The following is a 288,358-nucleotide window of genomic DNA, read 5'->3' on the forward strand; positions in this document are numbered from 1 at the left end:
GAAACTCAATATCAAGGAATTGATGCAGAATTAGTGGAGTGACAACTTGTGTGGGTAGAGGATCCTAATCATATTCCATATTGGGATGGAGCTTCTAATCAACATCATTAGTTACTGACATGATCACTAGAGAAGCAATCTCTTCCACTAGAAGCAACATTTTCTCACCACATGAATCCACATCCAAAGGAGATGACACCACCCAAGGGTTAATGGGTTGATGGGATACACTGGTAATGGAAGAGATCATGTGCATGGGAGTGACAAAATAAAAAGTATAGGGTGAGGGAATTGGATATATGCCAATGAGTGATGATTTTTTAAATAGTCCTGTGTCAACATTTGAATAGTTCAGAGATATGTTTCCAAGAAATGACACAATAGTAATAGTAGTGGTTGTTTTAGTCATTGTGCAAAAATAAATTTGATAAATCATATTAATCTCGCTTTCATGGGGAAAGTGAAGAATGTGAAAAATCAACAACAAAACAACCATAATTTCATAGAACCAATTTCACCTAATAAGTAGGTTATAATTAAGCCACACACCATCACTTTGACATCAAGAGTGATGGTTTGTCCCCCAAGTTCAATGGATAATGCTAGGAGAACTCCCTTTCATAGAAAAGTGTGGCCATCAAAGGCATGGACTGTAATAGTTGAATAAAAAAGTTCCAAAGAACTAATAACTCAGTAGCATGATAAGGTCATGATACAAGTGGAGGATCAACCATCCACAAGTATGTAATGAATATCCTTACCAACAACATGAACATGGATCTGGAATGCTATATGATGGGATAATTGATACTAACTTGCATCAACGTCAAACATGATCTTATTGGACTTTGAGGTATCAAACCCTTCCATCATAGTCAACAAGGCTTTGTGTTGCATGGGTAGCTTTGGAAAATCTCCAAAGAAAACATGGCACATGGTGCCTGGGCTAAATCCTAGACTATATTGTAGTTTTGGGCTACCCATACATTAAGAGTGTGTGTTTACTAGTGGATATCACCCTTATGTGGGTGTATCACAATATGCAAAGGCTTATCTATCAATATAGGTCCATTGGATTAAGTGGGGATCACCACATCATTATAAGAAGAACAAATCTTAGGAGTCTCATAAGTTTTCTCTCTCACATTCATGTTCACTACCTAATTACACATAAGGACATGTGATGGGCCTCCTTGTTGTGTTTTCCCTATCATGACCCCAAGCAGAGGAGAAGGGTAAGTTGTAACCAATTATTGTTGTTGTTCGGAAGTCAATAGATTTGTTAATACATTAGGATGCTAAATAGGTGGCTATTGTGCAAAAAAATGATGAATCTTATCCATATGTGGGAAAAAATAGGTAAGATGGTCTCCTAACAAATCTTATAAGGAAACATAACCTTGCATTCTTATTTATGGTGCCCCCACCCATGGTTTTTTGGGTTTGTGAAGTCCATTGATCAATTTCAGAAGTATTTTTCTATTTTTTTTCTTCTTCCTGCCGCTAGGTTGTCAAAATTCCTTTGATTGTGTGGACTACACTAAATGCATCTTAGTGGTATCTCCAGGTCCTATATCTTCCTGAGATCTTGGCATAGTATCTATGCCTTGTGATGACAATCATTTGGCCAGTTGAGTAGCCAACTGGCTCACGAAATACATGGCTACAAAACTTACCACGCCATCAACATGTCATCCAAATTTAGAACAAGGTGGGTTATACAATGGATAGGGAGTATTGGGAATAATATCATATAATGTACCTTGTTGTGAGTAGATCAGGTCAAGATGTTAGGCATATAGAATTACTATCTCTTTGATAGAAATCATCACCATTACCATTTCCATGACAATTTGGTGTATCAAGGATAATGTGAGCCAAAATTTCAATAATTTCTTAAGAATCTTGGTCCTAACCAACTGCTTATATTACCTCCACTCATGAATGTGATTAAAAATGTGAGTGGAGGTATCCTACTTAAACGTAAACATGAGATTGGTTCTGATCTCTTTCCACGAAGATAACTAGAAATGGTTTAGAAACATTCACACTAAGGTGGCATTATCATGATAGGATGTGCGATTGAGTTCAATATACCTTTTAGTAGCATCACCTAGTAGGGTATGATGTAAGAGGCACAATAAAATAATGTCACCCACCAAAGAGTTTGATGAACAACACAAATGATAGGTAGTTATGTGCATCATTAGGTTCTCTCCTGACTTGCAATCGAACTTTGGAATATTTAATGGTAACTTAACAAACATATGGAACCAATGTGGATTGTGGCATATGGGATCCTTTGTAAGGATTTCTATATTATTTAAATTAAGGGACATGAAAAATAGAAGTTAATTTTGATTAAACATGACTAGAGGTAAAAGTGGTACCCTAGGTAGACCTTGTGGTCCTCCCATAACATACTTTCCAGAGGTAGGCATGTTACTAATTGGATTAGTAATCCCAATGTTCCAAGGCCCTAGAACAAACAAAGTGGTAGAAGATTAATTCCCCGAGAAAAAAAGGAACTTGCAAGGGCATGTCTATTGATAAGAATATATCTGATTTTATAAATATATCCTGTCGAAGTGAAAAATACCCCCATATGTAGGAACATTCATAGGAAAAGTGGTTCTAGCGGCCACATATGCCCTAGAAAATCCCCCCCCCCTTCCCAAAGGCACTCAGGTCTCTAAGGAATGGAATTCCTCCCAATGAAATACTACCCCAAGGATTATATGACCCTCCAAAAACATTACTACCCTCAGTGTGGTTAGGAATAAACATTGAACCCCCTTGGCAGACTCCCCACAGTTTATTGTCCATGGCTCATAAAGGGTAGGTTAACTATAGGTATAGTAGAGCTAGGTGGGAACCACCAAATCTAAGTTTTGGTCTTTTACTTTCCCTCACATTGAATGCAAATATAGTGGGAGGTAGGGACACAAAGAGACATCAAAGACTAACCAAGGCTTATCGACCTAACTAATGGTATGCGTCAAAGAGAGAATAGTGATGTGAAAGAAGTGGTAGGAGTAGAACCCATCACACTAATCAAGGGTAATGAGGACATCATAGTAGATATCTCAGATATACTTGGTGAAGGTGACCCAATCTTCCCCATTATCAAGGCTCCATTGTCACTAGCCATCAGGTGAGAGAAAAGTGAAAGGACATATAAATTTGTCACTCACTTGACTAAGCATAGGGTCAAAGTGGATTAGTCAAAGGAGGATTCAAGTTGACTAGCGATTCCATGTATGAGTAGAGGATCCTAATAATATTCCATATTGGTGTAAGGACCACTCCCGTATTGTAACAACCCTGGTGAAAAGTTCATGTAATAAAATTTAATAAAGGAAAAATAAGACCACGGTTAAGGGACACTTATTCCAAGTTGAATGTTGGGAAAAAATATCCTAGTGGGCATCACTGGATGAGTGTTTTGGCTAAGGAAAATTGGCAAAGGCTAGGGAAAAAAGGAATTTTAAGCACATTTATTTATGAAAATAAAGGAAATTAGGAGAAAAGTAAGGTGAAAGGTCACAGGTTTCATGTGAGGAGGAAAATGAAGAAAATAAAGGCATCATTAATAAAAAGGCTTATGAGGATCGGTTGGCAACCTTTTGTTAGTTCAAGTTTGGAGCTCTCTAATTATTCTCTCTCTTTCACTCTTGGTTGCTTAGAGTTTTCTTGGAGCACTCTAGCTTTGGAGCAAGAAAGGAAAAACATGCAAAGGGAAAGGAAGGAAAGCAAGGATCAAGGAAGGAAGAGTAAGATCAAGAAGGTTCAACATGAATACTTGTAGGTAACCTTTTTCATGTGTGATTTCCTAGTTGGTTTGGACATGCATCGCTTTGGATGTTGGTGTATAGTTCTCTTATTGTTGGTGGCATGGTTTTGTCGGGTTATGACAATGGTTTTAAGCCTAGCCTTTCCTTTTTTGGATGCCATGGTATGTTGGGATGTTTATCTAGATTTTGAGCTTTATTTTTCTAGATGGTTACGGAATCTATGGCAGAGGTGGTCTCAAGTTTCATTCCTAAAGGCCTAGGAATCCCTTGATCGATTTTGGCGGGATACATGGTAAAGCCTAAGGGAGAATTCTTGGTTTAGGGCCTAGTGATTTGGGTTTGGATTGCGGTAAATCCTAAGAGATTGGTCTCGGTTTAGGGCCTATTTACCCGAGATTAGATTGTGGTAAAGCCTAAGAGACAAGGAGACAAAAAATTCCTCAAGGATAGTGATGGATTCTGGATGGAATTCCAAGTTTATGTTGGTTATGATCAAAGCACTGGTTTTGGTGTGATCACGTTTTGATAAGGTTGGAGGTGGTTTAACCTCTAGATTACCTTGATTGTTATTGGATTGGTTTTTCTATGAGATCCCACATTCATGCTTGGAATATGGAATGGGGGTGATTGGATGAAAGAGGGATTTGGTTCAACCATGTTTACGGTCAGGTGGTACGTGGAAGTCCCGAACCTATTGAGATTGCCTATGATTAATAAAAGCTAAGTTCTCTTGCTTTTGTAATGGTTTATATGTGGATTTAATGGTTGTCATATCTCAGATATTTATATGGTTTAATGCTGGTTATAAGCATGGTTATATGATTGGTTCATGTCATGGTTATTTCATGTATTTACTTGTAATTGTTAAATGGATGGATGCAAGACCTAATTGATGATATAATACTTCAATGGAGAAGGTGTGATCCTTCTGGTTATGTTTCATAAGTGCTTTCATTAATTTATGCTCTATCTTGTATTCGAGACCTGTACGTTGCATTGGTGCCAAGCATTTAACAGAATGCCAGTCCCGGTTGGGGATGCTTAGGCTAAGTCTCGAGGTTAATTTTTTGTTTTTTCATCTTTTCATCATGTATTTGATGGATTCTGGAGGTTGTAACAAGTTCCAGGAAGAGGCGGGGATTATGGGCAAGAAAAGTGGCTCAAATATAGGGGACGCTGGCACAGGTCTGCTGAAAAGAGTTTTGGGACACTGGCACATAGGCCTGTGAGAGTGACTTTGGATTCTAGACGCTATCATTCCTATGGCATGAGAGACACCAGGGGTTAAAAGGCTTAAAACATCAGTGGGACTTAGGGACAGATTGTCTGAGTGGTTGTCATGTCTCCTGAGGGTGTTTTTGTTGATGTGGATGGGTTTGTTTGATATGTTTCTTCGATTCAATTTCCTTAAGGTCACCAAGGAATTTGAATCCCTTATAGTGACCTCTCTCATCACATGTTTACCCCAGTTGGTCGGTTGCTTGGGTGGACCCAAGGGGAGAGGGTGTTACATGTATCTACCTAGTTTCACAAGGCTTCTAGGGTAAACATGAGAGGGCGAGCTACTATGTCATGACCCAAACTCCAAGGTACCATTAAGGAAGTGGGGCCAACTGCGAAAGACAAACTGACAACACAACACATCCTATAGGGGCTACAAGCCCCCAAGAGCTAAACCACCCCTCCAGGTTCCCAAACCCTGAGTCATATTTATTTTTCATTAACCCAGACTCCCAGACGTAGGCATAAAACTCCATCCATGTAATTGTAGGCCTCCAGTCGCATGCATAAGCCTGCAAGGTAGCAACTGCAATCCCAATTTCTTAATTATGAACTTGTGATCCCCAGAATCAGAGCCACCTTTTCAGGTCTGCCTCCAGAACTCTAAATAGAACTCAGGGAGACTTTCTAAAATGATTTCTAAACATGATGACAAATCCATTCAATAAAATTTGAATAAAAAACTTGAACTAAGTAGGTCTAACCGTGACATTCATTTCGACAAACATATAGAAGAAATTTAATATACTTGCCATGAATGCCTAGTTAAACATAGGGGTATGATAATTATCTGAGAATCATCAAGAAGGTCTAATTACCTCTCATAATAGTTGCAAAAATACTTGTTAGCTCATGCATTCATTAACAATTCATCAAAAAATCAAACATATCAAGAGCCATAACTAGAACCTGTTATGAAACCATGCTTATAATCAACATATAACTATAATAATAACCATGATATAAAAACAATCAAAGCCACCTAATAATAAGTAAAAACACTGACGAAATACAAGAGGAAAGGAGATCTTATTAACATATGGGAATCCAACTCAGGGACTTCCATCTACCATCGACTATAGATTGGGTTGAACTAAATATCTCTTTCAGCCAATCATCCTTGTGCCATATTCCAAGAATGAATATGGGATCTCATGGAATAAACCAAACAAAAACAAACCGGGGCTTCCAGAGGTCAACCACCTTAACCCTCAACCAGTGATTCCACCTCACGGTCGGACATCACTAACATCAATCAGATCAGTCTCTACGCAAATTGTCTTGGGCTCCAGAGCATTTGTCCCAACCTCGGCTCGAGGAACTGATAGCTCAATCCACAACCTTCCAGGGCTCCAGAGTGTTTTTACAACCAAGGCTCAAGGACTAGTAACTCAACCCACCAAGGGTTCTAGAGCGTTTGTCCAACCAAGGCTCTAGGACTAGTAACTCAACCCACTAAGGGCTCCAAAGAAATTGTACAACCAAAACTCCAGGACTAGTAACTCAACCCAAGTTGTTCTAGGGCTCTATAGAGTTTGTTCTAACCAACAACTCCAGGAACTAGTAACTCATTCCACAACAATAAGGAACCAGAACACCAATAAAAAAGAACAAGTGGAAAAACCAACAACACCATGGCTATCCAGGAAATGGAAAGGCTAGGAAAAACCACTGTCAATCCAGGAAATTGTCCATGCAAATTACAACACAAAACCAAGAAACCACATGCACGTACCATGAATTCCAAAAATAGCAAAGAAATCGTACATGCAACTCGATAGCTGCAAAGAAATCCTGATGTCACTGTTGATCCTGCTATTCCTTTGCACTTTCTTGTTTTCCCTTTGCCTTCTTTCTCCAAATCCAAAGTATGCCAGAATGATCCAAGAATGCTCCAAGAAAACTCTAAGTGTCTAAGAGTATGAGAGAGTGAATAAAGAGAGAGCACCAAAACTGAATTGACAAACACTCAACAAGAAAAAGCCATGAACTGATCCTCATAAGGGTTTTTATCATTGAGGCCTCTATTTTCTTCCATTTCCTCTATTTTTCTTTTAATTTTATCCTCATGCAATTTTGTGACCTTTCACCTTCCTTTTCTCTCATTTTCCTTTTGTTGTGTGTATGTTATATTCTTTGGACCCTATATTAGGTGGGCAGACCTACCTATGGTTTTGTGCATGGATTTTGCACATGGTTTTGGGCATGATGGTTTTATGCCCATAGTATTTTGTAGATATGGTCAAGGGAGCTATGGTTATGTTGTAATCTAAGGTTAATGGATTGGAGTTTGTGAATGCTTCTTCATGTATTGTAACATTGAAAGGAAATTAATGAAAAATCAATCTGGTAGTCCTAATTTTCGGATTTGGAGAAAATCTTTGTTTATTTGTTTTATAATATCGTCATTGCTTATTTTCCTTTTTTAGATTCGTTTGCAGGTTTTTGTACAGGTTTAAAACCTACATTTGTTGTCAGATCTATTTTGGATTCAAGGGGACACCTTTACTACTGAGGGGTTTTTCTTGGTTCTGTGATAGAACATGTTTAGTGGGAGATCTACGAGATCGATTCTCGCGGTGAAAGAAGATGACAAGTAGTGGAAAGATAGAGATCGAGAAATTTAATGGTCAGAGTTTTGAGTTATGGAAACTCAAGAAATAAGATCTGCTAGTGGATAAAGATGAATGGATCATAGTAGATCGAAGTAAAAAACCAACAAAAATGTCAAATGAAGACTGGGTGAAGTTGGATCAAAAAGCAAAGAGCATAATACAGTTATGTATCTCAGATTCAATATTGTTGAATGTATCAGGGTAAGCTACGATGAAGGCCTTGTGGGAAAATTTAGGGACTTTGTACCAATATAAGTCTCTAGTGAACAAACTGTTCCTACCAAAAAAGATATATAATTTGAGGATGAAGGATGGAGACTCAGTGACAAAGCATTTGAACACCTTTAATAATGTGGTAAGATAGTTGTTATCTATTGATATTAAAATTTTAGATGAAGATAAGTGCATAATTTTTTTGTGTTCTCTACCAGATTTGTGGGATAGTTTGGTTGTTGTAATAGGTAGAAATACAACTACCTTGAATTTTGATGAAATAGTCTCATCCTTGTTGTCAGAGGAGATGAGATGGAAAAATATGGAGGGCCAGAATGGAGATGCCTTATTTGTACGAGGACGGTCCCAAAACAAAAACAAAAATAAGTCCTCGAGAGGGACATCTAAACCTAGAGGGAGATCTAAATCTCGAGGAAAACCTATAAAGGTGTGTTGGAAACGCGGAAAGGAAGGGCACTTAAAAAAGGAATGTAGATCTAAATATCCTGAGAAAGGAAAGGGATCTGATGATGCTCATTTTTCAGAGGTGAAAACCACCTCAGATGAAGGTGGGGATGTTTACTTGGCTTCTTCTTCAAGTACACATGTAGATCGTGAGGCATGGTTGATTGAATCAGGTGTATCCTTTCACTTCACTCCCCATAGGGAGTGGTTCTGCGAGTATGAGAAATATTAGGGTGGTGATGTCTTCTTAGGGGATGACAAGAAGGCTATATAAGGTATTTGATTTAATTAATCAAATCCCTAAAAAAATAAAAATAAATAAATTAATTAATTAATTAATTAATTAAATAATAATAATAATAATAATAATAATAATAAATTCTAAATATTAACAAACTAATTAGATAATGGCCGACTAAGTTTCTTATATTATTCCTTTCATAACCCATATATATACTTTGAAATACAACTCATGGATACATCATTAATATCTTCAGAATATCTATTGATGCATCCCCTGATGATGGACTCGCTTGGTAGTCCGAAACGTTGGGTTCATAACACTATATAATAGGTCATTCCTCCTCTATCTAAAGGCTATAATAATCGGATGTGGAAAATTCAAGTTGAAGTTGCAAGGTGGAGGGATTAGAAAACTTTCGGGTGTTCTGCATATTCCTGCATGGGCTAGAAATCTGATTTCTATAAGCAAGATGGATGATGTAGGTGTAAAAAGAGTGTTCAAGAAAGATACCTACAAGATGGTTCAGGGAGCACTAGTATTGATGTTTGGAGTTTGGATTGGAACTATATACAAGCTTTTAGGTAGCATTGTTTTTGATGGGTGCAACAATTATGTGGTTCCTGAAAGTGGAGTAGAAAATGTAGTGGTCTCTGGAGAAAAGACCATGCTATGGAATCAAAGGCTTGGAAATATTGGAGAGAAGGGCCTTTTAATACTTCATTGTAATAGTATGGTAGAAGGTATCTCTAATTTCTCTCCGGATTTCAATTTTTCTGAACATTGTGTATATGGGAAGCGTAACCGGGTGAGTTTCTCCTCTAGTGCTAAGTGGGCGAAAGGGATATTAGAGCTTGTGCATAGTGAAGTGTTTGGACTTGTGTCGGTTCCATCACTGCGTAAGTCTATGTACTATGTACCATTTATAGATGACTTATCAATGAATACATGGATATATTTCCTCAGGAAGAAATATGAAGTCTTTAATAGGTTTAAATAATTTAAGGCTCTAGTGGAAAACCAAACAGAGAAGAAGATAAAGGTGCTGAGGACAGATAATGGCAGAGAGTTCTTCAAGAATGAATTTGAAGAGTTCTATAGGAAGTGTGGTATAGCACGGTAGAAGACTACTCCATACACACCTTAGAAAAACAAAGTTGTAGAAAGAATGAACAAGCTGTTGATGGAAAAGTCAAGAAGCATGCTGAGTGGTGCCGGGTTAGGACAAAAATTTTTGGCAGAGGCGATGGAAACGGCATGTTACTTGGTTAATAGATCACCTTCATCAACGTTGGAGGATAAAAATTTACATGATGTATGGATTGGTAAGAAACTCTCTCTTTCACATCTAAGGGTATTTGGTTGTGATGCATATGTACATGTTCCAAAGGAGAAAATAACAAGGTTGGATAGTAAACCTGAAAGGTGCATCTTTATTGGGTATAAGGATGGTTTAAAAGGTTATAAGCTTTGGAATACAGAAATAAGGAAGGTTGTGTAAAACCAAGATGTGGTGTTTAGAGAGGTGAAATATGTTATTAAACATGAATTTGTACCAAAGGAACCCGAGAAGATAGAGTTTGAGCTAAAGGAAAAAGAGTCAGACTCTACAACATAACAAGAATTAGAAGATGAAGAGTGATCCAAACTTAAACATGAATGCAACAACTTATAGATATAATCATAAACACAGAGATGCAGTAGAAAAACACTTTATTTCATTAATAGAAAAATATTGAACTATGATGACAAACATAATGGAAATAAGATAGTTCGGGGGATGGTAGCTTATCTATGAGAAGAGATGTGGCGGCTACTTGCCTTTGAACTATGTTACAATGAGGATCAAGGGCCTATTTATTATTGGAAAACATGAGAAAACCATAAAAAACCACAACCCTAACCCCAAGAGATGGAACACAAAGCATTGTGGGCCCCGTTGGGGTTAGTTGGGCAGCAAACTTCCCGGGGTCGCAACTTGGTCATATTATCTCTGTTTGGTGTGTACAATACCTTGTTGGAAAGGTCTCTCCAAGTACTACAGGATTTTCCATAGGCCCATGCCTATGTTTATGGGCCTGCCGCGGACCCAAAGAAAAATGTTGTTTAGGGGGTCACAATTGCTCCGGAAGTTTAGGATCTGAAAAACTGCTAAAAATAGTAAATGCTGAAATGGATAAGGAAACAGATGAAACTGACTGGGGGGTCTAGGTGGAATAGGCGGGTGGCCACCAATATCCACCTGGATCATTCCTCTCCCCTTAGGAAGAAATGGTCCCCATTGCGTGCAGAGCCTCCATGAGGTGAGGAAATTTCTGTTGAATTTGGTACCTAGTGAACCACTTGCCCTGGTGAAGGAGATGGCCTACTTTGATAACTAAATATAGTTTTATCCTTTGTTGGTGAGTGTTATTGATATGTGTGTTCATGATCTGATCAATTGTGGCATGTTCCATGCAGTCCGGGTTGAGCTCTGTTCGTGTGAGTTGTTCTGCAATGTCAGATGTGTCCAACAATGGTGGAAAGTATGGTCGAAGACGATCTACATTGAACACTAGGTGTAGACCAAGGAATGATGGGATGCTGAGCTCAAAGGCATTGTCACTGACAACCTTGGTGATGGTGTATGGCCCATATTAGAGTGGGTGAAGCTTGTAGTGGGGTCCAGCAAGGTGATCCTTCTGCAAATGTAGGCAAACTTTGGTGCCCACCTGGAACTTGTGTGACACTCGATGTTCATCATGGCGCTGCTTGTACTTAGCATTGGCTCTATCCAATATATCATGGACTTGCTGGTGGATGTGTTGAATGAGCTCAATGAAGTTGTTATCCCTTTCAACTTCGGGTTGAACGTGAGGTGAATCTCCCTGAGTGGCTGCAAATGGTATGGCAACATCAATGGGGCATAATGGATGAAATCCCAACCCTACCTGAAAGGGGCTATGGCCTATTGAGATGTGGAGATCTCTGTTGTAGTTGTTTTGGACATAGGGGAGACTTTCATCCCACGTGCATGGATGCTTCGAGTTGTACATGCAAAGAATGTGTATGATCATCCTATTGACAACCTTTGTTTGACCATCAGTTTGGGGATGAAAATTCATGGAATTAGTAAGTTTTGTATCCAGCATCGACCATAGACTTGACCAAAATTCACTCAGGAATCTACTATCCTGATCTGAGACAATGGCCTGTGGGATCCAAAAGAGTACCCACACTCGCTCAAAGAAGAGCTTAGCAGTGGCCTCTAATATGATACTCTTCTTGCAGGCTGCCATGATGGTCATCTCACAGAATCTATCGACAACCACAAAAACACAATCATTGTCGTGCTTAGTAGAAGGAAGGCCCAACATGTAATCCATGGAGACAGATTCCCAAGGCTGGCTAGGAGTAGGTAGAGAGCATATATGCCTTGCTTCTTGATGGTTGGTTTGGCAATGGTGTAGGTAGTGTAGGATCTAATGTACTTCCCAACATCTTGATGAAGTTTCGACCAATAAAAATAATTTTTCAATACTGCCACTATTTTCTCTACTCTGAAATGTCCAGTGACCCAACTATAGTGCGCCTCCAAAATCATATTGGCACACTCACTTGAAGGAACATAGATGTGTCCTAGGTGGCATAATCGTGCATCTTGAAGGTGAAATTTTGGAACTTGCTTCCCTTCCAAGATTGTCTAGTATATGCTGCCGAATTCTAGATCGTTCTTGTAAAGATGCGGCCACTCTGATGTCTTGCACCCATAGGAGTCGAGAACAATGATTTTCGCCATGACTGGTGGTCGGCTGAGGCAATCAATGACATTATTGGTGCCGCCCTTCTTTTACTTAATGTTTAAATGGAACTATTGCAAATAGGTGGACCATTTCTGATGGTGATCATTCTGCAACTTCCCTTGTGTTTGTATGAATTGTAGAGGTTGGTGGTCTGTGTGGATGACTGTTTCCTTCCCTAGAATGTAATGCTTCCATTGATGGCAGACCTGCACAATGGAATACATTTATTTGTCGTAAGTGGGGTACTTTCAGACTGTGTCTAAAAGTGTCTCATTGTGGTAAGCCACTGGATGCCCATGCTGAGTAAGAACCGCACCAATAACATAGTCGGAGGCATCTGTCTCAATCTCAAATGGTTGTTGCAGGTCTGGTAATGTGAGAACTGGTGCAGAACAGAGGCGATTCTTCAACTCAGAGAATGCTTGTTGTTGGGTTTCTGACCAAAAAAACTTTTCTTTCGCTCCGCCCTTGGTGACTTGACTTAAAGGCCAAGTGATATGAGAGAACCCCAACATGAACCTACGGTAGAAATTGGCAAGACCCAAAAAGTTGCGAAGCTCTGTTAGAGTGGTTGGGGTTGGCAAATCCTGAATGAATTGTATCTTGGATGGGTCCACATGTACACCCCGATCATCAATGATGTACCCCAGCTATTGAACTTGGGTCAGGCAAAAGGTGGATTTCTCCAAGTTAGCACACATCTTGTGTTGTTGTAGGGTTTGAAGGACCTGTCGAATATGGTGGAGGTGCTCTTCCCAGCTCTGGTTGAAGATTAAGATGTCATATAAATACACCACCACAAATGCATTGGTGAAGGGTTGAAAGATGTCGTCCATTAGTATCATGAAGGTTGCAGGGGCATTCATCAATTCGAACGACATGACCAACCATTCGAAAAGGCCCTCCTTGGATTTGAAGGAAGTCTTCCACACATTTGAGGGTTCGATAAGCACCTGGTGATAATTTTACTTCAAGTCAATCTTGCTTAAATATTTTACCCCCTTGAGCTGGTCTAGAAGGTCATCAATTCGAGGGATCAGGTACCTATTCAGAAAAGTGATCTTGTTGAGTTCCTGATAGTCAATATAGAGCCTCCAGGTCCCACCCTTCTTCTATGCCAATATAATTGGGCTCCCACAAAGTGATGAACTTGGCCTGATGTGCCCTTTCTGCAATAGCTCCTGAATCTTCCTCTTGATCTCATCATTCTCTTGAATAGAGCATCGAAATATCAGTCCATTGGGAAGTGGCGTGCCCGGGTCCAGATCGATGGAGTGCTTGACCTGACAGTGCAGAGGTACCCCTGTGGGTGAGGTGAAAATATCCCTGTACTCCTCCACGACCTTGTCCATCTGCTGCTGCTTTGCAGAGGAACCCTACCTGGAAGTCATGGCCATAACCTTCTTCTTGCTTTGGGGGTGAATCATAAGGAAAACAAATTTTGTGGTCTGGGAAATGATCTTACTGCATTGCTTTGCAATGATCAAAGAGATGACGGTAGGCGAGGCTACCTCTGGTATCCTCTACGACTTATTATCCAAATTAATAATCAGAGAGAGGTCTAGGCTCATATGCAACATGTCACTTCCATAAGTATGGTTTTCCTAAAAATACATCAAAAACTTCAAGAGGAGCAATGTCACACAGTACCTCATCCATGAAGGGTTTGATGCTGTAGGGAAGGTGACACTGCTGGCTGACGTGAAGATTTGTTCCTTGTTGAAGCAACCTGATGGTGTACGACTGTGGATGTGTTGTATTATTTAGGCCTGACCACTTCACGAGCTCTTCTGAAATGAGGTTCTTTTGGCTCCTGTTGTTGAAAATGAACTGCAGCGGAGAACACTTCACCCACATGTGAGAGTGGAAGAGGCGTTCCCTTCCTCTAGATCTTCAGGCTCAATCTTCTGGATTTGGTGGTGACCACAGTGGCACTGGGCTCTGCATCAATGATTTGCTTCCCTTTTTCAGTTCCCTTTTCAGAAACTGATTCAGATTTGGAACCTACGTCTAATTTGGAAGCCTTCAGCTCAGCCACCAGTGACTGCTTGGCTCGACACTCGCTTGTATTATGAGTGGATCTCTTATGGAACTCACACCATTTTCCCGTGTCCTTCTTTGTCTTTGTTGTGTTTTTATTTTCTTGTGGCTTCGGCGGGCTGTCTTGGGTAGCCCCACCTTGGTTTGGTCTTTTGTTCTATGGTTTGGGGGTGCCTTTTTGTTGTTTTGGATTCGCAGATCCGAAGTCTCGCTTCTTCTATTTAAACTTTTCTCAATCTTGACAACGTATTGATATGTCGTGCCGAGTGAGGGAATGTCTAGGAACTCCATCTCTTCCTGGTTGTACTTATGTAGACAACCACAATACTTGAGCACCAAATGTCACTCAGTATCCTTGATACCCAGCTTCGTGTGAAGGGTATGGAAAATATTTGTGAAATCTGGAACATCTTGATCCCTTCCCTGTCGTAGCGTGGTCTACTTTATTTATTTGTCTTCATAGCTCCTGACAGGGTAATATTGTTCCTTGATGGCTTCTTGGAAATAATTTCAAGTGGGTGTGGCTGAAAACAACAAGGGTTCACTCTTGTCCGTTTGTTCACAGTAGGTTTCCCACTAGTCCTTAATGGGTGGGGTGGCTTTGAGAAGTACAAAATTAATATTTTCCCGATTGGAAAAGTCATGAACTGAAAAATGTCCTTCCAATAGATTTAACCATTTATCTACAACCTATGCATCTATCAGGCCTTCGAATATGGGAATATCGAAGTTAACTTGTACCTTAAAAGGAGTGGTGCCTCCAGAGTAGCTGCTGGATGAAGATGCATCACCTGTGGGAAGTCGTCAAAGGATCTGGGCAAAGTTATCCATGATCACGTCCCTCTATCACTTGAGGGATTCCTTAAGCAACATTTTTAAAGGATCTCCTACTCTCTTGTCTTTCTTTTCTTCTGCCATGGGAGGTTGTTGGCTTGCGAAGCTGATATTGCAATGGTTCAATCAGATCAATCCCTATCTCCTTATACCCTAACCTCGTTGGGGATATGCAAAGAAAAACAGAGAAAGAGTAGATCGCTTTGATATCACTGATCCAAACTTAAACATGAACGCAAAAAATTACATATATAATAATAAACACAAAGATGCAACATAAAAACACTTCATTTCATTAATATAAAAATACTGAACTATGCTTACAAACAGAATGGAAATAAGATAGCTCGGGTGATGGTAGCTTATCTATGAGAAGCGATGTGGTGGCTACATGCCTCTGAACTGTGTTACAATGAGGCTCAAGGGCCTATTTATTATTGGAAAACATGATAAAACCCTAAACAACCAAAACCCTATCCCCAAGAGCTGTAACACAAAGATTTTATGGGCCCCATTGGGGTTAGTCGGGTAGCCAACTTCCCGGGGCCTTAATTTGGTCATATTATATCTGTTTGGAACTTATGATACCTTGTTGGAAAGGTCTCTCTGAGTAATACATGTTTCACCACAGGCACGTATTCCTATGGCTATGGGCCTGCCATGGACCCCAACAAAATTCCATTTAGGGGGTCAAAACTTCTCCGGAAGTTTACGACCCGAAAAAAATGATAAAAACAATAAATTATGAAATGAACAAGGAAACTGATGAAACTGATTCAGGGGTCTAGGTGGATTAGGCGGGTGGCCACTAATATCCACCTAGATCAAAGAGTCAGAAAATCCAGCTGTGAGAATATCAGTTCGAGAAAAAATACAACCAAAAGGGTATAATCCTTCTTCTTTATGTTCAAATTTTGCTTTATCTATTACTGATGATGATCCTAGATCTGTCAAGGAGGCAGTAGATTCAGAGGATGAAAAACTTTGGAAAAAGGCCATGGTTGATGAAATGACATCTTTGGACAAAAATGAGGCTTGGGATATGGTGGAGTTGTTGGCTGGAAGGAAATCCTTTGGAAGAAAATGGGTTTTTAAGAAGAAGATGAATGCAAAAGGCAAGGTGATGAAATACAAAGCTTGATTGGTAATGAAAGGTTATTCCGAAGTGTTGGGAATTGATTTTGGTGAAATTTTTTCTCCTATTGCCAAGGTAGTTCTATTATATTACTTTTATCTGTTGTTGTTGCTCTTGATTTTGAGGTAGAATAGATGGATGTGAAGATACCATTTCTTCATGAGGATATGGAAGAAGAGATCTACATGAAGCAACCTGAAGGCTTTGCAGTGAAGTGTAAGAAAGAACTGGAATGCAGGTTAAAAAAGCCTCTGTATGGGTTAAAACAGTCATTATTACATAGTATTTTGTCACTGACCCTAAATTCCCTGATCTCGGACACTACCGGTCCGTGTTATTGACATCTGCTTTGTGTCATGTTGCAAAATATGTGTCAGTGTCTTCCTTGTCATCTCAGGAAGAATACCTCAGTTCATTACTCCTGGAGTAGACCCTTTTTAACCTTTGTTTTTGGGTCGTTGCGGGTCATCAATTATTCCACCTGCAAATATGGCCAAGATTGAACTAAGCCTAGCGACGTCGTTGCTTTGTCCCTGTGTTTCACTCACGACAAGCTACTTTTGGCAAGTTTGTTTTAACAAATTGTTGATGAGCGGTCCTAGGGTTGGTTGTTGGATCAGATGAGCTCGGCTCCCTCCTTTGGGATGGTTGTTCCACCCTTTGTGAAACCTCCCAAAGGGATAATCTCTTTCTCCCATCTCTTATGGAGGCTCCTCCTCTTATAAATATCTCCTTCATGGATGAGATCTGCTAGTTCAAGTCAGAGGTGGCAGTCCGGTGAAAAGTTGAAGTTAGAGAGCGTTTGGAAGTAGCTTCTAATGTAACTTAGCCTAGGATAGTTTTGTGTGGATTTGGATTGATTGTATGAGTGTTCTAGCATCATAATTTTTCCTTTTGGGTAGGAGAGAGAGTTATTCATCCTCTTGGGAGACAATTCATGAGTGAATGCTTGCGAAGACATGCTGAAAAGACCCTTCAAGGAGACCTAAAATGTCAAGGCATGGTTGTAAGTTTTACTTTAGTTCATATTAATACAAATCAATGATTTATTTCCTATATCTTTTGTCAAATTGCATACTGATAGCTTGAAGTTCCTTGATCCTTTAAGTAGATCATTTTTGTTGTATTCTATTATGTTTGTTGTTGTTCTCTGTATGTTGTTTTAGGAACAAAAGTGATTCATCAAACGAGGATTTGAAGGTAGGCCTTCTTGACATTAACTATCTAAGGGAATTTTCTTTGATATTGTTCTTGCTGTGACTAGACCCATTCTAGGGCTAGATGGGTTGCCTCTGTCTGCAGAGGGAACTTTCCTGCATCACAAGTTTGCGACCATACTACGTAATTGTGTCTTTTGTCTCTTAATTTGATTTTTCTTTTCTTGTTTATTGTCTCCTTTATTTTCTGGGTAGAATTCTCCATATTTTGGGTTGTTTGACTATTCCTGGTAGTCTTCCCTCTACCATAAGTGATAGGTCTGGCCTTTCCTCAACTGAATTTTTAAAATTTTCCTTTGATATGGGGTCATCTCATTTTATTTTATGACAATCGCGATGATGGTTGCGTCTGCTCTATTTAATTAGTTGCGCTTTCTACTATTTGGTGTGATTAAATCGCCTCATAGTCGCGAGGAGCTCTGAGATAGGCTCGATGCTCTTATTTGGTGTACTTCTACGACAATGCCGCAAAGTTGCTAGTTAAGGGGGTGTGACTTTTCATTATCGGTGCAGGTTGTCTGTTTTACGCTTGCGAAGATTCCTGTAGGTTTCAATTTCAAAGTTCTATTTTCTGATTGACTAGTGTGTCCTATCCTTATGAGCTTGTCTTCTGCCTATTTGTTGTGTGCCAAATTGTTGTTTGCTATACTTGACTCTTGGATTCATTCCCTTGAGACTTCTCCTTTTAAACTGCGTGACCTGTTCACCTTAGGGTTTCTTGAAGCATTAGCTTTTTCTTGGGTTACTTGTTTGTTTGGACCTTTGAGCTATGTTTGAAACGATCCCTTGCTTTGTTTGAGGCTTTTCCTTATTGACTGTTCTTTCATCTTCCTGATTGGTATGTGACATTTGGTTATCAAAACTTTCAAGTCTTATTTGTTTGGTTTCCTTCCATCACTTTGGCATAGATCACATTGCTTCCCGGTTAGTTAGAAAGCTTTCAAGTTTTGCAAAAGAAACATATTCTTTGTTTTAAGTCTTTGATTAGTTTCTGAGTGGAATGTTTCTCTTTACTTATTGAATGATTTCATTCGAAAAGGACTTAAAACTAGCATTGTTTTGAGTTTTGCATTCGGTTTCTTGTCATCTATTAAAAAAAACCAAATATCGCATTCATTTTGCATTAGGAAATGAGAAAAATATTTTGCATTAGTAAATTCTTGACATTTAGAAGTTGAAAATCAAAGGATGTATTTTTCATTTTCTTAATTAGATTGCTTGCAAGTTAGTGAAAGATAGAAGCATTTCTCTTTCCTCTTGATTGGTTTGCTTGCAAAATAACGGAAAGTACCATTCTTGCATTTGCTTGCTTTCAAATGAACTTCTCACTTTTCTTTAGTTATTTGTTCATTGAAAAGAAATGGTTTCTTTACTCATTTAGTTGCATTCTAGGAGTTTTTGAAGATACATTCGGTAGGGCCTTGAAACTGAGATCTAATTCAAGATAAATTGCTAAAATTTATTGAACTAACCTAAGGAAGCATTGAAACTTAACTCTCATATATCTAGAGGTCTAGGCTAGAGACGTGTTCCGATGTCTTTAAACCTAGTGGCTGTTGTTTTCACTAAGCTTGGGTGATTCCTCCTTTTGTGATTCGATAAGTGCTAGTATGGAATTGTGCTCCCTGTATCATTGCATATATGATGGGAGACCCCACTAGGTTTCAATCCTATTATCCATAGGAAGCTGAGTCTGCCGCCTTACGAATCGTAACACACCAAAAACAACATTCGGGAATATTAGCTACCATACCGGAAGTCCTTGGTCATTTCTCTTTCATTTTAATACCAAGGTGTATATGCAGTTTTATGATTTGTCTGGTAAACCTTTTGCCTAGAGTTCCAGAGCAATCATTTGATATTTTTGACTCATTAAACTTAAAAGATCATTTGAGCACTTGTCCTTTCGAGCTCGTTTCCAATCGAAAGTGATAGAGTCACCTTTCATCCTTTTCTCGACTCTTAAAACATGAAAAAGCAAAGTTTTGTTTCAGTGTCATAAAATTAACTTCCCACAAAATATTCTTGGTAAAAGTTATCTTCCTTGGTAATTCTTTAGAGTCAATTCCAATGGCAACATTTCCGGAGTCCACCAATCAAGGGTTCCCCTCAGAAGGGAATCCTAGTCCTTTTCCTTCTTTTGGAAACGCTGGTGCTCCTTATATGGCAACGTTGTCCCTCTAGGGGTTAACCATTGGTTTACCTGACTGGTTGTTTTTGACCTCAGTGATCCTAAGTGTCCCAACTCCTGCCCTGCCATCTCCTTCATTCGAACCGCGTCACGATGATTCCAAGGTTGACCCCTCACCTTCTTCCCCTATTTCTTCACCTTCCTCTTTTACTTCGCTTGGTGAAAGTTTCAATTTTAGTAACCAGGAGGCTATGAAGGAGAAGAAGAAGACGAAGAAGAAGAAGTTAGCTAAGAAAGAGGCCAACCATGAAACTGTTACTCCAGATGCACCTCCTCTAGGCAAACCTTCTGCTCCTCCATAGAAGGTCAGATTCCCTTGCAAGATGTGTAAGGGTGACCATCTCCTCTGAGATTGTCCTGACATTACCAAAGTCTTATAGGTATGGTATCAAAATGTGGATCGACCATCCCCATCGACCTCTGGGGATCATGTCGATGCTACACCCTCGGCTAATGATGGTAAGAAGAAAGGAAAGATTAGGTTTCCATATAGGCTATTTGAAGGAGAGAATCTTCTTCACCTTTGTCCTCTTATGGATAAAGCTTCCAAAGTTTTGGAAAACCTTACAGCTCCTCAACCCCAACTCCTTGTTGGTTATCAAAGGTTTTCTTCTAACCCTCTCCCGGTTGGTAAAGAGATTGACTAGTTCCTCCATTGAAAGCCAACAAATTTTGAGTGACAGGCACAAGCTTACCCAGTTGAGTCTTTCCAAGATCTCGAAAGTGAACCTTCATTCTATCCACCTAGTTGATTGAATGAAGCTTGGGGGGCATGTACCTCGATTTGAGTCATTATGTCGGGAGCATGCGAACTTATAGCAAGTATAGTTTTTCGTTTCAAGCTTGTGTAAACATGAAACCAAATCCAAGAAGAGTTCTCCATGGTTCAAGCTTGTGTAAAAATGAACCCATGTCCAATTTACATCTTGTGATTGCCATTTTTATCAGCTGATTTATGCTAGATGAGCCTTGGTTGTTTCAATCCATCGCCACCATCTCTTTGGCTGATCATATGATTTCACTTGGTGTGTAAGCATTTTTTTCTTATTGTGTCTATTTGCTTCTTATGCAGATGTCTGTCGCACCTTATGTCGGTTTCGCTGATGGCGCCTGTCACAATACTTAGAAGCTTTCCTCCACGGCATGGGTTATCTATGATCCTCACGCTGAGTTGGTAGATTTTCAAGGTGTTTGTCTAGGATGTACTACGAGTAATGTCGCTGAATATAGTGCAGTTATTGAGCTATTGATTGAGGCTGTTGCCCTCAATATTCGTGCCTTGATCGTAAATCTAGATTCACAGCTTGTTGTTCTTCAGCTCAATGGGCGTTATTCCATCAGAAACCCTCAGATTTTAAGGTTGTATTTACGTGTTCATTTACTGGAAAGGAATTTTGATTACATTACATATCAACATATTCCTAGAAGACTGAATACATTAACAGACGCATTGGAAAATCATGTGTTAGATAGACATTTGCGAAATTTGTAAAAGTAAACATTGAGACATAATAAGTTGATAAAACAGAACATAGGTATGTATATATATCATGTGTTGCACATCATAGTGCCCAAAAAATATGAGTTTAGTATACATCATGTTATGAAACTAGCTCACAAAAAGATAGAAAAGATAGATGAACGCCTTGCAATTCAGCCTCTTCGAGGGGGCAACCTCCTTTACATTACAAATGAACAATTCTTGGATGATACAAATGACAAAAAATCCTTTCTACATATAGGAGTCTAAGGGGTCACAATATAACCAAGCTGACCTAACAATAATAATATAAAGGCACAAAAATAACAATAGAGGGATTCTATGGGGCACAGTAATAACAACATGGGGACAATAGGGCACAACAATATTAATAAGGGATACAACTACAATAGTAATGGGGTAATCACTAGTATTATAGGGACCTAACATGCCCCTCTCCTTCAAAAAAAGTGTTGTCCTCAATGCTTGAGTAGTTCTAGATGCTTCTGTATAAAATTTTCATCCTCCAATGTGGAATCTTCAGCGGATAAGGTCTTCCACTTGATGAGATACTCTGAAATTGATCGATTTCGTAACTGTCGAGTTCTTTTTTCTGTGACTGCTTCCGGTTCCAATATAATTTTTCCTTCCTCATCAAGTTCTGGCAATATTCTTTGAATTGGGAGCTTTTCGCCTATAACCTTCTTTAAACATGAAACATGGAAAACTGGGTGCACTCGAGAAGCTGTAGGAAGCTCCAATTTGTATGCCATAGTACCAATATTTTGCAACACCTTGTATGGACCATAATACTTTGGTGATAATTTATTATCCTTCTTAGCTTGCTTGAGGGACATTTGTTTATATGGTTGTAGCCGTAGGAATACCCAGTCATGAGGTTATCCTTTAAGAGTTGGAGAACTTGTTGTTGATGCTCGATGTGATGTTCCACTGCTTGAACCTTAGAATTTTCTCTTAAATATGATGTGATGGATGGTGGTTGATATCCATAAAGTGCCATAAATGGTGTCATTTTTGTTGCAGTATGGAAGGAAGTGTTATACCACCATTTAGACAGAGGCAACCATTTGACCCATTGTGTCTTTTTATCAGATACAAAGCAACAAAGGTATCCTTCCAAACATCTGTTTACTATCTCAGTTTGCCCATCAAATTGAGGATGATAAGATGAGCTATGAGCTAACTGAGTACCAAGACAAGAAAATAATTCTGTCCAAAAATTTCTAGTGAAAATGGGATCTCTATCACTTACAATCATCTTTGGGTTTCCATGTAGCTTTTCAATTGTTTCCATAAATGCAGTAGAAACTGTATTGGCTTTAAATGGATGTGGTAATTGACAAAAGTGTGCATAATTGGTAAGACTGTCAACTACCACCATGATGACACTCTTTCCCTCAGAATTGGGTAAACCTGTGATAAAATCCATTGAAACCTCCTCCTAACATTGGCTTGGAATGGATAAAGGTTGTAATAGACCTCGAGTCTTAATTGTTTCAACTTTATTTTGTTGGAAAACCAAACATTCCGCCACAAACTTTTGAATATCCGATTTAAGGCCATCCCAAAAGAATTCCTTCATAACCTTGTGGTAAGTTTTTAAAAATCCTGAGTGCCCTCCTAAGGGAGAAGTGTGCAATTCCATAAGAATCTTTTGTTTGAGTTGGGAATTCTTACAGAGGTATAAGCGATCTTTGTACCATAACGAATCATTTTTCTAGCTAAATGTATTAGATGTATTGGAATCTTGTTGTAACTTTTGAATAAGTGTCCACACTTCTTCATCATTCTTCCATTCCTCCCTTGCTTCGTTTATCCAATCTGGTTGGATAATAGAAATGGCACACAACAATGCTTCCACATCCTCATCCTTTCTTGAAAGTGCTTCTGCCATAACATTTTTCTTCCCTATTTTGTAGATGATTTCAAAGTCATAACCCAACATCTTTGTGACCCATTTTTGTTGCTCTTCAGAGGATAATCTTTGTTCTAAAAAGTATTTAAGGCTATCATGATCCGTTTTTACCTTGAAGTGTCTTCCCATTAGGTAGGGTCGCCGTTTCTTAAGTGCATGTAGTATTGCCAACATTTCCTTCTCATAAATAGCTTTGTGTAAAAACTTTCCCTTGATTGGATGACTTTCGAAAGTAATGGGTTTTTCATCTTGCATTAAAACAACACCAATTCCATTTCCTGAAGCATCACATTCCACAATAAAGGTTTTTGTGAAGTCCAATGTAGCTAAGACCGGTGCTTGGATCATTGCCTCTTTAAGATGTTCGAAGGCCTTTGTTGCTTCTGGAGACCATGAAAATGTATCTTTCTTCAATAATGTTGTTAGAGGTGTTGCTATTCTCCCATATTTCTTAACAAACTTGTGATAATACCCTGTCAACCCGAGAAATCCTCACAGATGCTTTATGGATGTGGGGATTTTCCATTCCTTAATGGCTTTAATTTTGCTAGGGTCTACCTTAACTCCTTCATGAGATACAATATGACCCAGATATTCCACTTCTTGTACTCCAAAGAAACATTTGGATCTTTTTGCATATAATTGTTTCTCCTCCAATAGTTGTAGAACCCCGTCAACATGTTCAACATGATCCTTCCAAGACTTGTTGTAGATTAGTATATCATCAAAAAATATTAACACAAATTTTATAAGGGTTTGAAAATGGAATTCATCAAACCTTGAAATGTAGAAGGTGCATTGGTAAGGCCAAAAGGCATGACCAAAAATTCATAATGACCCTCATGAGTTCTAAATGCTGTTTTCGGAATGTCTTCAGTCTTCATTATGATTTGATGATATCCTGAACGAAGATCCAACTTGGTGAAATAAATTGATCCATGCAATTCATCCAATAATTCATCAATGACAGGAATGGGAAACTTATCTTTAATAGTGAGCTTGTTGAGATCCCTATAATCTGGACACATGCGCCATGATCCATCCTTCTTGTGCACCAATACTACTAGAGCAGAGAAAGAACTTTGAATAGGTTTAATTATGCCAGCCTCTAGCATTTCTGCAACCATACGTTCAATTTCACTCTTTTGGGCATAGGGATATCTGTACGGTCTGATGTTTGGAGGAACACTTCCTGGAATCAAATGAATGGCATGATCATGATCAAAAATAGGTGGGAGACCTTTGGGAGTCTCAAATACCTTGGAATGATTGTCCAAGACCTTTTGGAGATCTGGAGAAATAGATGATTTCAATGTGGAAACATCTAGCGAACATAATTGTGCAATTACACCTCATTGTTCCTTTTTTAGAAGCTTTGTCATACCGTTAGAGCTGATTATCTTTCTCGGTTTCCCTGCAATACCCCTTAATTCAACTTCCTTTCCTTCCGCAGAAAATTTCATGAAAAGTTCTTGAAAATTAAAAGCTATTGTACCCAAGGATTGTAGCCATTGGACTCCTAGTACAACATCAACACCTCCCATTGGAATGGAAAGCATTGGGCTATTCAATACATATTCTCCAATGGATAAATTTATATTATGGCACTTTCCAGAGAAATTTATGGTTCCTCCACTTGCAACCATCACTTGACACTCTGGTGCTGGATATAGGAAGCAATTCAATTCTTTTGCTATCTTACAATGAATAAAATTGTGGGTACTTCCTGAATCAATCAACACTATTACCTTTTTCTTCTTGATATGTCCTTCTATCTTGATAGTTTGAGGAGTGGTAATTCCAGCCAATGCATTACAAGATATGGTCGGATTCATTACTTCTTTATCTAGGGTTTATTCCTGGAGTATATCCCCTTCTTTTGAAATTGCTTGTTCCTTTTCTTCCTCCTCTTCACAATCTATATAGAATAATTTCTTCTCAGCACACTTATGACCTTTAGTGTATTTGCTATCACAACTGTAACAAATCCCTTTTGCTCTTTTTTCTTCCAATTGTTGTGGTGTCAACCTTATGGGTTGTGAAAGGCTAGGGGCAACAACACTTCCATCTTTATAGTTATGGGTGGTAGACTTCCCGGTTGCCATAATTTTGCTTTCCATTTTTCTTGCTAACCTGAATGCCTTCTCCAATGAATCAGGTTCCCAAAGGCGAACCTCATGTTGGATATTATCCTTTAAAGTCCCTATGAACACATCAATCCTATGCTCCTATGGAATAGCTTTTACCCTTATCTTCAGTTTTTGGAAGTCCTCAATATGATCCATCATTGAAACCTTTTGTTTGAGACTTATCAATTGGCTAGAAAAAGTGTTGCTTTTTGCATCCTCATAATGTGCTATCATTTCTTCCGTAAAAATTGTCCAAGTGACAATTTTTTTACGAGAGCAAAGCCATTTGTTAAAGAGGCAAATCCCCTCTACGGATAGAGGCGATCCCTACTAGCCCAGAATGGGACTAGCAACAATCAATCAATGCTACTGTGCAAGTTCCTAATTGCAATTAAACAAGAGGCAAAGAACACCTACTTGGATTCCAACGCTATTGTTCGATGAAGAGATGCCGCTCTCGCTCCTTCGCTCCAGCCGGTCACGATCTACCACGATCTCCGTGAATAGATACCTGCACACACGAAGAGACAGACAAACACAAGCGTGAAATCTAATAAAAGCAACCATACATCAGTCAGAAAGGAGGTAATTCACATTTAACCATTGCATAGACAAATGAGAATAGAACAATAATAGTAGTCATCTATTATTAATCAATAATCAGAGAAAGATACAACCATTGTTCTGACGCTGAGTCCTTCTCAAGAGGGTCCAGCGAGCAAATCTCATAAGCATTCACCCAAGAGGTAGATCTCCCAAGTCAAGCAACTCTCTCTCACACAAAACTCTAAGACTTCACAACCTTTCTCTAGCTCTCTAGCAATCCACACTTTATCACACCAACTACCTACTAGCAGCAGCACACAAAAACACTATGAATTCCTTGATGTCAAAAACTATTCCCAAAAACTAGCTGCTCATGGGAATGGTAGAGGTTTATATAAGAGAAGGAGTCTCCATGAAGGGTGGAAGGATAAGCTTATCCCCAAGAAAGGTGGCCCATATGACGAACAGACATGCCATAGAAGGGAGGGCGATACTCACAAGGCCAACAACCAGGTCTGGAGTCATCTGGAAGGTTGGCTGTTAGAACAAATTTGCCCAAACAGGATCAGCGCGGATTATAACAGGACTGGCGCGCTGACGTCGCACCTCAATAACTGAGAAGGCCATGTCAGCGCGACTCAATACAAAGGCAAGACGTGTTGGCTCATGAAATTCGATCAGCGCGGAAAACAGGTGTACTTCCGCACTGGCAGCGCATTTTGGTCTGTTATGGAGCGCCCATCAGCGCGGTTATTTGGACAAAAGTCGCGCTGATAGCAAAAACTTTGGCAAAGTGGGTTATTTGGCCAGTTTAGAGAGCATGAGCATGATGAATTTGATTTCATGACACAGTAGGGATACTGACAGGATGACAGTGACAAATTGCTGTGTAACAGATGCCCCCTAAAGCATGAAGCCCGAGAGAGTGGGAGGGGTGAAATGCTTTACAAAACTGCCGAACTGGAACACCACCAGGAAGGACCTGCACGTATGTACAACTGATAGCTTGATTACATGTAGTCTAGGCATGGGCGCAGCCATCCAAAATACATATGAAGAAAGGTCTGTGGTATGGACGTAGCCACCCAGCTAAAGAGACCATGATGATAACAAGGTATGGTCGCAGCCATCCTAAAGGACTCAGGTATGGTCGCAGCCATCCATCAATGAGTCATGTAATATCAATCCACAAAAATCGCAGCCTGGCTCACAACAGACTAGAACCAGGGTCTTGCGCTCCATCCCAATCCGAACAAAGTACAAGTTCAAGCACGTGAATACATGAGTTGAAGTCGAACATGCATGAACATCATCTGATTACCAGTCAATGATGAAAACTATTAACAGACGTGAGAGGGGCCACCAATAATGACAATGGTCCTAAAGGTACTATAGGTACAATCCACGGCATGCGAATCAATGAGCTGGCGTCGAACACCCGCGTAATTATTCGATCGGAGGCCAATGATGAAAACCTCGCGTCGAACACGAAGAACCTGCCATTGAGGCATGCAAGCTCTAAGGCACCTGGAAGGGGTCTCTAAGTCACCGTCCTGGATAATGAGCTGAAGTCGACAGGAGGTAACCTTGATCGAAGGTGGGCCATAATGTTTCCCACATCATCGACACGAGACAAAGGAAGATTAGTGTGATGAATCAGAAGTATGTGAGGCGTCAAGGGTAGGTTGTAACTCTGCAGAGGTCAACTTCTCTTGAACATATCCGCGGCACGATAGCGGACTTGGCAGTATTTGACATCAAATGAGCAGGGGTCATGGTGACAAGGCAATGAGCAGATGAGAGGTCAAATAGGATAACCCAAACCCACGGAGGCCAGTGAAAAACAAGATGAGATGGTCCCACCCAGACACGAAGCAGAGGAGTGCCATGTTCAAGAGCGACATACTGCCGACACAACTATGATTACAGTTCCATTTTCCCCACCATTTCTGGCAGGTACCCTGATTATTTCTGGATGACAAGCTTGACGGGGGTAGCATATGCTTGAAAAAGTGTCATTTCGACGATACCCGATGTCATTTAAGTTTTAATGAGTCAGACAAAGGAAGAACTCGGCGTCTTTTCCTGTTTAGAGAGTCTGAAAAGACAGCAGAAAAGAAAACTCCTGGGGGGTCCTTTTTCGTAAAGTTGTGTCTCTCGAGCCCGAAAAAGTATAAAACAATACTTGAAAGAACTGCCCGACCAAAATGATCGAGGAGTACTTTTCGTAAATAGTGACTTCGACCCGAAAAAGTAAAAAAGCGGTCAGAAGCACGTCGTTTTGGAGCCAATAACGAGTTTGAAACGACAAAAACCCGTTAATCTTTTTAGTTTAAATGGTCGAAAAAAGAGCTTTAAAAGCGACCGCCTCTCATTCCTTTTAACGAGTCAAGGGGAAACTCGGCAATCTTTTCATCTTTAAACGGTCGGAAAAGAGCTGAAAGCAGACCTCCATTTTTATTCTCTTTAACGAGTCAAAAAGGGAAAAATACTCGGCAATCTTTTCACATTTTACGAGTCAGAAAAGAGCTTAAAGGTGACTCGTCCTAGAGGAACGAGTGGTATAAAAGGTAGCAACTGGTTCCGGAAATGGTGGAACTGCTCAAAACATGTAATGGTCAAGAGGCTGGCTAATAAAACCACTCATCGCTGCGGTTCCTAGGAAAGGAAAAACAACCAAGTGAGAGCATATGATCAGCCAAAGAGATGGTAGCAATGGAATGAAACAACCAAGGCTCATCGAACAGAATTCAGCAGATAAAAATGGCAATCACGAGATGTAATTCGGGTATGGGTTCATTTTTACACAAGCTTGAACCATGGAGAACTCTGCTTGGATTTGGTTTCATGTTTACACAAGCTTGAAACGAGAAACTATGCTTGTTATAAGTTCGCATGCCCCTAGCAGAATAACGCAAATCGAGGTACATACCCCCCAAGCTTCATTGCATTCAACAAAGTGGATGGAATGAAGGTTCACTCTCGAGATCTAGGAAAGACTCGACTTGTATCTTACGAGATCTTAATCAAAAGACTCGATTTGGAAAGGGGGTTGTTTCATTTTTTAATGAGGTTGACACAGTAAAAGAACTATCCTCATAACCCTTGTTTCATTTTATAATGAGCTTGACACAAGATCAGGAACTATGCTCGACTCCTTGTTTCGTTTTTTAACGAGGTCGACACAAGATCAGAACTATCCTCAGGACTGATCCAGTTTCATTTTTTAAGGAGCTTGATATAGGAAAGTGAACTATGCTCCACGAGACCTGGTTTCATTTTTTAAGGAGCTTGACACCGGAAAAGAACTATGCTCCAACTAGACCTAATTTCATTTTTTAGGGAGCTTGACATAGGAAAGTGAACTATGCTCCACCCAAACTTCATCATAATGAACAGGAAGTCGGGGCTTCCAAGAGTGGCCCTCCCGGTGGGAGGTCAATATCTCGGAAGTCAAGACCCAATGCCCCCAGGACACTATGCACGACGGCGACATTGCTGGATATAGGCAGGGGGGAGGTGGCCACGTAGTTGATCTGGGGTGAGACAGATGCAACAGGTGGATGAAAACCAGGAGGGAAGGACAATTGTGCCGGAGGGGCTTGTGGATGAACGAACGATAATTGATCGATCGTCACTATTCTTCCATCGTGTGGAAAGCAAACCACACGGAAAAGTGAAGAAACAAGGGCTCCCATGGCATACACATAGTCACGACCAAGGAGAAGACTGAAGTCTAAAGAACCTTGGGTAACCGAGACGTCTATATAAACGGTCTTGCCTCCCAAAGTAATAGGAAACTGTGGAAGGATCCCTAATGGTTGACTCGTTCCTCCGTCAAAGGCGGTGAGATTCGGTGCGACAGGTACAAGCGATGGGGAACCCAAAGCCTGCCAAGTAGTAACGGGCATAAGACTAACCGATGCGCCTTCATCCAACACAGTGCCAGGCAGCGCCATTGGGAGGCATAGGCGGTGACCCAGAAAGGCACATGGGATGGAAGGGGAGGGGTAGTCAAACAACTCCAATCAAAGGAAATGACCGAACTACTTGGTGGGGGAACCATATGGGTGCCCCCCTGCTCGGAAGGAACCGAATCGGGATTCTCCGGAGAGGTTGGGACGGGCAAACCATTATCAAGCTCAGGAGAATTCGATGAGACGAGAAGAACATGGGAATTTTGATCTTCCGAAACAGGGTGGTCGACAGGAGGTGGACTCCAGTCAACACTCTTTCTGACCAATGGTTGGTCTGGAACAGGCTGGACACAGCCAGGTTCGGGAAGAGGGGCCTGGACAAGAGAAAAATGTGAACCAATCTCATTGTCGGGAGGCGAATGATCTGCAGCTGCAGAAAGACGTTGATATCCAACGGGGAGTTGGGGTGAAGGAGCTGGGAGACTTTCCAAAACAGTGGAGGCTTTATCCATGAGTGGACAAAGGTGAAGGGGATGATTGCCTTCACAAAGTCTACAGGGAATTCGAATCTTCCCTTTTCCCTTGCCATTCCCAACTGATGAGGTAGCGTCGCCGTGAGACTCAGTGGACGATGAGGGGTGGGCCGGATCACGAGACCATACTTCTAAGATCCTGGGAATTCCAAGACAATCACGAAGAAGATGGTCCTCCTTGCATAATCGACAAGGAAACTTAACCTTCCGCGGAGGAGTGAAAGGGGGCCCGACTTCAGGTGTACTCGAGGGAGTAACAGTCGTACTTGCAGCCTCTCCCTTAGGGGACTTCTTCTTCTTGGTCTTCTTCTTCTTCTTCTTAGCCACCTGGTTACTCGAAACGAGGTCTTCACCAGGCGAAGTAGAAGATGAGGACGTAGAAGTAGGCGTCGAAGGGGAGAGGTCCACCTTAGGATCAACATGATGTTGTTCAGGTGGAGGGACTGATGGACTAACAGCCGACACGGCAGGGACCAAAGAGGTCGAAAACAACCAGACAGGCAACCCAACAGTTAACCCTGGTAGGGACAACGTTGCCATATACGGAGCACCAACATTCCCAAGAGGAGGGAAATGCCCAAGATTCCCGTCAGGAGGGGAGCTTGGGTTGGTGAACCCTGGAAAAGTTGCCATTGAGAAATAAAACGAAACCTACTCAAGCTAACGCACACAAAATCTAACCAGGTAATGTTATCGTGGCCGAATAAATTTTTAAGACACTGGAACTAAACTTGACCTTTTCATGTTTCAAGAGTCGAGAAAAGGACGAAAAGATGACTCCAGTCTCCTTCGAATGTTTAATGAGCACGAAGTGACAAGACGCTCACAGGCACCTTTTCTTTTAAGGAGTCCGAAAAGGATCAAAAGTGACTTCTCTGGAGATTCTAGGCAAAAGGGTTTACCAGGCAATCCGTAAAACTGCTTATACACCTTAGCAATCGTATGAGAGCCAAGGACTTTCCGTACTGCAGTCAATCTTCCCGAATGCTGTGTTCGGTGCGTTACGGCTCACAAGGCGGCAGACTCGGCTTCCTATGGATCAAGGATGATAACCTAGTGGAGTCTCCCCTATATACGCGACGGTACGTGGGAGCACAAGTCCGTGCTAGGCCACTATCGAGTCACAAAAGGAGGAATCACCCAACCATAGTGTGAAACAACAGTGACTAGGTTTAACGACGCCGGAACACGTCTCTAGCCTAGACCTCTAGATATTTGCGTTAAGTTCCAATGCGTTTTTAGATTTATTCAGTTTATTTTATGGTTGATCTTGAATTAAGTTTCGATTTCAGGTCCTACCGTGTGTTCTCTCACAATTACTTAGATGCAAACTACATGCCAAAGAATACCATTTCGTTCGATGAATTCTAGCTATGAGAAGGTTAAGAGTTTTCGATCAAACAAAATGAACGCAAGCAATCAAACAATCTAATGCAGCTAAAGGCAAGGAAACGAAACTTTTCTTTTGAGAATGCAAATCAACGAAATGTTCTTTTCCTTTTCAATTATTGAATACAAAGATACTAGTTTGATTTTTTTTTCAATGGCACAAAGCACCTAAATGAATTTTGAGGAACAGGAACACCAAGCAAAAAAGGATAAAATCACTTAATGAAAGCACACAAAGTTCCCAAGACACCAAAACAGTTTCTCCAAATCAAAGGAAAAACAAAGGCTTGTACGAGCTATGTGATCTAAGCCCAACAAGGCAAAAAGGAATTCAAGCAAGAAGGAAGCAAGTGTGAACTGATCGATCCAAACAATCGTAATCTATGCTTGGTAGTGAAGAAATCGAATCAACATAAAAAAGTGGTTCAATAATCGACACTAAAAATCAACCAGCAACAAGTAGTGAAAAATCCTCAAGCAAATCAATAAGAGGGTTGTGGATGAACCTTGAATAGACAAGTAACCCAAGCAAATGGTTTCTCGATGAAACTTCTAAAGGGCTAGGTCACATGGTCAAAAAACACAAGACTCACTCGAATGAAATCAAAGAGAGAGTGCCCCTAACCAAAAGTAATCAAAACAAGCTAATGAGGGACAAGAAACAACAGGGGATAAGAAAGATTGGTGAATTCAGGAGATAAAGTTAAAAAAACAACTTTTCAGGAGTCATCGCAAGTTTTACACTGAGAACCCGAGATGATCAAGGGTCAGCGCAACTTTTACACAGACCACCTGCGCTGTCAGCGCGACTTTTGTCCAAAAAACCGAGTTGATCTCAGAAAAACACAGTCGTCGCGGGAATTAAGCTAGAAACCCAAGGTCAGCGCGGGTAGAAAGCTAGCAAGTCGTGCTGACATCGCGACTATACACGTCTTTTCCGCGTTGATCCGATTTTCCAGGATCGTCACGACTGTTAGGCGTATTTACGCGATGAACAGGATGTTGCAAAAGGGTGAGCGCGATGTCAACGCGACTGTTAAAATTAAATCCGCGATGGAGCACAAAAGTAGTGACAGGCAAATCAAAACTCCCAAATCAAAACAGCCAATCTTTCAATCAAACAGGGGCATTTCCTAGATCAACCCAGGAAACGCAAAAGACTGATAATTAATCCCCAAAATTTCAAAAGAGACCAACAATAAAACTCAAGACAAAGATGAACAAAAAGGACAAGGGCTGGCTCCCCAGCGGAGTCGCCAAATTGTTGGAGAGGCAAATCCCCTCTACGGATAGAGGCGATCCCTACTAGCCCAGAATGGGACTAGCAACAATCAATCAATGCTACTGTGCAAGTTCCTAATTGCAATTAAACAAGAGGCAAAGAACACCTACTTGGATTCCAACGCTATTGTTTGATGAAGAGATGTCGCTCTCGCTCCTTCGCTCCAGCCGGTCACGATCTACCACGATCTCCGTGAATAGATACCTGCACACACGAAGAGACAGACAAACACAAGCGTGAAATCTAATAAAAGCAACCATACATCAGTCAGAAAGGAGGTAATTCACATTTAACCATTGCATAGACAAATGAGAATAGAACAATAATAGTAGTCATCTATTATTAATCAATAATCAGAGAAAGATACAACCATTGTTCTGACGCTGAGTCCTTCTCAAGAGGGTCCAGCCAGCAAATCTCATAAGCATTCACCCAAGAGGTAGATCTCCCAAGTCAAGCAACTCTCTCTCACACAAAACTCTAAGACTTCACAACCTTTCTCTAGCTCTCTAGCAATCCACACTTTATCACACCAACTACCTACTAGCAGCAGCACACAAAAACACTATGAATTCCTTGATGTCAAAAACTATTCCCAAAAACTAGCTGCTCATGGCAATGGTAGAGGTTTATATAAGCGAAGGAGTCTCCATGAAGGGTGGAAGGATAAGCTTATCCCCAAGAAAGGTGGCCCATATGACAAACAGACATGCCATAGAAGGGAGGGCGATACTCACAAGGCCAACAACCAGGTCTGGAGTCATCTAGAAGGTTGGCTGTTAGAACAAATTCGCCCAAACAGGATCAGCGCGGATTATAACAGGACTGGCGCGCTGACGTCGCACCTCAATAACTGAGAAGGCCATGTCAGCGCGACTCAATACAAAGGCAAGACGTGCTGGCTCATGAAATTCGATCAGCGCGGAAAACAGGTGTACTTCCGCGCTGGCAGCGCATTTGGTCTGTTATGGAGCGCCCATCAGCGCGGTTATTTGGACAAAAGTCGCGCTGATAGCAAAAACTTTGGCAAAGTGGGTTATTTGGCCAGTTTAGAGAGCATGAGCATGATGAATTTGATTTCATGACACAGTAGGGATACTGACAGGATGACAGTGACAAATTGCTGTGTAACACCATCGATACCATACAAATTGATTTGGTTCCAATTATAAAGTTGCAATACGTACCTTTTGTGTGTTTTGCACATTATGGAGATCGAAAAATTGCTCCATCTGTAGTATCCATGTTGTGGGATTCTTGCTATCAAACTTCCTGATATTGATTTTTGGAATATGGTGGTTCTTCGATCCAACATTAGAGTCTATGAAACCATGATTAACATTTATTTTGTTCTCATCATGAGTTTTCTTTACTGCCCTTTCACCATTAGTAAGAATTTCTTGTAGAAACTTTGTCAAATCTGTCTTCAAATCTTCCATGCCTGTCTTCAAATCTATCTTCAAATCATCCATCTTAGCTTCCACGTCATTCATCTTAGCTTCCATGCCATACATCTTAGCTTTTACATCTTTATTTAAACCATCCATCTTAGAATCTGTTACTTTTTGTGTGAGTGACATTTGTAGCACTTGGTCTTGTAATTTTGATCTATCATGTTGCATTTCTTCCTCTTCTTCATGAGTCATGATAGAGCTTTCAGGTTGCTTACTAAGTGTTTGCATTTTCTTTCCTTATGGCATCAGTTACTAATAATATTTCTTTACTATGCCCTTTGAATTCCTTCAAACTAATTTTTCAAACCAAGCTTATGCAAAACTTAAAAAAAAAACTACACACTTTTTTTCACTTTGTAGGAGCTCGATATTGAATCTGATGTATCTCTGTAATTTTGGATCATCCAGTTCTAAAATTGTGACCTGCAGTATCCCTCTGTGTCCTCTTTCCAATTCCACTAGTCTGATCAAATTTAGATTCTCCAAGAAAGAGTTATGCACAATCTCCCAAGATGACCTGATTATATACATTTTCAGAAGAGCGAACTTGTATGAAGTACCACGTGTCACTTTTTTGACCTTAGGATCTAAAAAATATACACAGGAAACTAAAGTTCGTCCTCTTTCTGTAACTTCTTATGAAATTTCAATTTGATGCTCAAAACAAAAGTTATGACTATTTTCTTGAGGTCACCTATTTGGAATGTACTTCGGGAGTTTGCAAAAAGGCCAACTTCCTCAGATCATATCTCTGCAAATATAACACGAAAAGCTCTAAATTTCAGACCTGAGGTTAAGAACGATTTCAAATCAAATGGGAATTTTTTTAGAATCTAAAACGTCGTAGAAAAAAAGTTATAGTGCAAATGCCACGATGACCTATTTGGAGCAGTGAAACCCTAGAATCCAAAGCTCTGATACCAAATGTTATGAAACCAGCGCACAAAAAGATAGAAAAGATAGATGAACGCCTTACAATTCAACCTCTTCTAGGGGGAAACCTCCTTTACATTAAAAATGAACAATTCTTGGATGATACAAATAACAAAACCTTCTTTCTATATATAGGAGTTTAAGGGGTCACAACATAACCAAGTTGACCTAACAATAATAATATAAAGGCACAAAAATAACAATAGAGGGATTCTATGGGGCACAGTAATGGGGAAAATAAGGGCACAACAATATTAATAAGGGATACATCTACAATAGTAATAGGGTAATCACTAGTATTATAGAGACCTAACACATCATGAGACAACATGTCTCTCAAAATTGCAGAAAATAAACCTAGTGGTCTAATCTCCGTGATGCTCTCTGTAGCACACCACTGTTCGAACAACACGTATCAGTAGTTGGTGGATCCTGTTTGACACCCTGTTGTGTGTCGCTGGTACTGCCGAGGGACATCCTCGAATCCAGCATAATCCGGAATCCCCTTTGTCAAGCCCTCTAGGTCATGGGTGATCTCATCCTCCGCGTCTCCACCAGGATGGGGCATCTCGAACTCCCTCTCGACTCTCCGAGCAATGGGAGACAAGCCTGCAGGTCTTTCAGGTCCAACATCTGCAAGATTGAAAAGTAATGATTAGGACATATATAAAAAACAAAAAATTTACAAAAACTCTTTAAAAGTCACAAATGAGTTTGTTACCTCTCTCATCCCAGTGTTCCCCAGGAGGGAGTAATAGGTCTGGATCACCTCTGAAATTGTTCCCAAGATATGGCCAATCCTCCACCACAATGAATTGGTGATCTAACCACTCGAAGAACTCTGGTCTCCATGACATGTGTTGACTGCCGCCTCCTCGAGGCATCAGCATAGCCTAGTGGGTAATCCATGGCTCCCGTGGTGGTGGCCTAGCCATGACCACTTCCTATCTCTGAAAAATAGGGAGCCGTTCTAGGATGAACAGTATGAGGATTGAACCATATCCAAATTGTTTGGTATCACCTTGTCTGCATTTTTTCAGTTGCCTTTTGAGGTTGTCCGATACCGCCTCTGCCCAGTTGAATATGGTGGGGTTTAAGCAATCTGCTGCTAGCCGAAGTTGCATCTTGGTGGCCTCATGCGGCGCCTGAGAACCCACCGCCATAGTAATGGTGGATAGGAGGACTCGTAATGACAGGTCAGCTACTGTTGCAATCTTTAGCTTGCCTCCTTTGTCTGATTTTTGAGCCTCATGACACATTCTTCCAATGAGCATGTCCATGGTCTCTCCTGTGATGTGAGTCCCTGTCATTCGGGGTCTTTCTCCTCTCTGTGATAGTCCTGTCAGAAAGTAGATATCGGTGGCATCGATCTCTAGTTCCTGTCCACAGATGTTGAATCTCCCTTCATTTGGATCCCACGCTCCAATGAGGTATTGGAGTAGATCAGGCTGTGCTCTTAGGCATGACACCATAAAGAACTTTAGGAGCTCGCAATTCCTTAGCACATCTAGGTAATTTGGATCTCCCAAGGATAAATCATCGTCATTGATGTGTTCTCGCTCTTTCCATTCAATTACCATGATTTCTCCTTGCAAAAAAACAAACAGTTAATTGTAAATGCCATGATTGTGTTTAAAACCCCTTGAATATGCTTAAACTTTGAAGAATTTTTGTTCTTGGCGCTCGTCGTGCCTGTTTCTAAAACAGGTGCGACGAACTAGAGTTCGTGGTTCGAAACATTTGAGCTCTTCGCGACTAGGGAAAATTTTAGGGGCTAATATTCGTAGATGGGATAATTTTCCATGATTTTTCCAAAAAAAATATTTGCCAAATCCCATTTTTTCCTAAAAATGATTTGCCCAAATTTTATAAGAAAAAAATATTTTATCTTAAAAATCCCCAAAATTTTATAGAGACAATATAAAATCACTAGAAGTTTGAATATTTTACTAAAATATCACCAAGCATGTTATAGTTTGCATATTATGGATTAGTAGTATTCACTGAGATTTCTAATCTTGAAGATAAATATCCATCCTTAAAATTTTCCCTGTTCATGACCATTTGGTGTACAGTCGCGACGAGCTTATTTTCCACTGTTGGAAATTCCGGCTCTTCACAGTCCGGATTTGGGAAACCGCGACGACCGCCGTAGACATTTCCATCCAAAAATTTCCTCTAAATCACGACTAAAATCATAAAAAACAAGATACATTTTATCTAAAAATGCAGGACAAAGATGTGCTACCTAGCTGAAATAGACGGATTTGCAAATGAGCTCCTGGATCTCCTCCAATCGATCTCCAAAAATTGCAAGTGTACAAGGGTAAAATTTCTTCACTCCAAGGTAAAAGTGAAAAGTAAATTGTTTTTTACTAATTGGCCCTTTTATAGACCTTTTTGGGAAAATTAGGGTTTTAGGTCTATTTTTGAATATTTTCAACATATTTATGCCAAAACAGATCTTACTCTTGCTTTTTGTGTGGCGACAGGTTCCAAACACTCTGGTGATGATGATTTACGAGTTCTATTTTATAATTTTTTGGACTCGGTAAAAACACTAAAAAGTCACTGTTGGAGTCATCTTTAAGCTCTTTTATGACCCTTGAAACATGAAAAGATTGTCGAGCTCTTGTCACTTTGAACCCGTTAAAGCCTTCGAAGCGTCACGTACCCAATATAAGTTTACCCCTTTTACAGACTGGGATAGATTAACGAAAAAGGTATATGTTGATCTATCATGGTTAATAGGTTCGCTTGGGAATTGTTTTCTACCTTTTCGGATTCAAGGGACAAATTTACAAAAAGGGACCTTTGGAGTTTTCTTTTATGTGTCTTTTTCAAACTCTTTAAATATGAAAAATACTCTGAGTTTTACCTATGTCAGACTCATTAAACCCTGATGACATTGGACTTGTCATCATGACGAGACCAAGCTTCTCCTTCCTAGGGCTTGTTAAAATTTACTAGGTTGGATTTGTCCGAAGGACAAACTTATATTACAAGCATATGCTATCCCCTTCAAGCTTGTGTTTCAAAAATAATTGGGGTACTCGCCAGAAATGGTGGGGGAAAAGTTGGAAGTATTCTGTTGGTTGTATTAATTATTACAACAGCTTGTCGCTCTTGAACATTGACACTCTTTCTGCTTCGTGTCAGGTTGGGATATCCTCACTCTATCGTTGGCCTTCAGGGTTTTGGGTTATCCATTTTGCCTCATTCCATCTAATCCTTGCTGCATCATCATGACCTTTGATCCCTTGGTACCAAAATGCTGCCAAACTCCAGAGTCGTGTCACCGATATGTTCAAGAGCTTAATCCTTCTGCAGTTTGTATCCTTACACACCTTCCTCAGATTCTCTGTCTCATCCACATTCATCTTGTTCCTTTGTCTCGCGTCAATGATGTGGGAAACATTATGGCCCTCCTTTGACTGATTGCTTCCTGTCGACTTCAGCTCATTATCCAGGAAGTTGATCTAGAGACTCCTTTCTGGTACCTTGGAGCTTGCATGCCTTAATGGAAAGTTCTTCGCATTTGACGACAGGCTTTCATTATTGGCCTTTGATCGAGTGATTTCATGGGTGTTCGACTTCAGATCATTCTTCACACTTCGTGGATTGTACTAGCAGTACCTTGAGAACCAGTGACATTATTGGTGGTCTCTCTCGCGCTTGTTAATGGTTTACATCATTGACTGGTAATCAAGCGATTTTCTAGTATGCTCGACTTTAGCACATCTATTCGCATATTAGAATTTGTACCTTGATCGAGTTGGGATTCAAGACCCTGGGCTCAGATTACAGAAGTCTAGGTTGCATGGATTGGTTCATGATTGTATACATGACTCTTTTGATTGGATGGCTGCGACCGTACCTGAGTCTTTTATCTAGTCCTTCTAATTGGATGGCTACGTCCATACCGCAAATCGTTTATGTTTATCTTCTGGATGGCTGCGCCCATGCCTTATGCACATGTATTTCCTTTCACTATGTACTTATGTATCAAAGATATCAATTGTACTTGCATTTGCAGGTTCTCCGCGATGGTGTTTTGTTTCAGTTATGGATTCGTAAAGCATTTCACCCCTCCCACTCTCTCGGCCTTCATGCTTTAGGGGGCATCTATTACACAGTATTTTGTCACCGACCCCACATTCCCTGATCCCAGACACTGTCGGTCCGTGTTATTGACATCTTTTTTGTGTCATGTTGCAAAATATGTGTCAGTGTCTTCCTTATCATCTTAGGAAGAATACCTCAACTCATTACTCCTGGAGAGGACCCTTTTTAACCTTTGTTTTTGGGTCGTCATGGGTCATCAGTTATTCCACTCGTGAAGATGGCCAAGATTGAACTAAGCCTAGCGACATCGTCACTCTGTCCCTGTGTTTCACTCATGATGAGCTACTTTTGGTGAGTTTGTTTTAACAAATTGTTGATGAGCGGTCCTAGGGTTGGTTTTTGGATCAGATGAGCTCAGCTCCATCCTTTAGGATAGTTGTTCCGCCCTTTGTGCAACCTCCCAAAGGGATAAGCTCTTTCTCCCATCTCTTATGGAGGATCCTCCTCTTATAAATATCTCCTTCATGGCTGAGATCTGCTAGTTCAAGTCAGAGGTGGCAGTTCGGTGAAAAGTTGAAGTTAGAGAGAGTTTGGAAGTAGCTTCTAATGTAACTTAGTCTGGGATAGTTTTGTGTGGATTTGGCTTGATTGTATGAGTGTTCTAGCATCATAATTTTGCCTTTTGGGTAGGAGAGGGAGTTATTCATCCTCTTGGGAGATAATTCATGAGTGAATTCTTGCAGAGACATGCTGACATGACCCTTCAAGGAGACCTACAACATCAAGGCATGGTTGTAAGTTTTACTTCAGTTCATATTAATACAAATCAATGGTTTATTTCCTATATCTTATGTCAAATTGCATATTGATAGCTTGAAGTTCCTTGACCCTTTAAGTAGATCGTTTTTGTTGTATTCTATTATGTTTGTTTTTGTTCTCTGTATGTTGTTTTAGGTACAAAAGTGATTAGAACGAGAGCTAGAGCAACACAACGAGAAATTCATCAAACGAGGATTTGAAGGTAGGCCTTCATGACATTAACTATCTAAGGGAATTTGCTTTGATATTGTTCTTACTGTGACTAGACACACTCTAGGTCTAGAGGGGTTGCCTTTGTCCGCAGAGGGAACTTTCCTACATCACAAAGTGTCGGGAACTCATTTTGGTGATATTTTTTCTCCTATTGCCAAGGTAGCTTCCATTATATTACTTTTATCTATTGTTGTTGCTCTTGATTTTGAGGTAGAATAGATGGATGTGAAGATACCATTTCTTCACGGGGATATGGAAGAAGAGATCTACATGAAACAACCTAAAGGCTTTGCGGTGAAGCATAAGAAAGAACTGGCATGCAGGTTAAAAAAGTCTCTGTATGGGTTAAAATAGTCACCAAGGATGTGGTATCAGAAATTTGATACATATGTATGGGGACTTGGCTTCACAAGAAGAAAATCATATCACTGTGTGTATTTTAAATTAATTGGTGACCTTGTTATTTATTTGGTCTTGTATGTGGATGATATGTTTCTTTTTGGAAATAACAAAGAAATTATCCAGGATTTGAAGACTCAATTGTCCTCCAAAATCGACATCAAATATCTTGGTGTTGTAAACTATATTTTGGGCATGGAAATCAATTCCCAAGTGTCGGGAATTGATTTTGGTGATATTTTTTCTCCTATTGCCAAGGTAGCTTCCATTATATTACTTTTATTTGTTGTTGTTGCTCTTGATTTTGAGGTAGAATAGATGGATGTGAGGATACCATTTCTTCACGTGGATATGGGAGAAGAGATCTACATGAAGCAACCTGAAGGCTTTGCAGTGAAGCGTAAGAAAGAACTAGCATGCAAGTTAAAAAAGTCTCCGTATGGGTTAAAACAATCACCAAGGATGTGGTATCAGAAATTTGATACATATGTACGGGGACCTAGCTTCACCAGAAGAAAAGCATATCACTGTGTGTATTTTAAATTAATTGGTGACCATGTTATTTATTTGGTCTTATATGTGGATGATATGTTTCTTTTTGGAAATAAGAAAGAAATTATCTAGGATTTGAAGACTCAATTGTCCTCCAAAATTGACATCAAAGATCTTGGTGTTGTAAACTATATTTTGGGCATGGAAATTAGACGAGATCGGGAAAATAGGAAGCTATGGTTAAACCAGAGGAAGTATGTCGAGACAATATTGCAGAGGTTTAATATGCAGGATAGTAAACCAATGAAGGTTCCTATTCTTGTAGGCGTAAATTTATCTACTGAACAGTCTCCCAAGACACAAGAACAGGGAGAGGACATGTTTCGTGTTCCATATAAAAGTGCAATCAATAGCCTGATGTATACAATGGTCTATGCTAGATTAGACATTGCACATGTAGTGGGAGTATTGAGCAGATTTATGTTAAAACCAAGGAAGGAGCATTGGAAATCAGTGAAGCACGTTTTTAGGTATTTGCGTGGCACTAGTGATTATGGTTTGTGATACCAAGGAAGACCAGGATTGGATAAAGTTTTGGACATCCATGACTTTGTTGATGCAGATCGAGCTAGAGAAATGGATAAGAGAAGATCTACAAGTGGGTATGTGTTTAACCTATTTGGAGGTGCAGTCATTTGGATGAGCAAGAGATAGTCTGTAGTGGCACTTTCAGCTACAGAGGTAGAATACATGGTAGCCACTCAAGCAAGAAAGGAAGCAATTTGGTTGTAGAGATTGTGTTCAAGTATGGGGTTAGTACAACGAGCTATAAGGATAGACTATGACATCCAAAGTGCAATTATCTTGGCAAAGAAACCTACTTATCATTCAAAGAAAAAGAACGTTGATGTTCAATATCACTTTATGAGGGATATGGTTGAGGAAAAAAACATGTTCCTAGTAAAGATGGACATTTTGAAGAACGTTGTAGATACATTAACGAGGTATGTGAGGACAGAGAAGTTTTCTTTGTGTAGATAAACAATGGGCATTACAGGGCTGGACCAATGACTAAGCTCTCCTATGACCCCCTGTGTAGAAAAGAAAACAAGAAGTTGGAGATTGTTTGAGTGTATTCTATATTCTTTCCACGACCAGTCACATGCGTGGGGGGGGGGGGGGGGGTAACAGGGGAGGCGCTAGCCCTTTCTATTTGTTGCGCTGCTCACAACCCCCCACCAAGGGGTTCCAGGGCAGCACCCTGGGAAATTGTTTTTGGACCCCATATTAGGTGGGTAGAGTTACCTATGGTTTTGTGCATGGATTTTGCACATGGTTTTGGGCATGATGGTTTTCTACCCATGCTATTTTGTAGATACAGGCAAGGGAACTACGATTATATTTTAATTCAAGGATAATGGATTGGAGTTTATTAATGCTTCAACATATATATATATATATATATATATATATATATATATATATATATATATATATATATATATATATATATATTGTAACATTGAGAGGAAAATAATAAAAAATCAATCTGGTATTCCCGATTTTGGGATCTAGGATAAATCTCAGTGTATTTGTTTGATATTCTCATCGTTGATTATTTTATATTTTTAGAATTTGTCTACATGTAATTTCTATACAGGGTTAAAACCTACACCTTTATTTTCATAAATAAATGCCTCTTTTCCTTTTCCAATGCCATTGTCAATTTCCTTAGCAATAAATAAACCGAAGTGACACCCACTAGGATTTTTTTCCCACCATTCAACTTGGAATACATGTCCCATGACCTTAGTATTATATTTTTTTTACATAGAAAATCAACTAGGGGCTGTTACAAACCCCTCCCCCTTAGAACAATGTCAACTTTGAAACATGAACTGTAAACTCAAAACGAGAACTCTAGCCAAAATTCCCCAAAAAATCATGAAAAACAGTCCAAAAATTGAAAAGTATGTATTTTGGAACGATGTTTTATTTTTTTTAGGGTTAATTTTCAACATATTTAAAAACTGGCAGTAAATCCAATTTTTTGGTGCAAAATAAATGAAAAAAAACACACTAATGTTTTAGGTAGAATAACATTTTTATTTCCCAGGTATAATTTCAACATTTTTTAGTAATGGCATTAAATATAAAATGATGGGATCCGAAACACATTAAAATTCCAACAATTTTCATCCATGTTGTTAAACATATAATAACATGACACTAAAGATCACTAAAATTATAATTGTTTTCAACCATAACATTAAAGATAAAAATAAATTGAAATTTTTTCAACCATAGAATTAAAAAACTCTAAGTTTTCAACACATTATAACCATGACACTGTGAACAAATTATATGCCTAAATTAATCAAAATATCAATACTTGTAGATTGAATGAAACATCAATTACATCTCTAAGTTATTGTTGCATTGTGGATATTCTAAACAAATAAATTCATTATAATTAAAATATATAATCCAACAAACATAAAAATGACTCATAACTTCATTTAACATCATATGGAAATCAACATTTTTATTTCAAGATACCATGAAAATGTTAGATGATCCAAAATAAAATATTATCATAGGTTATAAAGTTAGAATAAAATAATTATTAATGTAAGATATTAAATTAATAATTATTAATCTAGAATATTTAATTATTAAATGTAGACATTTAGAATTAGAATATTGTTGTAAAAAGATATGACTCTACAAATGTGTTGTATCTTAGGCTTTAATTTAGGAGAACTGTTAGTAAGTTGTTTGAATACCTTTTATTGTAAATGGACACTTGTTATTTTATAACTGATCCATAATTAGAGGTAGTTAGGACATCAAGCATATAAATAGCTCATTGCAAGAGTGTTTTGTTGTTCGGATGTAAACTTTTGCAAAATTCCAGATGTAATTGCTTTTCTTATTAATAAAATTACGTGTCTAAGGACACTTCTGCCATTGTTGTGGTATCGGAGCTACGAGAATGTAGGTGATCTGAAGTGGAGATTCCAGCTCTATAAGTTCTTGGAAACCTCCATTGAATTAATCAACAAATGATTGGTATGGAAATTGTCCAGTTTTTTGTTTAAAAGGAAAAGAAATTTTATCATTGATTTTAGATTTTTAAATCTGAAAATCATTTTTATTATTATAAATAATTTGCCTCTGTATCTTGAATTTCTGTTATTGTGCCACTTCATCCACCCCAAAATGTGATCAAAGGATCAATTCTCCATCACATGGTCTTTATGCGTCCCTCTACACCTCTGCAAGGCACTTGAAAGAGTATGAGACGCTGATCCAGCAATTCCACACTAAATTACAGCGTTGACAAACAACATAAAAGATTTAATCTCGTCCCTATGATCTCTCCTGTCTCTATCTTCTGAGAACTCATTGTCATCAAAATTTTATCCTAATCCCCATGATCACACTGGTCTCTGTCGTTCGAGAACTCTTTCTCTTCATTTCCTTCACTATGACAACAACATTCAAACTTCAGTTATGATCTCTGAAGAAACTCTCATTCAAACTCGACTTTTACTAGTGAATGGATGAAAGCGTGAAAGCGATTTGCAGGAAATGTCATCCAAATATTTCTCTTGTTCTTCATCAAAACACAACAAAAGCTTCAAAATCGCCATCCAACGACCAATTTAGCTTCGGATCGGCTTCAATTTTCTTAGAAATCGGCTTCAAACCCTCAACATTTTCTCGCGGATTCAGATGCGGATTTCAATTTTGTGTCTTTAATCCCTTCAATCCCCAATTCGAACCTTGGATTATCAGTTTTTAATATTTTTTATTGATTAAATCCTCAAAGAGGAATCCATACTCAATGCGGATTGATCTGTGGACCTACTACGTGGCAACACGATGAACACCAATTGAAGGGGAGAAATATACGCATGCCACATCTACCAGTAAAAGCGGCGTGAATGCTCAGAGGTCCACCATGTCTGCAACGTCATCCTCAATTGCACGGTGGGCTTCTGGAGCACAGCATATGGAGGAAAATCAGAACCAGTCTACATCGTCATCACCCCAGTGGACGATGTTGCAAATCCACCTGCTCGTAGTTTGAGATATGGAGTGTTTTGTGTGAAATATATGTCCTATGTCTACTCTATTTTTTTTGAATTAATTCGAGATTAAGATTCCTCTCATCTCTTTGTTATCTTTGTTGGCTCAAGGTTGTATGTTGCGCACCAGAAGGGATACAACAAATCCATTCATAGGAACATCTGGATTCAATGTTGAATTGAGGGATTGCAAATTGCATATGTGATGGGTGTTACGTAATGGTCCACTCTGGATTACTGTTGCTCGAGATATGAACATCAAGCTTCAGATGTCCCTGCCTATGACAAGCCAGAACACTATCAATGCAAGATTTAAAAATGTCCAGATTGGTTATGGCGCAATAAAGTTTTTTTTTAATGGAGAAACAAGAAGTTTTTTATTTTTTAATTTTGTCATTTTGGGTTCATCACATTGTAACTCAAAGTAATTTTACTTTGAGGGGGGGTAACTTTTTTTTTTACCAAGATTTGCAAGAGCATTGTAAAAGTCAAATTTCGAAAGTTATCTTGTAAATTTTTGAGAAATTGACTAGAGCCAAGTGCAAAGCTCAATCATTTTTCTCCTGTTTCAATGACTATACGAGGGTCAAGGCCAAGCCCTGATAGATCATTTTTTGCGTAGTGTGTTGCATGTTGTGTTGCCCATCTTGATATTTTTCTAAGCCTGATTCTTGGTGTGAAGCTTCAACACTATAATGTCAAAGTCAATTATTATTATTATTATTATTATTATTATTTTATATTTTAAAATTATTTATTTATTTATTTATTTTTATTTTATTTTATTTATTTATTTATTTATTTTTATTTTTTTCCGATAAATTTGAAGGCACAAAATCTTACAAAACATGGCAACGCCTCATCGAAAGCACTCTCATTTATAATGAACTTTGGCATGATATATGTGATGGTGATATTAAGCCAAATAAACCCATAGATGCAGTTGCACTAGCAAAATTGGAAGTTAAGAATGCCAAAGCATAGCTCTCATTAAATCTTCTGTTAATGATGAAATGTATATCCATATAGCAAATGCTACAGATGCATGGTCTTCTTTGCGAATTTTTAAAGACTTCTTTGATACACAGCCTGAATCAAAGAAAATTGATCTACAATTAAAATTTTTGCAACAAAAATTGACTGAAGGAGGTGATGTTCTTGAATACATCTCCAGACTTAAGAATATTAAGCAGGAAATCATTAATGTTGGTTTTCAAGCAGTAGATGATAGTTTTATGGTCACAATTTTAATTGCTGGCCCTCCTTCTTCCTACACACATTTTTTGGAAACTCTATAATTAACTGGAAAGTTAGAGAAGCTAAAGTTTTAAGAGCTCTATGTGTTGAAAATAGCAACAAGAAATGCTAAATATAGAAGTGCTAAAAATATCACTACCATAAATAGCATTTCGGGATACCTTCCTATTTTAGTTAGTCCCTGAACTAAAATAGAGAAGTAAAATTCGAATTTGATCTTAGCAGCTATTTGTAAAATAATTAATTAATTCATCTTGAGTTAATTAGTTGTAGAAAATCAAACATGAAGTCTATGTGGGGACATGCAAAAGTTATCCCATTAATTGAGGAATTTATCCCTCAGTTAAAGAGATAAGGACGAGTTGTAATATCGAGTTGTAATTAGTTAGCTTAGTTAACTGAGTTAAGTCCAGTTAGATTAGTACAAATAGTTTGTTGAACTAATTGCGAGTTCAGTTAGTTAATGCATGCATGCATGTAATTGCTGCACTTCAGATAACTGAATATTATCTCATAAATAACTCATGCATGTCAGTTCAGACAGAGACCCAGTTGAGATCAGATGATGGGACAATGTACTATCAGTTGCAAGAATATTCCATGGAGGATATATCTTGCATGCAAAAGGAATTCATTCCTTGAGGATTGCGTAGTTACTTCTTCAGTTTAGTGAGTGTGTGATGAGGCCAATCACATAGGTGGCATCATTGGACCCCAAGAAAAACTACGAAAGGAAATAGGAGGCTTGGAGGGCTGAGGGAAGGCATATCTTGTGTCTATTCAGTCTGTGAGCCATATTGTTTGATTGCAGAGAGAGCATGATAGCTTGTGAGCTGTTTCTTTTTGTAATTTGAACATATCTCCACTTGAATGATAATACAGAGATTGGGGTTTTAGGCTGAAGCTTTCCCTAGGTTATTTTTCTGTGTTCATGTGTGATTTATTTCTCTTCATATATTATATTTGTTCTATTTGATCTTTCTCATATTCGATTAAGCTTCCGCAAAGTTTGTTGTAGAAGTAGATCTTGTATTTTGCTTTAGTATATTGCATAATCTGTTGATCTACAATGGGAAATTTCTACATGGTATTAGAGCAAAGGTGATCAAAGGAGAGAACAATACACAAGAAGGGAGAAGTTCAAAGTTTGAGGATCCTGAATATAGAAATCGAGTTCTTATCACATCTCAATTTCACCAATGGCGTTCAGCGGTTTAAGACTCGAGTATGCCCTTGATGGCAGCTCAAATTATATAGCCTGGAAGGATCGCATGGAAGCAGTATTATAGGATAACGGTCTAAAGGAGTTCATTGATCAAGAAGTCACCAAGCCCGCAACAGCTAATGCTACAAAATTGGCGGAATGGATGAAATTTGTGGCTGGAGCAAGGAGAATCCTCCTGGAGGGAGTTCGAGACCACATTGTCTTGAGCCTCCATGGGAAGGAGACACTGTTTTCGATGTGGAAAACATTGAAAGATCTATATCAGAACAACAATGATCATAGGAAGCTAGCGCTGAAAGACAAGCTTTGGAAAATCAAGTGTGAAAAGGGCAACACGATCTCTACATATCTAAACAAGCTCACCACATACAGGGATGAGCTTGGAAGTGTAGGGATCACGACAGCCGATGATGACATGGTGAGTCTTGCACTCCTCAGTCTTCCTAAGAGCTGGCATAGCTACCAAGACTCAGTTAATGGAAGATAAAAACTGCCAGATTGGGAATGAATTTGGTTGGATCTGATGTAGGAGGAGATAAGAAGAAGCACCAGAGATGGATCCTCATCAAAGCAAAATGATGAGGAAAATCTAGCCTTAGCGAGTAAGGCAAGGAAAGGGAAAGGGAAGGCATCCCATCCCAAATCCAACTTTTCCCATGGTGGGAATAAGTTTGACAAATCGAAAGTGCGATGCTTTCATTGTCATGAAGTGGGCCATTATGCTACGAATTATCCGTAGAAGAAATCCAAGAAGGGATCCTCGAAGGGATCTGATGGTGAGGCACTGCCCTCATAGTTTGAGTTGGATTTCTCTCTTATCGCATGCATGGTTTCATCCATGGTGGGATGTGTGTGGTACCTGGATAGTGGAGCTTCATTCCACATGTTAGGTGACAAGAATCTTTTCAGTACCTTGGAGGAGAAGGATCTCCAGATGTGGATCGAGATGGGCGATGATGGAAAGTACCGTGTTTCAGGTGAAGGTACGGTTGTGTTTCAGAGAGAGCATGGAGCTCCTCTCACCCTGACTGATGTAAAGTATGTACCAGGTCTAAAGAAGAATCTTGTGTCCATTACTATGCTAGAATATAGAGGCTATGATGTAGTCTTTAGTAAAGGAAAGGTATTCCTGAGGCATATCAGCACTGGACAGACCAAGCGAATCTGAATTCAAGTAAAGAATCTCTACAAGCTAGAGGTAGATGACTGTGCTGCATTGAATTCCAAAGCTGAGATGGTGCAGAGCCAAGATGTTGGCAAGCTGTGGCATAGAAGATTGGGCCACTTGCACTATGGAGCCTTGAAGATCATGCATCATATTTCTACAAGACTTCCCAAGGGAAAACTAGAGCAAACGAATACATGCAAAGGTTGTACCTTGGGTAAGTATGCGAAATATTCCTTTCTGGATCGAGACAGTAGAGCTGGAGCAATCCTGGAGCAAGTTTAATCAGATGTTTGTGGACCTTTCTCTATAGCCTCCACCGCTAAACAAAGGTACTATGTTATTTTTATTGATGATTTTTCTCGTAGATGCTAGATCTACTTTGTGCAAAATAAGGATCATACCTTCTTGAGGTTTTGTGAGTTTAAAGCCTTGGCAAAGAAAGAATCTGGAAAGAAAATAAAAGCCTTGCGTAGCGACAATGGTGGAGAGTATGTCTCCCAACAGTTTAAGGACTTCTGCGCTACAGAAGGAATTAAACGGGAGTTGACGGCACCCCATAACCCACAGCAAAATGGGGTGGATGAAAGGAAGAATAGATCGATTGTGGGAGCATCTCGAGCAATGTTGCATGACCAAAGCCTACCACTGCATTTGTGTGTTGAGGCATGCAATACAACAATATACTTGCAGAACAGAAGCCTGCACCGTATACTAGGGATGAAGACACCTATGGAAGCCTTTTCCGGGAAGCAACTAGATGTGAGTCACTTCTGAATCTTTGGATTTTAGTTTACTGTCATGTGACCAAAGATGCCTGGAAGAAGCTAGATCCAACAACTGAGTTGGGAATACTTGTGGGGTACATTGATACACCCCACAACTTTTGGGTGTACCTGCCTACCAGTCAGAGGACAGTGGTATGCAGGGATCTGAAGTTAGACGAGCAGAAAACCATGCGAGTATCACTTGAGAGGGAGATCAAGTTGCATGCAGATGAGGAACTTTCAGTTCCTTAAGAGGAGGAGCCTCAAATTGATGCGGAGTAGCCGCATGCAGAGGATCCAGGAGTGGAGACATCCACTCATGCTGAGACTTCCAGAGTTGGGCGGAAATTCTCAAGGGAAGCTGACAGGTTGATGCTGGATGCGCGGGAGAATGTGGGACAGCCATCTTCTCAGTGCAGACAGAGGAGGTCACCCAAGCGGTACATTGGGTACATGGCCTTGGTTGGGGAGTGTGTAGAGTTCGAACCTTTTTCATTCGAGGAGGCAGTGCAGCAACTGGTCTGGATTGATGTAATGGTAGAGGAGTACGACTCTATCATTCGTAATAGTGTGTGGGATGTTGTCCCAAGACCTCAGGAAAAGTCAGTGGTGAGTTCCATATGGATTTACATGATAAAGTAGGCAGCTGATGGTAGTGTTGAGAAACATAAGGCAAGGTTTTTTGCCCGTGGTTTCTCACAGATCGAGGGGATCGACTATGATGAGACCTTTGCTCCTGTAGCAAGGTACTCATATATCAGATCGATGTTGGCACTATTAGCTCATATGGGTTGGAAGATCCATCAAATGGACATTAAGACAACATTCCTGAATGGGAAGATTGAGGAGGAGGTGTACATTGAGCAGCCAGAGGGTTTCGAAACCTTCGATCATGAGTCACATGTGTGCTGACTCAAGAGGGCTTTGTATGGGCTGAAGCAAGCACCTCGTGCTTGGTACACTAGGATCGACAATTATTTCATCGGGTTGGGCTTCACCAAGAGTGAAGCAGATGCGAACCTTTACCACATCATAGTAGAAGGTAAGCCATTGATCATTGTTCTTTATTTTGATGATCTGATTTTGACAGGTGATGATTAGCTAATCTAGTCTTGCAAGGAGGACCTTGCAAGAGAGTTCGAAATGAAAGACATGGGTCTTATGCACTACTTTCTAGGCATGGAGGTGTGGTAGAAAGATGGGGAAGTATTTGTGTCTCAAGGCAAGTATGCCAATGAGATACTCAAGTGCTTTCACATGGAGAAGTGCAAGCCCATGCAGACTCCTCTAGCTGGGAACTGGAGGAAGGAGGATGCTACTTTAGGTGAGGTAGTAGCTGCTACTATTTATCGGCAGCTTGTGGGTTCACTTATGTATCTAGTGAACACACGACCAGACTTATGCTTTGCGATGAACCAGTTGAGTCAAGCTATGGTTCAACCTACCAAGCTGTTTTGGAAGGCAGCGAAGCATGTGTTGAGATACCTTAGAGGCACATCTCAGTTTGGATTGTGGTACAGACGGACAGAGGGAGTGAAGCTTCAGGGCTTCACAGATGTGGATTGGGTAGGGAGTCCATCAGACCGAAAGATCACTTATGGAGGAATCTTCAACCTTGGTCCAGCTGCAGTTTCCTGCTACAACAAGAAACAGAGGTCAGTTGCACTTAGCTCAGCAGAGGTTGAATACATGGCTGCTAGTCAGCCTACATGTGAGGCCATTTGGATGCAGAAGATTCTAGTGGGATTGTTTGGTTAGAGGATGGATCTAACTGTGATCTACTGTGATAATCAGAGTTGTATCAAACTCTTTGAGAATCTAGTTTTTCATGACAGGTCCAAGCACATTGATATCTAGTATCACCATCTTCAAGACTGTGTGGTCAAGAGGATCATGATGTTGTTGTATATTTCGACTGAGGAATAGGATGCAGATATTTTGACTAAGGCATTGTTAAAGTGCAAGTTTGTGTTCCACATAGACAGGATTGGGGTTACTGATAATCCCTTTCTTGTTGAGAGGGAGTGTTGAAAATAGCAACAAGAAATGCTAAATATAGAAGTGCTAAAAATAGAACTGCCATAAATAGCATTTCAGGATACCTTCCTATTTTAGTTAGTCCCTAAACTAAAATAGAGAAGTAAAATTCGATTTGATCTTAGCAGTTGTTTGTAAAATAATTAATTAATTCATGTTGAGTTAATTAGTTGTAGAAAATCAAACAGGAAGTCTATGTGGGGACATGTAACAGTTATCCCATTAATTGAGGAATTTATCATTCAGTTAAAGAGATAAAGATGATTTGTAATTAGTTAGCTCAGTTAACTGAGTTAAGTATTGTTAGATTAGTTCAAATAGTTTGTTGAACTAATTGTGAGTTTAGTTAGTTAATGCATGCATGCATGTAACTGCTACACTTCAGACAACTGAATATTCTCTCATAAATAAATCATGCATGTCAGTTCATATAGAGACCCAGTTGAGATCAGATGATGGGATAATGTACTATCAGTTGCAGGAATATTCCATGGAGGATATCTCTTGCATGCAGAAGGAATTCATTCATTGAGGATTGCGTAGTTACTTCTTCAGTTTAGTGAGTGTGTGATGAGGCCAATCACACAGGTGGCATCATTGGACACAAAGAAAAACTGCACAAGGAAATAGGAGGCCTGGAGGGCTGAGGGAAGGCATATCTTGTGTCTATTCAGTCTGTGAGTTGTATTGTTTGATTGTAGAGAGAGCAAGATAACTTGTGAGCTGATTCTTTTTGTAATCTAAACATATTTCCACTTGTATGATAATACAGAGATTGGGGTTTTAGGCTGAGGCTTTCCATGGGTTATTCTTCTGTGTTCATGTGTGATTGATTTCTCTTCATCTATTATATGTGTTCTATTTGATCTTGCTCATATTCGATTAAGATTTCGCAAAGTTTGTTGTAGAAGTAGATCTTGTATTTTGCTTTAGTATATTGCATAATCTGTTGATCTACAGTGAGAAATTTCTACACTGCGAAATGTTGACCCAACATGATAAAACCTTTGGGAAGAAAATAAAGTTGGTGAAGATGTCTTTTTCACAGAGGCCAGCACTAGTAAATCATCAACTGACAGTTCTAGAAGCAGAGACAGAGGGAATTTCGATCAGAATCAAGCAACACATAATGTAAAAAGTCATGGTTGAAGCCAAAGCAAAGGAAACAACTTTAACAGTGGAAACAATTCAAGCAGGAGTAATTTTCGACGCAGAGGAAACAGTCAAGGAAGAGGCTATTTTCAAGAAATAATAATCAAGGTAGAGGACAACCTCAAAACATAAGTCAAAGCAGAGGCAGAGGACAGTCTCTAGGAAGAGCAAGAGACTTAACTCAAATTGTGTGTCGAAGATGTAACAAAGTTGGACATTATGCTGAAGATTGTCGAACTTCTATTGATAAAATCCCCAAGTTTCATTAGCACTCAGCACAATTTGCAAATGATCAAGATAATGATAGTTCAGACTATGTCTTTACCTCTTCGTCGGCATTACAACTTTCCTCCTATCTTAAAAGTGATTATGAAGATGCTTGGATCTTGGATTCAGGAGCAACTCAACACATGACTTGTCAATGTGACTTCTTTTGGAATTTTCAAGATTGCCAACTTAATTCCATCTTTCTTGCAGATGATACAAAACATACTCCTTATGGAAAAGGTGCAGTTAAAGTTTCTCTCCCTGGCATTGGAGAAAAAATGATTTCAAATGTATGGTATGTACCAACCTTTGAAAAATTTGTTATCTTTAGTCACGATTCGACAGGCAGGACATCATGTAATTATGGAAGATGGCTTAGTTAAGATCAATTCAGTCAAACAGAGCTAGGAAACTGTGATGATAGGTTATGAAGATGGAAAATTGTTAAGGATGAAAGGGACAATTATTCCAAGGCATTATGACTTTGTAGGGGCAGTGACTATAGGAATTTCACCTATAAGATTGTGGCATGTAAGATATGGACATTTAAATTTTGATAGTCTTTCTCAATTGCAAAAACAAGGGATGGTTAAGGGACTTCCAACTTTCAAAAAGGAAAATGCAAAATGTGAAGCTTGCATTTATGGAAAACAAAGGTGAGAAAGTTTTCCAACAAGTTCATGGCGTGCAAACAGGCTGCTACAACTAGTTCATAGTGATGTTTGTGTTCCACTACAAACATCATTCGGTGGTTGCAAATATTTCTTACTATTCATTGATGATTTTAGTAGAATGACTTGGGTTTATTTCTTGAAGCAAAAGTTAGAAGCATTTGAAAAGTTTAAAAATTTTCGCCAACTTGTTGAAAATGAAGTCAAAGAAAAGATAGGCACTCTCAGGACAGATAACGGGGGAGAATTCACTTCAAATGAATTCAAAACTTATTGCAGCGATAATGGCATAAGAATACATCTTACGAATGTTTACACTCCATAGCAAAATGGAGTAGTAGAAAGAATGAATCACGCCTTGTTAGGAATGGCGAGATCTATGTTAACTTTCAAAAAGTTAAGTCCAACATATTGGGTAGAAGCAATTCATACAATTGTCTACTTAAGAAACAGATATCCAACTGCTTCTTTAGATGGAATCACACCTTATGAAGCTTGGTTCGGTTTCAAACCTCGAGTTAAACATCTTAGAGTTTTTGGATCAGTATGTTATGCCTTAGTTCCGAAAGAAAAATGAACTAAGCTTGACTCAATAAGTTTTTAATGCACAATGATTGGATACTCTAATGAGAAGAAAGGGTACCATCATTTGACCAATGGAAAATTTATTGTGAGCAAGGATGTAATTTTTGATGAAACAGAGAGTAAGAGTGTTGAAGAAATAGAAAGTCTTCTTCAAAATTTAGAAACTAAAGGCAGTCAAAGAAAAGGAAATATGCAAAGTCAACCAAATTCACCAAATTGGTATGAACTTGATTTTCCTTCATCTGAAGATGACTCATCCAGTCCATCTACTTCAACAACACCATCTGGATCTTCTAGAAACTCATCTGCATCTCCAAGCAACAACAGTTATTCTGACAGTGATTCTCCATCTCCAGAATCTTCAACTGATCGATGAGCATCAGGTTACATTAATCCTCATTACAATGATGGTGACTTTTCAGAATCTCAAACAAGTGAGCATCAACTACCAAAATGGGCAATTCAACTTTTGAAAGATGTAAGGCCCAATGAGCAGAATAAAATAGGAACAAGGAAGTCACAAAGAAGTGAAGGAAATTTTGCCTTGATAGCAAATTATTTTACTGAAACTTCCACATACAACGAAGTAGTAAAACATAAAGAATGGCAACAGGCTATGATTGAAGAATATCAAGCAGTAATTGGTAACAACACTTGGAAACTTCTTGATTGTCCTCAAAATGTTAAACCCATAGGATGCAAATGGGTTTACAAAATTAAGTACAACCAAAAGGGAGAACTTGAAAAGTATAAAGCAAGACTTGTGGCTAAAGGTTTTGCTCAGCAGGAAGGCATTGATTATGAGGAAAATTTTGCTCCTATAGCTAAATGGAACACCATCCGATTGACACTTGCATTGGCCACTCAGAAGGGATGGAAAGTTCATCAAATGGATGTAAAAAGTGTTTTTCTCAACGGGGATTTACAAGAAGAAGTGTATATGACACAATGATGAGCCCCAAAAATGGACAATTATTTGGGCTCATTCAACCTCCTAATTTGACTTAATCCACCATTCTCATTAGTTTATTGCATGTTTTTTATTATATTTATGTTAATAGAATGAATTTGGTTAGTCATTATGCCAACAAGTCTAATGGGTGCTTTGTGTAGCCTTTTTGGTCAATTTGGAGACAAAATTGAAGGTCTTAATGAGCACTTGGCAGCCAAATTCGTGGGAGAACAAGCTAGAGGATTTGTAGGAAGGTGTCCCCTTCATTTATGGGCCCTTACCTCGAATTCTCCACCATCAGCTCGGAGTTCAAGGGCCACCGAATCAATCAGCACAAGGGCAGCCAAGCAAGTCAAGTAGGACTGCTGTTAACTCCAAGTTTTGGGCAGCCGAGTCCCTAAAGTTTAGGAGGACTGTTGGGTCCTCAATTTGTATAAATAAGAAGGCTTAGGGCCTCATTTTGGTTAGCCATGGTAGCCAGTGGATGTTAGCTAGTTAGCCAGTAGATAGTAGCTGGTAGTTAGTCATTTCATAGTCTTGTTGTAGTCATTTTGTAGTTCGATTTTTAGGCAATAGATTAGTTTTGCCGTTAGCTCATTTTCAAGTTTTCCTTGTGGACAGTTTTGATGTAACTCTTCATTTCTTGATCAATAAAGATGAATCCAGCTATGCACCAGCTCTAAATCTCTCTTAGGAGGCTGTAGCTCTTGGGGTTGGGCCCATCTCAAGCGCCCAGTACCTCCTTTGTTTACCTTTATGTGTCTTTGCTGCATTCTTAGAGTAAAATCTGCTATTTAGATTTAAAACTTGTTGTGTTATTTAGGTTGCTTTTGATGATTAAAGTAGATTTTCATGTTCAGATTGATTTGGATAGATTAATAACATAAAGGATCCTTGGAAAAAGGGGCTCAAGCACCTCTGATCTTACCTCTCCCTCAATGGGATCGTGAGTTGGGACAAAGGTGACCTTGCTGCCCACAAAAACATTGACTTTGCTTTGCCATGCAATCATTAGTGTTTGGTTTTCATTTGCAGAAGTTGGTTACATGTTCAGATCTTTGAATGCTTCATTGCATAGTTAATATACATGGTTTCCTTGCAAATAAAGCTGCTGTCCATTCTTGTTACTGTTAGCTAGATCATATTAGGGTAGCATAACTAGATCTTTGTTTTCTTGCTTGTCTTTGTTGGTTCAGTTGGAAACACAAATTGCAGAGCACCTGTACCACTTCCCTATCTACCCAGACTCCCTCAAACCCATCTTCTCCCTCTCCTAACTTGGTTTCTTGCCTCACGTTGCCATACTGCCCTCATAACCCTACCTTTTGTGCAACATTACTTCAGTCTTCTTGGAACAAGTCCAGCCATCCACACCTTCTCCTCAACTCCATCCTCCAAGTCCTAGACCTCTTCACACCCCTATTTCACCTCCATACTCATTCCTCCATCTTTTTCCCTCCATCCATGCTCCAAAATCCCATTTCGAAACATCCTGTAGAAGAATTACAGAACATCCTGTAGAAATCCTGAACATCCTGTAGAACCCCTGCAGACTTCCTGTAGAAGCTCATAAACACGGTTTCTTGGCAGCCAAACTTTGTGAGACTCTCTGGAAGGGTGTTAGGGACCCCTTAGACCCTCTCTGAACCTTCCCAACCTTTCTCAAGCATTTCTCCTCCTTGATCCACCTCTGCACAGTCAAAAATAGTTAGAAGCACATGCATGATAATTCCAACAACTTAAACAAAAATACAAAAAGATGTTTTCTTCAGATAGAGGTAGTCTAGACACATGTATTTTACCTTCATAGAAGTAATGGCATCTCTTTTAGTAGTTTGCATGCTCTCCTTTGCGTCAGTAGGACTAGCTGGTAGAATTAGGGTTTGCTAGGGTTTGCGTTTCTTTTTGGCTTTCAGTTTCTTTTTGCAATTAGATTAGCTTCCTTCGAGTTAGCTTTCATCCATCAATTAAAAAGCTTCTTCTAAGAGCTCATAGAAGTTGGCTTAAGCTCCTAAACAATGTAAACTTTGAAACGGGAACTGATACTGTTACCCGTTTTGTAGAGATAGCAAAAAAGTGACCCGATTTTGAAAAGGGGTGATGCAGAACACACATGTTTTGTTTAGAGCATAGTTTTTGGCACTTTAATTTTTTTTATGTACATTACGTTTTAGAATGGTAGTGATTTTCATGCTGATTTTAAAAAGTGGTTATTCTGCATCACACTCTTTTTTTAAAAGACCTATTTTTTTACTTTAAATTTTCTAATGTATAAAATGTAAATAATTATTTTGTAAATTTAATAATTTTGGAAGTGATCTTCTTCTTCATATTTTCTTGTTTTTTTTTTTTTTTTTTTTTTTTTTTTTTTTTGTAGTGAGGTTTTTATTGATTTGCATATTTAAAGAAGAAGGTCGATATTTTTTATTTTCGATATTCTACATATTTATACATCGTTAATTAAATTTTCAATCCACATGAAATAATTGTCTCTAAAAAACAAAAATAAAAATATATATAAAAAAGACAAAAATAAAAGATAAAAAATGTTAAAAAAAAATTATCTCATAAACCATAAAAGAATTTGGAAAAAAAAAAAAATTTGAAAAAATATATATAAAAAATTAAGTAAGTAAAAATTGAGAAATTAAAAAAAAACATTAGCAAAAACTAAGAAAAAAAAGAAAAAAAAAAATTAAAAACAAGCTAGTTAAAAAAAAGAAGAAAATTAATGAAAAAAATTAAAAAAACTAGTAAAATTAATATTAAAAAAAAAAACAAAAAATGTTAAAAAAAATTATCTCACAAACCATAAAAGAAATTGGAAAAAAAAACAAAATTAAAAAATATATATTTATATATAAAATTAAGTAAAGTAGAGAAATTAAAAAAAAACATTAGAAAAAACTGGGAAAAAAAATAAAAACAAACTAATTTAAAAAAAAAAAATAGAGAATTAACGAAAAAAATTAAAAAACAGGTAAAATTAATATTAAAAAAAACAAAAATAAATTTAAATTATAAAAAAAAAAAACCAAAAAAATGTGTATTTTATATTTAAAAAAAAAAGGTGTAATTATTTTTTTATTAAACATACATATTTTATTTACAAATAAAAAATAAAAAATTAAAATCTAATTTTTTTTTTCAACAAGTTTTTTTTTTTTATTAAAAAAAATTATGATTTTTTTTAAACAATTATTATTATTATTATTATTTTTATTTAAGAATACAAATGATTAAACTTACATTTTATACTTTTAAAAAAAATAAAAAAAAATCAAACCTACATTTTATACTTTTAAAAAAAATAAAAAATTTAAATTTAAATTTACATTTTTTTAACAAATTTTTTTTATTAAAAAAAAATTATTATAAAAAAAATTTATTATAAAATCACAAACCAATTTAAAACAAACTTTTTTTTTTTTAATTTAAAATTAAAAAAATTATTATAAAAAAAAATTTAAAAGTTAATATATTTTTGTTTGTTTGTTTTTTTTTTTTTTAATTTAAAAATAAAAAATAAAAAAATTGGTGGCCATCTGGCCCCCCGACCGCCCGTGGTGGCGGGGCGGTGGGCGGAGTGGCCTGCATGTAGGCCACTCCGCCCACCGCCGCGCCACCACGGGCGGCCGAGGGCGGATGGTCGATTCCGGAATATATGTTATTAATTATAAAAACTTAACTAAAATATGAGTTTAGCATATATAATAAAAAACTTGTGACATAATGTTAGACCATTTAGCTTAGCTCCACTTTAACATGTTTTTATAGTACAATGAGCCAATACCATATGCCCCAAAAATCATAATTCATATTTATGTGATCTTTTTTTAATTAAAAAATTAAATAAGTCATAGTTGCTTTTGAGATAACTCTCTTTCTTTTATTTGTTACTAATATTTAAAATATTCCATGAGAATTAAATTCCTACCATCTATCTAATAATTATTGATAATTAAATTTATATTTCATAGACTTCTGTAATAATTATTGGTAATTAAATTAAAATTTTATAAACTTATTAAAATTAGTATGAGATCCACTTGTTACCCATATTTTTTAAACATTAAGTACATAACTAAAACTAATATTATTTTATAAGAGTTTTCTTTAATCAATTACTACTATTCAAAATATTTTATAAAAATTAAATCTCTACTATTTATCTAATAATTATTGTTAATTAAAATAAATTTTATGAATTTATATTATTATTAATAACTAAATTAAAATTCTAAAAATTATTAAAATTAATATGAAATCCACTAAACACTAAATACATAATTTTAAACACTAAGTACATCACCATAACTAATAAAGTATACTTTATGAGAGTTTTCTTTATAACGTGCTATATACTAAAACACATAACACAATGATATATGTCTTTACCAGAGATGCTATCTGCCAGTGGGTGGTATAAGAGAGTGGTGCATATGCATATATGATATTGTTTGGTAGGAGCATGACCAAATCTGATATCAATTTGTGAGTGTTTTATTTATAATTTTTTATATACTGAAATAGGTAACACCATGGTATGTTTTTTTTCTTAATTTATGGATGCTATGTAGAACAATTATATAGTTTAGTGTGAAAGTGATGTGTAAATATGTGTGTTTTTAATTTGGATTTGAAACTTTACAGTTTAGTGTGAAAGTGATGTGTAGATATGAGTGTGTTCAATTTGGATTTCACACTTGTCTTTCTTAAAATAAAATAAAATATTCTCTAAATAAAAAAGAAATGTAAACTATAATAACAAAGAATATACTATACATGGTTAATTAATTGTAACAAAAATATAATTTAAGCAATAAAAAATTACATTTTTTTTTTAACTCTAAAATAAATTTGCACCAAATTTGATATTTTTAGCTCATATTAAATTAGTACGTGAAATATATAATTATATTTATTTATAAAATGAGTATAATTATATTTATTTATAAAATGAGTAGTATAAGAGAGCAGTATGTATTTATACGATATCATGAAATATATAATTATATTTATTTATAAAATGAGTATAATTATATTTATTTATAAAATGAGTAGTATAGGAGAGCAGTATGTATTTATACGATATCGTGAAATATATAATTATATTTATTTATAAAATGAGTAGTATAAGAGAGCAGTATGTATTTATACGATATCGTTGCACCATACTGAAAACTCTATTTGTTATTCTTTCATGTATCATTTGTTTAATTATCTCTACCTATCCGAAATCAAAGCAGAGAGATAAGCCTGGTAAAGGTATTCAAAAACGAATTCAAAAATTTAGTATGTGGAATACTTTGAAATTCCCGATCATTAAAAACATGGAGAAGGTAAAATTCAAGTGGAATAGTGAAACTGCGATGACAACATCGAAGTTGAAAACACTGTCAATTTCAAGTATTTATATACATTATGGGATCATGGGTAGTTGTCATTAAAATCTTCACGACCTTAAATTTAAATTTAATACCATATCCCGTTAGCACACTATGACCTTATATTAGTTGCCGCCGGATTTCCTCATATTATATAAAGTTGTAAACTAAATAGTCCTTCATGCATTGACCTTATAATGTTTCGATGCCATTCTTGCCCTTATCAGCCTGCATATAACAAACCGTGTTATATGCAAGATTTGGTTCTAAGGTATTCAGTCCTGCAGGAAACAAAACAATCCAAGGAAAGAATATAAAGTGCAGTATTTATAAATCCATATACTTACATATTGCAAACAGTGCGAATAGTTTGTTATCAAGTGGGAAACTTGAGGGCCACACAAAGTCTGAACTTCCCGTAGATTTTCGTTGACAAAAACTTGTTTATCATTGTCAGAGACCTTGAAGCATTCACAAACGAAATATCTGGTAAGCTCGTGTTCTCGAGTCCCTTTTTCCAGATTGTCGATGCTCTTGCAGCACAGGCTCTCAGCTTTCAAAAAAAGTGTTCCAGACTGTAAAGAAATATAACACGATTCGAAGAACCTCGGAACTGTTGTGCAATCGTTTGAAGAGGAATGAAGATTATATGCAAACTGCGCCCATATGCTGAAGAAAACCGCGGCAATGGCAACGACTGCTACAGTCTTCTGAGACACCATATTTATGTACATTAAATGCTAAATTCAATTTTCCAAATACCGATATCATGAAAAAATTTCTCCTAGAATTATATCAATTGCAAATTTGGGGTTCAACGCTGCGGAGATTGGGCAATTGAGTATATATGTTTATATTAATAAGCATTGCTAGTGGGTTGAATCTCAAAAAAATCTTAAATATGGGGAAAAGGCTGCAAATTATATATGCATAGAAAGGAAAAAACAGATAAATAGAGCAACTCTGAAGCAGAAGCCGTAACCCGTTAATGGTGTCTCTCGGCCTGACTTGCTGACAGAGCAGCAGCTGAGTTATTGGCTTTCAATGACTATTATTGAAGGCCTAAAGTTTCAGGCTTAACACCCATTAATTCCTGTTGCAGCAATAATTCACAGGCTACAATTACCAACTTTAAAATCTCTTCTTCCCATCAAGATCATATGGCTTAAAAGAGAAAGATTTGGTTTTTAAGAGAAACATATGGTTTAACTTCAAGGAAACATATGGTTTAACTTCAAGGAAAACCTACCTAGCACTACGGTTCTTCTCCAGGCCACTCCGCCGGGCGGGGGGCGGATGGTCGATTCCTGGAATTGACCATCCGCCCCCGGCCGCCCGTGGTGGGGCGGCGGTGGGCGGAGGGCCTGCGCCGCGCCACCACTCTGGCCACCAATTTTTTTTTTTTAATTAAAAAAAAAAACAAACAAAAATATATGGACTTTTAAATTTTTTTTTATAATAATTTTTTTAATTTTAAATTAAAAAAAAGTTTGTTTTAAATTGGTTTGTGATTTTATAATAATTTTTTTTTATAATAATTATTTTTTAATAAAAAAGTTTGTTAAAAAAAATGTAAATTTAAATTTTTAATTTTCTTTTTAATTTTTTTTTTAAGTATAAAATGTAGGTTTTATTTTTTTAAAAATATAAAATGTAAGTTTAATCATTTGTATTTTTAAATAAAAATAAAAATAATAATTGTTTTAAAAAAAATCATAATTTTTTTTAATAAAAAAAAAAGCTTGTTGAAAAAAAAAATTAGATTTTAATTTTTAAATTTTTTATTTGTAAATAAAATAGGTATGTTTAATAAAAAATAATTACATTTTTTTTTTAAAATATAAAATACACATTTTTTTGGTTTTTTTTTATAATTTAAATTTATTTTTGTTTTTTTTTTAACATTAATTTTACCTATTTTTTAATTTTTTTTCGTTAATTTTCTATTTTTTTTTTTAAACTAGTTTGTTTTTATTTTTTTCCTAGTTTTTTCTAATGTTTTTTTTTTATTTCTCTATTTTTACTTAATTTTATATATAAATATATATTTTTTAATTTTGTTTTTTTTTTCCAATTTCTTTTATGGTTTGTGAGATAATTTTTTTTTAACATTTTTTGTTTTTTTATTTTTGTCTTTTCTATATATTTTTATATTTGTTTTTTAAATAATCAACATTTTAATCTTAATTTTAGTAGTTTTTAATTTATTTTTTTGTTCATTTTTTTTTTTTTTTTTTTTTATTTTTCTTAATTTTTCTATTTTTGATTACTTAATTTTTTTTTTTTTTTAATGTTTGTTTTTTTTATTTTCCATTTTTTATTTTTTTTCTTTTGCCAATTCTTTTTTATGGTTTAGAAGATAACCTTTTTTTTCCCATTTTTTTTAAATATTTTTTTTTACTATTTATTTGTTTAATGTTTTTTTTTTTTTTTTTTTGTAGTTTTTTAATTCTTATCATTAATTTTGTTTTCTTTTTTTACATTTTTATGATTGATTTTCTTTTTTTTATATATTTGATTTTTTTTTCATTTTTCATTTTTATTTTATGTTTTGTTTTTAGTATATATTTTAATTTATGTTTTGTATTTTTTTTAAACTTTTTTTTTAAGTGTTTTTTCATTGTTTTAATTTTTATTTTTATTTTTATGTTTATTTTATGTTTTCATTATTTTTTTAAATTTAATGTTTTTCGGGGTCATGATAAAAAAAGTGTTCTCCCAACATTAACACTTTTCGTTTTGAGGGTGTTTTTTAGATAATTTTTGCGCAAAAAATTGGTTTTGACCGCCATTTTTAAAACATGTTGAAAATTTACTCCAAAAAAAAATGTGTTATTCCAGCATCAACACTTTTCGTTTTTAGCACTGTTTTTGATGTTTTTTCGGGGTTTTTTGGCCAGAGTTCCTGTTTTGAGTTTATAGTTCCCGTTTCAAAGTTTACATTGTTCCTAGTGGACTTGTGTTAGCTGACCAAGTGACAGCTGCAGCAAGAGCTAGTACTTGTGCATACAGCACCGTCGCTTCCAAGTTTGTTACGAACTACCGGGTTGATAAAATTAAAGAAGGGAGTTCCAGGAGTTGTAGCATTATTGCTACAATACTGGAGCTCACCATCTTTTTGGCGCCGTTGCCGGGGAAGCGTCAGAGTATTGGTGATTGTCGCTTTTCTTCTATTTTCTTACTCTTGCCTTCTACTAAGTAGTTTATTTCATTTCCATTCTGCAAAAGTAGCATAGACATTTCCTGCTTTCATAGATTAGCATTTCCTGCTTTCATAGATTAGCATTTCCATTCTGCCATTTCATTTCTGCAAGTGTAGATTAGTGTTTCAATTCTGCAAGCGTAGCCTAGCATTTCATTCCTGCAAGTGTAGATTAGTGTTTCAATTCTGCAAGCGTAGCCTAGCATTTCATTCCTGCAATTTCATTTGAGCAACATAGATTAGTCCTTTCCTGCTTTCGTTTCAATTCCGCATTTTCATTTTAGCAAGATAGTTAGTTGCAGTTCAATCTATTTCAGTTTTGCAAGTAGAAGTAGAAAAAAGCAAAAATCAACCAAAAAGATTTCATTTCATGCCTGGTAGGAGTAGAGATAAGTTAGAAAAATATTTTCACAACACCCCCCTTTGCTTCACACAGCCAATCTTCTCTCTTCTTCGATGGTTGTGACTAAGAAGAACCCCTAGGTGGACATCAAGACATATTTGAAGAACCTCTAGGGGAGAAGAAGAAGAAACCATTCCTCTGGAGCAAATGGCTACAAGCAGACATGTTGGGAGCAATCCCTTATCCAAAGATGAATTTGAAAATCAGATCGAAGGTTTCAAGAGTGATATGAGGCAGTTTCTTGCCATGCAACTGGATACCTTGCGGATCCAAAAGAAGCAAGACGAAGCCAAGAGGGCTTTGGCCATTTTTTGTCCTAGGTGCACTAGAAAGCATCCTAGGAACGAATGTCCAATGCACTCCCTAGAAGTGTGTTTCATCTGTGAAGAATACCATCCTACAAATCAGTGCCCTTCCTTGCCTGGACTTAAAGTTTCATATCAAAGAGTTAAAGGAGCCACTGAACCACTCTATCATATGAACCAAAGGAGGCCGCATGGACCTATATCTTACCAGCAGGAACTGCAAGGGACACCCGAGACCTATTATGACCCTTATCAAGCCACCTTCATGCCTTCTTGGGGTCCCCCTACTCATCCTTCTTGGTTCACATCTCCTCCTTGTTCCTTCCCAGATCCATATTATGCCCAACCAGTTGCTCATTCATTTCACTCTTATGCTCAGCCACAGCCTCAGTGGAATGCACCTCATCAGGGGTGGAGGCCCCAATACAACACTCCTCCTGCTTCGTTTCCTCCACCACCTGCTCATCCACAACCATCGCCTCCTCCTCCACCAAGGCAACCCCAAATGCCTACCCAACCACAACCCCATCCGCATCCATCTCAAATACACACCTCCACTCAGCTACCCGTACCACCATTTCCAAAACCATACCATGGAGCAGCTCAACCCAATTGCAAAGCTGAGGCACAACATGTGCAAATGACTCCTTTTGAGCTCAATGATCTTCACCATGGCTCAGGAAAAGCATTGCAAAAAAGAGATCATCTTGAAAGCATTGAAGGATCACATCCAGCAAAAGAAGATTCAAAAGAGGAGATCAAAGAACCATGGGCTGCACTTGATGAAGAGAAGAGATCAGAATCAGAGATCGAGAAAGCCTCCTCATGGTTACCATCAAATCTTCCATGTATTCAAGAGAAAGATCAGCAAAAAGAGGAAGATGAGAAAATCATGATAGAAGGTGACATGAAGAATGATCCAGATCAGCAAAAGGACCAAGGATATCAAAGCTATATTGAGACATGGTTCCAGATAGTCACTAAGTTGCAGCAGTACTCTCTTCCTCAGCTATGTTTGATCCCTTCAAGATCAGATCATTTGGTCTCTGAGATCTGGATACCTATCAAAGCATGCATTTCGAGCCTTCACATCATTTTTTCTCTAATCTCGATGTGCACATGGCTCCATTGGAAGTATTCTTATACTTGAGAACGATTTTGTTTTTCAAGTAGGGTAGGGTAGAAAAAAGAAAAAAAGAAAAAAAGAGAAAAAAGAAAAAGGAAAAAAAATGAAAAAAGAGGAAAATAGAAATCTAAGGTGAAAACCTCCTCGGAGGCGCCTTAGATTGGCTCATTGATTGAAAACCTCCATGAGGCGGTCAATGGGTTGGGAAAAAAGAGAAAAGAGAATAAGATCCTTGGGTGAAAACCTCCCTTGGAGGCGCCCAAGGCAGGCAATTAGGGTGAAAACCTCCATGAGGCGCCCTAGTTGTTTTTCAAAAAAAAAAAAAAAAAAACAAAAGAGAAAAATGAAAAGAAAAATAAAACTAATTCCATTAGCTAATTGCAGGTTGCAAGAAGGGCGTTTCATGACAGGAGGAGCACTCAAATCAAGGTTAAAGAGATTTTTCTTGTGCCTTCTACAGGAAGCTCTGTATTTCTACAGGAAACATCCTGTAGAACCTTTGGACAAACCAAATTCAAGTCTAAAATGGAATCTGATGGTGGGAATCTGTTGATTAGGCCTACAAGCACTTGTGTGTCCATCTCTTGCCTTTCTCCATCATTTTTTCCACCTCATTGTGCTTCTCATTGTGCTTCTACAGGAACTTCCTGTAGAAATTGTGGGAAACTAGACATGGATTTCAAAAAGTGGTTTGGCGAACATGGTAGCTTCCTCGAGGGTTCAGAAGTCCTCATGCAATCTTCCAACTCCTCCTCCATCATCTCCATACCTGCATCACAGCCCAAGCTCAGTTTTTCCTTCCATGCAACCACTTGCAAAAAGCCTTGAAGCAAAAAGACATAGAACAAAATTTGTTTTTGCCATAACTTGAGAACCATGCATCCATTTGACAAACCGTTTTATGGGGAATTGTACAAGGTTGATGGAAACATGCCTGAGCAGTTCCATGCAATTCCGGTGCACGGTTTCCAAGAAATCAGCCTCCATCACCATCAGCCATTTTTGCATTTTCTCCATATCCGTGCATCCATTTCAAAACCTGTTTTATGGGGATATGCATGTGAGTGATGGTAACCTACCCAAGCAGTTTCAGTCGATTCCGATGCACGGTTTCCGAGAAATCGAGCTCTGAAATCTTCAGCCATTTTCCATTTTTCTCGAAATCTGTGCATCCATTGATCACGATTTTGCTATGGGAGATGCATAATGATGATAGAAACATGCTCAGCAAGTTTCAGATCAATCCGCTTTACCGTTTGGGAGAAATGGCGAAAACAAGTTCTGGTTTTGTGACCATGCAACAACAGCAGCTTGAAGGTGCAGATTTGAACGTGGAAATAATTGCATGCAGCTCAGATCCGGCCAGAGGACACCTGCACAGGGAAAAAAACAATCAAATATTAGCAGCCAAGCCACATGCAATCATAAAAACCAATGCATGCAGCAATGACAGGCCACAGCAGCTCACGGCAGCCATTCAACTTCGAGGTATGTGACTGAAACTCATTCTTCTATTGCATAAATTTAATTTGAAAACTGCATGAATTGATGGAATGGTGGAATTAAGCCACGAATATAGCAAGGTTAAGTCAATTTCCTTCTCTAGCACTCAGCTGGAAGTCACGCAGTACACATGGACAGCTGACTTACGTGAAAATTAAAGCAACCAGGAGTGTTGGCCATTTAAACTTCAGTTCAATTCACGGCAGTGATTACAGGGGTAAAACATGCAGTTCGGGAACAACACTTCCAGTTGCATGTGGCCACGTACACTTGGCCACTTCACTCTCTCACGTGAATCACGCAGCAATTAACGAACGCTCAGCTGAAACTCACAGACTGCTGTTAACTTGCACTTGCAACATTTTCAACTGAAGTATGCATCCTCTGCTTCCACAAAATGATTAACCCATCATCCTCCATTGAGATTTGTGGCCTGGTTCACAATTCTCCAGCGTATCGGGCTCACTCAGAGGCGCAGGGGCACTCTACAGGCGTTTCTACAGGAAGACGTCCTACAGGAAAGTATAGCAAAGTCGTCCAGAGCAGAAAAGCCCGAGTTTTTCTTCATCCAGTTTGGAGATTGAAGAAAGGTAGGCTGGAAAACACCATTCCCATGCATGATATTTCGGAAGGTGGTGAATTAAACTGTTTTGAATAAGAATGTATGAAACAAGTCTGCTTGTGAATCCAGAATAGTAGTTTTCCTGTGTGTTACATGGAATGTTTTAGTTGGTTCTGCGTCAAATTCTCTTCCACAGTTCATGTTAAGAAATTCCTCTGCTAGAAACGATAAACCACTATGAGGGTTAACCTATGCATGAAGAATATGAATTTTATGTGATTGTATGCATGCTGAGGATGAAGCTCTACACTTTGTCTGTGGGAGCCTGATTCCCTTTTGACAGTCGGGTTTGGGCAGCAAAAGCATTATAACCAGGGAATTGGTGCAAAGTTGAAATACAAACACCCGAGAAATCTTGTCCTGAGGATCAAAAGAGGAAAGCATAAAAAAGCAGTCCCTTTCTGCTCAGAGCATTGAAACAGGGCACTCTCACCAAACCAGACCAACCAGCTTACATCCTTTTTGTAGCAAGGTCAGCCTTCAAATTATGAAGTATATTACCTGTGATGGGCGATTTAGCATTGTGTATGGTTATCACTTCCGCTTGTTAACAGAGCTCAGGCACACGATGTATTTGCCCTCAAAACAAAAAAAAAATTGAGCATTCCATACTTCCTCCTATAGTCATTAGTTGAGTGTAGCACGAAATTGAAGGAGGGAGCACCAGACCAGCTGGCCCATCATGGGCTTATCAAGATCCTTGTAGAAGATGCCCTCCATACTTATACTGTCCCTATTTCTTGGGAGGTTTTCCACAATATGTCCAAGGGTGATGACATCCAGTCTCTGGCCAAAGAATTCACCTCATCCAGCAGCGAGGACAAGGAGCACATCGAGGCAGAGAGGAAAATAGAGGGGAAGAAAGATAAGGGTAAGGAAACCCAGGGCAGACCATCACATGAAAAATCACAGGAGAAGCCACAGAAAAAGCAAGAAAAAGGACCAGCTGTTGAGACCAAAGCTGCGGGTGAAATAAAGACACAAACACCCCGGAAGAAACAATTGCAAAGCAGGGCAGAGAGGACTGAAAAAGTCCAAACAAGTGAAGACAAAACCAAGGCAACCACACCAAAATTAAAAGGGAAGACACCCCCAGCCACGCAGACCAAAACAGTGAAGACACTTTCTACAGGAAGCCAGAAATCAGCTACAGGACTTTCTACAGGAAGTCCTGAAAACACTATTTTGGCTTGGTTCTGATTGATTGTCTTGTGTCTCCTTGTTTCACTGATGTTTGTGAAATTTATAAAAGAGGAAGGTGTTTTCAACTTGGGACTTGGGTGTGTTCGTATATTGCTACTTATTCCATTTACTAATATGCTTAAGCACAATAACCTGCTTACCAAAGCCTTTGAAAAGTGGGGTGATTTGGTGATGGCTTCATTCTGCTAACTGGTCCAACTTAGCATTTGAGGAATTGTTGGCAAGATGTTCATCTTTGATGATTTCTGTGAAGATCTTACTTTGGAGCTGAGAGGTGATAGTTTGATGGTATATTTGCTTTCACACAAAATGCTGGTGAATTGTCTTTGACAGAGAAGAGGGCACCATTTCTTCCATATGATTGCATATACTTGTGCACTCATAACAAGGCTGAGGATTCACTAAGAAAAGCAGCAGACAGTGAGGAAGAAGAGCAGAAGGGCGAGAAGACAAAGGTTGCCACAACCAAGCTGAAAGGAAAAGCACCCTCAGCCAAGCAGGCTAAGACAGTGCCGATTATTTCTACAGGAAGACAGAGAACTGTTAGCGGACTGTTTCTACAGGAAGACAGAGAACTGTTAGCAAACTGTTTCTACAGGAAGACATAGAACTGTTAGCAGACTGTTTCTACAGGAAGTTTGAAAAGAGGGAAGCCAAAGGAGAAATCAGCCGAGATGTTAGCCAAAGAAGCCACCAGGGCCATCAAAGATGAGGAGAGAGATTGGTTGCTCAGAGGATGAGCAACACTTTCAGTAGGGGGGTGATGATGAGCCCCAAAAATGGACAATTATTTGGGCTCATTCAACCTCCTAATTTGACTTAATCCACCATTCTCATTAGTTTATTGCATGTTTTTGATTATATTTATGTTAATAGAATGAATTTGGTTAGTCATTATGCCAACAAGTCTAATGGGTGCTTTGTGTAGCCTTTTTGGTCAATTTGGAGACAAAATTGAAGGTCTTAATGAGCACTTTGCAGCCAAATTCGTGGGAGAACAAGCTAGAGGACTTGTAGGAAGGTGTCCCCTTCATTTATGGGCCCTTACCTCGAATTCTCCACCATCAGCTCGGAGTTCAAGGGCCACCGAATCAATCAGCACAAGGGCAGCCAAGAAAGTCAAGTAGGACTGCTGTTAACTCCAAGTTTTGGGCAGCCGAGTCCCTAAAGTTTAGGAGGACTGTTGGGTCCTCAATTTGTATAAATAAGAAGGCTTAGGGCCTCATTTTGGTTAGCCAGGGTAGCCAATGGATGTTAGCTAGTTATCCAGTAGATAGTAGCTGGTAGTTAGTCATTTCATAGTCTTGTTGTAGTCATTTTGTAGTTCGATTTTTAGGCAATAGATTAGTTTTGCTGTTAGCTCATTTTCAAGTTCTCCTTGTGGACAGTTTTGATGTAACTCTTCATTTCTTGATCAATAAAGATGAATCCAGCTTTGCACCAGCTCTAAATCTCTCTTAGGAGGCTGTAGCTCTTGGGGTTGGGCCCATCTCAAGCGCCCAGTACCTCCTTTGTTTACCTTTATGTGTCTTTGCTGCATTCTTAGAGTAAAATCTGCTATTTAGATTTAAAACTTGTTGTGTTATTTAGGTTGCTTTTGATGATTAAAGTAGATTTTCATGTTCAGATTGATTTGGATAGATTAATAACATAAAGGATCCTTGGAAAAAGGGGCTCAAGCACCTCTGATCTTACCTCTCCCTCAGTGGGATCGTGAGTTGGGACAAAGGTGACCTTGCTGCCCACAAAAACACTGACTTTGCTTTGCCATGCAATCATTAGTGTTTGGTTTTCATTTGCAGAAGTTGGTTACATGTTCAGATCTTTGAATGCTTCATTGCATAGTTAATATACATAGTTTCCTTGCAAAAAAAGCTGCTGTCCATTCTTGTTTCTGTTAGCTAGATCATATTAGGGTAGCATAACTAGATCTTTGTTTTCTTGCTTGTCTTTGTTGGTTCAGTTGGAAACACAAATTGCAGAGCACCTGTACCACTTCCCTATCTACCCAGACTCCCTCAAACCCATCTTATCCCTCTCCTAACTTGGTTTCTTGCCTCACGTTGCCATACTGCCCTCATAACCCTACCTTTTGTGCAACATTACTTCAGTCTTCTTGGAACAAGTCCAGCCATCCACACCTTCTCCTCAACTCCATCCTCCAAGTCCTAGACCTCTTCACACCCCTATTTCACCTCCATACTCATTCCTCCATCTTTTTCCCTCCATCCATGCTCCAAAATCCCATTTCGAACATCCTGTAGAAGAATTACAGAACATCCTGTAGAAATCCTGAACATCCTGTAGAACCCCTGCAGACTTCCTGTAGAAGCTCATAAACACGGTTTCTTGGCAGCCAAACTTTGTGAGACTCTCTGGAAGGGTGTTAGGGACCCCTTAGACCCTCTCTGAACCTTCCCAACCTTTCCCAAGCATTTCTCCTCCTTGATCCACCTCTGCACAGTCAAAAATAGTTAGAAGCACATGCATGATAATTCCAACAACTTAAACAAAAATACAAAAAGATGTTTTCTTCAGATAGAGGTAGTCTAGACACATGTATTTTACCTTCATAGAAGTAATGGCATCTCTTTTAGTAGTTTGCATGCTCTCCTTTGCGTCAGTAGGACTAGCTGGTAGAATTAGGGTTTGCTAGGGTTTGCGTTTCTTTTTGGCTTTCAGTTTCTTTTTGCAATTAGATTAGCTTCCTTCGAGTTAGCTTTCATCCATCAATTAAAAAGCTTCTTCTAAGAGCTCATAGAAGTTGGCTTAAGCTCCTAGTGGACTTGTGCCAGCTGACCAAGTGACAGCTGCGGCAAGAGCTAGTACTTGTGCATACAGCACCATCGCTTCCAAGTTTGTTACGAACTACCGGGTTGATAAAATTAAAGAAGGGAGTTCCAGGAGTTGTAGCATTATTGCTACAATACTGGGGCTCACCACACAACCACCAGGTTTTGAAATTGAAGGGCAGGAACATAAAGTCTGCAAATTGATCAAGGTTTTATATGGGTTAAAACAAGCTTCCCAAGCTTGGTATGCAAAAATGGATGAATACTTTAGGAAAGTTGGTTTTCAACGAACTAAATCTGATGATACTTTGTATTTACGACAACAGGGTGAATATTTGGTGATTCTTGTTATGTATGTAGATGATTTGATCATTATTGGAAACAATGATAATCATATTGCACAGGTGAAAAAGGAGTTACATGCAGGTTTTAAGATGACAGATTTGGGATTACTTCACTACTATCTTGGAGTTGAAGTCTTCCAACATCCACATCATATTTTCATTTCTCAGAGTAAGTATACAACAGAGGTTCTTCAGCGATTTGGAATGCAGTATTGTAAGCCCGTTCTTACCCCCATGGAGAAAAACTTGAAACTTTCAAAATTTGAAGGGGGGAAATGGTGGATAACACTACTTATAGACAGTTGATTTGCAGCTTGATTTATTTGACAAACAAGTAGAAATTTTGAATAATTTAACACATATTCAATGGAGATTATCCTAATCATGTACTATTGCGGAAAACATACACATTACATAAGCTCCTCTACGTTGATCATCAATATAGCAGCATCAATAACAATAAAACATCAAGAGCATTCACACATTAACACAGTATGTATCCCGGGGAAAGCATCTCGCTAAAAACCCCAACTATCTGTATATTAATGATTGAGTCATGTAACATTACACAACATAATACTTCTCACAAGTATCTCCACCTCTGTTACACACAATACAGCTCATATCTGATCTCCAAATCTCTTCCACTGCTTGCCTGCCTCCACTGCTCAATACCTGCTCAAGAACTGATGAGAAATGGCTCACCAAACTCGTTTTTCACCTGCAAAATAGTCACTCACTCTTTTTTGGACGTGAGCACAAGCTATAATGTGGGCAAATACGTGAGCAAACTCATTGGCATACTCAATCCCTTGATTGTGTAGGATCTGGTGCACAACTATAGTCACAACTGATAGCAATCTGATTCTCTACCACCTGTCCCTGTTGAACTGAACATGCACTGACATGCAACTGAGTTAACTGATGTATTCATTAATTGTATTATGAGTTAATAACTTGTGAATTAATTAATAACTAATTCACCCAACTCATCTCTAGTCTATTTGCCAGTTAGACTAAATACAACCAGTTTAACAAAGCTAAACTGAACACAACTCCATCAACTCCACAATCAACTCCACCAAACTCAACTGATTGAGTTCTAACTGAAGTCATGCATGCAACAACTCAACTAACTCATAAGAAAAGCGTATTTCCTTCTGACAGCTGCATGTGCCACCTCTGTAGCTCAAACTGAAGTGCTCCAAGAGAATAAGATTAAGTTTATAGTCCAAATATTATTATGAGACAATAATATTTGACTTTTCTATTTTTGACAGCTAGTCTAAAAATAGACTTTGATCACTCACACTGTGATCACTCACACTTTCATCAAAAATAGAAGTCCATCTTTTTTTTCCCAACTTGATCAATCATCCATAAACATCAACCTGCAATCCATAGACATGATCCATATGTCTAAAAATAGACATAGTCTAAAAATAGACTTGCGCCAAAAATAGCCTGTGGGCCCACTTAGTGAAGGCGACTCTTTTCACTAAGCTCCATCATCTTGTTGCAATCTCAACACTCCCTCTCGACAAGATATGGATTATCAGCAACCCCTATCCTGCCTCGGTGGTACTCGAATTTGCTCCTGGTGAGAGCTTTCGTCAGAATATCAGCATCCTGATCTTCCGTTGGAATGTACGAAAGTAACATGATCCTCCGCTGCACACAATCTCTGATATGATGGTACCTGATGTCAATATGTTTAGATCTATCATGAAATACAGGATTAGCCGAGAGTTTAATGCAACTCTAGTTATCACAGTAAATCACAGTAGGATCCAAATGAGAACCAAACAAACCAACCAGGATCTTCCTCATCCATATAGCCTTGCATGCAACCAAAATTGCTGCCATATACTCGGCCTCCGCTGAACTGAGTGCCACGGATCTCTGTTTCCTACTGTACCAAGAAACTGCTGTCGATCCAATACTGAAGACCCCTCCTGATGTGCTCTTTCTGTCTGTTGGGCTCCCTGCCCAATCTGCATCCGTGAAGCCACATAGCTTCACCTCATCCTCCTGTCTGTACCACAAACCATATCCCGATGTGCCTCTCAAGTAGCGCAATACATACTTGCCCGCCTTCCAGAAGAGTTTGGTAGGCTTAACCATAGCTTGTGAAAGCTAGTTAACTGCATAGCATATATCAGGTCATGTATTGACCAAATACATCAGCGACCCCACCAACTGTCGATAAACAGTGGCATCCACTTCTTCTCCCGAAGTGGCATCCTCCTTCCTCCAACCTCCAGGAAGAGGAATATCAACAGGCTTGCAGCCATGCATGTTGAACTTCTCCAGTATCTCCCGAGCATACTTGCCCTGAGAAACAAACAGTTCACCACTGCGCTGCCATATTTCCAATCCCAGGAAATAGTGAAGGAGGCCCAAATCCTTCATCTCAAACTCTGTAGCAAGATCCTTCTTGCATGACAGTATCAACAGCTCATCACCCGTTAGAATCAAATCATCAACATACAATACAATGATAAGCAACTTACCCTCCACCACAATCTGGTATAGGTTCGGATCCGCCTCGCTCTTGGAGAATCCAAGTCCTGTGAAATAGCTGTCTATCCGTGTGTACCAAGCACGTGGTGCTTGCTTCAACCCATACAGCGCTCTCTTGAGCCTGCACACATGTGACTCGCTGCTGAAGACTTCAAAGCCTTCGGGTTGCTCAATGTACACCTCCTCCTCAATGACTCCGTTGAGGAACGCAGTCTTCACATCCATCTGATGAATGTGCCATCCCATCTGCGCTGAGAGAGAAAGAATCATCCGTATGGAAGAATACCTTGCGACAGGTGCAAAAGTCTCCTCATAATCGATCCCCTCAATCTGTGAAAAGCCTCGGGCAACAAATCTTGCCTTGTACTTCTCCACACTCCCGTCAGCTGCCTGCTTAACTTTGTAGATCCATCTCGAACCCACCACTGATTTCCCTTCCGGTCTAGGAACAATCTCCCATGCACTGTTTCTGACAATAGAATCATACTCTTCCACCATGGCGTCTACCCATGCGGGATCCTCCACAGCTTCCTCGAAAGAGGATGGCTCAGTCACAACACACTTGCTCATAAGAGCCATGTATCCAGTGTATCGATCAGGTGAATGTCTCTGCCTGTGTTGGGCTGTAGGTGGTCCTACAACTTTCTCTGCATCTTGAGCCAGTCGCTCAGCTTCTATCAAGCGCTTTCGCCCTTTGATGGGTGGCGCTGCATGAGTGGTCTCTTCCACTCCATGAACCTCGTCCTGTGGCTGATCCATGTCCTGAAGCTCATCCTTAGGAACTAATAGCTCCTCATCTGCATGCAAGTGTAGCTCCCTCTCAAGCAAACACTTCATGGCTTTCTCCTCCTGAAATTTTATATCCCGTCGCACAACAGTTTTACCACTGTCTGGCAAATACACACGATAGTTGTGGGGCGTATCAGTGTACCCCACAAATATCCCAACCTCTGCGGTCGGCTCCAACTTCTTCCTGGCATCCTTCGTCACATGCATGTAAACGTTAACACCAAAAATCCTCAAATGAGAAAGATCAGGCTTCTTACCAGAATAAGTCTCCTCAGGTGTACTCATGCCAAGTATCCTATGAGGACAACGGTTCTGCACATAAACTGCTGTATTGCATGCTTCCGCCCACAAGTGAAGGGGTAGGCCCTGATCATGCAACATTGCCCTGCAGCACCCACAATCGTTCTGTTCTTCCGCTCAGCTACCCCGTTCTGCTGTGGGTTATGGGGAGCTATGATCTCTCTACGAATCCCTTCTGTCTTGCAGAAATCCTTGAACTCGTCCGAGATGTATTCACCACCATTATCGCTCCTAAGAGCCTTCACCTTCTTCCCCGACTCCTTCTCGACCAGTGCTTTGAATTCACAGAACTTTGAATATGTCTCGCTCTTCTTCTGCATGAAGAAGATCCAACACTTACGAGAGAAATCATCAACAAAAATCACATAATACCTGTGTTTTGCTATCGAAGCAACTGAGAAAGGTCCACACACGTCTGTGTGAATTCTCTCAAGGATCGTCGTGGCGCGACTATCCTTCTCGTGAAAGGTGGCTTTCACAAACTTCCCCAAAGTACACCCCTTGCACTGATCTGACTGCGCAAGTGTGCCTTTAGGAAGCCCTGTAGTGATCTGCTGCAGTATCTTCAAGGCTCCATGGTGAAGGTGACCCAATCTCTTGTGCCACAACTCGCCATCATCCCGGCTCACCAATCCTTCTGCCTTGCTTGCCATTGCTGCGCATCCATCTACATGCAACTGATAAAGGTTCCTCACTCGAACCCCTATCTTCCGGGTCTCACCAGTTGTCTTGCTGCGCAGGAAAGCCTTTCCCTCGCTGAAAACAACATCATACCCCTTGTCTTCTAACATCGCCACTGAGATGAGATTCTTCTTCAATCCTGGAACATGCATGACTTCCTTCAATACAAAGGGTTTACCAAACTCCCTCTCAAAGGAAATGGTACCGATACCGGTCGCACTGTATCTACCATCATCGCCCATCTCGATGTGCACTCCAAGATCTTTGTCCTCCAGATCAGAGAACAAATCTCTATCTCCCGTCATGTGAAAAGACGCACCACTGTCCAAGAACCACACTGATCCCATCACACTTGAAACCAAGCATGTGATCAATGAAAAATCAAGCTCAAACTGAGAAGCTAAGGCCTCTCCCCCTGCAGATCTAGCAGCTTGCTTGTTCTTCTTCTTCTGCGGACAATTAGTGGCATAGTGTCCGTGCTGGTGCAGTGAAAACACTTCACCTTGGACATATCCTGCTTCTTGCCTTTCACACCAGACTGAGAAGCTTTCTTACTCTTCCCTTTCTTTGCTTTGGCAGCCAAAGCGCAATTCTCTTCATCAGATACCTTTGATGAAGATCCATTCTCATCCTTATTGTTTCTGAGTTTATATTTGAGCGCCAGGTCGCTCTTGCTTTGGAATAACATTCGCAATCCGTTGAAAGACATTTCAACAACACTGCTGCAAAATCGAATTCCACCAGCAACCAACTCAACTGCTTCCAATCTAGAATTCGTGAGAACACAATATTTCTCGTACAGAGATCGACTGTATGGGCATTCACTGGATATCTCACCTTCCAAAGGAAGGATGAATCCAGAGGTTACCTGGCCCGATTACAGACTCTGCCTGAAGAAATAGAATGTAAACACTTCTTGAATAGTAGATCTGATGATCAATCCTCGCTTTGATATCCTGTAGAACTTTTCCTACAAATCAAAGGGCTCTGATACCATGTAGAAATTTTGAATAATTTAACACATATTCAATGGAGATTATCCTGATCATGTACTATTGCGGAAAACATACACAATACATAAGCTCCTCTACGTTGATCATCAATATAGCAGCATCAATAACAATAAAACATCAAGAGCATTCACACATTAACACAGTATGTATCCCGGGGAAAGCATCTCGCTAAAAACTCCAACTATCTGTATATTAATGATTGAGTCATGTAACATTACACAACATAATAATTCTCACAAGTATCTCCACCTCTGTTACACACAATACAGCTCAGATCTGATCTCCAAATCTCTTCCACTGCTTGCCTGCCTCCACTACTCAATACCTGCTCAAGAACTGATGAGAAATGGCTCACCAAACTCGTTTTTCACCTGCAAAATAGTCACTCACTCTTTGTTGGACGTGAGCACAAGATATAATGTGGGAAAATACGTGAGAAAACTCATTGGCATACTCAATCCCTTGATTGTGCAAGATCTGGTGCACAACTATAGTCACAACTGATAGCAATCTGATTCTCTACCACCTGTCCCTATTGAACTGAACATGCACTGACATGCAACTGAGTTAACTGATGTATTCATTAGTTGTATTATGAGTTAATAACTTGTGAATTAATTAATAACTAATTCACCCAACTCATCTCTAGTCTATTTTCCAGTTAGACTAAATACAACCAGTTTAACAAAGCTAAACTGAACACAACTCCATCAACTCCACAATCAACTCCACCAAACTCAACTAATTGAGTTCTAACTAAAGTCATGCATGCAACAACTCAACTAACTCATAATAAAAGCGTATTTCCTTCTAACAGCTGCATGTGCCACCTCTGTAGCTCAAACTGAAGTGCTCCAAGAGAATAAGATTAAGTTTATAGTCCAAATATTATTATGAGACAATAATATTTGACTTTTCTATTTTTGACAGCTAGTCTAAAAATAGACTTTGATCACTCACACTGTGATCACTCACACTTTCATTAAAAATAGAAGTCCATCTATTTTTTCCCAACTTGATCAATCATCCATAAAAAGCAACCTGCAATCCATAGACATGATCCATATGTCAAAAAATAGACTTGCGCCAAAAATAGCCTGCGGGCCCACTTAGTGAAGGCGACTCTTTTCACTAAGCTCCATCATCTTGTTGCAATCTCAACAAAACACTCGCCCTGATCTATCTTATGCAGTCAGTTTTCTTTCATGTTTTATGCAGGAACCACGAGATAGCCACTGGAATTCAACCAAAAGAGTTCTTCGATATATCCAAGGAACAAAGAAATTTGGTCTTCTTTACACAAAGACTAAAAACTTTGTACTTGGTGGATTTTTATATGTCGACTTTGCTGGAAGTATTGATGATCGAGAATCAACATCAGGTTATTTAATGAGCATGGGGTCAGCATCAGTGTCTTGAAGTTGTAAGAAACAAGCTACAGTGGCCACTTCTTCAACAGAAGCAGAGTACATTTCAGCATGGGAAGCAGCATGTGAAATTGTTTGGTTGCGCAAAATTTTGCAGGACTTGGGCATTTCTCAGGCAAAAGCTATGTCATTATTCATTGATAGCCAGTCAGCCATTAAGCTTGCTAAGAACCCAGTTTTTCATTCAAATACAAAGTATGTGGACACCAAGTATCATGAAATCAAATCTCTCATTGCCAAGGATGTCCTCAAGCCAATTTATTGTCCTTCAGAAGATCAGATCTTTGACATTTTCATGAAATCTCTTGGCAGAATAAAATTTACTAAGTTCAGGGATGAACTTGGTATCTGTTGTAATGTATCTTTGGATCATAGGGGGGAATGTTAGATGATCCAAAATAAAATATTATCATAGGTTATAAAGTTAGAATAAAATAATTATTAATTTAAGATATTAAATTAATAATTATTAATCTAGAATATTTAATTATTAAATGTAGACATTTAGAATTAGAATATTGTTGTAAAAAGATATGACTCTACAAATGTGTCATATCTTAGGCTCTAATTTAGGAGAATTGTTAGTAAGTTGTTTGAATATCTTTTATTGTAATGGACACTTGTTATTTTATAAGTGATCCATAATTAGAGGTAGTTAGGACATTGAGCTTATAAATAGCTCATTGCAAGAGTGTTTTGTTGTTCGGGTGTAAACTCTTGCAAAATTCCATATGTAATTACTTTTCTTATTAATAAAATTACGTGTCTGAGGACACGTCTGCCATTAGAAAACATTAGTTATATAAATTGTCTTAGACAATTATTCAAAATCACTCATATCTTCTTGCACACCATCAGAATTCACATCTTCAGATGAATGATTGGATGCAGATGAAGATGTTCCATATTCTTCTCTTTCATCAACTAGTGCCCCATATGAGTCCACATGCATGCCCACCATTTTAGGTTTCAAAATTCTTTTAGATATACGACTAGGTTCAACGGACTCCCATTTCAACATTGTTTCTTCTAGTAGCAACCTCTTTAGAATCTCTATCATCCTAAAGCGAAGAGTTCCTATCTTTGTTAAATTGAAGTCATAAACAAGTATGTCAACATCCTAAAATTTTAAGAGGTTTATGCAACAACGATTTATATTTATACCCTTTCTTTTTCTCTTTCTGCCAATTTTTTATCAACTACCATCTCTGGCTTGTACACACCATTGAATGCGTATGTATTTGTGGCATACCAATGTACTTCAACACCTGCAACATCTTCATTTTCTATAATGACCTTTATATATAACCTTGGCAACCTAGAATGGATAGCCATCAGCATCTCTATCTGCTAGCATTGTGATCATGCAACCCTCCTTAATACCCTGTATTGAACCCCTGTAAAGGTCTTCCACGGCTTCACATTGTGTACGAGATCTTCTGGAACCAATATACATTTCTCTTTCCTATACCTGTGAATAAATAATAATACCTTGAGATTGTTGTTGTTCAACAATGTTTCTTTCCTCATGTTCTTTTGACACATTTTGTGGCCAAATAAATGGATTTTTCAAACGTATATCTTCATTTGTTGTTCCTGAAACGATATCACTTTGATTATTGAAAAAAGACTCCCACCAAACTGAATTAGCAATATCAAAGTACTCATAAGTATATCTAATACATTTTTTTATTTCGTCCAGGAAATCAGAATAATTTATATCTCTCTTCTTCCTGCGTGCATTATGAACTTCAACAACTAATTGTAATAACAATATATTTAATGCAAATATTGGACGATCAGTGCATGAACTTCAAAAATGCCAAACCTGATGACAACGCCCATTATGCAGTAGTTGAATACTTCTTGCCCCATATTATTGTTTTCCCATGAATGTTTTTGATACAAAATTGATGTTGGAAGCTAATGTCATTAAGTTGTTCAATGCATTTCTCCTTACCAGGTGATCCCTTAATAAACCTTCGCATTTCAACAGTTTCTTCCAACACATGAAAAATAGGCTCTAACATGTATGATTTCTTAATACATTCAAGTAATGACGGAAAACTCCCAACATCCTTCCTCCTCAATGTGACTGAAAAATGACTGATCATCTGATCAATATTGTCATGAGTGTGCCCAACAAGAAGGAAACCAACCTTTACCTTCTGAAAAATTCTCAATTCAACAAGCATGTTTAGATATCCAAAAAAAATATGATTTTTGTTCTCATCACAAGTGTTCTTCGATTGTAGATACAAAACTTCGGGAAGATTACCAGACCAATGAGAAAGCACATCATGAATTATGGTTATTGTCATATTTGTATCGATATGAATATTTGGAGCTGTGAAGTATAACCTTGGAAACATTTTCCCATTGACAACCATAAAACAAACCAAGTGAAACTGAATAAAATTTTCCTCTTGTAAATTTGTGGGCGTGCGAACAAAATGTGGTAGAAGTTCTTCTGGTCCATACCTTAATTTATCAAACCCATATATTTATTTGGATTATCGTAATACTTCTTTCAATGCTTGTACAAATTTTTCCTTTCACTTGTTTGTTGTTCGTGATGCTCTTGAAGCGCTTTGACAATGGAATCTACACATAACATAAAAGAAATCCATTAATAAATACGTTTTCATAGTTGATGACTATACAATTTTAAAAAATAATGTTATGAATGCTTACCTCTTTCTGCCCCTGGATATTTATCTCTTTTTTATTTAAGAGAAGCACATGTACTGTGAACCCCCATCCTTGTCTTCTTAGGAATAAAGACATTGTTGAATTCTTTCTTCCATATTTTCACAAAATATTGATATGTAATAAATCGACCATTTCCTTCAACACCCTTTGAATATTCTTTGTATAAGTTGTCGATTTCTCGTCTTGAGAAATTATTTGGAATATGTATTGTGTCTCTATTTAGCATACACTCTCCATGCTTTGAAAATAAGTCTTTCGTCCATGACATTGCAATATTTGATAATGGCCAAACTATCGTTTATGACGTAGTTATGAATAAAATGTGGGATTATTTTCTAAATTTTCTTGGATTCTTGATATACGAAAATTACCAATTGAATGAAACATTTTGAAATCCTTTCGACAGATAAATAAAGACCCAATATGATAATCATAACCTGACAATGTAGATTGCATGCCCCCCACTAAATATGAATTTTACATGCTTTTATTCATTGACACATATCTCTTCCTTTTCTCCAATGCAAACTTGAAATCCATATGTTTCAAGCAATACTTTTGACAACATTCACTTGAAATGAGAGTAATGATAGAACTTCTTCTCATGAGATATTCCGCTCTACCCCTTGTATAACTAGAACATATTGGATTGATATGAAAATGTTTGCTCCTACTCCTCAATACTATATTTGTTGGCAACGTCTCCATCATTGAATCATCATTTGTATAAGCAGTTTTATCATCATTAGGAGGAATATTATCCTTACTATGATCATATGTGCTTTTGAATACCAACTTCGAGGATATTCTTCATCTTTCCCTTCGTCAGTGCTACCCTCATAGTCCTTAGAATTAGGACTAAATGGAAAATTTGATTCTCTGTTTATTGGATATTCTTCATCATGTGCATTGTCAGTGTTGCTCTCATGGTCCTTAGGATTAGGACTACCTGGAAAATGTGACTCTTTATTTGTTGGAAATTATTTGTCCTGCCCTTCGTCACTGCTGTTATCACTCAGGTTTTCCTAGAAGTTGTAAGAAGGGGAAAGGAGGCCGATGTAACCACAGACCAATCTTTTAGATACAGAATCTAGCCAATTTGTATCCAGAGAGGGCTCTCTCTTTATGATTTAGCTTTGTTTTGAAAGCTATTAGGCTAGTTATGAAGTTCAAGGGTTTTGTTTGGGTTTGGCTGGTGAGATTCAATAAAACAAAGAGGTAAGATAGAGTAGTTCAGTCCATTGGGCTAATGGAGTCAAAGAAGATGGCTTTCTGGATTTGGTTTCTTAACAGAGGATGGTTTCACAGAGCAAGGTGGTCAAACAGGGAACAAATAAAGACTTGAAACAGATGGAATGGGCTCAAATGGGGTGAAGGGAAGTTGAGAATCCTTCAACCTATTTAAAGAGGGAAATTGGATGATTACTGATAAGGAGCAGTTAAGTATTCTTTAGCAAATAATCAACATGAAAGAATTAGGAAACATGAGCAATTAAGATTTCACTGCTTACCCTAATTCTGAAGAAAACACAGAGAACAATAATGACTTGAAAACAGAGTGCAATCAAGCATATTCTGAAATTAAATCTTTTCTTTATCATTCAGATTATGAAACACAGATAATATAATAAACTAGAAAACTTTAAAACACAACATATAGAGGACTTATTGATCCGGTGGTTGATTCAAGAAGTCTGTGACAAGTCCTCTATTTCAATTCTTCATCTAGTAAGCCATGCAACATTTGTTTCCAACAGCTCTTTATTCCAAAAAACCAATATTACAACAAAGACTAGGAATCCACCCTCAATACTCCATTTGAGGGGGTATTTATGCAGAAAATTATACAACAAATATCTCAGTGAGATAATATATAGGATGACTAAAAATAGTTTACAAAAAATAGAAACAGCTAGACTTGAAAATAGGGAACATATGAACTGATGTTGTGTTGGTCCTATTTTTGTTGAATGTGCTGGAGGCAGGCCCTAGGATTTGGCTGGTAGCTATCTTCTTCAGTCACTCTGTGCTGGCTATCTGTCTTACTGATACTCTTTAATCCTGATCTGATACCCTTTGACCTTTTCAACTCTGTTTATCTCTGTCTGGTATTTAGCCCAAAATTTCCCTTTTTCCAAGGGTAACAGTGCAGCTATGGATCTCTCTGTGGCTGGTATGTTGAGTGCTGTGGAGATTGCTGGAGGAGCCACGGTAATTGATGCGCTAATAGCCATTTATTGAGATAGCTGAAAAGGTAGAGAATTTGTATAATGGCGGGTTTGAATGGCCGACTGCGAGCTCGTTCCTTAGTTCTTCTGGTCGGGGGTCGGCCTGAAACTAGAACATTTGATTTCGGTCTTTATTTTGTAGGAGAGCGCGGGGTGCAATGCATTACAATGAAAAAATGGCATTTTTATCGTTTATTTGACAAAACTGAGGTTTGGCGGGAGTTTTTGTATTCAACCAGGCGAATGATGTAAGCAGTACCAGAGTGACGTCAGCAGAATCAGGATGATGTGGCGGAGGGTTGGATGATGTCGGCGAATGATGTCAGCGGAAGGTGGTAAGCCATTTTTCCTGCACCGCTTTTGGGGTCAAGTTGTATTGAGTGGAGGGCAAGCGAGCACCCCGGATGGGCGACGTGTGGCAGAGGTACGGTGGAAAACGGCCGACCGATTGCGGGTTAAAGCGCGACAATGAAGAGGGTCGCGATATTGATGTGGACCGTCGGATGAGCGAGCAGGGATCGGATGGCGGATGGGCAGGGGACTTGGCAGGGAGTTAATTGTGTGGGCCCGGTCATAATAAACTGTGTTTTTAAATGTTTCGGGTGCAATTTTATTGGTTCGCGGGATTGGTTATTAATTAACCGGGGGTTAATTAATCCCTTTAGCGTGGCGGGGGAAAGGTTATGGTTCTTAATAAGTTTCAAATAAACTCATTAACCCATATTTAAATAACGTTTAACGGTTATAATTAACCGGGGGTGGGGATAAATAAAATATCAGGGTTTTGTATTATATTTATACGAGAAAGGGAATAAGTGTATGGGAATTATATAATAAGTGTTAAAGTAAATATGACTTATGAAATGATAAGCGCCAAGTTAAATTTACATTTAAACTTAGGCTAAAGGGTGAAAAAGGGTTTTTTTGAGAAATGTGGCCATTTTCCTATGTACAACAAGGTTTTACTTAGGAAAATGTTATGAAATGGAATGAGTGGTTTATGAGGGATATTAAGAACAGATCTTAATACTTTGAGGAAATTAGTGAATGATTAGGGAAAAGTATGAAGGGGAGTTAGTTATTTAACCTTGCCTCACTTGAGCTGCATCAATTATAAAGTATGCCTTGCACTTGTGATAGAAATAAAGATTAACACATTTAGAGACATGATCTATCACAAGTATCATTCTGCAACACCGTCTACCTACCCTACTTACCTTAGCCTAGCATTTTTTCCTTCTTTATTTGGGTGCACTTAGACTGGCAAACCCGTATCAACTTTCCTTTTCTTTTCATGGTAAACCTACATAAGTATGCACTTATCACATCCAAGGGTTCAGATTAAACTGTTGAGCTCCTTTTTATTTACTCTACCTATCTACTTATCTGCCAAGATTAAATAGTTTGGTCATATTTTATTCTCTATCTCTAAAACAGGAAATTCAAATATGAACTAGCCAAGATTAAGCTGTTTGGCCATTCATCAATTGTGGCATAACCAACAAGCTGCACACAATCAGATTATTACAGAAAATGAAAAAGTAGTGGCATTTTGGACTTACACACTTTACTGGTCCTTCTTTGTTTGGGGTTCATTTATTTCACTTTTTTGACCATTTTATTCTTTTTACCCTTTGATTTTTCTTTTAGGGCATACCCTCTTTACATTTTTTACATTTTTTTATTTTTGATAATATGGAAAACCTTTGCAACAAGGAAAGGAATGAACATATTACAGAGCTCAACAAGTCAATCATGAAATATGACACCTATTGGTATAGGAGTATAACAACTACTACTCTCATATTCCTTAGGATTAGGACTAAGTTGAAAATGTGACTCTCTATTTACTAGAAATTCTTCATCCTGCCCTTCGTCACTACTGCTCTCATAGTCCTTAGGATCAGGACTAAGTGGAAAATGTGACTCTTTATTTACTAGAAATTCATCATCCTTCCTTTCGTCCCTACTACTCTCATAGTCCTTAGGATTAGGACTAAGTGGAAAATGCGACTCTCAATTGGTTGGAAATTATTCATCCTGGCCTTCATCACTGTTGTTCTCATAGTCCCTAGGACTAGGACTACGTGGAAAATGTAACTCGATTTATTGGAAATTCTTCATCCTGGCCTTCATCATTGCTGCTCTCATAGTCCATAGGATTAGGACTAAGTGGAAACTGTGACTCTTGATTTATTGGAAATTATTCATCCTAGCTTTCATGACTGTTGCTCTCATAGTCCATAGGATTAAGACTAAGTGGAAATAGTGACTCTCTATTTATTTGAAATTCTTCATCCTTCCCTTCATCACTGCTGCTCTCATAGTCCATAGGATTAGGACTAAGTGGAAACCGTGACTCTCTATTTATTTGAAATTTTTCATCCTGTCCTTCATCAATGCTGCTCTCACAGTCCTTAGAATTAGGACTAAGTGGAAGATTTGACTCTCTATTCATAGTGAAAGAATTTTCGTTATATTCATAAATATGAATATAGTTGTTACACAACGAAGATGTTGATGCTTCACAAAGTGAAACTTCACTATCAGAAGAATCCATGACTTTATAACATAAGAGGTTGAATAATACAAATGCACTATCTCCTAATGATAATATATAGCTTAAAGAATGTAAATTTCCCTCCAAAGTTTCCCTCCAAAAATTTTCCCTCCAAAATTTTCTTCTACAATTTATTGAAAGATTTCTACTAAAATTTTCTCTTGAAATTAATCTTTTACTTGAACTATATAGCATTTACTAAACAATTGAATATATTTTTAATTTTTATTATATCTTCTATCCCACATTTAAAATAAATTACTATATCATCATAAAATTATTTATATATTAAGTTTTTATATATAAAAAAATTAATACCACATTCAAGAAGTAATAAAACAATTCCGTAATTTTTGCTATATAATAAATTTCATTATCACTATTCTTCACATCACATCAAGACTTCTCAAGGTGTTGTTAAGAGACTTGGAGGGATTTTGTGGAGCAGCTACATTGTCATTGACAACACATTCACTCGGAGATTATCGCATTTGAAAGGTTAGTTTCCCTTTTATTGAGTGCAGGTCTTAAACTACCATAGGTTTACTAGTAGTTATGTGTCAGTTGGGTTGTTATGTTCATGCAGGATACCAGACAACTACCATAGGTTTACTAGTAGTTATGTGTTAGTTGGGTTGTTATGTTCATGTAGGATACTAGAGAAAAAAAAAAAAAAGAGGACAGTAAGAATAAATCAAATTAAAATATCACTATTAATGGAATCCCCAATTTAATTAAATCAAATAATCATAAAAATACAAAATTTTCAAAAAAAAAAATAATCCAATATTTTTTTAATAATTATAATTATATAGCCTCGTAGAATAAAATTAAAAGTTTGCAATTATAGAATCATAAATTAAATTAGTCAAATAGTAACATTAATAAAAATCATAAAATCCCTAATAATTAATTAAACCCTAATTTGTCATTAAAATCAATTCATTACATTAGACAGTAATGATAAATCCAATTAAAATATCGCTAATAAGGGAATCTCCAATTTAATTAAATCAACTAATGACCTAAACCACATATTGTAATTTTACCCAAATTGTCAAATAACCCTAGCTGACTAAATCATTTCTTATTGATCATTTCCATAAACTACATATATACATAAGATCAGCTTTATGATACATCATTAATATCCTCTTAAACAATTAGCGTATCCCCTGAGGATGGACTCACTTGGAATTCTAAAGCGTTGGGTTAAATAAAATCTATAAATAGGTTATTCCTCTCTTATTAAAAAACACATTCCAATAAAAATAAAAAAACATTTAATTAATGAAATTTAGATTCCTTTTAAAAATTAAAAATTCACATGAGCTAGGCTTACTCGATAGCCCCCTGGCAAGCAGGGGGCCACTGTGTTATCGGTGAGGGTGGTGGGCCCAGGCGTGGGCATGCCCACTCGAGGCAGAGCAACCCCTCGCAATCTAGGGGGCCGATTCCGAGAATTGTCCTTGGACAGGCATGGCCACGGCTGGGCATGCCCACCCACAAAACTTCTTGTGCTTGTGGGCGGGTGTGCTCGACCACAAGCACAAAACGTCTTGTGGGTTGGCATGCTTGACGGTGGCCATGCCCGCCCATGGGCAGGTGCACTTGACTGTGAGCATACCTGCTCGCTGCATAGCGGGTGTGTAGCTGCATGTTTGCTATGCTGTGGGAGGGCGCGCCCATCCATAGGGACAATTTCCTATGCCTGTGGAAGGGTGCGCTCGACCATGGGAATGCCCACCTAGAGGCACAGTTTCTTGTGCCTATTAGAGGGCCCGTCTGGCTATGGGCAAACTTTTCTGGGGAAAAACGCCCCCCCCCCCCCCCCCCCCCCCCCCCCTTGGCAAGCCAGGGGGGTGATTATGGGAATAAGCCCCTTGGCCTGCCGGTGGCCGATTCTGTGGGGCCATTTTGCCCCAGGCGGGCGTGCCTGCCTAAGGCATAAGGACCCCCTAGCAGGCACAGGTCCAATTCTGAGAATTGACCCCTTGCCTGCTAAGGGGTTGATTTTGAGAATCAACCACTTCACAGGCAAGGAGCCGATTCTCAGAATCAACCCCTAGCCTGTCAAGTGACTGAGGAAAAATAAAAAAGTTCTAAGGAATGTATTTCTTTTGTACCCTGTATGAACCTAACATCCAACTTGTCATGGGGGTCGATGTGCATGTTTTTGGTCTTTTTTCGTTTTTAAATTTTGTTTCATTTTGTTTGTTTACTTAAGCTATCGATATTTTTGTAATTTACTGATATATATATATATATATATATATATATATATATATATATATATATTGCAGGAAAATGGCATCAAGGAAGATTTCTGTGAATCTTTTTGGACCAAAGACAACTAAAGTTGGAGGTTTATCCTCAAAAAATATTGTTGAACGAACCTGACCTGAGCTAATAGCTACAAATCTAGCAAGTGCCTCTAAGGAAAAGGAGTTGGTTTCTTACAAGAAGAAATCATAATAAGTGAAGCATACATAACTTGTATGGTTTGTGAAAGATAGAAAAGACGAACAACATCTGGAGATATATCTATATGTTGATATCCCTAACGATAGTGGAAGTTATGAGATGCTTGGAGAAGTACTAGATATTTGTTTGATACCGGATACTGTAGTTGTTTATGTACTTACAAAACTGTCCAAGTCACATGACAAGATTAGATATCAGTTTGCATTGTCAATGTATGACACGACGAATGATTCTACAAAGATGTGTAAACAAATCATAAACGAGATTGCACAAGATATCGTAAGTTTTGTTATTTATATTTATGTGTTTTGCATTATTGTAACTATAGTGTTATATCTTTTATAGCTTAGTTTTTATTGACATATGATATTTTGTTTGACATAATTTTATTGAAAATATTTCAGTTATTTTGGAAGGAATTTATTTTATAGAGCAATATATTATGAATGTTGTTAACAGTTTCTACTAAGTTTTAGAAGAATATATGGAAAACAAACAAAAAAAGTACTTCAGGCTGCTACAAGACTACATCCAAGGGATCAACAAAGAATGCCTATAGTGGATAAATCTAGCAAAGCTAGACATGTTACCTTTGAAGATGGGGAAGTTGAAATTTAAGTTGATGAATATGTTGCCTACTGAGGATGGGATTAGAAGTGATGTTAGAAAGGAGAAGATCCATAAAAGACCAAAGGAAAAAAATCCCAAGAATATATCTGTTCTATTTGATGATGAGGATGTTACTTATGTAGAAGAAAATTTGATAACTGAGAGGAGGAAGAGATTAAAATTTGATCATTCTCAAAAAGTCACGGCAAATGGTAAAGAACCTAGTGAAAAATCAAAAGGAAGCAGGGAAATCATTACACCATGAGCTGATTTAGAGGATGACATTATTAAAACAAAGCAAAATGCCATTCGACATCTCTTGACAAAGACAAACTTAATTGAGGGTGGCCATACATTTCAGCTTAATGTCAGCCAAATCTATAAGCCAAGTGAAGGACAATTTAAATACCAAATTAAAAAGCCACACCACCTGCATGTTCACAACTTGAAGACATTGATGAGGTACAATCCATATGCTGATGTGGTTGATTATGTGCTTTTTGTTGATCCAATTAAAATTCCCAACAAAAAAGAATTTGATAAGTCAAAATTTTTTGAATACAAATATTATGTACTTGGGGGGAACCATTCCGTAGAAGCTCAAAGACAATTGATGGAGGAATATCCCAATAACCTACGTTTTGAAATAATTAAATGTATCATTTATGATGATTTAATCGATACAAAAGCAAAGTTATTGGCATGGGATCCTAATACAGATAATGAGTATAGGATGTCTATGAATTTCATCCAAAGGGTTAGATTTATTCATAATGAATTTGAAGAAAAATGTGGTGGGGATAAGACAAATGTTAGTCTAGTATTTAGGAAGCAATGTTGTATGAAAATAGGTTATCAAATTCAGGAAAAAATCAATTCAAAAGGCAACAAAGTAAATTCAAATATATTCAAGGGTATGGATAACATTTTTTAGTTGGCATTTAGAACTGGAGAGTTATGGGAATTGATTAATGATATTTTTAGCATGTGGGAGAACATTGGCATTAAAATCTAGAAGGTCAAAAAGTCTAAACCATTGATATGTAGCAGCGGTAAATCAGGTCCTGAAATGAAGGTCCTTCCAGAAGATATGAATATTACACCTTGGAGAGAATTGCAAAGAGTGAAGGATAGAAAACTTGTCAAAACAATATTATCTCGTATGAAGTCAGGGGAATTATCATTGGATGAAATGTGTGAGGAATTTCAAAAGTAAGTTTGTTGAATGATTTTTACTTATTTCTAGATTATAATTTTCTTTTAAATATAACATATTGTTGTTGGTAGTATTTATTATACATATCATTATACTAACTTTTTTTACTTTATCTATTCAGTCACAAGGTTTACATGAGAATACAACAACAAATGGTTAAATTTTTGAGTGAAGATAGTTGTGATGATGTTGTACACAACTACCTAGATTCAAGTTCTACATAAACACTAAAATATTTTTATCTTGCATTTAAAAAGGTATGTTGATTTATATATTCATTTTTATTCATCTGTATACTATTTTTATTTTATAACTTACACATATTTTTTTATTTTATTAAAGATGAAGAAGGATGCAAATGGAGCCTCAGATAGTTTCAGAAGCTTTATTGAAAAAATTAAGATGGAAAGACTTAGAAAGAAACGTCTTAATAATGTTGAACTTGATCCTAGTCTTACTCATTTCATTTGGAATGGGCTCAAGACTATCCAATATAAAATAATACAAGGTGATTGTGAAGACATTTCTAGACTCATACCTAAAAGGGATTATTCCTTAGTTATTGCAGATATTCCTCATGGGTTCAATATCCCAAAATTTGACATGATAGTGAACCTTATACTTATCAAGATCTTAGTAAAGTGGTTGCGGATTTGTAGAAGTCACAACATCACCATTATGGAGATTTGTGATATTTCATTTAGACTCATAATTTGAAATGTTATTAACAAGCTCCAAGGGAAAAACAAACTCAAAGATGCATCTGACATGGTATGACGTTGAAATTGTATGTTTGATTAATGTTAAAAAATTAATTTATTGTAAGTTAATTGAACTTTTACTATTTCATGTTACAGGAAAAAGTCAAATTTTATTAAACGTGGAGATCAACTAATTATAATTGATTGTGAGTTCATCCATGTTGAAAGTTAGACAAAATATGATAGCTATAAGCGTATGCTTCTTAATCGGGTAGATGGAAAGAGTCATAGCCAAGAACTGGTTTATGATGTTGTTGTAAAAAAGCTAACATATAAAGATAAAGAAACAAAAGGAGAGATAGTTAACATTTATAAAAAACCACAATCATTAATTAACTATCTTATAGACTTATGTTCAAATGAAGGAGTTCGGGTTCTGGATTTATTCTCAGGCTTGGGTAAGTTTTATTATATAAAATTGAATTTCAATATCTTATTTCTTAATTTATATGTGATTATACCAATTTACTTCATTATTTATTTTGTGCTTAATAATTAGGCACACCACTAGCTTGTTGCTTACAAAAAGGAAGAAGATGCATTGTTATTGAAAAAGACCCAGCACAGTGCAAATTTATTCAGCAAAGAATTAATGCTCTTCAATTTCTTCCAGATGCAATGCAAGAAGTTAGGTTGAGGAAAGGGGATTTTAATGAATCACGTATGGCAAAAAAGGAAATGGAACCTCAACCACCATTAGATGGAATGATTGGAAAGTTATACATTGGGAGATTCACAGACATCAAAGATCCATCAAAAGAGGAAAATGAGCAAACTGAAGCATAAAATATTGTGGAAGAAGACAATGATGAAACTCTAGAAGATGAAGAGTATGGATTACATGATATTATTGATTAAATTTAAGTTATGCTTGGAAATAAAGCTCATTTTTTGTAACTATTAATTAGTTATACTTGTAATGTTTTGATTTTGACATTTTATGAGAAGAATAAGTATTCAGTTAATATTGTTATATGTTCAATATTTGTATTATGTGATTCCGCTTTAATTTTTATGTGAATCATTATTTTTTGAAAAAAATGTGATTATTATTATTTTTTGACATGAAATTCATAAAAAAAAACTACTATTTAACCATTTTTTGTTAAAGTTTTCCTATCAAAATTGTGATTTTGACATGTCATTTTAACAAAAAAGTCTTAAAACGTGTAATTTTTTTGTTATATTTATCTTCAAAATGTGTTATTTTATGTGAATTGTTAAAAATTATTGGTTTTTTAGAGACAATTATTTGATGTGCATTGAAAAATTAATTAATGATATATAAATATATAGAATATCGAAACTTTAGAATATCGACCTTTTTTTAAACTATGCAAAAAAATGAAGATATCACTACAAAAAAAAAAAAAAATATGAAGAAAAAGACTACTTAAAAAATTGTTAAATTTATAAAATAATTATTCACATTTAACACATTAGAAAATTTAAAGTAAAAAAATAAGTCTTCTAAAAAAAGGGTTTGACATTGCATCAACACTTTTTAAAATCAGCCTGAAAATCACTAACATTTTAAAAATAATGTACATAAAAAAATTTAAAGTGTCAAAAACTATGCTATATATATATATATATATATATATATATATATATATATATATATATATATACGCTGAATTAACACTTTTCAAAATCGGTTGGTTTTTTTGCTACCTCAAAAAATCGGGTAATCGTATCAGTTCTCATTTCAAAGTTTACATTGTTTTTGGAGAACATCATCCTCGGTGTTCTATGACACCTATGATTAGCGAATCGTTAAAAACAAAACATACTTCCCATGGAGATTTATAACACAGCTCGTTACAATATTTACAATAACCACTGTTGAAAACATGACAATCATACAGTTTACTGGAGCTTTATAACACAACTCATTATGATATTTACAATAGCAACCACATATCCTTATGCACATTGGCTTTAACCATCAAATAATCATAATGTCTATGGATCTTTATAACCACAACTTGATACAATATTTACAATAACATACACATATACATATCACATTTGCTCTAACCAGCAAATAAAGGGATATGATGCCCACATCAGTGACAAGGGAATCCAAAGGATCACACCTCCACCCTCAAAAGTAGTACTATGATTCACCTCCTTCTCAAGAAGTCTAGAATCCATTTCCAAAGTCAAACTTGGATCCAATGTCCAACGCTAATATCCTTGCTCTACCTATGCCCTCAGTGAATAGTTACCTTGTCATTGTTCTAGGGAACACTCCCAATGTGCATCTAATTCCATATGGACATGCTAATGACCAAATCACATCCATCCCCAACCTTCCCTACTACACAGTCCCTAGGGCAATCTGGTCACCCCCTTCTGTGCAGTAACACACCTTCCAAGTTCCGCTGGCATCCCCTTCTCTGCTACATAGTGCCTTGGGTGATCCATCCTGTTATCTCTTAGAGGAAACCCTGACTGCGGGAAAACCTCTACGTTAACCTCAAACCATGTTGAGGTTGATAAGTTATCCCTTTCAACCTAGAGATAGATCTCTCCCTAAACTCAACTAGCCAAGGTCACAGTGGTAGAGGGTTTGCAATAAGTCTTATGGCTAGATTTATTTAAGAAAAAATTGAGGTTGGTTGGAATTTAGGAAATCTAAACATTGAGCATGGATTTTGACCTAATCAGGCTTATATAGTCACAGGTTCAGTGAGCAAACACTACAAAAGAGAGATGGTAACAATTCCTTTGACAACTTTAAGGAAATTTGGAGGAAAATCAATGTGATATATATGTAGAAAAAATAAGTATGTAAATATATGAATCATAAGAAAATGGAGCATAACAAACATGAATTCCAAATTCAAAACTTAGCATTCAAATATTGAGGAAAATATTATACCAAGAGACAAACAGGGAATTGCAACACAAGAATTTATGCAAACTGCTCACATAAACTGTTTTATTATAATTTGATCACACAATAAATATAAAAGGCTATCTTTCAAGAGTTCCAACCCTTTTTCCTTCTTCGGAAACTATTTATATATAGAATATAATAGCTAAACAGGTTTCTAGCTTATCCTTAATTACAATTTGCTAAAAATAAAAGAGATAAAGTGTATCTCTCAAATACATGAATATAGAAAACTTCATAATCCTATATGCATCTAAATATCATGTTGTTGTTGGAGTCATGGTTGGAGATAAGGATAACCAATTTTAATTTGATGAGGTGGCATCCAAGTCAATATCTATCCGTGAGATTTTTCCTCACGAATTCCTGGAAAATGGGGTCGAGTGATCCCTTTGTAAATGCAAAATCATGATAGATGTTAGAAAACTAAGAGAGGGTTTTTTTAATGGGTATGTTTGGAAAAGCACCTCTTTCTATTTTAAAAAATTGGTTCTCATTTGTTCAGGATCTAATTTTGAAAACATTTAATAAAACAGGATTGAAAAATCTTGAAAAAAAAAGGCCTTTGAATATCCCTTTGAATATTTCAAACTGTAACACTTGTTAGAAAACATAGAGAGGATTTTTAAAATGGTTATGTTGTGGAAAAAAACCTCCATATTTGAAAAATTTATTTCTATCTATTCATAAAATGCTCCTAAATTTAATGTCTTTTACAGGAAAAATAGTTTAAAAACAAAGTTTTTGTAAAGTAAAAACAAATATGTTTTGACACCTTTTCCCTTTGACTTCTGAGCTTGTGTCATAACTTCCACCATCCAGAAACACAGGCAATGGATATGGGAGTGGGATTTGATTACAAAAATGTGGGATAACAATTCTTTTATTTTGGTGGATAAAATAATACAAATGATTTACTCTGTACAACTTTTAACTCATGGTAATATAAGTACTTCCACGATCCAGAAACACTTGAGATTAAACATGTTATTCCATCGACGCATTTCTTTGGTCATGAAAAAGTTTGAATTTTTCGTTTGGCGCTATTTTTCCAACTATCGGAGTTTAATTGATTTTCTTAAGAAATTCGAGTTGCTACTTTGGTTGTCAACTCAATTTTAAATTTTCAAAACTGCAATAACCCTGACATTGCCGTTGTTAGTGCTTTTAACCCTGTTTATTACAAATTGGCGCTGACACTCCCCTTTTCAGTGCTTTAACACTATTTTTTACAAATTGGCGTTGACACGCATGTTGTCAATAATTTAAAAAAATTCAGACTAAACAATGTGATAACACATCCCTTGGCAAGGTTTCCTTGCATTGGAAGGTCCAAAAACCAAGGCATATCCCTGCCTCAAAACCATCATACTAGTCATAGCATGCTCATGGAAATTAATGGAAACTATTGGGTACCTATGTCCCACAATGGCCTTGCTCTTGATGTACTTTACCAACATATTGCTGCATGTTCCAATTCCTTTTGCTGCTATTGCTAATTGTTGCTGTCAGTTTTGACCACCCAAACCAGGCATTTCCATGACTTCCTGTACCAAGCACATAATTTCCATTAGATTCAAAATAGATGGAAATAAATTCAAATCATACCTCATTGGTATCTCGTCAATAAGGTACACTTGCAATTCTATTTACTTCTTGTGACAACAAGTCAAACTAGATTTTGATTAAATCATCATGTATAAACAAATCACATCCGGTTGGATCAAAACTCAACCGTGACAAATCAAAATCGTAGATCACATGTAACCATCATAAATTAAAGTCATATATCACATGCATAATTAAAACTAAAACAAAATATTGATACTTATGCTTCAATCGGTTCTTTTCTTCTACCTTGTCCTTTGTCCTTTCCGTACACACCGATCAATTACCACACCCGACAAGCACCTAGTGCCTTCTCTTATTCTTCAATCACGTACACATATGCATATTGTACACATGCATACACCACACAAGGCGTACCACACCACAGAATACATGCACCTACACATGTCATATAACACAACACATACACCTACACCCAGTGTACAACAGAACACAATACGTATACATACACAGAGTACAAAAACAAATATACATGTCACAATACAATAATTACATAATGCACGTAACACAGTACCCCATGTACACAACATAACATATACGACATGTACACAAAACCACATGTACATAGCACCACCTGCAAAACATGTACACATCACCACTTGCATAATGTGTAGACAACACCACATGTTCACAACACCACCTACACTGTTAGCACCTAGATTGAACCTCAGGCTGAAGGAAGGCAATGCCAGGTTAACCACAAACTATGCTTAGCCAAGTAGCTAGCCCTACTAGGCCAGGAGAGGGCCCTCTCTGTAAGGATCTCAGCTGAGATAACTGGATCAAGAAAATGATATTAGGCTAGGTATAGTAGCACAAGGTTTGATTTTGATTTTGAAGGGTTTTGCTGGATCAGTAGGAGTCAAACAGTGAGGGCAAGGAAATTAGGTCGAAATTGCAGGGTGTTCGATGGGGCAAGGTAGAAACAAGGCTCAACACTCTAGGGTTTGATGGGTGAGGTGATTTAAAGACAGGAGAGGAGCTAGAAAGAGCATGTAAGCAACATGGATTCTTCCTAAACTGAAGAAAACATAGACTATGAATATTTTCCCAAAACAGAGCATAAATATTATGGGTTCTCCCTATCAACTTGAAAACATCCACTTAAAAGAAATGAAATGATTTATGAAGTACATAAAAAATTTAACATATGATCACAATAGAGAAAACTAAACTGAACATCATACCACATGGATCCCAAAGAAATAGCTGCAACTTTTCATTAATCTCCTACTGAAACTGATATAAATGATGTCTGCTCAAAGCATAAGCATCCAACTGAGTCCAACCCTTTACAATGAGAAAGAAGAAGAATATTTAGACATTGATTCAACCTCCTCCCATCCTCAGGGGTTGAATTCCTAAGGATGAGGAACTAATCCATCAAAAACTAAACAAGAAACTGGAATCTAGGCAACCTAACAACTTGCCTCTAAAAGTGAGGAAACTGATTCATTTGTCCTCAAGATAACTTTTAATCTAATGAATCTACCTTATAGTACTTATTATCCATCCTATTTACATGCCTAGTCACCATTTACATCAGTAAAACACCATCCATGAGAGGAAACCCAAAATTACAGTCAAGGCACAGTGAAGTGGAAACCCAGCACAATTTTTGTCCTATGCACAATGCCCAAGCTCTATGCGCAATGCTTTTTGCAGGACCATTTTGGAGGTCTTCCCAGTGTCCAAATTGAGCTCATGATAGCTCATTGGAAAGATATTCAAGCCTAAGTTCCAGAAAATCTTGAATTTGTTCATTTGGAGTTCATTTGACCCCTCAAAAATGGATTCTCCCAAGATTGCTTCTGTGTGTCAAAAAGAGAGTAGAAAGGTAATTTTTGGGTGTTTTTTGATCTTTTGGTTGACCAGTTCTACTCTAAAAGCTTAGAAAATGCATAGGGTGCATGTAATAATCATTTTGAATCCAAAAATGTTGACCATTTCCTCATTTGATGCCCCTAGGAAAATCACAGTGCCAGTAGCGCTGCGCATAGAGCCAAAATTTATGTGTCAAAAATTGCCAAATTCTTCAAAAGGAAAAAATTATTCACAACTTGCTCAAAATTTGTGGAAAACACCACTATTAAGTATCTTGGTTAGCCAAGTAAGCTTCAGTAAGCAACCTAATCCTATCACCCTCCTTTTTTCCTTTGAGTGCTTGTTTTAGCCTTGTTTTCATTTGCTTGACCCTTATGTTGCAAATCTTATTTCGGGTCCTGTAATGGAAAGCCAAATGCCTAATGATTCAATTTTCCCTGTTGAATTTTGTAGCAACTTATCCAAATGTAAATTGACTCTGTCAAGCCAAGTTTCTATATCCTCCTCAATTTCCTTCTCAATTCTTTGTTTTGTAGTCAAGGTAGCTGGGTTTCTTCCTCTTGCATTACTGATTTGCCCTTGTCACTTTGCCTCTTTGCTTTGAGAAGTTCCAGCTCCATGAGGACTTGTTTGTCACTTAGCTACTTGTTCTCTTGCTCAAGGTATGAAATGACATACTTAGCTCTCGCCAAGTTGTCCATCAGTGCTTGGATCTGTGCATATTTTTCCCTTATGGTTATGTTTTCGTTTATTGCCTCATCTTGAGCCTCCAAGTCAACTATCTCAATGCCATGATGGATGTGTGGCTATTCTGGTTCATCATCTTCCATCAAATCAAATTCCCTTTCCTCCTCATCATCAAGGCTTTCCTCCAGCATCTTTTCCTTCCCTTTATGCAGCTGTTGCACCTATTTTACATGTTGTGTCGTTGAAGAAGGCAAAGCCCCTTCCACATTTTGGGGAGCAAGAATTTGCCTATGATATGATGAAGAAGGCAAGGCCCCTTCCACATCAAGTGGAGTAAACACTTTCCTATTTGCTGCAAACAAATTTCTAGCCCCTCTCTGATATGTCTTGTAGGCTTCTGGCTCCTCAACAGCTTTAGTCTCTTTAACCTTCTCATCTTTCTTTACTTTGGCACTGCTGGAAGGCCTTTCTACTTCTTGGGGCACTGATGGAGGAATCTGAGGACCATTGAAGATGTCATTGGCAATAAATGTATCCCAGGAGATGTTGAGGAGGTTGAGATGATGTAGTACAATCATCTTAATCAAGGAATAGTGATAGATACTACTCATCTGCTAGGGGTATGGCTTTTTTTGTACAATGTAGGCCATCTTCTCAATGTTCTTGAATAAGAAATACGGGATGTTCAACATTTTCACTCTTGTGAAATGCATAAGAAGCCTAATGTGATAGGTGTACAATCTAGAAAATATGCCCTCACATGTAAAATACTTCATAATGATCCTCATCATAGGGGCATACTTGTCTTCAAGGAACCTGAAAGGAAAGGTCCTCTTCTTTTCATTTCTGTACCTGGATTTGATGTATGGCTCATAGTAGTGCTCATCCAAATCTTGTGCCTTATACCATTTTTCCCCCACATTTGGAATCCTTGTGGCATCAACAATGATGGAGGATGAAACTGTAAATGTCACCCCGGCAAGAGTTACTTTGTTATCACGGAGATTGGCTACAAAAAGCCTGGTCAGCTCAAGATGATGTTGAACTCTTTGTACCTGCTCACAAAAATCATAACACCCTAGATGCCTGAAACAAGTGACAGTCATATGAGAAGCCTGTAACTCTCTGATGTTTGATGGTTCCTCTTTGATAATTCTGCCTCCCTTATGTGGTTTTCTCTGATGCTGAGGTTCATCTCCCATGCTTTCACTACCACTGTTTTCCTCCTCATAATCTCTATCATCTTTGTCCATTTTTGTTGAATTTTGAAGCTTTGTAACCCTAGAGAAGGTAATCAAGGAGTGAGTTATGGTGAACAAGGATAGGGGAAGGGGAGATGATCTTATGCGGTGTAGGATGGAATATATATGATATGACAGTGAGAAGGAGGGTATTTTTCTTTGGTAGGGATAGTTTAGTAAATAGGATTTTAGGATTTTGTTTTGGGGATTAGGGTATGAGGGATAAGTGGAGGAATGTGTTTGAGGGAATTAGCGTATAAGGAATAGGTGGAGGGATTTGTTTGAGGGAATTAGGGTATACGGAATAGGTGGAGGAATTTGTAGGCAACCTAGGGTTTGAAATTTTAAATAGAAAACCAACTTCAAAATTATGAACTGAATGCCGAGAGGATAGTTCAAGGATTACACTTACTTGTTTAGAAGTTCTAGAAGGAAAAAAACACGATTTGGATGGTTGATAGGGTGTTTTGGCTCTTGCTAGTCCTATGCGCAACGCCCTCTATAGGTGCGCAACACTCTGGCTCTATGAGCAACGCCATGAAAAATTGCACTAGCAAAATTGCCCTATGCGCAGCGCTCCATCCCTATGCACAACGCTCTAGCCTCTGTGCGTACTGCCTCCTTTTTTTCTTAGCCACCAATTGGCCTCAATTCCACTCTCTCCTTCAATGCTCTTCTTTATCTTTGTCAAATGAAAGTGATGAATTTGGAAAAGGAATTTGACATCTTATATAGAGGTTGATTTTGATTTTTCTTTAGAAAAACCCACTTCCTAATGTTTTGGAACTTTTTCATTGTCTTCAAATCTCTGTATAATGCTTTTCCTTCTTTGTCTCTTTTCAGGTGGATGGATGCTCTGATTGAATTGATTTCTTCAAAGGTTTCATTTTTCTTGTAGCAAGGAGAAATTCTTGGGGCAGCTAGGAACACTTATTACATGAAATGACTTAACTTACATCAAGAAATATAAATCAACTAAAATACTTTGTTTTAATATCAAAAACATGTTTTTTGAGATGAAAATTGCATTAGTGAAATAAGATCTTTGTACAATAATAATGACTTATTAGCAATCACTCTTTTTTTATTGGTCATCCTCATACCTTTGCTGCCCTTTATTTACACTTGAAACTATGCTTTTGACCTTGAAAATGAACCCTCAGACCTAATGGAAACATAACTGTTTCAACTCTAAAAATGGCGTATTTGAAACCACAATTGAATATAACATGGAGATGGGTCAGCAAATGTACCTCATGAGTGAAGATTTTATTTTCTGAGAAGAAGACAACCATTAGAGGATCATTTTGACATGACCTAATGGAATGATCCAAAAATTTAGTATGAGACAGCTAAAATGAAAACGCAAAGAGCAAATTTGATCCTCGATGGAAGTATACAGATACTGACACTAACATACACAATGTGTACAAAATACCACATGTACATAACACCACTTGCATGACGTGTACAAAACACCACATGTACACAACACCACCTGCACAACGTGTACACAACACTACATGCATGCACCACCGCATGTACCACATGTACATATAAACACATGCACACAACACCACGTGTACAACATGCACACCGTACCATATGTACACATCACTGCATATACAACATGCACACAACACCATATGTACACAACACTGCACATACAATATGCACACAATACTATATGTACCCAGTACCACACATACGAGATGCACACAACACTATATGTACACAATACCACATATGCAACATGCACATAGAACTATATGTACATAGTACCACATGTGCAACATGCACGTAAAACTATATGTACACAATACCACATATTCAACATGCACACAACACTATAAGTACATCATGTACAACATATACACAATAGTAGTACTACACATCCAAAGACCAAACTGTCTCTACCATGCAACCTTTCCTCAAGTGTCTCTCTACTATCCGTGCTTGTCTCAACATGCCACAAATCACACTACTTTCATTCCGTTGATGTATCTGTCAGCATTACGTGCTATAGCATAAGCATAAACATAATACAATCACATAATATCAATTCATATCCACATGAAACTAACCTCATATATCTATCAAGGCTACTCTTCCACTTAATTCCATGAACCTCTTCCTACTATTCACTTGCATAAGCAATCATTCCTCCACAAGCATGGTCCTTGATGGCCTTGTCAGATAAAGACATACATATATAAATGTATACATATAAACCTAAGCATACAAAAATCATGATCCCTGACAGCCCTATCAAATAATGACATATGTACATACATATATACATATATAGACATTGGTATAATCATAATCACAACATAAGTACTAGATATTAAAAGGTCTAGGTTAAGAGAACTCCCTTTATCCGTGCACAACATGCACAACATTGAGAACAACAGTTCCCAACACATCCAAGGCATCTGATGCCTCAAATCCATTCACTTTACCTTTCATGTTACCTTTCTCATGATTATGCTGCCACCTTCCATTTACACCAATGGACCCAACAAATCCAACCGACTATCATATTATACACTTCAGTTGCCCTTATACATGCATCAAGCTTCATTCAGGTATTACATTACTTTTTGAGTTTCACACAACTCAACCTGAGCTCCATTAAAGATCCCCAAAACATAAAAGACAAGAACAAGAAGGAAAATAATAAGAAAACCATGAAAAACAATAAAAATACAACACCACAAACAAAGTGGCATGGCCATGCTATAGACATAAAAAAATTAAAAATCAAGTGCAAATAAATAACAAAGCACTGAAAGCACAAAACTAGAAAAAAACACCATGAATCAACCCCATGGGTTCCCAATGCTTCCCAGGGAAAGATCAACCCAAGACTTCTTCAATATTTCATGGCAATTTTTTTTCCATACACATCCTGCATCATACTTGATCTGATATTCACCATATGAGTGACATCAGTTAAATATTTATTAAACAAAGGTATTACAGACTCATGTGCTGGTGTGTGTTCTGTGTTATTGAAGCAACAGATCGATCAGATTGACAATACACAACCAATAAAAGGGAAAGACAATAGAGAAATACAGTAAGCAAACACAAAGACACAAGAAATTTAATAAGGAGTTCACCCTATTCCCCAGGGCTACATCTCTGGTCCAGCTTTCAGTGGTCGCCTTGTTTATTGTGCCTTTGAGCAGAGAATTACAATACAGGGACTCAATATGAGTTCTCCTGAAGCAGATTTTCTTAGCAGGGTGGTTCTTGGATTCCCTAAGCCACTGGAGTGCACAAACTCTTCTTCTTCCTACTAGTTCTGTGACCTTCTGGTCTACAGTGGAAAGAGGCAAATGTGATGCTCAATCTGGACAGATTCCTCTATGGGATGGCTGGAATCTTCAAGCTCTCTGGTGCTCGATGCTGCCGCTGGTCAGCTCGACCCTCTGTCTCTTCTGCTTTCCTTTACTGTTCTCTGTGTTCAGTCCTCCTCTCGGGATTTTGGTTCCTTTCTCTGTCTCTCAGGGTTCTTTGTCCCTCTCGAAACTCAACTAACTGTCTTCTTCCTCTGTTCATGGCTTTAGCCATTCAAACCAGTGTCTGTTTGGTTCCTCTTCCGCCTCTGTCAATTCACCTTTTGCAACTGCGCTTGGAGTTCCCTGTTCAGCATCATCATGAACGCTCAGGGAGTGGCCACTTGTCCTCCTCTAAATGGTGCCAGCATGCTTCATCAGTTCGTTTGTTCAGTTACGTCGTGGATGCGTTCTTCCTCCATCGTGGTGGTCAAACGAATTCCAAATCCTTCTAAAATGCAGGGTATTCCTTCGTCGATTCCACTCCCCCCATCGGCCGTGATCTCATCCTTTTGATCTGAGTCCCCTAGTTCCAACGCCATATGCATGTTTCACGCGGTTGACTTGCACGACCGATAGCACGCGATCAACGACAGTTTTCTCTCACCTCCACTTTCCACGCATCAATCGGTGTATGGAATCACTCCGCTCTTGTCTAAAACCTCTTACCATTGAAAGGCGCCCCGATAAATACCGTCGGTTTTCCAGAGTGTGGGTCTCGTCGCTGTGTTTTAGTGCTTTTCCCTTTTCTGCCCACAGTTCTCCGGTTTCCCCATGCGACTAAGTGCTTGGGATTTTTCTTCACAGCCCTGTTCACCCACCGATGCGCTATTTGCACTTCAAAAACCACCTATGTTTCCCGATCTGGGGCTCCTAGAGGCTACTTTGACCTCCTGCGCAGTCTCCATGGGCCTTGGTCAGTGCGGTTTGACTGAGGTCCTCGTTATTCCACGTTGGCTACCATTGCCACTGGTTCAGGCTGTCTTTGATCGTTGTTTTGGATTTCTTTAGGGATTTTTTCTCACCTGATACAATCATGGTTTCTTGACAGTATTCTATGGATCCAATTCGGATCACGACCTTCCCACTAAAAAAGCTTTTGGACCACCAAAAGTTGGTTTTCAAGCATCGACTAAGTGAGGGTACTATTTTCTCACTTGTCCAATCTCAATCCATTTTGCACTGCTTGGCTTTGAACCTTTGAGCCCAATCTGAGGTACTCAACATCTCCCCTACGCGTTGTCCTCACCTTCCTGTCCAGCACTGTGTCTTCCTGCAACTCATTGAGGTATTAAGGTAGCAGGTCATCAATAGAAAGTAATTGAATTTGCTCTTCAGGGTCCTCAGTCATTGAAGGTTCAAACAATCTCAAGCAATCTGCATTTACGACTGAGTAGATGTGCATGTAAGCTGGTAAATCAAGGTGAAAAGCATTTTCACCATTTCTCTCGAGTATCCTAAAGGGTCCATAATTGATAGGCTTTAGCTTTTTACCTTCACCTTGCATCCTGTCCTTTCTGATATATAGCCAGACTTGGTCTCCCACTTGAAAACTATGCTCCATCCGATGTTTATCATGCCTAGCCTTGTACTTGGCCTGGCTCTTTTCCAGCTGTTCCTGTACTGCCTGGTGGATCTACTGGATCTGTTTAATGAACCTAGTTGCCTTGTCCATATCACTATGTCCATCAACCATGGTATCTTTACCAAAGACAAAATCCAAAGGAGACCTTGGTGTGAAACCAAAACAGATCTCAAAAGCAGATATCTATGTAGAAGAGTGTTTGGCTCTGTTGTAAGCATGCTGCACATAACACAAGTGTTCATCCCAAAGCTTAGGATGTTTGCTCCAATATCCTCTCAGTAACTGGATCACTGTCCTGTTTACTACTTCTGTCTGGCCATCTGTTTGTGGATTAAAAGTTGTTCTTTTCTTCAGTTTGGTGTCCATCAATTCCCACAGACTCGACCAAAACTTCCCCACAAATCGGGTGTCTCGATCAGATACAATGGAAGTGGGTAATCCAAAATGAACCCATACATGTTCAAAGAACAATTTTTCAGTTTGTTCAGCTGTGATCTATTTACTACAAGGTATCAAAATACACATTTTTCTGAACCTATCCACAACAACATATAGATAGTCATGACCTTTCCTAGATTTAGGCAGTCCTCCAACAAAATCCATGGAAACACTTTCCCAAGGGTGAGAAGGAACTGGCAATGGAGTGTACAAGCCTAGTTTGCTATTGTTGGGCTTGCTTTTAGCACACATGGTACACCCTCTTACATATCTAGAAACTTTCTCATTCATTTTTGGCCAATAGCAAAATATTTGCAGCTATGCAACTGTTTTACTTACCACAAAGTGACCTAATATCATAGAAGTGTGTGCTTCCCTAATTATCTTTATCCTCTCAGTTTGTGGTATGCAAAGTTTCCCACAATGATATAAGAGTCGATCCTTTATATGATAGTCCAATTCTTCTACTCTTTTGCCTTGAATCAAAGTTGCATATACATCTTTAAAGTCCATATCCTGAGCATATTGTTCTATGTAGCTTTCATGTAGCACAGAATTATGTTTAAGTATGGTAGATGCATTTATAATGGGTTTAGATAACATGTCTGCAACCTTGTTATGTATGCCCTTTTTATATCTGATGACTAAATGAAACTGTTGTAGAAAACCCATCCATCTGTAATGTATTGATTGCTACAACTTAGTTTGGGAGTGTAGATATTGAAGTGGCTGATGATCAATATGTATTACTGTCTCTTTGCCCATTAAGTAATGTTTCCACTTTTTCACACTCTGAACTAATGCATACAATTCTTTATCATATGTAGGATAGTTAACTACTGCAGGATTAAAAGTCTCAGAATGATAACATATGGGTTTATCGTGCTGTGTCAACAATGCTCCCATGGCATAGTCACTAGCATCAGTTTGGATCTCAAATGGTGTTTGTAGATCGAAGGCTTTCTGGTGCTTTCCTCCCCACTGAAACACCTTATTCAATCCTGTTAAAGCATGTAATGGAGTTGCAATCGAGGAGAAGTTAGAAATGAACTTCCTGCAATATTGTGTTGCTCCTAAGAAGCTTCTCACTTCTGTAGCAAACCTGGGTTTAGGCCAATTCAAAATGACTTCCACTTAAGAGTGACCTATTTTCAATTCACCTCCCCCTACTATATGACCCAAATAATTTATAGATGTTTTGCCAAATTCACATTTTGAGAGTTTAACATAAAGTTTTTCCCTTTTCAAAACATCTAATTTCTGCTTAACATGCTTTAAATGTTCTTCCCACGTTTTACTAAAAATCAGAATGTCATCTAGATACACAATAACAAAATAATCAAGAAAAGGCCTGAAATCATTCATTAATCTCATGAAAGTAGAAGGAGTATTAGTTAAGCCAAAAGGCATAACCAGCCATTCATACAATCCCTACTTTGTTTTGAAAGCAGACTTCCATGCATCTTGCTATGCAACTCTGACCTGATGGCATCCACTGTGCAAATCCAGCTTGGTGAAATAAACAACTTCCTTCAATTGATCTAGGAGATCATCTATGCGAGGAAGGGGATAACAATTTTTTATTGTTATCTTATTCATTACTCGGTAGTCAATGCAAATTCTCCAAGAGCCATCTTTCTTTCTCACCAAAACAATTGGTGATCCACATGGTGATGTGCTAGGCCTAATGAACCCTTTCTCGAGCAACTCCTACACCTACTTCTTGATTTCAGCATTCTCTAAAGCAGACAACCTTTTATACCTGTGGCTGCTATAGTTGTTTCATCTCCCGAGTCTGACCCCAAATCTCTCTGAATAGCTGCAGCTGTCTTCTTCTTCTTGCCCTCGGACTTCTTAGGTCTCAGCTTTGGATGTAGAATCCAACAATGTTCATCATCACACCCCTCCTTTTTACAGTGAGTGCATGAAGCTTTAGCTTTCTGTGTAGTGTTAGCCTTCCTTACTTTCCACTTTTGTTTCCTTTTCTCCTTGCTCTTGCTTACAGTGGGTTGGGATGGTCCCCCAACTTCTAGATTTCCATTCTTTCCTCTAGCCTCTAGATGAGTAGCTTGTACAGATACCTCATCTATACTAGTGGGATTAAACATGAGGATGGTATGCCTCATGTAGCTGTGTAGACCACCAATGTACTTCAAAAGAGTCTCTGGTGACTCTAATGAGATACCCAAAATCAATGCTCTCTTTCTGAATTCTTGAGTATACCCTTGCACACTTTTCCCTTTCAACTGTCGAAGAGTTTTCCAAATCATCATGGATTGTTGCATGTAGGCCAATGGATAGAATTGCTTTTTGATTGCAACAAAAAATTCAGTCCAGACAAAGATAGTCTTTCCATGTCTTTTCATATCAGCTTGGATTCTGCCTTTCCACCAAACCAAGGCAGTGCCTCCTAGGCGTACGCTTGCCAGCTGAATCTTACTCTTGTCTGAGTTTATGTTCTGTACCCTGCAATACACATCAATTTGTCTAATCTAATTGTCCAACTTTTCAGCATTTAGCTCTCCATCATATATAGGAAAATCAAATTTAACATCTAGCTTAATCAAAGATGCTTTCTTATTAGGCACATGGCTATTGGGAGGTGTGAGAAAGCTTTCCTCTTTCCCCTTTCCTTTGGAGTGGTCATGGAAGTGAGACTCATCTTCTTCTTTATCTTGTTTAGAACCTAATGAATCTTCAACCTTTTGCTTTCTAAAGTCTCTGTACATTTCTTCAACCATAGACTTTATAGCTAGGAAAATCTCTATGAATTGAGGATTTGGTCACACAAAACCTTCCTCTGACATTGTCTTTCGAGGATAGACTCTCCCAATTTCAGGATTAGTTTCCACCAAATCTCCTTCTCCTAATTTGAGCTTTTATCTTGTGAGCATTCACAGCTAAACCAACACAAGCTTGCCTAACCTTACAGCCTAGAGCTCTGATACCACTTGATCTGATATTCACCCTATGAGTGACATCAGTTAAAGATTTATTAAATAAAGGTATTAAAACCTCATGTGCTGGTGTGTGTTCTATGTTATTGAAGCAAAAAATCGATCAGATTTCCAATACACAACCAATAAAAGGGAAAGACAACAGAGAAATACAGTAAGAAAACACAAATACACAAGAAATTTAATAAGGAGTTCACCCTATTCTCCAGGGCTACATCTCCGATTCAGCTTTCAGTGGTGGCCTTGTTTTATTGTGCCTTTGAGCAGAGAATTACAATACAGGGACACAATATGAGTTCTCTTGAAGCAAATTTGCTTGGCAGGGTGGTTCTTGGATTCCCCAAGCCACTGGAGTGCACAGACTCTTCTTCTTCCTACCAACTCTGTGACCTTCTGGTTTACAGTGGAAAGAGGAAAATGTGATGCTTAGTTCGGACAGATTCCTCTATGGGATGGCTTGAATTTTCAAGCTCTTTGGTGCTCTATGATGCCACTGGTTAGCTCGGCCCTCTGTCTCTTTTGCTTTGCTTTACTGTTCTCTGTGTTCAGTCCTTCTCTCGGGATTATGGTTCCTTTCTCTGTCTCTCGGGGTTCTCTGTCCCTCTCGAAACTCAACTAACTATCTTCTTCCTCTGTTCATGGCTTTAGCCATTCGAACCAATGCCTGTTCGGTTCCTCTTCCACCTCTGTCGATTCACCTTCTGTAGTTGTGCTTGGAGTTCCCTGTTCGGCGTCATCATGAACGTTCAGGGAGTGGCCACTTGTCCTCCTCTAAACGACGCCAACATGCTTCGTCAGTTCGTTTCTTTAGTTACGTTGTGGATGCGTTATTCCTCCGCCATGGCGGTCAAATGGATTCCAAATCCTTCTAAAAAGTGGCGTATTCCTTCGTCGATTCCATTTCCCCCATTGGGCGTGATCTCAGCCGTCCGATCTGAGTCCCCCACATCCAACACCATAAGCACGTTTCGCGCAGTTGACTTGCTCAATCGATAGCGCACGATCAACGGCGGTTTTCTCTCACCTCCGCTTGCCACGCATTGATCAGTGTATGGAATTGCTCCGCCCTCATCCAAAACCTCTTACCCTTTAAGGGTGCCCCGATCAATACCGCTAGTTTTCCAGAGCGCGAGTCCCGCCGTTGTGTTTTAGAGCTTTTTCTTTTTTCGCCTACAGTTCTCCAGTTCCCACCGTATTCACCTAGTGCTAAGCGCTAATCGCACATAAAAAACCACCTCTGTTTCCTGATCTGGGGCTCCTAGGGGCTACTTTGACCTCCTGTGCAGTCTCCACGGGCCTCGGTCAGCGCGCTTTGATTGAGGTCCTCGTCGTTCCATGTTGGCTACCATTGCCACTTGTTCAGGGTGTCTTTGATTGCTGTTTTCGATTTCTTTAGGGATTTTTTCTCACCTGATACAGTCATGGTTTCTTGACAGTCTTCTATGGATCCCATTCGGATCACAGCCTTCCCACTGAAAAAGCTTTTGGACCACCAAAAGTTGGATTTCAAGCATTGACTAAGTGAGGGTACTGTTTTCTCACTTGTCCAATCTCAATCCACTTTGCACTGCTTGGCTTTGAACCTTTGAGCCTAATTCTGAGGTACTCAACATCTCTCGTAAGCGTTGTCCTCACCTTCCTGTCCAGCACTATGTCTTCCTGCAACTCATTGAGGTATTAAGGTAGCAGGTCATCAATAAAAGGCAATTGACTTTACTCTTCAGGGTCCTCAATCATTGAAGGTTCAAATAATATTAAGCAATCTGCATTTACGACTGAGTATATGTGCATGTAAGCTGGTAAATCAAGGAAAAAAGAATTTTCACCAATTTTCTCAAGTATCCTAAAAGGTCCATACCTGATAGGCTTTAGCTTTTTACCTTCACCTTGCATCCTGTCCTTACTAATATACAGCCAAACATGGTCTCCAACTTGAAAACTATGCTCCATCCGATGCTTATCATGCCTAGCCTTATACTTGGCTTGGCTCTTTTCCAGCTGTTCATGTACTGCCTGGTGGATCTCCTTGATCTGTTCAATGAACCTAGTTACCTTGTCCATATCACTATGCCCATCAACCATGGTGTCTTTACCAAAGACAAAATCCAAAGGACACATTGGTGTGAAACCAAAACAGGTCTCAAAAGGAGATATCTGTGTAGAAGAGTGTTTGGCTCTGTTGTAAGCATGCTGCACATAACATAAGTGTTCATCCCAAAGCTTAGGATGTTTGTTACAATATCCTCTCAGTAACTAGATCACTTTCTTTTTTACTACTTTTGTCTGGCCATCTGTTTGTGGATGAAAATTTGTGCTTTTCTTCAGTTTGGTGTCCATCAGTTCCCACAGACTCGACCAAAACTTCCCCACAAATCGGGTGTCTCGATCAGATACAATGGAAGTGGGTAATCCAAAATGAACCCATACATGTTCAAAGAACAATTTTGTAGTCTGTTCAGCTATGATCTGTTTACTACAAGGTATCAAAATACACATTTTGTTGAACCTATCCACAACAACATATAGATAGTCATGACCTTTCCTAGATTTAGGCAGTCCTCCAACAAAATCCATGGAAACACTTTCCCAAGGGTGAGAAGGAACTGGCAATGGAGTGTACAAGCCTAGTTTTCTATTGCTGGGCTTGCTTTTAGCACACATGGCACACCCTCTTACATATCTAGAGACTGTCTCATTCATTTTCGGGCAATAGCAAAATCTTTGCAGATGTGCCACTGTTTTACTTACCCTAAAGTGACCTGATATCAGAGAAGTGTGTGCTTCCCTAATTATCTTTATCCTCTCAGTTTGTGGAACGCAGAGTTTCCCACAATGATATAAGAGTCGATCCTTTATATGATAGTCCAATTCATCTACTCTTTTGCCTTGAATCAAAGTTGCACATACATCTTTAAAGTCCATATCCTGAGCATATTGTTCTATGTAGCTTTCATGTAGCACAGAATTATGCTTAAGTATGGTAGATGCATTTATAATGGGTCTAGATAACATGTCTGCAACCTTGTTATGTATGCCCTTTTTATATTTGATGACTAAATGAAATTGTTGGAGAAAACCCATCCATCTGTAATGTCTTGATTGCTGCAACTTAGTTTGGGAGTGTAGATAATTAACTGGCTGATGATCAGTATGTATTACTGTCTCTTTTCCCATTAAGTAATGTTTCCACTTCTTCACACTTTGAACTAATGCATACAATTCTTTATCATATGTAGGATAGTTAACTACTGTAGGATTAAAAGTCTAAGAATGATAACATATGGGTTTACCGTGCTGTGTCAACACTGCTCCCATGGCATAGTCACTGGCATCAGTTTGGATCTCAAATGATCTTTATAGATCTGGCAGTGCTAATATAGGTGTTGTACTAATTTTTTCCTTCAAGGTGTCGAAGGATTTCTGGTGTTTGCCTCCCCACTGAAACACCTTATTCAATCCTGTTAAAGTATGTAAGGGAGCTGCAATCAAGGAGAAGTTAGAAATGAACTTCCTGCAATATTGTGCTGCTCCTAAGAAGCTTCTCACTTCTGTAGCAGACCTAGGTTTAGGCCAGTTCAAAATGAATTCCACTTTAGAGGGACCTATTTTCAATTCACCTCCTCCTACTATATGACCCAAGTAGTTTAGAGATGTTTTGCCAAATTCACATTTTGAGAGTTTAACATAAAGTTTTTCCCTTTTTAAAACATCTAATGTCTACTTAACATGCTTTAAATGTTCTTCCCACATTTTACTAAAAATTAGAATGTCATCCAGATACACAATAACAAAATCATCAAGAAAAGGCCTGAGTACATCATTAATTAATCTCATGAAAGTAGCAGGAGCATTAGTTAAGCCAAAAGGCATAACCAGCCATTCATACAATCCTTGCTTTGTTTTGAAAGAAGCCTTCCATGCATCTTGCTCTGCAACTCTGACCTGATGGTATCCACTGTGCAAATTCAGCTTGGTGAAATAAACAGCTTCCTTCAATTGATCTAAGAGATCATCTATGCGAGGAAGGGGATAACAATTTTTTATTGTTATCTTATTCATTGCTTGTTAGTCAATGCAAATTCTCCAAGAGCCATCTTTCTTTCTCACCAAAATGATTGGTGATCCACATGGTGATGTGCTAGGCCTGATGAACCCTTTCTCGAGCAACTCCTACACCTGCTTCTTGATTTCAGCATTATCTAAAGCAGACAACCTTTTATACCTGTGGCTACTATAGTTGTTTCATCTCCGAGTCTGACCCCAAATCTCTCTGAATAGCTGCAGCTGTCTTCTTCTTCTTGCCCTTAGACTTCTTAGGTCTTAGCTCTGGATGCAGAATCCAACAATGCTCATCATCATGCCCCTCCTTTTTATAGTGAGTGCATGAAGCTTTAGCTTTCTGTGTAGTGTTAGCCTTCCTTGCTTTCTACTTTTGTTTCCTTTTCTCCTTGCTCTTGCTTACAGTGGGTTGGGATGGTTCCCCAACTTCTGGATTTCCATTCTTTCCTCTAGCCTCTAGATGAGTAGTTTGTACAGATACCTCATCTATACTAGTGGGATTAAACATGAGGATGGTATGTCTTTATGTAGCTGTGTAGACCACCAATGTACTTCAAAAGAGTCTCTGGTGAATCTAATGAGATACCCAACATCAATGTTCTCTTTCTAGATTCTTGAGTATACCCTTGCACACTTTTCCTTTTCAACTGTCGAAGAGTTTGCCAACTCATCATGGCTTGTTGCATGTAGGCCAATGGATAGAACTGCTTTTTGATTGCAGCAACAAATTCACTCCAGACAAAGATGGTCTTGCCATGTATTTTCATATCAACTTGGGTTTTGCCTTCCCACCAAACCAAGGCAGTGCCTCCTAGGTGTAGGCTTGCCAGCTGAATCTTACTCTTGTCTGAGTTTATGTTCTGTACCCTGCAATACACATCAATTTGTCTAATCTAGTTGTCCAACTTTTCAGCATTTAGATCTCCATCATATATAGGAAAATCAAATTTAACATCTAGCTTAATCAAAGATGCTTTCTTATTAGGCACAGGGCTATTAGGAGGTGTGAGAAAGCTTTCCTCTTTCCCCTTTCCTTTGGAGTGGTCATGGAAGTGAGACTCATCTTCTTCTTTATCTTGTTTAGAACTTGATGAATCTTCAACCTTTTTCTTTCTAAAGTCTCTATACATTTCTTCAACCATAGAATTTATAGCTAGGAAACTCTCTATGAATTGAGGATTTGGTCCCACAAAACCTTCCTTTGACATTGTCTTTCGAGGACAGACTCTCCCAATTTCAGGATTAGTTTTCACCAACTCTCCTTCTCCTAATTTGAGCTTTGATCTTATGAGCATTCACAGCTAAACCAACACAAGCTTGTCTAACCTTACAGCCTGGAGATCTGATACCACTTGATCTGATATTCACCCTATGAGTGACATCAGTTAGAGATTTATTAAACAAAGGTATTACAGACTCATGTGCTGGTGTGTGCTCTATGTTATTGAAGCAACGGATCGATCAGATTTCCAATACACAACCAATAAAAGGGAAAGAAAACAGAGAAATACAGTAAGCAAACACAAAGACACAAGAAATTTAATAAGGAGTTCACCCTATTCTCCAAGGCTACATCTCCAGTCCAACTTTCAGTGGTGGCCTTGTTTTATTGTGCCTTTGAGCAGAGAATTACAATACAGGGACTCAATATGAGTTCTCCTAAAGCAGATTTTCTTGGTAGGGTGGTTCTTGGATTCCCCAAGCCACTGGAGTGCACAGACTCTTCTTCTTCCTACCAGCTCTGTGACCTTCTGGTCTACAGTGGAAAGAGGCAAATGTGATGCTTAGTCCGGATAGATTCCTCTATGGGATGGCTTGAATTTTCAAGCTCTCTGGTGCTCGATGCTACCGCTGGTTGGCTTGGCCCTCTGTCTCTTCTACTTTTCTTTACTGTTCTCTGTGTTCAGTCCTCCTCCTGGGATTCTGGTTCCTTTCTTTGTCTCTCAGGGTTCTCCGTCCCTCTCGAAACTCAACTAACTGTCTTCTTCCTCTATTCATGGCTTTAGCCATTCAAACCAGTGCCTGTTCGGTTCCTCTTCTACCTCTTTCAATTCACCTTCTACAGTTGTGCTTGGAGTTCCCTGTTCGGCGTCATCATGAATGCTCAGGGAGTGGCCACTTGTCCTCCTCTAAACGACGCTAGCATGCTTCGTCGGTTCGTTTCTTCAATTACATCGTGGATGCATTCTTCCTCCACCATGGAGGTCAAATGGATTCCAAATCCTTCTAAAATGCGGGGTATTCCTTCGTCGATTCCGCTTCCCCCATCGGGCACGATCTCAGTTGTCTGATCTGAGTCCCCAAGATCCACGCCATACGCATGTTTCACGCAGTTGACTTGCTCGACCGATAGCGCGCGATCAACGGTGGTTTTCTCTCACCTCTGCTTGCCACGCATTGATCAGTGTATGGAATCGCTTCGCTCTCGTCCAAAACCTCTTACCATTTAAGGGCGCCCCGATCAATACCGCCGGTTTTCCAGATTGTGGGTCCCGCCGTTGTGTTTTAGTGCTTTTTCCTTTTCCACCTGCGGTTCTCCGGTTCCCCCACGCGACCGAGTGCTTGGGATTTTCCTTCACGGCCCTGTTCGCCCAACGATGTGCGATTAGCGCTAATCGCGCATCAAAAACCACCTCTGTTTCCCGATCCGGGGCTCCCAGGGGCTACTTTGACCTCCTGCTCAGTCTCCATGGGCCTCGGCCAGCGCGCTTTGACTGAGGTCCTCATCGTTCCTCATTGGCTGCCATTGCCACTAGTTCAGGGTGTCTTTGATCATTGTTTTGGATTTCTTTAGGGATTTGTTCTCGCCTGATACAGTCATGGTTTCTTGACAGTCTTCTAGGGATCCAATTCGGATCAATACTACAATAAACACATAACTGTCAGCGCAGAAATAGATATACAATATACAAGTTACCTTACCTTGTTGTGTCAAGTACACTGCCCTATAACTGAACATGTACATATATCAGCTCTCAAGGGACTCCAATTCCTTGCCGAATCCATCTATAACTGGAAACTAATTGTTATACCTGTATTCATGCAAGCACTCATACATTTGGAACTACTATTTCCAAACAGTGCGAAGGGAATTCTTACCCAATTCCTTCCCTTTACCTTTTTCCTTACTGTAATTGGTCTTATTAATTGCTATCGCATCTCCTAACTGTTAGCTATATAGGCAAATCAACTGTTACCTTTTCATGCCACATGTTCCAAAGGTTAAGACACCATGTCTATTAATTTGAAATCAACCTTTTGTTGGAAATAATACTGAGAGGGGGGTGAATCAGTATTATCAGATCAATAATTTTATTTCCCAAACAAATTTATATATGCTACTTCAATGAAGTGAACTAGCGTGTACACACAACTCTGATTAGAGAAACCAATGTATATCCAGGGAACTTGTGATTTAGACAGTTTATCAAGTCTTGATCTTAAACCAGTACATTAGTAACTTATTAGACAGTGAAGTAAAAGCAGAATAAAGCATCACACATAAACAACACACATGAACACTAATATTTAAGGTGGAAACCCAATGTGGGTGAAAACCACCTACTGCTGTCATCTCTGTCTTCTTTTAATAATAAGAAAATTTGTTTAAAATCTTGTACTGGTGCAGACTGATACCATTACACAGGCACCCACCTGCAAAAGGCTACAACCTTCTCTCATTTTCCAGCTTCTACTGGAAGGGATATGCAACCCCCTAGCTCTTGTACAAGCCAATTTGTTTACTAGTACGTAGGTTCCGACCTACAGAAGGCTACAACCTTCTTTCTTCCTCCAGGGATCACGTTTCATGAATTTCCAGGCTGGATACTCCAGGATCATAACACCACAATCTAAAGGCCACGTTTCATCCAATTTTCATACTGGACCCATCAAAAACTTTTAAACTTATACTGCATCAACCAACATTCAGTTAATCTGAACAATCAGATCACTGACACCAGAACATTGTACTGAACCCAGAAACCTGTATCATCATTCATAGCTAGCTATTGTTACACTAAAAAATGTCACCATGGCTATTTACAGTTGGTATGGCTCTATCAACAGTCATGCTATCCTCTTAGGCAAGTCTTATGCCTCTGCTCTCCATGTCAAACTCCAAAAAGAGAGAAAGTCTTTATAAATGTATTTATCTCTAGGTACGCAGGTTCTCTCAACCTTACCTGCGGGTACGCACCCAATGTTCACAAAAGCTGCGTCCTTGGACGCTCTGTATGTAAAGGGGCAGGTGCGTCCCCCTGTAAAGGTCAAAATGCGCAAGTTTCATCTTTAAAAAGTTACTTGTGGTCATTTCTAGAGCATTCTAGAAGGTTGTTCGACGTGTATTGAGCGCCTCCAGATGGTTCATGTACCCCTACCAAAGAGGAACTTATCCCATCAATAAGGGAGCTATCCCATCGAAAGAGGGGATTATCCCATTGATGGTGGACCTGATTAACTTCCTCTTGAGCATTATAAATACAGGCATTGGGCCAGAAGGAGGAGAGGTTGGAAGCTAAACATTTCTAAGGGTAGATGCTGCTGGAATTAGGACTCCCATTTAGAAGCTTGTGAGGAGAGATTGTTATCTTTTCTTGTTCTATTTGGAAGTGGGTGAGCTTTGTCAAAGTAAAGGAGAACTCTTGATGGACCCTGGGAGGGACTTGCACAACACCAAGGCTCAGGTTGTAATTGTTCCTTTTGTTTCCTATTAATGCAAATGAGTCCATTCTTCTCAATAACTTGTTATTTATGAGTTGTTTCATGTACTCCTTGGTCTATGTGTTAAATATGTTTTATTCTATGAGATTATCAAGTGCTATTTAATCGTTTGATTGTTAGTGGATGCAGGTTTCAAAGTGAAGGAGGAGCTCATCCGGATCAGTGAGGCTGGACTGCTACAACAGCGTTGGACTACAGGTAGGATCTAAACACTTGATTTCTTATATAGTAAATGCATGTTTAGAGAAGGATTGCTCTTATTTGTCTTGTTTGTCACTAGAGAGTCTTAGGCTCCTAGGGAGGTTGGTTGTGTCCGCACTATCGACTCTTTCCGCCTGACAAATTGGCGACTCCACTGGGGAGTAGTCATGAGCATAGTTCCTTGTCTTGTGTCAAGCTCATTAAAAAATGAAACAAAGAGTTGTGAGGAAAGTTCCTTTTACTGTGTCAACCTCATTAAAAAATGAATCAGTGTGTGTGAGGATAGTTCTTTTCCTGTGTCAACCTCGTTAAAAAATGAATCAGGTACGAGGATAGTTTTTTCCTGTATCAACCTCGTTAAAAAATGAAACCGGCTGGCATGAGGATAGTTCTTTTACTGAGTCAACCTCATTAAAGAATGAATCAGCTAGATTTTAGGATATGTAGGTAGATTGTAGAAAAGAGCGTTTTGAGGATAGTTCCTGTTACTGAGTCAACCTCGTTAAAAAATGAATCAGGTATGAGGATAGTTATTTTCTTGTGTCAACCTCGTTAAAAATGAAACAAATCCCTTTTCAAGTTAAATATTGAAAATAAACCTTCATTCCATCCATCTGGTTGAATACAATGAAGCCTGGGGGGCATGTACCTCATTTTGCATCATTATACTGGGGGCATGCGAACTCTTTGAGCATAGTTCCTTGTCTTGTGTCAAGCTCGTCAAAAATGAAACAAGGTTAGGTTAAGTAGGTAGATTCTAGAGAGTAGTCATGAGCATAGTTCCTTGTCTTGTGTCAAGCTCATTAAAAAATGAATCAAGGATTTTAGAGCATAGTTCCTTGTCTTGTGTCAAGCTCGTTAAAAAATGAATCAAGGTTTTTAGAGTAGAGTTTTTGTTAGGTAGATTGTAGAGAGTAGTTACGAGCATAGTTCCTTATCTTGTGTCAAGCTCGTTTAAAAAATGAAATAAGGGTTTTGAGGATAGTTCTTTTCCTGTGTCAACCTCACTAAAAAATGAAACATCTCCCACGAGTCTTTCTCAGATCTTGAAAGTAAAGCTTCATTCCATCCACCTCATTGAATGCAATGAAGCTTGGGAGGCATGCACCTTGATTTGCGTCATTATGCTGGGGGCATGTGAACTTATAACAAGCATAGTTTTTCGTTTCAAGCTTGCATAAACATGAAACCAAATCCGAGCATAGTTCTTTTCCTGTGTCAAGCTCGTTAAAAAATGAAACAAATCCTCCTCTACTTGAGTCGAGAGTTTGACTAGATCTCATGAATGTTAAGTTGTATATTTAGGTTAGTTATTTCAGTGTTTTGCATATTTTTCTTACAGTTTTAGGTCGAGTCTTTCAAATGATCTCATACATGAACCTTCATTCCATCCAGCTTGTACTTAGTTGAATGAAATGAAGCTGGGGGGCATGCGCTCTAGCAATTATGCTTAGGGGGAATCAAGCATAGTTTTCTCTCTGTTTCAAGCTTGTGTAAAAATGAAACTACTTTGAAGCATAGTTTTTATCTGTTTCAAGCTTTTGTAAAAATGAAACCTATATCGAGTCAATTTCAGTTATTTTCAAGACTTGTTAAACTCATGAAAATCCAGAGATTATTTTGCTATCTTTCTTTCTCGTAAAACAAATGAAAATGCCGAGTTCTTTCCGTCTTTTCCTGCTCGTAAATTAAATTGAAAGTCGGCCATATGAGTACATTTTTATCATTTTTTCGAACTCATTAAAACTTATGAAAAAATAAAAACCATGAGTACATTTTTATCATTTTTTCGAACTCGTTAAAACTTACGAAAAAGTGAAACCTTGGAGTTCTCTTTTAAGCCCTTTTCTGACTCCTAAAACATGAAAAGATTGCCGAGCGTTTCTTTTACACTCGTTAAAACGAAATTAAAAGACGGTCCCCTTATAGCCCTTTTCTGACCGTAAAAATAGGAAAAGATTGCCGGATTTTTGTCGTTTCAAATTCGATACTGGAAATAAAACGACGTGTCCTTGATCGCTTTTTACTTTTCAGATCAGAGGCACTAATCATGAAAGTACTCCTTGGTCGCAAGATCAAGCGGTTCTCTCAGGTATTATTTTATACTTTTTCGGGCTTGGGAGACACAAATTTACGAAAAAGTTCACCTTGGAGTCTTCTTTAGTTTTTTCAGACTCTCTAAAATTGAAAAACACCGAGTTTCTCCTATACTGGACTCGTTAAAATTTCACAGTAAAGGACCTGTTCGATTACAAACAGGAACGGACCACTCCTTCTTAGGGTCCGAATCTAAACTAAGTTGGACTCATCCGAAGGATGAGCTTATAATCAAGCATATGTTATCCTCCTCAAGGTTGTAAAAAATAAAGAGGTACTTGCCAGAAATGGTGGGGGAAAAGAGAGAAGAATGAGCCTATTTGTTATCCTTTGTTACAGAAGAACCTTATCACCGCTCTTGAACACGACACTTTCCGTTCACCTGGGTTGGGAAATCCTTTGCCTTAAAAGTTGATCAAACCACTTTGAAAGTCTTCAACCGTTTCCGGGTATTAACTTTGGGTCAAACCGTAACCAAACCATCTGTCGTGTCGTTATGTGTTCAAGAGGTCTCTGCAAATAAACTTTCATCTGCAAAATACTTGTTGTCCATTTGACCATCGCTGAGTCAGTCCTTACAGCAACATTTCTTCAACTTGAACAAATGATTTCGTGTTGTGGGCTTGCCTGCAACGGGTCGCTTTCTATCGACATCAACACATTATCTAGAGAGATGACTTAGAAATCGTCAGTACCTTGAAGTCTGCATGCATCAATGGCAGGTCTCTCGCCTTTGACGTCAGTTTACATCATTGACTCTCGATCGAAGGATTCCGTGAAATGTTCGACATCAACTCATTCATTCACATCTCATGGATTGTACTGGGTACTTTGAGAACCATTGACATTACTGGTGGTCTCTCTCACACTTGTTAATAGTTTACATCATCGACTGGTAATCAAGTGGTTTCTACCATGTTCGACATCAACTCATTTATTCGAATGGCTAGAATCGTACCAATTCGGGAAGTAGAAATGAAGACCCTGGATCTAGTTTCCACCATTCAGGCTGCGAGGAGTTTTGTATTCATTATCTAAGTAGACTAATCATAAACAGATGGCTGCGCCCATACTGTGTCTACAAAAGTCTATGATTATGATGTACTGCAAGATCATTCCTGTATCAGAGTATTTAGTCTGTTAGTTAAAGTTTTGATCTGAGTATGGGAATGCCTACCTTAGTGATGATATAATCTTATACATGTATTTTGTGTTGAAAATTGCAGGTTCTGACCAGGCTCTCCACGAGATAATACTTGAAATGATAAAGCGCTTCACCCTTCCTAGATAATACAAAACCCTAATCTATTACAGGCTTCGCACTTTAGGGGGCAATCTGTTACACTAAAAAATGTCACCATGGCTATTTACAGTTAGTATGGCTCTATCAACAGTCATGCTATCCTCTTAGGCAAGTCTTATGCCTCTGCTCTCCATGTCAAACTCCAAAAAGAGAGAAAGTCTTTATAAATGTATTTATCTCTAGGTACGCAGGTTCTCTCAACCTTACCTGCGGGTACGCACCCAATGTTCACAAAAGCTGCGTCCTTGGACGCTCTGTATGTAAAGGGGCAGGTGCGTCCCCCTGTAAAGGTCAAAATGCGCAAGTTTCATCTTTAAAAAGTTACTTGTGGTCATTTCTAGAGCATTCTAGAAGGTTGTTCGACGTGTATTGAGCGCCTCTAGATGGTTCATGTACCCCTACCAAAGAGGAACTTATCCCATCAATAAGGGAGCTATCCCATCCAAAGAGGGGATTATCCCATTGATGGTGGACCTGATTAACTTCCTCTTGAGCACTATAAATACAGGCATTAGGCCAGAAGGAGGAGAGGTTGGAAGCTAAACATTTCTAAGGGTAGATGCTACTGGAATTAGGACTCCCATTTAGAAGCTTGTGAGGAGAGATTGTCATCTTTGCTTGTTCTATTTGGAAGTGGGTGAGCTTTGTCAAAGTAAAGGAGAACTCTTGATGGACCCTGGGAGGGACTTGCACAACACCAAGGCTCATGTTGTAATTGTTCCTTTTGTTTCCTATTAATGCAAATGAGTCCATTCTTCTCAATAACTTGTTATTTATGAGTTGTTTCATGTACTCCTTGGTCTATGTGTTAAATATGTTTTATTCTATGAGATTATCAAGTGCTATTTAATCATTTGATTGTTAGTGGATGCAGGTTTCAAAGTGAAGGAGGAGCTCATCCGGATCAGTGAGGCTGGACTACTACAACAGCGTTGGACTACAGGTAGGATCTAAACACTTGATTTCTTATATAGTAAATGCATGTTTAGAGAAGGATTGCTCTTATTTGTCTTGTTTGTCACTAGAGAGTCTTAGGCTCCTAGGGAGGTTGGTTGTGTCCGCACTATCGACTCTTTCCGCCTGACAGCTATAACCTCAAAAACCATGCATCAGAGTGTATACGCTACTTGGCTGAACCCAAACTGCATGTATACGCTACTTCCGTTAATCAAACCTGCGTATACCTTCAAAACTACTGCAAACATAAACTTTTGAATCAAGTCTATACCAACTAGCAATATACTGAATATATACTATCAACCTACAAAGCCTTACACAGGAAGCGACAAAGATCACTTCTTCTCACTTATACAATCAATCAATCAAATACCACCCTCCTTATGCATTCAGCTTTACATTCAGATCTAAGAAGACTTCATTGACAGAAAACAATAAAACAACAGAATTTGATCAGATAGATCAGTCAGTGTTATAGGACAAATTGGCCTCCTAATCAACTCAAAGGAGAAAGACAAGATGACTGAATGAATGACCACAATTGTAGGCCCAGAATCCACATTAACACTCTCTGTACACTAACAACTTGCTTTCTAAAGCTTGTTACCAAGCATAAAGGAGCAGTAGTAAACCTGCTAACTCTTGTTGTTAGACCAGGGGGAGCATTAGTGAACTTAAGGGATGTTCAAGAGGTTATGCCAATGAATCTGCCAATAAATATCTAGATATTAAATCCATAAATTTGTGCAAGAAAAGCAGGGAAACTCCAAAAATCAAGATATTTGGAGAAATTCTATTCCGAGAATGAAGGCAAATGGGAAAAAGCTTGTAGAAAAGGCAGGTTCATGGTTTTTGCCCAAATGAACTACAGGTGGAGTTGGGCAATCCTAATTCGATTACTATATAAGCAACAAGAGGGCCATTGCAAAAAAGGTCAAAGCATTTAGAAGGATAGCACATGGTGCTGTTGTGATACTATCATATTCTTGAAGAAGCTAGCTGAAAGAAGGAGAGAGAGAGAGGAAGAAGGGATAAGGAAGGCTGATACAATAGGGTTGATGTAATCATGCTTCTATTCTGAATATAGGATTGCGGTTGTGTTCCCTACTCCAAAGTGTCGGTGATATTGTGCATTTATTTGTTCATTCTGATGCTTGTTGTGTTGCATAGATAAGTTATACATTTATACATGTTTGTTACATATTCTTACATTAATTGTCAGAAGTATATGCTGTGATTGGTTTGCTTCATTCTTTTTTGCAGTAATCGTTTTGGAGCCTGTTAGGAGGAGTTCTTCTTACCGCATGGAGATCCCCAAGCGAATCTAGAAAGAACAAAAGGTGATCATTTCTCCATATCCTGTTAATATATGTCCGAGAGATGAACATGTGTGTAACAGGTAGCTTTTGCAGATAACCTTATAGTCTGTCGAAAGTCCCGGGAAGACTTTCGAGGGTAGTTTTCATCCCGTGCATTGTAGCCCATAACAGAATTGGCGACTTCTTTGGGGACTATACATTTAGTTCCCGGTTACCCAGACTCCTCTTAGATCTCTTCTCTCTTCTATGAGCTTCCTGCTTCTTCATATCCTTCTCTGATCCACCATCTAACTTGTTGCATCCTGCAAAGTTGCATTCTCTTCAGAAATTGATCCCAAAAGCCCACTTTTTGAGCTCTTTCCCTCACTAACGCAGGTTGCTAGTCTACACAAAGCTTTATAAATCTCTTTGACTGTGCACAGGGAGCATTAGTGGCCAAACTAAAGCTCTGTTTACACACAGACAGAGCGTTAGTCTCCCATTTCCATGCTTTTCAAGAGATATTGTGGACCAAAAGGGGGGGAAACTTGTCTCAGGGGCTAAAGTAAGATCTGTAATAGTATCATGCTAACAAATTTGGTGTCCTAAAATTTACTTTTTAAGAAAATGCTTTAGTTTTTCTCTCATAAAAGAAATTTTTGTTGAAAGAAAAAATGATAAAATGTATGTCTCCTTCTGTCAAAATAGTTGTAGGCTGCTTTGTTTTGGTTTAATAGTTGTTAGGGAATATTGAGAAAAGAAACTTTCCATTATGCAAATTGTTGAATGGCTTTAGATGCACTGACGAATCCATGAATATGTGAAATAATACATGTGTAGAATAAGACTTGTTTGCATAAGAAATTGAAATTTTTTTTTCAAAGCATTGTTCTGCATGGTTTATTGAGTCGAGAGTCTCATCATATTCATACGTCAACACCCCCTCCGAAGACAAATAAGCAAGTACACTAAAATCAATCAGTTACTCTTTTTGAGCAAACCAACATTAGCTAGATTAGAACCTTGGGATAAGAGTGTGAGTCAACAACCCAAGGTTGAAAATCAAAACTAGTGTCGTTAACGAGTGAAAAATCCTTCTGCACTCATATTACCAGGACCACTCCACTCACAACGAAGCGAAATACGAGACAACATCAGACTGTAATTGAAGGTAGCCTACCTTCTCTTACAACTCCTTTGGGCATTCTATGTATCAAGGGTCCCTTTGGGGATTTCAGAACTGAGTTTGGGACTCAGGTATCCTGCCCACACAGCGTGCTTTCTACAACTATGTCCCCCCTACTAAATTCTATGATTTGAGGTATCTCTAGTGGCCAATACTTCTAGTTACTTACCTAAGGTGACTGGGACGGATTGTCCTGGTATCTCAAACAGACGGACCTACTTTGTCTTCAGTTTTTGGGAGGGTGCTCGTCTTCACGAGAGTACTTGGCCCCTCAATCTGAGTTACAGGTGAAGCTCAAAAGTAACCGTAACCGTACATTTGGCCATCCTTCTCTGTTACCCATTGAGAAACTGGGTTACATCTCCAGTAATTGGTGTTTACCAGACGAGGCAATTTCCCTCTCTTTGCTGCTTGACATATTTAGTGTATTTTTTATTTTTAGGTACCTGAGTGCTCTTATTTTTGAGACTTCAAAAAATACCACATTAAAATCTATTTGATAAAACTTAACAGTCATTGTGGCTACATCCAACCCTCATCCTCAATCCAGACGATTGTTAGGACTTCTTCCACTCATTGTGGAGGATCTGCCGAGTTCCACTGACTCGAATTCCTCATCTTCGAGGAATCCGTCTCCCAAATCACACACAAGATCTGTCTAGATGACCGACGATTCTAGTTTTTCTGGAGGATTTCTTCACAGAAGGATATCTTCCTCATTTTAACACTTTGCTTACAAATCCGTCGGGTCTTGTCGTTGCTCCTGTGGTACCTGTACTTCACTCTTTAGTGGGAGGAACTCTCCCATCTATTCAGTCGACACCTCAAGGGTTGTGGAATTATAGATATATTGTGATTCCTCTACCACTTCCCTAGTCAACGGTCATCACAACACCGGTAATGTGGAACCTCGCAATCCCGTTCGTCCCAGGTACTGCAACTCACATAACAACCTCTATAAGTGGAACCCAGCAGATGCCAAGTCCCACTCCTATGGTGCGCTAAAGCATACCTTCGACTAGTGCCACATATAGTGCTCCATATAACACTCAATGTGGCACTATGGGTTCCGTTCCAGTTTACCAACACCAAGGTTGGTCGCCAATGTATGGTTATAACCCCTAGATTCAGATATCTAGGGCAGTTCCATATATGCACATGCCAACGGGGAATCTCACAATTTCCCCGCCATTCTGAGGCATGCATGGACAGTCACTGATTGACTTGAGTATACCCTCTGTCAATCAAAGCCATATGGTTAGTTCTATGTCGGCTAGGGATCCACAAGGGATCCCCACCCAATCCATGGGGACACCCTACTCACAAACTCAGATGAGTCAAGGGGACACCGCTTATACTGGGGGAAACTTCATACCCTAGTATCAAAATCCTCATGGGAATCCACTTTACAACACCGTACCACAAAGCAATTGCTTCACCACATAGCCCATGTACACCATGGGGAACCAAACGATGGGAGGAGCGCAAAGCTCCTCAGGTCATCCGTCATCACCATGGTCTGAGTCGAGGGCACCCAAAAATTTGCCTTTTTTGGCAAAATTGGATATCCCCAACTTATAAAAGTTGACAAACGACCCCATCTACCACAACCTACAATGGCCGCCGATCTCGCATAAAATATTGGCAGATATTCCTAAGTTCGACGGAAAACAAGGGGAGGATCCAGGCACTCATGTCACCACCTACCATTTATGGTGTGTTTCGAACTCCCTGGTGGATGACAGTGTCCGGTTGTGTCTTTTTCCCCGCACCCTCACTAGCAAAGCTGCGAAGTGGTATATTGAGTTACCACACACATCATTGAACACCTTTGACGTTTTAGTGATGGAGTTCCTAAATCACTTTTAGTTACCTATCCGTTATGAGATAGGGACAAAGCAACTTACTTTGTTTCATTAGGATACTGCCACCCACATCTCCGATCATATACATGAATGGAGACGTAGGTGGAGGTTAGTCAAAGCTCCCATCCCTAATTTTCTCTTAACAGACTGGTTCTGTAAGTCGTTGCTCCCACAAATTGCTAGAGATGTCGCTCTAGGTGGTGCGGTCACAGAGGACCAATCCATACGTCATTACCAGCACTTAGATTTGATTTATTCACAGTCTAGCACTCTTTACGACATCATCCCCTATGCTCCCAGTAACCCCAATCCTCCCACCACTCAGCGCCCTGGAGCGCATGCCGACGGGATCGTCGGCGCAACCTCTGGGGTCACTGTAAAACAACTCAGTGGGTCCGTTGCCAAGCCGGCAATGGAGCCCTCTACCAAAACGACTGCTTTTCCTGCCAATGCGATTAACACTGTGTAGTCTACACAGAAATCCAATAGCAAGAACAAGAAGAAATAGAACAAGATTTCTCCTTCTGAGGAGCAGTCATTTAAGTAGCCCAAACCGAAACAGAAGGCCGTTGCGCCTACTGATGTAGAAAAGGATAAAGGCACCAACTATTCATGCAAACTCTGTCTTGAAGATCACAATAACTTGGAGTTGTCTGCGTCTTCAAGAATGCATGGATTACCTTACCAAGAAATATTCTGGTAAGACACCTGCAGTCCTTAGAAATCATTTTCCTAGTCAACAGCAGCAACATCTCGTTGCCAACCAACTGCAACCCACGTGAGGGGGCAACGACGGTTTGCAACACCCTTCAGCTAGTGAAGGAAGTTCTACCGTTTATACATTTGAAACGGTAGAACTAACCATAAGAACCAAATCTTATGAAGCTCCTGTCGCTCCGGCATCATCCACAGGTCAAAACCCATTGTCGCCCAATGATTTGTGAATCGAAAGGCCGGTTGAGGACTTTGTAATTTGGCCCCCCAAGGGGGCACTTCGACGCACAATGCACAATGCATCTGCACGTGCCACCTAACACTAAAACATCGTAGAGGATTTGGCACAAGCGCTGTCGGCCATGTCGGTGCTTGAAGTATTGCAAACATGCCCCAGCCAAAAGAAAGCTTTGCTTTTGGCTATCGGGGTTATCGACCCTACGGATTCCATGTCAGCTATTTTTGACATGGACAAGTGTAAACCTCCCCTTTCCCACCAGCTTGCATTTCAAGTGCATATCACTTCGAAAGGTAAAGGTATACACTGAACTGTCATCAGCGAAGGTACTTCAACCTACATCATATCGGCTTCGCGTTGGCTTGCCTTGGGTTCCCCAATCCTCTCCCGGCCGTCGAACTCCCTTAAAGATTTCGACAGCCACACCTTTGTCCCAAAAGGATACTTAGCCAATTTTCCCATCACCGTTGTTGGGAAAATAGTAATGGTGGACATACAAGTTGTGAACAAGGAGCTCGACTATAATCTGTTGCTGGGTCGTAGTTGGACATATGCCATGACAACCATCGTATCCACTGTCTTTCATATCATCCAATTTCCATTGGATGGAAAGGTCATTACAGTGGATCAGTTGTCTTTTTGCACCCCTGATTATTCCCCATTACCAAGTGGCTCTGTACCCCTAGTAGGAGGTGGAACTGGCCGCTATGTTAGTTTAGGTACCAGTTTGTTGAAGGCTTCCTCCTTGATGGGTTTTTTTCCTCTGCAGCTACCCTAGGTTCCACAATCGGTCAACATGATTTCATCTATTCCTCATGAAACGACCGATCCATGGATCCTACCAGCTCCTTCAGACCTTGACACCTTTGGAGACCAGATGCCGCTGTCACCAACTGAGTTGGCGTACCAAGCCATTCAATCCACTTCTAAGCCTCCGGTCATGTCAGTTACGGCCGACGGTACCACCGCCCCTTCCACAACCGCACCTTCTTTCAACCTCCTCAATCAAGTCCTACCTACGGACGAAACTATTCGAGAGGTCATTAGTTTAGAAGATCGACCTTGGGAGGATTGGCACCATCGTGTGTTGATCTCTGATTCGAACATGATGCCTCTGCAAGTCTTGTCTCCTGACATACCAGAAATCGTTTCATCTCCCTACACCACCATCCAAACTTTGGACGAGAAAGCTCAAAAATCATTTGATGCCTTGAAAAAGGCACTTATATCCACTCCTCTCCTCAGTGCTCCCAACTATAGTCACAACTTTCATCTTTACCTGGTAGCCTTGCCATCCTCCTTTGGAATGGTCTTGGTTCAAACACATGATGACCAGAGTGAAGATGTGATTTATTATTTGTCCAAAGGCCTAGCTGGACCTGAGCTCAGATATTCACATGTGGAGAAGCTGTCACTGGCAGTCGTCTTTGCTGTCAATTGGTTCCGACACTATATCATGTTGCGACAGACTACTGTTATTTCCCTAGAGAATCCCATGAGACATATTTTGTCTCGTCAAGTAATTGGAGGAAAATATTCGAAATGGATTGTCATCCTCCAACAATTTGACTTGGTTTTCACAGCAGCCAAGGAAAAGAACTCATTAGTCTTCACCGAGCTTTTGTCAGACCTTCCCATTGTCGATCCGAATGAGATAGCCCACGATCCTTTACCGGATGAAGCTATCTATCTTATCGACACCACCAATCCTTGGTATGGAGACATTCTTGTCTACCTCCAAGCACAACGGTTCCACCTCGAACTCACGTCAAGCGACCATCGTCACATCTATCACCAAGCACGACACTATCTAGTGCTTAACGATACATTATATTGTCACGGTGCAGATACAGTTCTTCGATGGTGCCTCACTCACGAAGAGGCAGGGCACATTTTGAATGACTTCCATGGTGGGGCATGTGGCGGTCATCTTTCTGGCATATCTACTGCACAGAAAATCTTGCGTGCAGGCTATTACTGGCGTACCTTATTCAAAGATTGTGTCAAGGCCGTACAACAATGCCATCCTTTTCAAATATTCACAAAGAAAATGCACCCCCCCCGGCCCTATTGCACCCAGTAGTTTTTGTTGGCCCATTTGCTAAATGGGTGATCGACTTTGTCACCTGTAATCATGTTTCCTCTGCTGGACACAACTATATCATAATAGTTGTGGACAATTTTATGAAATGGGCTGAAGCCCTTCTTACCTACAGCACTGATGGAGAAACTGTGGCGCTATTCCTGTTTAATTAGGTTATCTGTCATTTTTGTGTACCTAATACTATCGTTACAAACCATGGATCTCACTTCCATAACCATATGATGTCTGATTTAACGTCACTACTTGGATTCCGTCAGGATCAATATTCCTCCTACTACCCCCAAGCTAATGGTCAAGTAGAAGCCATAAATGGCGTCTTGATAACCATGATCCAAAGGGTTGTAGGAAACCATAAAACCAATTGGAACCAAATGTTATATTCAACATTATGGGCAAACCAAACTTCAGTAAAGACTGCCACGGGCTTTACACCCTTTCAACTAGTGTACGGACTAGAATTCGTTCTACCCATTGAGTGTCAGATCCCTTCCCTGAAACTAGTCGTTGAAATCCTACCCAGCACTACTGTCGAAGAAGAACTCTTACTATACCTTGCTCAGTTGGACAAAACCCATCGAGATGTCGAACTGGCACTTAAAGCTCACAAGCGCCGGGTCAAATCCCAATATGACAAAAAATTTAAGCTTCGTTCTTACCAAGAGGGTGACCTCGTGTTATTCTATGATCAAAAACACGATCTCTTGGGGGCAGGCACACTCCAACCATTATGTCTAGGTCCCTACATCGTCAGGAAAGTCATCTCAAAAGGGGCATACAAATTACAGGACTGGGAAGGAGTCCCGCTCAAGGATCCCAGAAATGGGCTCTACCTAAAGAAGTATTATGCCTAGTATTGTACTAGGCATATACTTCGGCAATAGAGCACTGTTAGGGATATTTATTGCTCTTTAAAAAATATAAACATCCCCGAGCTTTTGTCGTTGCACTCATTAAATCTATGCAATGATAGATAGGGCACTTTTGGAGACATTTTATTGCTCTTTAAAAAATATAAAAATCTCCGAGTTTTTGTAGTAGAGCTCGTTAAACATATATACCACAATCCGTAAAGCACTTTTAGGGATATTTTATCGATCTTTAAACAATATAAACATCCCCAAGTTTTTCAACATTTTCACTCATTAAATATATGCAAACAATGCTTTGAGCACCTCTTTTTTGATCTTGTTCTAGCTCATAAACTGAAAAAGACCAACGGAGCATCCTTTTTAGGCACTTTTTTCTTGCTCTTTAAACTGAAAAAATCTTGAGCTGTGTCTTGCTGCTCGTTAAACATGCTAAAGATGACCCAAGCATTCTTTCAGATAATTTTTTCAAGTTCGTTAAAAAATGAAAAATCTCGAGTTTTTGTTATTGAGCTCGTTAAAGTGTCACGACAAAACACGAGTTTAGTTCACCGCCTCGTACTCGTAACAAAATGAGGTCGACATCTATTGGAAAAAGGTTTCTCTTTATCCGGGTTCAATAGATTAAATACGGAAAAGTAACTGATCCGGGTATACTCTTAACCTTTTGTCGCACCCGGTTAACAACTATGACAAAGGGACCACCATGGAGTCTCTCTTTACGATCTTTTCAGACTCTCTAAATATGAAAAGATCACCGAGTTGTCTAGTCTGGACTCTTTAAATACATAGACAATATATAGATGAAAAAATCGACGAGTTTGCCTGTTTGGACTCATTAAACTAATCAGATAGGGCAAAGAGTCGTTATTTTTACGATCATTTTCAGACTCTCTAAACATGAAAAGATCGATGATTTTACTTGTCTGGACTCATTAAAAATTAGACAGGGAAAGTGGAAATACAACTGTATCCTGAAGCGTGGTTTGGCAGAAAAAGTTCCCTTGAACATGGCACTCCCTCAGATAAACCGTCATCTTGATAGCCTCTCAATATGAACTCTACCAACCTATGAGTTTTTGGACTATATACCCTAATGCCATTGCATCTTCGTATCTTAAACACTTTGTAGTGTTCATGAGTCTAGTGTTGTCTGATTAAAATCGTTGTCATGCCTTATATTGTTCAAGGGTCCCTACTTGTTTCCTCGATCAACTGACCCTACATATCCTTTCATCATGCCCTTCGTTGTTTATACCCAAAAGCTCAAAAGATTCTTCAAAAAACAAAATCATCCTTGTCCGGTTTCGTGTCGACTGATGTACGACACATCATTGCCTACCTTTCAATAGGTTCCTTCCTATCGACTTCTAAACTCTATCAAGGAAAGTAACCCATAAATACATTCAGTGCCTTGGTACTTGCAGACATTAGTGGCAGGTCACCTTTTACTTGATCACGGGTTTTCATTATTGACTCCTTGTTAAGCGATTCTACGAGTGTTTGATCACAAAAAATATTTCACACTCGCTAGTTTGCACTGTGCATCCTAGAGACCATCACCATTATTGGTGGCCTTCCTCGCATCTGTTAACAGTCTCCATTATTGGCTGGTAATCAGATGATTTCGTGCATGTTCGATGTCAACTCATTTTATCACATGTACCGATCTATGTTGTTCGTTGAAGCGGGAATAAAGACCTTGGGTAGAGGCTTGCATCATTCAACCATGTTTCCTCTCCCAAGTTGCTATATTGTTCTTTGGAGACAACCATTTCAGGATAATCTATTATGACACTGGATTCGCCCTATGCCATATTGGAGGCCAGCATTGTTATATCTCCGAGGAGAAAGTTACTATGACATAGCTACTGAGCATGGGAATGCCTGACTCAGGACATGATTTTAGCAGTTTATATATATGTACTTTTGTTGTATCAGGTTTTCCTTACCGCCCGAAACTTCTCTCTCTCTCTACAAATATTTTGACAGCAAACTATAGTGTTTTCATAAAGTATTTCGGCCATCGTCTCTGCCTCTGATCTCATACTTTAGGGGGCATCTGTTATAGGACAAATTGACCTCCTAATCAACTCAGAGGAGAAAGACAAGATGACTGAATGAATGACCACAGTTGCAGGCCCAGAATCCACACTAACGCTCTCTGTACACTGACAACCTACTTTATAAAGCTTGTTACCAAGCATAAAGGAGCGTTAGTCAACCTGCTAACTCTTGTTGTTAGACCAGGGGGAGTGTTAGTGAACTTAAGGGATGTTCAAGAGGTTATGCCAATGAATCTGCCAATAAATATCTAGATATTAAATCCCTAAATTTGTGCAAGAAAAGCAGGGAAACTCCAAAAATCAAGATATTTGGAGAAATTATATTCCGAGAATGAAGGAAAATGGGAAAAATCTTGTAAACAGGGCAAGTTCATGGTTTTTGCCCAAATGAACTACCGGTGGAGTTGGGCAGCCCTAATTTGATTGCTATATAAATAACGAGAGGGCCATTGCAAAAAGGCCAGAGCATTTAGAAGGATTGCACATGGTGCTGTTGTGATATTGTCATATTCTTGAAGAAGCTAGCTAAAAGAAGGAGAGAGAGAGAGGAAGAAGGGATAAGGAAGGCTGATACAACAAGGTTGTTGTAATCACTCTTCTATTCTGAATATAGGACTGCGGTTGTGTTCCCTACTCCAAAGTGTTGGTGATATTGTGCATTTATTTGTTCATTCTGATGCTTGTTGTGTTGAGTAGATAAGTTATACATTTATACATGTTTGTTATGGATTCTTACATTAATTGTCAGAAGTATATGCTGTGATTGGTTTGCTTCGTTCTTTTGTGCAGGAATCATCTTGGATCTGGTTAGGAGGAGTTCTTCTTACTGCACAGAGATCCCCAAGTGAATATAGAAAGAACCAAAGGTGATCCTTTCTCCATATCCTATCAATATTAGTCTGATAGATGAACATGTGTGTAACAGGTAGCTTTTGTAGATAACCTTACGGTTTGTTGGAAGTCCTGGGAAGACTTTTGAGGGTAGTTTTCATCATGTGCATTTTACCCCATAGCAGTCAGATCTGAAAAAGAAGTTTTTCTTTTGTAAACCCTATTTTGAAGGGTATAACCTGCGTGTACACACGCTTTTGATGAGATGAACCAACGTACATATCTGCAAATATCAACTCATAACTTTGCTGCACTTCTGAACTTCAGACAAACCTAGATCACGACATTTAAAGAATAAAACAGGTGTACACAGTCAGATCTAGCCCAACCAATATCAGATCATCCAATAATAAGTCACTTCAGGTCTCATGATCGTGATCCAACATTGAATTCAAGGTGCACAAAGTATTTTAGATCAAATCACAAACATAGCCCCTAAAACATAAAATATACTAAAGATAGAAATATTCCTTACAAACCCATACACTTGCACACTTGGCCTTATGATCTTCTCCTCCATATATAGATTTAGGCCCTTTGTCAATACCTTGGACCAAAACCACTTAGGACCAATACCTTGGACCAAATACCTAGGGTTACTAACATGGACCAAATACCTCGAACCAAATACCTAGGGTCAATACCACGGACCAAAACCTAGGTTTTCCAATCATGTACGCGCTTTTCTTTCTGTGGGAGTGCGTGTATACGTATACACTCTTTTTGTTATGTGGAACAACGTGTATACACTGTTTTGACTAAGTGGACCAGCGTGTATCAACTTTTTCCTTTACCTTCTTTATTTTGATCAGTAGACCTTAGTTCCATCTTCCTGTTCTTTTGTACCATTGCCCTGTAACCTCTAAATATACCTGTTGTATTGTGAGTTGCCTTTTACCAAAACTAAATTGACCTGTGAGTGAGTTGCCATCAAGGACAACACTTGCATAATAATGCCAACACCTTTATTAATACTAACATTCATGCCATAATCAACTCACAATCATTAATCATAATACTACAACTCACACCCACTTACACTCAAGTGCATATCAGCTGTCTCAGCGCATATTGTATTAGTACATTCATCTTAAAACAAGATAATTTGTTCATGCAATCTTATAGACACATACTCATATCATGCAATTGTTGGCTTGTATGGGCTTGACCCAGGTTCAGAGGTGATTTAGCCAAGCAAATCCCAGTACTACTGGCCCTTTCGGAAACAGTTCGTGGAGCGCGGGCTGAGGTCTCACCCGAAGTAGTATGGGAGGGTGCTAGAACTAGGTTTCTGTACCCTAGGGATGTCTGATGAGCTTCTGGCGGTCCGCGATTTGAACCTGCGCGCACGTTGTTACGCACACCTATTAGTCCCTCGCAGCTTGTGATGTTGCCTTTGCACAGCCCTACTAGGGGCATGATCCGTATTATACCCAAGTTCCTTGCTATTTAACCCGTTATTACCTGATTACTTAACTTATCTGTGCAAGACTAGTGATAATTAACAATATATCCAGCAATCATATAAGTGCACACGATAAACAAAACAATATAAATGTAAAGAATGCAATACACAAGTAGATGCACTGAATTTGGAATCAACTTCTCTTTATTATTCTTCGTTCAAGGTTACAGACTCGACACTGCCCTGCGCACTCAGCTACAGGGGTCCACGCACTTAGCTGCAGACTCTACTAGGCCTCTGCGCACTCAGCTGCAGAGCCTCTTCCTACTACTACGACCCAATACACTTAGACTCTTACTCTATGCTCTATCTTCGCTCCTTCGCTTCTTAGCTGCTTAGCTTCTCTCTTTACAACTTAGAGCCTCGCTCTATTTATACAATCCCATGGTCCGCGGACCATGGGTAAGCCGACATGAAATTACATTACCTTACAACACTTAGGGCAGACAACCCTATGACTTAACCTATACTTCATGCTCTGCGCCCACAATTCAATACATTTTACCAAAATTTGGGCTTTGAATCCCAAAACATGTTGTGGGGGGGTTCCATGCCCAACAGGCCCCCAACACAATCATTGTGACTCGTCCCCAAGTCACTCTGTTGGCATGGCGATCTTGGCATGAAGCCCCTCCCACTGGTCCCTTACTGCTCGGAGGTCCGCATTGCACTATTCAGCACTTTGTAGGACCTGCTGCATGCGCTTTTCTGATGCTTCTTTGTGAGGATCGAATCCCTGCCTTGGTGCGTAGAGCACCTGCATCTGTGCAAGCTTGCCCTCAATATCTACTGTAATGGTGAAGGCCTCATCAATCCATGGTTGGACACACACTTTGAGAAGTGACTCTTTCTTCCTTGCAGCATCCACCTGCTCTTTCAGTGCCCTTGCTTACTATATCTTTACGAGCCGTTGAGTGAGGACGGCTGTCTGTGTCATTCCCCTTACATTTTCATACTACTCCTGAAGCTCGCGCGCCTCTATTTCCAGGCGCTGTATGTTGGGGTCCTCCTGCAAGGATGTGAGGACTCCAAAGGCTTGGTCCAACATACTGGTACAGTCCTGTACTACCCGTCCAATTTCTTCCAACCCTATTTTGGATAGTGCTAATGCGTTGTTCTCTAACTTTTGGGGGAGTGGAAGGTTGTGCCTTCAGTTGCAACTCAACAATCTATAGATTCAGCTCCAGCTACACGCATTGTTTCCTTGCGCGCGTTTCGGACTCCCCTATCCAAAAAGTGGATCCGCATTTCTATTGGTAGGTCCGCGACGATGGACAACTCTGGGACATGCCGACACACTTCATCCACTATCTGTACTAATTGTTGGTTCTATGACACCAGTTCTTCATGCTGCAGGTTGAGTTGTTCGATGTTGATCTTTTTCTCACTAATCACCTGAATTGCGCGGCCCTCCCTGGAGTGAAGCTTTGCTATTATTCCATCCTGCAGTTGGTATAGTGTGTCTCACGGAAGGGCAGCCAAATTAAGGCCAAGCCCATTGATCCTACCAACCTCGGCTATGTCGATCTCATTCTCTACTGTTAGTGCCCCTTCCAGTAGCACTATGGTATTGGCCATCATTACGCGTAGCATCTGCTCTGCTGCTGATGTGCCCGCTGCGACATAGGTGGTGATGGTTCCTTCCTGTGGGGGCTGTACTTGTAGTTCCTGCAGCTGCACCCTTAGCGCCCACAACATAGTCTGCTACTCTGACATGGCTTCTTGGAGCGCTTCCTTGGTGACCTCGTGAACCATGTCGCCGATGTCATAGAGGTCAGCTTCTGTTAATGTGATTGGGTCGATGGCCAATTTGGAGGCCTTAACCTTTTTTCGTGGGCCCGATCTCTCTGTGATGTGTGGCCTTTTGAGTTGGGTGGAAGTTGTGCTCGGGTCCGTGCCTTCTTCTGCAAGGACTATGTCCTCTGCCTCCTATCCTATAGATAATTGTTGGCCCTCCTCTCCCTGCGTTGTTGTGGCCCCTATTTTTTGTGCTTCTGCTGCTACTTCAGCGGCCTTTGCTTGCTTCGTGGCTGCCTCTGCTACCTCGTGGACTGCCCTTACCTCTGCTGCTGCTTTTTCATTGTGCCTCTTCTCGGCCAACTGTGTGACGCGCAACTTGGCCTCATCCTTTCTTTTCTATGCTGTTGTCCTATCCAGCTCTATTAGATTCGACGCGCACCACTCGGGAGGCCATGATTCTAACACTGTAAAAATTTCATCATCAGTGGTGATGAAGGGGAGCTTGGTCCACTGCTGCACCAGATCCTTTTGCGCCTTGATGTAAATATTGTGCATGTCTGCCTTGAAGTCTGCAAAGCTATGTAGACTATTGTGCACTGTGGGGGACAGGTGTAGCCATCTATTAATCCACATCTGGATGCTCGCCTCCATGAGCACCCAGAAGATCTTTTTCTCGCAAATCCGCTTCGCGTCCTTGGTAGCCCAAAGAGACGTGCACTTTGCAGCCTCTGGTAAGTCTTGTTCAATGCTCGGGAACTGATTGTCCTTAGGCAGTTCTCCTGCTACCAGCAAAATGGATAAAAGCAACCACGCATAGTGGAAGGTCTCACCCTGCTACTGGGCTTCCTTGTAGTTGATCAATAATTCCTTACAGAGGAACTTGGCCCAGTTGAATTGGACCCTCTCTGTTCATTATTCGGCCAACGCAACTACCGGCACTAGTACTTCATCGCTGTGGCATTTTCTCATTACCTTCTCGGCCAGGAGTTGGGTGGCTATGCGCACCCCTTTATCTTTGATACTGCTAATTGTGTAACCCCTCTTTTTCTTCTTGAGCTTATGTTTTTTCTTCATGGCTTCTGCGAGAACCAAATCACTGCTTTTTCCTACTATCGCCATCGGGTCCTTTCCCTTACAGGGAAGCTAAGAAATTCTGTGGATGAGATCCACCATGATGGGAATAGGCTCCTCCAACCATAAGTACCCATCATGCACCAGGCAAAGCAGCTACCTGATGACGAAAATAGTGATGGGCACACAGTGAAAGTGTGGTATCCACAGCAGATGAAGCAATCCAACCTTCTCCACATTGTGCAGCCATTTTCGCGGCTCTAATGTTTTGATTGGCCCCTACGTGCTCTACTTCATGAGGCTCTCTATCTCTAAGTGTGGGAACTTCTCACTGTCCGCGAGGTCCCAATCTCTAAACTTCATTATGGGCACGCGGCCCAGGTGGGAGCCTTCAAATACAATTCCATCAGGGAGGAGTGGGGTCTGGAGTGCACTCTTTGTGGCATCTAGATCCTTTGGTATCTTAGTTTTCCCTTTTCGCAGAGGTACATACTCGGGAAATTTCACGGCAGAGTGCACTGGCTGGATATCCTCTTCTAGGTCCTCTACTTCCTCTACCTCAACAATGAGAGTCTGTAGGTCCTCCTCCTCGTCATCTATCTCAATGGTGACAACCTTGCCCTTTTCTTCCATTGAGAGCTTACCGAACCGCAGATTCCTCAGGGACATGCAGACTGGTCCCACTGCCTGCTTATCTTTCTTTGGTCTCAGCATCCGAGGTGATTTTGGGATTTCCGGCACGAGCCCAGTATCTTTGGGAACATTGTGTACCATGGGGTTCTGTGTGGCCTTATCGGTGGTTCCTTCTACAAAGCCCAAACCTCTCATGGTAGTTGCCATCTTATTTGAATTGTCTGTGGTCGTTCACAAACTTTGGGGCTCGAATATCGCTTGGTGCTCAACACTCTGTGCTCTAATCAATTACTCAAATCTCAAGTGAACAAGTGTTGTCTCGTGGCTAGCCCCCGGAGTTTTTTAGCACCTTTTGAATTCAAATTCGACCATTCCCCCCAATTTTGGGCCATCAATGCTTTCTTGGTGGCAAATTGTCCCAAATCTTGCCCTTAATTCATGTCTTAAATGCCCACCGCCCACTCCCATTTGCCTTAAATCAGACATCCCGTCGTGAACAGTGATGCCAACGGTCACTTCCCAGCCTAGCCATGTGTCAGCACAGCCCCCATGCGTGGGCGCAAACCTTGTGACATGCTGATTCTGTGTGCACCTCCCTTATCGCGCAGTTCCCAAACAGACTCTTTTATAGTCCCGTGCTCTCTTTCAACTGCCTAGAGCGTTGAGACTGTGCTTCCTACGGCTAGTCAGGTGGTCGCACCACATGTGTGAGGCTTCAACTTGCCTTCTAGTATAGTCCACGAAAAATCCTCATTTTCCCTCACGACAGCCGGCACCGCACGTTCTATCGTATGTAATGCGCTCCCCTGGTTACTACGTTTGGTGAGATGCGCTCGTAGCCATGGCAGCAAAGTCATAAATTCTCAACGACAATCTTCTAATCCAATGGTGTTACAGGGAAAAATGTCTATATAGAACTGCTCTATCCCACTAAGGTGTGACAGCTGCCTTAGAAACAAACAGAGAAAAGCTACTTTTGTTTTTCCTTTATGAATTATAGATAGAGAGGAACAGAAAGACCAACCTCTGTCTTGCGCTAATCTCTTGATTCGATCCCTCTCTTCTTTGATAGTCCTCAGCTACCTGCTCCCTTACACGCCCAGCTTCACAAAGTACCTGTAAGATCACAGAAGCATAGCACTATACAAAGACATGGATCTATAATCATAAACAATCTAGGATCAGATGTAAATTGACCATACAAATGTAACAAGCATCAATGATACAAAAGCATGGAGGAAAACTCAAATAGCTTTTATTGATAAACAAGAAAAGAGCCAAGAGGAGTTACAACCAGTTGTTCTGACCCAGCATCAACCTCCCAGCAAAGAAGCCCCTCTTCACCTCAAACAAAGCTTAGATCACCCAACAATCTGATGTTTGTCTCAAAAAACCAACAACAATTCCTTACAATATGCAAAAATACAAATTCTGGATCTCTGGGATGAGGGATCCATATATAGATATCTGTAAGGGGGATGAGTTAGCTTGTGATTTGATTAGTGTCTTCTCTCTGATAGTTCTTGCTTCCACTTGGAGACTGATGTCCTCTTACTCATCCTTGGTCGAATTCAGTGAGGCAAGTGTCATAGGACAAGATTCTGGAAGCTTCCATTGCCTCTCCACCTTGCGGAATGACACTGCCATTTTTCATTTTTCGCCCATCACACCCTACAGAAGGGACTTTTGAAATGCAACGCACCCTCACAGTGTATTTGGGTGAGATGCAACGCACTTAGCCAGTGGAGCAGCTGCAATGATCCTGTTTTGACCAATTCTGAGCAGTTTTTCATGGAGAACTTCTAGGAGAAGCTGTAATCTGTTGACCTTGTTCCTTTAGGGGTTAGAACAACACTTTTAGGGACTTAGGAGCCCTTGGTTTATGGACATTTTATGCTTGGGGTTGTAGGGCCCAAAAATTTCTATAACAGTTGCCCCCTAAAGTATGAGGCCGTTAATCTTTTGGTGTCGGGTGAAATGCTTTATTATGAGGATCTGAAGTTCTTTCAATGCTGGGAGGAGACTTGTATTAAGATACAATACAATACATTATCTTCATACTATTTCCACGATCTAGCTGAGGCGGGCATTCCCATGCTCAACTTTATAAATTCATTTTCATGTACATAGGACAGACAATCGTTTGAGTGTAGACTGATGATTCTGATAGAGCCATCATCCTTTTGAGTGGATGATTATCTGTACAGCAATGATGTACATTTAATGTCTTTATTTCCCTGAATATATATCTCAGCCCGGATGGATGAAACTAGATCCGGGGTCTTCAATCTCGTCCGATCTTCACTCGCAGTACAAGTCGATCCATGTCAGAAATGTTCTGAATTCGAACATGGAAAGACATCGCTTGATTACCAGCCAATGATGTAAACTGTTAACAAGCGCGAGAGGAATCACCAATAATGATAATGACCCTCAAGGTACTGCAGTACAATTCACGTGGTGTGAATAAAGGACTTGGAGTCAAACACCACGCAAAATCTTTCGGTCGAAGGCCGTTGATGTAAACCTGTCGCCGGAAGTGAGAAACTTGCCATTGAGGCATGCAAGCTTCAAAGTACTGAATGGGGTGTTCCTAGATCAACTTCTTGGATAATGAGCTGATGTCGACAAGAAGTGATCCGTCACAGGAGGGCCTTAATGAATCCCACATCAATGACACGGAATGGAGCAAATGATTTTAATGGAGGTGAAAACGATCTGGTGATATAAGGTTCAGGGTGGCGATCATGAAAGAATGGAGCATAAATGTATGGTAGTGGGTGAGACACAGGTGAATTCTATGAATGACTTCTCTTGAACATATCGGCGACATTGATGTGATGGATTGGTAGCATTAACCCCAAATGTGGATGGTATGGCATGACCATGGTGATGTGACCGGTGAATGAAACAACCCAACCCAACTCGGACACGGAGTGGAAGTGTCATGTTCAAGAGCGACTTGCTACCAACAAAGTTTCTTCAATTTTTCTTCCCAATTTTCCCAGTCATTGCTAACCAGTACCTCTTTATTTTTTTCAAGCTTGAGGAGGATAACATATGCTTGTTCTATAATTTGCCCCTCGGGCAAACCCATCGCTATGTTTTAATGAGCCTAGCGATAGTGAAACTCGTTCTCGTCTATAGACAAGTTTGTCGCTATTAATCTTTTTAACGAGTTTAACGACAAAGATAACTCGGTCCTTTTCAATTTTAGAGAGTCTGAAAAGGAACGTAAAGGTAACTCCAAAATTCCTTTTTCGTCATCTAATCCCTTAAGTCCGAAAAAGTATAAAACAATACAGAAGGGATGAATTTTCGATACTTTTAACGAGCTGAACAAAACAAGCGCTCGATCTTTTTGTGTAATAATCCCTCAGGTCCAAAAAGATTAAAATCTAGAGGAGGGATAGCACTTCCTGTCCCTTTAACGAGCTGGAGAGGCCAATGGCTCAGCAATCTTTTCATATTTTACGAGTCAGTTGAAAAGAGCTTAAAGGAGACTCGTCTTTTGAGGAACGAGTGATAATATGGGTAGCAGCTGATTCCAGGTAAGGTTTGGAATTTTCCAATCACGACAGTGTCACAAGGATGGCTAGTGAAATCACTCTTCGTAGCTGTTCCTCAAAATGGGTAAACAATCAAATGGAGGTGAATGATCGGCCAATGAAAAAGTGGAGGTGACGGTGCCAACACGACCAAGGCTTTAACGGCTGAAGTACTACATTCACGATGGCTATTTACCGGGGAATAGTTCATTTTTTAACGAGCTTAAACGCGAGTGGAAACATTTGCTCATGTCTTATGTTTATTTTTTAACGAGCTTGAACTATGTGCTAAAACTGCTCGATTAATCCAGTTGTGTGATAAGAATGTCTCATATAAAAACTACAACTTTTAGAGTTTTGCCCCACATCCTTTCTTTATGCAAGTTAGGAAACAACCAATCCTACGAGTTTAAAGGGTTAGAGGACCTACAAATTTAAAAAATAAATAGTCGCTCTTCGCTTGCACTCCAAAAGGTTTGCATGCCCCCAGGTATAAAATAGAGTTTCAAGGTTACCCCTTCTTTAGTCCATTAAAACATTTGTTTTACCGAGAGAGGCCTACCTCTTACAGGTTACCCAAAGATTGTTCTATTCACAGCACAAATAAAACACTTCTTCGGCGATGTCTACCGAGATAAACAAAGGTGAGTGAAGGAGGCTACTCCACTCACATAACTTTGATAAGAGAATCGTGTTCTAGAATAACCCCCTCTTCCAATCACGGACGGGAGTACAGACTAGTCATATTCTCTCGCGGAAACCTACCCTATACACGGAGTTTTCCTGCTGAAGCAGACTAGGGTGCATGCCCCCTGGGTTTCAGTCATGTCCCTTCGAATCACTCGCACTCATCGGGTGGATGGACTGGAGATTGAGACATTTCTTGCGAGAAAAGACCATTCAGGGATGGTATATGACTATTTGCTCTGTATGATCCGGGAAATGAAAGCTGGTCTACGAGCTTGACCACTCTTCCTTTGTGCGGAAAACACATTACTCTAAAGAGTGAGGAGACAATTGCTCCCATGCAATAAATATAGTCTTGTCCAAGGAGTAGATTGTAATCTAGGGGTCCTTGAACTACCATTACGTTCATGTGAACGGTTTTCCCTCTCAATGTTATGGGCACATTGGGAAGGATCCCTAACGGTCGACTGGTTCCTTTATCAAAGCCTGTTAGATTTCTCATCTCAGGCAAAAGCGATGGAGAACCAAGCACTTTCCAAGCAGTTGAGGAAAGGATACTCACAGAAGCCCCCTCATCTATGATGGTACCAGCCATAACCATTCTATATATTTGAACAATAATTCAGAATGGAAAACTAGCTGGTAAACGGGGTCTGCCTAGTTGGTTCCAGTCGAAGGAGACAACTAGGTTGCTTGGAGGTGGGACCGAATAGACAGCCGGGTACGACTCTGGCGAACTTCCTTCTTGCGGTAAAGGAACGAGTAAATTGCCCCCATGTTCGTTGGAGTCTGTGCTTATGAAAAGAATTTGGACGGTGTCATCCTTGTTCTTTTCAGTGACTGTATCATCTGAAGATGGAACCTCTGAAGGCAAGACCGGGTCAACTGCCGCCTCGACCTTTTGACTTTCGTCTGGTATGGATTCAGATGGTTTATCTTCAATGATAGATGCTTCAGCCGACCACCTGAGCGGGTCAGCCGGATTTTCAACTGGTGACGGACTCGGCAAGAGTTTTTTATATCCAGGAGGAAGTCGTAACGGTGAAACCGGACGATCGTCCAAAACTCTTTTAGCCTCGTCTAAGAAGGGACAACGGTGGATGGCATGATCGCCTTCGCACAGTTTACAAGGAAATATATATTTTCCTTTTTGCCCTGGGGCTTCACTTTCACTAGTTGACGGTGCGTTTCCAACATGATCATCAGAGGTTGACGACACCGGGTTGTGAAAATGAGGAGACCAGTCCCTTAAGATCCAAGGGATGCAAGGACAATCTCTGTGATAGTGGTCTCCTTTGCAAATGACACATGGCAATTTAGGCCTGGTCGGTGCAGTGTGTGGATTTTCGCTAGATGACACTCGTTTGCCCCCATTCACTTTTGGCTCCTTCTTCTCCTTAAGTACTTGACTTTTGGCTTTACCAGCCCCATCAAGCGAAGAGGAAGGAGGAGAGGAAGAATTAGAGGAAGTAGAAGGTTGGTGGTTAACTCTGGACTCGTCTAGTTGCTGATTCGATTGTTCAGGAATAGTGGTGTTCTGAACGACAGAGGTTGAGAAGAGCCATACAGGTAAACCAATTGTCAGTCCTGGAAGCAGCAATGTGGCCATATGGGGTGCACCAACATCTCCCCAAGAGGAGAAGGGACTAGGATTTCCTCCAAGGGGAACTCCTTGGTTGGTGGATTCCATTTTCTCAACCCAAGATCAACGTAGGAAAGGGTAATGAATATTCCATTTAAAATAAATTTTAGACGCTTTGACACAACTTGTTTTTTCAATTTTTAAGAGTCGAGAAAAAACAAAAGATGACTCTAGTCTCCTTCGATTTTTAATGAGCCTGAAGTGACAAGTGCTCAAATGGACCTTTTCTGTTAAGGAGTCTTAAAAGGAACGAAAGAGACTGCTATGGAAATCTAGGTAGAGGGATTACCAAACCAATCGCAAAACTGCAGAATACTTTTTACGGTACGGCAGTCAATTTTCCCGAATGATGTGTTCAGTGCATTGCGATCGATAGGGCGGCAGACACGACTTCTTATGGATAAAGGATTAAGCCTATTGGGGTCTCCCAAAATATACTCGACGGTACGTGGGAGCACAAGTCCGTACTGACACTTATCGTCTCAATGTGGAGGAATCACCCAACCATCAGTGAGAACAACAGTTACCAGGCTTTACGACGCCGGAATACGTCTCTAGCCTAGACTTCTAAATGTTGTGCGTTAAGTTCCAAAGCGTTGTTAGATTCATTGAATTTATTTTAAGTTGATCTTGTTTATAAAGTTTGCCTTTCGGGTTCACCACGAGATGTAGATGTAATTCCTAAAATGCAATCTAAGATGATAAACAAACTTTTTATCTCTTTTATTCAATGAAAATCCTAGCTACTAGGGAAAAGAAAGACGGAATCTTTTCACAAAGAGCAAAGAGCACACTCTAAATGCACTTTCCTAAATCAAGCCAATCAGATTGTCTATATGCAAATGCACATGCATGTATTTGTTTTTGACTTTCTTAGTATATGAATGCTAAAAAGAAAGTTGATGCACAAATCTGAATTTCTTTTCAAGCGACAAATATCAACAAGTTTCTTTTTGAAATCAAAAAATGGAGACGATCACAACACTTTACGATTTTGAAATGAATAATTGTTCTTGAAACTAGAAAATTACAAATTCAGACAAAAAGCCATAGTAATAGGATAATCGACCATCAACAGAAATCAAACTCTTTCCTACGATTGAAATCGACACTTGCGACAGTTTCAAATCAAAGGACGACAGTACGATTATGCTACTTTTGCAAAGGAGAACTATAAATGACTCAACAAACACACAAAAACATCTAAAATTCTTTTGTACAAAGGAGGCGGAATAACATTAAGGAAAAGGGGTTTCAAACAGACATACACTGATCACAGGCAGCAAAATTCAGGAATAGAACTGGAAAGAATGAATCACAGAAGCCACAACTGCACAGAGCTAGTCTGATCAGCGCACCTGTAACAGAGAGAATCTGAAATGCAGCGCAGGTTGTCCACTCGGGAAGTGCGCTGAAATTCAAAATCTCTGAACAGTACCTGCGCTGGGCGCGAAATGAGACTCTGTTCGGGTTCCGGGTCACAGTTTGCAGTTCAGTTCTTGGGTTTTGGCTGAGCAAAAAGCAATTAGTAATGCAACAATCAGGGGTAGATCTAAGGAGGATCTAAGAGCTATCACAAGGGAAATCAGATAGTTTGTGAATCAGTTGTTTAAATCATAAACAGATCTAGTAGATGGATTGAAGCAACAGTTGTCTACTTTGCATTTGTTATGGCAAATGCAGTTCGAATGCTGCTTGTAACTTTATGAAACAAACAGCAAAGAATGATAAACAAACAAACTAATTAGCTCCCCAGCGGAGTCGCCATTTTGTTACAGGGAAAAGTGTCTATATAGAACTGCTCTATCCCACTAAGGTGTGACAGCTGCCTTAGAAACAAACAGAGAAAAGCTACTTTTGTTTTTCCTTTATGAATTATAGATAGAGAGGAACAGAAAGACCAACCTCTGTCTTGTGCTAATATCTTGATTCGATCCCTCTCTTCTTTGATAGTCCTCAACTACCTGCTCCCTTGCACGCCCAGCTTCATAAAGTACCTGTAAGATCACAGAAGCATAGCACTATACAAAGACATGGATCTATAATCATAAACAATCTAGGATCAAATGTAAATTGACCATACAAATGTAACAAGCATCAATGATACAAAAGCATGGAGGAAAACTCAAATAGCTTTTATTGATAAACAAGAAAAGAGCCAAGAGGAGTTACAACCAGTTGTTCTGACCCAGCATCAACCTCCTAGCAAAGAAGCCCCTCTTACCTCAAACAAAGCTTAGATCACCCAACAATCTGATGTTTTTCTCAAAAAACCAACAACAATTCCTTACAATATGCAAAATTCCAGCCTCTGGATCTCTGGGATGAGGGATCCATATATAGATATCTGTAAGGGGGATGAGTCAGCTTGTGATTTGATTAGTGTCTTCTCTCTGATAGTTCTTGCTTCCACTTGGAGACTGGTGGCCTCTTACTCATCCTTGGTCGAATTCAGTGAGGCAAGTGTCATCGGAGAAGATTCTGGAAGCTTCCATTGCCTCTCCACCTTGCGGAATGACACTGCCATTTGTCATTTTTCACCCATCGCACCCTACAGAAGGGACTTTTGAAATGCAACGCACCCTCACATTGTATTTGGGTGAGATGCAACGCACTTAGACAATGGATCAGCTGCAATGATCCTGTTTTGACCAATTCTGAGCAGTTTTTCATGGAGAACTTCTGGGAGAAGCTGTAATCTGTTGACCTTGTTCCTTTAGGGGTTAGAAAAACACTTTTAGGGACCTAGGAGCCCTTGGTTTATGGACATTTCATGCTTGGGGTTGTAGGGCCCAAAAATGTCTATAACAAATGGTATGATCATTCGCACCTTGTCTTTTCATCCTTGGTTTATCGATGAGACATGCTTGCTTGATCTCATTTTATAACCTCTTGATCTCGACATCCATCAAAATAGTTTTCTTCCTTAGTTGTACCCAGTTTGTTTTGAGTTCGGAAAGTCTATGGTTCCCTCGCCGAATGGCTTCCTGAATCTTTATGTGTTCAACCTCGCATAGTTGTGTGATTTCTTTGTCCTAGTCTTCGCACACTGTCACAACTGCGGGAGCTATTACGTGCGGATTCCTTTTTGCATTCCCTTCAGAAATTATGATCTCTACTCTGTTCCGCACCTTTGGAATTGTTTCCGCGGTCAAGGTTTTCTACATGGTCCTATAGGCCCATCGCACCGCTGGTACACGCAGGTCCCAATCAGTGTGTCTCTCCTGGTGAACCCCGTTCAGTACTTCACACACCCTATCAAATGCCTCTTCGTGGATAACTGGTAATGTGTGTTTCCTTTCCTGCTACTGCAGTTTGTTCCGATTCTCTATTTTGGGAGTGGTGTGCGCTTGTGTGAGCTGTACGACATATGTCCATACCCATTTAGAAAGGTGGGGCGCACAAGTTGTTTTTCCCCTGCTGACTAGCTCGCATTCTAAGCTGGGGTTTTCAAAACCGTAAGCACATCATCCTTCTGCATCCGTGCAAGTCCTCAAAACTTCCTTGATGCGTACCCCACCATCATGCCACTTCAGAGCATCGAATTGCTGCTATTCTGGTACTGTGCTCTCAAATTTTTCAGGAATTTATCCACTGCTGTCAACCCATCATATGTAGGCAGATCCCTTGCCTCTGTTGTCATGCAATGAAGTGATCTAACCATCATGTTGCAATTAAGCGTTGTTACTTCATGCAGCCGATTCTACCATCGCTCTATCTCTTCGTCTAAATCTGAAGTGCAGGAGCTTTCACGCTCCCACAAAATCCTTCCATCTACAGTCAGATTCACCCAATCCTCTTCTTGTGCGGTTATCTTGTAAATACAATCGAGATCGTCATCACTATCATCGTCGTGCACCAGTTCAGTGTATCGTGCTCCTTCGGCTGGATCTAGCAGTACTACTACGTGTAGTGACTTTTTCTCAAAGATCATTTTGCGCTTCTTCATATTTATGACTCTGTTCATATCGATGGCCCAGTCTATTCCTAGTAGTGCAGGATAGGGATTACTGTCATCGACAATCTCTATCACTTCAAAATCTGCCTGCGTGGTCGCACCGTCAATGTCTACTGTTACCCCTTGCAATATTCCCATGGGTAAGATCTTTTGTTGGTTTGCCATTCGTAACTAAATAGGAGACCACTGTAACATGGGTCTGCCCATGTGTTCCATGTTTGTTCACATCCGATCCCAGATCCAGGATTACCTGATCAATTTCATACTCACCGATTTGCACAATCAAACTCATTTCCCTTCCTATGCGTAATGCATGCTTACCAAGTTTTCGAACCACGTGTGGCTCTCCTAACCCCGCGCATCGAGTGATAAGTTCCTGTAGTCCTTTTACTCCCTTTCTGTCACGTAGCAGTTTCATGCATGTCTCTAGAAAGGTAGTGAGCATTGAAGGATCCATCCCTAGTTCTAATTGATCCTTACTCCCTGAAGTGGAGGCCTCCATGAAGCTCTTTTTAGCTTCCATGAATGTCTCATTCGTGCGTTCTAAATCAAATTCGGGTTCCTTTGTAGGAGCCTTGCGAACCCACGCACTTTCTTTTGACTATTTCCCTTTATCATCGCCAGTGGTCACACTGCTCCTGAGCATCATGTTTACATTTAGGTCTTCTTCGCACGATTCAGATCTCATCATCTGCAAATTCTGAGTCAGAGGGGGCTGAGGTACCCCTTTTTCGCGCAGTCTCACTATCAGTGTAGGGAAGTATTCTGCCTCATGATCAAACTGAGTACAGTACAAACATGATGTCCTTGTCAGGTTTGTACAATCACGGGCATAGTGCCCTAGCCCTCCGCAATTATAACAAATAACTGTCTGCGACCCCTTCTTAGTCCCATTCCACCTCGACCTCGACCACGCCCCTAAAATCTAGAGCGCACCATTCCTGCATTTGGGTCAAGCGCTCGCGTTTCTGCCTACACCCTATAGGTAGGAGTCTAATCCATCATTAGTTCGTAGCTCCTATAGGTGCGCTCATCATGGCGGACCGACCTGCAGAAATTACAAAATAATCGCTGGGACGTCTGCATATACTTCTGCAATATATGACAATTGTCTGGAGTGTGCTTTCCTCCTATCTGATAGATCGTGCACCATAATGCAGGCACCACACTTGGTCTTGCCTATGCCTCAAGTCTTAATGGCATTAACCCTCCTCCTGCCAAGTAATTCACGAACATTGGACTATGGTCCTTGTCATGCCCCTGGCCTTTGCATTTTATGCACCATACCTCCTCGCACACCTTTGGCCGAGGTGTCCTGTCCTGTTTCAAACTCTGCATCTCCAGACACAGATTTTTCAGTTGCGCATGGATTTGTTGGACTCCCAGACCAGGTTCTTGTATAGGGGTCTCATGCAATCTCATCACCATCTCCAAAGCTTTGGCCTGGGTGGAAATTTTTTGCTATGACAACGCCGTTCTTAAGTGCGGTGTTAGTGATGCCACAAACCATGCGTGGTGTTGTCCATCTGTTAATGTCATGTTGGCTTCACGAATCATGCCCTTCAATCTTTGGTACAGATCCCATGGGCTCTTGCCCGGGAGCATCGCCATCTCCTTAAACCCGATGATTGATTGTGTTTCTGACTTTGGCCTGCTAAATTCCCTGTTCAGCACGGTCTGGATTTCTACGATTCCTACGTTTGGATGGTCATTAGAATGCTTGATATACCATGTTAATGCACGATCCTACAACGCGCTCACCAGCGTAGCCTTCTGGATATTGTCATCCATGACGCCTTGTGCTTCCCATACTACTCTTACCACAAACCAAAATTGATCCGGATCTTCATTCCCTACTCCTATGAATACCGGTAGCTTGATTGCACTCGCCATACTGAACTGTGGTGGTGGTGGAGGTGGGGTGGGTGGAGATGGAGGTGAGGAGGGTGAGATGGGTGGCGGTGTAGGTGGAGGTGGTAAGTGCGGAATTCTTCCTTGCTTTCCCGCGAGGAGTAAATTAAGGAATTGGTTTCGGATTCTTCACTACTTCCACTTCTGTAGATCTTCCCACTTCGCGTAGTCCCAAACATTAATTTATTTGCATAACCCACTTTTCACACAATAACATCTTAATCCAAGTGTTCAAATATTTGATATACTTACCTTGCGGTCCCTTGAGGAAACGTCGCTCTGCCTCACTGTAGCTAATGGTCGTATCTACCATGAACTCAATGATAAATCCTCCTATAATTCGGTCGAGCCAATGGTCCACAGCTAGCGCGATCTCCTGACACTTCTAGTATACACACTAATTCCGGAGTCCACACGATTGTTTTGTTGAGCCTACACCTTCCCTAACTATCTACTAGCTTTGTGATCCACTCATACAGCTCAGAAGGAAAGGATGCAAAGAAAATTTCATGGATTTCCGTATACAAGTAGCGCTCCAACCACTGTTCCTTAGATACTCGTGGATTTCTATTTTCCTGCGCCATGAACTTGTGAATATTCTTGTCCAGCCACCCTTCAATTTCTTTCTTTGTTGGATTCCAGTGGCACGACATCAGACATCCCTTATGCAGATACCGGTCCCGGCAATGGAACCAATTGTTGGCTTGTATGGGCCTGACCTAGGTTCAAAGGTGATTTAGCCAAGAAAATCAGGGTACTACTAGCCCTTTCAGCAACAGTCGGGGGAGCGCGGACTGAGGTCTCAACTGAAGTAGTATGGGAGGGTGCTAGAACTAGGTTTCCGCACCCTGGGGATGTCTAATGAGCTTTTGGCAGTCCACAGTTTGACCCTGCGCGCACGTTGCTATGCACACCTATTAGTCCCTCGCAGCCTGTGATGCTACCTTCGCGTAGCCCTACTAGGGGCATGATCTATATTATACCCAAGTTCCTTGCTATTTAACCTATTATTACTCGACTACTTAACTTATCTGTGCAAGACTAGTGATAATTAACAATATATCCAGCTATCATATAAGTGCGCGCGATAAAAAAAATAGTATAAATGTAAAGAATGCAATACACAAGAAGATCCACCGAATTTGGAATAAACTTCTCTTTATTATTCTTCATTCAAGGTTACAGACTCGACACTGCCCTGTGCACTTAGTTGCAGGGGTCTGCGCACTTAGCTGCAGACTCTACTAGGCCTCTGTGCACTCAGTTGCAAAGCCTCTTCCTACTAATACGATCCAATACACTTAGACTCTTACTCTATGCTCTATCTTCACTCCTTCGCTACTTAGCTGCTCAGCTCCTCTCTTTACAACTTAGAGCTTCACTCTATTTATACAATCCAATGGTCCGTGGACCATGGGTAGGCCGACATGACATTACATTACCTTACAACACTTAGGGCAGACAACCGTATGACTTAAGCTATACTTCACGCTCTACGCCCATAATTCACTACATTTGACCAAAACTTGGGCTTTAAGCCCCAAAGCATGTTGTGGGGGAATTCCATGCCCAACAGAAATTAATTAAACATTCAAACAACTTGTAAACATACCATCTTAGATAAACCAAATAGATGACATAATCATACTCATACCTCAATGTATCTCAAGGGATGCTATGGTATCTACACAAGTTAGTCCATATTAATATGACACAATATCAAAAGTTGTAAGGTCCCACCTTACCAACCATCAATATTATACTAAGGCTGACTCAAAATGTGATATTATTTTATTTTATTTCAAGTTCTTAAGACGTAAAAGTTAATGCAAGGTCATATATCAATATTTATTTTTTTATTGGTATTCTTTACACTACATACTAATTTCTACTAACTAACTAACCCATGGTCATTTTAATCTTCTCATCAAAGCTACAAGGTCATGATTTGTCAAGATCCAAAACTTACAACCATAATACTTGCTTCTCAAGATTAAAACCACATTTAAACGATAGAGTATTTAGTGGGATAAATAATATCAATCTTTACAAACCATAATTTCCAATAAGCTAATTGTTCATTCTATTGCAATTAAATGTAGAGTGACTAATTTGATTTTTTTTTCTAAATAATATGCCTATGAATTCTTCGGTAAAACAAAGGAAAGCAAAAAAAGAAGATTCAACTTCTAATGGAGTTGTTTCCAATGATTATGAATTCATATGTGAGCTAATATTATAAAAATTCACTTACCCAATTGGACTTCCATGGATTTTTAATTCAATGGAATCATCATGCTTATTCATTGAGATATTTCCAAAAACACCTTGGTTGCAAATACTAAATTCACTTAGTCATATTTACAGACAATTCATAGATGTAATTAGCTACAACCATTGAAGCATTATGTCAAACAATTTGCAAGCATGAAATGTACTACCATTGAGGCATTTTGTCAAACATTTACAACCATAACCCTTAAGGTGATTTCACCACAATTAACTAACATGAATCTAAGATTACATAAATTCTTTTCATTATCAGGAATGCTAATAAATGAACCTAATATATAAGTAGAAATATCATCCATCTTAATTTATGAATGTAAAACAATTCAGGCACATAAATGACTATAAACATTTAAGAAATTTTACAAATAGCTTGCAATGATGTAGCTACAACCATTGGAGAATTTTGAACAACAGTTATTAGTCACAAAACAAGTTGCTAACTATTAAATTATCAAACAAGAAGTCAAAAGTTATTTAAACTATCAATGTATTAACCATTGATAGCCTAGAACAAGTATTCCAAGTTTATATAATAGGTTGGCTTCATAAATAGAGATTACTAGGTAAATCACAGTTAAAAGAAAAAAACAACAAAACAAACCACTATGTAGCAACATCAAATCTACGAAATATACTAGATTAAAGAACCAGATTCTGAAACTCTGTTTTTTGAAATCAAAGTTGGGGTGACATGGTCATAAGGTATATATACCCCCTGATGTTAAGATGAATCGAAACAGAAATGCCCAGAAACACGATTCTTTAAAATCACAATAAAAAACTAATTCTTATTATCTCATTTATCACTTTTGTCAAACATATAATGTGCAAACTTATCTATAGCTGTAAAAATAGAAGGAAAACCCAAATTTATGCTATTAATATGTTTTCATAAGACTCATGGCAGCCTGAATGCTTCAACCATTAAGAGATGATGTCAATAAACTTATAACGTAACTGTACAAAAAAAAACTTACATAAAATAAACTACAATTATTGCAAAATTCCTTCAACACTTAGTGTGTAGCATTTGATATACGTCTACGTTTCAGTCAACAGCCAAATAAGAAAAAACCATGTATGAACTACAAAAAAAACACAATATAATGTTGTTAACATACTTGACAGTGAATTTATACAACTCAAAAAAAGATGGGAGTATGCTCCAACTCCAATGAGAGTATGCTCCATCTCCAATATCCTTACTGACTCATTGTTAACCATTCGATTTTCCTCCCAACCATATCTAGGAAGAAATTCTCCCCCTAGAACCCCTGAGTTGCAAAAGCTCACAAGAAGTACCAAAAGACAACATTAGATAGATTTGCAAGGAAAACTAAGGAAGAAAATTTTCACTTCCTCTCGATGCCACTCATGGCCAACCTCAATAGCTAGAGATCTTAGGATTTTAGTAAGAATTTCATATTTATTTTGGAAGCAATTGGCTACTCTCCATATCTCTCCCTCTCACCATTTTCCTCAAGTCTCTTCCACTCTTGGCATCATAATCAACACACCCATGTGAGAATACATGAGACTCATATATAGGAGGAGCAACCAATACTTGTCATAAAGGAGGATTATTGTGCATGTGTTGTATTGCATTTAGAGGAGTGTAAATTATGCCATTAAGGAGACTATGCATGCCTTAGTTAAGGAGAGTGTTATGCATTAAAGAAAGCATAAGAGGAATATTTTATGACATATTTTTAATGAGTGAAAAGGAATATGCCATTCTCTGATGAATGCATAAAATAGAGTGTAATGTATTATTTAAAAGAGAGAGAGAGTTACATAGAGCCATGAGAGTCATGAAGGAGAGGTGTGAATTGATTGAGGAGATGAAGTTGACTTGTAATTCCTTTTTAATAATAATATCATAGTCTCATAAAAGATAATAATAATATTAATAATATTGAGGATTCAGTCAAGATTGAACTATTAGGATTGATTAATGATAAGTTAAGTGGTTTTTCTTCAACTACGCTTGATTACCAATTTATGCAAGGCGATTTACTATTTTTGGAAAGTCGTGCTTGAGATGCTAGACATGACTTTCTATTTTTAGAAAGTCATTCCAGAATTGTGAGAATGAAATTTTATTTAAGGAAATTCATCCATGAGTTGTCGATTTTCAATATCCATGAGTGGTATTTTTCTTTTGGAGAATAGGGATTCCGCACCCCTATTTCATGCATCTCCATGCCTTAGTAGATTGAGGACTCCTCACCCTGATCTACTCCAAAGATCTAAGATTCCACAACTTGATATTTTTAAATATTCAAGAATCCATGCCCTAAATATACAAGACTCTGTGTCTTTATCTTTCTTGTATTTAGGACTCCACACCCTAATTTCCATGCCCTCTCATCTACTGTGCTTTGAAACTGTGCATTTCTCCTTATGGTACTGATTGTGAGATTTTACCCATATGATGGTTTGATGGTAAGGCCTTGTTCAAAGACTTGCACCCATTACAATCTCATAAATCAAAGGAATCAAATGAATTTCATAATGAAATTAACTTAATCACATTTTACCAAGAATGGTGCATGACTTCCACAGTCATTCATAATTGAACGTCCTTGTTGGAAAATGATGAGGTACCCTACCACATCCTACTTAGTACAATATTATACATATATAATCACACAAATCATGTATCATCCATAAATCATAATTAACCATCTATTCCACATAACCATGAGCGTCCATGGGTCTATGTGTCTCAATCGTGGATCACCATCCATGTCATACACCTGTTTCATAAACCAGATGCAAAAAGAGAAACATCTGTATAACATTTACATAACCAAAACCATGTAATATAGATAATCAAAGATACCACACATAAGAGGAAATATAACTATATAAAACATTGTTTCACAATCCAGTGATCAATCTTCCATACATAAACATAAAATAAAATATAACTATGTATATAAAAAATTATTTCTCAATCAAGTGATCAACTTGTCATATATATAAATCATCAAAAATCACCCTTTATATGAGTGACAAAAATATACTAGGAAAAAAAATAGGACACTACATACTCCCCCTCTTGGAGTAAACTTGGCGCGAATTTTAACTAAACAAAAAAGGAAACTCAAGATGCATAGAAGATGCATCTTCCCAAATGGCATAACTAGGAATGTACGGGTCCCATTGGACCTTTACTTGGTTCACCATGCAACATCTGAGTTGTCGAGTGCAATGGTCCGAAATGAAAATTGGCTCTGCCTTCAAAGTCCCTTCGTCCGTTACTTGTAATTGATACCAATCTAAAATGTGAGAAGGATCATGAACATACTTACATAGTACCGAAATATGAGATACATCATGCATACGATGAAAAACTGGTGGTAGAGCAAGATGACATGCCACAAGTCCAACCCTTTCGATGATCTCAAAAAGACCAACAAATCGAGGAGGGAGCTTAGATCCTTTCCCAAACCGAATAGAGTTTTTTTGAGGTTTTACTCGAAGAAAAACAAATTCCCCTTCTTTAAAAATACGATCCACTCTATGCATATCAGAATAGCTCTTCTGTCTATCCTATGCTCCTTTAATATTTGACTTATAGGACACACTTGTTCTTCCATTTATTGATGCATTTCAAGACCTACAGAGATTCTGTCCTCTAATCTATCCCAACTTAAAGGTGTTCTGCATGGTCTTCCATACAATAGCTTATAAGGTGCCATACCAAGGGAGTAGTGATAATTGTTATTGTAAGCAAACTTCATTAGAGGAAGATAATCTTCCCACTTAGATTGTTGATCCATTACATAGATTCTAAGCATGTCCTCTAACACTTGATTTACTCTTTCAGTGTTACCATCAGTCTCCAGATGATACGCTGTACTGAAATTTAATTGTGTCTGAAGGGCTCCCTAGAAACTAGTCCAGAATCTTCCTGTAAATATAGAGACCCTATCTGATATGATTTTCTTAGGAAAACCATGAAGTCTAACAACCTCCTTGATAAATACTTGTGCTATTTCATATGCTTTGTAAGTATCTCTAACAGGTATAAAATGGGCACTCTTAGTAAGTTTATCTACCACCACCAAAATGGAGTTATGCCTTTTGGTTGTTTAAGCTAATTCAACAATAAATTCCATAGATATTTCTTCCCATTTGGATTCAGGAATATTATGCGGCTGCAACGATCCTACTGGATGACCATGTTCTGCGTTAACTAGCTGACATTCCAAACATTTTCCCACAAGATTTGCTACATCCTTCTTCATGTCTGCCCAAAGGAAATTTTTCTTTAAATCAACATACATCTTCTGAACTCTCAGGTGAACCATATATGTTGGATGGTGAGCTTATTTCAAAATGAACTCACGAATCCCATCTTGATCTGGAACTACAATCTTTTGCATGAATTTCACCATACTGTTGCCATCACAAGAATACCCTTTTACCTTACTTTTCTTAGCCCCCTCCCTAGAAAGAGAAACTTTAACTTCCTTGCACCATTCATCTACCTCTTGTGCCCTCAATATGCATTCCCGTAAATCAATATTCAATGGAATTACTGAAAAGATGTGTGGCCTTCGACCGAGTGCATCAACTACTTTGTTCAATGTACCCTTGATGTAATTTATGTCAAAATCATATTCACTTAGGAGTTCATACCACCTACTTTTCCTATCATTCAAATCACTTTGAGTAAATATATGTTGCAAACCTTTGTTATCTGTTTTCAATTCAAATTTCTTTCCCACAAGATAATGTCACCAAAGTCGCAAGGCATGAACTATAGCTGCTAGTTCTAGAACATGGGTTGCATAGTTTTCCTCATGCGACCTTAACTTCCTAGAGGCATATGCAATCACCCTACCATCTTGTGATAATAACACACCCAATCCATCTTTTGACGCATCAGTACATACTATAAATGGTCTATCCATGTCTAGAACCTTAAGTATCAGAGATGTAGTCAAACATTGTTTGAGCTTGGAAAATGCTTGCTCACACTAAGTTGTCTAATTAAATTGTACTCCCTTCCTAAGCAATGAGGTGATTCGGCTGGCTATTTTTAAAAACCCTTCCACAAATATCCAATAGTATCCTGCCATTCCCATTAAGCTACCCACTTCATGCACATTAGAGGGTGTTGGCCATTCTAAAATTGCATCGATCTTTCTGGGTCAACAACAATGCCTTCATTGGAGATAATGTGTCTAACATAATCGATTTTTGATTGGAAAAAAGAACATTTGCATATTTTTTCATAAATTTTGTTTTCTCTTAAGCAATTTAACACCAATCTCAGGTGTTGGTCATGCTCTTCTAGGGAATTTAAATAGATTAGGATTTCATCGAGGAACACTTGTACAAACTTGTCCAAGTAATTCCAAAATACACCATTCATCAGACTCATAAACACTCATGGGGCATTAGATAACCCAAAAGGAACAACCATGAACTCATAATGACCAAAATGAGTTTGAAAATTAATTTTGGAAATATCCTCTTCTTTAACTCTGAGCTGATGATATCCAGATCGAAGATCAATCTTGGAGAATATGGTGGCTCCCTTCATTTGATCAAATAGATCATCAATGTGAGCAAAAGGATATTTATTTTGAATATTTACTCGATTCAATTGTGTGTAGTCAACACAGAGCTGAAGGGATCCATCCTTCTTCTTTAGAAATATCACTGGAGCTCCCCAAGGTGAAACACTAGGTCTAATCATACCCCTGCCCAATAACTCTTGAAGTTGCACTTTCAACTCATGAAGTTCAACAATAGACATTCAATAGGGAGCTTTGGATATAGGTTTGGTACTAGGCTTTAGCTCTATGGAGAAGTAAATCTCTTGCTTTGGAGGTAAACCAGGCAACTCCTCTAGAAAGAAATCAGAGACTTCTGAAAGGGAAGGATATTGTTCAAAGGATTAAAGCCCTCCCTCATTTAAAGTCATTACAACATACATTTAACATATTCTCCTAAGAATTCTCTTCATCTGCAAGAATGAGATAACTCTTAAAGAAACAGGTCTCCTTTCCCCACGGAGAAGCATAGATTGGCCCTCAACACTAAAAAAATGAAGGGTTTTTCTTCAAAAATTAAGCACAACCTAGTGGGCTTTGAGCCAGTCCATCCCAATTATCACATCATAGTGACCAAGTGGCGTCACATAAAGATTCACATTTGTGACACACACTCCCAAGTCTAAAGGGCACTCTTGCACTAAGAATTCATCCTTTTAAGAACACCCTGAGTCCATCTCAACCTAATCAAAATCATTTTTCTCTATTGCCACCAATTTACATTTCAATAAAGCATTAGGAGAAATAAAACTTTCAGTTTCACTAGGATTAATCAAAATAGTAACAACCATACCATTTAACTTACCAGATGCTTCAATCACTGTCAATTGATGCTCGACCTAGTGATTTTTCACAACTAGATGAATCCTATGGGCTTTTCCCATATCTCTAATAGTGGCTTGTTCCCACTCTGATTATGCTTCAATCTTCGTTTTAGGGCAATCTCGCTCATAATGAGGTCCTCCACAAGTCCAAAATCCATTTGTGGGAGCATTTTTCATAAATTTGACCCTTTTATTAAGTGATTCTTGAGTGCGAGCATTAATTTGTTGAAGATGTTGCCTTGGGTTATTTTTGTGGTTCTTAAAAGTATGATTCTTTTGAAATCCCTAATGATGTGAACCACCTGACTTATGTATTACATATTGGCCTTCACTTTGAGGAGGTTTCCAATGGAATGATATGGGGTTTTATCCCCACCTTTGTTCCCCAATAATTCTTCCTCGGCTATAATTGCTTGTTGCACTACCTCATGCAATGTAGTAGGCCTCAAAATGTCCACCATTTCCTTTATAATAGGATTAAACCCATACAAAAACTTGTTTACCTTGAGGGCTTCATTATTTAGATGGGTAGCACATCTAAGCAACTCCATGAATCATGCTTCATATTCAAGGATTGTCTTAGTTCCTTTCTTAAGATCATGGAACTCATTCAATTTCCTCTCTAGGTATTCAGCAGAAAGGTACTTTGCTCAAAATTCCTCTTCAAATCGTTCCCATGTCAAGGTAGAAATGGAGTATCCCAATTGGGATTCTAAATTCCTCCACCATAATAGTGCACTCTCCTTAAGTTGGTATATATCCAACTTTTCCTTTTGGTTGTTATAATAGTTTTGCAACTCAAAACATACACGCATGTTTTCCAACCAAGCTTTTGCTACCTCCCCTTTTGTGGTACCCTTAAATATAGGAAGCTTAAATTTTTCCAGTTGTCTATGTACATCTCCATTATATGGTATTTCTTGCCTCTCTGCATGAGATGAAGAACCAGACACTGAAGGATTTCCCCCAACCCTACTAATCAAGACTCATATCATCTTTTGGAAATATAACATCATATCCCTTACTTCCCTGATGGGTATTTTCTCATATTCTTTAGCGTGGGGAGGTAGAGATGAGACTTCCTTCCTCCTCCTTGATGTTCTCTCCATGATTACTTAACCTAACCAAGGAAAAATTCAGGTAAGTAAATAAATATTTAGCAGGCAAGCCCTAGGTCTTAGAGTTTTAACTTGGCTCTGATACCATATGTAAGGTCCCACCTTACCAACCATAAGTAGAACTATCATCCATATTAATTGTTGCATATATAATAATTTAGGCACATAAATGACTATAAACATATGAGAAATTTTACAAATAGCTCGCAGCGATGTAGCTACAACCATTGGAGAATTTAGGACAACAATTAGTAGTCATAAAACAAGTTGCTAACTATTAAATTATCAAACAAGCAGTCACAAGTTATTTAAACTATCAATGTATTAACCATTGAGACATTAAAAAAAGACTTCTAATTTTATATAATAGGTTGGCTTCATAAATAGAGACTACCAAGTAAATCACAACTAAAAGAAAAAACAACAAAACAAACCACTATGCAACAACAACAAATCTACAAAATATACTAGATTAAAGAACCAGATTCTGAAACTCTATTTTTTGAAATCAAAGTTGGGGTGACACAATCATAAGGTACAAATACGCCCTGGATTTAATATGAATTGAAACAAAAATGCCCAGAAACACGATTCTTTAAAACCACAATTAAAAACAAATTCCTACTATCTCATTTATTAGTTCTGTCAAACATATTATGTGAAAACTTATCTACAACTGTAAAAAGAGAACGAAAAACCAAATTTATGATATTAATAAGTTTTCATAAGACTCATGGTAGCCTGAATGCTTCAGCCACTAAGACATGATGCCAATCAACTTACAACGAAACTGTACAAAAAAAAAAACTTACATAAAATAAACTACAGTTATTGAAAAATTCCTTCAACATTTAGTGTGCAATATTTGATATACATCTAAGTTTCAGTCAACAACCAAATAAGAAAAAACCATGTAATGAACTACAAAAAAACACAATATAATGTTGCCAACATACCTGGCAGTGAATTTATACAACTAAAAAAAATGGGAGTATGCTCCAACTCCAATGAGAGTATGCTCCAACTCCAATATCCTTACCAACTCATTGTGAACTACCTAGTTTTCCTCCCAACCATATCTAGGAAGAGCTTCTCCCCCTGGAACACTCGAGCTACAAAAGCACACAAGCAGTACCAAAATACAACAGTATAGAGATTTTCAAGGAAAACTAAGGAAGAAAATATTCACTTCCTCTCAATACCAGTCATGGCCAACCTCAATAACTAGGGATATTAGGATTTTAGTAAGAATTTTATATTTATTTTGGAAGCAATTGGTTACTCTCCATATCTCTCCCTCTCACCATTTTCCTCAAGTCTCTTCCACTCTTGGCATCATAATCCACACACCCAAGTGAGAATACATGAGACTCATATATAGGAGGATCAACCAATTCTTGTAATAAAGGAGTAATGTGCATGCATTGTATTCCATTATAGAGGAGTGTAAATTATGCCATTAAGGAGAGGTATGCATGCCTTCATTAAGGAGAGTGTAACACATGCATTAAAGAGAGTTTAAGAGGAATATTTTATGACATATTTTTAATGAGTGAAAAGGAATATGACATTCTTTGATGAGTGCATAAAATATATTGTAATATATTATTTAAAAGGGAGAGAGATATACATAGAGCCGTGAGAGTCATGAAGGAGAGGTGTGAATTGATTGAGGAGATCAATTTGACTTGTAATTCCTTTTTAATAATAATATCATAGTCTCATAAAAGATAATAATAATATTAACAATATTGAGGATTCAGTCAAGATTGAACTATTAGGATTGATTAATGATAAGTTAAGTGGTTTTTCTTCAACTATTCTTGATTAGAAATTTATGCAAGGTGATTTACTATTTTTGTAAAGTCGAGCTTGAGATGCTGGAAATGACTTTCTATTTTTATAAAGTCCTTCCAGAATTGTTAGAATGAAATTTTATTTAAGTAAATTCATCCATGATTTGTCGATTTTCAACATCCATGAGTGGTATTTTTCTTCTGGAGAATAGGGATTCTGCACATCTATTTCATGCATCTATGTGCCTTAGTAGATTGAGGACTCTGCACCCTGATCTACTCCAAAGATCAAATATTCCAAAACTTGATATTTTTAAATATTCAAGACTCTGCGCCCTAAATATACAAGACTCCACATATTTATCTTTCTTGGATTTAAGACTCCACACCCTAATTTCCATGCCCTCTCATCTACTGTGCCTTGAAACTTTGTGTTTCTCCTTATGGTATTGACTGTGAGATTTTACCCATCTAATGGTTTGCAGGTAAGGCCTTGTCCAAAGACCTTCACACATTACAATCTCATAGATTAATCGAATCAAATTAATTTCATAATGAAATTAAGTTAATCACATTTTATCGAGAATGTTGCATGACTTCCACAGTCATTTTGGTTTTGAATAAATGACTTCCACGGTCATTCATAATTGAACATCCTTGTTGGAAAATGATTAGGTACCCTACCACATCCTGCTTAGCACAATATTATACATATATAATCACACAAATCATGTATCATCCATAAATCATAATTAACGATCTATTCCACATAACCATGATCTTCCATGGGTCTATGTATCTCAATATTGGATCACCATCCATGTCATACACCTGATTCATAAATCATATGCAAAAAGAGAAACATATGTATAACATTTAATTAACCAAAACCATCTAATACAAATAATCAAAGATACCACACATAAGAGGAAATATAACTATATAAAACATTGTTCCCCAATCCAGTGATCAATCTTCCATACATAAACATAAAATGAAACATAACTATGTATATAAAACATTATTCCTAAATAAAGTGATCAATCTGTCATATATATAACTCGTCAAAAATACCCCTTGATGGCAGCGACAAAACTATACTAGGAAAAAAATAGGACACTACACAAGTATATCATCTCATAACTGAATATCATAACCATACCCATATGCATAGGTCGATCTAGATTAGCACGATGCGTATAACATCAAGAACTTAACATAATAACCCTAATCATCATGCATATAACAACAAGTTACTATCATTCATGACTATCTGATGCATGTGCATATGACCGTATTCATTAACTATCACCTATCATGCATGTAGCTACAACAACAATAGAATGACAAGCATGCATATAACCATAATGCTTATAACAACCTTTAACCAACATATCTGCATGCCCAACAAAAAAACCTGTATGACGATCTACTCTTACCTCGACATCCAATGATGTAATCCCGCTTTAATGATCTGCATCCCCTGCTTTATCTTATCCAACACATCAACATTATAACACACCAACAATAAAACAATGACACAATACTGCAACATTGACCATCACAGTGCATGCATAACAATAAAATATACAACTAACATGCATACATGACAAACACATTCCTCGCCCATCCAGTCTAAGTGTTGAACTTGGGAGATTTGATACCACCCTGTAACCATCCATCCCATATCTACCCAGTTTCATCAGCCTTCCAGGGAAAACATGAGAGGAGGAGCGACTATGACATGACCTGACCTCCTAGGTACCATTAAGGAAGTGGGGTTGACTACGGAAGACAAACTGACAGCTCAACACATCATACAGGGGATATAGGACCCCCAAGAGATAAACCACCCCTCCAGGTGCCCAAACCCTAATTTAAATTGATTTTTCACTAGTGTGGACTCCCCGCTATAGGAATAAAACTACATCTGTGTAACTGTAGGCCTCTAGTTGCATGCATAAGCCTGCAAGGTAGCCACTACAGTCCCTATTTTTCAGTTCTAAGGCTGCGACCACGGAATCAGAGCCACATTTTCAAGCCCGCCTCTAGACCACTGCCCAGAATTGAGAGAGACTTTTGAGAATCATTTCTAACACGATGAAAAATCCATTCAATCAAATTTGAATAAAAAACTTGACCTAACTAGGCCTAACCATGACAATCATTTCATCAAACATATTACGAACATCTAATCTACAGGTCATGAATGCATAATTAAATATAGGTGTCTGATACTTATCTGAGAATCATCAAGAATGTCTAATTCCCTCTCATAATAGCCGCAGTAACAATTTTTAGCTCATGCATTCATTAACCATTCATCAACAAATCAAACATATCAAAAGCCATAGCTAGAACCTGTTATGAAACCATGCTTATAACCCTCATATAACCATAAGAACAAGTACAAATACTCATGAAATACAAGAGGGAAGGAGCTCTTATTAACATATGAAAATCCAACCAAGTCAGGGACTTCCTTGTACCACCTGACCATAGATTGGGCTAAGCCAAATCTCTATTTCAGTCAATCACCTTAGCGCTATATTCCAAGCATGAATGTGGGATCTCATGGAATAAACCAAACAAAACCAAACCAGGTTTTTCAGAGGTACACCACCTCAACCCTCAACTAGTGATTCGACCTCGAGTTTGGACATCAATAACACCAACTAGATTGACCTCTACCTAAGTTGTTCAGGTCTCTAGAGCATTTGTCCCAATTGTGACTCCAGGAACTAATAAATCAACCCACAAACTTTGAGGGCTCCAAAGCATTTGTCCAACCAACGCTACAAGGCTAGTATCTCAACCCACTAAGGGTTTCAAAGTGTTTGTCAAACCAAGGCTCTAGGACTAGTAACTCAACCCAAGGTCTTACAGGACTCCAGGAACTAGTAACTAACCCACAACCATAAGGAACATGAGCACCAATCAGAAACAACAAGTGGAAAAACCCACAACGCCATGGCTATCCTGGAAATGGAAAGGCTAGCCAAAATGACTTTCAATCCAGGCAATCCTCCATGCTAATGACAACACATAACCAAGAAACTACATGCCATGCATGCCAAATCTAGCAAGGAAATCATACATGCAAGTCAATACCTGCAAAGAAATCACATTGTAGTTGTTGATCTCGTTGTTTCCTTGCACTTTCTTACTTTCTCCAAATCCAAAGTATGCCACGATGCTCCAAGAATTCTCCAATAAATCTCTAAGTGTCCAAGAGTATGAGGGTGTGAATAAAGAGAGAGCTCCAAAACTGATCTGACAGAAGCTCAACCAACAAAAACCCTAACCAACAAAAGCCATTAATTGATCCTTAGAATCCTTTTTATCATCGAGGCCTCTATTTTCTTTAGTTTCCTCTATTTTTTTTTTTCAATTTCCTCCTCATGAAATTATGTGACCTTTCACCTTCCTTTTCTCCTACTTTCCTTTATTTTCATAAATAAATGCCAATTAATGCCTCTTTTCCTTTTCCAATGACTTTGCTAATTTCCTTAGCCATAAATAAACAAAAGTGACACCCACTAGGATTTTTTTCCCACCATTCATCTTGGAATACGTGTCCCATGACCTTGGTCTTATATTTTTTACGTGGAAGATAAACCAAGGGCTGTTACGATTGGGATGGAGTTTCTAATTAACATCATCAGTTGTTGACATGATCACTAGAGAGGCAATATCTTTTGCTAGAAGTGAAATTTTCTCACCATATGAACCTACATCTGAAGGAGATAACACCACCCAAGGGTTAATGTACCAATGTGATCCACTAATTATTGAATAGATCATGTGCATCAGACAAAAAAAAGAAAATGTATTGGGTGGGGGAATTAGAAAGATGACAGTAAGAAATTATTGGCACTATGGCTAGTTTGTTGGCCTCAATGTCAACCTAGATCATGGTCTTCTCACATTCTTGGTGATTAAAAATAAAATTGCATAGGTTGGGTTGAACAAGTTCATGATTATTTGGTGTTTTCTCGTGTTATGAGGTGTTGCAAAGGTGATGTAGAGGTTGGACAAGCTCTGAAGTTCCATGATAAGGTGATGTAGAGATTTGGCATAATTTTAGGTATAGCTCCTAGGATTTTACTCAAGATAGACCATTTTCACTAGGATGATAACCAAAAAAGAGCAATGATAACAAAAACTTTGCTAGGTGCTCCACTGTGTCCACACAATGATCTTGTTTGGGAGATAGTGTCATCCCTGCAATGATCTCTATATGTGGAGAAAAAAAACTTTGGCTAAAAGTAATCAGACTACACATGATTTGAGTAGTGATAGAACTAATGTTTAATGATAAATGATTGAAAAGGTCTATAGGTAGAATTATATTTATTTATTAGGTCCAATGTTCAATTTGTTTGGTCCAAAGGCACAAATTTCTCTTCAATATTTTATGAAGTGATTTGGTCCAAAAATTATTTTTATATGGAGGCAATCAATAAATTGGTCCATCAATAAAATACAATCAACACAACTGTGGTTTTTTCCCATGGTAATTGAAGGCTAAAGAGCTTATAAATTCACAAGGCAATTCGTCATTTTAGTGCACTTGAGGGTGATCAATTTGAGCATTTGAAGAATGTGCTCTTTGTGGATCGATATGGATCTAAGAGCATTGATGTGAATAATCTTTTATTATGTTTGTTTTTCTCTATTATCTGTACTGGCATAGGTTCGAAGGAGTGCTTAGACCTAGGATCAAATTGGCAACATTTTAATATGTGAGGCTAAGTGCATTTGAGAGGTTAGTTACATAGTTTTGGATCACAAAACTTGTATCACTTCATTAGTGAATGAACTAATTCATAATGTGTAGCCATTGTAATGAAGTTGTGCGCAAGTGGAAATTTTATTAGGTGATTTTTTATTTAAATGAATTTCCTATTGATGGTGCTGAAAAATCGTCATCTAAGGGGGTCTCCTTGATGTGAAGTCCCAATTAGACCTCACATCATTTGGAGTAGGAGCCCCATCTAGAGTATTGACCTGACCACCATAACTTAAAGGTTTACCTCAGCTACAATCAATAACATAAGAGAGTGTGCACATAACCTTTGAGATCAACAAGTAAGTTGACACTATGTTGATGGTGCTAGAACCACCAACATTCATGGGATCTCCCTGGTATGAAGTACCAACTAGACCTCACGCCAATTGGTGTAGGAGTCCCATCCGGTACGATGGCCCAGTTTCCATTTACTTAGAGAGTTTCCTTATCTCTTGTTGTTCAACACATGAGAGTGTTATGCTTGTATCTTCAAAAAGTAAGGTGAGTATGCCTGGTGAGTGTGTAAGGTAACTTGTGTCCAGGTTCTCTTATTGTAAAGGGGGAGAGTAAAGTGATCCTCTAAATGACAGGTAGTAGTACCATCCAAGAAGAGACACACGCGAACCAGAAAGGGTCTGTCCAACATCCAAAAGAGTAGTCAACAGTGGATCTGATAGTCGTTAAAACAAAAGTGTAAGGGAAAACACATACACCATCCAACAGAGTAGTCCAAACAAATGTGACAGTCGTTATAACCAATAAACAAGACAAGTCTGTCTAATGTACCGCAGAGTAGTCCACAAGGACGAGACAACAATGATAAGCAATACATTACATTCTCAAAAATATAAGTACTAAAACAACGAAAGTAGTTCAACTATCTTAGTATATGTTAAGAAACCATGCATTACAAATATTTAAAGAGTAGTCTTACTATTGGGTGCGGGATCCCTCAAGGGAAGTTTTGGTGCTTAAAGCCCATATTTTGGTCCAATTTTGTAATCCTAATGTAAAGACTCCACATTTTGTGGTCACGGAGCGCATAGTTGTTAAAGAGTCATAGGGTTGTCTACCCTTATTTTGATAATGTAATGTCGGTTGTAAAAGATCTACCCATGGTCCGCGGACCATGGGATTGTATAAATAGAGCGAAGCTCTAAGTAGTCAAGAGAATCAATCAAAATAAATCAATGATGAAGAATTGAGTCATATCTTTGGAGTAGAAGTCTAAGTTTGGGTCGTAGCGTAGGTAGAGGCTCTGCAGCTGAGTGCGCAGAGGCCTAAAAGTCCACAGCTGAGTGCGCGGACCCCTGCAGCTGAGTGCGCAAGGTGAGTCAAGTCTGTAATAGTTTGGAATTATCAATAAAGAGAAGTATTCTATAATTTCTACGTATTTATTTCCTATTTATGCATCTGTTACATTGGGTATGAATTTCACTTCGAATGCTTATATGATGCGTGAATGTGTATAACTCTGTTGATTAAGTGAACGCAAGTAAGAACATCTATCCAGGTGAAGCTAACTAAGATATGTTTAGAATATAAGTAAGATACTTAGCGTAGTTTGGGGAATTATCACAGTTCACTACCCTAATAGCGCAAAAGCGTATCAGCCTTTGGTTAGGGCTGCGTGAAAGCTAATTGTAACATTTCGCGAAGGTACTGAAGGGTAGAACATAAAGCTAACAACCTGCGTGAAGGTAGGTATAGTCGGAATAAACCGACATCGCATCCATCTCAAGGGTGCAGAAACTTGGTTCCAGCATCCCCCGATACTGCTTCAAGTGAGACTTCGGTGCCGAAAGGGCCAGTAGTGTAGGGATTTTTTTTGCTACCTAACGTTGAACCTGGGTCAGGCCCCCATAAGCCAACAAATGGTTTCGTTGCTGGGACCGAAATCTGCATGAGAGATGTGTGATGTCATATCACGGGAATCCAACTAAGAAAGAAATCGAAGGCTGGTTGGACAGAACAATTCACGAGTTCGTGGCCCAAGAAAACAGAAACTCATGACTGCCAAAAGAATAGTGGTTAGAAAGCTACCTATATATGGAGATCCACGAAATATTTTTCACTTCCTTCCCTACTAAGCTATACGAGTGGATCGCGAAGCTAGCAGATAGCCAAGGAAGGTGGAAACTTGACGGTCCTATTGTGTGGACCCCAGAGCTAGTGCAAAGGTTGGAAGCATCGGAGGATAAGATCGTGTGCGTCGTTGATCATTGGCTCGATCACATTATAGGAGGATTTTTTTCTCAGTTTACGGTCGACACCTCAGTCAGCTATAGCGAGGCAAAGCGATGCTTTCTTAAAGGACCGTAAGGTAAGTACGTAAAATCTTTGAATACTTGGATTAAAATGTTGTTGTGCGAAAAATGGGTTATGCAGCTACCTTGATGTTTGGGTCTACGTGAAGTGGAAGAATTTACAGAAACGAAGGAAATAAGGGTCCAAAGCATAGCCCCTTGATTTCACCTCCACAAGGAGATGAAGAAGGGATCACGAAGGTCTCTCTGCGAAGTGCTATTCAATTGATAAGACAGGGATTTCCACGAATACCACCTCTACCCACACCACCTCTATCTTCACCACCATCACCTCCAACTTCACTCGTACCAACACCACCACCATCAGGTTTTAGTATGGCAAACACAATGAAGTTTCTTGTGTTCAAAGGTTTGGCAAATGAGGATCCAGATCAATTCTGGTTCGTTATAAGGGTTGTATGGGAAGCGCAAGGTGTTATAGATCACCATATAATGAAAGTGACACTGGTTAGCGCTCTGCAGGATTGCGCACTGACCTGGTATATTAAGTACTCCAATGATAACCTAAATACGAGAGTTGCGGATATCCAAACAATGCTAAGTAGAGAATTTAGCAAGCCTAAATATGAGGCGTAGTCGGTTGTGGGATTTAAAGAGATCACGATGCTACCTGGTGAGACTCCTTGGGAACTAGATCAGAGGCTGAAATGTACAATCCGCGAAGCTAATATGAATTTGACATATGGACAACATCATGAGTGGTTTGTAGCTTCTCTATTACCACATTTAAGGAGTGCGTTATCGCAAAAAAAGATAACAACTCAGGTAGAGGACTTCGATATTTCTATGAGGCTCAATGAGATCCTGATGCAAGACCCTAACCTAGGAGTTCAGCAGATCCACGTGCAGCTAAAGAATTTGTGCCTTGAGATGCAAAGTCTGAAACAGGTTAGGACTGTCCGGCCAGAGGTACACGAAGAAGTATGGTGCATAAAATGCAAGAGTCAGGGTCATGACAAAGACCACTGCCCGATCTTTACAAATTACCTTGCAGGAGGAGGACCGTTGCCTTTAAGACTGGAAGTTCAAGCAGGACCTAGCATGGCACCTGCTTTGTGTTGCACTATCTGTCAAATAGCTAGAAAACATGCCATGGATAACTGCCACTTGTTATAGAAGTATACGCAAACTCTGCAACAATTGTTCTACAAATTTTGTAGGTTGGTGGGACATGACAAGCGTACTTGTAGAAGCTATGAATTGATGATGGATAGAATGCCTGGCTACAGGGTTCAGGCTGAAATGCGGCCCCTTGACCAGAATGTAGGGATGGCACAGACAGGATTTCAAGGGCTTGGACGAGGCCAAGGTGGAGGAGGACCCGATAGAGGTCACGAACAATTTATTTTCTACAATTGCAGAGGGCCATGACATTATGCTCGCAATTGCACTAATCCAACGCGCCCATTGTGCAAGTATTGCACGCTGTTTGATCATGAGACAAAATATTTCCCTGCGCTAATAGCCAGGATACGTGACAAAGTAGCACTACCACCTCCCCCAACTCATAACGTACAGATGATGAGGTCTGAGCCACGTGAGCAATATCTGAACCTAAATATAGTGCTCCGAAGTGGAATCGCAATGGAAGATGACAAGTAGAAATAGTCGTAAGACAGTACATGGGTTCGCAAGACCCCGGTGAAGGAGGCTGAGTTCGATTTGGAGCGTGCTCTGGCAACCTTCATGGAAGCTAAGAAGAGCTTCACTGAGACCTCCACTTTAGGAAGAAAAGATAAGCCTCAGTCGGAGATGGACCCATCCATGCTCACAACTTTCATGGAAACCTGTATGAAGTTACTGCGCGACAATAAGGCTGTGAAAGGGTTATAGGAACTTATCAATAGATGTGTTGGGACCGTGCCAGGTGAATCGCACGTAGTTCGCAAGATTGGAAAGCATAAAACAAGGACGGGGCGTGAAATGAGACTCACCGTGCAAATTAGAGAATACGAAATGGATCAAGTCATCCTAGATTTGGGATTAGATGCAAATGTTCTACTGAAACAGACATGGGAGCGAATGGGGAGACCTGCACTGCAATGGTCTCCAATTTAGCTAAGGATGGTGAATCAACATAAAATAATACCCATGGGGCGGTTGCAGGGAGTAACCATGGATATTGAAGGAGCGAGCGCGCTGGCAGATTTTGAAGTCATAGAGATTGTTGATGACAACAATCCCTACCCCACACTCTTGGGAATTGACTAAGCTACTGATATGAATAGGGTAATCAATCTAAAGAAGCAAAACATGATCTTTGAGAAGAAATCACTACATGTAATAATACCCCTAGATCCTATTGAAGGATCGTGCTATATGGGGCCAGTCCGTGACTATGAGAGCAACGATGATCTGGACTACATCTATAAGATAACAGCGTAAGAACAAGACTGGGCAAATCCCACTTCGGATGGGTAGATTACAGGGGAGCATGAGAGCTCCTGCACTTCAGATTCTGACGAAGAAGTAGAACGATGGTAGAATCGGTTACATGAAGTAACTACGCTGAATTGCAATATGATGACCAGGTCATTGCACTGCGTGTTGTCAGAGGTAAGAAATCTACCTACTTATGATGGACTGAATGAGTTCAATGTCTTCTTGGATGCATTTGAAAGAAAGGTGCCAGAAAAACAATGCTTCCAAGCCTTGGATTGGGCACTGCGTGTTACGCCCGCAAGATGGTTGGGTACGCACAACGGGAGTTTTGATGATTGGCATGAATGTAGGAAAATGATGCGGACATGTTTTGGGAAGCCTAAGATGTGACCGACAGATAAGTATGATGGACAGAATGATTTGCATGCGCATCTAGCCAAGTGGACACAGGCTTATGGAGAAAAGCCACAACCTGAGTGGGTTCACCTATTCTGTCATACCCTGGATGTTATTCCAATGAATTGGTATGTAGAAACAGAGCTTCACCATGGGATAGGAGAATGGGATATCCTACGTGAAGGGTTCATGATGACATTTAGTTTTGAGGATGGGTTTGACGGTATTGAGGAAGCGCTACAAGAAGTGAAAGCAGCCATATTTAGGATCCCGTAGGATCCTTTAGACCTGACGCAGCCTGAATGGGATACTCAGCTGAGTCGCGCACTAGAATGTTATAATGTAATTGTTGAAGAAGAGGATGAAGATCTGCGAAAGATTAAAATTTTGGAGACAGAAGGCCACCGCGAGGTACAAGGACCGTAGATAGAGAACCCTGATATAACCGCGCCAGCGAAAACTAGACAGGTGAACATTAGTATGGAGGTAGAACCCAAATTCGCGAAAATTGGAGACTACTTGGATGGCGCAAAAATGGATAATGCCACTGAATTACTCCGCAAATATCAGGACTTATTCCCCACCAAGTTTACAGATTTGAAAGGAATAATCAAAGATCTAGGAGTAATGAAGATCGCGTTAAAACCCAACATGAAGCCAATTAAGCAGAGGCCTTACCGCCTAAATCCAAAATACAAGGAGAAGGTCTACTAGGAGCTAGAAAAAATGCTAGCCGCAGGCATCATTGAGCCTATGGAAGAGTCCGATTGGGTAAGCCCAATGGTGGTGCAAGAGAAGAAGTAGAAGGATGAGATAAGGATATGCGTGGATCTTAGGAAGTTGAATGACACTTATGTGCATGATCCTTTCCCAACTCTATTCACAAATGAAGTGTTGGATAATGTAGGTGGCCAAGAAGCATACTCCTTCACTCATGGGTTCTCTTGGTACCAACAAATCAAAATCACACTAGAGGATAGGAGCAAGACAACTTTCGCGGCTGAGTGGGGTTGCTTTCAATACACTGTAATGTTGTCTGGGTTAAAAAATGCATCGGCTATCTTTTCACGCGTGGTTGTTGCGACATTCAAGGAATATATTTATAAGTTCCTCGAAGTTTATTTTGATGACTAGACTGTATTTGGACTGGTTAAGTTCCATGTAGCGAGCTTGCGCTTGATGCTGGATACCTGTCGAAGATACCAGATCGCGTTCAACCTCAAGAAGTGTCTATTTTTCATTCCTTTTGGGAACCTATTGGGGCATGTGGTTTGTAGACAAGGGCTGATGGTAGACCCCATGAAGATCGTTGTAATTCTGAACTTGGAAGCATCGCGGAGTGTGAGATAGTTGCGCGGTACCCTAGGACATACGAGATATTACAAGAAGTTTATAAAAGGCTATGCCCAAATCACCGTGCCGATGGAAAATTTATTAAAGAAGGATGTCTCGTTCTATTGGAATGATGACTGCAAGAAAAGAATGGATATATTGAAAGAAAAGATGGTTACCGCACTGATTCTAGTCTTCCCAGACTGGAAGAAAGAATTTCATGTACATGTTGATGCATCATGTATAGCGCTGGCAGCAGTACTAACAAAGGATGTTGGAGAAGGCTTGTACCATCCTATCACATTTGTAAGTTGCAGATTATCTAAAGTAGAGAAGAACTATTCCACCATTGAATGCGAGGGACTGGCTATGGTGTATGCGCTCCAAAAGTATCAACACTACTTGTTAGAAGGCCACTTTGAGATGTATACGGATCACTCTACGCTAAAGTACCTGGTCAATAATCCTGTGTTGGGGGACCGCATCTACAGATGGCTTTTATTATTCCAAAAATATGATTTTGAAGTTGTTGTGAAGCCTGGACGATTGAATGCAAGACCAGATCACCTATCGCGCATTGAGACTAGGGAGGAACCTACTAATTTGGAGGAAGGATTACCTGACACGCAGATTTTTGTTGTGTGTGTCACAAATGGACATTTAGAGGACATAATACATTTCCTAACAATAGGAACTACGCCAGAAGGATACTCTGTCCAGAAAAAGAAGGAATTAGTGGTGCATGCGGTAGATTTCTTTGTCATTGCTGGGGATCTATACAAGATGGGAATGATGAAATACTGCGAAGGTATGTACCTGAATTTGAATGAAGCAACATCCTCGCGGACGCTCATGGGGGCACCGCGAGAGGACATTATGCAGGGAGAGAAACTGTGTAGAATATTCTACGTGGAGGGTTGTGGTGGCTAACCCTTCATCAAGATTCAAAAGCATATTGCAAGGTGTGCGACATATGTCAGAGAACAGGTAGGCCATCACGGAGGGACGAGATGCCTTTGAATCCACAAATGACGTTGCAACCTTTCGAAAAGTGGGCAATATATTTTTTAGGACAAATTCATCCCCAAGGAAAGACAGGCGCAAGGTACATTATCACTGCGACATAGTACTTGACTCATTGGGAAAAAGTGCAGTCGGTGAAGGATTGCATGGGTGCGATTGCTGCGAAGTTCTCTTTGAGCATGTACTGACGCGATTTGGATGCCCAAAGATTTTGATGAGTGATCGAGGCATGCACTTTCTGAACGAAACGATCAGTGCACTGATGGAAGAATTTTAGGAGTATCATTAAAAGAGCACACCTTATCGCCCACAGGCTAATGGAACAGTGGAGGTGTTCAACAAAGTGCTTGAAAATTCACTTACCAAGGTATTCAATGCTCAGTGAAGTGATTGGGACCTGCGCATACCTGCAGCCTTATGGGCCTATCGAATGACATGCAAGAAGCTGACAGGACGGACACCCTTTAGGCTCATCTATGGGGTTGAAGCCGTAATGCCTATGGAATATATCATTCCTAGTTTGTACATAGCAGTTCTCATAGATATGATAGATCGCTGAGCCCTGGAAGAGAGGCTCACGCAGTTGGATGAGCTTGAAGAAGAGAGATTTTTGGCTGGATTTCACCAGCAAGTCCAAAAGTAGCATGAAAAGGCATGGCACGACTAGCATATTAAGTTGTGCACCTTTAAGGTGAATGACTTGGTGCTATTATATGACAGTAAGTTTGACAAATTTCCATGCAAACTCAGAATACATTGGCTGGGGCCATATGTTGTTAAGGAGATTACTAACGGTGGTGCAGTACAGCTAGTTAAGTTCAATGGAGATCCCTTCCCAGGAAAAGTGAATGGCAGTCATTTGAAGCCATACACAGCTGGCCCGACCATCTGACTAGCCAACTAAAGCACAATCTTAGCACTCCACATAGCTAAAAGGAGGCACGAGACTATAAAATACACTGCCCAGGAGCTGCATGATTTCAGGACTACGCAAAGTAGCAAAGTGTCATAGGGTCCGCAACAGCACGAAGATATCTGCGCTAGTGTGCAGGTCTACCAGAAAGTGACCGTTAAAGTCACTATTAACAATTTGATGGTTAGTTTCAAGCCAAATGGAACAAGCATCCACAAATTGGCCATAGGGGTAAGTGACGCTAGAGCAGAGATGGCCAGGGTTCAGCTGGAGCTGAACCTGTAGACCGCAGAACTGCAGTTGAAGGCTCAGCCTTCAACTATGCTGGAAATCAGGGAACAACGGACCACTTCTGTTATAGTAGCAACAGTGGCGGTTGACAGCATAGTGGCATACTGCATGCAACTGTTCGAACAATCATTGAAGGTCCTAACCATCCTACAAGAGGACCCGAATGTAGAGCGCCTAGAGACAGAGGCATGCGAGCTACAATAGAAGTATGATGAGGTAAAAGGGACCGCGTAGATGGTTTCCCTTACACAGAGGCTTGCAAGGATGTAGGAGGCAAAGGCGCTCAAGGAACAGGTGGATGTCACTCGACATAAGGAAGCAGTCTTAAAAGTGCACCTACAACCATGGATCGATGAGGCTTATACAATTACAACCTCCATTGAAGCAAAGCTCGCACAACTGCAAGCAACTCAACAGAAGATTCAGGACAACAATTCAATAGTAGCGATCACCGAATAACACGTGGGGGAAGTTCAGTAGGCAATCGCTCAGTGCGCTGCCGAAGTTGTAGTGATCCAAACAGATCTAGGAGGTCTTCGCGCTAAGATCTTCGCACCTACAAAGTGACTTGAGGGTGAGTCACGATGTTTATGTTGGGGGCCTATTGGGCGCGGGATCCCCCAAGGGCAGTTTTGGGGCTTAAAGCCTATATTTTGGTCCAATTTTGTAATCCTTGTAAAGACTCCGCATTTTGTGTTCACAGACCGCATAGTTGTTAAAGAGTCATAGGGTTGTTCACCCTTATTTTGATAATATAATGTCGGTTGTAAAAGATTTACCCATGGTTTGAGGACCATGGGATTGTATAAATAGAGCGAAGCTTTAAGTAGTCAAGAGAATCAATCAATGAACTCAATGACAAAGAATTGAGTCATATATTTGGATTAGAAGTCTAAGTTTGGGTCATAACGTAGGTAGAGGCTCTGCAGCTGAGTGCGCAAAGGCCTAGAAGTCCGCATTTGAGTGCACAGACCCCTGCAGCTCAGTGCGCAAGGCGAGTTGAGTCTGTAATAGTTTGGAATTATCAATAAACAAAAGTATTCTATAATTTCTATGTCTTTATTTCTTGTTTATGCATCTATTACATTAGGTATGAATTTCACTTCGAATGCTTATATGATGCGTGAATGTGTATAACTATGTTTATTAAGTGAATGCAAGTAAGATCATCTGTCTACGCAAAGCTAACTAAGATCTATTAAGAAGATAAGTAAGATACTTAGCGTAGTTTGGGGAATTATCATTATTTAGTTGTCCTAGTAGCGCAAAAGTGTATCAACCTCTGGTTAGGGCTATGCAGAAGCTGATTGTAACATTTCGCGAAGGTACAGAAGGGTAGAACAGAAAGCTAGAAACCTGCATGAAGGCAGCTATAGTTGGAATAAACCGACATCACATCCATCTCAAGGGTGTGGAAACTTGGTTCCAGCATCCCCCCATACTGCTTCGGGTGAGACTTCAGTCCGTGCTCCATGGGCTGATGCCAAAAGGGCCAGTAGTGTAGGGATTTGTTTGGCTACCTAAAGCTGAACCTGGGTCAAGCCCCCATAAGCCAACACTTACAAACATCCACAAAACATGCATGAAAACATGTTGGCCTTAACAAGATTCTGAATTAACCAAAAGTACCAAGACACATCTATACGCCATACATCACTAGTCCCAGTAGTGGGACATTGGAGCCACTCCTCACTCCTCAAAGAACAAATTGAAAACTCTCAAGGCTATGTGGGAGGAGCCAACGTGAAAAGTCCTCACTCATAAAATGGGAGGGGTATATATAGCCAAGGGTGATGCTTGACCCTTATGACTCTTGGACTACCCTCCTAACCATTCAACTTCCTATGAATTTTCAACTGGCATGACTCTTCAACTTCTTGTGTGCGTCCATTGGACTTTAACTTTACATTACATTCAATTACAATAGATATGGCCCATAGTGGTGATGTGGGATCCACAAGTCATGACACAACTTGACATGACATTGCTGACATGAACTAGCTGGCTGTGGTGGACATGTCAAGTTGCTGCACTACTAAGTGATGAATGTACTCTCAGATGTGCTTTTTCTTCTCCTTCACATGGCTTGATGTTGCGGGGTATTCGATGGTCTTGGTATTATAAGATGGTTCGATGCATGTGTTCCTTTTGCTTGCTATTTGATGTGCTTCTTTCGTCCGTCCAACTGCAAGTAAGTCTTCTAGCATTTGTGCTCCTTCTTCATCCCGTTCGTTGTCTCGCTATGATCTATCAATGTACATGTTCCTGCAATTCACTCATGACGGGACGACATCAAATCCAAAACCTCCTAGTCTAGCATGATGCATTGTTTTTTGTGCTTCGGGCTCAAGACAGATGACAGGATGGGAAGAGGGCCCAATAACTGCGCACTGCACAATTCCAGGTGACATAGAGGGGGACTGATCACTGAGACTGCGCAGATCTCAACTCGGGCTTGGACAAGGAACTTTGGGGCATAATATTCACTATCAGGGAAAACTACGAAGAGGCCACTAGGAGGCAGGATAACGCAGTTGAGAACACCAATGGCAGCTACAAGGTGGGACCCTGAGGGACACCTCTCCACAATTTCCACAGGGAAGACAAGGCAGAACAACAGAGGGACTAGAGGACAATTTTGTGCAGTTTTGAGAGAACACTAGTAGAAAATGAGAAATTAGTGACTAGGTGACTAAAAACGTTAGTCACCATAACTTTTCCAAGTGAAATACTACCAAAAATGAGCAAGCTTAAGTGACTGAACTAAAAACGACTAACATAAATCACTAATTTAGTCATGGGTTAAAATACGTGACTAGTTAATAAGTAATAGAACTAAAAATGACTAACATGAATGACTAATTTAGTCTAAGAACAAAAATACAACTAGCTAACAAGTACTACAATAATATGAATTAGTTTTTTATGTTAGTCATCTTAATTGTGTCAAGCAATCTAAACTTACAAGTGATAGGGGATTGAAAGGTTGACAAAGATTGGTTGAAAGGTTATCCTTCCTTAAACACTTCTTCATCATAACATGGTGTATAGGTGAGCCAAATTTGCATTATTTATCTCTAATAATTTGTAATTTTAAAAACTTATTTTTTAATTAAAAAATTATTTTATGTATTTTTTTTAAATCTATTCATTGAATCTAATTGGATCTTTCCAATTTGAAATTAATTTGAAGAGAAATTTTAATTTTTAACACTATAATATAAAACAAGAACTACTTTAATTTCATATTAACTGACCTAGATCCATCTTAACCCCAAATATATCAAGCACAGAGAGGGATCCAATCTCTCAAGGTGAACTTTTTTTTTCTAGTGCAAAACTTGAGGAAAGGTTTGCACCTCAAGAGATTGGATCCCTCTCGGAACTTGATAGTTATAGGGTTAATATGGATCTAGGTTGGTTATCTAATAGTATATAATATCTATATGTGTATTTGTGTCTCTTTTTTATTCCCTCTCTCTATCTCACCCCGCAAACATACACACACTCTCTCTCCCTCTCTTCCCCTTCTCTCCCTCTCTATCTACATCCTTCCCTATATTCCCTCCCGCTCTCCTCTCTCCCTCACTCTCTCTCCATGACTCCCTTGTCACACCCTCTCATTCTCGACCTTTCTCCCTCTATGTTTTTCTTATTCCCTCCCCTTCCTACCCCCTCCAGTTCCATCTCTCTCTCCTCATCTCTATCTTTCTTCCTCTCTATCCCTTATCTCCCAACTCCCTCTATCTCTCCCCCCAAATCACTCTTCCTCTCTCTCTCTCTCTCTCTTCTGTCCAACTCTATCGCTATCTCCCCCCTTCCCTATCCTTCTCCATCTCTCTCCCTATCTCTATCCTCTCCTCTTCTTTCTCTTCACTCCTCTCCTCTTTCCCTCACTCTCTCTCCATCTCTCCCTTCTCACTCCTCTCTCTCTCCAACTCTGTCTCTTTATGTCTTTGTTCTTTCCTCCCTCCCTCTCTCTCTCTCTCTCTCTCTCTCTCTCTCTCTCTCTCTCTCTCTCTCTCTCTTCCTTCCTCTCACTCCCTCTCCCCCCATCACTCTCTCTTTCTCTCTCTCTCTGCCCTCCCTCTCTCTGCCCCCTCCCCAACTCTCTCTTAAATTTGATCACATTGTATTGTGTTTAAGAAATTATCTAAATTAAAAAAAAAAACTTATTTTGTTGTAAAATATTAAACCTATATTTTAGATCAATCATATCAAAGAAAATAAAATAATGAAAAACTTTAAAAAATCATGCACTATATTTAATCTATTATAATTACTCAATTTTCTTGCTCTTGTCCCTTGGATCCTTAGCAAAGATGGATCTATGTTGATTCTTTATATATATATATATATATATATATATATATATATATATATATATATATATATATATATATATATATATATATATATATATATATATAATGTACTGGCATTATTGGCACAAAAGAGTCATCAGGGGAGAAGACCCTGGGTTCAGGCGCAGAGGGCCAACAATGGACCGTTGTAGTCTAGGACAACGCCAACATTTTCACCTTACCCAGGGGGTAAGGAGTCTCACCTGAGGCGTGCCGCGACCAGAACTAAGAAGGGTTCATCATGGGATCAAGGATGCATCAACCATTAATATATAACCAACATCACATACATATTTGAGACAACAACATACCATTCAACGCTAAGAAACTACTACATGCATGAATCTTACATGATATTTAAAATTTTAAGTGGGTCTATACATCATAAACAACCATACGCATCATGCTAGTAGACCATTCCAGACCTTAATTCATATTAAATCAACAAAGGAACATTACATAACATATCGGCATCAACCACAATTGATTACAAGGAATACCCAATTATATATTCAGGGGTTCAGTCTTTAACTCCAAGGTCCTGCTTGGCCATATTCCTGCACTCTAGTTCTATCTTGCTGCAACCAACCAACCCAACAACAATAACAACCCTCTCTCCTTACAAGTCTCTCCTTTTGTATTTCCCCTACCACTATCCTTTTTTTATTTCCCCTACCACCTAGACTACTAGTTCCTGCTCGGTTGTTCCTTCCCTTGGTTGCCACTCCTCCTTCTTGTCCACTCAACTACCTATTCCTTCTACTGACACTTTGTCGCAAGCACCACGTAACTGCCTGTTCTTGCTTTCCACTCTAGCTGTCCTCCCCGCAACCTGACTATTTCTTCCACCACCCATTTCCTCCTCATTCTATGGAAAGCCAAAATAATCAAAATCTTTTCAAAATCAAAACGAAGGCACCAACAGGCCCCAGCCACAATTCTTTGACTCGTCCCCAAGCCAATTCATTTCAAGCTCAACCAGTTCTGTTGGTGTCTCAATGGGTGCTCCTGTTGGTGGCTGCGTTGTTGGCTACTCTGATCTTGCTAGCTGATGAACTGATGCTTCCTTTATTTCTGCCAACACTTGCAGGGTGGCGTCTGCTCTCCTTGCACTTTCCTCCTTATGCTACCCCACCTTTTCAAACGAAGGCTCCAACTTTGGAACAACTATCGTGGTTTGCTACCTAAATTCTCTGTAATTCTAGAGGGTGGCTTCCCATCCGGCAAGGATTGTGTCAGCCTGTTGAGTGAAGTCTTTAGCTGTATTAGACATTAACTCAGTTGGACATTGACTTTGCAGATTGTCCCATTGTTCTCCGCTGGTGTTGCAAACCTCCTTTAGAGCCAAAACCTGTAGACGGACCGGTGGGCACAGGTCTCTTATCACCCTTTTAGTTCTTGCTGACTCTTCCTCGATCTAATCGACCTACGCTTGGATTGCGATGATCTGTTCATTAATCCGTTGAAGGTAGACAAAATCCATCTAGTCTCTTGTACTGGCGAAAAATACCTGTATTTTCTCTCTCATGGGGTATACCAGATGATTTTTCAACACCAGGCTTCCTTGCTAGTTGTGAACTTTGTCCATCAGTGCATAGCCGTCTGCGAGTGCATCGACAAGTGCTTGTTTCTTTGCTTCTACTTCACTGATCTTGCCCTCGATTGTCCTCGCATATATCTCGACTGGGTCTGGCAGCGTTGATCTTCCCGTCTCTAGTTTCTTTCTCATATCAGCATTGGTGGCTACTAGATTTGAGCATGCTACTTGGATATGGTCGCAGCAGCTCATCAGTGTGCAGGTTGTAATATCCTCTAGGGCATCTGTGTTTGGATCAATGATCGTTGGCCATAACGATCAGAATCTTTATGTTACCTAGTCAACATGTGCTTGCAAATCTATATTTGCACGTCACAGGTGATCTCACTCTTCCGTCACCTCCTACAGTTGTTGACTTTTTGCTCATGCTCTTTAGCCAGATCATCATGTATCTTCTCAGTCCTTTGTGATACTTTTTTTATGAATGCAAATAGCCATGCTAAAGACCAGTGTTGTAGTGTGTCATCTTGCATTGTGCTGCATTCTGGAAAAATCTGTTGTATTGGTAGGCCTCTGGGTATGGATTTCTCAGAGTGGGATGTGGGCGAATGAATGGGCTATGACTGTGGGGTGAACTAGGGAGTAGGGGGAACAATATTAAGGTTCGAGACCACTGGGAAATTTATAGGAAAAAGTGGCTGGTATGGTTCATCCCTTTCCTCTTGTGGAATAATTGTGCTTGGGCCTTTCCCCTGTAGTGGGTCCGACCCAAAGAGTAGAGATACTAGTGATGTTTGCTGGGTACCGCTGGCAGAGGTGGCGCCCTTAACCTCCTTTGCTGACTCAACTTCCATTTCTACAGTTGTTCGTTGTTTGCCAGAAGGGAGGGTTTCTGATAGGGTCGCGGAAGTAGAGGCCATGTGCAGGGAAGATTCCCGTGACTGATGTAGGATGGTGGAGGTGGTGGGGGGAATTTCTTCGAATATCGGGGATGCAGAGACTGAGTTTCCAACCTCATCAGTAAGGTCAACAATTTGAATTGTTGGAGCAGTTCTCGGCTTTTTAATGGTCAGGTTGTGAATAAATCTTTTCTTCTTGGGCTTGGGGACTATTGGCTGGGATGGAGTGCGAGCAACTCCAGTGGGAAGTTTCATAACCAACAGAGTTGTAATGATGGGCGAAAACATAGTGGAACCTTGAAATTGCAAGGGTTGGTTATTCTCACCTGATTTCCCATCAAAACTTGCGATTGTCTGCCTCAGCACGAACATTTTCTCCTCCATTTGCAACACCATCGAGTGGAGGTCATCTTTGACTGGTCTCTTTCTGCTGCTTTCCCCTACTTCTCCCTCTTGCCCCTGTGGCTTTAAGGCCCCAAACAGATATTTGTACTTCCCCTTAGTAATCTCACAGGCCACCCTCGGCCATGATCCCATCTCACTATGTAGTGTCACTTCAGTCAGAACGAATTTTTGTGGCCTCATCTTGAATGTTTCAAGATGGATGCACTGTGGTCGAAGGTAGGTGTGCCCATGCGAGGCTCCGAACCAGACTTCTTCAGAAAACTCATCTAGCATAGTTTTGGGTATCCTCTGTATCGACCTTACTGCAATTAATATCATCTCATACCATTCTTTGAAATCCGTTTCATTTACTTCCTTCGTGCTCGAATCCCCCGACACTCTCCATGGTTCATACCAAAGTGCTAATGGTTGTCCTTAAACGATAGGCATCATTTCCCTCCCTCTTTCCGCCTCCATTTACATCAGAATGTACCCAAACAGAAAATTTATACTCCTCCTATAAACATATTTGCATGCTTCAAAGAGCTCATTTAGAACAAAAGTCGACTAGTTGAGTACCTCCATTTCTCGAGAGGTATCTCATGGTTTTCCCCCGCTATGATGTAGCAGGCGAACCTGATGTCAACTTTGCTTATCATGTCAATCTTTGCTCCTCTTCCACCTCGTTCTGTTCCATATTTTGCATAGTAGTTCTCTTCGCCCTGCTTCTTGGCTCTTTTGGCGCCTGCCTGGAATGTTGTGGTTATTGCATTCTCTACGACTGATAGCCCTATTAGATGATAAATATCATCTACATGAATTGGGTACTCTTTTTCAAGCCACAGGGACCCCACATACATTCTGTTGGCCAGTAGTTTGGTACATTGCATGGCAGCAAACTAAGTTCCAAAAACTGGTAAACTTCTCAAGTTGATTAATGTTGACCTCTGCAATCCTCTGAATTCCTCCCTGACTCTAGAGGTTTTGGTGCCATCTTCCTTCTAGACTTCTTCTGTGTAGACCTCTCTCTTCAGAGTTAGGAACTGGAAGCAATCTGTAAGGTCATTGTCGATTAAGATCGACTTATCATATTTCCCATACAGATTCTCCACCAGCTCAATTCGTTCATCTAGCTTATCTTGTGGAACTGAGATAATTCCCTTCGCCATTTCTCTACATCTCTAGTAAACAATTGTCACCTGAGGCTTCGCACTCCTGCGTCTCTACAACTGTTCTTCAGAGCGGGCCTGGATTTCCTCTACTATCTGCAATTGAAATTCTGTAGCTTCCTTCATTATCCTTGAAAATTAAGTAGCCAGGCTTGACACGACGTTTCCTGACTAGACTTTGGCAACTAATTACTCCAGCAACTTTCCTCATGTATCTTAGCCATGATTTCCATCGTCGGCTGACCTGGACCTGACATTCGTGACGTGGACTGGGGAAGGACAAAGTGGGGTGCATGGCTTATTAATTTTTCTGTGATGGGGGTTATTTATTAACTAAACTTGTTCCTAATGGGAAAATATTTTATGGCTCCCACTTGACAATTGCATTATTGATTACTTATTATGGAAATGACTACTAGTACGGCAACAAGGATGGATACAGCATGTGACCATAAAGACTGAAAAAGTGTTTGCCTACATGTAACTTAAGGGCTATGAAAGCATATGCCTATGAGTGACTGCTAACTCTACTCCCCCCCCCCCCCCCCGACCACAAATGGGTTGCAGCGTGATGACAATGTTGCCACAACCTTATTGACACTTTTGCTTATTTTTGCAAAAAAGATGTAAAAAAAAACCATGACTTCAACTAACTAGTTAATATGACTGGTAAACTTTTATTACTTCCTACCTACTTGCGGGCTCGTTTCTGAGACCCTCCTCTATCTTGAGTTTGTGTTTGATGACCTATGGAAGGGCTTTAGGTGTGCACCGTTTACCCATCCTTGTAGCATGTCTCCATCCAGTTGTGCCAATCTTACTGCTCCAGAATCTCTGATTTCCGCAACTATGAACGGGCCTAGCCAGTGCATCTATAGTTTACCTAGGAATTTTTGGAACTTGCTGTCGTATAGTAATACATGATCCCCAACTTTGAATGTCTTCTTCCTGATATGCCTGTCATGCCAAGCTTTTTTCCTTCTTTGCTCCACTGACTGGTGAAACTCGGCCAAGAACCTGGATTCGTCAAGTTCCATTAGTTGACTTAGTCTTTCTCTTAATGCTACATTGTCTGTCATTCTCATTGCTTTAGAGATGAACATGCTTGGTATTATGAACTCTATTGGAACCACTTCTTCCTTCCTGTATACTAGTTGAAACGGTGTTTGTTTTATGAAGTCTCTTCACTGTTGTTTTGTATGATCATAGAGTTGCTAGCACTCTCTCATCCTAATCATACATGTTAGCAGATATAATCTTTGTGAGACCCTTTTCCAATATCTTGTTGAATGCTTCAATAGTCCCGTTGGCCTATGGATGATATGGACTACTTTTATTATGCTGAATCATGAAATTCTTTAGAAGAGCCTCAATGGTTTCATTTATAAAATGTGTTCCTTGGTCACTTGTCAGGATTTTCGGGCATCCAAATCTTGAGATTATGTTCTCGAAAATAAACCTTGTGGCAATGTCAGTTGTACAGTCTCTGACGGGTGCTGCTTCTGCCCATCTGGTGAGATATTCAGTAGCAGTTATTATGTATCTTGCATGTGAATGCCTTGCTGGTGGTGTTATGGGTCCAATGAAATATATTGCCCACTTCTTGAAGATTTGCACTGTATGAATGGGATTTAAAGGTAGTTCATCCCGTCGAGAAGGCTTCCCAACCCTCTGATAGACGTCACAATTTTTAGCATATTCCTTAGAATCTTTGTGAAGGGTTGGCCACCATATTCCTACATGTAGTATCTTCCTTGCGGTGGCTTTTCCTCCCACATGGCCTCCTACGACCCCTGCGTGACATTCCCATAACACATCTTCTCTTTCATGCTGAAGTATGCAATGTCTTAGGACTTGGTCCAGGCCCATCTTATAGAGGTGTCCTACGATTAGTTGGTAGTCTGATGCCCTTACTATTAAGTGTTGCCTGTGTGTTGTTGTATACCCTCCAGGAATTTCCCTATTGTCAATAGCGCAACAATATACTCTAAGTGATCCAGCATCGCCTCTATTCTGAGTAAGTCGGCATCGGGTAACTGGTCATCTAATGCTCCTTCGTTCTCTCCAGTCTCCAGTCGTGACAAATGATCTAGCCCGAGATTCAATTTGTCGGGTCTTATAATCACCTCGAAAGTGAATTCCTAGAATAGTAATAACCATCGGCATATCCTACCTTCTAACACTGGTTTTTTTACCAAGTACTTTAGTGCAGAATGGTCTGTGAAAAACTTGAACGACGCTCCCAACAAGTAAATCCTAAACTTTTGCATTGAATAGACCATGGCCAAGGCCTCCCTCTCTATTGTCATGTAGTTCCTTTTTGCAGTTGACAACTTTCTACTAGCGTAATACATTGGGTGATCTATATTTCTCTCCCTTGGTTGTGTTAAGACTACTCCTAGTGCGATCCCTAATGCATCAATATGTACACAAAAAATTTTATTCCAATCTGGATAGACAAGGATTGGGGCGCTTACCAGTTTCTCTTTCAATTTATCCAATGTTGCTTGACAGTCCTCGGTCCAAGTGAACACTTTCGTCCTCTTCAGTAATTTCTCCATTGGGGCTGTGATTGATGCATAATTCCTGATGAAGTGCTGGTAATACCCTGTATGGCCCAGAGTGGACCTCAATTGCCTTATATTGTGTGGTGGTTCCATGTTGACAATTTCCGCAACCTTCGCTAGGTCTACGCATACTCCATCTTTGTAAACGATGTGGCCTAGAAGTGTTCCAAATAGGATCGCAAAAATGCACTTCTTAAGGTTTAAGGAAATTTGCAATTGTTGGCACCTTTAAAACATGACCCTTAGTAAGATTTTGGTGTTTCTTCAGTAGGCTATATATTGTCTAGTCATCCATGTATAATTCTAGAAACTTGTGAATGTAGTCTTGGAATGTAGCTATGACAATCCTCGAGAAGACTGTCGGTGCATTCTTCAATCTGAACGACATTACGTTGTATGCATATGACCCCCATTCGGTAGTGAATTTTGTCTTCCTTGGCTATTTGAACCTAATGGTAGCCCGAGAATCCATCTATAAATGAATATGCTTCATTTCCCACTACATTGTCCAGGACTTCATCACTGAAAGGTTTCGGGAATGGATCATGCACACATGCATTATTGAGACTTATCTAATCAACGTAGACCCTGATTTTTGTCGCATCCTTCTTGTTTTGTATGGCTATCGGACTTATCCACTATGCTTCATTTACCAGAAATATAATCCCTGCCTCCAAGGTTTTGTCGATCTCCTTCTTAACCTTTTCCTTCACCCTAGGGTTTAGTCTATATGACCTATGCTTCACTGGACGAGCATCCGGCCTCAGAACAATCTTCATCTCCCCTATGTCCCCTTTTATTCCTTTTAGCTCTGCTACTAACGCTGGAAACAAGTCTTGATACTCCTACAACAAGTCAAAAATTTCTTTTGTCGTTTGTTCATCCCAATAATCTCCCACAGACGCCATTTTGGGTTTATCCTCCATCCCAACATTTTGTTTTCTTAGCTTCATTGGTAGAAGGTGAGCGCCTTCTCCTGAGGGACTTTCCCATATGTCTCTTTCTCCTTCTATTTCCTCAAAGGTCAGGTGTCTCAATCCTTCTAACCCATCCTCATCTGGTTCTGCATCCACCTTGTTGCAGGTCGCATATTCTGGAGAATCTGTGTCATAAAGACACTGTAGGAAATTTTCATCAATACAACCTTCAACTAATTGTCCTGGGGTGAACATAACTCTTTTCATTGCATGAAGTGTCTTAGTCATGCATGTATTATCACTCCTAAATGAGAAGCTACTAATGAATTGTGCTTCCAGGGCATCCCAATTAGTCATTTGCCTACGAAGTTCCTCTTGCACATACCAAGTTCGGGGAACAGTACCTAGAGTATGTATGAATACATGTACCCAAATTTCTTGTGGTCAGTCTTCCTCTTGGCTAAACCTCTCCCTCATGGCTTTCTTTATGGCTTCCCATTCCCACAGTCTGTTGTAATGTGTTCTCCACTACCTTGTCATTGTGGAAAGGAGAGTGATATCAAGCAATGGAATCTTTTGATCTTCCCTCATTTCTTTGTCTACTTTGTTCAAGAAGATGTCCACTAGTTCAATGTCGTGGAACTTGGGATAGTCACTTACCTCTGCTCCTATCCAATTGATCCGGCCTACCATTGCACAGTGTCTGGTATTGAGTTCATATCTACCTTTTTGCCATGCATCCCACTCAGCTTCTGAACCAATCTTCGAGCTCTGAATACTCCTTCAGCTGACGCATCCCCCTGTAGTAGGATTTATGTAATCTTCCCTTTTTCTTGTTGTCAGTGTGTATAGTTGGTCTAGCATTCCTGGCTTGTCCCTGTCATCTATAGGTTCTGTGAACTTGGGTCCTTGATAAGGGTCCAAGGGTTGTATCACTCTCATTCCTTCTACTTTGAAAATCATCAATTCTTTCTTTAGGTCGATGACAACATAGTTTTCATAGGCCTAGTCAATCCCAAGGAGTGCTGGGTATGGGTCCTTATCTCCCATTATGTCGATCACTTCGAATTCAGTGTGCGTCTTCACCCCCGCCACATCTACTTCTACGTTTTCTAGCCTTCCAATGGGTAGGATACAATACTGATTTTCCATTCTTAATTGAATCGATGAGTATTTTAGTTGCAGCTTCCCCATTGCCTCCCATGTTTTCCTAGGCAGGATGTTTACATTTGATCCCAAGTCCAGCATCGTGTCCCTGATTTGGAATCATGGAACCTGAGCATTGATTAATAATTCCTTTCCTCTTCTCTTCTTGTTTCGTCACACTCTTCTGGTATGCTTTTTTGGTAGGTTGGCAGATGATCATTCTGCTTCCCCTTCCTCCACTGACAATGTTTCCTTTAATATTTTTCGCAACTCCTTTAGCATGTATTCATATTTGACGATCTGTAGGAATAATTTAAATCATTCTTCAATTGGATAATTACTGTTGAGTGCATGGCCATTCTGTCTCTGATCTTCCTTCATCTCGGTCATCTCCTTGAACAGGTTAGCCGCTTTGTGATAATATTGTTTTTATTGTTGGCATTATGACACAGGTTTGGTGCTATGGCACAGGTGTTGTCCTTGATGGAAACTCACTCTGGTAACAAATCTCAGTTCAGGCTCTCAGAATGAAGGAAAAATATATATACGCAGGTTCATCGTGATCAAGCTGCGTATACACACGGGTTAGACGTTCAAAAGTCGCGTATGCATATACACGCACTTTCACGCAAGGAAAAGCGCGTACATGTGGGAGAAATTATGTTTGGTCCGTGGTATTTAGTCCTTGGTATTTGAACCTATGGTTTTGGACCATAGTATCTCGTCAGATGTGTTGATCCCAAGTATTGGGTCCATGGTATTGGTTTGTTATGGTTTTGGACCGTGGTATTGTGAAAGGTCTAAGACTATAAAAGAGGAAGGAGATCATTAGGCAAGGATCATCTGATGTATTGAATATCTGAAGATGTGCAAGTGATTGGTTTGTGTGGCTGAATCTGAATCAAGGAGGAACTTGAGCATTACAAGATAGATAAGTTCTATTGATGGGTCGAGATCTCAAGGCTTGAATAGTAATATCTTTTTGTGATTTGATCTGTTATAATCGGTGCATACTTAGATCTATAAATCTGATAATTTGAGTATAACTGAAGTTTGTTTAAGTGTAAAGGGTGAATTTTCTTTTATAGATCTATACGCAGGTTCGGCTCTGCAAAGGCGCGTATACATGTAGGTTCAACAAGATAAGAAAGCGTATACGTAGTTTGACCTTGATTCAACTGCGTATGTACGCAGGTTTATACATAGTGAAGTAGCGTACATCTCTTGAAATATGTTTTAGCTTCTTCTATGGATTACTGCAGTGTTCTGGGTTCAGCATTGGTGTCTGGTTACTAGTATTGTTTTCTGGTTACAGCACTCTGAGAAGTTATTGGTTGATTCAGTAGTTGTTTGTGGAAAGGAGATTGGTTGATGTACATATACTTGATGTTTGTTTGATATTCATGGATCCAGTCTGAAAATTAATGAAATGTGGTCCCTGGAAGAAAAGAGAAGGTTGTAGCCTTCTGTAGGTCAGCACCTACGTACTAGTATCTTAGCTAGTACAAGAGCTAAGGGGGTTGTAGCTCCCTTCCAGGAGAAGCTGGAGAACGAGAGAGGGTTGTAGCTCTCTACAGGTTGCAGCCCGCGTACTGGTATAAGTCTGTACCATTACAGAATCATTGTAAAAAGAAGTTTCTAATTAAAAGAAGATAGAGACGAATTGCAGCAGGTGGTTTTCACCCACATTGGGTTTCCACCTTATATCTTGTGTTCTTGTGTGTGATTGTCTTCTGCTCTATTTTTATTGTTCCTGGTTATTGTTTATATGTCTCCGATGCACAGATTAATGATCAACATCTATAGAATACATTAAATTATAAGTCTTCATGGTATACGCGGGTTTTCTTATCTGAAGTTGCGTATATATGCGGTTTTCTCTAACTGAAGTAGCGTATATGATCTGGGTGTGAAATGAAATATATATATATATATATATATATATTTGACTTAATAATACTGATTCACTCCCCCCTCTCAGTATTATTTCCAACAATTGGAATCAGAGCAGGTCCTTCAGAAGAAGCTTGATCGCTTGAAGGAAGATCTATCATCATGAGCAACTACGAGAGAGAAGCCTCGATCAGGCTACCAATTTTTGATGGGACCAACTTCGTCTATTGGAAGGTAAGAATTACAGCCTATCTTCAATCTCTTGGTACAGAAGTCTGGGATATCATAGATACAGGGTACACATTTCCATCAGCTACTCCTACAGATCCGGTTAGGAAGAAGCAGTATGAAACAAATGCAAAGGCTATCAATACTCTATTGGGGAGTCTATTTCAAACATAATTCATCAATGTTATGCAGCTCAAAACCACAAAAGAAATATGGGACAAGATCGTTCTGAGCTATGAAGGAGATGAACAGGTAAAACGAGCAGAACTTCAAACCCTCAAAATTCAGTATGAAAATCTCAGAATGCACAATGATGAAAGTGTGGCTAACTATTTCCTTCGTATAGATGAGTTTGTTAATTGTATGAAAAACTTGGGTGAAGAAATAAAAGAGTTTGTTTTGGTTGAAAAGGTTCTAAGATCTTTGTCTTCTAAGTTTGAATCAAAAGTTTCTGCCATAGAAGAAAAGTAGAATCTACAGAACCTTACCATGTCACAGCTGCACGGAATTCTAACCGCTTACGAAATGAGAAAAGGAGGAACATCAGACGAGAGAGAAGCTGCATTCAAGGCTTCAGGAAAAGGAGATTACTATGAGTCAGGACATATGTCAGAATAAGAGGAAGAATCAAACTTTGTCAAGAACCTCCAACGGGGAACTAGAAGATTCAGAGGTAAGCTGCCTTTCAAATGCTTTGCTTGTGGAAGAGTCGGTCATTATGCTACAAAATGTCCTCATAAAGATAAACTAGACAAAGGTAAGGAACCTGTCAGATGGAACTGGAAGTAGAATAAGAAGAGCTATTACACGCATGAAGACAGTGATGGATTGTCAAATAGTGATGAAGATGAAAGAGGTAATAATGACAGACTTTTGATGGCTTTTGAAGGTGATGATTTCTTGGATGCTATAAATGAAGAAGGTCTTTATGAAGAAAATTCTAGACTTAAAGTTTGTTTAGAGGCAAAGAATATGATTATAGATACTCTAACAGTCCAACTTACTGAAAAAGATAAATACAATGATAAGTTAGAATGTGAAATTGTGGGACTTAGAAAAGAAATTGAGAAAACAAAAGCCCTTAATCTCAGATTTGCTAAAGGATCTGAAACTTTAGATGAGATTATCAAAGTGCAGCGTTTACCACTAATCAAGACAGGTCTGGGATATAATGAAGAAGTGTCTCAAGCACAGGAGCCATCCACCTCTAAAAGTTATCTTGATGCAGCAAGGAGGAGTGAACAAACTGACAATCAACAGCAAAGGCACAATAGAGATCACCAGGTAAATCAGGGACAATTTACCTCAAGAATGAACAGAGACCACTAGGTAAATCGAGGGCAATCTACTTTAGGGATGAACAGAAGCTACAACCAGCCTCAGGTAAAACATTCTCAATTTGCCTCAAGAATGGATGTCAATAGAAACTACAATCATTATGTTGGTAGATTTGATAATCGTAGGAGTTTCTTCAATGGCCAGTGTTTCTCTTGTCATAACTTTGGTCACAAAGCAGCTCAATGTGTTGCCTATAAGACAATCATGACTAGAGAATCTCAAAAAAAAAGAAGTATGATTGGGATCATGAAAAGGACCTACAATAACTTCTCTGCTTTTGAAAATGAAATAGAATGTTCTATTTGTAACAACTTCGGTCATGAAGATTCTGAATGCAGGAGCAGGTTTCGGCAGACAACTCAGAAGGAACAAGTCTCAAGTGCCAAAGCATGGAAAATGAAAGAACCGCAACCGGAAAGATGTGGGATAGCCTTATATGTAGAAGGACAGGAAAATCAATGGTATATCGACAGTGGATGTTCGAAACATATGACAGGTGATAAAGAAAAACTTCAATCATATAGTGCCTTAGAAAAGGCAAAGAAGGTCTCATTTGGAAATGACACCCCTGCGTTCATAAAAGGTAAAGGTTCTGTTCAGTTGAAAGAAAAGGTCAAGGTTGGAAATGTTATGTATGTTGATGGCTTAAAGCGTAATCTATTGAGTGTTAGTCAGATGTGTGATCTAGGAACTGAGGTAATATTTCGATCAGATGGATGTAGTGTTCGTGATCTTAATACAGGAAAAACAGTGATCAAAGGCACAAGAACTCCAAATAATTTATACATATTCAAAGAAGGACAACATCAATTCTATTTAAGCAAGAATGATGAACATTGGCTATGGCACAGAAGATTTGGGCATCTTAGCTTCTCTCAGATAACGAAAGCATGCAAATATCAGGCAGTTCGTGATCTTCCTGACATCAGAATTCCAGACAATACAATATGCAAATCATGTTAGTTTGGTAAGCAAACCAGAACTAATTTCCCTGAGAAGGAAGGATCAGCTAGCAGGCCACTTGAACTTGTCCATACTAATATATGTGGTCCAACTAGGAAGAAGTCACCTCGAGGTGAAGAGTACTTCATATTGTTTATTGACGACTTTTCAAGGATGTGTTGGTTAGGACTCATGAAGTATAAAGATGAAGCTTTCGAAAAGTTCAAATCATTCAAAGCCTTGGTTGAAAATGAATCAGATCGACAAATCAAATGTCTCAGATCTGATCGAGGAGGAGAATTTACCTCAAATGAATTTTTCAATTTCTGTGAAGAACATGGCATAAGAAGGGAATTTTCTGCTACAAGGACACCTCAACAAAATGGAGTAGTGGAAAGGATGAACAGAATGGTTCAACAAATGGCTCGTGCTATGCTCAATGAATCTGGAACTCCTGCAACCTTCTGGGGTGAAGCCGCATTTGCTACAGTAACTATTCTTAACAAGACAAATGTCAGGGTAAACGACACTCAGACTCCTCATGAACTTTGGTATGGTAAAACTCCCACAGTGAAATATTTCAAAATTTTTAGAAGCAAATGCTACATTAAAAGGACTGATGAAAATCTTAGCAAGTTTGAACCTAGAGAAGATGAAGGCATTCTCCTTGGTTACTCTCCCCATAGTAAAGCATATAAGTGTTACAATAAAATACTTGGAAAAATTATTGAAAGTATTGATGTAGTGATTGATGAAGAAGGAAATACCTCTAGGCAGGAAAGATCTGAAGTTTTCGAAGATGATGAGGACTATCCCTCAACGTCAAATCAGATTCATGATGAAGAAACCCATGAGGCACCAGAAGAACAAATAAGAATAGAAGATAAGACTCCATCCAAATACGTTCAGAAGAATCATCCAGAATCTCAAATTTTGGGGCAGAAAGAGGTAGGTGTACAAACAAGGAGAACCATTTCAGAAGCTTCAAGCTATCTAGCATTGCTCTCCTCCACCAAACCACAAAATGTAAGAGAAGCATGCAAAGATGAATGCTGGGTCAAGGCAATGAATGAAGAACTTGAGTAGATCGAAAGGAATAACACTTGGGAGTTGGTTCCTAGACCAAAAGATAAGAATGTCATAGGGACAAAGTGGATCTTCAAAAATAAGCTGAATGAAAATGGAGATGTGGTTAGAAACAAGGCAAGACTTGTTTGTAAAGGATATGCGCAACAAGAAGGCATAGACTTTGAAGAAACCTTTGCACCAGTGGCTAGAATTGAGGCTATAAGAATATTCCTTGCTCTCTCTAGCTTTCAAAAGTTCAAAGTATTTCAGATGGACATAAAATCTGCCTTTCTAAATGGAGACTTGAATGAAGAAGTGTACATTGAACAACCAGATGGGTTCATCCTTGGAAATGATCCAAATCTTGTATGCAGACTCAAAAAGGCTCTCTATGGTCTTAAACAAGCTCCAAGGGCTTGGTATTTTCGGTTGGATGAGTACCTTCATCAACAAGGCTTTGCAAAAGGATCAACAGACAGCAATCTATATATAAATATTGACAATGAAAAGTTGCTAATACTTGTTGTGTATGTTGATGATATCATCTTTGGCAGCAATGAAGAAGACATGAGTCAAAATTTTTCCTTGGTAATGTAAAAGGAGTTTGAAATGTCCATGCTTGGTGAGCTCACATATTTTCTTGGTTTACAAGTCCAACAAAACAAAGACGGCATTTTTCTATCACAAACCAAGTATCTCAAGTAGATCTTGAAGAAATATGGGATGGAGGATTCGAAACCAGTATGTACTCCTATGGTTATAGGATGCAGTCTCAGCACAAATGATGAATCAGTAGCTATACATCAACCTACCTATAGATCCATGGTTGGTAGTGTACTCTATCTAACAGGCACCCAACCAGACATTATGCATGCAGTAGGGATAGTTGGAAGGTTTCAGGCAAGTCCAAAGGAAACTCATCTTCAGGCAGTCAAGAGCATTTTCAAATACCTTCAAGGGACTCAAAACTATGGTTTATGGTATCCTAGAGATACAAATATCACACTTCATGCATATACATATGTAGATTGGGCAGGTAGCGTTGATGACAAGAAAAGCACTAGTGGCGGTGCATTCTTCATGGGTCCTAGATTAGTATCATGGTTCAGCAAGAAACAAAGTTCCATTGCATTATCTATAGCTGAAGCAAAGTATGTAGCTGTTGCATCTTGCTGCACACAACTCCTTTGGATGATGCAAACCTTGCAAGATCTTCAAATCACTTGTACTCCACCTATTTCCATTTTTTGTGATAATACAAGTGTAATCAACATTTCAAAGAATCCTGTCATGCATTCAAAGACCAAGCACATACCTATCAAATACCATTTTCTTCAAGAACAAGTGCTTGAACAAAAGGTCAAGTTGGAGTATGTTCCCTCTAAGGAACAAGTTGCTGATATTCTCACCAAACCACTGCCCAGGGAGACATTTGAATACCTTAGACAGAAGCTGGGGGTAGTTGATGCATCATCTTGCTGCTGAAACCTGTCTGTTTCAGAGAAATGTGGTTGTACATGAGTTGCATGAGGAGGATCTGCGTACATACGCTGGTTTATGCAGATACAGTCGCGTATATGTCAGTTTGAAGGAAATCAGTGGGGACAAACTCTGGTTGAAAAGAATCTGATATGGGTCTGATAGAGACCATCTGGCACAGGTTCAGGGGGAGCAGATAATCTTCTAATAATGCATTGTTGGCATTACATTAGAAGCTCTTGGTTCGAGTACACAAGCTATTTTGGGTTCAGGTGGATCAGCGGCAAAAGGGGTGCAGAAGGAGAACATGGTTTCTGATCTGAATAATGATGCTGCTAATATTTGTTATTGGTGACTTTCATATTCTTGCTCTAAATTTTTCGTCTCTATGTCATGTATTTCTTTTATTGTCAAGGTCATGTAACGACCTATTTTGGCTTCCCCACTATGCCTGGGATGAATGATGTAATGTACTTGGTTGTCATATGTAAACTTCTAATGTATCCCAACTTGTTTGGGTGGATGATCCCCACTTGGTTGGGTGATGGGATGGATGCTTCTATGATGTATAATTCATGGTTCTTGAAGAACATCATTTTGCAGATCTTGCCTACAGTCAGGGGGAGCATGGTCAGCACAGCAGACCAGAGATTCTAGCATGTACTCAGGGGGAGCATAACCATTTTCCCTTGATGACAAAGGGGGAGAATGACTTTGAAGTTGCCATCAAGTCCAAAGGGGGAGATTGTTGGCATTATGACACAGGTTTGGCACTATGGCGTAGGTGTGGCACAGGTGTTGTCCTTGATGGAAACTCACTCTGGTAACAGATCTCAGTTCAGGCTCTCAGAATGAAGGAAAAATATATATACGCAAGTTCATCGTGATCAAGCTGCATATACACGCGGGTTAGACGTTCAAAAGTTGCGTATGCGTATACATGCACTTTCACGCAAGGAAAAGCGCGTACATGTGGGAGAACTTATGTTTGGTCCGTGGTATTTAGTCCTTGGTATTTGAACCTATGGTTTTGGACCATAGTATCTCGTCAGATGTGTTGATCCCAAGTATTGGGTCCATGGTATTGGTTTGTTATGGTTTTGGACCGTGGTATTGTGAAAGGTCTAAGACTATAAAAGAGGAAGGAGATCATTAGGCAAGGATCATCTGATGTATTGAATATCTGAAGATGTGCAAGTGATTGGTTTGTGTGGCTGAATTTGAATCAAGGAGGAACCTGAGCATTACAAGATAGATAAGTTCTATTGATGGGTCGAGATCTCAAGGCTTGAATAGTAATATCTTTTTGTGATTTGATCTGTTATAATCGGCGCATACTTAGATCTATAAATCTGATAATCTGAGTATAACTGAAGTTTGTTTAAGTGTAAAGGGTGAATTGTCTTTTATAGATCTGTACGTAGGTTCGGCTCTGCAAAGGCGCGTATACACGCAGGTTTAGCAAGATAAGAGAGCGTATACGCAATTTGACCTTGATTCAGCTGCGTATGTACGCAGGTTTATACATAGTGAAGTAGCGTACATCTCTTGAAATATGTTTTAGCTGCTTCTATGGATTACTACAGTGTTCTGGGTTCAGCATTGGTGTCTGGTTACTAGTATTGTTTTCTAGTTACAGCATTCTGAGAAGTTATTGGTTGATTCAGTAGTTGTTTGTGGAAAGGAGATTGGTTGATGTACATATACTTGATGTTTGTTTGATATTCATGGATCCAGTCTGAAAATTAATGAAACATGGTCCCTGGAAGAAAAGAGAAGGTTTTAGCCTTCTGTAGGTCAGCACCTACGTACTAGTATCTCAGCTAGTACAAGAGTTAAGGGGGTTGTAGCTCCCTTCCAGAAGAAGCTGGAGAACGAGAGAGGGTTGTAGCTCTCTGCAGGTTGCAGCCTGTGTACTAGTATAAGTCTGCAACAATATAGAATCATTGTAAAAATAATTTTCTAATTAAAAGAAGATAGAGACGAATTGCAGCAGGTGGTTTTCACCCACATTGGGTTTCAACCTTATATCTTGTGTTCTTGTGTGTGATTGTCTTCTGCTTTGTTTTTACTGTTCCTGGTTACTGTTTATATGTCTATGATGCACAGATTAATGATCAACATCTGTAGAATACATTAAATTATAAGTCTGCATGGTATACGCGGGTTTTCTTATCTGAAGTTGCTTATATACGCGGTTTTCTCTAACTGAAGTAGCATATATGATCTGGGTGTGAAATAAAAATATATATATATATATATTTGACTTAATAATACTAATTCACCCCCCCCTCTCAGTATTATTTCCAACATTTGTTTCTCAGGCTGATATGACTTATTTGCCGATGCTACCTTAACAATCAAGGGTGGGTCCACCGTACCATGATCCCCCATGACTTCTTTCCGCCTCTTATAACTATATTGATATTGGTTGCAAGAAGACTGTGTCGGTATGAGGTTTGGCATTAAGCAGGTTAGCCCCCCTCTGTCTGGTCCTTTCTTCCCACTTTACAATGAGTTTTGGGAAATCCTCCGTGGCATGAGTATTAATTTTGCATTGTGAACACCATGGTCTCCTAGGGAGCGAGCATTCCTTGGCGACGTGTCCCTCTTGGTCACAGTTGTAACACCTTACGGGGCCTCTTCCTCCTGTTCTTCCTCCTCTCCCATTTCCTCCTTGTCCTCCCCAGTTGGACTCATTAATCCTGAACATCGACCTGTCCAGCCGTTCTGCTAGAGCATCCAGTGCTTGGCACTGGTCAGTGTGATGTGTTGTGGATGCACAAAACTCACAGTAGTTGTTATTAGGGACGTTATAGTACTTCTGCAGTATTGGGAACATCCGTGGTAGATGTCCATACATCCTACAGATTTCACAATATTCTTGGTTGTTTCATCCAGGAAAAACTCCTTGCGATCCTATGGCCACAAATCCTATAGTTAGTGGGGTCCATGATGATCTTGTGATCCCCCCTGAATGATTAATTCCCCGCAACCTCGGGTATTCTGTCGCAACATGTCCTTCTACCATGTAGTGTGTGCACCATACATTGGGTCTGGCTGGCTGCATTGGTTGAAGATCCTTCAATTTCTCCATTAAAGTTGTGATCTGATTCTGAAGGCCCACAATTGACAAATCTTGCAAACTCGTCCCTCCCTGATATTCATGAGGGTATCCAGTCATGGCCTCTATGCCTAACGCTTGCTCCGAAGCATCATGGAGAGTCCTGATCTTCTGTCCCATTGGTGATTAGGATCTAGAGTGTAACTCAGCTTAACAATGGCATCCTTAAACCTTTGCATGAGTTCCCAAGCAATTTTTCCTTCCTTTTGCTTGATTTCTCACAACTCCAATAGCCCTTGTTGGTCAGTCTGAGGTACTTTGAATTCTTGTACGAACCCTTTCTTGATTTCGTCTATCATGGGATTCTAGTTTTGTTCCGCCCACTTTATAAACCATCGCAGAGCTCTCTCCATTAGCGTGGTCTGGAACTCAACTGTTTTGACGTTATCTGGAGTATGTCGTGCTCTCCATATAACTTCTCAAAGATACCAGTGCTATTCCACATCTTCGTTTCCCCTACCGGAAAACTCTGGATATCTGGTAAAATATCTCGCCATGATTACGTGGGTATGCACCAATAACACAAATCCCTTGTTCCTGGGCTGCTAGGATCCTTGCAGTCCCAAGTTACTAATACCACTAGTTCCCCTGTTATTTCCTGTATTGAAACTGGCCTTATATTTCTCGCACACGTTGTGTACCCGAATTTCTTTAGCTAATTTAATAACAAATTTCTCTAGATTATAGTAAGGTACCAAGGGAAGGTCGGGAGGAATACTACCTGTACCTTGGGGGTATTGCTGTTGACTTCTAGTGGATGTTTCTCCTTCGGAAAATAATCTTCTCATGACGTTTCCCATGTCCTCTTCTCTTTCCTCTTCATAACTGCTCGGCATTTGTTCCTCCACTATCCTTCCCACAACCTATAAGGAAGGATCCTCTTTATCATCCTGGCTCCTGTCTTTCCAGTTGCCAATCTCGCCTTGTCCTACATCTTCTTTCCCTCCCCCTTCCTCTTGGGGTTTCCCCGACACCGCTCCTACTTGGTGGGGTCCCATATTTCTCTTCTTCAGAGTCTGAACCACTCTCGCTTGCCACTTTCCGGCTAACATTGCTCTCCTTCATTCTCTAACATCTCTAGCTTTCTACAACCCTTCTACATCCATTCCTTCAGCAACATCTCTATTCCCCAACTGGTAGCATTCTCCCCTTAGGTCCTTCCCCTGGTACTGGGGTTTTACGCTACCATCTCCATGGTAGGCGAGGGAAGTAGTCCTTCTTCTACCATGAACATTTTAATCCACAATGGCACTTCCCTCATCAACCTTCCTCTTAATCCGGACCCGAACACCACTTCCGCCTTTGAGAAAGATTGATAACTTTTGGCGGAAAACTCAACTATATACCCTTCCATTGTAGTCTTTACCCAAAAATCGACTACTCTGGTCAGATCGTTGTCTAACTGTTGGAGTGATATGAGGTCTGAGGGAGTCTAGTTGCGGCGAGCTGACGTCGGTCCCCCTGACCGATTCTGCACTTTCAGCCTTTTTAACCAATTATATAAGTCTTCTGGGAACTTGCACCAGAAGATATCATACTGGTCATTAGCACCCTCAGCATACAAAATCTCTTCACTAACTTTGCCGATCGGTTGATTCCTTTGGATAGCTTGCTCTGCTATAAATTGATCTATTATGTGATCCCACCAATCTCTAATCTCTTTCTTGAATATCCTCGACACCATGTTCCAAACCAGTTCTTGTAGCTTCAGGTCCCGACAATGGAACCATTTGTTGGCACAAAAGAGTCATCAGGGGAGAAGACCTTGAGTTTAGGTACGGAAGGACAACAATGGATCGTTGTAGTCTAGTACAATGTCGGCATTTTCACCTTACTGAGGGGTTAAGGAGTCTCACCCGAGGCGTGTTGTGACCATAACTAAGAAGGGTTCGTCATGGGACCAAGGATGCATCAACCATTAATATATAACTAGCATCACATACATAATTGAGACAACAACATACCATTCAACACTAAGAAACTACTACATGCATGAATCTTACAGGATATTTAAAATTTTAAGTGGGTCTATACATCATAAGCAACCATGCACATCATGCTAAGAGACCAGTCTAGACCTTAATTCATATTAAATCAACAAAGGAACATTACATAACATATCAACATTAGCCACAATTGATTACAAGGAATACCCGATTACATATTCAGGGGTTTAGTCTTTAACTCCAAGGTCCTGCTTGGCCATATCCCTGCACTCTAGTTCTATCCTGCCGCAACCAACCAACCCACCAGCAACAATAACCCTCTCTCCTTACGGGTCTCTCCTTTTGTATTTCCCCTACCGCGTGGATTGCCAATTCTCGCTCAGCTATTCCTTCCCCTGGTTTCCACTCCTCCTTCTTGTCCGCTCGGCTGCCTCTGCCTTCTACTGACACTTTGTCACAACTGCCTATTCTTTCTTTCCACTCCAACTGTCCTCCCCGCAACCTGACCGTTGTCACTGCCCATTTCCTCCTCATTCTATGGCTAGCCAAAATAATCAAAATCTTTTCAAAATCAAAACGAAGGCCCCAAGAGGCATAGATCTATCTTAGCTTAATTTCATTAAAACCTTAATTTAATTTATGTGGGAATATTTTTAGTAGTCCTGAGGATAGAGAGTTTAGATATATCTCAAATTGTAACATTTTCCCTTTTAGATTCAATTAAAAAAATGTTGTAAAATTAAATTAAATTAAAATATTTTTACTATGAAATAAGTTATGGTTTTTTGGCATGTGGTATTGATAAGCCATGGCGTTGTCCCATGGTATTTTAACAAAGACGATTTACAATTTAATATCCATGATAAAGTAAGGATGAATATCCATAGTTAACAATCTTGTCATATTGTTATAAAATATTTTGATTGTGAAATAATTTACGTTTTTGGGCATGTATTATTGATAATCATGGTATTGACCCATGGTATTGTAATAAATGCTACTTTTTACAAGTTAATAATATCTACAGTAATGTGGGGGTGAATATCCATGGTTAAGAATCTTTTCATATTGTTATAAAATATTTTGGTTGTGAAATAAGTTGTCGTTTTTGGACTTGTAGTATTGATAAGCCATGGTATTGGCCCATGGTCTTGTAACAAATCCTATTCACAAGTTAATAACAAAATCAAAATATAACAAATTGAATTTTATTGTTTTTATTAATTTAACTTTTTATTATTAATTGAGGTTATATTTAAATGTTTACACTCATCCCAATATCATTTTTAACTTCTTGTTTTTCTTTTTAATTTGGTTGTGAAATAAGTTATGGTTTTTGGACTTGTAGTATTGATAAGCCATGGTATTGGCCCATGGTATTGTAACAAATCATATTCACAAGTTAAGAACAAAATCAAAATATAACAAATTGAATTTTATTGTTTTTATTAATTTAACCATTTATTATTAATTGAGGTTATATTTAAATGTTTACACTCATCCCAATATCATTTTTAACTTCTTGTTTTTCTATAATGAATGTCTTCCAGATTAATCACATGTTATAGAATTGGTTGACGTTTCGAACCAACTAATGTGGTTCATCTCGAGGACAAATGGTTCATCCTCTTGATTTTCTTTTTAATTTAGTGTCTTACGCAAAAATAACAAATTCTTATTAAAAATAAATCATTTAACCCAATTGCAATTTATATATCATATTTTATATTATAAATATTTATTTTATTTTTTCCATTATAAATATTTCTTTTCTTTTTCATTTCCATTTTAGCACTGGGTTCAAATAGATTACAACATCACATTGTAGCACTGCATTTTTCTCTGCCTTGTTGATATCTGTGTGGAAATGCCAAAAGAAGGAATAACATCAATGTGATCTATGGATTTCATGGGATTCGAACCCTAGATGGAGTTTGCATGGGAAACACCTTAGGAGAGAATCAACGATTAGATGGAGGAAGCGCAAGGTCATTGGGCATGGAGATTTTGGCCATTTGTACATGGGTATGAATTTGGACTCTAGAGAGTTCTTCCTTTTTACTAAAGATGATTTTTGTTCTTATTGGTAAACAATTTCGAGGGTTTATATGATCAAAGCATAAATTTCATCTAGAGTTGAGGGTTTAATGATTATGATAATGCAGATCTTGATTGCGGCCAACAATACATCAAAAGATGAGACAATGCTTAAGTAAGAATTTTGCATGTCTTTATTGTACAAAGGGTTTAATGATTTCATCAAAAGACAGTGCACAAGTAAGCATTTTTCATGTCCTCAGTTGTACAACAGATTTAATGATTATAATAATGTAGATCTTGATTATGGCCAACAATTCATCAAAAGATAATGCACAAGTAAGCATTTTGCATGTCCTTATTGTATAGATCAGTTCGCTCCTCCCTAATGTTTCTAGGGTCAGAATGCATGAAATTTTATTTTTCATTTTCACCTTTTTTTTAAGTGGTTGATTGTTTGTGTAATGGACTTTACCATGCCAAAATTTAAAGGGCTCGAGTGATGCAAGAAAATTTTCTAGTAGGATGCAACTACTAGACCTTCCTCAAACTTTGTTACATGAAATAAAAATCTCTTGTAATCATGAACATAAAATCTTTTTTGTTTCATCCTTTGATTCTGATCTCAATGCCTATAGTTTTAAACCATGTTACTATTTTTAAGTAGAATATACTTAGATCCATTAAACCTTACAACTCTCCAAATATTAGGTTAATTTCAGCTAAAAAGAAGGAACCTGAATGGATTTTGCAATTTAGACTCAATTCTTACAAACAATGATTAAAAATGGAATAACCCAAATGGTTTGATAACTTTTACCCACCCATCGATTTCCAACACCTTTTCTATTATTCTGAATGTAAATAAGGAGATCAGAAGAAAAAGAGGAGCCTGAATGAGGTGGACCCTTACCTGCTTGATACTTGTCAAAAGATGGGCATGCCCTTGACTATAAGAAGATATTGACCAACGTTGTTGTAGATGTTTTTGATAGTGTTTTCATTGCTATGATGCATAGGTAGACTCTCTAGGAAGTTGACGTTATCTTTTGTTTTTTATACGAGGTAATTCAGGAGTGTCTTGATCTAGTTAGGAACTAGCTTGGCAGGGTTGTTCCTCCTGCTGATAACTATTATGCTGCAATGTATTTTTAATTTTTTTAGTGATAGCTCCTTCAATTAAATCCCCAAGCACACTTTGTCACCCATGGAAATATCCACTTATTTTTGGATGAATGAGATGGAGACCAGGCAATTTGAGAGGACTCTTATTGTTGTATATGAGAGGTTTTCTGTGACATATATTGAAGGATGCATTGCACCATTTTATGACACCAATCATCTCCATTCCACAGTAGTGGATATCTATTGCACCAAGGGAGAAACGATAAAGTATTCCACCGTAAATAATTCGTATGTCAAGGACAAGGAATGCTGACGTGGGATTTATAATTTTATTAAAAAAATAGGTTTGTGTGATGGAGACAAATCAAGGATTTTGTGGACTTGAGTAGAGACTGGTTCGACAATCACCTGAAAATACTCAAGCATTATTTTGAAAGGTGATGATGCAATTGGAGAGTTCTATTATGTTGCCTTGAAAAATAACTATCAATAGGGGGGACAAAGATGATCCATATAGGGAAGAATTGCAGGAGTAGGATTGTTTCTAAAATTATATCTATAGGAAAGTCAAGGAACTACTATAGAGGATTAGTGTAGGTGCAACCAAATTCTCATAATGCAAGGAATTTTTCACAGTGTGATTCGATGCTCATTGGTGACTAGGCAGCTACAAATACTTATCATTACATTCAGGTACAATTTGAGTTGCATTCTAAAGTATCTAATTTCATTTATTGATAGTCCTTCTTGTGTCCTTGTCTCTCTTAATTTCATTGTGGTAGGATTGGAATGGGTTAAAAAATCAAGCATATCATTGAGTAAAATAGACACCCACATGTCACTACATGTCATTGTGCATACTCTCTATTTTTGATACAATTATAAGTGAGAAATATGATGTGTGCACAACTAAAAATCCTAGCAGGCATGATGAATCTAGTCTTAGCATGGAAATCGAAACCAAGAATCATAAAATATCAATAAATTTGTGACACAAAGTAAAAAACACAATAGAATATGAGAAAAAGTTTGTTTTGATATAACACATAAACTTCATATTACTTAAAACTCATGCATATTTTATCTTATTGTGCATATGTTAATTGTATAACTTCAATCTGGGTAATTTTTTACATTTAAATTGTCAAATATGTAGAAGTTACATTACACTAGCTTAAATCTGCACACAAATAAAATATCATAAATATGGCAGGGGAATGAGTAAGCATTTTCAAACTGGTTTAAAATTTCCCCTTGGTTGGTGAAGAACCAATTCAATGCTATTTTTGGTGGAGTATTAATTTATTAACCAAAGATAAAAAATTGTTAGTCTCTTAAATGACTAAAAAAGGATATTTAGAATGTTATATAGAAGTTACATTTCACATAGCTATATCTACCCTGACGTAACTATAATATTCCAACTCCATTTTTTTATATAGAAGTTACATTTCATGTAGCTATAGAAGTTACATTTATGTGTTTTAGATAGAAGTTACATTTTACGTAGCTATATCTACCATGACATAACTATAATATTCCAACTCCATTTTTTTCACACTTTTCAACATTTTGAATAATGTCTATTTTAGTGTGATTATGCAATTAAATAGTTGATATTGTTTAATACATCTCATATTTGCAACATTTTGAATTCTTAAGTAGGATCTTGGGTAGGTTTTTGTTACTACCATAGATCATGTTTTAAGTAGATGTTTTTTATAATTCACCCAAGAGACTTTAGGAGCAACGTTGAATTGCATGCTTGTTTCCATTATACATCTAATATTTGCAACCTTTTCTAGGTGAAGAACCCAATAGACGATGTTGAACATGAAGCAAGTACCTAAAAAAATGGGGAATACCATTTTTTTTTATTTCTAGAGGGGAATAGATCCAGAGAAGGCAACGACAACTATCATAAATGGCTTTTGTCGGGTTGTATTTAATGAAATCCCACTAGAATTTGCTACGAAACTAAACCAATTGATGAATTTGAAACTTGAAGGTAGTGTTGAATAGGTGTTGCAAGGTATCTCTATAAAACTATCTATCTACATGATTCTAATGCCATGAGATGGTGTCTCAATAACACAATTGTCCAGCGGCGGGTGCTAGATGTAGATAACCTTCTCATGTCCTAGAGGTAAATCATATCATTATATTTCTATGAAATCTCGGAATGTGTTCAAAGTTTGTCTCAGATAAGGAAATATGTATGTACTCTTGAATTTATCTATGTTTTAATAAGATCGATAATAAAGTTTTCATTGCAAATAATTGGGATCTACCATGTAAGTTTACTTTACTACATGAAATTCTTGATTTGTTAGATCCCAACTAGTTAGGGTTGAATTTTTTTTTGTTATAATGAGATTAAGAATAAAGTTGTCATTTTAATCACTGAAATCTACCATGTATGATTTATTCACTACATGAAATTGTTTATTCGTTAGAGCCCAACTTATTAGGATTATGAATAGTCCTCTTTCATGACAATATTTATGAATCCTCTATTCTTTCTCAAAGAATTACATATTACAGAAAGGTGGAAAATAAATGAGATGTAGTTGAATGGTTTCTGTTTTAAAATGTGTGGAGGGAGTATAAAATCATTTTCAGTTGCGTTCAAATATTTTGGAGCACCCACTAAAGTGCTTAATTTTCCTCCTAGTTAATTCCATTTCTACTATCCCAATGCTTCTAGAATTCATTATCCAAAGTGATCTCTTAACTATCTTGTGGGGAAATTGATTACTTGATTGGAACCCATGGATTACAATTTGATTAGGAGAAAGGGATGAGAAAGCTTCATATTATTCAATATATTCCGCAAGTTAAAAGCATATCGAACAATTTCCTTTCTGTTTAATTAATGCGACAATCACTCGAGCATTTGTTAGGATTTTGAGACCCTTTTCAATGAAATTTTTTCTTCTTCTAAAAGTTATGTTCTCAATTAAAGAAATTAAAGAAAATGTGAAAATGATGCAATGGAAGGATTTTCTATTTTAGTGCCTAAGAATGCCTTGCTAATGTGAAGGGCTTGGTATTTTCTTGACTCAAGATTAGTCACATTTGACTTCCTAGCATTTATTTTAATTTCATTTTTGTTGTGTTTATATTGCTATCCTTGAAGTTGGTGATCTTGTGTGTGTGTAATAGGAGGTATTAACTACTAAGCACTCTCAAAGGTGATATTGATGGATGACTAACTTTAAAAGTCCCTACTTGACACTTCAGTATTACATGATCATACAAAGAAAGTATTAATCAATATTAAAGGGAAGATGATTAACATGCAATGTTTCTTGGCTTGTCATATAATTACTGCATTTTGGCCCCCAATAATATATTTGAGGCTACTTTTCAGTTGTTACTTGTGGAGATTCCCTTTGGCTTAGGAAAACATTGAGGATAAATGTCCATTGCATTGGAATTGGACATCATCAAAGAGGAATTCACCAAAAGCAGTAGAGGACATGGGAGCAATTGGTACAATGAGCAGATAATCGCTAGAGAAACACCAAGGCACCATAATTTCTTGTGTATTTAGATTCACTCGAAATTAACACAAAAGTAACTTTTTTTCCAAATATTTCCATGTATACAGAAATACTAAAAACACAATTTGAGACTAATTATTCAAACTAATAATTATCTGATAGTCATAATTTATAATTAAATAGTATAATATGATTAATATTATAGGACACAACTATAGGGTCTGCCGGTGAGGGGCATTGTGACAATATATGTACTATTCTCATTGTATTAGGCAATCATCTCTCAGAGTGTGATATCCATCCAACGAAATGTACTACCAGAGGTCATTATGGGGATTTTTATTTTATTTTATTTTTTTTATTTTTATTTTTTTTTATCAGTGGAAAAGTGGTGATATATTTTCTTAGGCCTTAGTGTTCTACTTCCCTAAGGCTTTGACAATATTCACAGCTAGCACCTTCATTCAACCAAGTGAGGTACTCATCTTGGAAAGTTGAATCATTTTGTCTCCACAATCTAATATGATGTTGGATCAATCTCATGATCCTAAAAACATAGGTCATAATAGCGAGGAACTTTTACTATGGGTAAAAGAATATCCAAATTTAAGGAACATAACTCTTTTAGAATAAGCAATAAGGATATTTTTTACATTGATCTTTTTTTTTCAATTTGTTTTCACAAGTTATCTATTGCCTGCTATTTTTAACATGTAACTTGGTACGATTATGCCTAAGGTTTTGTTGAAGGCTGAATACTAAGTTCCTAAGGTGTTATTTTCTATGGTGATAATTTATTTTCTTTCTTTATATAGGTCAGCTAGCCACATAGTGGCCACTATCGAATGTTGAGGTATATATCGTATAAATATTTTATAGTCTACTTTATTTTACATTCAAGTATTCATCGTATTTCATTTATTATACTCTGCATTGTATCTTATATCATTTTCAGGAGACGAACTCAATATTGATGGTAAGAAGCAGCGATTGAAGAAAGAGGAGAACAATAACACTGGAGCGACAAATGCAAAATGAGAGAGAGAAGAGAATATGTCTAGTGATACCTTTAGAGCCAATATCTTATATAAGACACACTCATAGAGACTGATGGTCAAGCCTTTAGAGTTTGAGAATTTACTTGCAATGATTTGGAAACACAACGATAATGTTTTGAAATGATGAAACAATATTTCATGTGTAAATTGTAGTCCAACCAATATTAAGTTGGAAACTCATATTGTAATACTTGATATTTTATATAATAAAATTTATATGGTTGAAGTTATTCTTATTTGCACTTGATATTATTTAGTCTTGTAATTAACATATGCGACTTTGTGTTATCATATTAGATAACCATGTACACTATATGGCATTTTTTTAAATTTTAGTAGCAAAATCATACTAATTAATTTATGTTGATTAATAATGAACACATAAAATCAATCTAAAATTACTAAATTAGTAGTTTATAATTAGTCGTTTATAATGATTATAAATGAAATTAAATTAAATGAATATAAATTACTAAATCGGTCATTTATATAATGAATATGAAAATACCAAAAAAGATAAATGACTACTGCAAATGATAATTTTTTGATTAAAATGATGACTAAATTTTGCATATATATGACTATTAGTAGCTAATTTACAATATCTTATAATACAACTAAAATTTAGTCATATTACTTTGGTCATTAATTGGTTTAAAATGATGACTAAAATTTGTGTATATATGACTATTAGTAACTAATTTACAGTATCTTATAACACGACCAACATTTTGGTCATATTTCTTTGGTCATTGATTGGTTTTCTCAAGGATTCATATAGTAATATATTTTGTTGTATATTTGGTCATTAATTGCGACAATTAATGACTAAACCAATGAAAAATTAATGACCAGATTTATGACTAAATATACTACTAGATGGTAAAATTGAGGAAACCAATTAATGACTAAGCTAAAAATGACTAAAAGTTGTCGCAATATAAGACACCGTAAATTAGCTACTATTGGTCACCGACTAAAAAATGGTTATTTATATGCAAATTTTAGTTGTTTTTTTAGTAACTAATTAGTCATTTTGTACTAGTGGCAGTGAATCCCGGCTGAGGGAGGTCACTAGGAGGACATATCTACATAGTTTTTGGGAGTACTATAGGCTCAAGTATCTACGCAATGCAGGGTTCTAGCAAGTGGGAAGGAGGCTTGATAACTAATCTTACAGAGCGCGCAGTTCATGTAGGGCTTTGAGGTAATTTCTGCGCAGTTCTGTGAAGGAAGACAAGCTGCTCACCTCTGGGATTGCGCAGTGAAAATGACCCAGAGGAAAAAATCAATCATTGTGTATTTCTAAACAACAGAGCAGCACTAATGAGGGCTAAGACTGCACAATGCAGCTTAGTCGGGGTCCAATGAAGTGGGGTTGTTCCGTTGAGAGATTTTCAGGAAAATGGCTAAGTGTGAGAGGCAAGTGAACTTATGAGCACTTGACATTGTGATTACACACTTAACATACTTCAACAACATGAAAACACTAACCACCAGGACAACATAACAAAGCATGACCCTCTATGGGACTGTCTAGTTCTAAAAGAGACAAGTGTGACACTTGGGATAGACCTTTGCACAACCATGACAACACTTCCGCAAGAGTGCTTAAAACTTTGTGTGTGAGTGCAATGGGTGTTCACATAGCTGAGACAACCCAAACACACAAAGACAAACCTCGAAATCACCAGAACAAGATCGTAAGCATGAAAAAAAAATCAACATGCCAAAATACGAAAGTTGGTTAAGCAAGCAAAAGGGTGAAAAGACTCTTAAGGAGCTCAAGGAATGAGATCGAGTGTTTGCAACCATAAAAGGAAAAACCAAGGAAGGCTCTGAAATTTGAGCGCAAGCAAAACTTTTGGATGGTGTTGTAGCCGCTACAACACTTGGCGACACACTTGTTGAATACCAGCTTATATGTTTTGGTTCATTTCTTAGTGTAGGGCCTTGGTCCTTGGGGGAGTATAAATTCATCGTGTATATTACTTTGTCTTCCCCACTTACCCCATTGATAGACATGGTTTGTCTTGTATCAACTCAGTTGAACACAGCATAAGATTCATCCATATCACAATGTTTCGAATTGGGAAGGGTAGTTTGGTTTGCGAGCTTAAGACTTTCAGAGTATATTTTTTCATCTCTGGTGTTTCTCTGCTACCAGCAAGCCAAGAAAGTACCCTGACAGAGTCACCCAGGAACAAAATCATTGCTCCACTACCAACAAGCCTTGACAGTACGCCAGTGGAGTAGCCTACTTCAACTCTCTGCATAGGAAGCCTTTCTTTTCTTTTTCTTTTGTTATTTTTTAAAGAGAACACTGCATAGGCACTTATTTATTTTTGGGGCGGAAGAGGGATCCCGACTTATTGAGAGGAGGAGATGTTGTTCCTTCAGAGAAGCATGTAAAGACCTCTGATTCAGGTTTTCTCATTTAGATTTTCCCCTTCTCTGTTTATACTAGTTGGATAAGATTTAACACACCAAAGAAGAAAACTTAGTGTAGGCATCAGGTTTCCCAGACTGGACACAGGTTCATGGTTTGACCAAACCTCTCCTTACAGACGGATCGTAGTTTCCATCAAGACTTCATTGGAAAAAAGTTACAACCAAACACAAAGAAGCTAGAACACAGTGAGGCAAAACACTTATTTACAAAATAAAAACAACAGAACAGTAAGGAAAACAAAACAACAAATAAAACAACACAACAAGCAATGAAAAGACTATGTACATAGTGCAGGGTGCAACCCCAGATCATTGAAAGTAAGATTTTAAGTCTTGGCTATTGACAGGAAGAGTGTCAATATTCCCGTCAAGTGATTGAAGATGATACGTGTGTTGGCCAAGCTTCGCATGGACTGTGAATGGACCAATCCATAGGAATTGAAACTTCGTGTGCTTGCCTTTGTCCTCGTGGCGTTTGTCCTACTTTAAGACTAAGTCATCCACATTGAAGCTAGCACAACCTGTAGAATTTCTGTCAAACCATCTCTCAGATATGGTTCTAGTGGAGTGTAAAAATTTCTTTTGCTTTCATCCTTTCTTCTTGTAGCTTGTGCAGTGTGTCCATCCCACGCTGAACTAATAGACACAGCTTGCCTTTGAATTCTTGGTACAACTGGAGAGCAGGTAAGTATATGTTCAGCAAGAGGATGGCTCCTTTTCCATACACAAGGAAGTAGGGGGAAGTATTCAGCGAAGGCTTAGGTGTGACTTGATCAGCCCATAGAGCATTCACCAAAGCGGAGTGCCAGTTTCACTATTCAGAGTAAATGATCTTTTTGATGATGCAGATGAGGTTCTTGTTTGTAGACTCAGCAAGACCATTTCCTTGCGAGTAGTAATTAACATAATGCTTCAACACAATACCATTTTTCAATGCAAAATAAAAAATATTTAATGAAGAAAAGTATGTTGCATTGTCAAAAACAAGTGATGTAGGAATTTCAAACCTGGAGATGATGTTTTGCTGTAGGAAGCTAATGACTTCTTGGTCGTTCACTTGTTTTAGCGGAACTACTTCTGTCCACCATGCGAAGTAGTTTGTAGCAATCATAATATAGCAATGTTTCTTTGATGAATGTGGGAAAATTTCCCCAATGATATCCAAGCACCACTGTTGGAATGGTTCTTCAACTGCAATAGGCTGCAATGGGGCTGCTAACCTTCGACTTATGTCGGCGCATCTCTGACTGACTGGACACTTTCAGGCATATGCATGTGAATTCTTGAACAATGTAGGCCAGTAAAAACTGGCCCACATGACCTTACGCATTATTGTGTTACCCATGAAGTGTCCCCTGGATGGTCCTTCATGGAGATCATGTAACACCTTTTCTAAATCATGTGCCTCCAGGCACCTGAGTAGTATACAATTGTGGTTCTTTCTATAAAGCACTTCATGAACAAACTGACAAGATAAAACTTTAAGTCGGAGTGCCCTCTTCTAACGCATAGAAATCAGAGGGCATGGTGCAATGCTCTAGGTAATGGCATACTTCTGCATATCAAGAGGTTCTGTGTGAAGTGGGAGGGGTTCACTCAACATTATTCATCTCTATTTCTTGCTCCCAGCTTGCGAGCTCTTCTTCTTCCTCTTGCACATGCACTGCTTCCATTGCTAGTCTTCAAAGATCATGACCCTTGATGGTGTTAACTGGCTTGATGTACAAATAATAATCTTGTAGTCTTGTCATCCATTTTTCCCTACTTTCACCCAACTCTTGCTAAACAAGTAGTGCTCTGACTGCTAGGTACGACACAAAGACAATGCAATGGTTCTTCAAGAGGCAGGGTTTGAAATGCTTCATAACCTTGTACACCGCATATGCTTGTTTTTCCATGACGGGATAGTTGAGTTCGAGTCCTTGAAGGCTTTCAATCATGAATAAGATGGGTCGTTCGTTGTTCAAGTCATCCTTCTGAGTGAGCACAACAGTGAGTGAAGTGTCGGAAGAAAAAGTATAGAGTGAGAAATCTTTGCTGAAGTTTGGGCTATACAGTGTAGGTGATTATGCTATAGATTGCTTGATATGGGTGAACACCTCATTTTCCTTCTTTCCCCAATTGTAGACTACATCCTTCTCAATCATCTCTTGGATGGGTTTGAAAATCTGCGCGCAATAAGAGATGAAATTTTTGAGGAAGTTTATCTTCCCCAAGAAAGATTGCATAGCTTTCTTATTCATGGGGTAAGGAATCTGCGTGATGGTCCAAACTCTGTCCGGATCTACCTCGTTCCCTCTTTTAACAATGATGTGTCCAAGCAAGTTACCCTCAAACACTGTGAAGTTTCTCTTCTTGGGATTCAAGGATATCCCGTATTTTCGACATTGCTCGAAAATTTTCTTAAGATGGTGCAGGTGGTATGACCGTTGTCTAGAGAAGAATGTCACATCATCGAGGTGTTATCTCTCTGTAATTTCTTAAGGTTATGAAAGAAATTGCAAAGGTAACCACATAACCACTTTTAAGTCTAGAAGCTAGCCCTTCTAGACTCAGAGAGGGATCTCTCTATCAAATTTAGCTTTGTTTACTTGGTAGGGTTTTAGGCTAGTTGTGAAAGTTCAAGGTTTGGTTTATGAATTGGTTTGGTTGGAACAACAAGGGAAAATCCATTGGGAAATGGAGTCAAAGAGGCTTGGGGTGATCAATTTGCAGAAGTATCAAGCTTAAGTGAAACAGGGCAAGGTAGGCATACTACTAGATCCTTGTAGTTTATGAGATGGAGAAGGAAGAACAGATTAGGATTCACTTTAAATATGGAGAAATTAAGAATTCTATATTTAAACTTTAGAAGAAAACATTGATATTGTTTTAAGCCAGAACAGGGTGCTTTTGAAACAAATCCTAAACTTAATTTTCTTTAAAACAATAGAGAAAAGAAACACATGAAAAATAGAGAAAATTGATTACAGTAAGAAGCACTTCACCACATAGATATGACATAGGAATCCTGAAACATCTTGCTTATATTAATGCAAATGGCCACTAAATCTCAGTGATCAGCTTTACAATAATGGTAGTATTTCTCAATACAAGTCCCAACCATCTATTACTTCAAATGATGAAGTATTTATACCAATTCTTCACAAAATATCTTGATAAAAAATATCAAGAATTTTTACAAATACCTAAAAATTGTGTTACAAAAATAGGACTAAAATATAGGACATTCAAAACTAATGAATCTTCTTGGCAATATCTTTAAGTATTATTGGTGATAAGGAACATCAATTCAAATTTTATAGCAAGTCTTATTTGATGAGGTGACATCCAAGTCACTAACTGCCCATGAGCTTTTTCCTCACAAAATTCTGAAAAATAGGATCAGGTGATCCCTTCGAATATATCAACCCATGATAGATGTGCAAACAATAATAGATGTTTCTGTAGATGAGGATGTTACCAACAAAATGCTCTTTCTATTTTTTAAAATTCATTTCCATCTGTTCAGAAACCACATTTGAAAACAATGACTTAAAATAGGAAATTTTTGGAAAATATACCTTCAAAGATTCACGTGAATCTCTAAAACCATAATAGCTGTTAGATATATGAAATAGGTTTTTTTTAATGGGTTTGTTATGGACAAAAACCTCTTTCGGTTTTGAGAAATTAGTTCTCATTTTTTTGAAAACCATGCTTGAAATGACTGTGTTGTATAGGAAAAATTATAGTTTTAACTAACCATTTTTTCAACCTGGTGCTAACTTTAATTGTCCATGTTCGCTATTGATTTGGTGGGAATAGGATGAAATGGATATATGATGTGGAAGTGGGAGGTGACATGGAGGTGGGGGATAATGTGGAGGTACATGTTTTGCGGAAATAGTTGAAGTGTGAGCGTGGAAGGAAGGCGCGGGAATGGAGCGGTAAGCAAGAGCGGGGTCAAGCAGGAGGAGGTATGTGGCAGTAGGGGAGTGTACATGATGCAAGGACATGGCAGTTAGAATGAAATGGCAGGAGTTTATATTAGCAGGAGATAGAAGTGGTTTTCAGGGGGGTAGATGGTAAGGGGTATTGAGCCAGGGGGGGTGTGCAAAGTGGTGAGCCTGATCTATTGGGCTGAACCCAAGCCTACAACATGCTCTTCAGTGACACCACTACAACTGAAAACCAATTTATTATTTGTTCTAATCCTCAAACTGAACCAAATCCATTCATCAAACTGAAATTAGAATTGTATACTGAAAAAACTAAAAAACTTTGTTTCAAACTGAAACTGAAATACTACAAAGATTCTCAGAGTATTGAGCTTAGTGGCACACACCTACTCACTCTAATCTGCTGAAATGACTTCAATATCAAGTAATAATAACTTTCCAATGCAGCCGGTCGAGCAAATGGATACTTGATTGAATTATGCTCATACTTCTCATGAAAGAGCATAAAAGATATGATATTGGAAACCCAAACTGCCACTGAAACTGTTGACAATAATTTACAAACATAAGAACAACCATTTTCCTTGATGACTGTAATAGATTGGCCAGAGGATCTTGAAAAACATGAAAAGTTACATTTTGATGATCTGCAAAAGGATTGCTTTCTAAGGGAAAGGGAGTAATTTTTTCATCAATATTACTATCTTCCTTTGAAACAACCAATTCATCCACAACAATAACATCCATAGGTTTTGGGACAACCTGTTCTTCTTCAGCAAAATCTTCATTATCTGAAACTGGAAGCAAATTTTCAATTAAGGTAGCCACAGCTTGAATAACAAAAAGGTCTACACCCACGGGATCTAAAACAATCTGCTCTACAAAATTTTCTACATTTAATTTAAAGAAAAAAACTTGCTACATATTATTGCTGAAAATAATGGATGGATCATGGCTTTCTTGAGTTTCTATGCTAGCAAACTCAAAATTCTGATTTTCAAAAATTTTCTCCTAGATTAAAAACTCAGGAGAAGAAGGGAATGCAAGGCAACTAGAATGATCATTTGTATTTCTAAAAATCTAAGAAGATTGTTGCAAACTATCATCTGTAAGCTTTGTTTCTTCATTACAACTAGGCTGCTTGTTCTCTTGTTCTTCTGAAATGTATAGAGGTTGTGAAATGTCATCGACAAGTTCATGTGAAATTAAGTCATTGAAATGTAGATTTGCTTTATTTTCAATCATGGGAGAAATAACTACTTGCTGAAAATTTTCTTGAGTGTCATAGCAACCAACTTCTTCAACTTCTTCATGGTTGAAAGGTCTCTCATGAATAGCCTCTATAATCTCATCATCCATAAATTGATCATCTTCATAGTAACCTACCAGGTATTGAATAAAACTTTCAAAATGATCACAACAGTTTTGAACCAGCAACAAAGATGGATAATCTTCTTTGTATTTCTCAAAAAATATAGTATGAAAATGCTTTAAAGAACATATACTAGCAGCTAGAAAATTTTCATACCAAGACCTGACATTTCTTTCTAAAGTAAGCATGAACATCTTCATAAGACAATTTTCATGTCATTCAATCTGAAGCCTCTGGAAATTCATACGGAATTTGATAAGCTGTAAATCATTATTACCTTTCTTATCTTTGAACTATGGAAAATATGATTTCCAATCTATGCAAGGCATGTGATGTGGAAAGCCAGGGATACTAGATTTGTCCATAGGAGCATACCTGTGTTCTATTCTTGAACTCATCTTGAAAACAATCAACAATAATTGATGAAATTACAGACCTTCACATAGTGGATTCACAATGAGTGTTCTACAATCTAGATTTTTTTTACAATGGCTCCGCCATGAAAGCTTTGAGCTCTGGATTCTTGAACATGGAGTCCCCAAGTGAAAGATTGAACCTTTCTATGTCTGACTGTTGTCCACCATCAACAGTCAAATCTAAACTTAATACTTTTTCCGGGAAAAATAAAACTGTTCGTCCCCAGTAAGGTCACCAGATTGTTAGCTATGTGTATTTTCTTAAGGCCGTGAAATAAATTGCAAAGGTAACCACAAAACCACTTTTAAGTCTAGAAGCTAGCCCTTCTAGACTCAAAGAGGGATCTCTCTGCCAGATTTAGCTTTGTTTACTTGGTAGGGTTTTAGGGTAGTTGTGAAAGTTCAAGGTTTGGTTTATGAATTGGTTTGGTTGGAAAAACAAGGGAAAAGCCATTGGGAAATGGAGTCAAAGAGGGATGGGGTGATCATTTTGCAGAAGTAGCAAAGCTTAAGTGAAACAGGGCAAGGTAGGCATACTAATGGATCCTTGTAGTTTATGACATGGAGAAGGAAGAACATATTAGGATTCACTTTAAATAGGGAGAAATTAAGAATAATATATTTAAACTTTAGAAGAAAACATTGATATTGTTTCAAGAAAGAATAGGGTTCTTTTGAAACAAATTTTGAACTTAATTTTCTTTAAAACCATAAGGAAAAGAAACACAGGAAAAACAGAGAAAACTAATTACAATAAAAAGCACTTCACCACATAGATATGACACAGAAATCATGAAATAAATTGCTTGTATTAATGCAAATGGCCATAAATATTTGTGATCAACTTTACAATAATGGTAGCCTTTCTCAGTACAAGTCGCAACCATCTATTACTTCAAATGATGAAGTAATTATACCAATTCTTCAAAAAATATCTTGATAAAAAAATCAAGATTTATTACAAATACCTGAAAACTGTGTTACAAAAATAGGACTAAAATATAGGACATTCAAAACTAAGGAGTATGTTTGGCACCATATTTGAGGATTTATGGTGATAAGGAAAAACAATTCGAATTTGATAGCAAGTCTTATTTGATGAGGTCACATCCAAGTCACTAACTCCCCATGAGTTTTTTCCTCACCAAATTATGAAAAATAGGGTCTAGTGATCCCTTTGAATATATCAACCCATGACAACTGTGAAAAACATGAGAGAGGTTTCTGTAGATGACGATGTTACCAACAAAAAGGTTTTTCCATTTTTGAAAATTCATTTCCATCTGCTTCTAAACCACATTTGAAAACAGTGACTTAAAATAGGAAATTTCTGGAAAATATACCTTCAAAGATTCATGCAAATCTCCCAAACCATAATAGATCTTAGAAATATGAGATAGGATTTTTTAAATGGGTTCATTTTAGATAAAAAACAATTTTGGTTTTGATAAATTCATTCTCATTTCTTTTTAAACCACACTCGAAATGACCGTGTTGTATAGGAAAAATCATAGTTTTAACTGACCATTTTTTCAACTCAGTGCTAACTTTAATTGGCAATCTTCACTATTGATCTCATGAGAATGGGACGAAATCGATATATGACATGGAGGCGAGAGGTGACATGGAGGTGGGAGGTGACATGGAGGTGGGGGATAACATGGAGGCACATGGTTGGCAGAAATAGTTGACATGTGAGCGCGGAAGGAAGCCGCATGAATGGAGCAGTAAGCAAGAGCGGGGTCGAGTGGGAGGAGGTACGTGGCAGTATGGGAGTGGATGTGATGTATGGACATGGAGGTTAGAATTAAATGGTAGGAATTTATATTGGCAAGAGATAGGAGTAGTTTTCAGAGGGGGTGGGGTAGGTGGTAATGGGTATTGAGTCGGGGGGGTGCGAAGTGATCAGCACCCGCCGCGTAGCGCGGGGACGATGAATAGTGAATCCGCTTTTCGAATCCCCACCCCCTTGATGATAATGGTAGAATGGATTGGGGGGTCGAAATTGATCCCCTACCATTGATCTAGGCGGTGTAGATCGTGACCATTGAAATATGCGCCCACCATATCACAAGCCGACAAACCACTTTTTCATTTTCAACTTTATCATAAAACCAAAACTTTAGTGCCAAATGCCTTATTACAAATTGTTAATCATCATTAAATAACATGATAAATTATTCTGAACCTAATTAATTTATCCTAAGCATGATTAATCTATTCTAAAGGTTCATTTTGCTTTGCAAGCCTTTTTATTAATTTTTCCTAAGGTTTTTTAATCTTTTTCTCTTTTTTTTCTTGGAAATAATTTGTAGTATAAAACATTATTTAAAATATCATCATATACACAAATTACAGCTACAATCAATTCATCCTATAAAATATAGGACTCTAACATGAGGTAGACCACTACGCTCTGTTCAATGAGCCCATGGAATGCGATGTCCATTACGCGTTGAAATGTTGCACCTGCGTTCACCAGCCCAAATGGCATTCTATGAAAAGTGAACATACCCCAGTTGGTACGAAATGTTGTTTTGAGTCTATCAGGCTCTGCTTCCAGAACCCGGTTGTATCCTGAAAAGTCGTCAAGCAATGAAAATGTCTCCGCTCCAGATACTGTCTGCAGTATATGCTCCATGGACGGCACTAGGAAGTTGTCCTTGTCTGAGGTGCAGTTGAGATTATGGAAATCTGCATAGAGGTGGATCTCCCCAGACTTCTTTCTAATAGGGACTAAATTGGAAACCCATGTGGAATGTCGAACTTTGTAAATGATCTGAGCATCCAGTGACTTAGTCAGTTCTTTTTGTATAAGGGGCTGAAGTGAAGGATGAACTTTCCTTAGCTTCTGCTGAGAAAGCTTGGCCCCTTCCTTGATTGGAATGACGTGTTGGATTATTCACGTGTCATATGTTTTTAGATCATTGTATGTCCATGCGAACACATCATGGTATTGTCTGAAAACATGGATGAAATCTTGTCGCTCTTGTGATGTACAGCACATACCGATATTTACAAACTTCAGATCTTTGTTCGTTCCCAGATTAATCTGTTCGTGCAACAATGTGGAGTTGTGGGTTTTGGCATTCATGGGTCCCTGAAAGCGATTCTGCAAGTCATATAAATTCTCAAGTGATACCACACCCTTGGGGATGAGGTTTCATTTTCTTAGATCGATTGCATCCTGAAGAGACTGCTTGTGCTTGTCCTCATCTATCATTGCGTCTTTAAAGAAGTCATCGTTAGAGATGAAATGCAATATCTATTGATCATCATAAAAACTACATAAATTAATGATGTTGTTAAAGACATATGGTTTATAAAAAATCTCAACAAAAAATCTATCCCTTAATGGTGACATCCTAGCAGCTGCATTTTCCAAGGCATCTGCAGCTGCATTATGCATTCTTGGTACTGAAATAATATTGAAAGCTTGGAATTGAGAAATGAGTCACCATACCTCTTGTTGATAACTCTTAAGATGGGGTGACACACAATGTATAGTGTTACGTACCTGACACACCATGATCTTTGAGTCACCTACCACTTTTAGAACAACAATGTTGAGGTTGATGCCTTTCTGTAAGCCCAAGACAAGTGCTTCATACTCAGCGGTGTTGTTCGTGCACTCGAACTCCAAGAGGATAGAGATTAAGTGTTTTCTCTGTAGCGGGTCTGTTAAAACACAACCGGATCTAGAGCCCTCCTACGTCTTGGATCCATCAAATTACATGGTCCAGATGTCATTTGTACAAGGACAGCTTACCACACTAGTAATACTATCACTACTACTACTACAATTACAAACTACTATACAAGTTTCATTTTCGCCAGTTGGGCATGGAAGGAGACCCAAGTATGTATTTGGTGGGGTAGGGGATGGCTCTGCAAGATAACACCCCAACTGTGTTTCCAAAAAGCAATTGTTGAACATAAGTTCTGTGAAATCCAACAATTCATTTTCTCCATTCAAGGGAGTCACATTGTGCTTCATGTATCTCTATGAAAATACCTGGATCTGATTGTTTTTGCCCTTATACAGAAGCTATAGGTGTGACCACTCAATAGTAAAGCATCCTTGCATCTTGCTTGACTAGTCTCTTCTCAGCAATACATTGTATGCTTCTGAGATGTCTACAACAATAATTTTGATGCACTGATGAACTCCTCTATCAGACAATAACTAGATGATCACATTCCTGAGTTCACCAATGGCTAGTACACATGTTCTACCAAGTTTGATGATCTACGCACTCGTGCTACTCCATTTAGCATTGATATTCTGAACAATGGAGAGCGACATGACATTGAATGATGCATCAAACTCATCCAAATAGTTTTGAATGTTGAAATTGATGATTTCAAATGATAACAAGAATGGTGGGAAGAGCAAGATTGCCTCCTCTAAGCAGAGCGCATTGAGCATAGATGCGAGTGTGTCAAGAGATTTAATTGATCCCTTGTTGGACGAGGTAGCACTACCTGTAGAGGTCTGCCCAAGTGCTTGCAGAAGAATGTCCCACTAACTCGTGATTTTGGTTAACTCATACAAAGATATGTTTGCACGAGTCTTCTTCATATCTTCTATAATGTTATAATCCAGAGCGGGGAGACTCACCGAGGTGTCCGAGGGTAGACTTGTGTTCATGGTTTCTGGTGGGCTTCTCTTGTCTTTGCTACTCACAGACATACACTTTGTCATAGTTGTCTTCCCAAACTTGCTCTGAGTTTTCTGTGTTGAGGTTACTGGCAACTCTACTGTCCCTAGTATGTCTGGTCTTATTTTATCCCTCAGTATCTCAAGCATAGTGGAGCCCCCTTGGCTTCTCAAGTTATATCGATTTTTCTACTTCAGGGCCGAACCATCACTCGGAGGCTACTTCTTGGTGGTAGTCTTCTAGGTAGTGCGAGTGCATTGATACATGTTTACTGCATGCCCAATACTTGGGGCTTCATTAGATGCAGAAAATTCTTCTTCTTTGTGGTCAAACTAAGCCTGCTCATTAACTGTAATGTTATTAGAGAACTGTGTAGCAATTGTGCTCATCCCACAGTTCCATTATGAACACATTATTTCTGAATTAGTTTCATCATGAATTGCGCAGTATGAATCTGTCATGAGTTGGTCAAGGTTGAGAACTAGATTGGAGCTTTGCGTAGATTCGGTTGGTTGGTTTTTGTTACTGCCTTAAGCTATGTTCTTCTTTTTCGGGTACCTGGAAGGCTTATTGCTCATGGTTGTCTTGCTCATCCATTATTTGACCTCAACAACTTCGGTCGTCAGGGACTTGACGAGACGAGTAAGGTGCTCAATGTCACTTGCTTCCTTTTCCTTAGCCTTACTCACAGAGTCATGAGACCTATTGCCCATGTCTTTGGAGTCATTAGTGGATTCATCACCTACAATGACTCTAATAGCATGTAGGTCTTTCTCCACAACAATCACCTCTTCACATTTTTTAGCCAGTGTTGGTTTCGTAGCTCTCTTGATGAACTATGCAATACTAGTAAACAATGCATATGTGTAGTAGTCGATAGTGATGGAGTCATGAGGTTTGGTGTCTGTTGAGAACTTATTTAGAATGTAGTTATACCTTTGATTGAAATCTTTGAATCTCTTTCTGCTCCATCTTAAGACTACCCAACTCCTTCAGCAACATGGCAGGGGTCTTATCTTAAGAAAACTTTTCAAGGAAAATTTTCTTGAACACCGCCCAATTCTGGATGGAATTTGGTGGAAGTTTGTGGTACCATACAGCTGCTCTTCCATCCAAGGTACATGGAAACAATCTGCATCCAATGTCTTCATAACATACCTCGAGTGTCTGCAAATGCAGGTAGAACGTGCCTAAGTGGTATTTTGCCTTCATTGTCTTATCAGGGTCATATTTCGCTAAGAGTTTCTCTGCATGTCTTGGCATCTTTTGTAGGACACCCAGGAGTGCCAATGGGCCTTGAGTCATCCATTCCATATTTTTCTCTTCCATGTTGTCCTCTTCTTTGTCCTCCTCCTCTTCTTCAGAATCTGATGGTTCGTCCTCTAAATATGTTGGTTCATCTTCCCTCCACCTCCTACACCAGAACTTGGCCCCAAGAGTAAGAGGTTGTCTTCTTCTTCCTTTTGAAATATTAGAGGTTCCTCTTATTTTTCCACAAATTCTATTAGCTCTTCAAGAGTGGTGAAGTTTGATTCTTCCATAGATGAGACTACCACTCTTGTGGGAGTAGTGTTTTGCTTCCTCTATGAATATGGAAGAGCGTACACTCCTGGAATCAATCCAACAACTTTACCAAATTGACTGGTGGTGGGACGAACAACCTAGATATTCTCATACAAAATTTCACGTTCGGGTCTAGGAGGTAAGAAATAACCAACTTCAGAGTTGTGCGTAGGGGAGAGGGAGTGAGCGGTATTGCCTTGACCATATGATGGCTGAGTGGGGATGGTGGGACAATCAACCACAAACTATTGGTGCCCCTCCTTCTAGCACCATAAATGTTGACGCTGCTGGACCCACCAACATTCATGGGATCTACCCAGTATGAAGTCCTAACTAGACCTCACACCATTTGGTGTAGGAGTCCCATCTGGTACGATGGACCGATTTCCATCTACTTAGAGATTTTCCTTATCTCATGTTGTTCAACACATGAGAGTGTTATTCTTGTATCTTCAAAAATTGAGGTGAGTATGCCTATTGAGTGCGTAATGTAACTTGTTTCTAGGTTCTCTTACTATAAAGGGGGATAGTAAAGTGAGCCTCTAAATGAGAGGTAGTAGTATCACCTGTAGAACAAACCGATATATGCAATGTCCTAAAGCATAATACTTGTTCTACTTCTATAAAACATTAAGCGGAAGCATAATTGAATTCATGAGCAACATCAAGTAGAAACATGCATAACTAATCAAGAGAAATCAATCACATATAACACAGAATATGTCACTGGGGAAAGCACCAGCATAAAACCCCAACACTGTATTATCAATCAAATGGAAATCCTCTTCACAATACAAAAAGAATCAATTCAGTAGCTATCCTGCTCTCTTTGTACTCTGATGATCTTCAATTAGAAGATGAAAATCATGGACTACCTAGGCCCATTATATAGGCCACAAATCCTCCAATCTCCTATAATATATCCTTCTCCATGCAAGGAATACTTACTAGAAATATCCAAGCATCTGATAATACACTGTCCCACATCTGATCTCAACTGGGTCTCTGACATAACTGACATGCAACAATTATCCATGAGTGAATTCTCATTTATCTAAAATAATAGTTGTCACATGCATGCAAACATTAACAAACTATATTTTATTATTTTAACAACTTGTTAAAATAATCTAACTGGACTTGACTAGTTAGAACTAAGTCAACTGATTCTCTCATTATAGAACTCATGCTTATTCCCTCAATCAGTTGAGGAAATTAAGGATAAATTCCTTAATCAGTGGGACAACTCAAGTGCATGCTCACAAAGACTTCAAATTCGAATTTCCTTGACTAATTAACTCAACTGAATTAATTAATTAATATTTCCAATTGTTGTTAAGACCAAAATTAACTTTAATTCCTATAGATAGACTAGGGACTGCTATAAATAAGAAGGGACCCAGAAATGTTATTTTTAGAACTTTCTATTTTTAGTAGTTTCACCTCTCACCCAATGTGGCCAACGAACTCACTGGCCAAACAACTATTTTTAGACATGCTATTTTAGCAGGTCTATTTTTAGCACATTCTAAATTTAACATTTCTTGTTGCACACTTTTCAACACTCCCTCTCAATAAGAAAGGCTTCCTCTTGAACCCAATCCTGTAACTCTGGAATGTTCTGCATGCAACGCATCTACCCAGTCCACTTGCTCCAACAACACTTGGAACAAAAACACTCCCAACTGACCACTTTGTTGGGCTAGGAACATACTCTGATGTTGAAGCTCTACCTGCTGCTAACAAGTGCTCCCTCTCTGACATCTGCACTACTGCAACATGTCCATGCATCTCACACCATTGCACACCTCTCTGTGCTACCTAGCACTATGCAAAACACTTGTGCCTCTCGCATTGCTGCAGCCTGCTAGCTATGCGTTGTCCTGGGATTCCCTGCACTGTCGCTCTCTCTTCCGCTCCATCCACATTTTTCTCTACCCAATCATTCAATTCTTGCTACTCCTCATCGGGGCTCCCGTAGCAAGGTCTCATCCAAGAGGTTGGGTACCTCAAGGATCCTGCCCCTCCTCCTTGGGACGATCGCTCTATATTGCCCTACCTCCTACCTGGAGGTATGGCTGCATGTGATCCCTCAGCCCACCTAGCTCGAAGTTTCCCCCTACTGGAGGTCTCTGCATGAGTAGATGTCTCTACTCGATCTCCACTCAGCTTCCCCTGTTGTGGCTACTCCACAACTTCCTGAAGTTGCTGTACCAATCGTGGCTCCTCCACAATCGTCTGATACTTATTTTGGCTCTGCATGTTGAGAGGTAATATACCCTCCCTCTCAACCACCAAGTCTCCATCAGTTGCCTTGCTGCTCAAGGCTTTGCATGCATCTTGAACCTCAAGAGCATACAGGTTCTTGACCTGTGAACCAATCTGCTTCACCTGTCTAGTGATGATGTGTCTAAGGAAAACCTTTCCCTTACTGAAGACTACATCATAGCCTCTGTCTTCCAGCATCGCGATCGACATCAAGTTTTTCTTCAGTCCTGGTACATACTTGACATTGGTCAAGGTAAAGCGAGCTCCATTCTCCCTCTAAAAAATAACCGTGCCTACACCTAAGACACTATACTTCTGATCATTTCCCATCGCTATGAGTATCTGGAGATCTTTCTCCTCCAAAGTACTGAACAAACTCTTGTCGCCGGTCATGTGGAAAGAAGCTCCACTGTCAAGAAACCAACCACTTCCCACCATGGATGAAACCATGCATGCGAAGAGTGTGAAATCCAACTCAAACTGTGAAGCAAGTGCCTCACCTTCAGATCCTTCCCCGGATCCCTTCTTGGATTTCCTCCGTGGACAATTTGCATCATAATGGCCCAACTCATGAAAACAAAAGCATCGCACTTTCGATTTGTCAACCTTCTTCCCATCATTGGAAGAACTGGATTCGGAAAGAGAAACCTTCTCCTTCCCTTTCTTCGCCTTACTCACTAAGGCACAGTTCTCCTCATCATGCATGGATGAAGAATTGTCTATGGTGCTCCGTATGATCTCCTCCTACATCAAATCCAACCATAGTCGTTCCCAATCTGGCAGTTTCTCCCTTCCATTCACTGATTCCTGGTAGCTATGCTAGCTCGTAGGAAGGCCAAGGAGTGCTACACTCACCATATCCTCATCTGTGTCATGACCCCTACACTTGAAAGCTCATCCCTGCATGTGATGAGCTTGGTCAGATACATAGAGATCGTCTCATCCCTTTCACACTTGATCTTTCGAAGTTTGTCCTTCAGTGCCAGCTTGCTCTGATCACTGTTATTCTGATATAAATATTTCAATTTTTTCCACATTGCATGCGGATTCTCCTTCCCATGGAGGCTTGAGACAATGTGATCTCACACTCCCTCCAAGAGAATTCTCCTAGCTCTAGCCACACACTTACCCCATTCCACCAGCTCAGTCTTGTTAGTAGGCTTAGGGACTTCTTGATTAATGAAATCCTTAAGACCATTATCTTCCAAAACTGCCTCCATGCGATCCTTCCAAGCTATATAGTTTGAGTTGCCATCAAGGGCATACTCAAGCCTCAACCCATTGAACGCCATCGATAAAATAGATGTGATAAGAACTTGAGATCTATATCAAGAATAAGAAACTTTGAATTCCTCCTGCTAGTATATTGTTCTTGCTTGATCATCTGTGCTCTGATACCATGTAGAAATTTCACCTGTAGAACAAATCGATATATGCAATGTCCTAAAGCATAATACTTGTTCTACTTCTACAAAACATTAAGCGGAAGCATAATCAAATTCATGAGAAACATCAAGTAGAAACATGCATAACTAATCAAGAGAAATCAGTCACACATAACACAGAATATATCATTGGGGAAAGCACTAGCATAAAAGCTCAACATTGTATTATGAATCAAGTGGAAATCCTCTTCACAATACAAAAAGAATCAGCTCAATAGCTATCTTGTTCTCTCTGTACTCTAATGATCTTCAATTAGAAGATCAAAATCATGGACTACCTAGGCCTCAATATATAGGCCACAAGTCCTCCAATCTCCTATAATAGATCCTTCTCCATGCAAGGAATAATTACTAGAAATATCCAAGCATCTGATAGTACACTCTCCCACATCTGATCTCAACTGGGTCTCTGACAGAACTGACATGCAACAGTGATCCATGAGTGAATTCTCAGTTATCTAAAATAATAGTTGTCACATGCATGCAAGCATTAACAAAATATATTTTATTATTTTAACAACTTGTTAAAATAATCTAACTCGACTTGACTAGTTAGAACTAAGTCAATTGATTCTCTCATTATAGAACTCATACTTATTCCCTTAATCAGTGGAGGAAATTAAGGATAAATTTCTCAATCAGTGGGAAAACTCATGTGCATGCTCACAAAGACTTCAAATTCGAATTTCCTTAACTAATTAACTCAACTGAATTAATTAATTAATATTTCCAACTGATGTTAAGACCAAAATTAACTTTACTTCCTATAGATAGACTAGGGACTGCTATAAATAGGAAGGGACCGAGAAATGCTATTTTTAGAACTTTCTATTTTTAGTAGTTTCACCTCTCACCCAATGTGGTCAATGACCTCACTGCCCAAACTGCTATTTTTAGCAAGTCTATTTTTAGCACATTCTAAATTTAGCATTTCTTGTTGCACACTTTTCAACACCATCCAGGAAGAGATACACGCAAACCAGAAAGGGTCTATCAAGCATCCGACGGAGTAGTCCACAACGGATGCAGAAGTCATTGAAACTGAAGTGTAGTCCACATGGATGTGACAATTGTTATAACCAGTAAACAAGACAGGTTTGTCTAATGTCTCGTGGAGTAGTCCACAAGGTCGAGATAGCAACAATAAGAAATACATTACATTCTCAACAATGTAAGTACTAAAACAACCAAAGTAGTTCAACTATCTTAGTACAGATTAAGAAAACATGCATTATAAATGTTTAAAGAGTAGTCTTACAAACATTTACAAAACATGCGTGAAAACGTGCTAGCCTTAACAGGCTTCTGAATTAAGAAAAGTCCCAAGACACATTTGTACACCATACATCATGTTTTCACTTGCTGCAAAGAGTGTTTTCAAGTTACCTAAATCATGAAAGAGAAGAAAAGTTTGTAGCCATCTTCCAAGCCACAACAGCTCTCAAAGCTAAATCATACCCTGTCCATTGGATAAGGCTCAAAATAATATTTCCAACGAATATGGAACTCCTCAAATGCAACTCGGAATTAGAAGATATGTCCTGTTAAATATGAGGGATTTATCACCTTTAAAAGGAGGAAAAAGAGCATATCGGAGGTTCTAGCATTCAACGATTGTCAATATCGTAGATTGGAGGGCTAGGAGCATATTGAAAATCGAAAATTAGCAGATCAGGCGATGAGGCAATCAATGTTTCATATAATATAGCTCTGATATCAACTATCGTGCGTCGACGATTTCTCATCATGGAAATCAACGATTGGTGGGTCCAGCCAAATAGCGATTGGCAAGTCAAGGAAAATCGACGATCGGCGGGTCAAGGAAAATCGGTGATCGGCGAGTCCAGGCAAATCAGTGTTCGGTGGGTCCAACGGACCACTCTTAAGAAGTTGCGGGAGGAATATGTTGATGGTGTTAAAACGTCGGGAGGGCCGAAAACAATTTAACAAAGGTTTGCAATGAAAAACCAAGGGAAGGTGGACCCTTTCTCTCTCCTCCAAGGGGTGACGTGGCATAGCACTATTGGAAATGATAAAGACACAGTGGCGTTGATGTTACCATGACGTGGCAGTACAGAGGACACATGGCATGCTGATCTGGTGTTTTCAGGGTCTTATGGGGGCATATCCGAGTGACACGTGGTAGTGATGATGTCACCAATCAACAATCGGCGATTAGCGAAACAAGACATCACTCTGTAGTGAAACCTTCGATTGTGATCATGCAATAAAAGGGCTCCAATGAGGGGGATAGCCAATGGACACATGAAGAGCAAAGAACCAAGAGCTAAGAAGGACAGGTGATCCCACATATCAGCGATCGTAAGTATCAAAGGGTGGAACCAAATATAGCGTCATGAAACCGCCGAACGACGATAACATTAAAATTGCCGATTGGCAACCTCCAATAAAGGGGCTCCGATAAGGGGGCTGGCCCGCAATCACATAAAGGGCTAACTAAGGGCTAAGCACTAAAGGGCTATCACAATCGGAGATCGCAAACAAGTTGCAACTCCAATATAAAAACCCAAATTGTGATCCACCAATCAAGGAGCTCTGATATGAAGGATTGAGCCCCAGGTCATGGCCCCCGGTCATATGAGAAGAAATGCAGAAAGGGGTTAAACTAAAGGGGGCCAAAGGAGATCGGGACTCGTTGTTCCATGACACTTTTAAGAGTGAAAGTCCCGACATGGTGATGTTCTTATAGTATGGTACAGGGCTTTGAAGGCATATGGGTCAACAGCTGAGGTATTGAAGGAAGGCATGGAGTAGTTGGAGAGCGATATGGTCTAATCCTGGAGAAGCCCCTGCAATAAGAAACCCAAGACAACAATCGCCTCAGAAATAAATTTGATTGCTTCACATCACATCTTCTGAGAGTAAATGGAGGCATGGGACTGAGGAAAACTTAATAGCTCATCATGGGGCTCCACTCAGATACACAACGAAGGAATGCCACGACAATATCCATTTTTACTCTATAATAGGCAACCACATTCGATCGCTATCAGCTCCAAAAAGTGGTGAATTCAGGCAGTTTAGATGAAAGCAATAGGGACCAGCCAAATAGCAAGAAAGGCACATCATGGCAGAGATGTGGTTTGGCTAGAGGCCATACCAGTAAAGACTTGGAGATATTTTCGTCCATCATCATTCAATTTCCTTTTTTCTATTTTTCTTTAATTTCTTTTACTCTATAATTCTATATTTCCATGAACGAAATCAAATCCAAGGAAATCATTTTGGGCATTAGAGTTATCACAGGCCCAGTGAGCTAGTCAATTTGACAGCTCGCCCTGGGCTGAGATATTTTGTAAATATTGATTCAAAGCCCCCCTTCTATGTATAAATAAGGGGGAGAAACACTCAATATAGGTTCCAGAATTCTGCACCTAGTGTTATAGACATTTTTGGGCACTACAACCCCAATCATATATGTCCATAAACCAAGGGCTTCTGAGTCCCTAAAAGTGTTGTTTCATACCCTAAAGGAACAAGGTCATCTGATTACATCATCTCCCAGAAGTTCTCCATAGAAAACTGCTCAGAACTAGTCAAAACTGGACCATACAGGTTGCTCAGTACTAAGGGTGTGATGCATCTCACCTGCCTAGTGTAAAAGGTGCGATGCATACTAGAAAGCCCTTCTATAGGGTGTGATGGGAAAGAATGGACAAATGGCAGAGACAGTTTGCAAGATGGATGATCATGGAATCTTCCAGAAACTTCTCCTGTGACACTTGCCTCTTTGAATTCACCTAGGGATGAGTAAGAGATCATCAATCTCCAAGTGGAATCAAGAACTATCAAAGAGAAGACACTAATCAAAATCCCAGAGGCTGACTCAGCTCCCTACAATCATCTATATATGGATCCTTCATCCCTGAGATCCAGGGGCTGGAATTTTGTATCTTGTAAGGAAGTGTTGTTGGTTTCCTGGTGGAATATCATAGTGTTGGGTGATCTAAGCTTTTCATGAGGTGAAGAAGGGCTTTCATGCTGGGAGGATGATGCTGGGTCAGATCAATCGGTTGTAATCCTCTCTTCTAATCTTTATATCAATTAAGCTATTCAACTTTTCCTCCACATTCTTGTATGTCTGATAGTATATGCATTTATGTGGTCAATATATATCTGGACCTATATTTCTTATGATTGTAGATCTCTGCACTTTGAAGGTGTTATGCTGCTTTGACTTTACAGGTACTCTTTGAAGTGGAGTGGTCAAGGGAGAAGCAGCAAAGACCTGTCGATGAGGAGAAGGAACAAGCAAGGAACTGAGCGAAAGATCGAGGTTGGTATTCTTTGATCCTCTCCTATCTAATTCTCATAAAGGAAGACAAAAGTAACTTTAATCTCTTTGTTTCTAAGATAGCTACCCGTCTTAGTGGGACTAGCAGCTCTGCATAGACACTAGATTTCCCGATAACAAAATGGCGACTCCAGTGGGGAGCGAATAGATTGTTTGCTTTTCTATATTTGTTTGTTTTATAAACTTACAGACGGAGCCTGAAGTCAAGCTAGCTAGCCTTCGAACTGCATTTGCTATGCAAGTGCAAAGTAGATCAATGTTGCTTCAGTCTATCTCCAGGTTTTGTTTATAAACTGAACAATCGATTTGCAAACATCCTAATTGCCCTAGTGGTGGCTCTAGTAACCTCATTAGATCAACCCCTGTGATTTCTATTTACCGATTATCATTAGCTTGGCCTAAATCCTTGAACTAAGCTGCAAACTGTGACCAAGAACCAAGTTGAAGTCTCATCCCTGGACCATCACACTCTCTCCTCTTGGGAATCTAGATGCATCGCACCTCCCATGTGCAGTAGGTGCGCTGCATCGCACTTTCCCTGTGTTGCAGGTGCGTTGATCAGATAAGACCTCTTCTGCTTCCAGATTTTGGTTTCTTTGTTCACTCTCTTCAGCTTTATTCAGGAGTTTTGCTGTCTGTGATCAATATACCACTGTAGAAACTCCCTTCCTTTGCATGATTCCACCTCCATAGTACAAATAATTGTGAATGTTTTTATGTATTGTGCGCCATTTACAGTTCTCTTTTACAAAAAGTAGCGCAATCAAATTGTCGTCTTTTGATTTGGAAGTGTCGCAAGTGTCGTTTTCAATCAAAGAAAAGAATCCTATCATTCTTGATAGTCGATTATACAGTTACTCTTGTATTTGATTTGAATTAGTAGTTTTTCAAGTGTCGAAAGCACTTTTCAATTCAAAGTCGCAAAGTGTCGTCATTATCTTCCTTTCATTTTTGAAGAGAAATTTGTTACTACTGTCACTTTGAATAGATAATTTAGATTTGTACTCAGCGTTCTTTATGTCGTTCACACATTAAGAAAGTGGAAAACAAATACATGCATGTGCATTTCCATTTAGACTGCTTGTTGGTTTGATTTAGGATAGTGCATCTAGTGTGTGCTCTCTGCTCTATGTTGAAAGAATATCATCTCTCTTTCTTTAGTAGCTAGGATTTTCATTGCAAAAAGAAGATTAAACGATTGTTTACTATCTTAGATTGCATTTTAGGAATTTTATATCTACATCATGCGGTGAACCTGAAAGGCAAATTTCTTAAGAAATATCAACTGTAAAATAAATTCAATGAACATAAAAATGCTTTGGAACCTAACACACAACATCTAGAAGTCTAGGCTGGAGACGTATTCCAGCGTCATAAAGCCTAGTAACTATCACTTTCATCATAGGTTGGGTGATTCCTCCTCTTTGAGACGACAAGTGCCAGTACGAACTTGTGCTCCCACATGTCGTCGAGTATATATTGGGAGACTACAATAGGCTATATCCTTTATCCATAGGAAGCTGTGTCTGCCGCCCTATCGATCGCAATGCACTGAACATAGCATTCGGGAAGATTGACTGTCGTACTGTAAAATGTATTCTGCAGTTTTGCGATTGGTTTGGTAATCCCTCTGTCTAGATTTCAGAGTAGTATCTTTCGTTCCTTTTTAGACTTCTTAAAGGAAAAGGTCCATCTGAGCATTTGTCACTTCAGGCTCATTAAAAATCGAAGGCGATAGGAGTCATCTTTTGTTTTTTCTCGACTCTTAAAAATTGAAAAAGCAAGTTGTGTCAAACCATCTAAAATTTATTTTAATCAAAATAACGTCACTGTTCCCTCGTTGGTCTTAGGTTGAAAAAATGGAGTCCACCAACCAAGAATTTCCCCTTGGAGGAAATCCTGGTCCTTTCTCCTCATGGGGAGATGTTGGTGCACCTCATATGGCCACATTGTCACTTCCAGGATTGACGATTGGCTTGCCAATATGGCTCTTCCTGACCTCCATCATTCAAAATACTGTGATTCCTGAATAATCAAGTCAGCAACTAGACGATACTAGAGTTACCCCTCAACCTTCTACTTCGTCTGTTTCTCCCTCTCCTCCTTCCTCTTCGCTTGATGAAGTTGGTAAAGCAAAAAATTAAGTAACTAAGAAGGAGAAGAAGGGGAAGGAGAAGAAGGAAAAGAAGAAGAAGGAGCCAAAGGCAAAAAGGGGTAACCATGCAACATCTAGCGAAAATCCACACACGGCACCGTCCAGACCTAAATCTCCATGTGTCATTTGCAAAGGGGACCACTATCATCGAGATTGTCCTTGTATCCCCCGGATCTTAAGGGAATGGTCTCCTCGTTTTCACAATCCGGTGTCATCAACCTCTAACGATCATGTTGAAAGCACACCATCAACTAGTGACAATGAAGTCTCTGGACAGAAAGGAAGATGTAAATTTCCTTGCAAACTGTGTGAAGGAAATCATGTCGTCCACCGTTGTCCCTTCCTGGACGAAGCTAAAAGAGTTTTGGATAACCGTCCCGCTTCACCACTGTGGCTTCCTCCTGGATACAAGAAACTCTTGCTGAGTCCATCACTAGTTGAAAATCCGACCGACACAACTTTGTGGTTGGTTGAAGCATCTAACATTGAAGATAAACCCGCTAAATCCATACCAGACGAAAGTCAAAAGGTTGAGGCGGCAGTCGACTCGATCTTGTCTTCGGAAGGTCCATCTTCAGATGATACAATCACCGAAGACAATGAGAACGACACCGTTCAAATTCTTTTCATAAACACAGACTTCGATGAACATGGGGGCAATCTACCTGTTCCTTTACCGCAGGAAGGAAGTTCGTCAGAGTCATACCCTGCCGTTTATTCGGTCCCACCTCCAAGCAACCTAGTCGTTTCCTTCGATTGGAATCTACTAGTAAAACCCCGTTTACCAACTAGTGTACCATTTCGAATCATTGTTCAAACCTACAGAATGGTCATGGTCAGTACCATCATAGATGAAGGGGCTCCTGTGAGTATCCTTTCCTCAACTTCTTGGAAAGCACTTGGTTCACCATCGCTTCTGCCTGAGATGCGGAATCTAATAGGCTTTGATAAAGGAACCAGTCGACCGTTAGGGATCCTTCCAAGTTTGCCTATAACTTTAAGAAGGAAAACCATTTATATGAACGTAATGGTAGTCCAAGGACCTTTAGATTAGAATCTTCTCCTTGGGCGCGACTATATTTATAGGATGGGAGCCATTGTCTCCTCACTCTTTCGAGTAATGTGTTTTTTGCATGAAGGCCGAGTGGTCTAGCTCGTAGACCAGCTTTTGTTCCCCGGTTCACACATAGCTAATAGTCAAATTCCATCCCTAAATGGTATTTTTACGCAAGGAATGTCTCATCAATCTCCAGTCCGTCCACCTGAAGAACATGAGTAATTTGGGGGTCAGGACTGAAACCCAGGGGGCATGCACCCTGGTCTGCTTTGGCAGGAAAAATTTGGGTATAGAGTAGGTTTCTGTGGAGGAATGTGACTGGTCCGACGCCCATACATATAGGAAGAGGTTATTAGACTGGAATAAGATACCTCCGTCAGAAGGTAGGCCTTTCCTGATAGAACAAATGTTTTGTCTGCAAATTGAAGGGTAACCTGGAAACTCTACTTCACTATACCTAGGGGCATGCAAACCTTTTTGCATGCAAGTGAAGAACAACCATTTATTTTCTTAGTTTGTAGATTCTCAAACCCTTTAAACTCGTAGGATTGGTCATTCCTAATTTTCATAATGAAAGGATACGGAGCAAAGCTTCAAAAGGTGCAAGCTCCATAAAAATGGAATCTACCAATGAGATGTCCTTATCATATGACTGGCACGAGCAGTTTTTATGTGAAGTTCAAGCTCGTTAAAAATTAAACCTAAGCAATGAGAAAATGTTTCCCCCCAGAGTTTAATCTCATTAAAAAATGAACCAATTTCCAGTAAATAACCATTATGAATGCATTATCATCAGCTCTTGAGCCTTGGTCGTGTTCTCATCATCACCTCCACTCCGTTTTAGCTGATCATTCACCTTCATTTGATTGTTTACCCCTTTTGAGGAATAGCTGCGAAGAGTGATTCTGTTAGCCATCCCTGTGACACTACCATGATTGGAAAATTGCAAACCTTACCTGGAATCAGCGGCTACCTGAAATTATCACTCGTACCTCAAAAAACGAGTCTCCTTTAAGCTCTTTTTGTCTGACTCGTAAAATATGAAAAGATTGCTGAGCAGTTGGCCTCTCCAGCTCGTTAAAGCTACCGGGAGTGTTATCCCTCCTCTAGATTTTAATCTTTTTGGACCTGAGGGATTATTACACAAAAAGATCGAGCGCTTGTCTTGTTCGGCTCGTTAAAACTATCAAAAATTCATCCCTTTCGTATTATTTTATACCTTTTCGGACTTAAGGGATTACATGACGAAAAAGGATCACTGGAGTTTCCTTTTCGTCCCTTTTCAGACTCTCTAAAATTGAAAAAGGACCAAGTTGTCTTTGTTGTTAAACTCGTTAAAACCAATAGCGACAAACTTGTCCATGCAGAAAAGAATGAGTTTCACTGTCGCTAGGCTCGTTAAAACATAGCGACAGGTTTTTCCAAAGGGCAAATTATAGAACAAGCATATGTTATCCTCCTCAAGCTTGATAAAAATAAAGAGGTACTAGTCAGCAATGACTGGGGAAAAATTGGGAAGAAAACTTGAAGAAACTTTATTAATAGCGAGTCGCTCTTAAACATGACACTTTCACTCCATCACCATGATTGAGTCGGGTTGGGTTATTCCGTTCACCGGTCATATTACCATTGGTCCTCTGTACCATCCATCTTTGGGGTTAACACTACCGATCCATTTCAGTGTCGCCGATGTGTTCAAGAGAAGTCGATCAGAGAATTCACCAACCCATCTTGTGTCTCATCCATTGTAATAGCTTTACGCTTCATTCTTTCATGACTGCCACCCTGAACCCTGTATCATCAGATCGTTTTCACCTCCAAAAGTTATTTTCTCTGTTTCGTGTCATAAATGTGGGATTAATTAAGGCCCTCCTACAACGGGTCACTTCTTGTTGACATCAACTCATTATCCAAGAAGTCGACCTAGGAACAACCCTTTTAGTACTTTGAATCTTACATGCCTCGATGGCAAGTTTCTCACTTTCGGCGACAGGTTTACGTCAATGGCCTTCGACCAAGAGACTTTGCGTGGTGTTCGATGCCAAGTCCCATTTTCACATCACGCGAATTGTACTATCGTACCTTGAGGGTCATCATCATTATCAGGTGATTCCTCTCTCGCCTGTTAACAACTTACATCATTGGCTGGTAATCAGACGATGTCTTTCCATGTTCGACTCCAGAACATTTTTCACATGGATCGACTTGTACTTCGGGTGAAGATTGGATGAGTTTGAAGACCCCGGATCTAGTTTCATCCATCTGGGCTGTGATATATTCAGGAAAATAAAGACATCAAATGCACATCATTGCTGCACAGATGATCATCCGAATCAAAGGATGATGGCTCTACCAGAATCATCAGTCTGCCACACAGATGGTTGTCTGTCCTATGTACATGAAAATGAATTTATAAAGCTGAGCATGGGAATGCCCACCTCAGCTAGATCATGAAAATATTATGAAGATAATGCATTGTATTGTATCTTATTACAGGTAGCCTTCCAATTCAAAAAACCTCGGATCCTCATGATAAAGCATTTCACCCGACATCAAAAGATTAAGGACCTCATGCTTTAGGGGGCAACTATTATAGACATTTTTGGGCACTGCAACCCCAATCATATATGTCCATAAACCAAGGGCTTCTGAGTCCCTAAAAGTGTTGTTTCATCGCCTAAAGGAACAAGGTCAGCTGATTACATCATCTCCCAGAAGTTCTCCATAGAAAACTACTCAGAACTGGTCAAAACTGGACCATACAGGTTGCTCAGTACTAAGGGTGCGATGCATCTCACCTGCCCAGTGTAAAAGATACAATGCATACTGGAAAGCCCTTCTGTAGGGTGCGATGGGCAAGAATGGATAAATGGCAGAGACAGTTTGCGAGGTGGATGACCCCAATCATATATTTCCATAAACCAAGGGCTTCTGAGTCCCTAAAAGTGTTGCTTCATACCCTAAAGGAACAAGGTCAGCTGATTACATCATCTCCCAGAAGTTCTCCACAGAAAACTACTCAGAACTGGTCAAAACTGGACCATACAGGGTGCTTAGTACTAAGGGTGTGATGCATCTAACTGTTATAGACATTTTTTGGCACTACAACCCCAAGCATGAAATGTCCATAAACCAAGGGCTCCTAAGTCCCTAAAAGTGTTGTTCTAACCCCTAAAGGAACAAGGTCAACAGATTACAGCTTCTCCCAGAAGTTCTCCATGAAAAACTGCTCAGAATTGGTCAAAACAGGATCATTTCAGCTGCTCCACTGGCCAAGTGCGTTGCATCTCACCTAAATACACTGTGTGGGTGCGTTGCATTTCAAAAATCCCTTCTATGGGGTGCAATGGGCGAGAAATGACAAATGGCAGTGTCATTCCGCGAGGTGGAGAGGCAATGGAAGCTTCCAGAATCTTCTCCTGTGACACTTGCCTCTCTGAATTCGACCAAGGATGAGTAAGAGATCATCAATCTCCAAGTGGAAGCAAGAACTATCAGAGGGAAGACACTAATCAAATCATAAGCTAACTCATCTCCATTACAGATATCTATATATGGATCCCTCATCCCAGAGATCCAAAGGCTGGAATTTTGCATATTGTAAGGAATTGATGTTGGTTTCTTGAGACAAACATCAGATTGTTGGGTGATCTAAGCTTTGTATGAGGTGAAGATGGGCTTCCTTGCTGAGAGGTTGATGCTGGGTCAGAACAACTGGTTGTAACTCCTCTTTGCTCTTTCTTGTTTATCAATAAAAGCTATTCAAGTTTTCCTCCACGCTCTTGTGTCATTGATGTTTGCTACATTTGTATGGTCAATTTACATCTGATCCTAGATTGTTTATGATTATAGATCCAAGTCTTTGTATAGTGCTATGCTACTGTGATCTTACAGGTACTTTGTGAAGCTGGGCGTGCAAGGGAGCAGGTAGCTAAAGACTATCAAAGAACAGAGGAATCAAATCAGGAGATTAGCGCAAGACAGAGGTTGGTCTTTCTGTTCCTCTCTATCTATAATTCATAAAGGAAAAACGAAAGTAGCTTTTCTCTGTTTGTTTCTAAGGCAGCTGTCACACCTTAGTGGGATAGAGCAGTTCTATATAGACACTTTTCCCTGTAACAAAATCGCGACTCCGCTGGGGAAGAATTAGTCTGTTTGTTTATCATTCTTTGTTGTCTGTTTCATAAACTTACATGTAGCATTCGAACTGCATTTGCCATAACAAATGCAAAGTAGATAAATGCTACTTCAATCCATCTACTGGATCTTTTTATGATTTAAACAACTGATTCACAAACTCTCTGATTGCCCTTGTGATAGCTCTTAGATCCTCCTTAGATCTACCCCTAATTGTTGCATTACTGATTGCTTTTTGCTCGGCCAAAACCCAAGAACTGAACTGCAAACTGTGACCCGGAACCCAAAACAAAACCTCGTTTTTGACCCAGTACAGGTACTGTTCAGAGAATCTGAACTTCAGCACACTTCCCGAGTGGACAAGGTGCACTGCATTTCAAATTCTCTGTGTTATAGGTGCACTGATCAGACTAGGCTCTGTGCAGTTTTGGTTTCTGTGATTCATTCTTTCCAGTTCTATTCCTGAATTTTGCTGCCTGTGATCAGTATATATCTATTTGAAACCCCTTTTCCTTGTTGTTATTCCACCTCCTTTGTACAAAAGAACTGTAGATGTTTTTGTGTGCTTGTTGAGTCATTTTCAGTTCTCCTTTGCAAAAGTAGCATAATCATACTGTCGTCCTTTGATTTGAAACTGTCGCAAGTGTCGATTTCAATCGTAGGAAAGAATTTGATTGCTGTTGATGGTCAATTATCCTGTTACTATTGTTTTTGGTCTAAATTTGTAATTTTATAGTGTCAAGAATAAGTATTCATTTCAAAATCGTAAGGTGTTGTGATCGTCTCCATTTTTTATTTCGAAAAGAAACTTGTTGATATTTGTCGCTTGAAAAGAAATTCAGATTTGTGCATCAAATTTCTTTTTAGCATTCATACACTAAGAAAGTCAAAAACAAATACATGCATGTGCATTTGCATATAGACAATCTGATTGGCTTGATTTAGGAAAGTGCATTTAGAGTGTGCTCTTTGCTCTTTGTGAAAAGATTATGTCTTTCTTTCCTTAGTAGCTAGGATTTTCATTGCACAAAGAAGATAAAAAGTTTGTTTATCATCTTAGATTTCATTTTAGGAATTACATCTACATCTCGCGGTGAACCTAAAAGGCAAACTTCATAAACAAGATCAACTATAAAATAAATTCAATGAATCTAACAACGCTTTGGAACTTAACGCACAACATTTAGAAGTCTAGGCTAGAGACATATTCCGGCGTCGTAAAGCCTGGTAACTGTTGTTCTCACTAATGGTTGGGTGATTCCTCCACTTTGAGGCGATAAGTGCCAGTATGGACTTGTGCTCCCACGTACTGTCGAGTATATTTTGGGAGACCCCAATAGGCTTAATCCTTTATCCATAGGAAGCCGTGTCTGCCGCCCTATCAATCGCAATGCACTGAACACAGCATTTGGGAAGATTGACTGCCGTACCGTAAAAAGTATTCTACAGTTTTGCAATTGGTTTGGTAATCCCTCTACCTAGATTTCCAGAGCAATCCCTTTCGTTCCTTTCCAGACTCCTTAACAGAAAAGGTCCATCTGAGCACTTGTCACTTCAGGCTCATTAAAAATCGAAGGAGACTAGAGTCATCTTTTGTTTTTTCTCGACTCTTAAAAATTGAAAAAACAAGTTGTGTCAAAGTGTCTAAAATTCGTTTAATTCGGAAACATACTTCCCATTTATTTTAGTTGATCGAGTAATCCGCGATCGTGGAAGAAAGTCAATTGAAACCCCGTCGTTCGCAGAGGCTTACAAGTCAACCATCTTTGTCTCTGGAATCGAAGATAGTACAGACAAAGCGAACTCGCTTAACCGGTTCCAAATCTCCTATTAAAGTTAGAACAAGTGTTCCAACAACATCAAAGACTCCGGTTACTCCAAACATTTCTGGAATCCCCGCCTCTACAGAAGAAGTTCAGCAGCCACAGAAGGACAGTAGTACTGATCCTAGTCTGAGAGTAAACACTTGCGTTACCGAACCAGTTCCATTTACAACTGGTTTGGAGAGTCCTTCTCCTCAAACATCTGTCGCTGCAGATTCCATACCTTCTTCGGCACGAGAAATATTCTACAGCCCTGACGGTCTGCCCCTTCCACCTGGTCTGATTGCTATAGAAGAGATTGTGGAAGATCCTCCAACTAGTACTCCATCACAATTTGGAGTCGGGATCACTCTGTATCCTTCTTCATCAGAAGTTAGTCTACCACCAGTGGAAGCTCCTGTAGAATCACTAGGTAATCTTTTGGATAGACTAGAAATGTCTGAACAACCGTCAACATCTAGGACTATGTCGTCTGACACAGCGACGGCAGAACTCCCTGCTATCACTCCAACAATGTTCGCCGGTATACCATCTGTCCCAACTAGCTCTCAACCGCTAGAAGGAGCCCACTTAGGGGCCGTTTCGACAGTATGGTCTATTCCTGTTTGTTCAACCGGAATAATATCCAGAAACTCTTATGTTGAGTCTCAACAAATTGATCCATTTGGAGGTATTTTTGGGCAGTCCGGCCCTCAAGGTCAAACCATTCCCTTGAGTTCTGGATTACCACCATATGGGGGGCAGTATGCCCTTTCATTATCCCCTCAGGGAGGACAACCATACGGGAGTTCACAACAAAATTCGGGTTATGTTGGAATTACCTCTAGCGGTTGGGTACCGATACTACCTCAACAACCAAGAGTTGTATACTCGATGCAACAATGCTTACCTATGTCAAATATACCAACAACGCCAGCTATTGTGACGGTGTCGCAAGTTCAAGCGCTGCTTGTTGTATGTCAACCTCAGGTTTCTCAGGTTGTGATGCAACAGTCCCTTGACCCTGCGACTCAACCACAATCGTCGACTGGTGGAACGAAACAGGTTCAGACGGGTACAATTACCCCTCATCTCGGTCAAACTGTTAGTATCGGGAAACAACACATGGCTTCACAACCATAGCTAGTACAATACCAACAACCATAATTCCAACAAGTATAACAAGGTCCTGAGCAACAAATCTTTGCAAATAGTGGGCAGCCGTATATTCAAAACGGTCAAAATCAACCATTTTACAATGGTCATGCCCACCAACCTTACCAAAGTTACCAGCATCAAATGCATTATGCCGGTATGCAAAGACCAACTGCTCAGGCAATCCCATCTTATCCTGGGTATGCTTCACCTAACCTGAATCAGAAGTTACCCTTTGTAGCAACTTTAGAGTTACCTGATTTAAATCGGTTAACAAATGATCCAATCGCTTATGCCCCTTGGTGGCCAGCGATTCCGCATAAACTTCCATCAGATATTCCTAAATTTAATGGAAATCCGGGTGAAGATCCATCGAATCATGTGATGACCTTTCATCTGTGGTGTTCATCAAACACCCTAAATGATGATTCGATAAGGCTTCGCCTTTTTCAGAGGACGTTAACTGGTCCAGCGGCAAAATGGTACATCGAATTGCCTAGAGCTTCATTCGACAACTTCAGTACCTTAGCCACAACCGTTTTAACCCATTTTCAATTACCAATAAGGTACAAAATGGGAACGGAACTCCTTACCAACTTCAAATAGACGACGGCCACTCACATATCTGATCATATAAATGAGTGGCGACGTCGTCGTAGAATGGTAAAAATGTATGTTCCCGATCAGCTCTTAGCTGAATTGTTTATCAAGTCATTACTACCTTCCATCACGGAAGATGTGGCAAAGGGGGGAGTCGTAACAGAAGAGCAAGTTATCGCTCGTGCACAATATTTGGACTTGATTTACACTCAGTCCGGCACGCTCTACGATAAAATACCTGACGCCCCTAGACCGGAATTCTTGATTCCTCCTCCTCCTAAATCAAACAATGACTGTCATGCCGGCGATGGCGTGATTGGCACAACAAACACGAGATCGACAAAGGCTACATCCAAAAAGGCCCGTAAGTTTTCAGGTCAAAATGCAAAAGATAAACTTCTTGCCTCGGAAGTAAATGCCATATCGACAGATAAAGGCAAAGAAACCAAGCAACCAGGGGGCAAGAAGAAAGGCAAAGGGAAGAAGAAGAAACAGGAAGAATCATCACCTCAAAAATCTTCTACAAACCCTCCTGGAGATAGGAAACCAAAAAATCCATGCTTTATATGCGATGAGGATCATTGGACCGCAAATTGTCCACACAGAGCTGAGCTTAAAAAATTCTTCAAGAATTCAAAAACCTCCGTAGTGTTAACTGATCTGTTTCCAAATCCAGGAACAAATCTGGTTGAAAGTGGAAATGCTTCCCCGTATCAAGTGCTAATGTTGTTGGTTTCAAAACAGCAAAATGATGCTTTGATATTGACAAGGAACAAAGATTATGGGAATCCACAGCTGTCAAACAACAAGGATAAAGATCAACCTATTAGTTCGACAACAACTTCGACAGAAGTTGAACCGCCCATCATTCCTGAATTGACAATAAAACCGCCGAAGGGAGTAGTACACAAGTCGACGTTTAATCCCCGCGCTAGAGCGGCACATCATTATAATATAGTGGAAGATTTGGCCCAATCGCCATCCGCTATGTCGACTCTTGAAGTACTACAAAATTTCCCATCCCAAAAGCAGGCTTTATTATCAACCATTGGTGGGATAGACCCAAAGGATTCCAATCTTGTATCCTTCGATCATAAAGGGTACGATCCTCAATTACCAGCTCAACTAGCTTTCCTTGTTCAAGTGAAAGCCCTCAACAAAACTGTTCATCGAACAATTATTGATGAGGGGGCATCTACATGCATTATGTCGATGAGTTGCTGGAAAACTTTAGGATCTCCAACCTTGTCGCGATCTTCGACGACATTAAAAGCATTCGACGGAAGGACATATACCCCATATGGTATTCTAAGTAACTTGAAAGTTGAACTAGGAGGGAAAACAGTAGAAATAGATGTTGAAGTAATCGATGGAAATCTTGATTACAACATCCTACTAGGAAGACCATGGATATATGCTATGGCTGTTGTTGTGTCGACCTATTTTAGGAAGATTGCATTTCCCTTTCAAGGAGGGATTACAATCGTCGACCAACAAAACTTCCTCCCCAATGGTTCTCAAGTTACAGGAAGCATTCCTATGATCCATGGAAGCCCCCATTCGCTTCAAAATATCGGAGTAGGCCTACTAAAAGATCCTATATTAATGGGAACTTTCACCCTTCCACCTCCAATCAATATGGCGGAAATAGCGTCGGTCGGAACCTGCAATATGATATCTTCTAAAAAGATCTCAGAAAACGATATCAACATGGATCATGCAATGGTTTTGCCTCCAAGCCCAACAGAAATATTGTAGCAATCAATATTCCTAGCATGGATGGCATACCCAAATCAACGCTCATCAAGCGTTTGGATAGATAGGTCTGAGGAATATGGTACCCCTTCAGATCCTTGGTCGCGAGTGCATGTCACCGACGAAGGAATTGTTCAATCAATGGTAATTGAAGGGGCACCATGGAATGATTCCCACCATCATTCCCTTCTTCCCGATTGTGGAGAACATACCCCTGATGACCTTTATCATCCTTCAGTTTTTGATTTTCTATCAAATACTATAAACACGGTGGATTATGAGCGAAACTTGTCCAACATTGAAGAGACTATCGCCATAAATATCTCGACCAAAACAGATGTTGTAGAGAATATTTATGTTGGCAAATGTTGTTCTCCTTCAGAACTGGAAATATATAACACTCTTTTTCGCGAATTCAGAGATGTCTTTGCTTGGTCATATAGTGAAATGCCAGGCATTGACTCGAGTATTGTTGAACACGAAATTAAGATGTATCCAGATGTCAAACCAGTACGACAACGGCTACGGCAGGTGCACCCCAAGAAAGCTGCTGCGATTAAGGCAGAAGTTGAGAAACTTCTCCATGCTGGTTTCATTTACCTGGTTCCTTTAACCGATTGGGTATCGAATATTGTCCCTGTTATGAAAAAACAAGGAACAATTAGAGTGTGCGTCGATTATAGGGATGTAAATCAAGCTTGTCCAAAAGACAACTACCCTACACCCTTCATCGACCAGATAATTGATGAATGCGCCGGATGCGAAATCTTTTCATTCATGGATGGATTCTCTGGGTATAATCAAATAAATATCTGCCCTTTGGTTTAAAGAACGCAGGGGCAACGTTTCAGAGGGCAATGAATTATGCCTTCCATGACATAAAAAACATCGTTCAACCATACCTCGACGACCTTCCGGCTCATTCGCGAAAGCGGACTGATCACCTGCAGCATTTAAGAGCGATATTTCTACGTTGCCGACACTACAAGATACGACTCAATCCACACAAATGTGTATTTTGCGTCAGTTCTGGTCGTTTGCTTGGCTTTGTAGTCTCAAAGGACGGGATTCGTCTCGACCCATGTAAGGTCCAGGCAATCATAAATTTGCCTCCACCTTCGAATTTGCTTCAGATTTAGAAACTCCAAGGGAAAGCAAACTTTCTGAGGAGGTTCATTCCAAATTACGCCGAACTTGCTAAAGGTTATATGCGTCTTTTGAAAAAAGGAGTACCCTTTGTCTGGGATTAGGTTGCGCAAGCTTCTTTTGATGCTTTAAAAGAATCCTTAATGAAAGCATCATTAATGTACGCTCCTGATTATCAAAAAGATTTTAACCTGTATCTGGCTGCAGCGGATATGACCATCGCAATGGTTTTAGTTCAATAAGTCAACGGAATTGAACATCCTATATATTATTTAAGTAAAAACTTAAATGATACAGAAAGCAAATATTCTTATGTTGAAAAGCTAGCACTCGCAGCTGTTCAAGTGATGCAGAGATTTTGACACTATGTCCTCTTTCGAAAAACTACTATTCTGTCAGATTGCAACCCCATGACTTATATATTGTCGCGACAGTTGCTGGGGGGAAAATATTCAAAATGGATAGCAATCCTGCAAGAGTTTGATCTGGAATTTGTAAAATCCAAGTCAAAGAAAGCTCTGGTTTTCGCAGAATTATTATGCGATCTCCCATCGTCATCCAACGATGAAACATCCGATGAAACAATCGTGGACGAAAGTTTGTTTCTGATATCTTCAAGCAATAAGTGGTATGGGGATATAATCATTTATCTCCAAACCCAAAAATATAGGTGAAACACCTCCCGCTCCGAACAAAAACGTATTCGATACCAAGCAAAAGACTACATGATCGTCGGTGATACACTTTACCATCGCGGTATCGATACAGTTCTGAGAAGGTGCCTCATGCATGAGGAGGCCGAAAAAGTCTTGAATGATTGCCATTCAGGCGCGTGTGGGGGGTATCAATCCAGTTATGCTACAGCGCAAAAAATCTTACGAACAGGATACTTCTGGCCAACAATGTTCAAAGATTGCATAACTGCAGTCAAAAGTTGCCATGCTTGTCAAATTTTTGATAGCAAAACCAGAAGACCACCCACACCTCTGCAGCCAATAGTTTCTGTTGGGCCATTCGCCAAATGGGGCATCGATTTCATGACATGTAACCCCACCTCGACTGGGGGGCATGGGTATATCATAGTCGCAGTTGACTATTTTACCAAATGGGTCGAGTCAATGCCTACATTAGATAATACTGGTGAAACAACTGCCATCTTCTTTTTCAATCATGTAGTCGCCAGATTCGGCGTACCACAAGCTATAGTCACAGATCATGGATCGCATTTTCGCAATCACATGATGGTTGAATTAGCTGCCAAACTAGGGTTGTCTCACGACAGCTCTACTCCATATTATCTGCAAGCCAACGGACAAGTTGAAGCAATCAACAAAGTCCTGAAGCGCATGCTGCAAAGGATGATTGGAGTTCACAAAAGAAGATGGCACCTAATCCTGTACTCAGCTTTGTGGGCTTACCGAACATCGGTAACGAATGCAACCGGGTTTACACCTTTCCAACTAGTATATGGCCTGGAAGCAGTCTTACCAATCCAGTGCAAAATCTTGTCTCTCAAACTCGCAATTGATCTCCTCCCCGGAACTTCAAAAGAAGAAGCTCGTTTCTTGGAACTAATCCAATTGGATGAAACCCGTCGTGATTCCGCTTTGGCTAATGAAGCCCATAAGAAATGAGTCAAAGCACAGTTCGACAAAAATGTCAAACCCGTGTCGTCTCAGAAGGTGACTTGGTCTTGCTTTATGACCAAGAATCCGATAAATTGGGAGCAGGTAAATTTAAGTCTTTATGGATGGGCCCCTATATTGTTAAATGGGTGTTAGCAAAAGGAGCCTACGAGTTAATGGATTATGACGGAATTCCATTGGCACAACCTCGTAACAGGTTGTACCTCAAGCGTTACTATGCGTAATGGTAACTTGTATGCTTTTGTTATGTTTTTGTTTTCGCTAAAGTGTTTATTTTGGTCAAGTAATCCACTTTTTACATTTTTTGCAGATGTCAAACCTATTGGAGTCATGTGTTGGATATGCCGACGGAGCGACTCGTAGTTCACAGAACCTATCTTCCACAGCCTGGGCCATTTTTGATCCAAGCGGCGAGTTAGTGCATTGATAGAACTTCTCTCTGATGCCATCACACATGGTATACGCCGAATGATTGTCAGGCTAGACTCACAACTCGTAATACTACAACTCACTGGTATCTATTCTATCCGGAATCCAGCTATTTATTGCATGTTCCTAAGGGTTAAGATTTTGGAAAGACAATTTGATTTTATTCAATATCAACATATTTCCAAAAACTTAAACACATTAACTGACTCATTGGCAAATTATGTGTTAGATAGACATTTGCAACATTTATAAAAAGAAACATACCATCAATGTTTGCATTTGGATCATATAACTTAACCAAAATAAAACTTCGAAAATCAAAAATATATATAACTGTTTATGGTTTACACATAATGTTCTGTAACCAAGACAAAATAGGTCAAATGACCAAAAAAATCAAAATGCTAGGGGGCACCCTAGTCTAATGATGCTTGTGATAGCAAGTCACAGGATGTGCGATCATGCGTAAGAGACTAGTCCATCGTCTTGGCACACCAGTAGTATGCCGCTGTAACCTCAAAGGTAGCTCGTCAGTCCTCACATCTGGAATACCAAGAGTGAGGCCCTCAACCTGCTCCTGTAATGCTGTGAGAGTCTCGGCCACATCAAGGTCGCGAAGGATAGCCCTTCCCACAGCCTCTCCTGCTGGGGCGACAGCTGGCACTCTCAGGCGTGCTACGGGCCGAACAGGACCAACATCTGCATGTACACATGAGTTTGATTAAAGTCTTGATAGAATAAAGCACAAGGACATTATAAATGAAAAACGATAAACAGGAATATGGTCAAAGAATTTACCAATGGCGCCCCACTGTTCGCCATCCGGCAGTACTAAATCTGGATCACCCCGGAAGTCCATACCAGCATATGGATACTCAGAATAAACCATCTCCTGACGATCGAACCACCTGAAGAAGGTATCAGAAAATGAAATCTGAGACTGACCAGCGTGCCTAGACATATGGTCAACCCATCTCTACATACGTGGTTCAGTAGGTGAAGGTAAATCGAGTGCAATATACTGCGGCTGCATCAGTGGTATCTTTTCCAAGGCAAAGGCAGTCAAAATAGAACCATACTCAAAGTTATTCAACCTCCCGCTCTTTACCTTGGACAACTGTTCTTTCATCACAAGAAGTACCGCGTCGCACCAATTGAACACCTTCGGTTGGAGGCATTCCAAGGCATACTACATATAAGATCGGTTGGCTACATGAAGAGCCGCACCACCAGCCATCCTACCAAAGGTAAACAGAATAGTCCTGAAGGACCTGTCAGTGACATCACGGATAATGATCTTGCCGTCTTTACTCGGCTGAGATCCCTCTCTGCAATACCGGCGAACATAATCTCTCACAGATTCACCTCCTCGGGCCGAACCTGATAAAGAGATGGGGGCACCCCGCCTCGACAAGTGAGTCAAGAAATAGATGTCTACTACATTCAAGGGGATAGATTTGCCCCTGATCTGGAAACCCTGGTTGGTAGGATCCCAAGCATTGAGCAAATACTGCAGTAAGCTGATCTGTTGTCTCATGCTAGAAATGCGGAAAAACTTCAGCAAGCCACAGTTCCGCAGTGCGTTCACTGTAACTGGATCGTGTAGGCAAGCATGTCCTCTTCTTCATGCTCACGTTCTCGCCATGTAATGGTCATCTTACTCCAAAGATCTCTGAAAAACAAACAAGAGAAGAGTTATATCCTGATTTTGGTAAGAAACAAGCAAAATTTCCATCAAAAACTGTGCATAAAATTTCTTCTCTGCACCCATCGCACCTACAGTGGTGCTTTGGGTGCATTGCATGTAAGATGGCCATTAGACAGGCCAACATCCAACGCACCTTTCGATACACAGAGGGTGCGCTGAAGGGAGAACGAAATTTTCAAACCCCAGAGGCTCAGAAAAACCAAGAATCAAGCTCAGAATGTAAAATGGAAAGCATGAAATGAAAGAGCTCAAGTTTAGCTCCTACCTGGTCCAGACGGCGCCGAGAATCGTCCACAGAATCTCCCGAAATCAGCTAATGAAAATCAAAGGGGGAAAGCACCTCCAAAGATCCAACAAACCAAAGTTCAAATGAAATGGTAAAATGAGAGGTAAAAACACTTTTTCATTACTTTTTACGTAGTTCAAAATAAAATATTAGTGTTCTAACTCGTTTTTCAAGCATATATTGTTCATTTCTGACTAGTTTGATGAAGCATTTGAAAATACAGTACAATCTTTGAAAGAACAAAGCTATTTATGGTAAAGTAAAAAAGAGACCATTCAATCGAGGAGTTTTAGCACATAGTTCAAGCTCGTTAAAAAATAAACATAAGGCATGAGCAAATGTTTCCCCCGCGTTTAAGCTCATTAAAAAATGAACTATTCACCGGTAAATAACCATCGTGAATGTAGTACTTCAGCCATTAAAGCCTTGGTCGTGTTTGCACCATCACCTCCACTTTTGCATTGGCCGATCATTCACCTCCATTTGATTGTTTACCCATTTTGAGGAGCAGCTGCAAAGAGTGATCTCACTAGCCATCCTTGTAACACTGCCGTGATTGGAAAATTCCAAACCTTACCTGGAATCAGTTGCTACCCATTTTATCACTCGTTCCTCAAAAGACAAGTCTCCTTTAAGCTCTTTTCAACTGACTCGTAAAATATGAAAAGATTGCCGAGCCATTGGCCTCTCCAGCTCGTTAAAGGGACAGGAAGTGCTATCTCTCCTCTAAATTTTAATCTTTTTGGACCTGAGAGATTATTACACAAAAAGATCGAGCGCTTGTTTTGTTCGGCTCATTAAAAGTATCGAAAATTCATCCCTTCTGTATTGTTTTATACTTTTTCGAACTTAAGGGATTAGATGACGAAAAAGGAATTTTGGAGTTACCTTTACGTTCCTTTTCAGACTCTCTAAAATTGAAAAGGACCGAGTTATCTTTGTCGTTAAACTCGTTAAAAGTGTAATAGCGACAAACTTGTCTATATACGAGAATGAGTTTCACTATCACTAGGCTCGTTAAAACATAGCGATGGGTTTGCCCGAAAGGCAAATTATAGAACAAGCATATGTTATCCTCCTCAAGCTTGACAAAAATAAAGAGGTACTGGTCAACAATGACTGGGGAAAATTGGGAAGAAAACTTGAAGAAACTTTGTTGGTAGCAAGTCGCTCTTGAACATGACACTTCCACTCCGCGTCCGAGTCGAGTTGGGTTGTTTCATTCACTGGTGACATCACCATGGTCCCACCATACCATCCACATTTGGGGTTAATGCTACCAATCCATCACATCAGTGTCGCCGATATGTTCAAGAGAAGTCATTCAGAGAATTCACCTGTGTCTCACCCACTACCATACATTTATACTCCATTCTTTCATGACCGCCACCCTGAACCTTATATCACCATATTGTTTTCACCTCCATTAAAATCATTTGATCCGTTCCGTGTCATTGATGTGGGATTCATTAAGGCCCTCCTGTGATGGATCGCTTCTTATCGACATCAGCTCATTATCCAAGAAGTTGATCTAGGAACACCCCATCAGTACTTTGAAGCTTGCATGCCCCAATGGCAAGTTTCTCACTTCCGGTGACAGGTTCACATCAATGGCCTTCGACCGAAAGATTTTGCGTGGTGTTCGACGCCAAGTCCTTTATTCACACCACGTAAATTGTACTGCAGTACCTTGAGGGTCATTATCATTATCGGTGATTCCTCTCGCGCCTGTTAATAGCTTACATCATTGGCTGGTAATCAGGCGATGTCTTTCCATGTTCGACTCCAGAACAGCTTTCACATGGATCGACTTGTACTTCGAGTGAAGATCGAATGAGATTGAAGACCCCGGATCTAATTTCATCCATCCGAGCTGTGATATATATTCAGGGAAATAAAGACATCAAATGTGCATCATTGCTGCACAGATAATCATCCAATCAAAAGGATGATGGCCCTATCAGAATCATCAGTCTACACTCAGACGATTGTCTGTCGTATGTACATGAAAATGAATTTATAGAGCTGAGCATGGGAATGCCCGCCTCAGCTAGATCATGAAAATATTATGAAGATAATGTATTGTATTGTATCTTATTACAGGTCTCCTCCCAACTTGAAAGAACTTCGGATCCTCATAATAAAGCATTTTGCCCGACATCAAAAGATTAACGACCTCATGCTTTAGGGGGCAACTGTTATAGACATTTTTGGGCACTACAACCCCAAGCATGAAATTTCCATAAACCAAGGGCTCCTAAGTCCCTAAAAGTGTTGTTCTAACCCCTAAAGGAACAAGGTCAACATATTACAGCTTCTCCTAGAAGTTCTCCATGAAAAACTACTCAGAATTGGTCAAAACAGGATCATTTCAGCTGCTCCACTGGCCAAGTGCGTTGCATCTCACCTAAATACAATGTGTGGGTGTGTTGCATTTCAAAAACCCCTTCTATGGGGTGTGATGGGCGAGAAATGACAAATGGCAGTGTCATTCCACGAGGTGGAGAGGCAATGGAAGATTCCAGGATCTTCTCCTGTGACACTTGCCTCTCTGAATTCGACCAAGGATGAGTAAGAGATCATCAATCTCCAAGTGGAAGAAAGAACTATCAGAGGGAAGACACTAATCAAATCATAAGCTGACTCATCTCCATTACAAATATCTATATATGGATCCCTCATCCTAGAGATCCAGAGGCTGGAATTTTGCATATTGTAAGGAATTGATGTTGGTTTCTTGAGACAAACATCAGATTGTTGGGTGATCTAAGCTTTGTATGAGGTGAAGAGGGGCTTCCTTGTTGAGAGGTTGATGCTGGGTCAGAACAACTGGTTGTAACTCCTCTTGGCTCTTTCTTGTTTATCAATAAAAGCTATTCAAGTTTTCCTCCATGCTCTTGTGTCATTGATGTTTGCTACATTTGTATGGTCAATTTACATCTGATCCTAGATTGTTTATGATTATAGATCCATGTCTTTGTATAGTGCTATGCTACTGTGATCTTAAAGGTATTTTGTGAAGCTGGGCGTGCAAGGGAGCAAGTAGCTAAAGACTATCAAAGAAGAGAGGAATCAAATCGGGAGATTAGCGCAAGACAGAGGTTGGTCTTTATGTTCCTCTCTATCTATAATTAATAAAGGAAAAATGAAAGTAGCTTTTCTCTGTTTGTTTCTAAGGCAGCTGTCACACCTTAGTGGGATAGAGTAGTTCTATATAGACACTTTTCCCTGTAACACTAACCTACCCAGTGTAAAAGGTACGATGCATACTGGAAAGCCCTTCTGTAGGGTGGACAAATGGCAGAGACAGTTTGTGAGGTGGATGATCATGGAATCTTCCAGAAACTTCTCCTATGACACTTGCCTCTCTGAATTCGCCCAGGGATGAGTAAGAGATCATCAATATCCAAGTGGAATCAAGAACTATCAGAGAGAAGACACTAATCAAAATCCCAGAGGCTGACTCACCTCCCTGCAATCATCTATATATGGATCCCTCATCCCAGAGATCCAGGGGCTGGAATTTTGTATCTTGTAAGGAAGTTTTGTTGGTTTCCTGGTGGAATATCATAGTGTTGGGTGATCTAAGCTTTTCATGAGGTGAAGAAGGGCTTTCATGCTGGGAGGATGATGCTGGGTCAGATCAATCGATTGTAATCCTCTCTTCTAATCTTTATATCAATAAAGCTATTCAAGTTTTCCTCCACATTCTTGTATTTCTGATAGTATATGCATTTATGTGGTCAATATATATCTGGTCCTATATTGCTTTTGATTGTATATCTCTGCGCTTTGAAGGTGTTATGCTGCTTTGACTTTACAGGTACTCTTTGAAGCGGAGTGGTCAAGGGAGAAGTGGCAAAGACCTGTCGGTGAGGAGAAGGAACAAGCAAGGAACCGAGCAAAAGATCGAGGTTGGTATTCTTTGATCCTCTCCTATCTACTTCTCATAAAGGAAAAAAAAGTAACTTTAATCTATTTGTTTCTAAGATAGATACCCGTCTTAGTGGGACTAGTAGCTCTGCATAGACATTAGATTTCCCGATAACACCTAGAGTGGTCCAAATTCTATGGTTCCATTTTGGTTTTAATTGCTTGTTCATGAGGGACTAGAGCGATATACATGCTGAATGTAATGGACTGGGGATTGGGAATCGAGGATTAATGAAACTATTATGTTGATTCCTATCAGAGAAATGTGCAGTATGTTTCCTCTTTTATTTATCACTACATGTATGTTTTTCTCCCTTTGAAATAGTGTAATGAAGCTGCGGGTTTCATCCGTGTTCATGATTGTATATTTTCTACTAAGTAGTGACAATACCTATGTTAAGGAATTTAGACTTCTGTGATCCATAACATTGTTTAGATAATCTTCGGCAAAATCACATAACCAATCTTTTGTCGACGCGTTTCGAACCAACCAGTGTGGTTCATCGTCAGGACAAGTTGAAGAACCAATCTGGCTTAGCTTGATTAAATAGAGGTGCAGAGACTCCAACGGCTAATTTTGACCAATGACCCTAGTCAAATTAGTTAATATTTAAAAAATTTTATTAACGGAGTTAATTTAAAAATAAATAAATCTAATATTAAATATTAAGAAAATTCCTAGGTAATACCATATCTTAATAATCTAGTTATATTGGTCATTTCACATTTATTTATATTTGATATTATTCCAATATATTTTTTATTCCAATATATTTTTCTAAAAAAGGTAATAAACACTATTAGGTAATTGGTAATAATGGTAAGTTAGATCTTTGGAATATATTATTTTTTTATCTATTATTTAAATATAATGGTCTATTCACATTTAAATTTAGTAAGTTATATATGTTTATTAAATAATCTACTTAATAATTTATAATTCCAACCAAATTGTTAAATCATAATTATTCCTAGAATTTAGCTCCTTAAGGTAAATATCAGATTTTAGGGTTGTTAAAGTCCATAATCAAAGTGTAACTAATAATAATGGTATATCGTAAATATCTATTAAACAAATGGTCAAATACTCAATATTAATTCAATATTTGAAGTTTAAATATATTAACACTAATAATATTGGTATACCATAATATACCCTTAAATATTCTATATTCATTAATAATCCATATATATTTAAATATTAATTCTTCCAAAAATTAATTGTTAGACATAAGTTAAAGGGAAACTCGATTCTAAAGATGTAACATAAATAATAATGAAATATGGAAAAAAAATAAAAATAAAAAAATAAAAATAAAAAAATAAAAAAAATAAAAAATAAAAAATAAAAAAAATAAAAAATAAAAAAATCAAATTTAATTATAAATTGCCCAATAGAATCAAAAACAAGTTAAGGTAATACACCAGGAAGCCCGAAACTAAAACAAAACCTATAATGACTTAAACACTCCATAATAATAGGACAAACCTGCCAAAAGAGAAATTAAAGGAGGATAGAAACCCTAAGACCTAACACAAAGGGGAATGAGGAGGCTAGGAAGACAGGGCTGGGACCCAGCAACGGCTAATCTTCCAGCCATCATCCCTATTAAGATTGTTCGGCCTTTTCTCGATTGAGAAAAGGCCGAACAATCTTAATAGGGATGATGGCTGGAAGATTAGCCGTTGCTGGGTCCCAGCCCTGTCTTCCTAGCCTCCTCATTCCCCTTTGTGTTAGGTCTTAGGGTTTCTATCCTCCTTTAATTTCTCTTTTGGCAGGTTTGTCCTATTATTATGGAGTGTTTAAGTCATTATAGGTTTTGTTTTAGTTTCGGGCTTCCTGGTGTATTACCTTAACTTGTTTTTTATTCTATTGGGCAATTTATAATTAAATTTGATTTTTTTCTTCTTTTTTTTTTCTTTTTTTTTCATTATTATTTATGTTACATCTTTAGAATCGAGTTTCTCTTTAACTTATGTCTAACAATTAATTTTTGGAAGAATTAATATTTAAATATATATGGATTATTAATGAATATAGAATATTTAAGGGTATATTATGATATACCAATATTATTAGTGTTAATATATTTAAACTTCAAATATTGAATTAATATTGAGTATTTGACCATTTGTTTAATAGATATTTACGATATACCATTATTATTAGTTACACTTTGATTATGGACTTTAACAACCCTAAAATCTGATATTTACCTTAAGGAGCTAAATTCTAGGAATAATTATGATTTAACAATTTGGTTGGAATTATAAATTATTAAGTAGATTATTTAATAAACATATATAACTTACTAAATTTAAATGTGAATAGACCATTATATTTAAATAATAGATAAAAAAATAATATATTCCAAAGATCTAACTTACCATTATTACCAATTACCTAATAGTGTTTATTACCTTTTTTAGAAAAATATGTTGGAATAAAAAATATATTGGAATAATATCAAATATAAATAAATGTGAAATGACCAATATAACTAGATTATTAAGATATGGTATTACCTAGGAATTTTCTTAATATTTAATATTAGATTTATTTATTTTTAAATTAACTCCGTTAATAAAAAAATTTAAATATTAACTAATTTGACTAGGGTCATTGGTCAAAATTAGCCGTTGGAGTCTCTGCACCTCTATTTAATCAAGCTAAGCCAGATTGGTTCTTCAACTTGTCCTGACGATGAACCACACTGGTTGGTTCGAAACGCGTCGACAAAAGATTGGTTATGTGATTTTGCCGAAGATTATCTAAACAATACCTATGTTATCTACAGATTTACTTAAGTACCTGTAACATGCACAAATTTTCTTATGCTTTTAGTGACAAATGTGCCCATGAGGTATATGGACTGAAACCTTCATTTATGCTTGTAGGTTTTAACTCCGTACATAAATTACCTGCATATAAATTCTTTAACACATAAAAAAACAATGTGTGAGCATAACACATAAAACACATATGCACAGAGATTTTCCCCTGGATCCCAAAACCAGGACTACCAGCTTGATTTTTCATTTTTGTTCCTTTCAATGTTACAATACATATTTATACATGCCGAAGCATCCAATACCATGGACCGAAAACCATCACGTCCAAAACCATGGACCGAAAACCATCGCGTCCAAAAAACATGTACAAAATCATGCACAAAACCATACGTGGGTCTGCCCAACCTAACATAGGGTCCAAAACCAAAATTTTCCGGGGCGCTGCCCCAGACCCCATAAAGTGGGGTTATGGGTATGCCTCAAACCCTATGTGACCCCCCCCTGCTACACAATCGGCGCAACGAAGGGGGGGCTCCACCCCCCTCTAACCCCTTGGTTAACTACGTGGGCTAGTCATGGAAAGAATATAACACAACCCAACATTCTCCCACTTGTTGTTTTCTTTCCACAAGGGGCCACAAGAGAGCTTAGTCATTTTTCCAGCCATGAAATGCCCATTGTATCTCTACACCAAGAGAACTTCTCAGAGCTCACATATTTTTTCAATGCATCTGCAGTATTCTTCAAAGTGTCCACCTTTACCAGCAACACCTTTTTGTCTTCTATCATATCCCTCACAAAGTGATACTGAACATCAATGTCCTTTGTCTTTGAATGATATGTGGGGTTCTTTGCCAAGAAAATTACACTTTGGCTGTCACAGTCTATTCTTATAGTTCCCAGTACTAACCCCATACTTGAACACAATCTCTGCAACCAAACTGCTTCCTTGCTTGCATGATTGTCTGCCATGTATTCTACCTCTATAGTTGATAGTGCCACTATAGATTGTTTCTTACTCATCCAACTGACTGCACCTCCAAATAGGTTAAACACATACCCACTTGTAGATCTTCTCTGATCTAGATCTCCAGCCCGGTCTGTATCAACAAAGCCATGAATATCCAACATTTTGTCCAATCCTAATCTTCCTCGGTAGCACAAACCTTAATCACTAGTGCCACGCAAATACCTGAAAACCCACTTCACTGTTGTCCAGTGCTCCTTCCCTGGTTTTGACATAAACCTGATCAATACTCCCACTACATGTGAAATGTCGGTCTAGTACATTCCATTGCATACAACAGACTACCGATTGCACTTGCATATAGAACACAAGACATGTCCTCTTCCTCTTCTTGTGTCTTGGGACACTATTCAGCAGACAACCTCACACCTCCAGGAATAGGAACCTTCATCGGTTTACTATCCTGCATATTAAACCTCTGCAGTATTGTCTCGAAATACTTCCTCTAGTTTAACCAGAGCTTCCTCTTTGCCCGTTCTCTTTTAATTTCCATGCCCAAAATATAGTTTGCAACACCAATATCTTTCATGTCAAATTTGGAGGACAATCAAATCCTGGATAATTTCTTTGTCATTTCCAACTAGCAATATATCATCCACATACAAGACCAGATAAATAACACGGTCACCAATTAACTTAAAATACACACAGTGATCTTCTTTGCTTCTGGTGAAGCCAAGTCCCCCCTATAAATGTATCAAATTTCTAATACCACATCCTTGGTGACTATTTTAACCCATAAAGAGACTTCTTTAACTTGCATACCAGTTCTTTCTTACCCTTCACCGTAAAGCCTTCAGCTTTCTTCATGTATATTTCCTCTTCTAGATCCCCACGAAGAAATGTTGTCTTCACATCCATCTATTCTACCTCAAAATCAAAAGCAGCAGCAACAGATAAAAGTAATCTAATACAAGTTACCTTGGCAACAGGAGAAAAAATATCACCAAATTCAATTCCCGGCACCTAGGAATAACCTTTTGTTACCAACCGAGCTTTGTATTTCTCCACCTTTCCTTCTGCATTTGTCTTCTTCTTGAACACCCATTTGATGCCAATGGGTTTCCTTCTAGCCAGCAACTCCACCAGATCCCAAGACTCATTTTTGTGCAAAGATGCCATTTCATCAACCATGGCCTCTTTCTAGAGTTTTCCATCCTCTAAATCTACTGCTTCCTTCACAGTTCTGGGATCATCGTCAGTAATAGATAAAGCAAAATATGAATAGAAAGAAAATGGACTATACCTTTTTGGCTGCCTTCTTTCTCGAACTGGTCTCCTCACACCTGGAGTTTGTGGCTCTTCATCTTCTGATTCCTCCTCTTCTGTAGAGTCTGATTCTTCCTCCTTAAGCTCAAACTCTATATTCTCATGTTCCTTTGGTTGGACTTCATGTTTAATAATATCTTTTATCTCTCTGAACACCACATCTCGGCTATACACAACCTTTCGTGTGACTGGATTCCAAAGCTTATAACACTTTAAAACATCCTTATGCCCAATAACGATGCACTTTTCAGATTTACTATCCAACTTGGTTCGTTTCTCCTTTGGAACATGTACATATGCATCACATCCAAATATGCTCAGATGTGAAAGAGAGGGTTTCTTACCAGTCCATACCTCTTGTGGAGTCTTATCCTCCAATGCTGATGAAGGTGACCTGTTGACCAGGTAACATGCAGTATCCACCGCCTCTACCCAGAATTCCTATCCTAACCCAGCACCACTAAGCATGCTTCTTGCCCTTTCCATCAATGTTTTATTCATTCTTTCTGCAACTCCATTTTTCTGAGATGTATATGGAGTAGTCTTCTGTCGTGCTATACCACACTTCTTACAGAATTCTTCAAATTCCTTGCTGCAAAACTCTCCACCATTATCTATCCTCAACACATTTATCTTCTTCTCTGTTTGATTTTCCACCAGAGCCTTAAATTCTTTAAACATGTCAAAGACTTCAGATTTATGCTTAAGGAAATATATCCATGTATTCCTTGAGAAGTCATCTATAAATGATACATAGTACACAGACTTACCTAGTGATGGAACCTTCACAAGTCCAAACACATCACTGTGCACAAGCTCTAATATATGTTTCGCCCTCTTACCACAAAGGGGAAACTCACCCGATTCTGCTTCCCATATACACAATTTTCACATAAATCAAAATCCAGACAGCTATTACTCATACCTTCTACCATACCTTTACCATGAAGTATTCAAAGGCCCTTCTCTCCAATATGTCCAAGCCTTTGATGCCACAGCATGGTCTTCTCTCCAAAGACCACTAGATTTTCTGCTGCACTTTCAAGAACCATAGAACTATTACATCCATCAATGACATTGCTTCCTTGAAGCTTGTATAGAGTTCCAATCTGAACTCCCCACATCAATACCAGTGCTCCCTGAACCATTTTGCAAGTATCCTTCTCGAACATTGATTTTACACCTGCATCGTCCAACTTTCTTACAGAAATCAGATTTCGAGCTAATGCAGGAATATGTAGAACACTTGGAAGCATTCTAACCCTTCCACCTTGCAACTTCAACTTTACTTTTCTGCGACCAACGATTCTAGCCTTCCTGTCATCCCCCCAGAAGACAACACCACTATCATAGTTCTCATACTTGCAGAACCACTCTCTATGGGGAGTGAAGTGAAAGGATGCACCTGAGTCAATCAACCATGCCTCATGATCTACATGTGTACTTGAAGAAGCTAAGTACACATCCCCACCTTCATCTGAGGTGGTTTTCGCCTCTGTAGAAGGAGACTCATCGGATCCCTTTCCTTTGTCAGGGGCTTTAGATTTATAGTCCCTTTTAAAGTGGCCTTCCTTTCCGCATTTCCAGCACACCACTTTTACAAGTTTTCCTGGAGATTTAGATTTCCCTCTAGATTAAGATCTCCCACTCGATGACTTATTTTTGTTTCTGTTCTGGGACCATCCTCATACAGATAAGGCATCACCATTCTGGCTCTCCATATTTTTCCGTCTCATCTCCTCTGTCAGCAAGGCTAAGACTAATTCATCAAACTATAAGGCAGTTACATTACTACCTATTGCAATAACCAGACTATTCCACGAATCTGGTAGAGAACACAACAAACTAATGCACTTATCTTCATCTGAAATTTTAATATCAACAGATGCTAACTGACTTACCACAGTATTAAATGCATTTAGATGCTCTGTCACCAAGTCTCCATATTTCGTCCTCAGATTATACAGCTTTTTCCGCAGGAACAGTTTATTCACCAAAGACTTAGATTGGTACAAAGTCCATAACTTTTCCCACAAAGCCTTTGACGTAGGTTCCCCTAATACATTCAACAATACTGAATCTGAGACACACAATTGTATTGTGCTCTTTGCCTTCTGATCCAACTTCTTCCATTCTTCATCGGACACTCCCGTTGGTTTAGTACCTGGATCTACCGCGATCCACTGATATTTATCCACCAACAGATCCTCCATCTTGAGTTTCCACAACTCAAAACTCTGACCATTAAATTTCTCGATCTCTATCTTTCCACTGCTCGCCATCTTCTTTCACCACCAGAATTGATCTCGCAGATCTCCCACTGAACAGGGTCTACCACAGGCTCGGGTGAAACCCCTCAACAAGAAAGGCATTTGCTTGAAGCCAAAACAGCTCTGATACCAAATATAGGTTTTAAACCCATACAGAAATTACCTGCATACGAATTCTTAAACACAGAAAATAAACAATGCGAGAGCATAACACATAAAACACATATACACATAGATTTTCCCTTGGATCCCAAAACCGGGACCACCATCTTGATTTTTCATTTTTGTTCCTTTCAATGTTACAATACATATTTATACATGTTGAAGCCTCCAATACCATGGACCGAAAACAATCGCGTCCAAAAAAACATGTGCGAAAATCATGCACAAAACCATAGGTGGGTCCACCCAACCTAACATAGGGTCGAAAACCAAAATTTTCCAAGGCGCTGCCTTGGACCCCATAAAGTGGGGTTATGGGTATGCCTCAAACCCTATGTGACCCCCCCTGCTACGCAATCAACGCAACGAAGGGGGGGCTCCGCCCCCCTCTAACCCCCTAGTTAACTACGTGGGCTAGTCGTGGAAAGAATATAACACAACCCAACAATGCTCCATAATGTCTACCATTCCACCTCAATCTTCTATACCTCCGCCGGGATATTGCTACTTATGATTCTTTTACAACCCTATGCATCAAATCCCCTCCTTTCTCTCCTCCTCTTCACCTCTACCAAAACTGCTATACTAAGTTGCATGTTGTTGTGTGTTGACCACCAAAACCAGATATTTCTCTCCGAGGTTGGCCCGATTTACCCCCTGATCATTTAGATTTATGTATTGGCTTGAGTTTACCTTAATGAAGGCCTATTGAATCAAGCCCCCTTTATTATCTTCCAATTTATAACGTGACAATTGGAGTGAAATCGAAAGCCCCCATTTATAATCTTCCATGCACTCCTCTATCTAAGATGTCCTAGGCACTGGTCTACAATCAACCTAGAGATTTTCTCTAGGAAGCTTTCTATGTCTCCTGTAGCACTTGTGCTACGGGTGCTAGAAAAGGAGACAACATAGTTTTGGCGTCGTTGTCGGGGAACAAATTAGAATATTTTCCCTGGGTATGACAAATTTTTACATTCCGTCTGTTAAGTGAGCAAGGGAAGTGTGGGTTAAAAATCTCTCACCTTGGCGAGTCCACTGTTTTAATTTTATGGTAAAAATCTTAGCGAATCCACTATCCATATCTCTATTTGATCGTCCTGGATTTCAAGCACCCTCATACTCACTCTGATGCTAAAGCAGCCAAAAACCTTTTGCTACCTTTGAAGCTGAGATCACTCACCTAAGAGGTTTTCAAACTGGTCATTCCTGCATTCCTAGCCAACCAATTTTCCCCACTAGATTTTTCTCCTATGGTTGGTTATCCCAATCATGTCCATCCATTTCATGAATGGAATACCTATTTGCCTAGATTTAGTGGAAACACAGATAGAAGGCTTGACCAGCTCCTCAAATATTTTCATGAATGCATGGAGAAATAGGGTATTAGAGTTTGGAGCAAATGAAAGTGTTCATGTACTCTTTAGAAGAGGATTTTAGAGTTTGGTACAAAACAATACCTCATGGCAGCATATCCTCTGTAAAATGTTTTCATATAGCATTCCATCATTATTGTAAAAGATTATACTCACCAAATTCTCTGTTCGAAGATTGCTACACACATTTTAATGTTGAAAATATCCTTAAGTGTAATGATCCTGCTAAAGATGTTTGTGAGACTCCATTCCAAGAATATATCTACTCACTTCAGGAAGCATTGCCCAGTGGTCAAGAAAGAAAAGAAGGAAACATCATCGAGCTGCAAATAAACCCTTAAAGATATTATTTAGCTGAATTTTATGATTCTCCTTCTTATGATGAGTATGACTACGATGGGAAGTCGAGCGACGTTGAACTACAACAGTCCCAATCATGGGAAGATGCACAAAAAGAAGAGGCTCTAGGCCACAGTACATATCCTTCGCCTAGAGAAAAAGTTCAAGAAACTCCTCCAATTTATGATTCATATTATTCAAAGGAGGATGAGATGGTAGTGAAGGTTCAAAAGAAGTTGTTTGCCAGTAGGTGGGGAGCAGGCTTCCAACAATAATTTTTTCAAGAAGAGCCCAAAGTTGAAGGACCAAGGAGTATCTGTGATTACTTATTGCAGAAAGGTTCCTACCAGGAATTCTTAGTAGACCCTCCAATCTATGACTATTACAGTTCAAAAAGTAAATATTTTATTGCAGATTTCCAAGAGGGTTGGCTCATTGACAAATGGGTAGCAAAAGATTAGCAACAAGCTTTTCCTTAAAAATATCAGGCTGAGGAGTTGAATAGTATTTGTGGCTTCCCTAACCAAGAAGATATTGGTCAGTAGATTGTTCATGAAAATAAGGCAGCTGCAAAATTTCCTTGTCAGTTCTATGACCCTATAGCTAATTACATGACCACATTCTTATGTCATCATCATAGGTTATTTCTAGAGTATGCATCAAGTTATTTGTCTAAAGATATTTCATGGTGCATGCTTATTTTAATTTTTAAATTTCAGCAACAGGGAGGCATTAGGTATATCACCCAAATGTTTTTGTGGCTCCATTGGAGGTTTGAACTCACTTAGGTAAATTGAGCCCTGTACGTAGGTAGGATTTGTATATAAATAATCTCACTAGCTAGGCATTTACTTTCCAATTGGTGGAATTTATTTTTCTGTGTTTTAGTTTGATGAGGAAATGACTCCCTACAAACAAAGTTTCATGGAGAATTTATGGTTGTACAAGTTCATTATATTTTAACTCCATGCCCAATGGTGAAGGCCATTGGTCTACAGGTTCTCAGCACCATGCTAGCACGACGTTGTCCCCAATTGGAGCCAATGTGGTCGCTCGCTGCAAATAGTGTTTCCAAGTTACCCAAAGCATGAAAGAGCATAAACGTTTGCAGTCATATTCCAAGCCATAAAATCTCTCAAAGAAAATAAAACCCTTCCCATTAGATAAGGCTTGGAATAATATTTCCAAAAGAATATGGAACTCCTCAAATGGACCCTGGAAGTAGAAGATATGACATGCTAAAGATGGGGGTTTTATTACCTTTGAATGGGGGAAAAATAGCATATCAGAGGATCAGGCAACACAGTGTATCGAAGGTTCTAGTGATTAGTGATCACCGATATCGCAGCTCGGAGGTCCGGGAGCATATCGCAAATCACAAATTGGTGGATTAGGCAATGAGGCAATCAGCACTTCGTATAGCAGAGCTCCGATATCAGCTATCACGCATCGGCAATTTCTCATCACAGCAATCAGCGATCGGCGGGTCTAGGAAAATCTGTAATCGACGGGTCCAAGAAAATTGGTGATCGGCGAGTCCAACGGACTACTCTTACGAAGTTGCAGGAGGAATATGTTGATGGTGTTAAAATGTCGGGAGGGCCGAAAACAATTTAAAAAAGTTTTGTAGTGAAAAACCAAGGGTGGGTGGACCATTTCTCTCTCCTCTAGGGGGCCACGTGGCAGAGCACTATTGGAGCCGATAAAGACATGGTGGCGCTGATGTTACCATGACATGGTAGTACGGAGGACATGTGGCATGTTGATTGGGCATTTTCAAGGTTCTATGGGCGCATATCCTAGTGACACGTGTCACCACTCAGGAAGTGACACATCGCAATGATGACATCACCAATCGAAAATCAACAATTGGAAAAACAGGACATCACTCTGTAGTGAAACCTCCAATTGTGATCATGCAATAAAAGGGCTCTGATAAGGGGGCTATCCAATGGACACGGGAAGAGTGAAGAACCAAGAGCTAAGTAGGAAAAATGATCCTGCATATCGGCGATCACAAGTATTAAAGGGTGTAACCGAATACAATGTCATGAAATCGCTGAACACTGATAACATTAAAATTGTCGATTGGGAACCTCCGATAAAGGGGATCTGATAAGGGGGCTGGCCCACGATCACATAAAGGGCCGAGGAACCAAGGGCTAAGCACTAAAGGGCTATCACAATCATATATCTCAAACAAGTTGCGGCTCCAATGTAAAAACCCCAATTGTGATCCACCGATCAAGAAGCTCCGATATGAAGGACTGAGCCCTAGGTCATGGCCCCCAGTCATATGAGAAGAAATGTAGAAAGGTGCTAAACCAAAGGGGGCCAAAGGATATCGGAACTCATTGTTCCGTGATGCTTTTAAGAGTTAAAGTCTCGACGCGGTTATGTTCTGATAGTATGGTATAGGGCTTTGAAGATGTATGGGTCGGTAGCTGAGGTATTGAAGGAAGGCATGGAGCAGTTGGAGAGCGATATGGGCTAATCTTGAAGAAGCCCTTGGAACAAGAAACCTAGGACAACAATCGCCTCAGAAATGAATTTGATTTCTTTACATCACGTCTTCAGAGAGTAAATGGATGCATGGGGCTCAAGAAAACTTAATGGCTCAGCATGGGTCTCCACTCAGATACATAGTGAAGGACTGCCAGGACAATCTCCACTTCTACTCTGTAACAGGAAACCATAGTCAATCTTTATCAGCTCTAGAGAGTGGTGAATTCAGGGAGTTAAGATGAAAGCGAAAGGAACTGACCGAACAACAAGAAAGGCACATCATGGTAGAGACGCAGCGTAACCAGAGGCCATAATAGTAACGACTCGGAGATGTTTTCCTCCATCATCATTCAATTTCCTTTTTTCTATTTTTCTGTAATTTCTTTTATTCTATAATTTCTATATTTCCAAGAATGGAATCAAATCCAAGGAAATCAGTTTGGGCAGCAGAGCTATCATAGGCCGAGACAACTAGTCAATTTGACAGCTGGCCCTGGGCTGAGATATTTTGTAAATATTGATTCAAAGCCTCCCTTCTTTGTATAAATAAGGGGGAGAAACACTTAATACAGGTTCCAGAATTCTGCACTCGGAGTGGTCGAAATTCTATGGTTCCATTTTGGTTTTAATCACTTGTTCATGAGGGACTAGAGAAATATACATGCTGAATGTAATGGACTAAGGATTGGGACTCGAGGAATAATGAAACTATTATGTTGATTCCTATTAGAGAAATTTGCAATATGTTTACTCTTTTGTTTATCACTTCATGTATGTTTTTCTCCCTTTGAAATAATGTAATGAAGCTGCGGGTTTCATCCGTGTTCATGATTGTATATTTTCTACTAAGCAACGATAGTACCTATGTTAGCTACAAATTTACTTAAGTATCTGTAATGTGCACAAATTTTCTTATGATTTTAGTGACAAATGTTCCCATGAGATATAGGGTCTGAAACCTTCATTTACGCTCCACTACTTCTACCATTCCACCTCCTCAATATTCCATACCTTTACCGAGACATTGCTACTTAGGATTCTATTACAACCCTATGCATCGAATCCCCTCCTTTCTCTCCTCCTCTTCACCTTTACCACAACTTCAATATTAAGCTTCTTGTTGTTATGTTACGGCCACCAAAACCAAACATTTCTCTTTGCGGTTGGCCTGATTTACCCCCTAAGCATTTAGATCCATGTATTGGCTTGAGTTTACCTTAATGAAGGCATATTGAAGCAAGCCCCCTTTATTATCTTTCGAATAACATGGCAATTGGAGTGAAACCGAAAGTCCCCATTGATAATCTTCCATGCACTCCTCTGTCTAAGATGTCCTAGGCACTGGTCTACAATCAACCTAGAGGTTGTCTCTAGGAAGATTTCTATGTCTCCCGAAGCACTTGTGCTACGAGTGTTAGAAAAAGTGACAACACATCACTAGTCCTAGTAGTGGGACATTGGAGCCACTTCCCATTCCTCAAAGAATAGACTGAAAACTCTCAAGGCTATGTGGGAGGAGATAAGGTGGAAAGTCCTTGCTCATACAATGGAAGGGGTATATATTGCCAAGGGTGATTCTTGACCCTTGTGACTCTTGGACTACCCTCCTTACCATTCAAATTCCTATGAATTTTAAACTAACATGACTCTTCAACTTCTTGTGTGTGTCCATTTCCTTTCACTTTAAATTACATTCGGTTACAACAGATATGGCTCATAGTGGTGATGTGGCCTCGACAACTCATGACATGACTTGATATGAAACTGCTGACATGTATTGGCTGGTTGTGGTGGCCATGTCAAGTTGCTACACTCCTAAGTGATGGATGTACTCTCAGGTGTGCTTTGCCTTCTCCTCCACATGGCTTGATGTTGCAGGGTCTTTGATGGTCTTGGTCTTGTAAAATGGTTCCATGCATGTGTTCCTTTTGCTTGTTATTTTATGTGCTTCTTTCGTCCGTCTAGATGAAAGTAAGTCTTTTAGCATGTGCGCTCCTCCTTCATCCCGTTCATTGTTTCGCCATGATCTATCAATGTACCTATTCCTGCAATTCACTAATGACAAGAGAACATCAAATCCAAAACCTCCTAGTCTAGCATGATGCATTATTTTCCGTGTTCTGGGCCTGGGACAGATGATAGGCTAGGAAGAGGGCCTAGTAACTATGCACTACGTGGTTCTAGTGACAGGGAGGGGGGAATTATCACTGAGACTGCGTAGAGAGCCACTGAGAGGCAAGATTTCACAATTGAGGACACCAATGGCAGTTGCAAAGTGGGACCTTGAGGAACACCTCTGCGCAGTTTCAGTAGGGAAGACACGGCAGGACAACAAAGGGATCAGAGGATAGTTCTACGAAGTTTTTGAGAGCAGTGAGTCCCGACTGCGGGAGGTCACTGGGAGGATACCTCTACACAGTTTCTAGAAGCAGTGAAGGCTCAGTTCTTTGGGCAATGTGGGGTTCCAACAAGCAAGAGGCTTGATAAATGATCTTGCGAAGTGCATAGTTCAGGTTGGGCTTTGAGGCAGTTTGTTCGTAGCTCTAGGAAGGAAGACATGTTGCTTACCTCTAGGATTGTGTAGTGAAACTAACCCAGAGGAAAAACTCAAGCACTGTGTAGTTCTAGACAACAGAGCAGCACCACCGAGGGCTGAGACCACGCAGTACAACTCAGTCGAGGTCTGGTGAAGTGGGGTTATTCCGTTGAGAGACTCTAAGGAAATTGGCTAAGTGTGAGAGGCAAGTGAACTTGTGAGGACTTGACATTGTGATTACACATTTAGCATACATAAAAAACATGACAAAACTAACCATCGGGACAACATAGCAAAGCATGAACCTCTGTGGGACTGTCTAGTGCTGAAAGTGACAAGTGCGACACTTGGGATAGAACTTTGGACGACTGTGATGACACTTGCATGAAAATTCTTACAAATTTTTGTGTGAGTGTGATGGGTGTTCACATAGCTAAGACAACCCAAACACACAAAGACAATCCTTCGAAATCACCAAAACAAGATCGCAAGCATGAGAAAGCAATCAACATGCCAAAATATGGCAATTTGTTAAGCAAGCAAAAGGTTGAAAAGACTCTAAAGGAGCTCAAGGAATGAGCTCGAGTGTTTGCAACCATCAAAGGAAAAACAAAGAAAGGCTCCAAAATTTGATTGCAAGCCAAAGTTTTGGAGGGTGTTGTAGCCGCTACAAAACATTGTGAAACACCAATTGCAATATGTAAATAGATACTTTCATGAGAGAGAAATAGCAATGATCCTATAAGTGAAGAGTAATAGTACTATCATAAGAGAGGCACACGAGAGAATGGAATGAGTTGTTAGCTATCTAGCAAAATAGTTCACATAGACACAATGAGCATTAAAGAAAATACAACACACCTTCAATAAGATAAGCACCAAAGCCATTGAAATTGTTCAATTTCTTTAGTACAAATTAGAACAACATATATCGCAAACATTCAAAGTATAGTCTTACAACATTTAGGACATACGCATGAAAGTGTGTTGTCTCAATGAGTTTTTGATTATTATGTGAAATATCCAAGTACACAATTACAATGGCGAGAAACTAGCTCTTCTAGTGGAACATTAAGTCACTTCTTGCTTCTCCAAAGAATGATCTTGTCTCCTATGCTAAGGTAGAGAAGCCAAGGCTAGATCTCCAAAGGCTAAGCCTCCAAAATCATTTTTCTTGAGTTATGAGGGTGTATTTATAACAAGAATGACCTTTCATATCTCCATGACTCTTGAGTTTCCATCATGACTCTTAGACTTCTAATGTGACAATTGGACTTTTCCTAAAGAATATTTTATCCATATATGACTATGTGGCTTTATTTTGAAGTGGTGATTCCAATTAATTTCTCTTATTGCTTTGTCTTCAAACTTCATGAGAGGGTTGTTCGATACTTCATCTTCATGAAAGATCTGCTTTGTTGTTCATTTTCACCCTCCAAGGGGCTGAATGGTATGGAGTCTTCATGTGGTCCTGATCTTTGGTATTTTTTCATAAACTTGTGTTCCTTCATCTTCTCACTTGATGACCTCTTCATGGTTTCAACTTCACCAATGTCTTTTAGAATTATCTCCTTCTCCTTCTCTTCGATCATAATCTTATCATGTCAAGATAAAGTACCTGCAACTGGAAATCACTCATGAAAATACGTCATCAAAAAACTCCTATTCTAACTTGCTTCATGAAAATGTTGATTGAGCTGGTATTGGGTGCTGAACTGAGAGGCAAACTTAAGGATTGCGTAGTGCGTAGTTCCAAGGGTCAGGAGTGATGGACTTAAGCTTGAGATTGTGCAATGCATAGTTCTAGAGGCCTGGGAAAGATGAATGCACAATTGAGGAGCTCAGTGAGGTAATCTTAAGCCTTGAGACTACCCAATGTGCAACATAGGAGAGAGAGAGAGGCCATGGGATTGCGTAAATTTCACAGTTCAAGGAGCTAGGGAGGAAACTTGTTGCTTGTCACTATGTAATGTGCAGAAGGAGGTTGACTCGGAAGATGAAGTGCATAATTGTGGAGGTCAAGGGGTCAGGGTTGAGAATTGAGAGTGCACAATGTGCAGTCCTTGGAGGAAGGAAATGTGCATTGTGCAGTTATATGAGGCAAGGGATTAGCTTGAGGCTTTCTATTGTGCAATGCGTAGTTCAAGGAGGTTGAGTGAGGTCAAGTTGGTCAGGAAAGGGATCTTCTAGAATTTGGCTAAGTGTGAGATTAGTGAGGTAAAGATAAGACTGAGATATGACTTGAATATAATCACACACTCATAACAATTAACAACAGAACATTGAACACTCAACACCTAGAAATAACATGATCCCCTATAACGGACGAAAAAACATTACTCTCCTCCAAGTGCGACAATTAAGATACCCCTTTGTTGGGATAAATTCCCTGGGGTCAATTTTGTTAAGTTTTGAGTCAATTTTGTATTATTTTGAGTAGCGAAGATAAATTATCTGTGAAATGTGGAAAAGCAAACCGCGAAGCTAGTCGAAGTCAAAGGGGCTTTAGTCCCTTAGTTGGGTAGGTGATAGAGCTGTTTTTAGACCCGCCCATGGTCCACAGACCAAGGTATTGTAAAGCAAAGGCTATATAAATTTGAGTCACAATGAGTCTAAGAATCAATAAATTAGTGAAGAATCACTATAAGGGCAGGGTGCTAAGGTAGGTGTTGTAGCGGCTGTAACACCCTCCAAAATTTTGGCCTGCATCCAATTTCAAAGCCTCCTTTGAGAATTTAACTTGATGTTTGCACACACTCAGGTTCACCTCATTAGCTCGTGTGAGTCTTCGCGCCCACCTTGCTTGATCATTCAGTAGACAACTTTTCATGTTGGTAACAATGTCACGCTTGCAACCATGTTCTGGTTATTCACAAGGTCCCCGCTTCATGTGTACATGTTGTGTTCGCTATGTAAACATCTGTCATGCTCACACATGGAGTCGTATACACTATCACACAAGCGTCATTTCGGTCGTCCAACGATCGATCAAATGCGTCGTGCTTGTCGACTTACACCTTCGTTTTGTCATGTTGAGCATGTTTGTCTGGATGGTTTGAGTCATCTCGTCGTCAAGTCATGTAAGTGTGTGTTTTTAAGTTCACGTATGCACCTTTTCACTCTCTTAGACACTTAGTCGTTTCTTTGAAGTTCTGATGACCAAATCACCCTCTGATAGCCAGACCTTCCCCAGGCCATCAACTCGATCGAATGTCACCCAGAACAACGAATATGCGCCAAGAAAATCATTTCAAGCTACGTTGCCCGCAAGTTGATCGATTGACCTTCCAACTAGTCAACTAGAGAGTTTGACCCGAGAGTCATCCCAGGACTGACTCCCCTCAAAAATTGCATAGAGGCTACATACCATGCCCGTCTCGTTGGCTAAGAAAATTGCATAGACAAGACGGATAGACACCTAGTGCCCGCCCTTGTCTCCCTCAGAAAATTGTGCAGTTTTTCCAGCCAGCCCACCAATCAGTCAACCGACTGCTCACCTGGAAAACTGCACAGATTTCATGAGCAAGCCCTCTACGGCCCAACAATCCGCTCAACCTAGAAACTGCGCAGAGGTGATCAACAGGCCAACCTCCCAGCATCAACGCAGTTTTTCCCACCAGCAGTTGATCCAGGTGGATTTTCAGATACAATGGCATGGAAAATCTCAAAATTCAAAGTGGCAGAAAAGCAAGTATCCTGACATCAGATCGAAGTGCTCGTCGCCCTGATTCCAACGGTGTGAATGACACTCCAATCTGAGTCTGGATGATGAAGTTGTGGCAGAAGGAGTTTGCCTTAGTTCCTTTCGAAAATGAGGCTTTTTCTTATAAAAATGTGTTTTTAGCCTTATGAAGGCGAATCGCAATCGGAGGGTCCAGAGGGGTGGACTTAAGAAGTGGCAGCAAAACCCCCCAATCAACGATCTCCAACTAAATCACAATGGGGCAGGAAATCGGCGATATCATGATGGAGCGGTCAGAACCGAGCAGAGCCGACTTGCGATTACGATCGGCGATCAGAGAAATCGGCAAGCCCAAGGACCAAGACCCCTGAGCCACAGCGATGCAATACGTCAATCCGATCGAGCCGATGCAATACGTCGATCCGATCGAGCCGATGCAATACGCCGATATCGGCGATCGGTGGATTCTCGGGATGAAGGGCCATTACATCAGCGATATGCCGATTATGATATCAGGGCCAGACCCGAGGGGTCTATGAGCCCGATTTGATAAACTTTGAGATCCGGTTGTTAAGGTTTTGGGTCGAAATTATTAGTGTTTGACGGGTTTTTTGTATTATCGTTTTAAACGATAAAAAGCTATTTTAAAGGGTTTGTTGTGCCTGCCGACCCTTCCACCTGAACGGTTTCTATTCCAAAAAGTCAGACCTCTGATTGTTAAGTGGGCTTTGTCCTAAATGAAACATATAAAAGCCCGATGAATGAAGAAAACATGGGGGAAAGGATTTTTAGCATGCAGTTCGAGGCAGGAGAGTTTTCAGGAGGGCTGATAGTGTATTTTGTCTTATTTTGGACAAGTCTTATATGTTTTCAGCCCCTTTCATTGCCACAGACGTATTGGTGTTGTCCATTTCTCCATCTGAGGTCTCCATTTCACAACCATTTTCCAGAATGGAGGTATAGCCTCTTTTTATGTAAACTGATGAATGTATTCTCTTCTTTTCATGCCATTTAATATATGAAGGCCTCCCCATTGATCGAGCAGGGCCCGGAGATATAGTCCAAGTTGGACGAACTCCGTTATCAAGTCTTGTTTGTCTTCTTGTCATGCCTTTGTGTGTTCTCTTCTTCTTTCTTGTGTGCACATTAATTTCTGTGTTAAGCTGCAATTTTCACTTATGATTCTTTTCATACATCTATAAGCAAAAGATCCCTAGATCAAGTGGTATCAGAGCAGGTCTTTTTATATGTGAAATGCATGTTTGTATGCTAACAAGAGATAGACTCCAAAGAGGCAAAGGGGAATTAAAGCCTTTCGATCCCGAAGCGGGGCATGCACAGCGAAGGAGAAACATGGTAGAAGATGAACCTCATCTTGAAGAGGAGCACAATTTCCGCAAGACCTTCTATTCAATGGCAGAGAATATTAGTCAGCTGGATTTAAGACTGGAGAAAGCAGAAGAGAGAAACCCAAAAGAATAAGGTTCAGCACATGGGAATGGTGGAGAAGAACCCCCTCCTTCTCCTTCCGGGAGTGATGGTTCTCCTTCCTCTCACCACCATAATCATATAAATCCAAAGGATGCAACTAAGAAACCTTTCTTTAGTTTAGATGTTAAATTTGATCTTCCCATGTTTAATGGTGAAAGCAATGTAGAAAATATTAATAATTGGATTAGGCAGCTTGAGGTCTACTACAGGATTTAGCAGATCGTGTAGGATGAGGCAAAGATTCAGCTGGCCTCTCTATGGCTGAGCAGCACCACTCTCGTTTGGTGGGAGAGAAAATTGCAGCACAGTAAGAATGTGGGTAACCTCTTTTCCTCATGGCCTGATTTTATTTCTGCATTAAAGGAATAGTTTTATCCCTTAGGATACAAGTAAAAAGATTTAATGAATTGGTAGTATTTAAGGCAAGGAAAAGGTCAGGATATTCAAAGTTTTACAGGGGAATTTAGAAAGCAAGCACTGAATCTAGGTATTGCACTTGATACACCTGAAGTTGTAACTAAGTATATTGGCTCATTGCATAGTTACATTAGGCATTCATTACTGTTGTTTGAACCAACCACTATTGACTCAGCCAGTGTAAAGGAAATTCATCTTGAGAACATGGGCAAAAATGAAAGAGATGATCAGTCCAGAAAACCACCGTTCAAACCTCCCAATGGAAAATCTAAAGCGAAATGGAAAGGAAAGGAGAAGAAGATGGCAGCAGCCAAAGAAGGAGAAAGGTCGTATTGCAATCACTACAAAAAGGAAGGCCATGATTATGATCACTGTTGGAAGCAGCATCCAGAAAAGTGTCCAAAGAAGACAGTGGCAACAGCGCAACAAGACTTGGATCAAATTCTAGAGATGAAGCGTTGAACACAACAGCGGGAAAAAAAGGTACTCTTACACCTCATGTCAATTCAAAATCGCATGAAGGAACTAGTTCTGTAAATGAGTCCCTTCCTAATGATCGAAAGCGGATTGAACTGTTTCATATCAGAGTTGTTGTAAATCATACTAAAGTTGAAACTCTATTTGATACTGGATCCCAAGCAAACTTAATTGCAGAATCCCTGGTAAAGAAACTCGGCTTAGAAACAAAACCACACCTGAAACCTTACCCGCTTGGATGGATACATGATAAAGCAAAACTGAATGTAACCAAGCAGTGTAAAGTAAAATTTGTAATCGCTTCTAAGCTAGTGGACGAAGTAGAACTAGATGTAATACCATTGGATATCTGTGGCATGGTGTTAGGGAGCCCATATCTGTATGATAGAAAGGCAGACTTCTTTTGTCACAAAAACAAATACCAAATCACAATAGATGGGGTAGAATATATAGTAAGGGCTCATCAAAATAAAATCTATGCCAGCCTTATAAGCACTGGACAAATGAAAAGACTGGTGAATTCCAGTAAGGGTTGCATGCTTATGGTTGTAAGGGAAAAAGAGGCAGAATTAGCTGATGCTTTCCAGGGCTGCGATAAGGAACATAAACAGGAATTATTTGAGTTAATTTCTAATTATGATGAGCTATTTCAGGAACATAAGGGATTACCTCCGAAGAGGGAAATCCAACACGAGATCCATTTGTAGCATGACGCTCCTTTACTAAATATTGACACGTACAGGATGTTGACCATTGAGATGGAGGAAATCAAGAAACAGGTGCAGGAATTGCTGGACCAAGGGGTCATCAAGCTGAGCACATCTTCGTGTGGCTCACCGATTGTCTTAGTCCCAAAGAAAGACAGCACATGGAGGATGTGCATGGATTACCTCGCGCTAAACAATATCATGGCGAAAAATCGGTACCCTCTTCCACGCATTGATGACTTATTAGATCAGTTAAATATTGTTGTTTATTTCACCAAATTGGATTTGCGCAGTGGTTATCACCAGGTCTGAATTGCAGAGCAAGACATGTGGAAAACCGCCTTCAAGACCAAACAGGGGTTGTTTGAATGGACGGTGATGCCATTCGGACTTTGCAACGCTCCATCCACTTTTATGAGAGTCATGAATGATCTCTTTAGGCCTTTCATTGATGAATTTTTTCTTGTATATTTAGATGATATACTTGTCTTTAGTAAGAGTTGGGTTGAACATGTGTGTCATGTAAAGAAATTGCTTGATGTAGTGAAAAAAAAAAAAACCTCTTTGTAAAATTGTCAAAGTGTGAGTTTAGGAAAACCTCTTTGGGTTACCTAGGTCATATTGTTGGTCATGGTCAGTTAAAGATTGATCCTTCTAAAGTTGAAGCAATTGTAAATTGGCCTAAGCCTACTAGTGTAACCGAGGTCTGTAGCTTTTTAGGTGCAGTCTAGTATTGGAGGAGATTTATTGCTAATTTCTTTGTTAATGCAGCACCTCTGCACACATTGACAAGTGTAAAACAGGTCTTCCAATGGGGAGGAAGACAACAAAAATCCTTCAAAACCTTGAAGGAAAAGATCAGCGACGCACCAGTCTTAGCCTTACTCGATCTCCAACAGCCATTCGAGATCGAAATCGATGCCAACAATTATGCCATGGGAGCTGTACTGATGCAGCAAAAGAAGTTGATTTGTTACCATTCTGAGAAGTTTTCTCAAGCTATGATAAACTATCCCACTTATGAAAAGGAGATTTATGCCTTGGTGTAGTGTGTGAAAAAGTGGAAACACTAGCTGATCGGCAAGGAGACCATCATCCATACAGATCATCAGCCCTTGCAATACCTTCAGTCACAAACCAAGTTGCAGCAATCTCGTCATTTCAGGTGGACGGGTTTTCTTCAACAGTTTCATCTGGTAATAAAGTATAAGAAGGGTACTAGAAATAAAGTGGTTGATATGCTATCTCGCCCTCCTATTTTTTCTTATGTTATTTTTCATAATTCTTCGTTATCTTTTGAGAGTTATGCTGAACAATATGCTAACGATGATGACTTTAAGGAGATTTATGCAAAACTAACCCATGGTTCACATGTGGACAACTATCATTTGTAGGGGAAACTGTTTTATCACCTTGGTAAATTTTGTATTCCCACAGGTGAAAGAGTACATGTAATTTGAGAGGCCCACACCTCTCTTGTGTCTGGACACTTTGGTGTCGAAAAGACTTTATGTCATGTACAAAGATTTTATTTTTGGCCTCATATGAAAAACATTGTGACTCGTTATGTAAAGGGTTGTGTGATGTGTTTTGTTTCAAAGCCCTCTAATAGGAAACTCGGGCTCTACACACCACTCCCCATTCCGAGTCATCCATGGGAAAGTGTATCAATTGACTTTGTAGGAGGTTTGCCTTTGTCTAGGAAGAGTCGCGACTATTTGTATGTCGTCGTTGATTGTTTTAGCAAGATGTGTATTCTTATGCCTTGTAAAAAGCATATTATTGCAGAGCAAACTGCTTCTCTTTTCTTTCAACATGTTTGGGTCCATTTTGGATTACCCACATCTATTGTGTCAGATCAAGACTCTCGCTTTCTCGGAGAGTTTTGGACCAACTTATGGAAGATGATGGACACCAAACTGAAAAGAAGCACGACATTCCAGCCATAGACTAACGGACAGACAGAGGTTTTCAACCGTACCATGGTACACTTGTTACGAGGCTATTGTGGGAAAAATCCCAAGTTGTGGGATGAACATCTCCCATATGTACATCATTCCTACAACTGACCAGTGCATTCATCAACGCAGTGTTCACCATTTGAGACATGCTTTGGTTACCTGCCAAAGGACCCTTTTGATATGGTCTTTGGAAGGGAAGATGGTTCTAGTGGACGTAATGATAGGGACAAAGCTCAGCAGTTCATCCAGCAAATCCAATTGATTCACCAAGCAGTACAAGAGCAGTTGGAGAAAAGTCAAGCCCGCTACAAGGCTCGACATGACAAACACCGAGTCAACCATCAATTCCAAGTGGGAGACAAAGTGTGGTTCCACATCAGCAAGGACATGATGAAGGGATAAGGGTCTAAGTTGTGACCCATCCGGTATGGTCCATTCACCATATTGTAGAAGATTGGGAACAATGCATTTCGTCTTGATTTGCCGATATATATGCAGATGTACTCAGTAGTGAATGTAGAGAACTTAAAGCTGTATGAGCCACCATTGATCATGGATACAGATGAGGTGGGCACAGTTCCTACAGTTGATGATTTTGCACCAGAATATCTCGATGAGTTATCGAAAGACATCATCCTTGACAGAAGGACCAGGACTTCACGACAAGGAGATGTGGAATATCTTTGAGTGGGTTTTAAGGGAATGCACCCCAGCAAGGCTAAATGGCTGGAGAAGGAAAAGGTGAGGGAACAATTCCCTCACTTGCCAATTGACTAATGAAAGATTTTGGCAGTCCAAAAGCTCCTCAATGGGGACGATTGATACAGGTGGATCTTCAGATACAATGGCATAGAAAATCTCAAAATTCAAAGTGGCAGAAAAGAAAGTATCCTGACTTCAAATTGAAGTGCTCATCGCCTTGATTCCAACGGTGTGAATGGCACTCCAATCCGAGTCCGGATGATGAAGTTGTAGCAAAAAGAGTTTTCCTTAGTTCCTTTGGAAAATGAGGCTTTTTCTTATAAAAATGGGTTTTTAGCCTTATGAAGGCAAATCACAATCGGAGGGTCCACAGGGGCGGACTTAAGAAGTGGCAATAGAACCCCCTGATCAGCAATCTCTGACTAAATCACAATCGGGGTAGGTAATCAACGATATCAGGATGGAGCGGTCAAAACCGGGGTTTAGCTGACTTGTGATCGCGATCGGTGATCAGAGCGATCGGCAGGACCAAGGACCAGGGCCCCTGAGCCGCAGTGATGCGATATGCCAATCTGATCGGGCCAATGCGATACGCTGATATCGGCGATTGGTGATCGGTGGATTCTCGGGATGAAGGACCATTGCATTAGTGATATGCCGACTGTGATATTGGTGCTGGACCCGAGGGGTCTATGATCTCGACTTGATAAACTTTGAGATCCAGTTGTTAAGGTTTTGGGTCAGAATTATTAGTGTTTGACAGGTTTTGTGTGTTATCATTTTAAACGATAAAAGGCTATTTTGAAGGGTCTGTTGTGCCCGCCGACCCTTCCACCTGAACGATTTCTATTCCAACAAAACAAACCTCCGATTTTTAAGTGGCCTTTGTCTTAAATGAAACATATAAAAGCCCGATGAATGAAAAAAACATGGGTGGAAGGATTTTCAGCACACAGTTCAAGGCAGGAGAGTTTTCAGGAGGGCCGATAGTGTATTTTGTCTGATTTTGGACAATTCTTATATGTTTTCAGCCCCTTTCATCACCACAGACACATTGGTGTTGTCCATTTCTCCATCTGAGGTCTCCATTTCACAGCCATTTTCCAGAATGGAGGTCTAACCTCTTTTTATGGAAACTGATGAATGTATTCTCTTCTTTTCATTCCATTTAATATATGAAGGCCTCCCCATTGATCGAGCAGGGCCCGAAGACGTAGCCCGAGTTGGAGGAACTCCGTTATCAAGTCTTGTTTGTCTTCTTGTCATGCCTGTGTGTGTTCTTGTTGGGTCCCTATAATACTAGTGATTACCCCATTACTATTGTAGTTATACCCCTTATTTATATTGTTGTGCCCCTATTACCCCCATGTTGTTATTTTTGTGCCCCATAGAATCCCTCTATTATTATTTTTGTGGATTTATATTATTATTGTTAGGTCGGCTGGATTATATTGTGACTCCTTAGACTCCTATATATAGAAAGGAGGTTTTGTCATTTGTATCATCCAAGAATTGTTCATTTATGTAATGTAAAGGAGGTTTCCCTCTCAAAGAGGCTGAATTATAAGGCGTTGATCTAACTTTTCTATCTTTTCTTGAGCTGGTTTCATAACATTTGGTATTAGAGCTTTGGATTCTAGGGTTTCGCTGCTCCAAACAGGTCATCGTGGCATTTTCGCTATAACGTTTTTTCTGTGATGATTCAGAAGTCACAAAAAAAACCCATTTGAGAAGAAATCGTGCTGAACCTTGGGTTTGAATTTCAGATCTTTTCGCGCGATATTTGAGGAGATATGATCTGAGGAAGTTGGTATTTTTGCAGACTCCTGAATTACATTCAAAACAGGTGACCTGGGGAAAATCGTCATAACTTTCTCTTTGGGCATTGGATTGAAACTTAGTAAGAAGGTACAGAAAGAGGACAGACTATAGTTTCTTGTATGTTTGTTTCAGATCCAAAGGTTGAAACAGTGACTCGTGGCAAGTCGTACAAGTTTGCTCTACTGAACTAGTCTAAAATCAAGTCATTGTGGGAGATTTCACATAACTCTTCCTTGGAGAATCCAATTTGGGTCAAACTTGTGGCATTGGAAAGAGGACACAGAAGGCTACTACAGATCACAATTTCAGAATTGGATAATCCAAAATTACAAATATACATCAAATTCAATATCAGGCTTCAATAAAGTGAAAAAAGGTGTGTAGTTTTTTTTTAAATTTTTGTGTAAGCTTGGTTTAACGGAATTCAAAGGGCATAGTAAAGCCTTATTATCGATAACTGATGCCCCGAGGAAAGAAAGTGCAAACACCTAGTAAGGAACCCGAAAGCTCTAGCATGACTCATGAAGAAGAGGAAGAAATGCTACATGATATATCAAAATTACAAGAACAAGTGCAACAAATGTCACGCTCACAAAAGCTAACAGAAGTTAAGATAAATGGCGTGGAATCTAAGATAAATGGTGTGGAATCTAAGATAAATGGCGTGGAATCTAAGATAAAGGACATGGAAGCTAAGATGGATGATTCGAAGACAGATTTGAAGAGAGACATGGCAGATTTGAAGACAGATTTGAAGACAGACATGGCAGATTTGAAGACAGATTTGACAAATTTTCTACAAGAAATACTTACAAATGGTGAAAAGGATGTAAAGGAAACTCATGATGTGAACAAAAGTAATGTTAATCATGATTCCATAGACTCTAATGTTGGATCGAAGACCCACCATATTCCAAAAATCAATATGAGGAATTTTGATGGCAAGGATCCCGCCACATGGATATTACAGATGGAGCAGTTCCTCAATCTCAATAATGTGCAAAACACACAAAAGGTACGTATGGCAACTGTATATTTGGAACCAAATCAGTTTGTATGGTATCAATGGCTTTGCTCTCGTAAAAAATTTATCACTTGGGCAATTTTTACGGAAAAATTGATAGCACATTATGAAGATACAAAAAGCAACACTTTTTTTAGCCAATTGATAAGTCTCAAACAAAAAGGTTCAGTAATGGAGCACATTGAGGAGTTCCAAAAATTGAACATAAGGGTAAAATATATTCCAGAGGAGCATAGGATTGATGTGTTCATAGGGTCTTTAAAGGATAATATCCAACATGATGTTCGCCTTTGGGAACCTGATTCATTAGAGAAGGCATTCAGGTTAGCAAGAAAAATGGAAAGCAAAATTATGGCAACCAGGAAGCATACCACTCACAACTATAAAGACGGAAGTGTTGTTGCCCCTAGTCTTCCACAACCTATAAGGTTGACACCACAACAATTGGAAGAAAAAAGAGCAAAAGGGCTTTGTTACAGTTGTGATAGCAAATACACTAAAGGTCATAAGTGTGCTGAGAAGAAATTATTCTACATAGATTGTGAAGAGGAAGAAGAAAAGGAGCAAGAAAGGTCAAAAGAAGAAGATATACTCCAGGAACAAAGCCTAGATGAAGAACAAATAAATCCGACCATATCTTGTAATGCATTGGCAGGAATTACCACTCCTCAAACCATCAAGATAGAAGGACAAATCAAGAAGAAAAAGGTAATAGTGTTGATTGATTCAGGAAGCACCCACAATTTTATTCATTGTAAGGTAGCAAAAGAATTGAATTGCTTCCTATATCCAGCACCAGAGTGTCAAGTGATGATTGCAAATGGAGGAACAATAAATTGCTCTGGAAAGTGCCATAATATCAAGCTATCCATGGGAGAATATGTATTGACTAGCCCAATGCTTTCCATTCCAATGGGAGGTGCTGATGTTGTACTAGGAGTCCAATGGCTACAATCCTTGGGTACAATAGCTTTTAATTTTCAAGAACTTTTCATCAAATTTTCTACGGAAGGAAAGGAAGTTGAATTAAGGGGTATTGCAGGGAAACCAGGAAAGATAATCAGCTCTAATGGTATGACAAAGCTTCTAAAAAAGGAGCAAAGAGGTGTAATTGCACAATTATGTTCGCTAGATGTTTCCACATCGGAATCATCTATTTCTCCAGATCTCCAAAAAGTCCTGGACAATCATTCCAAGGTATTTGAGACTCCCAAAGGTCTCCCACCTATGCGTGATCATGATCATGCTATTCATCTGATTCCAGGAAGTGTTCCTCCAAACATCAGGCCGTACAGATATCCCTATGTCCAAAAAAGTGAAATTGAACGTATGGTTGCAGAAATGCTAGAGGCTGGTATAATTCAACCAAGTCAAAGTTCTTTCTCTGCTCCAGTAGTATTGGTGCACAAGAAGGATGGATCATGGCGCATGTGTCCGGATTATAGGGAGCTCAACAAGCTCACTATTAAAGATAAGTTCCCCATTCCTGTCATTGATGAATTACTGGATGAATTGCATGGATCAATTTACTTCACCAAGTTGGATCTTCGTTCGGGATATCATCAAATCAGAATGAAGATTGAAGACATTCCGAAAACGACATTTAGAACTCATGAGGGTCATTATGAATTTTTGGTCATGCCTTTTGGCCTTACCAATGCACCTTCAACATTTCAAGGTTTGATGAATTCAATTTTCAAACCATTCCTTAGAAAATTTGTGTTAGTATTTTTTGATGATATACTAATCTACAACAAGTCTTGGAAGGATCATGTTGAACATGTTGACAGGGTGCTACAACTATTGGAGGAGAAACAATTATATGCAAAAAGATCCAAATGTTTCTTTGGAGTCCAGGAGGTGGAATATTTGGGTCATATTGTATCTCATGAAGGAGTTAAGGTAGACCCTAGCAAAATTAAAGCCATTAAGGAATGGAAAATCCCCACATCCATAAAGCATCTGCGAGGATTTCTTGGGTTGACAGGGTATTATCGCAAGTTTGTTAAGAATTATGGGAGAATAGCAGCACCTCTAACAACATTATTGAAGAAAGATGCATTTTCATGGACTCCGGAAGCAACAAAGGCCTTTGAACATCTTAAAGAGGCAATGTGCCAAGCACCGGTCTTAGCTACACCGGACTTCACAAAAACCTTTATTGTGGAATGTGATGCTTCAGGAAATGGAATTGGTGCTGTTCTAATGCAAGATGAAAGACCCATTGCTTTTGAAAGTCGTCCAATCAAGGGAAAGTTTTTAAGCAAAGCTATTTATGAGAAGGAAATGTTGGCAATACTCCATGCACTTAAGAAATGGCGACCCTACCTAATGGGAAGACACTTCAAGGTAAAAACGGATCATGATAGCCTTAAATACTTTTTAGAACAAAGATTATCCTCTGAAGAGCAACAAAAGTGGGTCACAAAGATGTTGGGTTATGACTTTGAAATCATCTACAAAAAAGGGAAGCAAAATGTGGTGGCAGATGCACTCTCAAGAAAGGATGAGGATGTGGAAGCATTGTTGTGCGCCATTTCTATTATCCAACCAGATTGGATAAACGAAGCAAGGGAGGAATGGAAGAATGATGAAGAAGTGTGGGCACTTATTCGAAAGCTACAACAAGATTCCAGTATGTCTGATACATTTAGCTGGAAAAATGATTCGTTATGGTACAAAGATCGCTTATACCTCTGTAAGAATTCCCAGCTAAAACAAAAGATTCTTATGGAATTGCACACTTCTCCCTTAGGAGGGCACTCAGGATTTTTAAAAACTTACCACAGGGTTAAGAAGGAATTTTTTTGGGATGGCCTTAAATCAGATATTCAAAAGTTTGTGGCGGAATGTTTGGTTTGCCAACAAAATAAAGTTGAAACAATTAAGACACCGGGTCTATTACAACCTTTATCCATTCCAAGCCAACGTTGGGAGGAGGTTTCAATGGATTTTATCACAGGTTTACCCAAGTCTGAGGGAAAGAGTGTCATCATGGTGGTAGTTGACAGACTTACCAAGTATGCACACTTTTGTGCATTATCACATCCATTTAAAGCCAGTACAGTTTCTACTGCATTTATGGAAACAATTCAAAAGCTACATGGAAACCCAAAGATTATTGTAAGTGACAGAGATCCCATTTTCACTGGAAATTTTTGGACAGAATTATTTTCTTGTCTTGGTACTCAGTTAGCTCATAGCTCATCTTATCATCCTCAATCTGATGGGAAAACTGAGATAGTAAACAAATGTTTGGAAGGATATCTTCGTTGCTTTGTATCTGATAAACAGACACAATGGGTCAAATGGTTGCCTCTGGCTGAATGGTGGTATAACACTTCCTTCCATACAGCAACAAAAATGACCCCATTTATGGCACTTTATGGGTATCAACCACCATCCATCACATCATATTTAAGAGAAAATTCTAAGGTTCAGGCAGTGGAACATCACATCGAACATCAACAACAAGTCCTCCAACTCTTAAAGGATAACCTCGTGTTGGCACAAAATAGAATGAAACAACAGGCAGATCAACATCGCAGTGAAAGAAGTTTTGATGTAGGTGATTGGGTATTCCTACGGCTACAACCATATAAGCAAATGTCCCTAAAGCAAGCTAAGAAGGATAATAAATTATCACCAAAGTATTATGGTCCGTACAAGGTGTTGCAAAAGATTGGTACTATGGCATACAAATTGGAGCTTCCTGCAGCTTCTCGATTGCACCAGTTTTCCATGTTTCATGTTTAAAGAAGGTTATAGGTGACAAGCTCCCAGTTCAAACAATATTGCCAGAACTTGACGAGGAAGGAAAAATTATATTGGAACCGGAAGCAGTCACAGAAACAAGAACTCGACAGCTACGAAATCGATCAATTTCAGAGTATCTTATCAAGTGGAAGAACTTATCCACTGAAGATTCCACATGGGAGGATGAGAATTTTATGCAGAAGTATCCAGAACTACTCAAGCGTTGAGGACAACACTTTTTTGAAGGAGAGGGGCATGTTGGGTCCCTATAATACTAGTGATTACCCCATTACTATTGTAGTTATACCCCTTATTTATATTGTTGTGCCCCTATTACCCCCATGTTGTTATTTCTGTGCCCCATAGAATCCCTCTATTGTTATTTTTGTGGCTTTATATTATTATTGTTAGGTCGGATGGATTATATTGTGACTCCTTAGACTCCTATATATAGAAAATAGGTTTTGTCATTTGTATCATCCAAGAATTGTTCATTTATGTAATGTAAAGAAGGTTTCCCTCTCGAAGAGGCTAATTTCTAAGGCGTTGATCTATCTTTTCTATCTCTTCTTGAGCTAGTTTCATAACAGTTCTCTTCTTCTTTCTTGTGTGTACATTAATTTCTGTGTTAAGCTACAATTTTCACTTGTGATTCTTTTCATACATCTATAAGCAAAAGATCCCTGGATCAGTAACCAACTGCCAATTCCCTCCAGGCATTGCATAGTTTTTTCTACCAAGGTCCCAATAGCTAGCTGCTAGTTCCCTCCAGGAATTGTGCAGTTTTTGCTGCCAATTTCCCAACAACCAACTACCAGTTCCCTCAGGAATTGCATAGTTTTGGCTTCCAGGCTCCCACTGCCCACTCCTTCCAAAAATTGCGCAGATTTTGTCTGCCCAGCCTTCCCACAGCCCAGACTGCTCCTTCCAAAAATTGTGCAGATTTGTCCTCCAGCTAAGCCAGACCCCGCGGACAGTCACTGTCGATCCGTATTTCCCATCATCATCTCCCATTTTCTGCACAGTTTTCACCAGTAGTGCCCGGAGCATCCATCCCAGCTCAAAGCCTGCCTCACGCGGTTTTGTTATCTTGTCTTCTCTCCCGGTCACCTGCATTTGAAATGATCATGCATCATGGTAGACTAGGAGGTTTATGGATTTGATGTCATTTCATCATGTGTGACTGTAGATGCAAGTACACAAACAAACATGTTGTGACGATGGACGGGATGAAAAAAGGGAGTACATGCAGAAGGACATGTTTACCAACGGAAAAACAAACGATGCATGCAAAGAGGCCTATTCATGAACAGACGATCATGCAAAGATGTGTTCGCAGAAGAACGAATGGACAAGCGAACATGCGAAGATGTGTTCGCGGAAGGAAGGACAAATGAAAATGCACTTTTCATGAATGGATAAACCTATCAAGCATGCCAACATACAAGAAAGGAGAAACGTGTGAATGCAACATCAAGCGAACCCAACAACCATCGAAGACTCCACGCACTTTGCCATGTGGAGGTGAAGTTGTGACACACCATGAGGACATCCATCACCCAGCAATACTGTAGCTCGACATGCACACTAGCAGCAGCATGAATGTACCAACACTGTCATGTCGAGTCTTATCATGATTCATGTCGTCCACATCTCCAGTGTGGCCCATATTGTCAATCAATGTAATGTAATGTGGAAGTCCAAGAGACCCACTTGTCATATGAAGATTCATGTAAATTTGAAAGGTCATGGAAGCCAAACAATCATGAGGGAAGTCAAACAACTACAAGGTTCAGTTTCACCCTTGGCTATAAATACCCCCTCATTTGTACATGCAAAGGACATTTGACCTTGGCTCCTCCCACATAGCCTTGAGAGTTTGTGATATTTTCTTTGAGGAGTAAGTATTGGCTCCAACGCCTCACCCACAGGGATAGTGATGTATGGTGTATCGATGTGTCCTGGAAATTTTGCTTAATTCAGAAGCCTGCTAATAGGCCAACACATTTTCACACATGTGTTGTAACTATTTGTAAGATTCGTCTTGAACACTTGTAATGCATGTTGCTTTAACCTATGTTTTAACACTTGGATTCATTCAACTATTCTAATACATATATATTAATGAAAATGTGTTGCATATGTTGTTAACGTTGTCCTACCCGTGTTGGTAACCTCCAAGACATGAGACAGAACCTTCCACATAAACTTGAAATAATGATTGTCACACTAGTGCAGATTGCCCGTTGAGTGTTGTACATGCTATCTTCCCTTGTGTGTTGTGACTACCGCATCCATGTGGATTCCTCCTCCAGAAGCTGTGCACATCTTGTTGTGTTGTGTGTTCCTAACAGAGTTGGGTTTCCTCCCATCCGACTTGGGACTCACTCCCACCCTTCCTCTCTCCAGTGAAAGCACCTTAACACAACTAACACTATTAATCACCAGGCACATGAACCTCACTACTCAAAGATAAAGCAAACCACTCTCTTGTGCTGACAAGAAAGAGCTATGGAAAACATTAAGATAATGGAAATTGGGCCATCATACTGGATGGGAATCCCACACTAAATGGTGTGAGGTCTAGTTGGGACTTCATTCCCGGGTGATCCCCTGAATGTTGGCGGGTCCAGAACTGTCAACATTTCTGGCGCTAGAAGAAGGGTTGCCAGTTGTTTATGGTTGAATTTCTTCTCACACTCACTCATCAGCCATCTAGTCAAGGTAGTAACTCGCACTTCCTCTCACTTATGCGCGACTCTGCAGTTGGTTACTTCTCACCTCCCAGGATTGAACAAGAAATTCCATACCATCACATTCGCTCCATCCATCCCATCACCCACTAGTTCATGAAAGAATTCAAACTGATCCCAGGCATACAACATATTCCATATGCATTAAGGAAACCAAAAACCACTCCCACAGGGGTTGTTGTATCATTAGTGGAAGAAGAAGTTCTTGCCACACTTGAAGGTATAGTAGAAGCTATTGAAGACGGAGAGGGACCTCTGGTCTTCCAGCAAGGGGAATGAGACACCCTCATGATATTGGGCTTAGACTTTGGTTCAGGAGAAGGAGGGGAAAGCAATGAAGGAGGTGGAGGCAGAGACGAACCAACAGACTCAGATTCAGAACAGTCAGATTCTGAAGAAGAGGAGGAGGATGAAGAAGACAAATAGATGGCTGACCAAAATCTAGAACCGATGACTCAAGAACCATTGGCTCTCCTGGGTGCTTTGCACAAGATGCCAAAGCAGGCAGAGAGAACGAGCATCAAGTTCAACCCTGGCAGCATAGTGAAGGAAGAAGACCATTTGGATAACTTCTACCTACATCTGCAGACCCTTGAGGTACAGTACGATGACGTAGCTTGTAGATTATTTCCATACACCTTGGATGATCGAGCAGCTGCATGGTATCACAACCTTCCAGCCAACTCCATATAGAACTGGGGTGTGTTCAAACACATGTTTCTTGAAAAATTTGCTGATGACAAGACCCCAACCATGTTACTCAAAGAATTCGGAAGCTTGAAGATGGAGGGGAAAGAAAAGGTAAAAGACTTCAATCAGATGTTTACGCACATATTGAACAAGTTTATAGAAGAAACGAAGCCTCATTACTCCATCACTATTGATTACTACACGTTCACACTACCGATCATAATTGTGCATTTCATCAAGCGAGCTGTGAAAGCAACATTACTCGAAAACTGCTAAGAGGCTATTATTGTTGAGAAAGACCTGCACATGATTGGAGTAATCAAGGATGATGAACCAACAAAGGACTCCAAAGATGTGAGCAGGAAGTCCCAGGCAGTGGTGAGAAAAGGTAGAGACAAGGAAACAAACGATATTGAAACCCTCACTCACCTCGTCAAGAACTTGACAACATAGGTGTCTAAGCTTAAACAACGGAAAACAGGCACCTCTGCAAGCAACCATCTGCCGAGATAGAAACAAGGAAGCATGTCATCGGGCAGCAACTGATTCACTGCAAAAAATGTGTAGAGATCTGTGTCCCAGCTCGAACGGTGTGCAAATGTTGAATTCTATTCATTCCATGAAGATCGTCACCTAGAGAATTCTTATTCAGACTGGAAGCGAGTTGCAGGCTTTGTATGTAGTCGCAAATTTGACGTAGAAAATAGTATGTAGGAGCAACTAGAAGACACTGATAATGACAAAGATGTTTCACCTAATGAGGCATCAAGTTCTAGGCATGTGGTGAACATGTATCGGTGCTCGCAAGTAGTGTTGAAGACGAACACCGAGAAACACCCCCCAAATTAAAATGATCGTTACAATCTCAGGAGTAAAGGGGAACCCCTTACAGTTGGGGAAGCAAAAGAAAAAATGTGACTGTTGATGAGGAAGGTTGATCCACCAGCCATCCCAAAGCAAAAAAGACAAAGAAAGTCCAGGGAGACAGCAGCGGATAAGAGTACGTCCATGAGCAGTAAACTGCAGAATACTCCTCAAACAACATAGACATCAAATCTTACCCCAGACACATCGGTGAGTCTACCCCCTCTGGACTATAACATTGTGGATGACATGAAGAAAACTCGTGTGAACATTAGGTTGTTCGAGATAGATAAGATCCAGAGTCAGCAAGACGTCCTATTGCATGCATTGGGATAGACATAAATGGACAGCACAACCTCTACTGGCAAGGGAGAAAGCACACCTCCTGGATCACTTTCAACTGTGCTAAAAACACTCTGGATGGAAGAAGAAAACTCAATTTGCCCTCTATTCCTGCTCTCATTTGAAATTTTCATTTGTAATGTTCACAACTGCTTGGTTGATTCTGGCGCGGCAGCCAACGTTACGCTGCTCTCCATTGCCAAAAAGATCAATGTGCAATGGAGCAAGACATCCACGCAAATCATCCAACTTGACCGAACATTTGTACCATCCATTGGTGAACTTCAAGATGTGATCATCCAACTATCACACGACATTTGAGTCCACCAATGCATCAACATTGTTGTTGTGGACATACCAAAAGCATACAATTTACTACTTAGCAGAGACTGGTCTAGCAAGCTGAACGAATATTTTTCTACAAACTGGTCGCACATGTGGCTTCCATACAAGGGAAAAAGCAATCAAATCTGGGTGTTATCCAAGAGGTATATGAGGCACAATGTCACTCCCATCAATGGCGAGAACGAACCATTGGCCTTTGCAAAGCTCATGTTTGGCAACTACCTCCTAGAAACAACATTGGTGTGTTATCCTACACGGCCAGCTCCAACCCCACCAGACACGCAGTAGGGTCTCCTTCCTTGCCCAACTAATGGTAATGAAGCATCTATAGTACATTGTACCAATAGTAGCAGTAGAAGTAGGAACAGTAGTAGCAGTAATGAAAGCGTGTCGAACGGTTCATGTACAGACAAGTTGTGGACCATGTATTTCAAAGGATCAAAGACATAAGATGGCTCAGGAGCCGGGTGTGTCTTGATCGACCCAAACAACATGAATCATTTCGTTTCGATTCACTTGGAGTTCGAGTGCATGAACAACGTTGTTGAGTATGAAGCACTCGTGTTGGGCTTGCAGAAAGCCATTAGCCTCAACGTGGTCACGCTCAAAGTGGTAGGTGATTCGTAGATAGTGGTACGACAAGTATGTAACACCGTTCACTGTTTTTCACCGCATCTCAAAAGTTACCAGCAATAGGTATGGTGACTAATCTCTAACTTCCAAGCATTTAACATCACTATTATACCACGTATGCGTAATGAAACTGCCAATGATCTGGAAAATGCAACCTCTAGGATGTCACTGATTAGGGATATATTTACTATTGAAATGTTGTATAGACCATCTATCCCAGATAACATAACTAAATTATGCGTGTTTGATGATGATCGAAATATACTACATTTTATTGCCAACGCTGACACCTTCAAGGATGCAGCGATAGATGAAGATGAGTAGGAGCGATCTCTTCAAGTAGAATCCGGTAGAAAGAAAGGTCACCTCATTCTGAAGGGAGTGGCATCATTGGAAAAGATCTATGACTTGCAAGAACACTTTCAGGGGCCAAGGAACAGCAAAACCCACAGTTCCACCATGATGCACGAACTGATCAACCTGGGAATAGAACAAGATCTGAAGTTCATCAATCTTGGTATGTGTTGCACATAGCAAGAGCAGCAAGCCTTTGTCCCCTTGTTCAAACAGTACTAGTATGTGTTCACGTGGACATATGATGATTTGAAAACTTATGACATGTGGATAATCCAACACATCATTCCAATCAAAGAAGGGGCCAAGCCATATCAGCAGAAGCTGAGGAAAGTACATCCATCACTTGAACCCCTCATATAGAAAGATCTCACCAAGCTATTGGATGCATGAATCATAAAAAAGGTTTGTCATTCCACGTGGGTTTCAAACCTTTTACCTATACGCAA

Source organism: Pinus tabuliformis, chromosome J, assembly GCF_031772625.1.
Source record: "Pinus tabuliformis cultivar Carrire ecotype Pingquan chromosome J, CPIR1, whole genome shotgun sequence".
Lineage (NCBI taxonomy): Eukaryota > Viridiplantae > Streptophyta > Pinopsida > Pinales > Pinaceae > Pinus > Pinus tabuliformis.